This window comes from Amphiura filiformis, chromosome 14 (genome assembly GCF_039555335.1).
Source record: "Amphiura filiformis chromosome 14, Afil_fr2py, whole genome shotgun sequence".
NCBI classification, from domain to species: Eukaryota; Metazoa; Echinodermata; class Ophiuroidea; order Amphilepidida; family Amphiuridae; genus Amphiura; species Amphiura filiformis.
In genome coordinates this window covers 60,882,737-61,156,153 of record NC_092641.1, presented here as the reverse complement: position 1 = coordinate 61,156,153, position 273,417 = coordinate 60,882,737, and the positions used below count along the sequence as shown (strand labels likewise).

General features: G+C 37.3%; 4 protein-coding genes and 2 non-coding genes across 6 annotated transcripts; 3 read left to right on the top strand and 3 right to left on the bottom strand.

Annotated features, from left to right (window-relative positions):
• The first annotated feature begins 7,691 nt into the window (after window positions 1-7,691).
• Trnaf-gaa (transfer RNA phenylalanine (anticodon GAA)) lies at window positions 7,692-7,764 on the top strand. The gene has a single exon. It is a non-coding gene; the product is annotated as a tRNA-Phe (tRNA).
• Window positions 7,765-8,131: 367 nt separating this feature from the next.
• On the top strand, window positions 8,132-8,204 carry Trnaf-gaa (transfer RNA phenylalanine (anticodon GAA)). The gene has a single exon. It is a non-coding gene; the product is annotated as a tRNA-Phe (tRNA).
• A 62,566-nt stretch (window positions 8,205-70,770) lies between these two features.
• Window positions 70,771-91,240, bottom strand: LOC140170407 (conserved oligomeric Golgi complex subunit 8-like). Its single transcript, XM_072193779.1, is given in 13 exon segments — window positions 70,771-70,956; window positions 72,844-73,012; window positions 74,106-74,293; window positions 74,663-74,747; window positions 76,750-76,949; window positions 80,822-80,985; window positions 82,435-82,648; window positions 83,572-83,743; window positions 86,120-86,223; window positions 86,897-87,021; window positions 87,961-88,020; window positions 88,023-88,031; window positions 91,150-91,240. Coding segments are annotated over 13 exon segments (1,737 nt in total). The 5' UTR covers window positions 91,226-91,240; the 3' UTR covers window positions 70,771-70,785.
• A 15,672-nt stretch (window positions 91,241-106,912) lies between these two features.
• LOC140170406 (uncharacterized) lies at window positions 106,913-169,448 on the bottom strand. The gene is given in 5 exon segments (XM_072193778.1): window positions 106,913-109,213; window positions 111,286-111,391; window positions 111,394-111,525; window positions 116,326-116,590; window positions 168,050-169,448. Coding segments are annotated over 5 exon segments (2,484 nt in total). The 5' UTR covers window positions 168,221-169,448; the 3' UTR covers window positions 106,913-107,403.
• Window positions 169,449-179,000: 9,552 nt separating this feature from the next.
• On the top strand, window positions 179,001-190,669 carry LOC140170405 (centrosomal AT-AC splicing factor-like). Its single transcript, XM_072193777.1, has 9 exons — window positions 179,001-179,307; window positions 181,901-182,064; window positions 183,309-183,474; window positions 184,185-184,241; window positions 185,720-185,814; window positions 186,768-186,921; window positions 187,462-187,582; window positions 188,836-188,968; window positions 189,756-190,669. Exons 1-9 carry the CDS (start codon window positions 179,152-179,154, stop codon window positions 189,859-189,861), a joined length of 1,152 nt encoding a protein of 383 aa, XP_072049878.1. The 5' UTR covers window positions 179,001-179,151; the 3' UTR covers window positions 189,862-190,669.
• A 4,686-nt stretch (window positions 190,670-195,355) lies between these two features.
• On the bottom strand, window positions 195,356-253,154 carry LOC140169548 (uncharacterized). The gene is given in 31 exon segments (XM_072192810.1): window positions 195,356-195,775; window positions 197,321-197,509; window positions 198,403-198,478; window positions 199,453-199,989; window positions 200,830-200,974; window positions 203,369-203,476; window positions 204,558-204,768; window positions 205,323-205,456; window positions 206,797-206,942; window positions 208,778-208,847; window positions 209,319-209,484; window positions 217,453-217,790; window positions 218,911-219,207; window positions 219,778-219,900; window positions 220,471-220,590; window positions 221,590-221,712; window positions 222,920-223,091; window positions 223,669-223,800; window positions 224,918-225,145; window positions 226,598-226,875; window positions 227,658-227,747; window positions 228,591-228,671; window positions 229,249-229,308; window positions 230,225-230,344; window positions 231,054-231,167; window positions 231,198-231,323; window positions 237,553-237,674; window positions 238,336-238,469; window positions 239,132-239,243; window positions 241,350-241,530; window positions 253,051-253,154. Coding segments are annotated over 30 exon segments (4,734 nt in total). The 5' UTR covers window positions 241,417-241,530; window positions 253,051-253,154; the 3' UTR covers window positions 195,356-195,660.
• Window positions 253,155-273,417: the final 20,263 nt, after the last annotated feature.

Here is a 273,417-nt window from a genome sequence, read left to right as displayed (position 1 = left end):
AGTATCATCTAAATCATCAATGGAGTTCATTCCAAGTTTGATCAACAGGCGCTTTTTTCATACTCGCTCACCGCTTCCTAAAGTTTGTGTATCTCATTAAATTCAGTCCACATTTTCTATTTTATAATCCGACGGCGTAATGTTATTCACGCTTTCGCTGAAGATAAATAACAGTTTTTCCTCAAAACTTCTGCAATTGGAAGCTTTCTAACTTTAATTCTTTAGGTTGTGCAAATATATATGTTATATTTTAACTTTCCAAAGACCGTTTGAGCCAAGAATGGCAATGAACAGCTTACAGCTTTACGTGTGATTTTGATACCATGCAACATTAATGTTGAAGTTTTAAATGATTTAAAAAAAACCTAATTAAATGTTTTGCAAGAAACAGATTATGAACGAAAATGATTTCACGGTACAAATTAAGAAGCCCATTGACAGTTAACCACTAGTGGTGCACATTGTGCGCATTTCAAACTTGGAATGAAGTGAATTGACGAAAGCGTTATGTAATCGCTAATTTCTTCGCAATTAGTCAACTGATTCCAGTAAAATTAGCGTATAAGATGCAGAAAAAGATGGGCTACACGGTGATTTTTAGATTTTTGGATTTTGGTGTCAATTTCTCGACTTACGTCCAAATTCATTCGCCCGGTATTTTTTTCTGGGAAACCCTGTATAGCCAGTTTTATGTTATGAATTAGTTTGAAAAGTCATTTAGAGGGGTAATATCTGGTATGTGACCGAACACCTTCAAGATGCTGATACTGCTTTCACAGATTACACAACACATTCACATAACTTGCTGCGTCATGTATACCAGTGTACTATAGGGTGCACACAGAACTGGGGTCAAATGAAATTTAGGGTAATTTCCCCAAAACCATGACAAATTAAGTCATGCTTGCGATTAAATTTTGTCAGGTTCATATGTCTCCTCCTGAACACTCACGTTTTTGTTTTTATTTCCTTATGGGTTTTTTGTTTTATTTTGTTTTGTTTATATCCTAATCAAGGTTTTTATCGAATAAGTACATATTTTAACAGGATAAGAACAAGGAATATTTCTTTTTCTTTCAGTTGTCATGGAGCAATCCTCACCCATCCCTACACCGTCGGAAAAAAAAAGACCTAAAAATACTTGTTTGGGGCCTTATTTCCAAAAATTGACCAAAGATTAAATTTTTACTTTCATTGCCAGTAAGGACTAACTAGGATTAGGATTGAGCAAAACAGGATAATATTTTTTTTTAATCCAAAAAAATTAGTGCTGTATTTTTCTGGAATGGGGAGTAGTGGCGGAGGTCCCTGGAAGCAGATATATTTGAGCCTTTTGATATAAAGGCATACCCGCATGAATATAGAGGGCCATTTCTATGGAACATATTCGGGGCAGGCGGTGATGGAAGCGATATCGCCAATTTTGAGGTTGCCATTGGATTAACACATAATCATGAAATCTTGACAAACAATTCTAAATTTGTTATATGGTGTAAAAACAAAATTATCTTACTCTAAAACCGTTGAGGTACGACAATGTACCACACTGTAAGTATGTTAATTTTCCATTTGTAATTGCTAACCGTGTATTTTGAATGGGGCTGTCAGCCCTGTATCTTCGCCATCCTCGTACGTCACGTGTTGCGCTGCCTATGCCGCCTGATTCGGGGGTCAAGTACCCCTGTCAATGTATTATACTCGTTTATATATACCAACGAGTGCAGTGCTCTGAAGTCGCTTTATTCATTAAGAAGCGGCTGGCCTTTTGTTATAATAATATTGGGGTACTGTGGCCCATAAAATTGGACATATGAGGCTCGTGTATTCATGTAAAGGTAGTTCTACGGGTGTATGAACTTAGAACCATGTAGCTGCTATATTTACTATAAATTACTTTGCATATCAATTTCTAAGCGCTCTTTAAAGCAAAGTCATTGATCATTAAATTAACAAATGTTAAAACAGGCGAATTTTGTTTGCACAAGTTTTGTAATTTAAAGAGAATTGGCCATTGCTCATTGAAACTAATCTAGTACAAAATAAAAAATATCTTGTATATAAGTGTCCTTTTTCATTTAATGACCTAAAAATTGAAAAATATTGTTAGGATCATTCGGGGTTTTGACTTTTAAAACCAACATCTTGGTCAAATATTGTGCGTGAATAGGCCGTTCTCAGCAGATTTACAACATTCGCCTTGCTATAAACATTGAATTGCGTCATCTGTTGACGTAATGAAAAAAGGTGTTTTTAGCGGGAATCGTTGGATGAAGGGAACATTCGGGGTTTCGACAAAAACCAATCACAGATGTCGTATTTTCCACTTGTCGTCAGCTAGAAGCTCCCACAGCTCTCACATGCTATGCACTCAACCGTGTAGTATAAAACAAACTGTGTAGAGACTGGGCTAACTTTGCTTGGTGAAATGTGTGTGCTCAGGTGTATCGAATTGGAAACTGTGCAGGGGTGCGTTTATAAGAGAATCGTTTTGTAGCCAAACATTTCCATGTGTTTTAACATTTGGGGCTCTAAGGCGCAGGGTCTCAAATGTAAAAAAAAACATATGAAAAGGTTTCACTAAAAACGATTCTCTTATAAATGCATACGCACAGTTTCCACCTCGATACACCCGAGTACACACATATCTTTCCAAGCACAGCGAGTCTAGTCTTTACGCAGTCTGTGGTTATACTACACGGTTGAGTGCATAGCATGCACCACAAGAGCTATGTGAGATCTAGTGGGAAATAGGCCAAAAGTGTAATTGGTTTTTGTCATAACCTCAAGTTTTCCCTTCTTCCAATCAGAATTTTTTTTTTATATCGAACGAAAGTTAACACTAGGTCAACAGATAACGCAATTCAAAGTTTATAGCAAGGCGAATGTGGTCAATCTGTTGAAAACGACCTATCCCAGCATAATGTTTGACCAAAATGTAGGTTTTAAAAGTTAAAACCTCAAGTGTTCCTAACAATATTTTCTGTCATTAAATAAAAGGGTACACTCATATTGTCCATTATACTAGCTTCATTTTAATGAGCAATGTCCAATTCTCTTTAAATTGCAAATCTTGTGCAAGCAGATACTATTTTTGCCTGTTTTATCATACTGTTGTAAATTCAATGAACTATGACAATTGGTATGGGGCCATGGAGGCTCATAATATTTGACCTGCGAAGCTCATGTACTCATGTAAAGATAAAATGCTCAGTGATATCAGTGGACCTAATTAGATCGAGCCCTGAAGCTGCTTTAGTTGTTTTGACATTTGGGCCCCTGGGAGCCCTTTATCTTGGATATCTGGACCAAAAGTGTCAAAAGTCACTAGGGGTATGGCAAATCCGTCCACATATGGGCCATAGGTCTTCGCCGTTTTAGAACCAGCCTGGTCAATGTGATGTCCCTTAGTTATAACAATTGTGGCCCTGGGACCTAGATGACCTACGTGTATGGGCCTATTTTGTGACTGTATAATGCTCTAGGGTTATCAGTGTACCACCTCAGCTGCAGCCTCGGAGACCTGGTGTTATTTTTTTTGGTAAGAAACGGTATTATCGGTATATATAACATTATGCATATTTATATTTCGGCCCTGGGGGCCTTGACCTTTGACCTCGGGTCAACAATTGTCAAATTGCATATATTCGGGGTAGGGCCCTAGATTTGCCACATAGGCCTACCTAGGGCTGCTAGTTCTTTACACTTATGTGTTTAATGAGAAAGAAGGAGAGGAGGGGCAACCTAAGAATCAGAAATATACCCGGGTCCCTGTAGGGCCAAATACAAAAGGGGCCTTGTCAGCAACTGCTGTCTCCCTGACAGCATAAATCCGCCACTGAAGACTAGGAATATAACCATGGCATGAACTCATAATAGCTACTGCTAGATGCTGCCAGCTGTATTCGTGCAAATTCATGTTAATGAAGCCCGTCAACCTTGGTTTTGCAGAAATCACTCATGTTAATTTGATGTATTAGCTGTTACATGTGTATGACTGATAGAAGTGGTTTCTTTTCGTCTAAGAAAGTACCTAGGTACGAATGCCTTTACTAGCTGTGATCTATAGCGGCTGTTGGTTAAGCCGTATATTAGTGGGTTAACTGCTGAATTTACATAAATGCACACCTTAGCATACCAATCGAATGTAAAAAAATCCGCGTGTTTCATGGCCGTTATGTTGAATATTGATTCCAAAAGCCTCGTTGTCCCGACGATCTTATCCTGCGTAAAAAAGATAATAACAGTGTAAATAATACTAATAATAGTAATGCATTTCTACAATACACTACTATAGTTTATTCGTTTTTTGTCACGGCTCGTATCAATATTAAAAAGTCCCAACTTACGCTGGCGTAAATCAACATCAACGTATGCCAGTTAAGCATTACGCAACACAAATACATGTAGCGTAAGGGTCGAAACCGATAAATCTGCAGTACTTGGAACACATCGTGTCGCACACATTGAATTATAATTTTCACGAATGCTTTAATTGTTCATTTCTTTTGTATAATCAAACAACCAGACTACACTACAAAAATGGTTAGGTTTTTTAATCTTGAATTCATTGCTTTTATAAACCACGTAAGGTTGTGTGAGATATTGATGGTCAAAACACTGTGTTGCTACATTGAGTTTTTAAAAATGCCATCGAAATATGTCGCAAGGTTTCGTGAAACCTACGTTATCCCGATATGTTAACACATTCCTTAGTCGTTGCAAACACTGTAATTGAACCAGCGTGTCCTATACGGTTTATCATGCAAGTTATTTGATAGTAATGTTTGCAGGTCCACATGATTTATGTATGAGAAAGAAATCCTAGGACATTCGAAAATTCAGACCGTATGGTTAAGAAATGTAACATACGTTACCATAAAGTGCAGAATTCAAACAAAAAAGTAACTATAAACTGTTGAGCAAATTATAGCCGCAGGTGTACCTGATAAACTTTATTAATACCATTTCATTAACGTATTTCCAGCATACTTTTCGGGCATCTTGAAGTTCAAATGTAACCTACGTGACAGAAACATACGTTACCATTAATTTGAACAACTTATTAAAATTTACTACTAAAGCCGCACCCGATTACCCGTATATTGTTTTCTTATACCGCCACCCTGCATTGTAAGTACTTAGGAAAGGGGCATTACAGAAAAAATGCTCAATGAAAAGTATCCTAATTGTAACTTTCATCTAAATTTTCAATTCTTTTTCAACTCTTTTTTGAGGCAATCAATTTCCCTTTAACAAAAATTTCTTTTTGAACTAAAGGCGACATTGCATTGTTTTATGCCAAAACAATTAGTTTTTGCATTGTCAACAAACGAGCTTGCAGTACTCATTTCAATCTAATGGTAACGTATGTTTCTCTTAGTAACGTAAGTTACCCATAGAAAACATATGGGCATTATTTAAAATGATGTAAAAAATATAATTCATAAGATTTGTAGTAATATAGTAATGATCTTCATACCTAGAAAAATTTAGTTTTCCCGGTATAAATCATTCTGGGACACCCTGTATTACGTTTAACCAACGGAGGAACACTTCATTGACAACCCATCTAATACATATTGATGCATGTTGCTACATCAACTTGTACTTTCAAACAATATCCAAAACAGGGATATGAAGTTAAATAGTCATATGAAGCCGTGGTAAACGATCTTTAGGTTAGCAAGTATTTCAAGCTGTTGCGATTTGTTGGTTCAGAGTATCTTGCGAATGGCAGTTAGCTTAGGCAAAACAAATTGCATTGATCATTTTATAGTGAGTGTGTAGAAGAATTCAAATATCACAGATATGCTTTTGTAGGTCCTGTGGTTCTTGGGCTATGTTGTAAAGACGGTTGAAACAACAGCACTTTTGTAAAACGTACACAACTCATTAACAACAATAAATCAAGCAAGTTTTCAAATTATATAATTTGTAGAACGAACTTTTGCAAAACATCAAAGTGTTATTTCTCAATAATACAGCCTGTCTCAAAAAAAAATTGTGCCAGTGAAAAGCGCCCTCTTTGGCAATTAGAAAATACCGTTGTGACAAAATGCTTACATCAACGTCACGGGCGCAGTCTTAGCTCTCAAATACCGTTTGTTCTGTTCAATTTGCTTGTTCCAATTTCGAGATATATTTATTTAACAACGAAAGGGTAAAATCACACTTGTGCCACTTTTACTAGGGAAGAGAGCTGTACACGTAAATCAATGAAAGCTGATGTTGATGCGTCTAAAGCACTCCCCCCTTTCGGAGCGCATGCATTAGAAGCATCAACATCAGCACGCGTGCATTATTTTGTCTAATATCTCTCCCAACAAGTAATACGCGTTCATTAACCTATAGCATGTATAAGTGAGCAATATTTGTTTGTCTTTTAACATGTCTTAAGTGACTAAGAGAACAGTATTTACCATGATAAAATCATTGACATGCACATGTATTTAACTTTTACAGCAGAATGTGAAATATGTTTTTATCTTTTAATCTCTTTTAAGTGGAAAAAGAGAATCATCATTTTTTGTATTGTGTAATTGATGCATTCTTTTGATTTCACGAAGGAACTCTTGATAAACTTGATCCTATCACTGTTACATGTAAAGCCCTCTTCCCTAGTAAAAGTGGCACAATTGTGATTTGACCCTTTCGTCTTTAACTAAACATATCTCGAGATCAAAACAAGCAAATTGAACAGAACAAACAGCATTTGAGAGCTAAGATTACGCCCGTGACGTTGATGTAAGCAATATGTCACAACGATATTTTCTAATTGCCAGAGAGGGCGCTTTTCACTTGCACAATTTCTTTTTAGACAGGCTGTATATTGATTTAGACAATGAAATCGCAATATTGTACCCTTTTGTCAATGATTTGTATACCTTTTGTTCTAAACCGACCAAGATCTCAGCTGTTAAACTCCATGTTCATACAATACATCAACACGTGAATGGTATTTTTAGGCCTATGCACAGAAAGACACACAGGTTGAATACGGCTTCACAAAGATTTGACAGATGAAATGGTAGAATAAATAATAACCTATAATAGCCTATGCGTTACAGTTACCTCTTGCATAATAGGCTGAAAAACAAATGCACTTCAAGTCCCATTAGGTAAAAAATACAACGGTTTTGGGTATATCCTGTCTCAAAACTATCGCCATGATCGACAACAAAAAACGTTCATATTCTGTAAAATATATCTTTTCATTGTCCACCAATCGATTTTTTATACATGTGGAACCAAAATAGCCTGAATTCAACGTGATTCTTTACACAGCCGTGACTCACGGCTGTGTCTTGTATCGTACGAAAGACTTTTCTTCTGTCAACCTGACCTTTTGACCCCAAATTTTTTTGTGCCCTAGTGTCCATTTGTAAATTCATGTTTAATTGTGCTCGTGTGCGATGCGTAATTCTTCTTTCCTCTGTATATTGATATATTAAGAATACGATTAAGCATCATTAATTTGATCTCGTGCGCTAGTTTGCAATGTTTGAATGTTTCCATGTTCCAGTGTATAATGCGTAGGCCTCTTCCATTGTTTGCATGATTATATTAGGCCGGCGGGTAAGCATCATTAATTGATCTCGTACACGGGCATGTAATGTGTTGTTTGTACTGTTTACCCCGCATGACTGCTCATATCCATAAGTACCAGACTTGAGTCCTGTTGATCAGGGACAGTTTGTGTAGCTCAGTGGTAAGAGCGCTCGCCCGAAAAGCGAGAGGTCTGGGGTTCGAGTCCCCTCACAGGCAGGTATGTCCGGAGTTTTTACTCTGGTATATCTGCCTATGCATGTAATGTTTCCATTTGTAAATTCATGTTTAATTGTGCTAGTGTGCGATGCGTAATTCTTCTTTGCTCTGTATATTGATATATTAAGAATACGATTAAGCATCATTAATTTGATCTCGTGCGCTAGTTTGTAATGTTTGAATGTTTCCATGTTCCAGTGTATGATGCGTAGGCCTCTTCCCTTGTTTGCATGATTATATTAGGCCGGCGGGTAAGCATCATTAATTGATCTCGTACACGGGCATGTAATGTGTTGTTTGTACTGTTTACCCCGCATGACTGCTCATATCCATAAGTACCAGACTTGAGTCCTGTTTATCAGGGACAGTTTGTGTAGCTCAGTGGTAAGAGCGCTCGCCCGAAAAGCGAGAGGTCCGGGGTTCGAGTCCCTTCACAGGCAGGTATGTCCGGAGTTTTTACTCTGGTATATCTGCCTATGCATGTAATGTTTCCATTTGTAATTGTGCGATGCGTAATTCTTCTTTCCCCTGTATATTTAAACATAGTATTTGACTGATTAAACTTACTGGAAGATGCAGAATAAAAAAGACACACCCATTTATGACCAACATGAATGCGACCTGTCGGGTTGTGTTGTCTGCTTTGGATGAATTGCTGTCAACGTGTTTCCGTCTCGTCAGTGTAATTATTATACTCCCGTACATAATTATTGCACCTGAGAAAAGAAACCAAAAATATACATGAAAAACAACGATTGATTGATTTAAATTCGGAAAATAATCATTAATTATAAAGGCTAACCATCAAAATATCGTACAACAAAAGTTGAACACGCGCACAACTTTGTTTTTAGATTTTTTCTTTATTACTTTTTATGTTTCACTTATTTTTCATTGTTGAACTTATTGCACAAAAGAAACATATTGCAAATTAAATATTGTACACTAAAAATAAATCAGCTTTAGAGCTTCTTGACTCTTTTTGGTAACTAATAAAGGAAGATGGCCATAGCGAAGAATACGTTTTTGCATTTCTGACTGAACTCTTGAAATAAAACTGAACCAGTTTTATTCTTTGTTTATCAGAAAAAAATACTGCACCTGCCATGCTATGGCTGAGCCTACTCAAGTGCCCTGCCAAATACACGGTGGCTGTGACGGTGGTATAATGAACCTCGTGTTGCATTACGTCACGTAAATAGCTTACTCAGGGATGCGTGAAATGCGGGCTAAGTACGTAGGTTGTGAACTTAAAACTTGACATTCACAGGGGTACTAGTAGTGGGTCCCTCTACTAATACCCCTGTCACGAGGGTACATAGATTATGTCATTAAATGGATATTTATATTTGTTAACAGTAACATGTTTTGCACCAAAGTACTCAATTGCCAAACCCAGGATTTGGTAGCCCAATTGGGCGACTTTCCCGAATCTTTCAACCATTTCCTGTCCCATGGAAAGCATGAGCTCCAATGGTTAAGAAACAAATTGGGCGACTATTCCAGAACTGACGTATCAGCATGTTAACTCATTCCTTTTTAACTGCGCTACATAAACCATTTCGAAATACAAACGGTCTCTACCAGGTTATGCATTATATCGAAATTTTCGAAATAGAAATGGTAGTGTGTCCCACACTCTCTCTAATACCCTACCAAGCTTCAACTCTCTCTTATACCCATCAGATCACCACTCTCTCTAAAACACCACCAGACTATACCACGCTCTCTCTAATACCCCACCGGTCCCCCACTCTCTCTTATATTCCACCATACACTCATTTGCTCTAAAACTCCACCAGGCTGGCCCCATATTTTCTAATACCCCACCAAGCCATCACTCTCTCTTATACGCTACCAAACCCTCACTCTCTCTAAAACACCACCAGATCGGCACACACTCTCTCTCTAATACCCTACCAAGCCTTCACTCTCTCTAAAACACCACCAGACTAGAGAGTACCCCTTTAAGCCAAAAACGGAATGTACCTTTAAGTACCGGCTTAACCCACGTATATTTAAAACCTTTATCAATGCAAATACAGGTAGCTACCAAATTGCTACCTAAGAAGAAGAAGAAATTTTTTTCTTAGCTGTTAAAATTTTTTGAAGGTATTTGGCTTTATACTGGAAGTAACCCCTTAATGATCTTTGACCTCAAATCTGTGTATGATTCATAGACACTGGGTATAGCAATGCATGTGTGCAAATTGCGTCACCGTCCTACGTAATTTGCGGGAGAAGTATTTCGTTTCATACCGGAAGTGACTCTTCAATGGCCTTTGACCACAAATAAAACATACCTCATATACATTAGGTAAACATAATTCATGTGTGCACATTCCGTCACTCTCGTATGTATTTTTCAGCTAATAAAACTTTTTGAAGGATTTTGGTTTTATACCGCAAGTGGCCCCTTTATGACCTTTGACCCCAAATAAAAATACCACATATACATTAGGTAAACATAAATCATGTGTGCATATACCGTCACTCTCCTATGTTTTTCTTAGCTAATATTTTTGATAGGATTTGGTTTTATACCGGATGTGACCCCTTAATGACCTTTGACCTCAAATCTGTGTATGATTTATAGACACTGGGTAATAACAATGCATATGTGCAAGTGGCGTTACTGTCCTGTAAGAAAAAAATAGTCACGGCTGTGTAAAGAAGAAGATTTTGGTATCTGTTTATCTTTCGCCATTTGATTCAGATTATAAACGATAGGAATTTTTATTTTGACTATCCTCTATCGTGTGATAGACGACAGGCAGGTCCAATATTTGGAGTAGTGGATGCCGGCGCAGCCGGCATCCACTACGATAAATACTATTTTAATAAATTAAGTTACCGTCATAAAAACTCCCCTTTTTCTAAAATGAACGAAACTTGTTTACAACTTCACATCTTTTGTTGCGCGTACTGCTTGCGAGTGCGAGTATTCGCACTGCGTCTACGCATACAACGCAATACATACGCGCACCTCTATGAGCGTGTTACGCTCATGATGACGTGGGTCGTCTACAGCCTGATAGACGACACCCAAAGCATGCGATTCCAATCAGATTATGTGTCTACGTAATAGACCACTCCCACTGACTAAGAATTGTGCGTAACTCGTGTAGGGGAGGGGTAAAAAGTTATGCACGCTTTGTGCGTAAGTGAAAATGGCAAAAATTATGGACAGGCCCTTACGTGACCTCACATTTCTTCCATTTTAACTTTGTAGCTTTATAGATCCCACATACTGGATAAATCAAATATGTGACCCGTTCTGACAAAACCAGGAGAAAGTCGCATTTTTGACATTTCATGATTAGAATAAAAATGTAACTTGTAAGCACTAAACAATAAGCTTTAAAATGATACCAAAATTATATAAATAGCATCAATACTTTTCATGATGTTGATAACTTAATGATACCTTGATTTTTGCCAAATTGCTTTCCTGAGTAATAGGCCAATTAGTTTCCTGCTTTACACAGGATTGAATAGGGATATCATAGTTCACCTGTTATTTATTGATCAAATAAACCTCTTTTTAATAAGTACTTTCAAGGATTTAAAAGTCCACTTTGTCCCACAATTAAATACCATGAAATTAAAGAATTTCTAAATTTGATTTAATTTTTGATTGGAATGTCATCATTATAGGCATATAACTCAAATGTCAGGCGACTTGTTCCGGGTTTTGTTGGAGTTGGACACATAATGTCGCTGCTATTTATGTATCACTGCAATGAGATAGCAGTGACATAACTTTTCACTTCTAAAAAATATTGAAATAAAAACATTGATATTCCATGAAGTCTCCAAAAAAAAAGGATTTTCCAGTTGGGCCATATTAAGATATGATACTTACAAATACAATCAAGATTGACTTATTTGTTACGTCATAGTGACGTCATATGGATAACGTTAGTACTCATTGGTATCAGTGGAGAGAAAGAAAGAAAGAAAGAAAGAAAGAAAGAAAGAAAGAAAGAAAGAAAGAAAGAAAGAAAGAAAGAAAAAAAGAAAGAAAGAAAGAGAGAGGGGAGAGAGAGAGAGAGAGAGGAAGGGGGAAAGATTGACTTATTTGAACGTCATAGTGACGTCATATGGATAACGTTAGTACTCATTGGTATCATGAGAAAGAAAGAAAGAAAGAAAGAAAGAAAGAAAGAAAGAAAGAAAGACAGAAAGAAAGAAAGAAAGAAAGAAAGAAAGAAAGAAAGAAAGAAAGAAAGAAAGAAAGAAAAAGAAAGAAAGAAAGAAAGAAAGAAAGAAAGAAAGAAAGAAAGAAAGAAAGAAAGAAAGGAACTTACCGAACACAGCTACAAGAAATGTTCCAACTTCAACCAAGAATGCTACGAGTTTAACTTCGTCTAAGTATTTATGGTTGGTTCTGCACGCACTGTAAATATTCGGATAATGTTTGTACTTCTCAGGGAGCAAGAAGCAAATTGACGCATACATAGTCTTCTGCATTATGAAGATTGCCCCAGAAATTACTGCTAAACACCAACAGCCAATAACCAGTTTATATGTACGACTTTTGCTATTCATCATTCTGTGTTTCAGTGGGAAACAGATAGCCAAATAACGTTCAACGGAGACAAGAAATACAAGGTAAAGAGACGCAAAATATAACATATATATTATGCACTCGTTGAGAATACACCCTGTCGGCCCCAAAAATGAATTATCACGTTGGTAAGGCGTAACAATGGACACAGTGAAGTTTATAGCTCCTGCATATATCGACAGTAAGCAATCCGCCGATGCGAGGTTGACCAAATAAATATTTGTTATTGTCTTGAACGTTTTAGTCCGTAAAAAAATGACCATGAAGGCTCCATTTAATAAAAATCCCAGTATGGCAATGATCGGGTGAATGATACCTAACAAAATGTCTTCTCTGGTTGTTCTTGATAAAAGTTCTATATAAAATTCCCCAGCATGGAATGAGTTGTTCGGTGTGCACTCATGAGATGTTCCAAAGCCCCACATCTTCGTGAAGTCTGATTTTACCTTCTTTGCTGATATCTCGGATCTGAAAGAGGTTTTCAAAGAAAGTAAATTAGCGAAATATGGTATTAAATCAAATCGTTTTGCTTAATCGGCATCATTATATTAGTCATTTCACTTAGCTTACTATACATATACTAATCCATGTCTTACTGTCGTATATATTTTGTTTACAATTTGATGAAACAGAACATTTACAGTATCAAAATGATTGTTTTCGACTGTTTTCAATTTATAAGCATAACAGGTATAATAAGAATATTAGCTTATCAGTCTAAACGCAGGACAACCGATTCTTTTGTTCTGCTTAGTCGCGCTAAAAGTCGATCGATACATGTTAAAATCAGCACAATTCCGAGATACACCTTTTGCTATGAAATTTATTTTCTCGGTCAAATATAAAGCAAAATTTTTTTTTCTTCAGTAATGTCAAATAAAAACATAGTGCTTGGATTGACATTTTTTCAAAATCCTGGTGTTAAAATTAAGCATCAAATTGTGTCTTTTAGTGTGATATTTTTGATTTTTATAGGCCTTTAATTCGCCCGTGAGCTTTTTACAGAATTCATTATTTACCGTCTCACACTAACATAGCTTGCTAATCATAGATATTTCCCACCTCTGTAAAGCACATCGTGTGGGTCTATATATTATAGTTTTGTCAGAATTTCCTTTTGATTCCATAATTTTTGACTACCAGCTGAAATATTTTCAAATCCACGCGTGAAATCTTAGGCTAATACTAGCATTGTGGATCGATATCTCTGGGTGCCCGGCCTGGATAGAGTGTTGCCAGAACTTCAATATAGCAAAGAAATTACCTGGTGTTTCAATTGTCATGAAGGTGACTGGGTATAGTGCCTTTAGTTTGTGTTTGTTTGAAATTGCTTAAACCCACCGAAAGTCATAATGAAGCAGCCAAAACAATACAAGGTTAAACATGGAAGTTTATAACAACCTATTATAATGACCTAAAGGAAAAATCATTTATGGCAACAATGAGCCTTGCATTGTAAGTCATGGTTAAAATGTGTTGAGTACCCACCCCACCCCCATAGGCCTACATAATATTACATACCGGTACCTTATAATATTTATATAGCACGGCTATAGCTATACATTTATAAAGTAGGTCCTATAGCGCTAAATTATGACAAATAGGCCTACACAAACCCGAACGCAAGTCTGAAGGGTGTAATGAAAATGCCAACCCGCGATGGGGGGGGGGGGGTCATTCAAAATTCACCTGGAGATAGGAGGGACAGAAAATTAAAATCCCCTCTAATAACACGCGAATTGTTCTAGGTTTGGACAGTGGATTTTCCCATGGACCTCATCCTAGGTAAATAAACAAACAAACAAACAAACAAACAGACAAAATGGTTTTCATAATCATGGAATCCATAGCCTATAAATTGAAATTGCAGGCTATCACGGGAGCAAATTTCCAAAATTCACCTCATTTACCAGAATTGGGGATTTGGGCTACCAAATCGCTGGTCAGGCAATCCTGGTTTTCAATGGAAAAGGGACCTGGTTGACAACAATTGAAATATCGATTAATTCAGCTGGTTGCTCTCGAGATAAAGTACTGATTTTGACATTTTCGGAGGATGAAGGGAAAAGGGTAAAATAAAACGGAAATTCTGACAAAACTATAATATATAGACCCACACGATGTGCTTTACAGAGGTGGGAAATATCTTTCTTTAGCAAACTATATTAGTTTGAGACGCTAAAAATGAATTCTGTAAAAAGCTCACGGGCGAACTAAAAGACACAATTTGATGCTTAATTTTAACACCAGGATTTTTAAAAAAAATGTTCATCCAAGCACTATGTTTTTATTTGACATTACTGAAGAAAAAAAAAAAATTTGCTTTATATTTGACCGAGAAAATAAATTTCATTGCAAAAAGGTGCATCTCGGAATTGTGCTGATTTTAACATGTATCGATCGACTTTTAGCGCGACTAAGCAGAACAAAAGAATCGGTTGTCCTGCGTTTAGACTGTTATGAGAATAGCACATTCTGGGACGAAATTGAAGACTTTGTAAAGAAGGCCTACTTTTCACGATTTTATTACAAAACAAGTGTATGATTCTACAGGAAATGTGTGAAAGCAGTATTATATATTTTTGTTTTGTTGTTGTTTTGGGGATTTTGGGGGAATCAAATGATCAAGAATAAATAAGTATTTGTTACAAACATGTTTGTAACAAGTATATATTTTAAACAAAACAAAATATGACCGGAAAAGGGCTGTTTAGTTTGTCTTTGGTTCTTTTGAAGTGAGTTTACTGTGCTGCTCTGCCCTCTACCTGGTTGCCTCCTTGACGCATACAGGTTTCAGGCCTAGTCTTCATTGCATCAATTGCGTTGCATACCAACCTTTTGCGCCGGATACTTGCGAATATAGCAGTAATACGTTTGCAAAGATCTTGGATTTTGTCACAAATGAAGAAATCAAGTGGTGTGAGGTCTGGTGATCTTACTCTACAGCATGACCCAGCCCAACCAATCTGTTACCTATCCCTTGACAGAGTGAAAACGGGTACTTGTCTTTAAAAGGGCATATCTTCAAAAGTTGTGAGCCGTTTGAAATATTTGTTTTGGTTTATTAAAGCTAACAAATAAAAGGGCATTTCGTGATCCACAGCCTCATCCCCCCACTTTTCACAAAAAAAGTTGAGATTTTTATATCACTGGAAACCTCTGGCTACAAAATGTTTATGTACAAAATATTTCTTGCAGATTAATTCGTTTAGCAAAGATATCGTGAAATTTGACAATTACAACGCATTGTCTATGGAGCAGTGTAATACACATAATCATGCATAACTCGCGAACGCAAAATCGGAATCAACTGAAATTTTGGGAATAGGTTTTTTCGTGGATATCTAATGAAAAATGACATAAATAGAGGATGTTAGGATCACGAAATGCTCCTTTAAAGGTTACATTAAAGGTACATACCAAAATATATTTGATCAATTTTTCAAAAATAGGCGCAATGAGGGGCCTTTTTTTGGGACACCCTGTACGTAATTAATCTTGCAAGCAGTGAAAAAATTATAATGGCTGTAAGTGAAATTCGCATTATCACATTTTTTCACTCAAATGACAATATTCTCCACGTGCAAGGAAAAATGAAAACAAAATCTACAGATGAAGTAGTACATAATACTATTTTAATGGTTGTAATTTACATTCCAAAGTGAAATCGATTATATATTTTTAATAGTTTCTTGAAAATGACTCATGTGTCGAGAAAAATTAGTCTGATATAGTCTGTATTAGACGCGTTAGGTCCGGGGACTACTGTTAGTTCAATTAACTTACAGACACTATTTGTAAGAAAGGTGTAGTCTGTTTGGGATAATATTTTCCTCCTTGTATTTTGGTGTTGAGAGGATGATAGGTGCTAGGGAATAATGAGACTCGAATTCTAGACCTGATGATCACAATGCAGTAACGAAACCACTACACTGCAGTAGAGCCGTTATCAGTCGTGCAAATTTATTATAATAAGTATAACAGGTTGATGGCCTAACGGTGGACATAAACAGAAAAAATAAAAGAAATTGATGTAATTTTCTTTATCCACATTTTGTCCACCGCTGGGAGAGTACATGAATCAAAATTCCAAGTTTAATTTCATAACCCTGAATACATTGCCAACATACACCTTTCGTAGTAAACCGATATGGAGATCTTCCAAAAATAAGCCACAAGATCAACAAAAAAGAAACCGATTTGCTGGCCACTGTTCCAGAAGTGAGGAGCCCGCATCAAAAATGGTTCATTGGATACCCAAGCATGGGAGGCGGAAACCTGGAAGACCTGCTCTGACCTACATTGACATTCTGGAAGACGACACTGGACTGGAGGCAGCAGATTTCAAGACAGCAATGGAGGACAGGAAGTTGTGGAAAGCCATCACAGTTCGAGGACACCACTCGAATTCAGCAAGTAAGCAGCAAACCGATGAAATTATGTCTATTTGAGACGTTTCAGGTCAGTTTTCTACCACGTCACAGGCAATATGTGCATTGAATAACTTAATATACGGTTATATGTTCATATAGTTCCTCGTAGTGTAGCGATAGAGGCTCTGACTTGTGAACTAGAGGCTATTGAGAGTCATGAGTTCGAATCTTCTGTTGTTCTATACTTTTCATCATTATTACTTTTTCTCTCCTCTTGTACGGTATGTTGTTGGAAATACATGGATGACCTGACATTTGTAAATGGATCGCTAGCATCCAGCTTTTTTTACAATCTGATCTTGATCAGATGACTGAGTGGTCTAAGGGCAATTTGCTCAAATGAAATCCCTCTTAATGTCAAGCACTCCAAGTTTGCCTCAGTAAAAACACACCCCCAGGCTGGCGACTTGAGAATCGGTGCAGAACCACTGACATGGGTACGTCTTCAGGACAACCTCAAGTGGGACATCCAGGATGATAAAATGCTTTAAAAAGCCAATACGAGGTTGCTATGCTTATGTCCCGCAAGAGGTTTGGCTTGGGATAGTGAAGAGCTGAGTGTTGTTTACAGTGGTTATGTAAGACCGATTATTGAGTATGCCAATGTTGTGTGGCATTCTAGCATTTCAGTTAAGCAATTCAAAAAATTTGAGTCTATCCAAAGGAGAGCCTGTAGAACAATCCTCGGAGGAGATTATAGTTCATATCACGATGCTCTGCTTAGCTGTCTTCCTGTCTGATAGGAGGCTGGAGCACTGTCGTAGGTTTGCTGAAAAGCTACCTAACGAACACAGTCATTAATCCCTCTTACCAGACTTCAGAGGCATGATGCGTAACTCAAATCTGCGCCAGGACCGGGCGCTTTCGACTGAGTCCTATTCCATATTTTGTACAGTTTTTCACCGTTTTCGTGGTCCTGAATCATGGTTTAATTTTTACTTCGCTTACAACACTCGGGAAAGGGTATTAAAACAAAATACTTGCAGAAACTGAGATATGAGGGTGGAGGTAGAACTTTTTGAATGACCCTCGTACATGTAAACACGATAAAAAGAGCCAACATCATAAAGATACATAGTAAAATATAACCTGAATTCAGAACGATATAAGCATACCGAGCATGTCATCAACTTAAAATACCAAACAGAAAAATGATGTATCAACAGAACTAAAATGGGTTTCTTTTTGCAACATTAGAACAATAAAAGCATACAAGAAAAAATATATACAGAGCATGTCATCAACTCTGTAATAACTAACATAATAAAATTAACATAATAATAAAGTATAATAGCACACAAACAAGAGAAGGGGCTTACGCATCATACATACTTGAACATAGAAGCATTCAAACAATACAAACTAGTGTACGAGATCAAATTAATGACACTTGATCGTTATTCTTAATATATCATTATACAGGGGAAAGAAGAATTACGTATCGCACACTAGCACAATTAAACATGAAATTACAGATGGAAACATAACACTCATAGGCAGATATACCAGAGTAAAAATTCCGGACATACCTGCCTGTGCGGGAACTTGAACCCCAGACCCCCAAAACATGTTTATAAATCACATGTATGAGTTTGGCTTTAAATCAACACGCATAATGAAATCTGATGAAATAATGAAAAATGAAAAAAGAACAAAAGTCACTTCACCAACCTGGAAAAAAAGTGACGATTAACTCGGAATTAACTTTCATGGGCCTAATACTGTCATGTTGGTGCAAAGTAGAGCATTTGAGATTGTTCATCAGGTGGTAAAAGTTGTTCCTGAGAGCATCTTAAGTTCCGCTGCCTTCAAATTTCAAGCCGTAACAGTATCAGAAATGTTGAGTGATACCAGGGATCTGTTAATTGCCTAACCCACCCTCCCCCATAAACCCCGGGCCATAAACACAACACATGTCCCTCACATCCACACGAATCGCTCTGCTTGCAATGGAGCTTATAACTCCCCATTAAGAACTCAGGAAATCATTTTGTATTCTTACATGTCAAAACTAAGCATAAGCCTGTCATTATCTTGCTATTCGGAGGCACTTCAATTATATGAGAAGACGATAGATCCAATGGGAAAAAAGTGTGTGTGGGGAGGGGTGGTGTATGACAAACCATGTGTTCTGGGTGATAGCGAAAGGGGGTCTTAATTTAAGGGTTATTCAGTGATCCCAGAGAAAGTATAAAATGGTAAAACACATTTAAATTGTATATAAAATGCCTAAAAGTGTGAAGGATAAATCATTAAAATTGTCATTAGATATTTTAAAACATTTTGGCAAGAACCGAGGAAAGCAGCAGTATTGATAAAGTTGAAGCCCCGTTCAAATGCATGTAGATAATTTCTCTACTAAGTAGAGAAATTACAGATTCATGTAAAATAACTTATTTTGTCTTTAATACAGGGCTTAACGTTTGCCCATCGAAACTAACAAAGGTGCTGAGCAAGGTGCTAAAATCTAAATTTTGCTGATTCATGGATTTCTACATTCTCCGGTTGAAATCAATGAACAGGCTTTTTACAGCCCTACATAGACCTGCTACGCATCAGTCACCTTCACCATAGACCCTAGAAAATAACGCCACTGAGCTATCATGGAAGTCCCCCCGGACAAGACAAATTTCAATACCATTTAAAGTTAGAGGTACTTGCCCACTGAAGCATGATTAATAGCTGCTAGTTTTGCATAATATTGTAAAGCGTTTTCTATAGTGTGCACAGAAAAAAAAAAGAAACAAGGTAACCTCCTTCGACGAATAAATATTACTATAGTCCACTTTTTAGGTAAGTTACACAGCTGAAGTTGTGATAGTATTGAGATACAGCAATATCATGGTATAAACAAGAATATGTTCCTTTGGTAAAAATTTCTATTGTCTCTACCCTTAAACAAAAGCATAATTGCAATTTATCGCGACAGTTCGTCTCACACACATAACAAATGCACTACGATCAAATGGGTTGATGACAACATTTGATTAAATGGACTGCACTGCGCCATGATTACGGTGAAGAACACCGGTTCAAATCCTTTGTTTGGAGCCAATCGATAAAAGCATGCAGGACCTCTAGCACATCAAATCTAATTTAATGCCACGGGTAACAAAGGAGAAAGGGAACTTTGTTTTCAACCAATTTTAACCACTGGTAGCAATTATGGTTTACTAAGCCCTTCTCCTATGCTGTTATAATTTGGTTCCCCGCTGGAAATATTCATTCGTCAAAAACATGGTCTACTTTGACAATTTTTCAAACCAATGAGAGTAGTAACTAGAATATTATCTCTTGATTAATAATATGTTACTTTTACTATTTGGATATGTAAGCGTAATTAGCTTTGGTGGTTCGAAAATTTTGGTGGGTTTTTAGACCTTGAGCAATAATGGTGAATTTGCTTTTCCTTTCCAAAAACATGTCTATTGTTTTCCAAATTTAAATAACAGAATGCAGAATTACACAGAGAGGTTGGCAAAATGTCCAAAGGAAAAAAGTTTGAACTATTATAATCAAAGGCAATATTATTTCAGATCTGAATTGTCGTGTTGCGTTCTCGTTTACAATTCCGATGCCTCGCAGAACAAATTGAATTGGGTTTCTTGGCAAAAATTGGCATATACAATGAACGGCGAATGAAATTTTATTTTTTAACACACCAACGAATGCAGCATTCTGTATAAAGTGTTAACATGTCAAACATTCCCTAAAAATAACAACATTTCAAGCTTTCTAAATATATAGAAATATATGCAATATGTGATTAAAAGGAGCTCTGCATTTTAAAAAAATGGGGGCTTTCTGTGACAACCTGTTAAGGAATAGGCATGGCTAATCTCAGGCAATATTTATGAAATACGCAATGTAAAATAATACCTTTGCTTACCTGAAACAGTACCTTTAAACCAGTAGCTATTGTCAAACTTCAATTGTCCGGTAATGCCAGTGGTGTGGTCTCAATTGCCAAAATCGTAGCAAATATTCCTCTTTCAAACTAACAAACCACGTCAAGATAGGGAAATCAGTTTGGATAATACTATGAATGACAAGTGGATGGAGCTTGCAGTCAGGTTACTGCAGTATTTAAAGCAAATTGCAAATAATTATATAAATTGTATTTATACCAACTCATTGATTTTCTTTGAATAACAAAGCACGTGACATTAAGACATTTGTGCTGATGTAGTTTGTTGCTACGCTTTGCATGTTGTTTACCAGAGAATTAAATTATATTAAAATATCCTTTTGAAAGCATTTTGCAGCATTGCTACAATTAATCTTCATATCCGGAAAGCTCAAAAAGGCATTCACAACTCACCAATGAATAAGATTGGCTTTGTTTGTATGAGCTTGCGGCAACAATCCGACGTCTCTTGTCAAAGTTAAATCACGCGTAGCAAGGTATTTCGAAATGTTTTATTAAACATATTTTCAGAGTAATGAACAGTAAAATATTAATGATAAGGATAAAAAAGTTTTCCTGTAGGTGGCTTGAAAATATAAATGCAAAATGTGGTTTTTTTATAGCTTTTAATTTTGAGAGTCAGAATTTATAATAACATATCGAGACCTTAGAGCCATAAATATCTACGTCCAAAAATGTCATGCTGAGAAAAACGAGTTTGAAAGTTTGGATTTGTATGTGTAATATAAAACACTATTGATACAATTGGATGCTTTACCCCAATATTTATTGGTCTCGCTATGAGTTTTAAAATATTAAAACACATAGCTCGACCAATAAATATGGGCCCAATCGATCCAATTTTATATCACAATTGGACTTAGTCACTCCCGCCAAAAAGAGTATTCATAAACGGACGCAATAAATGAAAACAAATTTACTGCTGGTATCTTCTTAGATTTATCGAAATCGTTCGATAACATTGATCACTCAATATTTCTTAGTAAATTATACCATTATGGCTTCAGAGGTGTATGTTATGACTGGTTCAGTTTGTAATTTATAATGGTGTTTCAACAGAGAGCAAAAATACCACTTGTGGTGTGCCTCAGGGGTCAATATTGGAACAACTGCTCTTTATCTTTTATGTTAATCCATCTTGTTAGGAATGTTCTCGATGTTATATCCTTTACAGATGATACTAATTTGTTTTTCTCACACAGCCAACTTGAGGAGGTAAAAACACTAATCTTGAAAGAGTCACCAGCACAAAGTTTCTAGGCCTTCAAATTGATCAAAATATTACTCGGAAGGAGCATATTGTCAGTGTCATTAAAATTTGATCTCGAAATGTCGGCTTTATTAACAGAGTCAAACATTTTCTACCCAGTGAAGCATTGTATACATTATATCAGGCCCGTCGGAACCGCTACGGCCAGTACAGCCATGGCCGTACCACTTTTCAGCCTAAAAAAAATTAAAAAAGAAAGGGAGAGAGAGAGAGAGAGAAAAAAGAAAGAAAGAGAGAAAGAAAGAAAGAAGTATGCACCAAATCGCGCGAATTGAGTTCAGAAATGCAAAATTTCCCTAGGCAAGGGGACCTGCCCATTCCAACACACTGGACCCCCGTATTGGTCGACTAACTTTACAGCAGGCGCGGTTTAGGGGGGGCAGGCCCTCCTCCAACAAAAAAGAGGAAATGAAGAGAACTTAAGAAAAAAGCTTTAAAAAAGGAGAAAAAGAGAGAGAAAAGAGAGAAAAAGTTAAATTGCACACGTAATTGAGTAGGTCCTTTGCCCAAAAACCGGAAAATCGGGTCGATCGGCAGTAGGCCCTATCATGATAATATAGGCATGCAATTATTTTAGGCATTGCTTGAAGGCGGGTCGGGGTCATCGTACAAAAAGCATGTGGAAATTGCTGCGGGCCCGCCGATATGCAGGGCCACATTTTGTCACCAAAGTCACTAGACGACAAAACTTGTCCGCGAAAGGCTATATGGACCATGGACGGGCCGCGCCGTCAATCACAAATTTTCGGCTTTTTCAAACTAAAATTTTATATAGGTTCTACTAATAGGCCTATAGTGCCAAAATGGTCCACCAAATCTCTTCCATTAGGTCTTCATTTTGCAAAATTTCCAACTTCTGAGGGGGGAGCACCCATGTATAAAACAATAATTTATAGGCCTACAACAAGCTACAACAATAGGGAAACCAAAAGCTTCATGGACAGTCATTTCACAAATTTTCGGCTTTTTCAAACTAAAATTGTACATACTAATAGTTACAAAATGGTCCACCAAATCGCTTCAAGTAGGTCTTCATTTTGCAAAATTTCCAAACAAAAATCTGAGGAGGGAGCATCCCCCCTCAGACACCCCTTGTGTAGTGCATAAACAAGTGGCCATTTTCGCTCCTGCCTAAAACAATAGGGAAACGAAAGGCTTTGTGGCCCCTCATTTCACACATTTTCAGCTTTTTCAAACTAAAATTTTACACACTAATAGTGACAGAATGGTCCACCAAATCGCTTCAATTAGGTCTTCATTTTGCACAAGTTTCTTACTTCTTACATCCCCCTCAGACACCCCCCTGCGTCGCGCAAGCGCGGCGCGATTCCCGCTTCGCGCTGATTTTGTACATTTACGATATTTTTAAGCACCCGGGGTGGGGGGGAGAAGCAGTCCTGGGTCCGCCGTTGAACAAATCTGATCAATTGTATAAATATGATAACTTTATAACTTCGGTGATTTTTGAATGGCTGATTTTACATTTTATTTTATTTTTTTGAGGTGCGACTTACGAATTTAGTATCATGTGTACTGCAAATTGGTAACATGTTTTATGGTTGTTCATTTTATTTTGAATGTCCTAGTTTTGAAGTTTAGTCCAATTAACTTACCGTTGAAATTGTACTTTTCATTTTCACAAGTGCTTGAACCCCCATGAGGGGCTCTGCCCTTCAAACCCCGCTGGGGGTTTCACCCCCAGACCCCCAAAGTGGCCCGTACCACTTTTAATTTGCTTCCGACGGGCCTGCATTATATTGTTCGTTAGTCGTTCGCAGAGTTGCCGTACATAAATTATAGTATTTAGCCTGGGGGTGTGCCTGCTCATCGTACATTCCTAAGCTTTTTAAAATGCAAAAAAGAGCATTACGTATTATTAGTAACAGTATAATTATAGATCTAAAACAAATCGTCTGCTACTTAGCATAATAATACTTTAAGGTTAAATGCAATTGATTTTCAAGGCTTGATTCCAGAGGGGCGGAAGTTAATAATGGAAACAGCCATGCAGAAAAGAATGAACTCACGCGTACAATAGTGTATCAATCTGAACTAGAACACGGACAAACCGCGGCTCGTGAGTCATCCTATATGTTGCAGGGATAGGGAAGGAGCGACCGTGATAGGACCATATGGGCTGATAGGGGGGGGGTGATTGTGGGCAGCCGTTTTCGGCAATTTTCCTTTGGATTTTCTAAATTTTCAATTTTTAAAATTATCCTGGATGATATCTGTCGTGAAATAAATCAATGCTTCTATAGACTATAATAGCCCTAGTATGCCTATTTATACCCTGATTATGCAATATATAGGCCTACAACAATAACTACAACAACAGTAACAAAACCAACAACCAATATTTTGTTAATCTAATTTGTAAAAATATATTCATAGGCCGCGCCTAGACTAGTATAGCCTAAAAATTCCTGAATTATATAATGAAAAAAATAAAATAAAATAGATGGAATGGACCACATAGGGACTCGAACACGTACCAAAGTTTTCCAGCTCAAAACTATAGTATTATATAGTCGAACGTGAGCCCAGCGCCCCGGGCCCAGCGCGCTAACCGATTGAGCTACTGAGTGATCTGTGAAATCGATTGATCTCAAACTGACTATTATGGAATAGTGCATACCAGGCTCTTATGATAAACAATCTCATCACCGCTGTAAATGTCGGAGGTATCGATGGCGAAAAACCTCGATTTTGGCAAAAGTAGCTTAAATTTGGAGTGAAATTCAAATGGGAAAGGAATCGACATACTTTTGAGAAATAATGTAGGCAGTTAGAAATCAAAATTAATGTTCCACAATCCAGATATCGATAATGTAACATAACAGTGTTTTGTGGTACAAGATTCTCGAAAATTGTTCCCAAAAACGGGCTAATAAAATTTAATCGGTACTGTTTTTGGTTCTTCCCCATGGCAACATTATTTCTTTGGTCGATTTGTAGTTCAATACAAAAAGGAGAAAACAATCACTCGGCGTAGTTTTATACGGAGCGAATATTTGAAAAAAACTGCATGGAACGTGTTTTTGATCTTGTGAACACGGTGCGTAAAAATGATTTAAACGAAGGATTTTCAAACGGATTCTAAAAATTTGTATAAAGACACAAACATAATGTTAAGATACGTCCATGCACCAACATTTGACTCACTGCGATATTTGATTGCTGAGAAAACGCTGTTTTAGAGAACAACTTTATACGTCTTTTATACGTTTTTTATACGTTTCTTCGTGTAACCTTAAGCATCAAAGATATGTTCACTCCAGAGCTTGGAACATTCATGTATAGGGTAAATACGCCTATTCTCGGTCACTTAAGAAACAACCCGCTCTATTTCTTGCGTAAATGATTATAAAAGTTAGCTATATGGGAACGTGCATTCCACACAACACCCCGTTTAACATACCCTGCATGACATCTTCCATTGAACTTGTATTGGAAGTATAAGGTCAAAAGGTCAAAGTTGGCGACAACTCCTATTCTCGGTCATTAAACTCCTATTCTCGGTCACCGTATAGTTTTTCTATACCTATTCTCGGTCACTCTCTTTTGGAAGCCTGGTTGATCGGTATGATGCGGTTTTGATAACTTAAACCCATAATAAAATACGTGTGCAGTATTCTCAGATATATTGACAAGGAGCGATCCTTTCAAAACGGTTTATTGGCAAAAATTTTCGTATCATCCGATCGGGGTCCGAGGCGGTCCTATTTTATGGGAGCGCACAGCGGAATGCGGTGGCACGCCCGACTAGTCCAGGAGCAAGAACACACAAGGCCCTAAATAAGGAGTTCGTTTACCCCCACTACATACAAGGTTTGACACCATAGGTAGTTAGTATGGACCCTCTAGATCACTGCTAAGGAGGTAGTGGTCTCAAATTGTGGTAACACTTTTTTACAGGTCATTTCATATATGGACGTATAATCACATAAAATCACAAAAAAAGGGCAAAATTAAGGGGTAGGGGAGATATAAATTCCCATAACTCAACTTTTACTTATAATAATGAATTTAATTTGGTATGACTATGTAGCTAATTGATTGTTCTAACTTTCTAGTATTATTTGAAAGCAAACCTAGGTTTCATTAGATCATGATTGGAAGTGGCCAGTCCATACACTAGTGGAAAATGAGATTTTTCACAACAATGCGTAGGGTGGGTGTTTTTATGGCACCGGCTTCAAATTTTACTATTATGCCAATTTCTATTTTCAAAATTAATTAAGCTCCATTTTTTAATTTTGTTTTTAATATCAAGCATATCTAGACAAACATTGATGTTCTGGTTCAAATATTTATATAAGTGCATGTTTGCGTGCATGTTGGTTTGTGTTGTGTAGGTTTGGGGGGTAGGTGGGGTGTGTATGTGGGGTGTTTTACGTGTCTTCATATGTCACTCAGCTGAACTATATAAGTTCCATTAACAAAATTTGTTTGGTAAGTTACCATTCATGTAATATTTTGAATATTAATATGTGCGGGGTGAGATCAACCACTGCTTGTCAGGAAAATAGACTGAAAATGTAAAAAATAGTTACTTTTCCACATGTAGCAGCGCGTGTAACAATATTAAGGGGTAGGGGAAATATAAACCATCATAACTCAACTTCAACTCATGATAATGAATTCATTTTGGAATTAATATGTAGCTAATTGATTGTTCAAATGTTTTAGTATTATTTTAAAGCAAAACAAACATTATTTGTCAGGTAGGCCTACACTGTAAATTGGCCAGAACACATGGAACGCGTTCATTAATGTAACGTTTTTTTAACACATGACACGTGTTCAACTTATTTAGACACTAGTGTTAATGTAGAGAACACAGGTGTTATTACCTCAGAACACTAGTGTAACGTGTTCTAATCCTTTAAACACTGGTGTTCAAAATTACTATCTATGAACACCTCGGACACATGAAAGAAATAACGGTTTTTTAACACATGACACGTGTTCAAACATTGATTTTCAGAATGCTGGTGTTCAACTTTATACATTTTCAAAATCTCATTACGCGACAATAAACAAATGCATGGTAGTATAAACAAGATAATGGCGGTGTTCAGAAGAATTCCGATGAAATCCAAGAGTTTTCACCTAAGGCAAGCCCAAGGCTCGAACCCTCGCCGATCGTATCTCCGGCCGGTGGCAGCGCAACGCCTATAACCGCTCGGCCATCTCGCCTTCTTGTGTCTCTCCGATGCTTGTTCATCGCTGTCAACAGATATACGCACTCCCAAAGTTGCCCTGAATTTCATTCTTCCCTAAATCCTTCGAATTTACTCTCACTATCATCCCATTTGTCTTGAAAAAGACAGTTTGGAATTGCGTTTCCACGTTGCATCGCCATTGTTGTTGTAGTCACTTATATCCCTCCTTCAAAGGAGCACCGTGTATTTCTCGCTGACACGTCGCAGCTCTCCAACGCCTCTATCTGCTCATCCACATCGGTATCATTACCTCATGCGTTCCATTTTTGAACACCAGTATTCAATATAATCATTCAGAACACTTTCTTATACTAAAAGAACACTAATGTGCTAGGCTTATCATATTTTCAAAAACACCAGTGTTCTAAAGAGGAAATTATGAACACCCCGGACGCGTCTGAGAAGCGTCATGTGTTCGGAAAAATTTGCAGTGTAGATAGACATAATATGTGAGAAAAGGTTAATTTTTCATCTATAACCATGTCAAATATGGTATTATTAAGGGTTAGGGAAATAAAAACCACCATAACTCAACCTTTACTCATAATAATGAATTCATTTTGGTATCAACATGTAGCTACTTGATTGTTTTAACTTTCCAGTATTATTTTTAACAGAAAAACCATCAGGTCTACATAAAGTGTGAAAAAATGTTAATTTTCCAATGTGTAACAGTGTAAAATATGACAATATTAAGGGGTAGGGACGTACAATCCAACATAACTCGATGTTTATTCATTATAATTTATTCATTTTGGCATCAAAACATAGCTATTTGGTTCTTGTAATCTTTTAAAGCAAAATGACCATTAGTTGTTAGCTGTTAGTTGTAAAAAAATATCAATTTTTCAAGTGTAGAAGCGTAAAATATGACAATATTAAGGGGTAAGGGGACATACAAATCACCAAAACACAGGTCTTACTGATGAAAATGAATTCATTTTGGTAATAATATGTAGCTAATTGATAGTTCCAACTTTCTAGTATTATTTTAAAAGCAATTAAACCATTAGTTGTCAGCTAGATAGACATAAAATATACGAAAATGTTAATATTCCATGTCTAACAGCGTAAAATATGACAATATTAAGGGATAGGGGACATTCAAATCACCAAAACTCAAGTTTTGCGGATGAAAATGAATTCATTTTGGTATCAATATGTAGCTATTTGATTGTTCTCATTTTCTAGCATTATTTTAAAAGCATTTAAACCATTAGTTGTCAGGTAGTTAAACATAATATATGAGAAATATGTTAATATTCCATATCTAACAACGTAAAATATGACAATATTAAGGGGTAGGGGACATACAAATCACGAAAAACTCAAGTTTTGCTGATGAAAATGAATTCATTTTGGTATCAATATGTAGCTAATTGGTTGTTCTAACTTTTTAGTAATTATTTTAAAAGCAATTTTAAAAGCAATTTTAAAAACCATTAGTTGTCAGGTAGATAGACATAAAATGTGAAAAAAGGGTTAATTTCCATGTGTAGCAACATACAATAATAACAATATTAAGGGGTAGGGGACATACAAATCACCAAAACTCACGTTTTACTGATGAAAATGAATTCATTTTGGTATCAATACCACTGCAGATCGATCAGTGGCGTAACTACGGGGTGGGGGCGGGTGTGGGGGTGGGGGGCGGTTTGGGGGGACAACATACCTTAGGGGGCGCCAAATTGACCAATTTAGCATCCAAGCGATGAAAGTCAATTTTTTGCGCTACGGGCACCTAAACAGCGCCCTCACGAATTTCAGCCGACAATTTCGCCTCCTTACCAGTTCCGGCCTTGATATTATTCCGACAGCCTGTCACTCACAATCGATTTGAAACATTTTTGGAATAGATTTTTAATGTTGAGGTCCTACTCTGTTGTTCCCATAAAAACAAGCACGATTCACTTGAATTTAGTACCCACGAGAGGCTGATACATTTTGCTCAGGCGCTAGTTTTAACCGGAACTATACAAGGTTACACTAAATACGGAAGGATTTAGTGTTGTGCCCTTGAAGAATAGCACAATAGCGCTAATAGCACGCTATAAGGTCTAGGTCATTTTAAGAATAGCACAATAGCGCTAATAGCACCCCTCCAAGTGTACAAGAATTCAAAATAACATTATTGCGATAATAACGCGCTATATGCCCTAAGGCCAAAACAATTTCCAGAGCACAATAGCACTAATAGCACGCTATAAGGCCTAACCATTTTAAGAATAGCACCATAGCGCTAATAGCACGCTATAAGGTCTAACCATAAGAATAGCACAACAGCGCTAATAACACCCCTCCAAATAATAGGAGAACTCAAAAATAGCATAACCATGATAACTGCGCTAATAATATATTAACATTTAAAGCTATTTTTAATGTCCCTAATGGTTTTTTTCTAAGTCCTCAAAAAATAACACTGTCAATTGCACAAATAGCACACCCATGAAAATAGCGGTGCTATTTGTGCTAACATGTATATAAAGTAATGACAAAATTGCGCTAATAGCACGTGTAGGCCCGAGGAGATAGTGTATGTTATCTGCGCAAGTCAGTTATAGCGCCTTTCTCGGACCAGGGCAGGAACCATTTTTGCCGACAGAAATGTGACATTGTTGACCCAATTTTTCCGACCGAAAAAGCTCGAAAATACGACAGGGTAGGGGATGGGTAAGGGGTAGAGGAGGGGAGGGGCGGGCGTTCACAAATAATTTCTCCTCGCTCATTTGTATTCGACAAATGGCTATAGACCTGCAGAGCAAAATGCAACACTTCTCATGTGCTCATGCATGATCATTTCGTCGGTCGCATCACATACTGGTCTATCTTGAAAAACCCCGGTGAAAAACACGCATTTCGAGAAAATCGCAATTGAAAATCTTCGTATGAAGTTAACCTTTCTATAATTTAATTAGACTATGGATTTTCATGAATGTGGTTTTAAATTAAAGCATATACTTAACAGATTTATATTTTAAGTGGAATCTTTAATTATATTTACGTACGCAATATTGCTTAAAACTACACTAAAGTTGTAGTTCAGTATGTGAAATAGTTAATTTCCCGATATCGTATTTAAAGTGCGTTTCATACTGGTCTTGGGGCTATCTTGATTTCGCGAACAATCATGACAAAGACGTGACTTTAGACGCATCACATACTGGTCTATCTCGAGATAGACCAGTATGTAATGCACTTTCAATACGATATCGGGAAATTAACGATTTCACATACAGAACTACAACTTAAGTGTAGTTTAAGCAATATTACATACGTAAATATAATTAAATTTGTTAAGTATATGCTTTAATTTAATTCATAAAAATCCATAGTCTAATTAAATTATAGAAAGGTAAACTTAATACGAAGATTTTCAATTGCGATTTTCTAGAAATGCGTGTTTTTTCGAGATAGATCAGTATGTGAAAATACGTATTTTGAAAAAATCATTGATAGTTTAAATTTAACATTTTATAACTAATTATCTAGGAAAAATTGAGGTCTGTAATTTGTTGTATTGGAAGAGCTCCGTAAAAAAGAACTATATACCAATTTTCTCAAAAAAGTCAAAAATTCAAGATAGACCAGTATGTGATGCACCCGACGATTTGTAGGACACATGGCAACAACAATGTCAACATAGCTCATACTAGGGAACACTGACCGAGAATAGGAATGCCAACGGAATTCGTATGCCTATTCTCGGACACCCCTGTTTCTATGGGAATTTACATAAACACAACACCAATCATTTGCTATGGTGTTATTTACGATGCAGATGGATCAACTTGTTAAAATTACAGCTTTAAAATGCATGTGCAATTTCGCATCACTGATTATATTACAATATCACCTCTTAAATGACGTCATTATTTTTTTTAAATGCCGATATTTCAGGTCACCATACCATCTCAAAATCTATCATTTGAGGTGAACTGTGCTGCCGTGATATTAAAAAGTCACCAAAACATGCAGCACCGGTACGGCTAAATGATTCGTTCGGAAGACACGGCTGAAATTAAAGCAACGATCGCCAGCGGTTGTTCAATACGCTAACTGACCGAGAATAGGCGTGTGACCGAGAATAGGCGTATTGACCCTAAACATATAAATTGCTTATTACCAAATGTTTTGACGACCTTTTACAAAGCACTCTGAAATTCACGCTATGAACACTAGATATAGAAACAATCTACTTTTACCTCGAGTCAAGAAAGTCTTTTGTGAGAAGTCTTTTAAATATGCAGGTATAAATCTTTAGAATGCTATTAATTCTGGTATCAGTGAAGCAATTCCGGAAAACGTATAAACAACATCTTATGCAAAGCTATTCAAAAAATTTCAAAGTCTTTTTATCAAGTGTACTTGTATCAAATATGTTGGTCACTAATTTCATTAATTTACTTTTCAATAATTAGTATTTGACATTTGCATTTTGTTTTTGTTTTTCTTTACATGTTCAACATAGGATATGTCGTTGATGGAAATGACAGTTGCTATGTCAAATAAATGCCATATACATGTATCAAGGGGTTATAGAGCTGCAGGCCTCTGGGTCTCAACTGTAATTCCTTCACTCATCGTTGTATTATACATTGTTGTAGTTTATTATATATTATTCTTTATATCTTTATAATGTGTTATTATATTCTTGTATCATGTAATGAGTGCAAAGATAATAACAAATCTATCTATCTAATATATCTTACAGTGGACTTAACTCATTTGGGCCAAAATTTAACATAGACAGTGCCTCAAATTAACTATACACTGCAAAAACAAACGTCAATATAATAGGTATGCCAGGCAAACCTTAGTTAACACATTTGCTAGTCAGCGAAATTCGCCTAGACCGGGGACCAAACACAATACATAATTACATAGAAATTTACACTCAAATATATGATTTTTTATGGTGATGAGACACTCACACATGGAATTTTAGAGGATTTTGATAGCAGTTCCATTAAAAAAAGCTGTTATCATCATGAGACTAAGATCTGGAAACACCCCCGTAATGCTGTTTTGGGGAATTTTGCTAGCAGAATCTTTTTGATGAAAGTTGATCTTTGAAAAGATGTAACTTTGCCACGGAAAGTGCTATGACAAAAAGGTTTTCAGTTTTGGCTTTCTTTACTCAAGGGCTTTAATTTGTTATATAAATTGATGCAGTTTGATGGCAAATTTAAATTCACCTGCCATACCTATAACGCACCATTTTGAACGCATTTATTAAGAGATACCCCATATATAGTTGGCAAGTGTAAAAAAAGGGCTTTGTAGATTGTTAAAATCCTCTTTGCTTGCCCATATGTTACCCGTTGCCATGACAACGACCTGTAATGTGTTTTAGGCAATAAAAATATTGTCCATGTGATGTTCGATTTATCCATTGAAAAGTGACAATTTTTGACTTGTGTTTTAGGTGCAACAAACATATTGACCATGAGCCCCAGAATATTGTTATGTGGTTATTTTAATACAGCAGACGAAGTCCCATTCATATCTGACAAAAATAGCTTGGCGGATTATATCGATAAAACGGAGTGTTGGCAGATAATAACGCATTTCTTGAAAAAGTTAAATTGACACAGAGTGTTTGTTTTTCCCCTGTATTTTAGTAATATTAAACATATTTTTTTAACATGTATCATCTTACCTCAAAATTCAATGTTTAAAAAAATCAAATTCTCCTTTAATATTTAAGGCTTTGCCAGTATATAAAACCGGCTTTTTATTTAAAGTAGTTTAGCCAAATAATTAATTAATTCATTAATTCATTCATTCATTGTATTTTATTAAGTACGTTGGCCTCCAGCCCATAGTACAAAGCAAACAATAATTACACGGTGACAGACATTATTTACATGCATATGAAAGAAAAATCAACAATTTAGATAAATAGAGAAACATTATGTGTCAGAATGCATATTATACCTGAGTTTGAGAGCAATATAAATAAACTCTGAAAGTGTATGAATAACATTAATATCTTCATTTTTCATCAAAGAGATAAACTTATTTAATGATGGATTGACTCTATAAAAAACAGGAATATACTTATCTCTGAAGGGGTATTACGCCCATGTTAAATTTTGTGTTTATGTTTGCATTTTCTCAAAATTATAGTGCATTGGTGACAAGTAAGATATGTATATTATAGGGGCAAGGACTACAACTACTGCACTGGAAATTTTATTTCAGCACAGACAACAGTTGTGGAGTTACAGTCAAAAAATGAGGGAAAACCAGTATTTGATCAATAAATCAGTAACTACTTGCCTTGAGTTGCTGAATTTTCAGTGTAGTAGTTGTAGTCCTTGCCCCTATAATATATATATATCTTACTTGTCACCAATGCGTTATAATTGTTGAGAAAAATGCAAAAATATGCACAACATTTGCCAGGGGGTATATAGTACCCCCTTAAAATGCGAAAAAAAGGAACATACCAAAACAAAGTGATATTCATCTTCAACACTACCATCATTGCACAATTCGCAAAACCTCTCCTCGGCGTTTATTTTATTCCACCTGCCAGTTTCAATTCTGAGAGGGTGATCGGAACATCTTAATTTTGCCATGGCCCTTCTTTTACCAAAATTTATAATCAATAATAAGTACCTTTCAGAAGCAAGAGGTGATTTGAACTGAATGTAGGTTCTTAATTTATTCCTTGAACTCATATCAGAAAACCAATTTTGAAAGGAAATATCTCTAATTCTGGTGGCAAAAATATTCAAAAATAATTTTAAATCATCAACATCTTGAGTTTGCCACAGCACACCGAAACCAGACGTCTGCAGTAAGTGTTTTATATTTGTAGTCCAATTTGTCATACCACGTTGATCTAAATTAAAAAGCATCAGATAACATTTCTTTTCAAAATTTCAACCAGTATTTTATACAACGCACAACCTGAAAAATATACATAGGTGGTCTTCACTCACCGAAAGAAGCACTATTTGATGTATTGTATGACACCCCTTAAAACCTTTTTACAGGCCTTAATATGTACATTCTCAATAGCATCATATCTTTTTACACCCCAGGTCTCAGAACCATAAAGCAAAAATAGGTGCAATGACTGAATCAAAAATTTTGAAATATGCTGAGAAGGGCAAACCACCAACCTTTTTCATTGCACTTTCTAAAGCATACATTGCTTTTGTTGCTTGCATAGCAAGCGTTTTGGTTGCTTCAGTAAAAGTATTACCAGTTGAAACCATTACACCAAGATATTTATAGGAGCTAACAATTTCAAGCTCTTTACCTTGAAAAAAACACTTTTCATACCTTCCTGATTTGCCTCCTTTTCGGTTTATGATAACCTTGGTCTTATCTACATTTACTGACACTGTGCCCCAAGTATCAGTGGCGTAGCTGCCGGGGGGCAGGGGGCAATTGCCCCCTGGCAAAAATTGCCTATTTGGGCCCCCGCCCCCTAGTGCAAGGAAAAAAGAGGAAAAAGGAGGGAGAGAGGAAAAGGAAAAAAGAGGAGGAGAGGGAGAGGAGGGGCAGAGAGATGAGGAATCCATACGATATATGCAATACCATACGATTATTATCAATAAGCCTGGCAAAAACTGTCTATTTGGGCCCCTGCCCCCCCAAATGGGAAATGTGGTGGATTTGGGCCCCCGCCCCATACAGTCTTGCCCCTCCTGGAAAAAAATCCCAGCTACGCCGCTGCCAAGTATTACAAAACAATTCAAGAACATCGATGTGTTTTTTAAAACTACCAACACTATCTGCATCTAAAACAATGTCATCTGCATAAGACAATGATTTGACTTCAGTGTTATTATCAAGTTGAATTCCACGACCACCATTAACATCAAGAAGTCTTGAAAGCTCACTAATGAAAATTGAGAAGGAAAGAGGGCTAATGTGGCAGCCCTGACGAAGACCAAAGGGGCAATCAAAGAGATCTGAAAGATGTGAGCCACTTTTAATACAAGATTTTAAAACATTGTTTATATTACAAAGAATATTATACAATTTACCATTTACACCAATATCCTTAATTTTTTTAAGGAACTTATCCCGAGGTATGCTGTCAAAGGCACTCGAGAAGTCAACATAAAGGCAATAACATTTTTCACGTTTTCTGAACAAAAATTTTTGAATAATACCATGGAGTGTAAAAATGTTATCAACAGTCATATAGCCCTTACTAAAACCGGCTTGATTTTCAGGCAAAATATTATTATTTTCACACCAAGAATACAAACGACTGTTTATGATTATACATTTAAAAAATTCTTATGACATCGAGAAGAGAAATAGGCCTGTAATTTGAGGGACTATTCACATCACCCTTCTTAAAAATTGGAACATTACTGTCCACGACAGCAGTATCAAAAATTAAATTAAAATATTTTTCCAACAAAGGCAAAATGTAATCAAGAGAAAATTTAAACACCTCAGCTGGGAGTCCATCAGGACCAACAGCTTTTTTACATTTCATTTTAGAAACAGCAACTTCAATTTCATGCCTACTTATTGGAGCATACGTCACGATTTGGATCAAACAAATTCTCTTCTTCAACCTCATTTTGATCAAAATTCACAAAATCATTTTTTTGAAAAAACATTTTGAAAGTGATTAAACCAATCATCAATACCCAAATTATTTGCAACTCTAGGCTCATTTTTAGAATAAATGTTCCTAAGAGTTTCCCAAGACTCGTTTGGGTCATTGACCTTATCTTCCAACTCCGTTTGTAACATTTTGTTATAAACGTCTTTTTTTTGTTTTACGTACAAACTCTGACCGATAAGCAAAATAATTTCTTAAATCAGTTTCAGTTCTTTTTGAAAATCCAAAATTCAATGTTTAAAAAATTCAATTTCTCCTTTAATATTTAAAGCTTTGCCAGTATATAAAACCGGCTTTTTATTTAAAGATGTTTAGCCAAATGATTAATAATAAACCGAATGGTATTATTACCTGGACTATACTTTTGAATAGTGGTGTATATATATAGCTTGCCTTACCTCATTCAACAATACAACCTGTCTCAAAAAAATTGTGCAAGTAAAAAGCGCCCTCTCTAGCAATCAGCAAATATCGTTGTGACATGATGCTTACATCAACGTCACGGGCGCAGTCTTAGCTCTCAAATGCCGTTTGTTCTGTTCAATTTGCTTGTTCCAATCTCGATATATGTTTATTTAACAACGAAAGGGTAAAATAACAATTGTGCCACTTTTACTAGGGAAGAGAGCTGTACATGTAAATCAATGATAGCTGAAATTGACGCATTTAATGCACTCCCCCTTTCGGGGCGCATGCATTAGACGCATCAACATCAGCGCGCGTGCATTATTTTGTCTAATATATCTCCCAACAAGTAATACGCATTCATTAACCTATAACATGTACCGTATAAGTGCGCAGTATGTGTTTGTCTTTTAACATGTCTTAAGTGACTAAGAGAACAGTATTTACCATGACAAAATCATTGACATGCACATTGATTAGCTAGAGGGGCTTAGTATAACTAATAGCAAGTAAGAAAAAAGTGAGATCATGTGGGCGCACTAACTCAATAGAGGTCAAAGTTCATACTTTGTGCCGAATTCATATTTTGCCCATATGCAGCACAAAGTATGAACTTTGACCTCTATTGGATTAGTGCGCCCACATGATCCCACTTTTTTTTACTTACAAGCAGTTGTACATCAGCTCCTTTAGCCAATCATCCAAAAAATAAGATGGGATCATGTTGGCGCACATATTTATTATGGGTCAAAGTTCCACTTTTGTGCTGCACATAGGCAAATAATGTCTTACTTTGGCACAAAGCTTGACCTTTGACCTCTTTTATATTAGTGCGCCCACTTGATCCCAAGTAGCTGTTACTTTTTTTTTTTGTCTACCAGTTGAAGCTAGAAGCTAGACAATGAAAAATGTTGGCGCATCTTTTTGTGATGCAGTAAAAATCCCACATTGTGCTACGCGTCATTATGAGGGGAAAATAGGGCAATTATTGACCTCCACAATGAGGCTAAGTCCATTTTCAAAAAATCAGAAAAATATGAAGATCAAGAGATCCCAAGCTAATTTTTTCAGTACTTGCAGAGAATAACCTCTTCTTTGATGAAATGCTATTCGGAGAGTCGGGTGACGTTGGCGCGCAATAATACAGGCATGTAAAAATGTGCGAAAATAGGAATTTTTGACCTTTGACCTCTGTTAACTATGTGCGCCATCGAAATCCCAAAAACTTTTTGCTGAAAAATGAAACTTACCATTGAGGTCTTTAATTTCAAACTTGTTCAGACTTGGGATCTTGATGGCGCAGCACGTTATGATGCTTTGAAGTTTGCACGAGGGCGCTTTTCATCAAATCATTGGATTTGCTGACTTTGTGCGCCATCAAGATTCCAATTTTTTTCTTGGTTTTTGTAATGTAACCATTTGTTACTTCAAAAAAATGCAAAATGCCGGTTGGGATAATGATGGCGCATGATGTTACACACCTCCAAAGTTTACCATTTGCAAGTAAGGCTCAGAGAGGCTGAAATTTCAAGAATTTTTTAAAGCTGAACGAGGGCGCTGTGCACGCTCATATTTTACATGAGTGTTGTTGGTGTTTATATATACCAAGATTATTTTTTAGAGAAAATTCTTTTTTTTTTTTGTATCACAACCCCCCTGATTTGGGTACATAATAAGGGAGACTGCAGGCCTCGCATTATAACAACAAAAAAATCTAAGGGTCCTCCGGACCCTTGCCTTTGAAATTTTAATTGTCCTCACCAATTTTCAAGGGTCCGACCAGGCCCCTGCCTTTGAAATTTCAAGGGTCCTCACTAATTTTTAAGGGTTCGACTATAAAGAAGTATTATATGTTGGTGTAGACTATAGGAACTATAACTATATATAGCACTAACATTATAGCAGTAGAAAATTGAAAACCCGGGTTGAAAACTTGATGGGAAACTGAATTGAAAGTGTACTCCGTGAGCTGGACGTATTATGTGAACCAGATTTTCCAGTGGAACAACAAAAGTACAGAATTTTACGGGTCACACGGACCCGTACCGTAGGGCATTTACGGGTCCGCGCCTACTTTCACGGGTATTTGACACAAGGACGCGCCTTATTTCGAGCGCTGGAGACTGGCTCTTAAATTAAAGCTTGTGACTTGGTCTTTCACTTTATACACATTTTCCGCCCAATTGGGCAACTTTTTACAATTTCTTTATTTTAAGTCCTCGGCAAAGTAAGTTTTGGTACACTGACAACATGCGGGTATAGCCGTATTTGTGTACAAATATAAGGCCCTTTAGTTACTTGTGTAGTAGCGTTTTAATGTTTGATTGATCCATGGTGTGTAATTTCTTTTCCGCATAATTTTTGATGGCACATGTTTATCCACTGCCTGCAACAATCTAGTTTTGAAAATGATCCAGAGAGCATTAGCATCTGTTTCAGAAACATTATCACTCTTGAAATCACTGCTGATTTCATTTACGTCAGCTTTCAGCTCATCAATGTGAATATTGGCCTTGTTGTAGAGGAAAATTTTGCTTGACAGTGGATGGTTTGGAATGTATACTTACAACCGGGATCCCGTCGTGGTCGCTAATACCGGGCAAGATATATAATGGGTGCCCAAAACTGGCCACGTTTTCTCTTCTCTTTTCTCCTTTTTCGTGTCGCTTTTCTCCTTTTTTTTTATTTTACTTTCGTTTCTCTTTTTTTTTGGGGGGGGGGGTGACTGTGTGCACCCTCGTCGCCTTAAGCGTTTTGACGCCCTTTTTTGACACTGTCGTTTTAACATACGATTTGAGCTACTCCGCAACTTTTTGATACACCAAGAAACGAGCTATAATCACGATCGGGTATTCCCTAAAAATGTATTGTAGCCGCATGTGTTTCTAGAGTTGAATCACATATGCCTTGCTTATATAAAAACAGCATGGTTTCAAGGATAATGTAAATATTTACTAGTAAATGATAGTTTTAACTTAAAACTTTTCTACTTTTATTGTTTGTCATATTGTTTTGTAACTTTGACTACACTGTATGTTCAGTAATTGTCATTAACATCCGATTTATAGTTAGTATAGTCTCCTCAGTCCTCAGCAGCTAGTTTGGTTCCGCATCCTTCACACAAACATTGTTTGTGTGGAATTAGCGGAACCAAACTAGATGCTGAGGAGACTTCAATAAATTCGGCCCCAAAATGGTATTATATAACCTCTACCATTTCCCATGTAATCACAAGCGAATCGCACACAATTGGTTGACGTATATGATAGTAAGCGGTAGGTACCAGGTTCAAATCCCGGTAGTGGTAGATTTGTTGTATTCTGTCCATTTTTAACCTAAACATTTTTACTTTCATTTGAAAATGTACATCTTGCACTGGGAAATATATTTTGTTTCCTTTTTTTCTAAATCGGTACTGCATGGGTGCGAAAAAGAACCAAAAACGTTCAGGAAGTGAAATTCTTAAAATTGTATTTATTCATTAAATAAGTAATTAAATAAATAATTAAACAAACAAACAAATAAATGATTAAACTAAAAACAAACAAATATATATTAATAAGTAGATAAATATATTAATAAACAAACAAACAACCAAATAAATCAATCAATATACAAACAAACAAATAAATAAATAATAAATCAATCAATCAATCAATCAATCAAAATACCTCCTCGATCAGAGCGACCGAAAAAGCGAAACCAATAATATTGGCCTCCATATTACGGAGGGCAAAAACCCATAGTCTGTGGTGACAATCGGCAACTATCCTATTCGCTGTAGAAGTGACGTAAGACTACCATAGCAATAGATGAATATAATTTTAGGCTATATCGCCCTGCACTACAACGTTCACGCGGTACCTATGCATTGAACCATATCATCGTGACCATGCTGATCACTTGCACTTGTAAGATTAGTATCTTTGAAAAGAGCGGTATTGTATTCAATGTATTATTGCAGACATACACAGGTGATGAGTGCAACCTGCTTGTAGTGCAGGGCGATATAGTAAAAAATTGTATTCATCTATTAATATGATAGTTAATCCGATTATGACGTCTCTTCTACAGCGAATTATGTGCGAGCCCGCTATCCATGTGTAGAGGTCAGTGGTAGGACCAGCTTGTTTAATTTTGACGTAGGGAGGAGTGGGATAATGCTGGGCAATTCGATATGATTTATCTTGATTTTTCAAAACCTTGCAATAGCGCACATCGTCCACATGAGGTAAATAATTATGTTGTATAGCCAGTAAACGAACCGGTCTATAAATGCCCCGCCAGCTGCTGAGAGTAGCTACGCGCGCGGTGAGCAATTGGTATTGGTATCTCATTGGCTAAAAACTAATCGCGATAGCTCAGCGATGTAATTAAATTCAGCTATGAGTATGAGTCTTTCAAAATACCAGGTCCTATCATATTGTTGAATGTCGGACAATTGAGCTTGTACTTACACTGTCTCTATAGAATTATTGAAAACTCAAGATGAATTGTGTGACCGCCACTTGACATGCTTGAAATCAAGTCTGGTTTATTCCTAGCTACATGTAGGCCTATGCTAGTGTATTTACTATTGTATGATCATGATTTCAGTTAATTTCATTTAGCACTCAAAATACAATAGATTGCACATTATGGATAAAATGCTTAAATATCTACTGTACATGTACGTAATTCACGGTACCAGAATAAACTAATGCACGAGGTGATAATGGAAGATATACCAATGAGTACCAACCCAGTGGGCACAATTGGGAAAAACTACGTTGTACAGACGTTGTAATAAGGTCGGACGTCAGGCAACCAAATTCCAACGTTAACGCAAGTACTAATCTAGGACGTCAGTGACCTATTAGTGATGACTGTGACTCGCACAAACGTTGAGGTAGTGTCGGCCGCAAGACGGTCGTCGTACGACTTCAATACAACGTTGAGACAACACTTCATTGCCGATATCAGTACAACTGACAATAAATATGTTGCATTAACGTCACCTGTTGACTACCCTACGACAGTTATCATATGACCAGAATACAACGTTGTGGCAACACTACGTTGACGACATCGGTACAACCGACGATAAAGACGTTACATTAACGTCACCTATTGACTGCCGTGAGACAGATGTCGTACGACTTCAATATAACGTTGAGGCAACACTTTATTGACGACATCGGCACACCGATGATTGAAGACATCGCAACAACGTCTGCCGTACGATGGTTGTCGTATGACCTCAATACTAACGTTGAAGCAATACATTATTGACGACATCGGTTGTTACGCCGAGGTTGGGGCAACGTCGTCACACAAACCTTAATATGACGGTTAGAATTTATCAGACCAACGTTGGTAAACAGCAAGCCTACTGTTGTCCAAGTTATTGGAATGGTCAAGTTGGTCCAAAATTGTCTATTTACTAGGCTTATTAAAGTGTGACATTAAATAAAGACTATAAAAGCCCCACTAGATAAACTAATAATAATAATAATAATAATAATAATAATAATAATAATAATAATAATAATAATCATAATAATAATAACACTAATAATGATGATGATGATGATGATGATGATGATGATGATGATGATGATGATGATGATGATGATGATGATGATGATGATGATGATGATGAGGATGAGGATGATGATGCTTAGTAATAATGTAATATATAAACCCTAATAATTCCATAATTATAATACTATAACATTAATACTTTGGAATTCAATCGTCAGTAATATTAGGGTTGGGTTGGGTCAATGTTGGATCGACGTTGGCCCACGTCGGCACAACGCTGAATGTGGACGTCACACCAACGATCTATTTTGGCGTTAAAAAAACTTTCATATCCATCCTTCAGGCAACCGTCATCCGACGTTAGATATTGACGTTGACACAACATAGTAGCAACCATTTGTGCCCACTGGGAAGGATAACCCAAAAAACCTTCCGAAGAAAGTTTAATTCAATCGGGGTCCTTGTAAATGAGGTTGTTATGTCAGTTGTGATGTGCCCTCAGTAATTTAATTTGATGATTTATCTTTGTTTACAAAGTTACATGAGTGATGACATTTTGGGGGAATTCCCCTTTCAAATTGAGCAAAACAAATTGAAACATATCTAATTTGGAATATTTGGAAACCCCCTGAGTTTGAAAAGTAAAGATGATGTCACGGGATTCCCCTCAGGAAGTGATGTCAGGGGATTCCCCTCAGGAAATGATGTCATGTAAAAGGTGAATGTGTATAATTAATCTTGGGAAATCCCAAGATTGCAGCAATGTTATGAAAGTGTGAAGGAAGTAATTGCCTATTAATAGAATGGGGTTTTTCCCTATGCTTGGTATATAATAAGAAAATGTAAACACAATTGTCACAGTTTATTGTGTTGATCTGGGCTAGCTAGCTAATATGCTTATAGTCCAATTCCTTCAAAGAAAGAAAATTGCAAACCAGAAATATTTTATGTAGTCAAAGTACTACTATTTGCCAGTGTTGTCGGAGAAGATCTAGAATACGTCAAAGAACGTACTTCTTCCAAGAAAGGAAATATATTCTTCTGTCGACTTGCTGAAGTCTGGTATTTTGATTCAACGCAACTGTCAAAATAAGTGGGGACAACTGCATCGCAGTCCTGCTTCCTGAAGATATTGTGTGAAAGGTGGAAATAGCACCAAGTTTGGAGAAAGCAGCGCAAGGAGTTGAGTTTGGAGCAAGCAGCGCAAGGAGTTAAGTTTGGAGGAGAAAGCAACGCAAGGAGAAAGCAACACCATTTTTGTGTGAGGATTTCATACGCAAGGATATTCATAAACTCAAGTGTTCACTGGACTTCGCCGATTTTCGCAGGACAAGTGAATAAGGATATATTACATCAGTCGTCCAGAACATTGCAAGAACTTTATGATCGCCAAGAAGAAGAATGCTGGCTAAGTACAAAATAGATAAAGAGTGATTATATTTGATTAATGTGTATGTGCATTTGTTGTCATATATTGTACCAATGATAACGTGCTTTCAATTAATGATTTTGTTAGCTTAACCAAACAGTGTATTTGTGTTGTGCATTCGTGTGAGTTCGGGTAAAAGGTGATTTTGGCCTTGAGTCAAGTACGACTCGTAACAAAATTGGGGGCTCGTCTGGGAAATACACTGTAAAAAAGTTGACATTAATATACTGAGTCTTGAAAGTGAAAGTACAGTATGGCAGAGTTCAAAGCAAAAGAGTTTCTTGAAACTATAAATTGGGAGAAGTTTGATGAGTTGAAGAAGCCTGATTTATTGGCATTTGCCAAACATTATGACTTGAAAGTAAAGCAAGCTACAAGAAAGCAAATAATCAAAAATGCCTTGATTGATGTTTTGGTTGGGGAAGATATTTTTGATGAATCCTATTTGGAAGATAAACTTGAAGTAGAAATTGGTGGAGACTCAGCATTTAACTTGAAAGAGTTGGAAATTCAATTAGAATTGAGGAAAATGGAAATGGACCAAAAGAAAATGGAAATGGACCAAAAGAAAATAGAAATGGACCAAAAAGAAAAACTGGAAATGTTCTAGTTAGAGAATGAAAATAAAGAAAAACAAGAACGGCTAGACATTGAAAAACAAAAACTAGCAATGGAAGACAAAGCACGCCAAGAAAAGATGGCGCTTGAGCACCAAAAATTAGAAATGGAAGAAAAGGAAAAACTAGCAAAACTGGAAATAGAAGAAAAGGACAGGCAAGCAAAGCTCAATTTGGAAGCACATTTGAAAGAAAAAGAAATTGACGAAAAATACAAGTTTGAACAAGAGAAGTTAGCAAAGCTAGGTGACAAATACTCATCAAGTTTCTCCTCAAAGTCGGGGTTTGATGTTACAAAGTATGTAAAGATTGTGCCTAAATTCAAAGAGAAAGATGTTGACGAGTATTTCCAACATTTTGAAAAGGAGCATTGGACCCTACTGTTACAAAGTAGCTTTGTGGGGAAGGCCAGGGAAACTTACTCAGCTCTACCAATAGAGAAGTGTAACAATTATGAAGAAGTCAAACAGGCAGTCCTTAAGCCCTATGAACTGGTGCCTGAAGCATACAGACAAAAGTTCAGAGATTCAAGAAAGCAAGCAGATCAAACGCATGTAGAATTTGATAGAGTAAAAGAACAAATGTTTGACAGGTGGCTTGGTTCAAAAGAAGTCAAAGATGATTTCGGCCAACTTAAGCAATTGGTTCTTATAGAAGAGTTCAAGAAATGTGTCCACGTTGACATTAAAACCCACTTGGATGAAAGCGCTAGCAAAATTAAAACGCTAAGTGACGCGGCGACGATGGCGGACGAATATGGCTTAACTCACAAATTGAATGCGAGTAGATTTAGTCATAACAGAAGTTATTCAAACAGGTTCAGCCAAAACCAACCTAGAGCAAATCAGGGTGGTACACAAGAAGGAAGATCTCAGTCTAATCACAGATCCTGGTCTAATTCACAGCATAGTGCTGGTGGTAGAGGGACCCCATGGAGTTCAGGTACCAGACCAACAGGTGGGACTGAATTTAAATCCCAATTATTTTGCAATTTCTGTAAGAAACCAGGACATACAGTGACCACGTGTCGGACCTTAAAAGCCAAACAAGATGCACAAAAACAGCAGCAAACTGCTAGTATTACTGTAGGATGTGCAGTTTCACTTGAGTCAATGAAACAAGTCAGTCAAATCAAGAAACAAGAATTCCCACAAAAGGGAGGTGAGACAGACAAGGTGTGTGAAGAATTTGAACCATTTGTGTTAGAGGGAGTAGTATCACTTGGTGATAATGGTAGTCCAAAGCCCATTAAGATTGTGCGAGATACGTGTTATGCACGGTCTATGATTCTGGAAGGAACTTTGCCCTTTAATGAGGATAGTTCAGCTGGTAATGCTTTGATCCAGGGTATTGGGATGGAAATACTTAATGTACCTCTCCACAAAATTAACTTGACATCTGACTTGGTTTCTGGTCCGGTAACAATAGGAGTTAGACACGAATTGCCAGTCAAGGGAGTATCCATGTTGCTAGGAAATGATTTGGCAGGGGGGAAGGTTTTTCCTAACCCAATAGTCACAGATAAACCCTGTTTACAGGATGATAGTAGTGAGCAAAAGGAGATATTTCCTGCATGTGCAGTTACACGGGCAATGAGTAAGAAGGCCTCATTGGAAACTATTGAGGACAACCAAATTGATGACTTAGGCTACAATTTGGAAGACACATTTGTGTCAAAGTTGAATGAGAAAGAAGATAAACCTACTTCTCCTGGGGATAAAAATACCCCTAAAAATGACACAGCCTCTGAGCAAGAACAAATTGGGGAAACATTGAGAGACCCATTAAGGGTAGAGACAATAGAAATGTTTACCAAAGTAACATATTCTTGTTTATACCATGATATTGTTGTATCTCAATACTATCACAACTTCAGCTGTGTAACTTACCTAAAAAGTGGTTCTTTTAATTAAAAATACAATAAATAAAATCACTCTGCGCTTTTAGTACTGACCAGACTATAGTAATATTTTTTTCTTCTGTGCACACGATACAATATTATGCAATACTAGCAGCTAATATTAATCATGCTTCAGTGGCAAGTACCTCTAACTGGTATTGAAATTTGTCTTGTCCGGGGGGCGCTCAGTGGCGTTATTTTCTAGGGTCTATGGTGAAGGTGACTGATGCGTAGTAGGCCTATGTATAGGAATGGCCAAGTGGACCAAAAAACGTGTAAGATTATACGTGTAACCTTACACGTGTAAGATGGCATCTTACACGTGTAAGATTGCATCTTACACGTGTAAGATTGCATCTTATGCGTGTAAGATCGCATCTTATACGTCTTAGAATCTAGCGGGATGCTTAAATTGACGAATCATATATGAAGAACCCATATTTAAACCCCAAACAACCTATCATCTTACGCGTATTCATCGTCGACCAATGAAATCTCGCCATAGCATTTCTTATACGCGTAAGAATTGCCTATTAGGGATGGACGGTATTCTGATTTGACTAGTACGACGAGTGTCGAATAATCTCAACCTCGATATCGATCTGCACCGCGGTAGTTTTCGCAAACGTGATTATTTTACCATCACCTCTTGAAATTTAATTGATATGAGTATAACTGAAAAACGTAGCCAAAAGTGAAATAAATCGTGATGTGGCCATGACGGACCAACAGTCGGAATAATTCCTGACATAGATTCGTCATAAAATACAGGACATTGTAGCACTCATAAAAATTAAGAAAATGCTTCGTTTACGATTTTGGTGACGAGCTCTCCTTATCTTCGTTACGTCGCCAATAATATCACGTATCGCCCATCACTGAAATCCAAATCTTACACGTATAAGAAGTCGTGGATGTTACAAATTACAAAACGTCTTTACATATTATTGGTCGAAGTTTGCTACGCATGAGATGATTGGTTGTTTGTGATTTCTTACTCTGTGATTCGTCAATTTAAAAATCCCGCTTCATTCTTACACGTATAAGATGCAATCTTACGCGTATAAGATGCAATCTTACACGTGTAAGATGTAATCTTACACGTGTAAGATGCAATCTTACACGTGTTACCTTACACGTTTATCTTACGCGTTTTTTGGACCACTTGGCCATTCATATGTAGGGCTGTAAAAAACCTGTTCAGTGATTTCATCCAGAGAATGTAGAAATCCATGAATCAGCAAAATTTAGATTTTAGCACCTTGCCCAGCACCTTTGTTAGTTTCGATGTGCAAACATTAAGCCCTGTATTAAAGACAAAATAAGTTATTTTACATGAATCTGTAATTTCTCTACTCAGTAGAGAAATTAGCTACATGCATTTGAACGGGGCTTCAACTTTATCAATTCGCTACTTGCACGGTTCCGCCATTATGCACTATGTGCGGGGAGAGCCTCGAACTGGCAGCATACATGAATGGGAATTGAACTAGTCATAACGTTCTGTGTAAGGTTACATAATTCTTCCTTTCATGTATGCTGACAGTGCGGGGATCTACCAGCACATAGTGCATAATGACGGAACCGTGCAAGTAGCGAATAGGGCCTACTGCTGCTTTCCTCGGTTCTTGCCAAAACGTTTTAAAATATCTAATGACAATTTTAATGATTTATCCTTCACTTTTCGGCATTTTATATACAATTTAAATTTGTTTTACCATTTTATACTTTCGATGATATCACTGAATAACCCATAAATTAAGACCCCCCATTCGCTATCACCCAGAACACATGGTTTGCCATCCACCACCGTACCCCTCTCCCCCACCCTCACACACACTTTTTCCATTGGATCTATCGTCATCCTAATTCAGACGCTTTTATTGTTTCATTTACAACTTTTATTAATAATATTTATCACTGATGATGTTGCCGAATAGTCTTTTGAGATTAGTAGGCCTCATTCTCATATAATTGAAGTGCTCCCCCGAATAGCAAGATAATGGCATGCTTATGCTTAGTTTTGACATGTAAGAATACAAAATGATTTCGTGAGTTCTTAATGGGGAGTTATAAGCTCCATTGCAAAGTGAAAGCAGAGCGAGGTGTGTGGATGTGAGGGGCGTGTGTTGTGTTTATGGCCCGGGGTTTATGGGGGAGGGGTGGGTGATAATAGCTGCCTGGTATCATTCAACATTTCTGATACTGTTACGGCTTGAAATTTGAAGGCAGCGGAACATAGGATGCTCTCAGGAACAACTTTTACCACCTGATGAACAATCTCAAATGCTCTACTTTGCACCAACATGACAGTATAGATTAGGCCCATTAAAGTCAATTCCGAGTTTATCGTCACTTTTTTTTCCAGGTTGGTGAGGTGACTTTTTCATTTTTCATTATTTCATCAGATTTTATTATTGACCTAAAATGCGTGTTGATTTAAAGCCAAACTCATGCATTTGATTTATAAACATGTTTTTTATATGGGTAAGGACTAGAAAAGTTAGAAAAGAGCCTGGTTTTGCATCCAAGTTATGAATATATGTTTTACAGACGAAAATATATGTTTCCAATTGCTAAAACTGGTGAAAACACTGATACTTTGGAAATAATGAATTATTTATTAGGCATTTTTGAAAATTTGACGCGGGTATTTTTGGTTTCCAAAAAGTGCCGCGGGCGGGGGACGATAAACTCGGAATCGACTTTCACGCGCCTTATAGGAAATATATTCCATCAGTTAATGGTTTTATAGTTTATTATTTCGGTTTACCAAAAATGAAGAAATAATATAAGTAATAACTGTAAAAAATGGTTTATGTCCAGTTGCAGCCAAAATAATGGGATAAATTAAAAAATAAAACGCACTATACTATTATCTTGGAGCTGTACATAGCGACATTCCTAAACCAACAAACCTACGGTATAACTCACGATAATAAACTCTCTTTTTTTCCTATTCATTTATCTAATGTAAATAACAAAGAGACGCTTATTATAGGGCCTATGCCAGACTGAGCACAGCTGTTGCAAAATTGATCAAGATCCAGGTGGTGGTCGCCGTGCATTCTCTAAATTCAGTAAATTTCCATCGTCAACCGTGTAATTGAATGGGATTATTTTGAAATTTTAAAACGCTTGAAATATCACAAACAAATAGGCCTATGTTAATAAATAATATAAATACATGCTAAAACCGTTGGGGTTCGATAATGAACCCCACAAAACTAACCGAGTATATGGAAAATACCATACAGCCGGGCGGTTTCACAAGTTGCCGGCTCTATCATGCCACTCGCCGCCTGTCAAGATCCAAAAACTTCTGAACACATTACCACAGACATTACAGTAGGATCAAGGACGTTGGTTCGAATCAATTGTTTAAAATCAATCAATATATGGGAAAGAATCAGAATTCCAATACGCTCAGTGCATTCTGTCAGAATCGGAAAGGACAACATATTGACACGTTGTAACTGGGTGTTAACGTATGACTGGTGGAGTGCTCAATTTTGGAATATTTTCGCCATTTTACAAAATACAAATATGCTCATAAGTTTGTCAATAGCAAAGATCAAGGATCTGGAATAAGTCATAGTTGAACCGGAATATATTTGCCAACTATGTTCTACGTTGGAGATAAGTTCATAATGTTCTTCATAGCAAGAACAGTAAAAGCACTGGCAAAAATGCAACTTTTTACTAAAACGCCATATTCCGCGATAGTCCATATTTACATGACTTTGGCGAACACTTTTGGTTCTCGTTTAAATTCTACCGATAGCACAGTCGATCTAATGTTATCTGCGGTTAGAGGACAGTTTAGAGAACTCTTTTGGCTGGTTGTTTGGTTAAAAAACAACATAATGTTTAAAATATCGGGATTCAAGCAGGCGACCCGCATGCTGTGCAAAAGACGTTACAAATTTTCAATGAAAGAGCTTATAAATTAAAATCACGGACATTAAGCTCCACAATAGCCATCTACATTCCAAGCGGAAACGCTTTTCAGAAACATACCCATCTTTTTTCAGCAATCGCTGAAACCTAAATATGCAATTCCAGGCGATTTGTAAAAAATAGCGTCAGCATATTTGACTATGAACTTGGGACACCTAAACAAATGCTTGCATTGGTGCCAGACCTATTATAATGATACGATAATTAGGCCCCCAATATTGGCTTTCATTTTAACCATTATTTATTGAACTGAGATTTTTACTTTTTGAGAAATTAATGAATTTTTCGAAAAACTTTTCGGAGATCGTCACCTTACCAGCTTCACCCCTTAAGTCATGACAAGCTGATTCTGGAGCAACAAAATGACCCAGAACTCAAAGAGATCAATCAAAGGGCATTGACCCTAGAAGAAGCAGAACAAAATTGTGTCTGTTTTTACAAACAAGATGGAGTGCTAATGAGAAAATGGCGCCCACCTGATGTGCCTGCCGATGAAGAGTGGAAGGTAGTGCACCAAATTGTGGTACCAAAAGTCTACCACACTGAAGATATTAACATAGCACATGATAGTCCCATGGCAGGGCATTTGGGTGTTAAGAAAACTCATGAAAGAATTCTGAGACATTTCTGGGGGCCCACTCTCAGAAAAGATGTTTCTGAATATTGCAAAACATGTCACATATGCCAAGTAGTAGGGAAGCCTAATCAGAAAATACCTCCTGCTCCATTAAAGCCAATTCCAGCCTTTGATGAACCATTTAGTAGGGTTATTATTGATTGTGTAGGCCCCCTACCAAAGACTAAGTCAGGGAATCAATACCTTCTGACAATTATGTGCGCGTCAACACTTACACTGAAAGCTTTAACTAAGTTCTTCACATTTGTGGGGCTCCCCAAGTCCATACAGTCAGATCAAGGATCAAACTTTACTTCTGGAGTATTTCAACAGGTCATGTATCAATTAGGTATAGAACAGTATACCTCAAGTGCTTACCATCCAGAATCACAAGGTGCACTAGAAAGGTTCCACCAAACATTGAAAAACATGATCAGGACATACTGTTTGGAATTTCAGAGGGACTGGGATGAGGGAGTACACTTGTTGTTGTTTGCTGCTAGGGAAGCTGTTCAGGAAACTTTAGGATTTAGGATTTTGAGTTAGTGTTTGGACACACAGTGCGCGGGCCCTTAAAGTTGTTGAAAGAAAAGTGGCTCAATGAGAAATCAGATATCAATTTATTGGATTATGTCTCCAATTTTAAGCATAGGCTTAACAGAGCAACTGATATCGCCAAAGAAAACTTGAAACAGGGTCAGGCCAAAATGAAACAATGGTATGATCAACATGCCAGATAAAGAGTGTTCAAACCAGGTGACAAAGTTCTAGTACTGTTTCCAATTCCAGAACACCCATTACAAGCCAGATATCATGGCCCATGTGAGGTAGAGTCAAAAGTGGGTGAAGTAGATTATATTATCAAGACTCCTGGTAGACGCAAGAGCAGGCAGTTATGCCACATAAATATGCTTAAAGAGTATGTTGAAAGAAATGACAGTGGCGTTTCAAAACCTGTGTGTACAGTAAAACATGCTAATGTAGACAAACATGCCGATGTAGACAAAATCGCCAACGTAGACAAGAGTAAAGATGACAATTCTGATGTCACATTTGACCCGGATAAAGAGCTGGAGCACAAAGAGTATAATGTAAAATTGAACGATTCTGATGTGCTCACTATAAATTTGGACTCAAAGTTAGGTCATCTTTCTCAAGATCAACAAAGTCAAATTGCAAATTTGATTCACAAATTTGACAATATATTTCCTGATACGCCAAGTAGAACAAATGCTGCATTTCATGATGTAGATGTTGGTGATACAAAACCGATCAAGCAGCATCCTTACAGAGTCAATCCATTGAAAATGGAACATCTCAAAAATGAGATTAATTATATGCTAGACAATGATATCATAGAACCAAGTAGTAGTGAGTGGAGTTCACCATGCATTCTTGTTCCCAAGCCTGATGGTTCATACCGATTAGTGGCAGATATGAGAGCTGCAAATGTTCATTCAAAGACAGACTCGTACCCTATTCCAAGAATTGATGATTGCATAGGCAAAATTGGGAATGCAAAATTTGTTAGCAAATTTGATCTATTGAAAGGGTACTGGCAGGTTCCACTCACAGACCGTGCCAAAGAGATTTCTGCTTTTTGTACACCATTTGGTCTTTACCAATACAAAGTCGTGCCATTCGGTTTGAAAAACGCACCAGCAACATTTCAGAGAATGGTAAATCAAATTGTGGCAGACATAGAGGGATGTGAAGCGTATGTAGATGATTTGATTGTTTACAGTCAAACTTGGGAACAACACATGGAACAACTCCATCAATTGTTTAAGAAGCTGTCAGAAGTACAATTGACAGTCAATCTGGTAAAAAGTGAGTTTTGCCATGCCACAGTCACATACTTGGGATATGTTGTAGGTCAAGGTCAGGTGAAACCTATCAAAACCAAAGTTGAAGCAATTGAGCAATACCCCACACCTGTAAACAAGAAGGCACTCATGATATTTCTAGGAATGGTTGGCTATTATAGAAAGTTCTGTCCAAACTTTTCAGAGATAGCAAGTCCTTTGACTGATTTGTTGAAGAAAGATGCAAAATTCATTTGGTCAGCACAGTGTGTAATTGCTTTTCACAAAGTAAAATCAATACTCATGAGTTCACCAGTACTTACTGCACCTGATTTTCAGAAGCAGTTCAAGTTGACTGTTGATGCCAGTGACATAGGCTGTGGAGGTGTTGTGATGCAAGAGGGTGAAGATCAAATAGATCACCCCATTTGTTACTTTTCAAGGAAATTCAACAAGCACCAGAGAAATTACTCCACAATTGAGAAGGAGTGTCTAGCATTGCTATTTACACTGCTACATTTTGATGTGTATTTGGGTACCACAGTATACCCTGTGCTTGTTTTCACAGATCACAATCCCCTCACCTTCATCAACAGGATGAAGAACAAAAACCAAAGACTGGTGAGGTGGAGTTTGACCTTGCAAGAGTACAATCTGGACATCAAACATATGAAGGGAAAAGACAATGTAATGGCTGATGCCTTGTCCAGAATTGCAAAAAAAATAACAAACAAAAATTCCTTTAAAAAGGAACTTGTGTGACAAGTAGTCACTGCGTATGTTGAGTTAAGTACTCAAAGTTAATATTACGTTGAAGTTCATGTAAACGAAGAAAACAATTAAGAAAGTTTTCATTACATTCAAACTTTCTTCTTTTAAGGGGGAGGGTGTGATGTGCCCTCAGTAATTTAATTTGATGATTTATCTTTGTTTACAAAGTTACATGAGTGATGACATTTTGGGGGAATTCCCCTCTCAAATTGAGCAAAACAAATTGAAACATATCTAATTTGGAATATTTGGAAACCCCCTGAGTTTGAAAAGTAAAGATGATGTCACAGGATTCCCCTCAGGAAGTGATGTCAGGAGATTCCCCTCAGGAAATGATGTCATGTAAAAGGTGAATGTGTATAATTAATCTTGGGAAATCCCAAGATTGCAGCAATGTTGTGAAAGTGTGAAGGAAGTAATTGCCTATTAATAGAATGGGGTTTTTCCCACTGCTTGGTATATAATAAGAAAATGTAAACACAATTGTCACAGTTTATTGTGTTGATCTGGGCTAGCTAGCTAATATGCATTAAAAAAAAAAAATTCCTTCAAAGAAAGGAAATTGCAAACCAGAAATATTTTATGTAGTCAAAGTACTACTATTTGCCAGTGTTGTCGGAGAAGATCTAGAATACGTCAAAGAACGTACTTCTTCCAAGAAAGGAAATATATTCTTCTGTCGACTTGCTGAAGTCTGGTATTTTGATTCAACGCAACTGTCAAAATAAGTGGGGACAACTGCATCGCAGTCCTGCTTCCTGAAGATATTGTGTGAAAGGTGGAAATAGCACCAAGTTTGGAGAAAGCAGCGCAAGGAGTTGAGTTTGGAGCAAGCATCGCAAGGAGTTAAGTTTGGAGGAGAAAGCAACGCAAGGAGAAAGCAACGCCATTTTTGTGTGAGGATTTCATACGCAAGGATATTCATAAACTCAAGTGTTCACTGGACTTCGGTGATTTTCGCAGGACAAGTGAATAAGGATATATTACATCAGTCGTCCAGGACATTGCAAGAACTTTATGATCGCCAAGAAGAAGAAGAATGCTGGCTAAGTACAAAATAGATAAAGAGTGATTATATTTGATTAATGTGTATGTGCATTTGTTGTCATATATTGTACCAGTGATAACGTGCTTTCAATTAAAGACTTAAGATTTTGTTAGCTTAACCAAACAGTGTATTTGTGTTGTGCATTCGTGTGAGTTCGGGTAAAAGGTGATTTTGGCCTTGAGTCAAATACGACTCGTAACACAGTGCTTAAATGTGACTTTCAAAAACTCAAGGAGATATTCTATTATGTAATCATTTCTACCTTACCAAAACTACCTAACTAACTGGTCCATGGTTCAACTCTATTAAGTTACTTACACTTAGACAAAAGTGGCCCAAGCGATTTTAAGACTAAGTTACATAATTGACCATATCTTCACTAGTATACCATCGATTTTATTGGAACAAAGCTTATCTGATGGCTAAAGAAGTTATCTTGATAGGCATATAAATATCAAACCAAAACATAAGCGGCATACTTGTGTCATTCTACGAGGGGCAGTCAGTATGTTTTAAGAGTGGACTCGTGACGTCATATGTGGATTGTTTTCATGGCATTTCTCAGTGATTACATAAACACTGTACCTTTGTCTTTCAAACAACACATGCAAAAATTATATTACACACATGATTACGTAACAGCATTGGCATAAAATCAATGGTCTAGAGGTACCTGGTGAAATTGAGTCGTTTTTGTTAAGGGAAATAAGAGGCTGAAATGAGGTATTGTTGTATTTTTTATATTTTCTCGGGAATTAAAGAATGGATAATGCTGCCTTTTGGAACAGTAATAGAACACAAACTACCAGTTCATTAAACCATGTTTGTTGGGCTGTAAAGGTTTTAGTTTGTTTAAAATGCATGGTCAAATATGTCTTATTTTTGACAAAAACAATGCTTTCCTTTCTATACAAATCTTGATATTGCCAAAAATAGCAAACGTGGAAATTTAATTTTTTTGGCCAGTTCCGCCATGACAGAGTCTCCCTAGAAAATATTTGAATCCGTGATTAAAATATAACTGTTATTCTACCATTGTTACATTTATACAAAAAGTAGTGGTACAGAGAGAGAGGCCATCGTTTTAATAAGAAATTTTATTTTAAAAATTTTCTGTTCATTTCATGTTGAGATCATCCATAAAAATTCATATAAATATTTAGATTAAAATTTTCATAGCATTTTGTAATATTTTAGGCCCTATTTAAATGGAATTTTGCCATTTTCGTGCATTTCCACCATGTTGTATCGGTCATCCTACCTACGCATGCGCAGATTATTGTTTGATTTGCACCTGTTATCATCGCACTGAGTACTAGTTCTCACACGTGACCTGTCATTATATTTTAGTCTGTTTCATTTAGGAGATAATTAATGTCATTTGTAATAACTGCTTTTTCATTAACGCCATATTTGCAGAATAATTTTGCTTCTATTCAAGCCCTAAAGTTGTTGAAATTTCCAGACGTCCCATTTCCACCACAGTTTAATGACAAGTCTCATATTTAACCAAATGCAAACTGAGGACCTAGTGTTTATTCCTGCCAAAAACTAGCCTTATGCCCCTTGTACTTTTTCTGTTCTCTGACATTTTAAACACGTGTCTTTGCTGTAATTTAAAAGCCCACCTTTTTGCGTAATTGTCCCTAGTATATTGATTTTATGCTAATGCTGTTACGTAATCATGTGTATGATATAATTTTTACATGTGTTGTATGAAAGACAAAGGTACAGTGTTTATGTAATCATTGAGAAATGCCATGAAAACAATCCATATATGACGTCACGAGTCCACTCTTAAAACATACTGACTGCCCCTCGTATTTTCAAAATTGTACAAATTTGATTGCTACACCCTGTTTATCCGAGAACCGCTAAAACCCACTAACCGCTCCACCCAGAAAAAAGAATAGCAGTCACAGGGTTTCGCAGTTTTCTGGATATAGCCAGGTTTTATGATATAGCATGGTTTTGGATCACAGTCAAAACGCCCTATACTAGTAGGGCTAACATTAACTGACAAAAGCTATGACTAAGTAATGAAATCTGTTTTCAAGTGATGAAAGGCCTAGTTTTTCCAGTCTGAATTGGTAAGAAAGCTCTCCCTATAGGTGCTGCATGAACGTGCCAATTACCTCTTCTGCACATTTTCAAGACGGTTTATGTGACTTGGTTGATAGGGCAGCCATGCGGGAGCACCATACTCAAGAATGGAGCGGCACATGGTTTTAAAAAGCCTATATAGTTAAAATAGAAGGTCATTGCAACGGACAATGCGTTTAATAAAACCTACAAGCCGAGATGTTCTAGAGGCAACATGATTAACATGGTCATTCCACTTGAGATTAGAGGAAATAATAACACCCAAATACTTACAATTTAGAACAACACTTAAACTTAAACAGAGAAACATGAAAATTCAACCTCAGGTCACCCAAGGTCAAAGGTCAAATGAGGCAGAATGTTAAACTGGACTTAAACTTAATATGAGGTGATCAAGAAAAAGTCAACCTGAGGTCATCGGTGTGTCAAAGGTCAAATAAGGTCAAATGTTTAAATTGACCTTAATGGGCTTAAACTTAGCGCAAATCATCCTTGATATGAGGGGAGCATGAAAAAGTTAACCTGAGGCTACACAAGGTCAAAGGTCAAATGGAAATAATAACACCCAAATACTTATAATTTAGAACAACACTTAAACTTGAGTTGGAAATTTTGTATGAAGGAGTAGTGCCATCACACGCAACCTTTAGCTTCATGACTTTACATTTAGCCGCATTTAAACACATCTTATTTGTGATACACCAAGATTATTATTATCAAGATCATTCTGCAAGATGGTGACGTCATCTTCCGAGTTAAGTAGAGTGTCGTCAGCATAGTGGTAGAGGTTAGAATGAATGAAATTGGGTAAATCGAGAACAAACAAGGGGGGACCTAAAACAGAACCCTGAGGGACTCCTGATAAAACAGGCAACCAATTGGAAGGAGACCCTCTAAACTGAACACACTGATAACGCTGATTGATAAATAAAGAAATCCAATGCCACATCGGGCCAAGAAGAATTGAGTGACTGACTTTATCAAATGTCTCACTCCAATCAAGGAAGATGACGTCAACAACTGGAGGGGATCTCACATCAAGCAGTTGAGCCCAGTGGTGGCAAACTAAGCTGAGGAGGGTTACAATATCGACCATGTTGCTGCTTAGAAATTAAACCTACATCGCGTATGTAACCAATCATTTAATTTCTAACCCAGGGGGTCACTTCCATTGTGACCCGTACACCATCCGGGATAATCAACTTTTGAAAAACACCCTAAATAAGGATTTAACCCTGGGCTAAAACGATACCCTGAACAGGTTACACGAGCTTGCTCACACCCTAAACAGGGATTTTATTCCTTACATCAAATTTCATACCCTAAATTGCAATTTTGCTACTCTTTTTTCCTTTTTCATGTTTTTGACACCCTAAACACGTTACGCGTGTATTGTGCCAAACTACGAAAAACGACCCTTTTTACGCGTTTTTATTATCGCGGATGGTGTACACAATGGGAGTGACCCCCGGGGTTTCTAACCACCCACTCCAGCAGCTTCCCAACCACAGAGCATAACAATAACATTTTTGCACAAGGTTTGAGACAAAGCTTCTGTTTTGTTGTTGTTTGCTTGTTTGTTTGTTTTTTGCCTTACCCCAGTATGGATAGTTTGAAATGAGTCTGCATGGAAACTGTTGTTTGCATCGTGTATACATACGTTGGTCAAACAATGGAAGCGCACGTTGGTATTGTAAGCAAAAACGATTTAATATTAACAATTAAAACAAAATAACGTAGTTGCAACGGTAATAATGGCTCAATGCCAATGTGATGTTTTCTTTCCGTGCTATAATTAATGTTCATCACAAAAGAACTGCTTGTACAACAATATTTTACAAAGTGTTCAACCCAGAACCGGAAAAGCAGTGGAAGCATTTATATTAATAAATTAGTTATGGTATTGCATCGTAAGTGGACGCAATTGTAATTATTATATGTTTACAAGATGAGGGTGTTATTAGTGTGTTGTTATCCCCACGCGTCATGAAGGAGCGTCATGGAAAAGTTTATTTATTCTGTTGCAATTAACAGAATGGAATGGAATAATGGAATTTTTATTCGTTTGAATTCACTTATGCCTATGATGGAATGGTTGTAGGCCTAAACTTAACTAAAACGATCCTTATCATCCATAACACACTTAACTGGAAATATGAACAGTCCGACAGACAAGGTCGGTTATGGGGTTCTTAAACTGTTTTTTGAAAAAACCGTCATAGCTGTCAGCCTGTCGCTAAGAACTGAGCCGTTCCTGTGAAGAACAAATTACGTTTTCTTAAAGCAAAAGTACAAGTCTCTGGGATATTTTTTATGGTGCGAGATCATTATAAACCTGCATATTGCTGTAATATTTTGTTAATAAACAAGATCGCATATTATGGCAGATTAGATGTACGTGAGTGCTAAATTGGCAATACGCAACAGTTGCTTGAAATGATCACATTCGTCTTTTTAATGATGCTATTTACGTCAAAAATAAACTCTGATAATGATTATTTTAGGTCTTACTGTTAACGACACCTCCTGACTTTGAAATAAATTCAATTTATGTGCGTGCTAATAGATAATAACATGTAACATGTGTTCAAATGATCACAAACTATTTTTAAACAAAACCAAGTTTGATGTAACGTACTTCGATCTAAACATCTCATAAAAGAAACTAACCCCCTTAAATAATGGCCATTATTCAAAACAAGGGGCTATTGTATTACAAATCTATCACATGCGTTGGAAGCAGAATTTATTTCTGCGCATTTTGACACCTCATTTGATGCAATAGCCCAGAAAACAATAAAACACCGGTCAATTTAATGCAGCGAGGTCCAGATTTGAAAGTTGCACTTTCATACAATACAAAAACACTCAGATATCATCTGATATCGAATCTTCTGATTCCGATTCTTCGTCTTATTCTTTCGTCAAACATCTTTTACAATGCTATTAGTGCCAGAAGGGTTTTTAAGAGGTTTTTGTGGTTTCGAAAAAAATACACATTTGTAAAATTACCTCAAGTGACCCCTAAATGACATTCGACCTCATACCTGTTGACATCACACATATCAATTTACCCAAGGGTCATTGTGTCCAAGTCCTATCAAAGAATGAGGGAGAAATCAACAAAAGAAGCCAATGATTAACATTTATTTACATACATACATCGGAGCTCATTATTTTAAAATTCCTCTTTCCACACTTTATTTGGTGGGGACAATAATCAGAACAGTTTTGCCGACCTTGCTCAATTCACAGAAAGTTATTGCAAACAAGTTTGCGCACAAGCTGTAATTTAACAATTGAAACCAACTAATTATGGTGCAATTACTAAAATGCCAGTCATTTTCAATAAAGTAGATTTCACATCGTCTTGTTCCAATCCCGGGGTTCCAATCATGACGATCACTAAAAATAATTCACGCATGTGCTGTGATATTATATGCAACCATTTCATCAATTTCTATTTGCAAATCTCATCAATTTTAGTGTGTTCACAGCGGGTGCAATATTGACATGATAACTGCTGATCACTCACTAAGTTGAAATGCGCATATAATTATGCAAACAAATAACTAAATATTAAAGTGAAAAACAAAATAATCCATATTATTGCAAAAGTAGAGATTTATTAATTACATTGTTACACCAGGGAAGTTCAGATGATTACATGACATTATGGCAATATTTTGAATAGGATTTACACAATGAATTTCTGTGATTCACCAGGTTTATTAAAAATGATCAAAATATTTATTAAATGTCTGAACAAAACATGTATTGAAAAATATTTTAATTCATTTAACACATTGAACACTCTCACGTCAGCTAACTTAATTGAATTATGTGTGCAACATATGTCTTAAATAGTATGCTATCAAGTGTATTATTAATATCCGTTGCTGACATTTATGACAATATACGGTGTTGTGAACTGCAATAATGGGAGTTTAGAGATTGCATTGATATACACAATACAACACACCCCATGTGTGTATTAGTTGTTCTTTTTGGGTCACAGCAGCAAGATGTGTATTTTATCAAAACATCGAGAATCAAGACAGAATGAATTAATCAATTAATAGGAATTAATTGATTCATCAATTTAATTAATGACTTATTAGTTCTTAAATTGTAAATTAATAAATACATACATTCTGTATTACTTTAAGCCATATTGTAACATGCCTCCCCCTCAATAGTTTTCATAATTCTATTTTTACATGATTGTAACATACTTTAGTAAACTAACATATCGTGCAAAAATCAAGACTTTAGGTGCTGTAGTTTTGTCAAAATCCTAGATTTTAAATAAACCATCTGAAAAAGATGCTTAATTATTACAATGGTAATATTAGTTGAGCGCTTAACATGACAAGTGGGAGAGTCATAACATATCAAACGAACCAACCCGATTCATTTTCAAAAGAGTGGCTCACATTGGCGACATATGCGCTGGTATTAACTAGCAATTTTCTTTGTTTTGCCTCACCCGTTTGGTCTAAAATTAAAAGAGGACATATCTGACAGTATAAACTAACATTTTATGAATGAAAAATATAATTCTACTTCTTATGCATATTTACAATATGGCTTTAATTTATTATTTAATTAAATAATTCATTATTAAAATTTATTTTTTACATAAAAAGAAACAAATAAATTAATAAATGAATGTAAAAAATAAAAGGAATTTGTACATGCATTATTCAAGTAAACTGGGCTCAAAAATCTATGAGAATGTGTACAAGATCCTTACACAGGTGATAATTTCCATAAAGTAACTGGAATAGTGTGGAACGGTCTGCTTCTGCTTTTCACACACTTTCTTCAAAAACATGTCTTGTTCCACACTATTCCACTTACTCACAGATTTCTTGTGTTGGGTGCCAATTATTGGGCTGTGAATGTGATCCAGGAAGCTGTTCCATCGGAGTGCATTTTGCTGTTGTGTAAGTTGGACAATTGTTTGGTACATGTATACTGGCCAGTGTTTAGAGTAGAGTACTCTAAAAATCATTTGATGCTATGTTTAAGAGTCTTAAGGGTATTCACAGTTATAATACTAGAAATAAGCATAATTACCAACTGCACAAAACAAGTACTGTTGTCTCAAATGGTCCCAAAATTTGGAATCAAATACCTTATGAGATTAGACAGGCTACCAACATTTCTCTCTTTAAGAGAGGAGTACATGCCTTATACTGAATGACAAGTAGATCTAAGCATGTTTTGCTTCATTATTATAGTGAAATATTTCTGTTAATCATTCTTTTAAAACATTGCCTCCACTTAATATGCCATCTCAAAGTTGTTTATCATTGCTTTTATGCTTTATATCAGTGTTTGTAATTTACTATGTTAATGTTAAATACTTATGATTATAGTACAATATTATATTTAAATTGATTGATTCATTATATTTGTGTTTAAAAAATTTTGGCTACAGATCTTCGTTTTGTTTTTGTTCTGTTTTAATTTGTGTAATTTAATTATACAGGGGTGCAGCATTTACAGGCTTAAGCTTATCGTTGTACCTCCTCCATCGTGTTGTCCTTTTTATAATTATTGTATTTTGTTGTAATTTTTGATGGAAATAAAATAAATCTGATTAAATCTGATTGAAGTATTGAAGTAATCCTGTGTGCAATTTTGGTTCATTTTTATGGACATGATTTTAAGATATGACCTTGTGAAAAATTATAAGTTTCTTTTTGAGCCCAGTTTAGTATTCCTTGGAGTAATGGGTAGTGGTTTTTCAAAAATAACACACCTAAAAGAACCACAATATACAAGGCATCCTGAACTGAAAATATTAAATTTTTTTAAATTCTCAAACTACAATGTGCTCCTTCATCTTCGTCCAATGGACCATAGTGATGCATAAGTAACCAAATTCTTTATTCTCCACTGCTAATGCTATTCGGTCATCTACTCATAATGAAACATTGCAATATGTGATGTTGCTAATATTGTTTGAGAGATATTGGCAAAAACAGTGTTCAAATTCTTTTTATTTCATATTGTTTTTAGCCAATGATAAATTGCTCATAACTCGGTAACCAGATGTCTGATGAAAATGTAGCATACACTCCCAGAAAATGATGTAAAAACTTTCAATTGAAAATTGCTGTGTGTGACTCATTCTCCTTGATCATATCACACATGATATTGAGTGTTGCATACTTGGCAATAGAGGGTGTACTTCGAACAGAAGGTATAGGTTCTGCCAGGATCTGGTTTTGCTGTGTATGCATATTCCCTCATAGGCATTATATGCCATGCTTGTATTTGCACATGTAATAATGCAAACATAATGACAATGTAGCTCAATATTTTGAAAATATTTAATATAACCAGAATTATCGGTTATTATTCTGTATCGCCAACAATAAAGTTAACACTTGAATGTTTTTGAGAATCCCCCGCAAGTTCAGAGTCCTTTGTTTCAGTGGTACTGTCCTCTTCTTCTAAATCTTCTCCAATGGTAGCCAGACCACCTACAACTCCAGGTGGTATGCTTGTGTCATGTGGTTCTGATTGTGTTGGACTTTCTGGTTCTGAAAGTTCAGTAATTGAAGAGAGTTTATCGCTTCCAGATATGGTCAGTTTTTCTGCTTCTGTTTGGAGTTCATCTTGTTCTATAAAGATAATAATAATAATAATAATAATAATAAGGTAAGGTAAGGTAAGGTAAGGGAAGGAAGGGAAGGGAAGGAAGGGAAGGGAAGGGAAGGGAAGGGAAGAGAAGAGAAGAAGAAAAAGAGAGACAGGATGGGAGGAGAGGAGAGGAGAGGAGATGGGAGGGGATGGGAAGAGAGGAGAGGAGATGGGAGGGGATGGGAGGAGAGGGGAGGGGGTGGAGGGGAGGGGAGAGAAGAGGAGATTAGACGAATGGAGAGGAATTGGAGAAGAGAAATAAGAAAATAAATAAATAAATATAAATAACAAACCAAATGAAACATCATTGGGAAATATATTTCTAAAATGAATTTCATCAAACCTTTATGTTATATTGAAATTACTTACACAAAACTTTGTTTGCATCATGCGTTGTTAGCAAAGATATTAACAAACCAAATTCAATTAATATTGGTTTGCAATTTCCTGAACAGCTGAGTATGCACTAATGTCTTCCTATTTATCATTTATTATTCAGTTATTTTTATTACCGAAAATGACAAACATTATGATGGCATTATTAAATTGCCTGTCATGGTGAAAATGACAAACAATCTTTTTAAAGTAACAAAATAATGCTGTTATTAATAAACTTATGTTTAATCAATATTGGTTTATGCCTTGAAAAGAACAGGACAGCATCACCTATTGTATGAATATTTGGATCCGAAATAATTTATTAAAATCTCCTTGTTATGAATAGGAAACTTGTAAAAACGAATTGAATACATTTAGTTTCCTTCTTTTATTTAATTAGCCAATCTTTGAACATCACGGTACTCTACCAAATAAGGGCAGTATGATAGATAAACTGTCCCGCATCTTTGATATATTTTGGCTATAAATCAAAGCAAATGATTATATTACTCTTGAAAAATACTTGTAATGCTTGTCATACATGTATACACTGACAGCGCCTGGGGGAGGGGTCGGGCCATGGAGAATACCCCAATCTTGGCACTTAACCCCAAGTCAAAATACGGTATTTGAAAATGTCCACTTCGTAGGCCAAAAATGCCCAATTTTAAGATAAAAAAAACATCCATAGACAACCCAGCAACCTAAACAAGGACAAAGGACGACACAACCTGGAACCAGTCTAACAACAACCCATCATATAACACTCATCAAGATCCAATAAACAAGGGTCATAAAATTAATCAATACGAAAATTACATTACTTTCTTACAATTTATCTTAAATGAGTATTTTGTGATCCTAGTATTCTCTTTTATGACATTTTCCAGTAGATATCCACACAAAAAAGCTTATTCCTAAAATTTCAGTTGATTCAGATAATTTTGCGTTTGTGAGTTATGCATGATTACATGTATTACACTACTCCATAGACAATGTGTTGTAATTTCATTCTGATGTACCAGAACATAATTCAAATTTCATGATTGTTTCGCTAAACGAATAAATCTGCAAGAAATTTTTTGTACATAAACATTATTTAGCCAGAGGTTTCCAGTGGTATAAAAATTTCAACTTTTTTTTGTGAAAAAAGTGGAAGGATGAGGCTGTGGATCACGAAATGTCCTTTTAATTATCAGTTGAATAAATAACATAAAAAAATGATGAAATACAGACAATGGTTCCAGCAGATTCACATTTACTCATAGAGATTTTTGCCCCACCATCACTAAGTTGGAAACACTATTTTGATATTTACAATGACAGATATTACACCAAACTACAGTGGAACCTCTGTAACACAAAAATCTATGGGTCCACATCGTTTCAGTTTGTGTTATCAAGATTTTGTATTATCAGGCAGGCCTTGAAATAGGAAAAAAAATCCAAGGGTTCTCCGGACCCTTGCCATTGAAATTTCAAGGGTCCTCATCAATTGTCAAGGGTCCGACACCGGACCTTTGCCTTTGAAATTTCAAGAGAGAGAATTACCTACGGCGATCACAATATGTAGATTGTAGAAAATTGAAAACCCGGGTTGAAAACTTGATGGGACTCTAAAATGAAAGTGTACTCAAGGAGCTGGACATATTATGTGAACCAGATTTTCCAGTGGAACAACAAAACTAGGATTTCTGCTATTTACTTGGTTCAATTTTTACGGGTCACGCCGACCCGTACCGTACGAACTTTGCGGGTCCGCGGCTACTTTCACAGGTATTTAACGCAAGGACGCGCCTTATTTTGAGCGCTGTTATCAGGGTTTTTTAACGTACAAAAGCAATGCGAGGGAATTCAAAATCACTTTGTGTCATCAGATTTTATGTGCTAACAGGTGTTGTGTTCACAAGGTTCCACTGTATAGGCCTATATGCCATTGCCAGGCAAGTAAAGACATGAAAGTTTGAAACCATGCACAACTGTGCGCTCCAGCATACAAAATTAAATGAGGCGTGGTTACAATGTGTATTTTCATTAATCAATTCTTGATGCATTTATTACGTAAACATGTTTCAGGAAGTCCCTTTAACATAATTTCCTGATTAATCTTTCTTTATGCTTTAGGTTTCTTGCATGCAAACAAACAATTACATTTCCCCCATCAACGAACAAACAATCCTAATGCAGGAAAGTTTCCTGCCTATAATGCAACTCTTTAATATACCACATTCAATGCACGTAGCCTCCAGCTATAGACGAATCCAATGAGCCAAGTCATGGTCAGGATTTGGTCGGCCATCTTTGGTTTCCGCTAGCACCAACCTGGGGTTTTGAGCGCCGATTGTGCAAATAAAGCCGCCTAACACCTGGAGAAGATGAAGAGGCGAGGAGGGTTAATAGAATAATATATACAATAGAGGTAATCCTGTCGCATCTATTCGTACATAGTCCTTTTGTTCATCCATTTGTACATCTATGAATAGATGCGACGGGATTACCTGCGGAATTATCTCTATTGTATTATTCTATTAACCCTCCTCGACCTTCTCTAGGTGTAAGGCGGCTTTTATTTGCACAACTGTTGGAACTGTATTGTGTTGTAACTGACTTAAATCATTCTTTTGTCTACCTGTGTTTTCGCGGAAGGTGTAAAACGGGTGATGGAATGCAGTTTAAAATGTCCGCCAAGGCCGAATCATTTCACATTTTGGATGCATTGTAGCCGACGGGGACCCAACTAAAGGCTGCTAGTCAGGTGTAGGAATGGGTGTATTTGGATTCGTCTATAGGAAGCTACACCATCTCCGCTCCCTAGCTCATGTATGCAAAAAACTAACACATCACTGTATACAATATTTGTAGTCCAATAAAGGCTGTGTGATAGAAATTGTGATGATGATGTGATTTTGTAAAGTAATATTGAGAAAAATAAATGAAGCAGTTTGTTGACGCCCTTCTAAATCAAAATGTACCGTATTCGTCCGAGTCTAGTCCCACGTTCGAGTATAGTCCCACCCCCCATTTTTAGAAAAATTCCAGAAATTGTAAAAAAAAAAATTGAATTTGAATGCATTTTGAAATCATTTAGAGTATGACATGAATACAAATTATCAATTTTCATATTAAAAACACAAACAATCTTTTTTTAAATTTTTTTTTAGGTCAACCATGAATGATCCTAGCATTTAGGTCTAGGTCCAGGGACACTCCAAAACCGAATAAATAAATAACTTAAAACTTGAAATTCGAGTATAATCCCACCCACCCAATTTTGAAAATATTTCACATAAAAAACGGGTGGGACTTTACTCGGATGAATACGGTAATTTGTACATTATGTGATGTTTCTAAATTAGCGCCATCAGTTGTCTGTTTTATCACTTTCTGTGTTTTTCCATTTTCTTGTAGTTTTCCATGTTTTGTTGGTTTTACCATGTTTTGTCCCTTTTACAAGAAGTTTAATAAAATATATTAATTTTAGCAACTCCAGTAATGAATTTGGTGTGTGGGGTGTGTGAGTGTATGTAACTTATGTAAGGGTTGTGTGTTGGGTGCGTACGTGTTTGCCGACAAACGAGGACACACACAAGATTTTTCACCCTAAACTGTGGACCTACTTCCAACCGAGGACTGTGCTCGGTCTCAAACTGCTGCAAAAGACCTCAAATGCATGCTAGATGCTTTAAACGCTATTTGCCTGAAACCGAGGACCACACGTGTAAAAACTACCGTCCGCAGGGTGATGGCTAAAATTCCGTTTCGTATTATACACAAAATAAATCCGCCATTTTAGTCCACGGTTAGGCAATGAAAACATCATACACACATCCTCGGTTAGATAGCAAAACACAATGTCCACGTTTGGAGGCAAACACAGACAGGTGTGTGTGTGCAGGTGGGTGTTGTAAAAGTGTTAGGATTCTGAGTCGTAGTAGTGGGGTGAATTTACTGTCCGAAGCGTGAGTACATGAGTGCTGATAAAATGTTGACCTTTATGTCTATTTAATGAATGTGTTAATATGTGTATTATATTTTGTAAATACACAGCAATTCAGTTTTTACCATTTATCTATCCATTGTAGAAATTGTGATGATGAAAGTAATTTTGACCCAAAAATCAATACAAATAAATCCTTTTGTTATAAGGGCATTTCATGATCCACTGCCTCATCCCCCCCATTTTTCTCCAAAAAATTGAGATTTTTATAGTACCACTGGAAACCTCTGGCTACATAATGTTCATGTACAGAAATTTTCTTGCAGATTAATTTGTTTTTCAATAATATTGTCAAATTTAGCAGCATGGATACTCATATTGGACTCTGTCATTCTTGACATTTGCTTAAAAAGTTACCTTTTTCAGAGTCTTGGTTAGCAGCAACGTAGCTTGCGACACCATAACGGCGTCTTCATTCTTGACCACCCATCGGGTGGTCATGTGACCGGAGGATTGTAAACACTACGCTGAATGAAGACGCTGTGATGGTGTCGCAAGCTCCGTCGCTGCTAACCACAACTCTGAAAAAGGTAACTTTTTAAGCAAATTGTCAAATTTGTATTTACGTTCTGTAAACAGAACAAAATTATAACACAGCTGGCCTATGGAGCAGTATAATACACACAATCATGCATAACTCGCAAGTGCATAATCAAAAACAACTTACATTTTGGGAACAAATATATTTTGTAGAAATCTACTGAAAATGTCATAAAAAGAGGAAAATACTCCTTTAATATTCTCCTAATATTGTTTTTCTGTGATGCTTTTAGCCCACAAGAGGGCAGCATTTAAGGTACATGTAGTGCATCAATGTTCTGTACTAATTCCATCATTTCTCTCTGTATCATCTGCACTGCTATGAGGGCAGCATTTAACATAGATCACCATCATTCTATGATGGTGACGAATAGAATTTCACTTGTTTTATAAATATAATGCATAGATCAGATGCAGAAAAGTAATGGGAATATGAATGCAGCACAGAGTTGAGAAATGTGTACAGAATACACAGTGCCTCAGTGTGATCAGCATATTGTATGCAAGTGTATATTGAATCAGGCCTGAGGCGACACTCCAGCCAGTTGCATAGAAGGGGGGCAAAGGTGGGGGGGCAGCTTCCCCTGTGAGAAATCTTGCCCCTCTCTTTCCCCCTGCCCTGTGGGATGCTGGCCACCCTGATATGTAAGGTTTTAGCCCTTTTTTGGTACTTTTTTCCCCCTTAAAAGTTGGCTTGCCCTATCTTTGCCCATCATCTGAAAAAGTGCTGGCTACGCCACTGACTCCAGCACTAATGTAGAGTCCGAAGTTTACCATTTTCTAAAATCCATTTTCCGTGTTGTAATCTGTGTTGTAATATTTGTAAATCTGTGTCATGAAAAAAGCTTAAAATGTATAAACAATGATATTAATGTCACAATAAAGTGTTCAATATCGCGATCAATATGCTCTGATTGGAATATTCTCACGATAATAGGCCAACTTTTACGATGTTTGGAGGGATATATGGGGTTCATGCCTTGGTAATATATCTTTATTTCGGTATTATTAAACAGTATTTTTATCATAAAAATTGACATACACAACTCATGATTGTTTTTAACATTTATTTCTCTTATCTTTTAACAATTTTGTCACATCATACAAAATGTCATTTTCCGTGTTGTACCTCCGATTCCGTGATTTTCTTCCTTTTTCCGTAAAACAGACTCTACACTAATGTGAGGACAGTACAGTACAGTGTGACTCTTAACAAATTTTCATGCAAGTTAAAGTAAATGAAATATCAATTTGAGTAAATTAAAATGCTGCACACATCTAAATGTTTTGATATTACATGATATCATTTTTTAAATTATTTTTTTAAAAACATTTTGTGGATTTACAATTTAAACTTGTGTGAATGTGCAGCTGCTATGCCACAGTTGTTTGATGTGATCATTTAATCATCACAGGCATCCTGAACAGTTGTTTGCCATGTGTAATTTAAGTATGTTGTAGTGTAAGACCTTTTGTATCGTTTTAAACATGCATTCATTTTGTATATATTTGTTGTAGTTTACTTTTAAGTAAAGTAAAATATCTTAAAAGATATTTTACTGTTCAGCGCATTGGGATATGTTCTTGTATGTAATGCGCTTTATAAAAGTGTTTTATTATTATTATTATTATTCATTTTTCTAAAAAAACTATTATTAAAATATATGAGTGGATATTATTAAAATGTTCAATTATACACCTGAATAAATACCAACAGCTATCACACTAATAAACTGAATATACACATACATTTTGTAGCAATTTTAACATATATTTTTGTGTCTATAACAAATTATTCATCTTTTTCTGCTTTTTTGTGGTAATTTTAATTCTATAAACTGTTCATTTGTATGCAAATTGAGGGCGCTATTTAAAATTTAAATTAGCCAAATAATATGAGTTATACCTTACATTTCATGATAAAAAGTTTTTTGAAAATTCCCCTGACATTTGTTAGTCTTTTTGCTTATTTTCTAATACCATTTTACAAGTGTCTATCCCTTGTAAAAATACAAACAAGATTTTAGATAAATAGCGCCATCATTGCTCAACTTTTCTTAAAATGACTCATCAAACCGTGAGGCTGAGATCTGTTATGTGATTGGTACAAAAATTTGACTCTTAACAAATTATCCGTATGATCTGCGAGTGTTATTTTTTATCAGTATTGTTATCGATAATTTTATATTTTAGTGTACACATTTCTTTTTGACATCAACTTTTAATATCATATTCACTGTGTTTAGTGCTTCTCCATAATTAGGTATCTCTTTACATACAGTAACTATTCATGCCAAAAAAATACATTGCAGCTTTTTTTTTTTTTTTTTTTCTGTTTTGTATATTATTTGCTGACAGAATTTTACTCAGTTGCTATGTAATTTGCTGCTGACTTTTTATCATGTTCTTTTTACATGCTTTTTAATGATGTACTTTGTTATAATCAAATGCAGCAAACCTTTGACGAGCGCGACTACCGTGATGTTGCATATTCGGAGCTAACAAGTACGGCGCACTGAGTTCATTCATAAATTTTCACTCAGCAGCCAATCAGAGACAAGTGCGTCCAACGCAGTAAATACGTGATGTATACTTAAAATACGCGCTCGTCAAAGGTTTACTGAATTTGATTATAGTGTAAGTTTCGTAGATTCTGAAGCATACTTTTTACGTCAATTTTTAATCTAGTTCCGTAAAGCAACTTGATGCCTTTGCTTAGGCCCTATATACGTCTGATTATTATTATTATTATTGATATTGTTATTATTATTAGTAGTAGTATTGTTATTATTGTTATTATATTATTATTATTGTCATTGTCATTGTCAGTATCATTATTATTATTATCTGAACTCTTCAAAGTCTATAATTTGGATGATTACAATTATTAGAAGGGTGGAAAAATCCCAGTGTTTGAGCATTGCAATCCAGTATTGCATGGGTCATATCTTACTTTAAAATTTCCCTTGCTTTCTTCTCCTGCCATGAATGCAACACTCTTCCAAGGTTACCATCCAGGTTTACACACTGAAATTTTACACTCATTCAAATACTAGAGAGCTCGCGATTTCCAAACGTACATTTCAAACACCCGTGTAGGCGTGCATCTATTAAAAATCCAGTCACATGAGTGATTTTGAATAGATACACGGGCGTATGATACATATGTTTGGAAATCACAAGCTCTTGACTAATTAAGAGTTGGCAAACGTAATACTCCCACATTTGTTTATGGAACTTAATTGATCCGATTCTTTTTAATTTGAACCCTTCTGTTTCCAGCATTCTCACCTTGTGTTGATTCTGATTGCACTGGTTCTACTTCTGGTTCTGGTTCTACTTCTTTCACTGGTAACAATGGTTCAAGTGGTTCTATTATATGGCTGATGTCAAGAGTTCCTAATGGTCCCTGTTACAAGAAAACACGAATTATCAAAATGATGTTAACAGGGTATAATATAGCCGGAATGACACTGCATTTTGCTACAAAATGTAGCTAAATTGCTATGCAACTACAGAGAAGTATGGCATATTGCAATACATATTGCTATACAAATGAAAACTTTGTTGCAATTTTGCTATGAAAAATTTGGACACTAAATTATGCCCTGGATGTTAACAAACTTGGTACACTTCCCATTCAATATAGTTGTAACAGAATGATTTGATGTTCACAATCATCTTGTGGATAGCACAACATAACTATAGACTGTCCCACAGTCTCGGTTCCATCTCTGGGTAAATAATTAGAGCTAAAACCACCTTCTCCTTCACTTTAAGATTAAACCCAACACACCACTAAGCCCTAACTGCCAGCAACAAAAGTTATAGTGCTCCTGGAGCACTGTGTATCGATGAAAACTCAATTAATCTAAATGACCAACTTGTTTATTTTTTATAATAGCTCTCCGAATCCGAGACTGTTACAGTTTGAATAGAGAAGTCCCTTCCAAATAATTATCAAGCTATGTAACGTGACTGTTGCGTCAATTATGATAGCCCTGCCCCATTGTCAATTCAAATATGGTAGGCACATAACATGCATGACCCAGTTCTATTGTCATTTTGCGCGCGCGTTGGTTATGATCAATAGACTATCAATGAAAACCACTTCAGATATTGCCTTGCTTGTTGAGATCTACATTGATTGGCCAGGCTAAGTAGCCACTTACACAAACGGCAAGACAGTGAGACCACGTATGTGATATATAGAAAACTCGTCTGACCCAGGATTGGTAAAAGTGAATTCCCACAAAATGCTGGGAACTGGAAGGCAACTTGCCTACAGATTGGGAGGGTCCATATATCGGGTTTATTTAATGTTATATAATCTACATTACCAGTCGTTCTCCATGGACCCGAGGGAGGGTCTAAACATAACAGTCATTCTATTCATCTTAGATGGTCACTTTACTCTAGACTTGAAAATATTACAACATTCATTCCAATGCTCAAGTTTCTGTTTATGGGCACTGTAACTGTTGCAGTGGCTAAAACATGTGGTCATGGCATTACAATAAGGCCAAAAAAAATAGTTTGCTTGTCCAAAGGTCACTTTTATATATGGGACGGTTGGTCAGTTTGTTTGTTTTTTGGGGGGTTTTTTTCTTTCTTTTTTTCCCCTCCAAAAGTGACCAGCATACCAACATTCATGCAATCTCACTTGGGTCTACAACTCACCGGTCAAATATATCAGGTCTATTGCAAATTCAAGAGATGTGAGCTGCAGCCACATTATCTTGGTATATCCAATGGTGGCAAACATGAACTTCAAGAATTTGAGACTGAGAAAATTAAGTTTTTTTTTCTGTCGCAACGTTTGGTTGTCGGACTGCCCCTTGTTTTCTGTTGACAAGGAGCAGTCTTCAGTGAACGGCTCTTTTCAGAGCCACCAAACCTTTAAATTTAGCAGATAGGCGATGTCTGCTTGTTTTCTGTAGACAAGGGGCAGTCTTCATTGAACGGCTCTTTTCAGATCCACCAAACCTTCAAAAATTAGCAGATAGGCGAGTTCTGCTTGTTCTCTGTTGACAAGGAGCAGTCTTCAATCAACTGCTCTTATCAGAGCCATCAGTAGGCAAGGGGTGGCCTACATGTCTCATTCTTAGGTACTTTGTCCTGAAGAGATCAGAGCTACTCCTGACGAAAACTTGACAGTTCTAAACTTGTCCTACGGTGAACCCGCTAAAAACCCACAAATTGTTATGAATCGTCGTAAAAGCCTATCCCACAATTTGACAAACAATTGGGGTCTTTTGGTCATAGCACATGATCTGCCCCCAGTAGTTTATCATACCTGTTTCTGTAGTTCAGCTACTGTAATCCCAAGTGTCTGAGCTATACTAGCAGGTGGAAATAAAGCCTGTATACACCTGTCCATGTATGGCACTAATTCATGTGCTGCAGCCACACACATGCTGATGAATAGGTCCGATTCCTTCTGGTTGAATGTACTTTCTTCAGCCCTGTCAAGAAGAGAATGAAAGAGATACAGTTCGTAGGCAGAGTGCAACACTATCGTAAGTGCAGTAGAATGTAATAGCTGCCTTTTGTAAAACACCTATTGTTTGCAGCACAATCCCCTCATCATGCTCATAGTAAAGTGTTGATGTACTGTATACTTTCCTGATGGCTACTAAGCTAACCCCAAGATATCACCTTTATATAGTTGGGTGTTTTTTCTAGTGTTATTGGTTAAAAGTAAGAACATTTATTGAAATGTTGCAAATGGCAGCTATTGCATTCTACTGCACTTATGATAGTGTTGCACTCTGTTGCAACTTGACTTCCCTTAATATCAAATTGTAGTAAGTCCTCAGATATTATAATGCACTTACAACCTGCTATGAATTATTATTCTAAAATTATGAAGTTTTTTATGTCTATTTTCTTATGTATTTTATTGTTATTTTTTACTCCATATTTTTACCTTTATCTCAGTTTCAAATTTGCCGCCTTTGGTCTCCATGGACCAGATCGTGCCACATATATAGTAAATTATGTGGTCATTGTTATATAGTAAGCAATAAAAACTTTTCAAACAGTAAATGGAAATGAGTTAGGAGTCTCGTCCTGCAATGCAAATTTTTAGTGTGTAAAACTAACTCCATAACATTGGTGTGACGATGTTGTTTGAGACAAATGTAATTCTGCAACCATTGAGCACAGGACCCATGTGATGTGCATTATAATTATTAGCATCTTAGAAATGGGTAAGAAATACAAGTTCTTACATCGAACTTATTATTACCTATGATATGCTACACCAAGATGAAACCATTAACTTTGTAGTACTTTCCATACCAGCCTTGTGTTTTAGTGGTTAAATCATATGCCAAAGCTACAAGAGCACACAGTCTGAACCCATTGTAAGCAGTAAATTGATTTATATTTGCTGCTCTGTGTGACTACCTATGATATACATGAGTTCAAATGTGTGCATTTACCATGAGTGAGTAAACTCCTGTATATAAGAGGCAATCATACACACAACAGCTAGCTAAGACATACGTCTTTCTGCCTCTGAGCAATTGAAATGCCATATGGAAAGAAACCTACCTATGGTATGCTACAATAGATTGAATAACCTTCTCCAATGATTCCTGCATTTTACTGGCCACATCACATGCCAAAGCTACAGGTGCACATAGTCTGAGCTCATTGAAGGCAGAGAGGACATTATTACAGTAGGTTGCCAGAGGTGGGTGGTCCATCAGCACTAATGGTGGAGCTAGGTATTTGTCTCCCTGGAAAAAAGACAATATTTTGGTTTTAATCAAAGATGTCCTCAAAACCAAACACTACAGTCAGTCTACTCTGAAGTACAGACGCGGACGCACACATTGTACCGACTTTGAAGGCACGCATACCTCAGCAGAGACGCAGCTGTAATCATCCAAAATCATAGGCATGAAACAGTTGGTGGGGCAATGGTCACACACAATCGGCGGTTGGCTGCTCCACACCTGAGGTTGGTGGTCCAAACGATGTTAGGCCCCTTAGTGTTAAGGATGCGCAATAAATATGGGTTGCAGTTTTGGTCATTTGAGATAGCGATGACCTCTTTATCACCACATCAAAAATATCTTTTCTAACCTGTAATACGATTTATTTACCTGTAATGAAGCAGCTGATAGAGTTGCAGCAGATAATAATGACGGTGTAGCTATTAATGTGTAGGACTGCATGGCTTGCTCCAATCTGAACAACAACAAAAACATGTTGAAAAATGTTATTGCTTCAAATTTGTTCAAAGAAAAGTTGATTAAATATGACCTGCTATAGAGTGAATGCAATAAACCAACCGGAATGGTATAACAATTGAAATGGCAGCCATGTTGGAGGATCGATTCCACAACTATTCATACCAATCACCTGTTTATCATGCGAATTGCCCTGTGGTACCTTATGAAGGACAGAATATTATTTAAAAGGGCATTTCGTGATCCACATCCTCATCCCCCCATTTTTCTCAAAAAAAGTTGAAATTTTTATACCAATGGAAACCTCTGGCTATATAATGTTTATGTACCAAAAAATTCTTGCAGATTAATTTGTTTAGAAAAAATATTGTTAAATTTGAATTCCGTTCTGGTATACCAGAACAAAATTACAACAGTGGCCTATGGAGCAGTGTAATACACATAATCATGCATAACTCACAAACGCACAATCAGAATCAACTGAAATTTTGGAAATAAACTTTTTTCGTGGATTTCTACTGAAAAATGTCATAAAATGAGGATGCTAGGATCACAAAATCCTCCTTTAAATGAGGATAACTCTGTCATGAGTGACGTCATATTGCATATCCTCTATATGAGGATAGGGCGGATAAAGGAGATGTTAAAACTAAAAAAGGGCCCTGCACTGCTCCTTGTCCAAGGGCTCCCAATGCTCTTACTAGGCCCCTGGCCACAATGGGCCATACACAAAGCATATACTACTGGCTTGTACAGGCGAGCGGCAAACAAAGAACAACTCAGCAGTCAAAATGTCTTGAAACTACCAAATTGCGACTTTACCCTCATTTTATGGAAGCAGGTCAAAAATGATTGCCACAATCAAAAACAAATTACACATTAGTAGGCATGTTCAGACGATCGCTTGTAAAGTCGCTTGTAACTACATTCGAATGTAAACTTGCACGTAGTGCCCGTCTAAACCCACTGGCATGTAGCTACATATGCAAGTTACTAATGACGATTTAACATGTAAGATATCTTATATGTAGCGAGCTACATTCGCATGTAAGGCCAGTGTGAACAAGACTTGCATGTAAACTCGCTTGTAAGCATGACCTTGATGACCCAATCCTATTCTGATTGTGCATTATCATGGCATAATTTACTAGTGAAGGTCAATCTTACTTTTGAGTTGACTTACAAGTAAGTCCCGTGTGGACACACACTCGCTTGTAGCATAGTTCAATTGCTGGCTCGCTTGTAAGTTACATTCAAAAGTAGGCTACCGTCTAAACACACCTAGTAACTGCACAACATAACTACACTACAGAGCAGTAGAGATTATCTTTTCATCATATAATATTAGTGACAGTGTTGGGAAAATATTCACTGGTCAACCTAGTTTATTAGGAAATTTAAATCTGGTTATACTATTATCACTATATTTCTTACTTTTCCAAGATAAACACACACTGTGTTTAAAAAAATATAGTGAAAACCTCAGAAATCAATGCCAGCTTTACTCAAACTCAAAATTACTGTATAGCAGGAAATATTCATGGGGATTTAATTTTTGCGCTTTTTGCGGCCGAAGAGGCAGCCGCAAATATTTAATGCCGCCAAAATGTTTATTACACATACTGTAGTACTTAATGCGAATATAATTAGAAATGCAAATTAAACACCCACAAAACTGTCCAGAATTGATAAAATCACACAAAATTAACCCAGTACAAATATCCCAGTACAAATAATCGGCGGGAATTGTCAGGCTTTTACAAATACGCCAAAAGTATTCCCACGTTAAGAGTGATATAGTTCACCTATCTGGTCTATATTGTGCGTGTTAATGAAAGTAAACAAAGTATCGGATTTGAATTGATAATTGGTGATGCATCTGCCGAGATGTTACAAGAAAATTATTGAAATAAAATACATTGATATTAGTCCGTGAGGTGGTAAGGCCCGCCGATTACAAGCTGATCAAACTATATACAGTAACCAAACACAATTCTTACCTTTTTGTTGCCTCATTGACTGCTGTTGTAAACCCATTCAATGCCGCCCTCTGGAAGTGGGGTGCTAATAACCCTCTAAAGTCTGCACCTACCCTGCTGAATGACAACCCAAAATACATACACTGTCCTAATAGGGAATCTAATCGACCGCCAACACCTTTTACTAAGTCTGCCTCTAACATGTGCAAAAACTGGGAAACCTGAAAGGAAAAAGTAAGGGAGGATATTTATTATTTTACAATCAGCTCCATGCATGGTATATCAAATGTTCCACATCTACCTCCTCTTTTTATACCCGTATGCGAAGCATGAACGGGTATATTGCCATTCTATGGTTTCTTCTCCTCCTTCTCCTTTTCCTCCATCAAACACAACATTCTGTCAAGGCTAGCGCTAACACTACCAGGGCCACAGGGCCCATATGTGGTACACTTATGGGCCCTACCCATAGATTTATCCTTTGCCCATCTTGGCCCCAGAGGTCAAAGGTCACAGGCCCCAGGGGCCCAAATGTAAAAATACAAAGCATGCCGTTTCTCATCAAATGAAGCAGCCTCAGGGGCCTGAGTTGGTACACTGATAGCCCCAGGGTACTCTATATATACAAGTATACATGAACCCCATATGTCATATATTATGGGCCCCAGGGCCCCAAATGTTAAAACAAGGGGTAACAGATTGACAAAGCTAGCGCTAAAACTACAAGGGCCCCAGGGCCCATATGTAGTACACTTATGGGCCCTACCCCGTAGATTTATCCTTTGCCCATCTTGGCCCCAGAGGTCAAAGGTCACGGGCCCCAGGGGCCCAAATGTAAAAATACAAAGCATGCGGTTTCTCATTAAATGAAGCAGCCTCGGGCCCTGAGTTGGTACACTGATAGAGCCAGGGGTACTCTATATATACAAGTATACATGAGTCCCATATGTCATATATTATGGGCCCCAGGGCCCCAAATGTTAAAATAAGGGGCAACAGGTTAACAAGGCTAGCTATAAAACTACAAGGGCACTAGGGCTCATATGTGGCACATGTATGGGCCCTAAGTTGTAATGTGTCTTCTGCCCATTTTGGCCCCAGATGTTTAAGGCTAGGGGCCCCAGAGGCCCAAATGTTAAAACAAAGTGCGGTCGTTTCTCAACAAATAAAAGTAGCGACAGGGTTTAGATTTGGTACACTAATAGGTCTTCAGCATTATATTGTTTTATGTATATATGAACCCTATGTGTCACATAATATGGGCCCCAGGGCCCCAAACGCTAAAACATAGGGCCGGTCGTTACTCAGTAAATAAAGCAGCTACAATGTCCAGCTTGTGTCTGCTGATAGCACTTGAGAAGTATATTTCAACATATGCACAGAGCCCCATAAGTCAAATATTATGGGCCCCAGGCCCCAAATGTTAAATCAAAGGGCCGGCCATTTTTCACCAAAGCTCAAAGTTTGTACACAGACTGCACCTGAGAATTATATTGTTATATGTACATATGAGCCCCATATGTCACATAATATGGGCCCAGGGCCCCAAACGCTAAAACATAGGGCCAGCCGTTACTCAGTAAATAAAGCAGCTACAGTGCCCAGCTTAAGTCTACTGATAGCACTTGAGAATTATACTTCAACATGTGTACATGAGCCTCATAAGTCAAATATTATGGGCCAGGGCCCCAAATGTTAAAAAGGGCTGTCTGTTTATCATCAAATAAAGCAACTTCAGGGCTCGGAGTTTGTACACAGATTGCACCTGCGAATTATATTGTTAATAACACCCACCCCATCCCATTCACAGACAATTGCGTAATTATAATAATATAGATGACAGCAACGTTAAGGCTGTTCCAGTTAAATTACATACCCATTGGCTGTTCTATTTAATTTACATACTCCCTCTGAAATGGCTGTTCCATTTAATTTACATACTCCCTCTGGAATAGCTTTCCCTAATCAAATTGCACATTGTGAATTTCAATCTATCAAATTGCATAGCTTCACTGTGAATTAGAGAGACTGACAACAGCAACCTAAGTCCTCAGCAAATAAGGACTGTAAGTTTGTGTAAACCGATAACATGCGGGTATAGCCGTATTTGTGTACAAATATATAGCCTTCTAGTTTGTCTTCTTCTCCTCTCTTTCTTTTCTTCTTCATTTTAGTTAATTTCTTAAGGGATCTGGAATGAGCGTTTTAAGCGTTTCGACAGTATTTTTGTGGGACATGAGAGCACATCAGACATATCGAATTGCATTCTGAATCTGAAGAATGTCTTTCTGATATCAAATAATTTTCATTTTTTGAAATTCACGATATAATACAAATTTTATGACAAATTATTAAAATTTGATATTTTTCACATTTTGATATATAACAGTCCTCAAAGTAAATTTTATAAATCTAATGATATATTCATTCATAAGTGTATGCAGCTGGGAGGAAAAGCCGACGATCAATTGAAAATTTTGACCTTTCATATTGAAGATATGGATTTTTTTCCCAAAAAGACCTAATATTTTTTGGCATTTTGGGGAAAAAAATCCATATCTTCAATACAAAAGGTCAAAATGTTCAATTGATCGTCGGCTTTTCATCCCACCTACATACACTTTAAGTATAAATAATCAGATTTATAAAGTTTACTTCAAGTACTATTAAATATCAAAAATATCAATTTTTAATGATTTGCCATAAAATGTGTATTACATTGCGAATTTCAAAAAATCAAAATTATTTGATATCAGAAGGATATTCTTCGTATTCAGAATGTCCCACAATAAATACTGTCCAAACGTTCATACCCCATCCCTTAAAGTAGGCTACTAAAAGAAAGAGACATTGAAATTGCAGCAAGAAAATGAATACTAAGTGGAAGGATGGCCCAACTCCACCAATTTACAAACATGAGTTACACCCAGCATATAATTGCTAGCAGACAGTTCTTCCATGTGTGTGAAAGAAGGGATCAAATCCACTCTCTAAGTAGTCTTCCAAGTACACTGAATCATGGCTTCCATGGAAGAAAGGCCCAACTCCATGGAGTTGGGCCTTTTTTCAACAACAATTGGGAACATTATGGAGACGGAGTTGGGCCCTTCTGCCTCTTGTGTATTCAATTGTAAAAAACCAAAGATTGACCAGGAAAGTACCAAGCTCGCTTCTGATCAGATTAGCGCCGTTGTCGACACACTTTTTATGTATCAACAAGTCCGAAGATAATACTTCCGACATATCAACAATTCAACATGTATTGACAGTCAACAACCATTGCGAGACGTACTGAGATGCACAAAGAGTACCAATAGCAAGTCATTTTAATGAAATGGATTTTACGAAGAGTAGTAAGTTAAGATTAATTTTGTTACTTACAAAGCTTCGTAAATAGTGAAATGGACCCAGGTACATTGTCAATAATTTAGAGTATGTAGAAACAATACATTTGGGACCAATAATAACAAGACACTGACTGTGTCTTTATACATATTGCCCACACTTAAAAAATAACCGACTCTTTCTCAACCGAGTGCACCCCTACCCGTATTGTGTGTGTGGTTGTTATCAGTGAAACCGTGGTCCCAGACACACAGATATATCATAATCCAAACATGGACTTCTGTGATATTTCACTGCTAACTGTGGACCTGGTATTATACCTAAGATAGAAGACCTTACCCCATATGCAAAGTTATGCTGTATAGCACCCATACAGCTGCCTTACGACTGTGGACGTCCACATTTCGGAGTGTGTGTTTTTTTCACTCCATAAGTGTGGACTCAAAGTCCATGTTTGTAGGTGAAAAAAAACCGCTTGGGTACAAACATACACTGGAAAAGCTATCACCCACAGTAACAAGATGATCACTCTGTAGTACATTATAATTGAAGATCAAATTAAAATGTTTGCATCTGACGTCAGGGCAAAGGTTGCTGACCTGCGCAATAAGGCATTTTTGGTCTGGTTGACAGAACGTCATACACAAACTAGTCTTTTTAATTCAGTCTTCAATTATATCCAAGCTGTGACCATCACCAGGTGACCACCATTACAATACTACATAATATTGAAGAACAGGATCCTTACCTTTTGCACAACCCATCCATGGAATAATGCTGATTCATTAGTGCCTGTATCTTGACTTGATGCTAGTATAGGATCATCATCTGAGAAGATAGCTCTATACTGAGTGATGATATCAAATAGATGCACACGGCTGGCTTCTATTACTTTGTTGATGTGGTAGTATGCTGGAAGATGAAGAGGTAAAACATATATGCATGTAAATCAGACAACCTTCAGTCTCACACATTGGGCTATTCCAGTTGAAATCCACACTACCCCTGTGGAAGATTTAGGAAATATGGTCCACACAGGGAGTATGTTTTTCAAATTTAATTGGTCAGAGTTAATCATTCTGAAACCCATACTCCCCCTGTATTATGGCTTTACATATATCTTCCATAACTGGTTTGAGTATTTCAACGGGAAGTTACCCAATTGTCTATTGTATTTAAAACTCATAGTCCATCTGTGTCAGACTTTAGCTAAATCTTCCACAGAGGTAGTGTGGATTTCAACTGGAATAGCCCATTTCATTCTACACAATCTTTCAGGTATATTTAACAAAATTATTTCCTGCAGTTACTTTAGCTGTACTATATTTCTTCTAACTTTACTTAAAATCAAATTCGTACTTAATACTACGGCCAGCTGATCTCCCCAGCTGGCAGTAGTACTCCATTAGCCTATTCATTCTACCAGAAAAGATGATCATAAGAAACGTCTCTGATTCTACCAACCACTCAAATTGTGGTGCATTCAACTAGGTATACAAACCAGCAAACCACTGTCAGTTTACAAACCTACATCCGGCCTTATGAGTACCGCCTCGTTCAATGTTAAAGTCTGCTGCTGTTGTTGCATTAGAAATTGAATGAATTGAATGAAACATCAAATTTAAAGTTTGCCTATTGCAGGCAAGGCTTATATTAAGCAGGCCCCCGGGCTATTTTTACCCTGTGGTTGCCCAGTTTTGGCTCCTGGTGTGTTCAATATTTACACTACAAACTAAAAAACCAGGAGCCATCTTTGGGACTAGGAACTCATTTTAGCTCCTGGCACTGGTCCAGGCATACTTAATATATAAGGCCTGATTGCAGGTAGAACCGAGTTTTGAAATGACTGTGCAAAAGGTAGGGTGCTAGCTAGCCACCCATCCACCCATCATTAATGGATGGTCAGTTTGCTCCTAGGACTGGCAAAATTAATGGGTGGGACATGTGCTAAATTCTAAAAATAATGCTTGAATATAAAGTTCTGTGAACTCAAAACAGCCAATAAATGAAGGCTATAGCATAGCTATTTGAACTGATTGAACTCACAGAAGGGTCTGGTTTATATTTTCAGGATCAAATTTTGGACTGACAGTTTCGGTGAAAAATGACAGACAAATTCTAGCTAAGACACTGTGCAAAGGTCAACAGGGTCAGAATTTTGGCGTGAATCAGAGAATCGATTCTCGCAAAGATTCTCCTAAACAGATCAGCGTGAATCCAAGTTGATTCCCACAAACGTTTGTAGTTTACATAGAAGTTGATTTGCGAGAATCAAATGATTCCTGTAAATTTATTCTGCAAGAATCAAGATTGATTCTCGCATTGTGAAACAAAATTCTGACCCTGGGTCAACCCACTCACCATCATCACCAGGTATGCCAGCAAGTATCCCTTGAAACCAAGCATCCCTAGCTTGCAAGAATTTAATTCTCAACTCAGACTCAGAGAACAGATCCATTCTTCTTAGATAGCCTATCAGACGTAGACATGCTGGAAGCTGGATTGTCGTTCTTAGCTGCTGGAGGATCTGATTTAACATCAGTTGGGTTGATGACTTCACCTCTTTCACAATGTCCTGTTTGAATACAAAACAAATAGAATATTTTGTCGGTGACTTTATGTTAGGTCAATGGGAAGATAAATCCATATTATGATTGGGCTAAAAAATAAGTTGACTTGCCCTTATCGACTAACCCAAAAATCTGAAAAAACATGGTCAATCTTTTCTTTTTTTAAGGTCATATTTTGGTTTTATATTCAAAATATGTGTTTTATTTATGTTTAATTGGTATACACATAAAATTGTCAATTACTCATAAATTTTCACTCGATTTCTGCATTTTGTTTGTTAATTTCGGCAGTGTAAACATATAGACCCTGGCAGCTGTATACACGTATATTCTGTGCCAAGCGCCGTTGGAAACCAGCGAGTGTTGGCAACAATCTGTGTCTATTGTGTTCAGTCATGTTTCCTGCATAGATTTGAATCACATTTTCCATAGTATTTTCAATAAATACACTCCTGAAGATCTTGAGTTCCAGCAAGTATCGGCAAGTCTAAATCGACCATGGCATGCAGCAGAATACATTTGTAAAGCACATAAACGTAAAACATTCTCTATGCAAAGTACATGTATTACGTGTCGAGTTGAATTTTGCAGAAATCAAACAAAATTGATCGACCGATCCAGGTATTGGCACCAAAGTCAACTATTTTTATGGCTAAAACAAAATTGTTAGTTTGCCCTTCACAGACTAGACCCAGATATTTTAATAAGTTATCTGTCACATTATTGTTAATTTTTAATATTATGGTTAATATTCATGGTTGATTTTTATCTTATGGCAAATCTGTATTTTATTCTAATCTTTATCTTTATGGTTAATCTTTATTTCAAACCACTTCTTCTTTCATGGAAAACATGCCCTGATCCAGAGTAGAATGAAGTCCTAGCATGCTCTTATATTCTTATGTCTCAAGTGATTCCTAAAACATACCTGTATGACTGGAATAGATGCATGTTTCTTCTCTAATCTCTTGGCATACGATGCTAGTTCTAAGGCTTCTTCATAGTATCCATTTCTCACACATGTGTCCATCAGCTGAGGCACCTCAAGAATCTCTAGCAGCTGAGTATGCTTGGCTAGGGTTAGGGAATTCATGCGCCGACTGAAACAGAAGTATGTGTACACCAATCAAATTAATTCATTATAATCAATACTGGGTCAAATATATGATGTGATCTGATCCACCATGCCAAAGACCATTTCATATCAAGATTGGAAAATTTCGGAAAACCGTGCTATTTATTCAGCAAGCTAGGGGGCCAAATTGTACCCAAACTGATGGACAATACATATCATGAATTACGGTACCCTTTTACGGGAAAATACAGCTTATTAAGCCAATGTGAACATGGGGTCATCTGCTTAAATATTTTCCTACCATATTGAGCTAACACACAGGGTCATCATCCCTATATCTTGGTGTCAGAAATTGCCATGATAGTAGGGCGAATCAACAGCACGGTATAGCGATTTTGTTCCGCCGTGATTTTATGGTTTTCGAGATAAAGGCCGAGCAGCAAGCACTTCAGGCAAAGTATAACACTCCACCTGTACCTTTACGAACACCACCTGTGTACGATATATACATAACGTTTCTATTCCACGCATGCTCCGGGCATGCTTATAACCCTGTTTAACATTTTTAACTCATGGAAATTCGATTTTATTTTGGTCCGTTTTTGTTTTCAAGACTTGAACAAGTGGTTCAATACTCAGAGTTAAGGTTGTACACTCTTTCAACACATATATTCATGTGCAAGCCTAAAAATATGGTTTATTCAAATAAAAATTATAACGTTATATTTTCAAGGAATAGAGATTTTATTATATACACCGCCATACATGTAGGCCTATATCTAGCGTGGAAGTATATTAGTTGGTCACATTCATTTCAATTCAAAGGAATGCGATTCTATAGAAACTGTGTCAATAGAAGTTTTATTGTCCGACATTCGGCAATACTAGAATAATCAATAACGGTCTTGATATTTAGAAAGACAACTCATACATAATCGTTGAGCTACAGCGATTAGTTTTTAGCTGGGTTTTTAGCCAATGAGATACCAATACCAATCGCTTCGTGCGTGTAGAGTAATTTCTGTGACTTTGGCTGCTGGTGGAGCATTTATAGACCGATCGTTTCACTGTAATTTATTACCTGTGGTAGTCAGTGTGTAACACCTCAGATTCTTGGTTTTTCACAATAAGATACTATTACTAATCATGCTAATGGAAAGAAATGATCAAAAGTTTGTAATTTTTTGTCAGTTTGTTTTGTTGCATCATCTCTTCCACAAGTCAGTCTCTTCACAAGACATACCACCACACACTTGATTGCACATTGAGTACTATCCTTGACGAAAGTTACTTACTTGACGAAAGTAACTTTCTGTATACTACTATAATGATGGTCATCACATTGGCAAGGAGCTTTAAGTTCAACGGAATCAACACCATTTTGGCATGTTTGGCTCGAATGCACACCCATTTATGCACACATTAATGCATACATGCCCTATGAAATGGTAATGTCATCCAAAGTGTTGTGTGCAATTCTGTTTATGTAGAGATTAGCAAATGTTTGGGCAAAATAGACATGGGTCCACAAAGATATTTTAATTTTATTTCTTTATAACTTGTACTTTAAACAAACCAGGTATGTTTATTAAAATTAACAAACAATGATAAACAATGATAATAGGGCAAAACATAACATGACCGGTTGATCCCTTTAATATAATTGGTGAAAAGCCTAGGGCTTGAATTTGATACATAAGGACTCGGGACTCGGACTTGGACTCGGACTCGGACATCAGAAATTGGCAGGGACTTGGACTCGGACTTGAACACCAAGGACTCGGACATTGAGGACTCGACTACAACACTGGATATAATGCCAGTAATAGCATGCTCGGTTACTGTCCAAATTGATAATAATAACTTCATTTTCAAAATTGTCTTCTTTGGCCACCTTGTATCAGATTACATCACCTAGGCCTATATTCATAGTTGGCAGTGGTGATACAAACCCACCCTTTTTATATCAAACCCACCCTTTTTATTTTATACCCTTTATACCAAAACACCGAAACCCATCCTTTCTAAGCGTGGTTACTGATCATAAATTAGTGGTTATGGTGTTCCAGGAGGTGCAGATTTGCATCCTAAGAGAATTACATAAGTTTTAGATGACCAAACAGAATGGGATTTCAATATTTTTTTTGTGTTTCATTTAGTACTATTCAATTGGAAATTACAGTAAGCTTTGAGATTTTAATTGTTGATTTCTAAATCCACCCTTTTTATCAGTGACCACGCTTTAAATTTGGACACACATTTTAACCAGAAATTTTTCAAACCCACCCTTTTATACATTTTGTGGACCCATCAAACCCACCCTTTCTAAAGCGTGGGTTACCAACAGTGATATTATGGTGTTGCCTGTTCATTAATTCATTATTCAAACTGAGTAAGTTACCTGGAACTGATCTGCTGGGCTTCCTTCATAAAGTTGTTGCATTTTTCTGAGAAGACCGGCAGCTTGCCTAATACATTATTCACATGTTGCTCTACTAAATTAAACTGAAAATAAAAATAAAAAAATGTTACTTATTGTTAGTAATGCTGTTATGTTTCATTATTTCCATCTTTCTCTGACCTAGTTTTGTGGCAATTTCCTATGAGATTTTCAATTGGGGGGCATGCACCCCCTGTGCCACTATGATGCTATGTCACTGTTAAGGGTACACAATGTATTGTTGGTCGAAGCAGCCAAAAATATTGATTTCATTATCTTAATCAATATATTATTGAAAAATAGCACTTTGACGTTTTGTATTATTAGTTCATTTTAGAAATCATATACTTTGAAAACTTATGTTTTACAAAAGTGTTGTTGTTTCAGCCCTCTTTATAACATAACACAAGAACCACAGGACCTACAAAACTATTATCTGTGGTATTTGAATTCTTCTACACACTCGCTATGAAATGATTAATGCAATTTTTGCCAAAGCTCACTACCATATACGCAAGATGCTGTGAACTACCAAATCGCAACAGTTTAACATTTGCTAGCCTTAAGTGGGGTGCACTCTCACACCACAATGCATTTAGATTACGAAATATTGCTTGATAACATACTACACTTTTTGAACTATTTGTCAAATTTTTGTGTTACATACCAAAGATGGCATCAAAATTCAGTAGTCCATCTTGCTCCCCCTCCCCCAATGATTAACAATTACAAACTTACATCTTCTACGATCTCCCTAGAGCAATCAGCAGTCTCAATAAATGTCTTGTAATTGTGGAATGCTAGCTCCTGAGTCTGCTGTAGTATCTGAGATCGATCTTCTGCTAATCTCTCTGGTTCTCGACCTGCATAGAGTATATAACAACACAGCAGAGGCAAGTGAATAACATGTTAATTAAAGCAAAGTAATGTATATCTAAACCACTCAGCCCTCGAATTAACCCACGGCACCCATGGCATTTTGCCGTGGGTGCCCATCCTCACTGCCGTAATGCCCTCAAAATATGTCCTTCACCCAAGGCAGTCACTTACCGTGCCCTCTAATGAAGTTGCCATCGGTGCCCCAGCCCTGCCCCTTCATTATAAAATCATCTATCAGACCGTTTGTGTGTGTTTTGTTCACTTTGCCTTGATGCCCTTCTCAAATTTTCAACAGTTGCCATGATGCCCTCTTGAAATATTACAAACTGCCGTGCTGCCTTGCCTTTTCAGTGAAAATCCAAGGCAATTATCAACTTGCCCTAAAAAAGTTGCCATGTCCCTTCAGATCCTTAATTCGAGGGCTGAAACCACTTTTATTGTGTTGAATCCTGGAACATAGAATGAGGTACCACATTTCACAATTTGCTTTTGTTGCACTATGCTGTTGCCTTGGTACCCTAAAATTCCAACTGTTTTCAGGTCACAAAAAGCCTGCATATAATTGTGTAATTGAAATTTGGAGCTTCAGAAACTCAAAGCCCACAAAATCTGTACTATTCTTCTTTTAAATATTTATTTTCTCATATTCTTCCGGGCCAATTTCTCCTTAATTTTTGCATTACAATGCAACCTTTTACAGACATGTCTGTAATAAATGGTGTTTTTAACCTTTAAAAGTTTTTAGTGAAAAATATTGTTTAAAGTTTACTTACACGATAGGGCATGGAAAATTTTGCATTTCGGTCACTTATCACTGAAAAACTGCAGGGAACGTTAAATAGAGGGCCCGGACATTTATAACAGACAATATGGTTGATTGCATTTGCAATGCATGTTTGTCCTTGTTGTGTTCCATTTCTTACCTAGTTTGTCTACACCATAGGAGCTGAGTTCTGCCAAATAAAGTGCAAAGTCAGGGTTATCCTCCAGGAATCTGAAAATAAATCAATTCAATTTTTTTTAAACAGGAAAGAAAAACGGGCAATTCCTAGTAAAACAGGACATGGATTAACCTACAAATTTAAATTTGTATCACTTTAACAAATTTGGTTTTCATATGAAAGCTAAAAATTGCCTTCTTTTTTTGTTTTGAGATTGCTCAAAAGTATGTCAAATGAGGATTTAAAACATAATCTTGTTGTTTCCCAGGCAGAGGACATATACATGTAAATACCGGGAGAATTTTGTGACAATCCACAAGCCTTTCAATTTGTGCAATGTCCTTGTACCGAACAACCCCAACCGAGAGAATGTCACAGTAGCATAACTTTTAAGTATTTTGATTACCCCCTAAACAATGAACACTGCTTTTTGCTATCTAAAGTTAAAGAAGAAACAAAAAAAAAGGAGTGAACATGAACAAAGAAGTCACTTGCTACCCCGAGATTTGAACCTTATAGACCCCTCACTCACATGCCAAGCACACAATCACCAACCAGGAGCGACAGGGCAGTGGTTCGGCCGCGCTGATCCGGCCAGCGATTCTGTGAGCATAGCACTTAGAGTGATTGCGTCATGGCATCATGTTGGATTCATGCATACGCAGTGGTTATCTTCATGCTATTTTGTGGTGTCATGGAGTTTTAGCCGTGTTAGGAACTTAGGGTTACGTTATCCTACTATCATGATTAAATTTGCTGCAAGATTCCTTTTATCATTTTATGCGTTAACCACCGTGGATTCAAGCACTGTGTCGCTACGTCAAGCGTGTGCATAGGAAGTTGTGGAAAATAATACGCGCTGGACGGTTAGCAATGCGCTTAATTTGTAAAAGGAATTCTGCAAAAAATTATAACATGCATTACAATACAAGAGATTCATGCATACATTGCATTAGCCTTGATTTCAAGGCGTAAGTGCTTCTAAGATAGTGGTTTCTACACAGATACTACTCTCTGAGATCTTTTGTCATTACCAGTGTTTTCATGGTTTTTATAATATTAAAAATAATATAGCCACAAGCCATCTATGGTCAACCACTATGTCTATGACCATATGTCCAGATATGTCAACTGTCACTCTTTCCTTCAGTTTTCGGACAACAGCAAGAACTCCTTGAAGGCCTGTCACTATATAAAACAGCTGGAGGGGAGGGAGATTACATATCACACCTATTAATCTTCAGCACTTAAAAAGAGATTACATGTAGGGCAATTAGCAAAGATAACTAAAGATTATTGGCACACGACAAATATTATACACATGTCACTTGTATGACCCACCCTAGGACCCCCGGGGGATGTGCGTCATGGTTGGGTCATTTACCAACCAATTAGTGACGCAGGGTACGGTCATTTACTCAATATAAAGGCGTCACAACATACCCGAGGGGTGCGTCAGTGTCAGTCACTTTACCTAGGTGCGTCAATGGTTAGGCGCATCAGTGTCAGTCAAAATACCTAAATGCCTAAAATGGTGAGTCAAATTTGCGTCATGAGGACAGTCATAATCCTTAACGTGTGCGTTACAATTTTGACCAGGGGCTCAGTCATTGTCGGCAAATGTCAGTCATTGTTTAGACGCACATGTGGGTCATGGTATAGTTAAATCCGACACACCTATGTAAAGTGACTCACCACTCCCGGGGGTCATAGGGTGGGTCATACAAGTGACATGTGTATTATAGTATAACCAGCATCATTGATCAGGGACTTTGGACACTGGCTGGGTATACATGTACCAATGGATAGAATACTAAGTAATTTGGTATGTATATAGGCCTATTCTAGTAGGCCTATTTTAAACATGTTTAAGAACTATGGCTTGGCGATGGAGTGACCAGGGCCATATAAACAAAACAAAAGAACAAGATATCATATCACAGACCTCAGGTCCAAAAGGACTTGAGCAAGTCTAACATTGCATGGAAATAACATGATATTCATGTAATACACTCGGTTTCGGAGAAGAACGGCAGACCCTTCAAATTGATGTGAGCGCGCAGCCCAGCCCTAAATGGGCGACATACGCGGAAGTTTGTTTTCGCCGACAAACGTTTTGACATAATTTAGGGGTTCATTCATATATTTTCATGACTAAACGGTTGTTTATGCCCGAGGACCGAGGGCATAAACAACCGCTTAGTCATGAAAATATATGAATGAACCCCGCTCATACATACCAGAACATTTTGTGATTCTTATTTCATCAAAATAATAACAAAAATTACGAGTAACATTATTAAAAACATGATTTTCCTTGCATTTTCCCTACCGGCGATATCACATCCGGGACACTGGCATAACGCTGTTTATGCCCGGCTCTCGACTCAATCACTAGGTATCCCAGGCAAACCTTAGTTAACACATTTGCTAGTCAGCTTAAATTCGCCGAGACCGGCCCAAACACAATGCATATTTACATAGAAATTTGAATTTTTTTCGAAAATAGGTCGGTGAAGGAAACCTACATAAATATGTTTTCTATACTTCACTTGACCCAAATATATGATTTTTATGGTGATAATCAAGTCGCACATGGAATTTTGGAGGATTTTGATAGCAGTTCCATTAAAAAAGCTGCTATCGCCATGAGACTAAGATCTAGAAACACCCCTATATACCATTTTGGGGAATTTTGTTAGCAGAATCTTTTTGATGAAAGTCAATCTTTGCACATGTTTGACAAGATGTAACTTTGTTACGGAAAGTGCTATGACAAAAATGTTTTCAGTTTTGGCTTTCTTTACTCAAGGGCTTTAATTTGATATGTAAAATGATGCAGTTTGATGGCAAATTTGAATTCACCTAGCATACCTACAATCACACGCGCTGTTATATAGCGTGTATGTATGAACGGCCAATCAGATATATTCAGTGTTTACGCTGTGCATGCTCTCAAAATGTAAACAAGTGCCGTTCTTCTTTGACAGAAACTGTAAATCAATTCATGAATGTTTGGATTAATTTAACATTTTTTTATAGAAAGCTTAAATTTACAAGTGCTCATTTCTTAGATTTTGAACGTGTTCTGATCTAGTGCCAAATATCAAATTACCAACAAAACAGAAACCTACATTTCTGTTGTGATGACAGCGATAAAATAAAACAAACCTGGAAAGGAATCCTTGAAAACAGCCGTGAGAATAGTTTCATCTTCCACGTCAAGAGCATTCATGGAAGTCGCCATTTTGTCCTGATTTTGTTTACCAATTTTTCTTGAGCACGCCACCAACGATTAAAATGACGTGCTTTTTTAAAATATTGGAGTTTCAGCAAATTTTCGTTTCTTTCTTTTCTTTCTTTCTTTCTTTCTTTCTTTCTTTCTTTCTTTCTTTCTTTCTTTCTTTCTTTCTTTCTTTCTTTCTTTCTTTCTTTCTTTCTTTCTTTCTTTCTTTCTTTCTTTCTTTCTTTCTTTCTTTCTTTCTTTCTTTCTTTCTTTCTTTCTTTCTTTCTTTCTTTCTTTCTTTCTTTCTTTCTTTCTTTCTTTCTTTCTTTCTTTCTTTCTTTCTTTCTTTCTTTCTTTCTTTCTTTCTTTCTTTCTTTCTTTCTTTCTTTCTTTCTTTCTTTCTTTCTTTCTTTCTTTCTTTCTTTCTTTCTTTCTTTCTTTCTTTCTTTCTTTCTTTCTTTCTTTCTTTCTTTCTTTCTTTCTTTCTTTCTTTCTTGAATTCTTGAATTCTTGAATTCTTGAATTCTTGAATTCTTGAATTCTTGAATTCTTTCTTGAATTCTTTCTTGAATTCTTTCTTGAATTCTTTCTTGAATTCTTTCCTTCTTTCTTTCTTTCTTTCTTGAATTCTTGAACGGCCCTAAGGCTTAAAAACAAGTTTGTTTCCTGTAGGTGGGCTGTAACCTAAGGGGGCTATCATTTTCTTCGGAGGGGGGGGGGGTCCCAAATATACTGGGGTCATAAATTTTTGGAAAGATAAATGGGGGGGTCGTAAAATTTTTGATGACCAAAATGTAGCGAGTCACAAGATACCCACTGAGAGTGTGTTTATTTTATTCAAAAAGACTGATTTCAATACAATTTTAGCTAAGCTTGTTTTGGTGGGATGAGGTGTATCGGTGGTGGGGGAGACATAATGATATTATAGGCCTATTGACGCCAATTTTATTGACGCCGACATTTTTTAAATTTGGGACCCCCTTCTTCCGAAGAAAATGATAGCCTCCTGAGAGTCAGAATGTATTATTAGTACTCGAGAATCCATGATTATACCTCAATTATTTGTTTTTATTGTCAAATCAGTGCAGAGTAAGTTAGATATAAAAAATTATAATGCTTAAAGAAAATTAGATTTTTTTTTTTTTCATAGGATATTTAGTGATTTCATTTTGTTTCTTAACAAAATGTAGGCCTACACGAGTAGAATAAGTCTTTGAAATCTCATTTTTTCAGGATATCTCAAATAAATGTTTAAAAATAAACATTTAGGCTAAATGTTGGTTATAAAGGGTATAAAATAGTTTAATAATATTCAGAAAACATTTTTAACCTGATGCAAAACATTTTAACATGTTATTAAACTTGTGTTAAGATATATTTTGCAGAAATGTTTGCCAACGTTTGAAATCATTTTTAAAATGCTGTTTTAGTACAGTGTTTTTCATAATAGAACGTTTCAAAATTGTTTTCATGACCTTTATATAATCAGACAGTTAAAAGTTATTCACACATTTTGACCACGACGCAACCTATTACAACATGCTTATAACGTTTTAAAAACATTTTTTGTTTGCTGGGAAAAGACACATTTCCAGGGTGGTAACCATATAACTCCCATTTTTGTTTATACCGCCTAAAATTTCACTGGGGTTTTAAGATATGAACTTTCACCTGCCACCAAAAATTAATGTACATTTTGATGATGGGGTAACGGTGGAGGGCTGAGGTTGGCACTCTAGTCAAGTTTGTTCCTGAATACTATATTTATTAGGTTTAACTTGACAAGATTCATCTTGAAAACAAAAAGTCTTTTTATTGTTTACTAACCTTACAGTTTAGTTCATCTTACTTCTAGTCTTTTTTTACTAACCTGACAAGCTCTGACAGTTTGGGCCATAATTAGTAGAAGGCTATCAAGCCTACAGGTCCGTAGCCAGGGGGAGGGAGAGGTCTGCTTTGTTAGTAAAAATAGCCAAATTGGCCCCAAAATGTTATGGTCTTCAGGAGAGGGTCATACACGTGACTTAAATGGTAGGCCAGCTCGCGGGATGGAGCTGTGTTACCACCAGCAAAGAGGATGGGTTACCTATAATATCACTCAGGCTGAAGAAGTATATGTCGTCCAAGACGTACGAAACTCGGGACGAAACTCAGGTCACTATCAATATTTTGGTTTTGAAAGATGAAAACCCCAAAATCTGTACAAACCTGATGAATCTCTTCATAAATATACCCAAAATCATGAACTTTCTGTGCAATTTGTTAAAAAATAGGATCCAAAAATCAATTGCAACGGGGATAAAGGTCTACTTTTGGCCAGAATAAAGATTTCTCTTGAAACTAAGGCTGATGTCGATTACAAACAATTAGAGAAAAGCTTAAGATATGCTTAACATGATAACATCGCCATTATTTGCCATGAAATAAGTTCAAATAACTGCATCGGTTTTCTATTTCATTTCTAAGTGGTGTAGATGATCTGTCCATTATAAATTCTAATATTCTGATGATATGGTAATATTTTGACGCATAACGTCATAATACGTTTGTGAAGATTATCATTCATCCAGGTAGTAAACAGTATAATCTAGTCAACTGGACTTACTATTTTTGAGAGGATGGGTTACCTATAATATCACTCAGGCTGAAGAAGTATATGTCGTCCAAGACGTACGAAACTCGGGACGAAACTCAGGTCACTATCAATATTTTGGTTTTGAAAGATGAAAACCCCAAAATCTGTACAAACCTGATGAATCTCTTCATAAATATACCCAAAATCATGAACTTTCTGTGCAATTTGTTAAAAAATAGGATCCAAAAATCAATTGCAACGGGGATAAAGGTCTACTTTTGGCCAGAATAAAGATTTCTCTTGAAACTAAGGCTGATGTCGATTACAAACAATTAGAGAAAAGCTTAAGATATGCTTAACATGATAACATCGCCATTATTTGCCATGAAATAAGTTCAAATAACTGCATCGGTTTTCTATTTCATTTCTAAGTGGTGTAAGTGTTTTGTTTGACCATTATTAGGCTTTTCATGACCGTATAATTGATATATTATTATTTGTGGTCAGGGCCGGATTTAACTTTTTGGGGGCCCTGGGCCAGGCCAAAATTTGGAGGCCCCAAACGCACCGTGAGGAAAGCATGTGCACTCAAGTGACCAAGTTTTTAGATTTTACTTGACAGTTGCGCGCGAAGCGCTTGAAAAAAAATTCAACTTTAGCCTGAATTGAAGCTGATTTGCTATATAACAGGCATGTGCGCGAAGCGCGCAAAATTTTGCAATTTTTATAGGCTATTTTGGCCCAAAACATGGTGTTTTTCGCTAAAATGGAAGACGACACTGCACAGGGCAATTTTGGGGCCCCCCAAATTTGGGGGCCCTGGGCCCGGGCCCATCTGGCCCTATGGTAAATCCGGCCCTGTTTGTGGTGCAAGACCACAAAATTGACACACACACAAATGAATAACACCCACTCAAATTTTGAGAAAACAGAAATATTTATTTCCCAAAAATATCGAAGCATGAAAATATGATATCATTATTTTATAGCTACATTCAGTGTACATTATAGAACATAGATCAACATTAGTTGGTTAATTCAGCTTAACCTCCATCTGTACAGAGCATGATTCAAATTTTTAAACATTATTTTACACAATATTTTTATATAAAAATCTCAATTTTCATATACACCAAATCGTCTTTAAGTATACAGTGATTTGAGTAAGTACATACAAAAATAATATAGCATCAACAAGCTATTTAAAATGTTATTTTTATCACAACATTTTCTTTATCTTATACTATTTCCCTCTTAATTTCAAAAGTTTGTAGTTTTCTATTTTACATTCACTAAAACATGGTTAACTGTCTTAAAATAGAGATAACTCTTTTAAACATTTTTATAATTAACCGCTAACCAGGTTTGAAAATTAAAAAACATGGACCACTACTTCGAATGGTCCATATTGAAATGTTCGTAACGGAAAAGAAAATCATGAACCAAACTGAATAATAAATCTATATACTAGTAAAGAAGTAATGAAACGATTTCCCTTAAAAACACATGAAGATATCTGTCAATTAAATTGTTATAGAACCTTTGAGTTTGATTCAACTCAATTTTATCCATTCCAACATGGGTAATTGATAAGTATACAATTATATTTTGTGCATGTTAACAGCGAAATCAGACACCAAATAATACCTGATGTAGTAGTTTGTATCAACACCATTTTAATCAAAGATTGATCAGTTTCTAAAATAAATCATGGTGTTGTTTAAGTATTCCATGCAAAACCCATCATTTTTATCACAAAATTAACTAGTAGTAACCCTATTGGTTTTGGATATGGATTGTCTTTAAAATTACATAATAATATCAAATATCGCCCCCTTTATGCTGCTTTGTGAAAAAACGAGAGCATTTTCGGCGTAAATGTGAATAAATAGCCAAATTTGCAAACCAATACCTTGGTATACGTGAATTGCATTCTGGGTAGGCAAGCAACAACAACCATTTCCGTTCGTATGACGAATGTAATGCTGACATGCTGTACAATCAATGCCCGGCCCGTATTGAACGAAAAATATTTGTTTTTTTTCGTACCGTTTCAGAAAAAAAGGAAACAAAATATATTTCCCCTTGCAATATGTACATTTCAAATGAATATAAAAAAGTTTGGGTTAAAAATGGAGAGGAAAAAATAACATTCCGACACCGGATTTTGAACCGGTTACCTCTCGGGTACATTGTAGAAACTTGAAGCGCGCGCTAACCGACTGAGCTAATCGGCCCGCTGCCTTCATCGTGGAAATTTTATAATTAAATACGGCACACCGTCTAGACGCGCCTCCTCAGCAGTTAGTGTGGTTCGCTTTTTCACAGAATGTGTATGACGCGAAACCAAAGTAGCTGTTGAGGCGACTGATATTACGAGCTATTTCGTTCATAATTCCCGCCCAGAAATCCAAAGTATTTACCATTGTTTACAAACTGGTATACCTGTAAAAGCCGCTGTGTTTCATGATTTCTCCGAAATACATCGACTTGGAGCGTCAAATTTCAGGATAGTAATGAGAAAAATAGTATCTATTATGTGATACCAAAACCTCATCAACAATGAAAAAAATCGGGGATGATGCTGTCGATCGGGTTACGGACCTTTAAACTGAACAATATTATTTATAACAAACTAGTTGATTATTTTGTTTTCTATATGTTTGCAAATTTGACTCCAGTCTCTCACACAATGTTTGACAACACACCTAAATTATCACATACTCGTAATGCAGTCAATAATAACCTCATAAGGAATGCATCTGTGTCAGAGCCTGACTGGGATGATGTAAGAAAAAAACACCTGTGAAAGTAAGTTTGCTTTGAAACTAGTGTAATTGAAAATGTTTGCAATTTTCAGAGCATGTGACATACCGTAGAATTCCATCTACAAGCATATGCCTCTAAAGTCTAAACCCTCACAAAAAATACAATAGATTGTTCTTATAATATTACATGTTTGTACAGCAGCCTGCATCAGTAATATAGTTGCTCAAACTCCAAATGTTTTTCTGGAGGGTGTCTGCCTTTCGTCTCTTTTCTAAAAAAAAAAAGCATATGCTTGTACATGGAATTCTATATTGCAGAATGCTATGAAATGTCGTTTTCTTCACCAAATTACATGAAACATGAATAAAAGTGTTTCTGAGCAGAAACTGGTTTCAACACAATATATCATGAATTTATTCGGTGCACCTTTTTTAGTAGGAATCCAGAACTATTAAGATGCATTTTACTTTCTAAGATTGAGTAATGTCTGCATGGTAATAAGCCGTTATGAAGGCTACTGGCTAATTACCTAATTAAAAAGTCCTCTGTGTACTTAAAATGCATTGCATGCATAGACCTTGTTGCTAATCAGCATTCATTAAGTGCACAACCCATCAAATACAAATCAGTAGGCCTACATGTATGTTGGTTTTTTTCCAAAAATTTTCAGAAAGTTGTTCAAACGTTTCATGTAGGGTAATTAAACGTTTCAAAGCATCCTGTATCAAAAATGTTTTTATAATGTAGTCAATGTAACACTGTAAAAATTTGATAGTTAGCATACATGTATGTGCTTACTATCGAGCGATTTTAAAACATGCAAACATAAAAAGCCCCATCAACAAAAGTGTAAAGGATTTTGAGCAAATCATTGATACAGATAGTACTTATATACGACAAGTAAACCTGCACAAATGTGTCTCAACCCATTAGCTCAGTTGGTAAAGCACCAGACTTTGGTACAATTTCATGTTTTCAAAAGCGCTTGATAGTAAGCACATATGCTAACTATCGATATTTTACAGTATATATTTGCAAAAATTTAATAATTTGTCAACACTTACATAACATATTGTTAAAAGTTTTGAAATTGTTTTGAAAATGTTTAATAACTTTTATGTAACAGAACATTAAAAGCATTTTACTGACAACAGTTATGTGCCCATTTCAAAAACGTTACAAAACTTGAAACACTTTTACATAATGTATTTAGCAAATCATTCAACATCCTTTGCTTGGTTTTTTTTTCAACTGAACACTGTACTACATGCATATTACAGAAAGCCACGACTTTTTTGTTGGTTAGTTTTTCTGTGTACCGTTGACAACTTAAGAAAGCATGACTATACAAAACAATGGGAAATTTATAGGACTATATAATCAAAAACAGGTTTTTGCACCAAGCAAACCAAACTGGTATAACATTAACAAACTTATCAAATACAGAAGTATACTTATGTACTTTAAAACTGTAAAGAGCAAAGACAATTATACCCTTTTTTAATAATGGTGTGCATGATACTTTCTTTCGAGTGCATAATGGAAGGTTATCTGCATTTTGTATCTTACTTTACCTTCCCCCCCCCCCACAACACATGACTTGAGGAAACCCATGAAAAACAGAAATTGAAACAACCAAATGAATCTGAAGAAAGGAAACAAATTATCTCATATACGACTTTGATATAAAATTGGATCGGTTGAGCCCATATTTATTGGTCGAGCTATGAGTTTTAAAATATTGGACGAGACGTAGTCGAGTCCAATATTTTAAAACTCATAGCGAGACCAATAAATAATGGCGTAAAGCATCCAATTTTATCATTATTATGTTTTGGATCCAATATTATCACAACTTGGATCCATCAAAACATAATAATGTCAAAATATGGTGGCAGAATGCTATTCTGGTTTCCATATATATATAGCAAATAAATTACATCCCACCTCATGGTAGACATGCCCTTCATTTAAATAATCTCCCACACAGGGGGGTGTAGATTTCAAATGGAGCCACCCATTCAGGTAACCCCATTTGAAATTCATGCTTCTTGTGTGGAAGATAAAGGTCATGTCTTCCATAGAGGGTATGGATTTTACATGGAATAGCCCAAGACAGTAGGGTTGGTTGATATGCCATTACATTGTGCACTTGCCTATATTATGAGTTTGACATGCTCAGTCTCCTTAAATTTCTTCAACATTTTCACACAATTTTTCCTTTAAACATATCATTCCTGACATAAGTTTCAATTTCCTGCAATCACCATAGCAACTGGTGTGTATTATTGACATTCTCACTTAGTTTAACAAGTTTCCACTATGTCATACCATACAAAGGTTAACAAAATATCACCTAAGCCAGAGCAACTCTTTGAACATGAAAACGTTCAGAAAGTGTTACGCCCGAAGTTTAACAGGGTGCATATTGACATACATCAGCAAGTCACATCACACTTATTACATTAGTATTTGATCACAAGTGTCAAACAGAATATGGACCTGAAAGAAGCAACTTGACTTTGTAAAACTTTTCAAAATAACACTATTTTATACATACATTACATGAGATATGGACCCAAACAAGATATTAAGGAAGCCTTTGAAATTATGGTAGTGTTCCAGGCAATGAATCATTGCATGTCCCTTTTCAAAGCAAAACCATACTCTACCCAGCAAAATGCATGTTTTGAACAAAACGTTAAATTATCAAGTTATAAAAGGGTACAAAGGTGTGAAACGTTTTGTAACATTTCAAAACATTTTGGAAAACTTGCTGGAAAACATTCTAATATAATGTTACTTATGAGTTGACAAAATATTTTGTTGCAAAAATATTTGCCAACAAATATGTTTTCTCATATAAAATGTATTCACGACCTTTATACAACTCGCCATTCAAATATTAAAATGTTTTTACTAAAACCAAAGCCTTTTCATAACATATTTATAACATTTTAAAACTATTTTTGTGTGAACAAATTATGTTATACTGTTAAATACATCATATCCACCTCAATTGATTGCACCTGTATCTCTACAGCTTTCATAACATTGCTAGACTTCATCAATACCTTGTCTGGTACCCTTTTGTTTAAACTGTCACAATTATAAAAGGCACATAGATGGAAGTGTTGTACTGATTCATAGCTACAAGATTCACACATATATTCATGACACATAAACATAATAAACACTTGTTGCTTCCTAACAGAGTACACTTATCATATCAAAAATACATGGCTGCCATCAAATGTTTATTTTGATACTATTTCCTTTAAACGTTGTTGCTAGCTATTATGTGATCCTCCACCACAAATGGGATGTGATGGCGGCATTTTCACTTTTGAGATATTTGGACAGGCATCTTTTCCTCAAAATAAGCTTTACATTAATATGTGTTTGTTTGCAACAATCTACAATCAATGTAATCATGCAGTAAACAACATAGCAGATAACGAGTAGATTTTAACTTTAATTTTCCTATAGAAGTCCTTTTCAGAGGGCTGAGATATTGGTACTCTAGCGAGTACCACGTCTAAAAATTGCACTCGCTAGAGTACCAAAAGCTCAGCCCTCTGAAAAGGACTTCTATCGGAAAAGATAAAACCCTACTCTTGTTTACCAACCCAGAGTACCGAGTAATTTCAAAACATAGCACATAATGTATGTTTATTTGGTAGGCAAATATTTTGAATCTTTTAATCAGTCTATTTCAAAGTAAAAGGCAGTAAATGCAACTAATTAACAAAACAGATATAGTGTTTTTACTTTGCATGCTAGACCTGGGGAACATATCTAGGGTTACAATAACTCAAAATGTTCAAATTGGACATCTACAAGATGTGATTACACACCTAATGGCAGCTATTCTAGACATCGTTATTGGACCTTGTCGTCACATTAATGTCACATACGCCTACATTCACAAGTCTGATGTGTTACAATTGTCTAATAAGGCGTAATGGGGCGTGATATTGTTACATACAACTCAACAAGATGAGAGACGAAAATAGCCATTGGCCTCGATATAATGCATGACTTATTTTTTCATTTTTAATTTGACATTAAAAATTGTCTCACCCACCTGATTCTAGATAATCGAACAGACAGTGACAGGTGCATGGCTAGGTGGGTGCTAAAAACAGTGTATCTGCTGTGCTTAGTGCAGCAACTGCTGCCTTTTACTTTAGAATAGACAGATTCAACATATTAAATTGCATACCATGTCAAAGGGTTGTATCTGCTATCCTATTTGTATGTAGTTACTGCATTTTTACTATGTGGACAGACTGATTCAAAACACCCGTCTCCTAAGTAAGAAGACAGTAACTTATATGTCATTTACTTGTAGTTACTGCATTTTTACTTTGTGGACAGACTGATTCTAACCTGTTTCCTAAGTAAGAAGATAGTATCTTATATGTTATTTACTTGTAGTTATTGCATTTTTACTTTATAAGTAGACTGATTCAAAACACATGTTTCCCGAGTAAGAAGACAGTATCTTGTTTGTAGATACTGTAGTTTTGCTTTGGAGGGCATATGGGCTATTCCAGTTGTAATCCTCACACCCCCTATGGAAGACATATCCTTCAATCTCCCACATAGGGGGTGTAGATTTCAAATGGAGTCACCCATTCAGGTAACTCCATTTGAACTTCACACTCCCTGTATGAAGATTAATGGTATGCCTTCCACAGGGGGTGTGTGGATTTCAACCGGAATAGCCCAAATGTGTGGTGTAGCTTGGCTGTGCATATGGAGATTATAATGACAACAACTGGTACTTAATTAGGATACTTTTAATTGATAAAATTATTTATAATTAATAAGATTTAATTAGAATTGCATTGTATCTTTGCTTTATACTGGCACCTGATGAGTGTCAAAGGATATGGAATATCAACAGGTGGATGAAAATTAAGACTATTTGATACTAAATTGGTGCAACTGATATTAAAGATTAAAAATAATAAAAAAATCTTTCTCATTTCACCCACATTAACATAGTCAACAACAATCGGCAGATGTTTCATAACTACGGACATAAGTGTTATGTGGGCGTGTTATGAAAGAGAGGTGATTTTGAATAAGAGAAAAACATGACCATTCTAATTTGTACTAGACTGGTGAAAATAAAACTGACAACCAAATAGATAGTCCACCCCAAAGAAGTTATCTTACACTTCCCATAATGCATTTCTACCATTTTTCTGTTCTGATTTGCTTTCTAGTGCAACATGGGTCGATAGTGACGAAATGTACTGCAATGAACAGAGCACATCCAGATCTTGCAAAATATGATTAATTCTTGACTATCAACCCATGTTCAGTCAGTCTATTCTCAAAATTAAAACAAAGGGAAGCTGTACAAAGTAATAAAGGTTATCCTTGTTCTATAAGCTGCATATCCTATCAACGACTGCTATACCTTGTTTAGGACTTTCAAAAGAAGTCCTTGCATGTGCAACCATCACTGTTTCAAAATATCCCGCCAAAGTCATGCAGGTAACTCCGAGGTTGTGCATTGAATTGGTTTGAATGAGGAATACTACGGGAACCAGCGCCTTTTGTTAGAAGTCACACATGAGTTAAGTGGATAACCTCTATTGCAGTGTGATTTGATGAATGAGGAGATGTATCATGTTGCAAAGGATTCTGGGAAGGGTAAGATATTTTCTCTGGTCCATCCCTTATTGTGCTATTGTTGTTAAAATCTTAATCTTCAACACAGGGGGTGTAGATTTCAAATGAGGTTACCTGAATGGGTGACTCCATTTGCAATCTACACCCCCTGTGTGATAGATCATGGTCATGTCTTACACAGAGTGTGTATGGATTTCAACTGAAATAGCCCAAAAGTAGCAGGTGTTATAAGGTTAAAACAATATCTCACAAAGCCAGTCCACACAACCGTATTATTTGCTATCAAACATATTGTATAATAATTTTCTGATTGTGCTCAATCAAAATGTCAATAGTTCCATTTAAAATCCACACTACACACTACCCCTGTGGAAGATTTAGCTAAAATCTTCCACAGAGGGAGTATACATTTCAAATAGAATAGATGAATGGGTAACTTCCATTTGAAATACTTACTCCAGTTACGGAGGATACGGGTAAAGCCATTATACAGGGGGAGTATGGGTTTCAAAATAACTGTTATTACATTTGAAAAACATACTCCCCCTATGGAATATATTTCCAAATTCTTCCACAGGGGTAGTGTGGATTTCAACTGGAAAAGCCCATTAATGACAACTCCTTTATTATTCTCAACAATAAATCATCTATACTTGTTGATGCAATGAGTTAAATAGAATTTTATAAACTTGATTTATCTTTCCCATTAAAAAGTCATCCTTTCTAGATAACAGTGTCATTTTGTGGATTAATTGAATGAAGATAAATGATAATAAAATTGGAATTCAAGTCCGTGTGATCTAAATCTGCGCTTAGTTACCCGAGATGCTCTCTCTCTAATATTGGACACACAAACGTCAGTGCAGGCATTGACGTATATAGGTCTAAGCAAACCATGGTTTGAAGTGTGTATTGGAAGAGCAAATAGGTCAACACACTTAAGCGGGCTTCAGACTCCGAGTATTGTACGTACAATATTGTATGTACAATATGTACGTTATTTAATCTAATGCGTTATTTATTTCAGTAATGTTTAAGTTCTAACGAATGTTTGATGACGAAAAATCGATAATATGTTACATGTAATATCTAGTAGAAATATATTATCGATTTTACGTCATCAAACATTTGTTAGAACTTAAACATTACTGGAAATAGAATGGCAATAGATTAAACAACGTAGATATGTTGCATACAATATTGTACGTACAATAAAAAGTCTGAATGCTGCTTTACTTGCAATAAGAGAGTGAAGCCGAGTAGCTACTATAATTATTGATTAAAAGAATATTGAACAAACAAACAGTATGGTTGAAATATGGAATCAGTGATGCTGGCACTAGGATCCACAACATGTTCATCTATCAGGGTACAGTTCTTTAACCCCAATATATTTGTACATTCATTGAATGACCTTTGACAATTTGGGTACAAAAACTCATACTCTGCAACTTGAGGTCAAATTTTGCACTATGATTGTTCATTTGAGGTTATTGAAATATGCCATTGGGATGAGGCCATTGTGGTCCATAGTGTTGGTGGCATTTGTCAATGGTTACTCAATAGGAAAGTTACACAAATCAAAATTTGGATTGAAATATAAAATAATTACTTAAAGAATAATCTACATGTAGTGAGAATCAGTGGATAGGTACTTACTTCCCCAGCAAACACAAAACGTTTTCAAGAAAATGTTTAATGTCAGGTTATATAAAGGGTATAAAACATATTAATAATATTCACAAAGCATTTTTGAAAACTTGATACAAAATATATAAAATGTTATTAAGTGTTTAGAAATAATTTTGTCCCAATGTTTGCGAAAAAACATTTCGCAATAACATCTTGACACTTTTTCATAATTGTTGTACCATTTTTTTTCATATCAAGCATATTAAAAATGTTTTCATAACTTTTAAATAACCTGCCATTTGAATGTTCATAGAACGTTTTGAACAAAACCAAAACATGTTTATAACACGTTTATAATTTTTAAAAACACTTTTGTCTTTTCAATACATCCTGTTTACAGTCAATGAAATGTCAATTTTCAATGGAAATGTATTTTCATTTCACCAATTAATATTTATGATACATTTCTTATAACGTTTTTTTTAAAACATTTTCGTGTTTGCTGGGTCATTTTTCAATACATCCTGTTTAGTCAATGAAATTGACATTTTCTAAGGAAATGCATATTCATTTGATCAATGAATATTTATGATACATTTCTAGTTAAAGAGGAAGCATAAAACCAATATCTGTATTACAAATTCCTAATGCATTGTGGGATATGTTGGAAATTAAGCTATTCTAGAAAATATATGCACACCCCCTGTAGAGGAGTTCAGAGATTTCCGAACTATTTGTCCAGTTGTGATTGTTGGAAATCCAGACTTTTAAAGTGTCCAAAGCCAAAAATAGTCATCAGAAAAATAGTTCAAAATCTGAATATCCTCAATTTGAGAACTCATTTCGGATAATTCTGTGATTTGTTATACAGGGAAGAAGCAAACAATACCAAAAAACACGAGCGTAATTAATATTTATTGTTTTGAGATTCAACATCCAAATCTCAGAACGATAGATAGATGGACAACGTGTTTGTACTCGCAACATTATACTAAATTTACTTCATTTCAAAACCGAGCTACAATGTTGATATTTTCAATACCCCAGGTTTTTTTATGAAGGTTCACAGGACCTTTTCACGCAGACTTATTAAAATAAGTCTGCGTAAAAAGGTCCTGTGAACCTCCATGCACTACTAATAATCTGTAGGGTGTGTACACAGAAGCTTTATAACTACGCACGTAATTTTACATCCAAATGCATTTCCCCAGATCATCCTTGCCACCACATCATAAGCGACTCACATTAAAAATTCATACTGATACTTTAACTTCCTTCCATTAAAAAAAATACCCTAGGCATTCATCTTCAATTTTGGAAATCGGCAAAAAAGCAAAAGGGATGAAATTGGTTATGTTATAGATATTAATAGAATAACAAACATCAACAAAACCAATATTTGGTGGATCATGTCGTGAAATCTAATAATGATACGATTGACGTCATCCAGGTTTGGCGGTATCTCTATTATTACCACATCAGTGACCATCCGGGACTTTATCGTTATGAACCAAATATAGATATTTAGCCTCGTATACAGTTCGTAAGCGCTTGAAGTAATCCAATGATATTTTGTACCAATTTGCACTTTTAAAAGATTTGCTTTCTTTCAAAATGTTACCTTATCACATGTTTGTGTTATAAAATAAATTCATCAAGACCTGTGGGCCTAAACAGAGTAAAACTAATATTCAAAATTGTCTCCGGTCTACTGCGCCATGTTGATCAAACGCACTTGAACTGTGACTGGGGGTGTGTGCGTATAGAGGACTGACGATGCCACCGGTTACGCAAAGGCCATGCACAATGCGCGCCGACTTGATATTTGCAGGTCGCAGCAGACGAGAAAAATTTATTCAATTTTATCATTTCGTATTGTTTGCTTTCAAAAATCAATTTGATCCACCATAAAGTGAGTACAAACATGCCCAATCATGCTCAAGTACGTCGAGCATTCGCGTGCTATAATACAGTGCTCAAAAGATTTAAGGTACCAGTTATGCCTGGGCAGTTATGTTCACCCCCTAGTATATCCATAGACAGATATGTCATAATTGGAAACAGCAGCCAATAGCTGCATCTTTTAGCTCGAATTTAAGACCTGATTTATTGAAATCGTGTCAAGAAATAAAAAAAAAACAAAACATAACGATCCATCCTAGGAAGATGCAAATTCAACAGTTGCAGGTTGCTCCATTGCATGCCCTATTGATTTGCGCACAAAGCGTTCTCGAACAAGGGAACTAATATAGGGGCATGCTTTCCATTGATTTAGCACGATAAAACTAGCTTCGTGCTTTCATTGATTAGAACACAAAAGTGCAACTTTTGATTTCGTTCTTTCCTTTAGGTATTAGATCGCCGTTTCAATAATTCTCAACCAATTTCAACATATGAGGTCTTAAAACAGAGCTAAAGAGTACATTGTTTTGGTTGTAGTCTTCGTTTAGGATATACAGTGGTAAACATAACTGGTACCTTAATTCATTTGCGCACTATATATATCCCTAGGAGCGCAGAAGTAGGCCTACTACGTCTATTCACATTCTGCATAAACATAGTTGTGTAAACATGTTTACTGTGAGGTAAAAATACGGGGAAAACCCTACAATTGTGCGGCTTGCATAATTTTATAGTCGCTCCTACATATCAAAGAAGGACATTACTTAAAATACACTATTCATACCAGGGTATAGTTCTTAAGACATATCGGCGAACCAGGTACTTGATCGATGACGTACGCCATAAAAATTCTGATACTGATACACTAACATATAGGTTCTTTAATTGTCTACGGACGCAACTGCATATACTTGTAAGACGTCCGACTATTAACTAGCCCATATGCAAAATGATCTGCCACTTGACCTGAATTTATACTCCATCGCTGAGCGACGAGCAATTGGTGTTTGACCAATGAGGTAGCATGCTTTTCCCAACGCAACAAAAAGCGTGATACCTCATTTCAGTGGGTAGAAACCGACCACTCGTCGCTCAGCGATGGAGTATAAATTCAGCTTTATACTTCTGGTTTTAACTTTTACCTATTGCAGCAAACCCCCTCTTTATTCGCCATGTTCTGACAATTAACATGACCCTAATTTCTACCTGGTAACATTGGTCAAGCCACACTCATGATACAGCCTTTTGATATTAAGATAGGATCATGACCCAGACAAAACACAATATTACTATAAAGCGACAAGATAAACCATATATCTTAATGTTAAAATCCCTGACTACCCGATAATAATGCGGATGGATTAAACTTTGAGTAAAAACTCAAATGCATTGATTTAAAACAGTATAAATACATCTTATTTAACGACAAAAGCGTAAAATCACTGAATATAATTACTGCGTTACCATGGTTACAGCATTATACAGCATTACCCTATCAACACCATCAGCCAAGAATAAACAGCTAGCACTCACGGTTTGACTTGTTGATAACAACTTTTACACCAACATCGCAAAATCAATCAGGTACGTACAGCACCAATGCACCACCATGCGCACCTGTAAGAAAAATACCAGTGACCTTACACCATTACACAATGTCAGAGGTTAAAGGTCAGGTTGCTGGAAGATCCCCAGGTTCTTTCTTGATCGAAATATCTTCAGGTGGTCGCGATATTGTATGAGGAGCCGGCGGAGGACGCATTAGAAGCCGGTCAGCCTCGGCCGATGGGCTCTCGTATTTGAACGTCTGTTCAGACCAATGGGATCGTTGAAGTTGCAGTTGTCGTTGTCGGTCGGTATCAAAGAAATAATCACGGAATTTACGCATGCTGTTATCGCGCTGTATCAGCGGATCCATTGGTGGTGGGAACTGGAAGACTGACGGCACCAGTCCAGGTTTCTGCGTAGGAGTACAAGGCAATGATTGAGAACTGGATAAACCCGGCGATAGGGACAGTTTAGGCGATTTCGTATCACTTTCGGTGTACGAAGGTGGCCGTATGTTATCACGATTCCACTTCCGTTTAAAACGTAGTTTAATTGGAATAAGCTTATCACTTTCAGAATGGTCAGTCAGAATGCTCTCCCCACTGCTTCCGACACTACTGCCTAAATCAGAGCTAGGATTGGCGTCTTTATCAAGGGCATTATCTGATTGACTTCTCTGTCTTGAGAGTTCTTTGTGACTCCCGCTTTCATTATCTTCAGCCACTTGTTGAAGTAAAACTGGCGTGGAAGGCTCTGAGAGTTTGACAATGATATCTGGAGTCCTCACTTCGGGTTGTTTGTTAACCCAATTATCAGGCGTATATTTGTCAGTTTGCCTGGTTAAAGTGATCATATCAGGCTGATGCGAACCACCCGATGGAGGACGATATGGGTCCTCACATATACTTGGAGAGTGGATTTTGGGAGGCTTTAATTCATTCATTGGTTGAGGCGGTGAGCTTACAGGAGACGGCATTTGCTGCTGTTGTTGTTGCTGCTGCTGTTGATGCTGCTGCTGTTGATGCTGCTGCTGTTGCTCAAGTTGCTGTTGTTCAGCCTGACGGCGTTCATTCATACGCCTCAAGTAGAGTTCAGATTGCAGAGGTCTTTCCGGTATAAGTAAAGGCTTTTCTGGTGATTTTTCCTGCGGACGTAACTCAAGGCTACGTATTCTAGATTCATTTTCGTTCAACGTTCTCCATATTGTACCCGGAGAATGAGGCAAAGAAGGCATTGCAAATCGGTTGATTACCTCACCGCGTAACTGTGTAACCCTACTATGTTCTAGTCGAGCTTGCGCTTCTTGATGAGCGCGGATTTCCGCTGGGTTGTACGTAAACCGCGGCCCTGGCGCATTGTACAACGCGGGCGATGGTGTAGTTAGAGGCGAGAGGTAACACGGACTAGCCGGTAGTGAGTGAGAGAAAAATGACTGTCTAAATGCAGCCGGAAATCCCGGAGAATATGGATGTCTTGGGCCCGCTAGAGTCGCCGAATGAGGTGGTGGTGGAATTCCCAGCGGTTTCTCTCCTGATATAATAGAGCTTGGTGCATTTGGCTGCTTTCCTGATTCATGTTTATCTACCTCGGCATCAGTTAAACTATGAGATCTCATTCGGCTAATCTTGGCAGTCCGTTCACCTGATTCATGAGACTCTTCTAAGGAGTCACTACTGCTTGATTCAGATAATCTACGCATGCCCATTCGCTCCTTTATCGTATTAGGAGTCCTAGATTCATCCTCAAGAGTTATGACGTCATCGGGTGAGCCTACTCGACCCAGTGTTGGAGGAGCAGAGGGCGGTGGTAGATAAGGTGGAACATACTTCAAATCTGTTCCTGGGTAGTTCACTAGAATGAGTTTACTAAAATTAAACTTGTAAGTGAAGCGTTTGCCTTTTGTCTTGTGAAGGATTCGCTTGTTGTAGTAGTATCTGAAAAAAGGAAATGAAAAGAGAATGCGTTAATTTCGCTTTGGGGTATCGGATCAATTTTTACTGTGAACATCACCAGGATCACGACTATCGTCATGGCCAAGGCAGTTAATTCCAATTGTTGGACAATGTTCAAGATCTTTGTCCCTCAATCTTCATGAAAGTCTTCATAAATGGATGGTCAACATGGTACCGGTCCACAGACCCTAGCAAGAACGTGATGGCTAACCGTCATAGACTGCTTTGTCGTCCTTTTTGATCAACAAGTCAGTCACCCATATGCCTTCATCAATAGAAAAAATAATCCTGCTTCGGGACATCGTGGTTTTTGGATGGAAGCGGTTCTCGTTCGTTCTGAGATGAGTTGATGATAGCGGTGAAGGGACTATGAAGTAAACTACTCCCTTACTATGAATGGCCAAGTGGTCCAAAAAACGTGTAAGACAAACGTGTAAGGTTACACGTGTAAGATTGCATCTTATACGCGTAAGAATGCATCTTATACGTGTAAGGTTGCATCTTACACGTGTAAGAATGAAGCGGGATTCTTAAGTTGACGAATCACAGAGTAAGAAATCACAAACAACCAATCATCTTACGCGTTGCAAACGTCAACCAATAATATGTAAAGACGTTTTTAGATTTGTAACACCCACGACGACTTATACGTGTAAGATTTTGAATTTAGTGATGGACGATACACGATATTATTGGAGGCGTACCGAGGATAAGTATAGAGCTCGTCACCAACATCGTAAACAAGAAACAAGGCATTTTCTAAATTTGTATGAGTGCTACAATGTCCTGTATTGTATGCCGAACTCTGTCAGGAATTGTTCCGATTGTTGGACCGTCATGGTCACAGCCCGATTTATCTCACTTTTTGGTTACTTATTGTCAGTTATCTGGAGTCAATTTGTACTCAATATCAATTAATTTCAAGAGGTCAAAGTAAAATGATCACGTTTGCGAAATATACCGTGGTACATATCTATATCGTGGCTGAGATTATTCGACGCTCGTCGTATGTATTAGTCAAACTGGAATACCGTCCATCCCTAATAGGCAATTCTTACGCGTGTAAGAAATGATATGGCGAGATTTCATTGGTCAAAGATGAATACGCGAAGGTGATTGGTTGTTTGGGGTTTAAATATGGGTTCTTTACATATGATTCGTCAATTTAAGCAACCCGCTAGATTCTAAGACGTATAAGATGCGATCTTACACGTATAAGATGCAATCTTACACGTGTAAGATGCCATCTTACACGTGTAAGGTTACACGTATAATCTTACACGTTTTTGGTCCACTTGGCCATTCATACTTGGCCATTCATACCGTACAAGCTCACTCACGTGATTTAGATATGGGTTAGGGAGAGTTGCGTTTTAGACCCGATAGAGCTGCCCAGGACGACCCTGGACGAAACAAGCTCAGCTATCCGATAAAATCCAAAGACCTGGACGGAGAAACATGACCCCGAGATCGATCGTGCAAACAGCAATTTGCTCAAGTGTTCAATTAGTTTGGTCACCGATTACATTGAGCGTAACTGGACTAGAAGTTATCACCAATTATAACAATTGATTATTACCAATTATAACAATACACTCGAGTCACGGCAATTTACAAGATCGATTCTCACGGCGGGCGGTGGTGATGCTCATCTCAATAATCTGGTTTATGAATGTGACCTTTTCATTCTTCAGTGATTCCAGGGTACGATGATTTAAAGAACACGACCCGATTATTTATATATACATCTGGCTTGATAGTCCGACCTGCAAAAACCTGCGGGTCTAATTCGCAATTGTCCCTGGGATTGGAGTAGGATTAAGTTTTAGGATTAAGATTCGGGCAAGAGTTCGGATTAGGACTGAGGGTTTATAGGGAAGTGTTATCTTAGGTAGTAGAAGGTTGCTTGAAGGCGGCAAAGTCAGTGATGCAAGGTCATGTTACATCATTGACGATATCAAGATTCCACACTTGTAAAACAAAACAATATAATAATAATAATCGTCTTTCCTTTATGAGAGTACTCATTGGTACTAGTAATTTATTCCTTTTACCTTAGTGCCCTGCTGAGTTTATCATAGTTCATGTGCGGCTTGCACTTCCGCATTCCCCATAGTCTTGCCAGTTCATCCGGGTCCTTAATCAAAAAAACTCGCCATAGTCTCCTTGCCAAGCGATCACTTCTCTGTATTCCTCTTTCTGCAGGAGCTCCAGGATGAAGTGCCACAGCTGAATCTGTCTGCTCCCAGGACTGCTCTCCGGTTTGTAAGCCCAGTCTGGAAAAGCCATACCACCTAGAGTGATTAAGACAGACATTTGGGATACGCAAACTATGTAGTTACACGTCACACAAAAGAGAGGTAACTGGGGTGTGTGTGGAGGGGTTAAGGGTGGCGGGAACGAGAACGGTTCTTGGCAAGGTAAGGAGTCTTTGTTAAAGACTACATGCGATTTAGGGGGTCACAAGGCGCGAGTCGCAAACTGCGATGCTTCACGAATAGCGAGCGTTACGAGCAAAATACTACTCGCGATTTAGGGGGATATAAGCCGCGAGTCGCAAACCGCGACTATGGTTTCCGAGAGTGTGTGGTTCCCAGTAGTTTATCTCCCTATTGGTAATATATATAGGTACATGGTCTGTAGTACAGACCTAAGTTGAGGTACCCGGTACCTTTAAGCTTGCGCAGTTATCTGCCATATGTTAGCTCATGTATATAATCGCGGTTGTATCCCGTATATGTAAGCTTAAAATCTAAGAAACCAAATCAATCGTGTGTCTCATTTTAGGTTTTATTTCTACTTAAGTTCCTAGGAGGCACAATGCATCATGTCTTTTAATATTGGAATACGGAAAAAATGCGTAGGAGGTTTTTATCAGAAAGACTTGACACTTATATTCTGTAGAATTGATATATATATATAATTTCGTCTCTCCCGTTTCCATTTTAATTACATGCTATTCTCAGAAGCTTTAAAAGCGTATACAATGGACACATAATCGACACTGTTTTTGCCATCAAAAACACTCAGTTACACGATCGACAGATCGAGTGATATTACTTGGGTTATCTTTGCGAGGGTGTGTATGGTTTCAAACTTTTTTCTGTGTTTTTCCCTCCAAATGTTGCTATTATTATCTTAACAAAACAATACCCAACACTTACGTCACCAATTGCTATAGAAATGAAAGCTGCCCAACAATGATATTACGTTGTTTTGGACGTCACTTATTTCATAGAGGAAATCTACCAATCAAGTATGTTTATAATAACGCGCCATTCCTTTTTAAAGGAATTTTTAAGGTTTCATCTTGCCAATTGCCGATCTCGGTGAAGTCCCAAGTTAAAAACGTGACTTAGTGATGTGCAAGATGTTAAATTACTACTGTGACACACATAATAATTAGTGCATGGAAAGATTTACAAACAACTAAAACATATACAAACAAAACAATAATTGTCAACAATAAGTATCGTCATGGGAATTCAACATAAAACTGTAGTGCAAGTCATGCAAAATATCATAATTCTGAAAATGCAAATAGTATATAGAAATTACAGGAAAAATAATAAATACATTCTGTGTATATTCTAAATACACGACCCTTGGTAATGTGGGGGTGTGTTTACAGGAATACAGGTATATATCAAATTGATCCGGGTTTTTTTTTAAATTTGTTTGTTAGTACATTTAGGTGTTTTTGAAAAGCCTGCCTCTTATCCGAATGCACCATTGAATCCACTTGAAATGACAACACCTTATATTGACACTGTATATTTCAAATTCAGACGTGAATCTGTTGATGGGTTTGGAAGATGGAGGCATGATTTCAAGATCACCAAAAGCGAATGTAGAACAATCGTTTTGATATAACCTGTATCTGGGTCCCGGGAGCTTCTGGGCTAACCATACTGACGTTCGTCAGGGCTATAGATAACAGCCGAGGGAAGTTAGAAATGTCAAGTTTTAATTTGAAAAACCACAAAGAAAGTGGTCGTGATAAACAAAAAACTCATGAATAAGTGGTAAACATCTCGTTGACGCAATAAATCAGTTGACCACATGAGAACTACCTGCCGATTGGTCAAAAAGAAGTTTTCATTATCAATTGGACCAATCAGCAACATTGTTAGAATAATTTCACCACGCAAAAAAATTGGGGTGAATTATTTGCAAAGCTCCATTCTGATTGGTGATTAACGCGAAGATATCATGTAATTGACCAATCAGCGGCAATGTTACATCGGCAGGTAGTGCTCTGGGGTTAAAATCTTTCGCAGAAATAAAAGGTGACATTTTTAAATAAATTGGTGAGTTGAAAGAATTAATTGGTGAGTAGTAAGAACAGTAGAAAGAATAAGTAAAATCAAACAGACTTCTAGTAAACGCGTGACAACCTGGACTCGCCAATTAGAGACACAGGTGTTGTTTACATATTTCTAATTTAGTTCGGGACTCTTTGTGATTTATTGTGAACTATAAATTAGGTGGAAGAAAAATAATTTATACAAGAGTTACAGTATATAAAACATATATCGATGAAATTTGATCTGTTCCGAGTTGTGAATGGAAAGTCATTATTTCACCTCGTGAAAATATTCTTAGAAAGTGCACTCATAAAAATAAAATATTTGTATCTCTTCTGAGAATGGATAGACATTTATGAATATAGTTATCGATCTCATAAAAACGTATCTTTCTTTTCACTGCAATGAATATAATACGAATATTAAAGAAATACACGAACACAGGGTAATTGTGTCTGATTGTGTCTATTATTGTTACCACGGTAATTCAATCGGCGAGGGTTTAGGTCAATTCAGAGGTCAATTAGCCTTTTCGAGATATGGCGGACATAATAGGATGGCGCTGCACGAAATGGGTAAAGTCTTTTGAATTTCCCGGGTTTTACCCATATTGAGAAGACTGCCCTCCTATTGTGTACGCCATGTCTCGATAAGGCTAATGAAGATGATCATGATGATCATAGTAAAGATCATGGAATTAATACGGTACTAAATACCAATTTATTAAAAGCAATAATCATAACGCAGATACCGACATAAGACTAAACTTCTGAAGTGAATATAGGTAGAAACAGTCAATCTTTTGTGAAAATGGGTCATTTAATATAAACGCAAACAACACGCCCGCAGCCGCAATTAGGTAGAATTCACCGGGCACATCAAGACACCAATTTGACCAAATACAAACTATGAGCATATTAAATAAATATAAATGGCGGGACGGTCGTTTATTTTTCCTTGTACAATGACCATCAATAAACGCCTCAGACGGATATTGAAGTGCCTCACGCACTGGGAACCATTCCCATTCGCCTCAGTAGCGTCAGTACATATTGCTCCAAGTTATTTTGTTAAAATATTTCTTAATATTCCAAGGGCCTTACAAACACTTCCATTTGTTGACAAAAATGAATTCCAGCTAATGTATATTGCTCACATAAAAACATAAACGTCCCAGAACTAACGTAGATTTGAGAAAAAAGGTAAAAACACAAATAAACAATGCACAAACACCCACAATTCGCTGTAATTGCTATACGTTATAATAACAAGTTTAAATTTTGCGAATTAAATCTGAATTTACTATTTATTGACATATTTAACATCTCTTACTTTCACCTAATTGTAAGTGCCACAGCACAGGTGAGCACATCTATAAGACGGAATTACCTTGAATATCGTTGCATGGGAGTTCTTCGAAAAACATAAACCACTAGGTACTCGAAACACGTGTTAATTACCCAAAACGCGCGTGTGATACTTGAAGAGAAACGTGTGCTAATTCAAGAGAATACTATGCAATACGTGTGATGGGATGTGAGTCTTTGTTAGTAATTGGTTTCTAACAATTAAAGATCTTTAATTTGAGTATTATTGTTAAATGTGTGATTGCGAACGGACACACCTAGAGGAAAATCTGTGATGAAGAGTAGAAAACAATAAGTGCATAATTGACATTGACGAATCGACATTTGATTAATAGGTGATTAACAGGTGGACACTGGTAACTTGTGACAGACAAACAAGATTGATAATTAGAAACAAGCACTGATAAGTAGAAACAAGCACTGATAAGTAGAAACAAGCACTGATAAGTAGAAACAAGCACTGATAATTAGAAACAAGTACGTATAATGTAACAAACAATTGGGGTACATGATCACACTGAACAACATGAACATTAATAAACGATTCCTTTTAAAGTAATAAAACATTGCATAATAATGGAAAACTGTATGTTTTAACAAAATATGAATATAATCACTCTCCAAGATCTATGGTTTTGCAAACAATTTCAGGTGCCGTTTCTATAGTCAAATGTATTTGGTATTGAACAAACTTATTTCATATTTATAAGGTGCCGTTTCTAGTCAAATGCATCATACTTCATAAATAGTGAAGGATTATTATAGACGAACTTAATGCACTGATGGTACCGTTTCTAGTCAAATATATCATGTATATTGAACCAGGCAAGATTCTCATCTTCTCTGATTGAACAAACAATTCATTTACAGGGAGTGGCGCTTCAATTCAGGTGGCATTAGGGGCAGAATGAATATCCCAGTGAGGACTAAAATCTGAAAGTCCACTATTTTTCAATTGATAATCATGATAATCTTGGCAGTTAAGTGGAATTGATGTCCACGATATTTTTTTGATTTGACATAGAGAGATATGGAAGAGTAGCAATAGCCTTAGGTCCATGCAAGGAGCAGTGCGGGGCCCTTTTAATATCTCCTTCATCCCTCTTATTTCATACAAGATACAAGATACAAGATATTTTTATTTTCCCATAATTCACATGAAATCACACAGTATATATTTTTATAAAACAATATTTGCGCTTTTGCTCGGGGGCCCCTGAACCTTCGGCCCATGGACTTCGTCCACCCTGTCCACCCGCTTGCTACGCCCCTGGGTGGTGGCAAGATTGGGGACCCGTGACGCCAACACTATTGATAGAAATGAATATTTACTGAACGTTTTACAGGCACATGTACTACTATTATCTTGTGTGGAATAACTGCTGGCTAAGATATACTTCACCTGATGACTACTACTCACTTGTATTCCAAACTGGTATATTAGGACTAGGCGGGACACCTGTACCAGGGGACGCCATTGGTTCTACAGGTTGATGGTGATGGGGTGGTGTCCCCGATGGGATGCTGATCGTAGCCTGCATGGTAGGCGTGGTAGCCACACTAGCTGGGTCCATACATCTGTAGTGTGGCATCATTTTAGAATTAGGGCTGCTTGTCCGATTAGAAGCGTGTTGGAGGTGTGGCTGATGGGACGGCATCCAGCTTGACCGGTGAGTTGCTACAACCTGTACAAAGATAAAAGTAGAATGTGATTAGTTGATTGATTGATTGATTGATTGATTGATTGATTGATTGATTGTGAATGACGATAACGATGTATCAATGCAATTGGATGTGTTGATCGACCAGTTGTTTCTGATCGGCAATCATTGGCAAGGGTCGCACTTCTTTATGTGTCGCAGTATTCAATTTGCGAAAGTCGTATCAAACCCGATTCACGCTAAATCCAATATTCAATTTGCGAAAGTCGTATCAATCCTGATTCACGCAAAATCACGCTAAAAACGTGCATGTTATATTGGCTACCCGGGCTTCTACCTGGAATCCATACGCAAACATTGATTACGTCAAATAAGCAGGAATGCTGTAGAACGCTTAATTCTGACCAACTATGTCCACAATTTTGCTGTACCAACAACCGTAGCTTGAACGAAAACGTCTAGGTTATAACCGAGGCACAGCCAAATGTTAGGGAGCTTGTCGAAAGTAGAATTACAATCCTGGACATGTGTTATGATCATGATACGGTGTTATTTTCATCAGACCATTACACAATTTCAGTATATACTTAAAAAGATGATATAATGCATCAAAATAAACCATATATCCCTCAGCCGGAAAACCAATGCCAGGGTATAAATAATCATGTACAACCCCTGGATGGAAAGGATGCTATAGGAAAACAATAGTCCAAGGGAAGCCACGATTACACACTATTGTTTACTAATAAAATCCCGGTGATAGCCGTCTAAGTGCTGGATCAATACGTTGTGTAGCAGGTTGTGAGGTTTGATGACATCCGCTCTTTGGGTTATTCCAGTTGAAATCCATACACCCCCATAGAAGACATGACCTTAATCCCTCATACAGGGAGTGTAGATTTTAAATGGAGTTACTCATTTAGGTAGCCCCATTTGAAATTCACACTCCTTGCGTGGAAGATTAAGGTCATCTCTTCCATAGGGTGTGTATGGTTTTCAACTGAAATAGCCCATTTCCAATCCAGGTGAGTACAGCTGTAAAACAAATTTGCAGCTCTGGCAACACGCCCAAAACAGTGACCCAATAAAAGGTCTTTGCCCAACCAAAACTACGAGTATAAAGGTCTATTTCAGTGGCACTGCAACCTTGGTCAACGATGTTAGACAGTTTGAGTCAAAAGAGAAGACATACCGGTACGAAAACGAAGAATGTGTTATGCGTATAGCAAATTTATTTATCTTTCGTAATGAATCTTGCACGGTACTAGCATTTTCTTGCCGAAAACCTAAAGATTGTCAGCAACAATTGCGCACAATTGATAATTAAGTGGGAAAAGGGTAATCATGATTCCAGTTGGTTTAACAGATTATGCATCAGTAAGCTAGCTATGGAAAAATGTTTCAGCTGACGGAACGCAAGTTATGTTATCATAAAATATAGCGGCCCACTAAAATGTCCTTTTCGCAATCGCGATTCATTGCCTTGCCAATCTGTTTGGGTAAATCAGGATAATTATAGCAACAGTATCATCAACATAACGACACACTGCATTGCATTATCTGATTATCAGAATGTAATGGAAGTACATTTGATTGGGGTGTAGTACTAGTAACTAAACCACGAAAGTATGTTACGTTGAGAGAAAAGCGACATTCAGAAATGAAGGAGCTACATGTAAAAGTGGTATTATAGTAGAGATGTATTTTTATTGAGTTTTCATTCGGTTATTCACACGATTTTCTAAGCTCCGTCCTCTTCTAAGTACGTTTTCAACTTCCCATTGTTTGTCAGTCTATTCACAGAAAATTATGGATTTTTCTTGAATGGTCGTTCCGTGCGAAGACACGTTTTGGTCCTGATGTGACCAGGCTCATACAAAAAGGGCCAAGCCATGCTATAATCCTATACGCTGCTTGGCATATATGCAAAGAATACAAGCAAACAGAATGGGAGATACAGAACAAGGAACTAAGAAGGCCATTCCCATAAACCATGTGCAAAAATCTAATCAAGAGTTAGGAAAGTCTCCAACCTTAAATGCTACAGAAGCTGTTTAGCCCATAATCAAAACTAAAGAGTGAATATCTAAAATTGCATCACAAGCTGGCGTTGTTATCATCGATGATGTTATCATCACCTTCATTGACTAAATGAGAGAAGGAGGTGATGTTACCAATCTTACATTGCCACACATGTGACTGTCTGGTGGTGATTGATGTCTATGGTATCCAGACCAGACGGAATAGGATATACCCTTTGTCACGCTTGCATGAGTGAAGAATTTGCTAGAGCGTTAATGGTTTATTCATCGGTACTTGATGGCAGTTTGGTAAGAGCAGGTAGAGCACAGAATAACGAATCGTATCTCCGTAAGTTTGACGAGCTAAAGGACAACTGTGGTGTAACAAACTTGATATTTAGAAACTTTCTCATCGTACTTGAGGAGGAAGGAACACCTGGACGAACAGCTAAAGGACAACTGTGGTGTCAAACTTGATATATGGACACTTTCTCATCGTACTTGAGGAGGAAGGAATGCCTGGATGAACACCAAGAGGAACATAGACCTCTGTGGGTTCAATACAGGGACAGAGGCATACAGGGTTGAGAAACATGGAAACACGTGACATGTCTACGAAGCCTGGGGTAGAACCCATTTGGCACGCTACGTCCGGCAAAAACAGATCGACGGATAGAGGGATTCGTCAAATCACGACATGACTACCGCCTCATTGCCTCTTCCAGAATACCTTGATCTTGATCAGTACTAATTGCTGATAAGACCATGAGAACTACCTGCCCATTGGCCAAAATGAATATTGTGGCGAATTTTGAACCAATCAAGGAGGGTATTAATGAGATCATCTGCAAATGCAAGTTTGACCATAAATAGTTTAAGCCTATAGTCATAATTGGCAATTGAATGAGCATTATTTTCAAGTTATCAACCAATCAGAAATGCTGTTAGATGACCAGTAGTGTCCAGGGGCTTAAAGCTTAAGACCTAAATTAACGATTGATATTTCTCAGGCGGACGTGTTAAATGTAACGTTTATGTCTCGTACAGTATACATGGTATAGGCCGCAACGTTTCGGGCCCTTGAAGAATTTCCTCCGCACCTTCATCTCCTGGTCCGTCCATGGATGCGAAAACACAATTATTATAAATACGCTATGGCTACGCACGCAACTAGGCTGCATGCCAAGTTATGATGACAAACGTCCATACCATAATTCAGTGCAGCATTGTTCTATAAAATTATGCCACAACCTGTTGTGGTATTGTTTTAATTTCAAAATAGTATTCAATTTTCTATAATCACATCACAAGCGATACTATTGACGTTACGAATGTGTGTACTACCAAATTAAATGTATTACATTTACTTACGTTTCCATCACGAACATGCCACAACGGCTATTCACACGTAGGTCATTCAATTTTGTTACATGATTTAACTTTCTATAATCGCATCAAACCCGTTTCAGTTAGCATTACATTGATATATCCTTGATCATCACGAACGTAACACACAATACCACTGATATATACCAACTTCACGTAATAATGAAATGCTATCGATGACATGGACACTGACGCACTTTTAATCACAAAACCAGTCAAAAAAGAGCCCTCTTAATAGCCGACGGTTACATGGATAAAAATACAAGTATTACCTAAAAATAGAATGTCTTTAACTACGTAATAAGTTTGGTCATGAATTGTTTTGTCTTGTAAACACTATAACATCTTACTCAAAGGCAAAATTAGTAAAGTCGCATGACCGCACAGGACACGCCATGGTTCAACAACACCTTGATCGGTAACTGTATAATTGAACTATTTAATAAGACCTTTCTAACAAAATAAGCACGGTACCTGCGTCACTAACATAAATGAAATGCATATCTCTTGCTGTCGCTTACCAATTGTGAAAATTAAGATTCACACCGTGGCTTAGTGCAGTGTGCATTAGGGAATTACAGCTGTATCATAGTGATTCTAGTGTACTAGAACAACAAAATTATAAAGTTTTCTTTTAAAAGATTTAAGTATATACATTCACCTGTTCCATGCTACAAGGCTCACCAATCACCAAAAGCTATAGAACGTACAGTTCTCTCTGCACTGCCTATAGTTATATACTCAATGGATAGTACGAAAAGTCACATAGCAGGCAATGAGGCAACTTGTTTTTATGGCCGGCCTGACACTTTCTAGCGTACAAAGCGATAAGTGTTTTAAAGAGTAAGTATATACAATGATCGCTACAAATACACCAACACGTTAAATGTTCCTTTCAAAAGGTATCCGTATATATAAAGCAGCAGAAAGCGACAATGCATTAGATGCACGAATGTTATTTGCAAACCTGAGAAACTGTTACTCATTGACGTATCTCACCTATCAGCTTAATTGTGATTTCTTGCTATCTTCAGTAGATAGCCATATTAACCAAAATGCATTAGTGAATGCGAACTGAACACAACGAGTAAATTGCTATCTTCAGTAGATAGCAACTAAGACGATATATTTGTTCAAAGGGAAAACACTTTATATCTACCGAGAAGAATAGCTATTAAATCAATCAATACAAGTATGTAGATATAGCACATGAGTTCGATATACATATAATTAGGTGTAGACAGTTAATAATAATACAATGGATATATTGCTATCTTCAGTAGCTAGCAAAATATGTCCTTCAGTCTTCCCTCGCACAATGAGCAACTCACTGAGTATTTACACTGCAAATTGGCCTTGCCAGCAATACCAAGGGTGTATTGCTATCTTCAGTAGACAGCAACATATCACTGGATATAAATCAGACTATGCATGAACTACAAATACAAGACTTCGACTACGCGTGACCCTATACAGATATTTGTTAAACACATCAAAATGGTACTACCAGGTTAAATGTAAGTCATGTAATATAAACACTGCCTAAAGCCAGAAATATCATAGCGGATATGAAAACATTAATCATAATACACTGTATATACCATTCATCAGACAAGCTACGGCGGGTCGCTACCTGCCCATGCACGCGGAAGCTCAAGGGCTTCCTCGTGTTTGTTATGGAGCAAAAAAGGTGTTTACAAACCGGAAAAGTGTAAATATTTAAGACAAGATACAACATGTGATTTACAATAGGAAATAAAAACAATAAGTAGTATAAACGTACAGCCATAGTTCAGCTCAGCGGATCACGCTCTTAAGGCAGTGGAGTGTACATTCCGGGAGATGCAGGATTAAGCCAGTAGCAGCGATGTGGTAATGGTGGATTCAACACCGATGGTAGAAGTGGTACACTAGTAGTAGTAACAAGTGGGAGTAGTTCCTGACTGTTGCACTCGTAATACCGTAACCCCCACGTTTCCTTGATGCTAGATTCTTCGGAGAAATCTTCCACCGGGTAAAATTGTATCACTGAATGGGTAGTACAGTTCTCCCGTGGTTGCTATACCGTGCATCAGGTATAACACCCCTAAGCATGAATGGCACACATCTGACGATAGACAACGCAGTTACAACTCCACTAACGTGAGTGATGAGACGAGCCAAACTCATTCAGTTGTGTTGAAACTAGAAATGGGGATACAGTGATTGGTTGTCATGGTAACGCATCACGTAAACAGCCGTGAGTCGTCTGTCTTTTTTGTTGTTGCGGCGTGGATGTCACTGGCATGACGTAATTACACTAACTCTTTACACTCGTATTTTGCCCTGACTCTTGTGTGTCTGTTTATAAACACAACAGTGGAGTGTGGTTGGTATGAGTGGACATTTTCGTTAATTTATGCTTTTCAAATATTATATATATATATATATATATATATATAGATAGATAGATATATAGATAATTTACAATTACAAGATGAAATGAATAAATGAATAAATATTTGAAATATGAGCGGTCGCGCGACGAACAATGACGAAAATGCGTAACATTATCTGCGAGATTCATTTGTGTATAAAAGGTTATCAGAGACAATAAGTTGCGTAAATATAAATTAACACTGTATACGTATATTTGTGCATTACTTCATGATCATTCAAATTAACGCATGTATCGACTTATCTGGTAAATTACTGTGGAATCTTTGGCCTTTAAAATCAGACGCTAAATATTGCATGACTGAATAAAGGCGTCGGAAACTTAAGCTATTATAATTATCATCTACATCATTTATTCATTTAAATTGTAAACGAACACTAATCACGACGCGTATATTCGACATAAAAATTACCCGAACATATTATATTCATAGTTGTAACAATTTTGTCCAATGATCCTTTTTAAACTACAAATATTTGTAGCAGAATAGAACCGTCAATCTATTTACGCCAAAAACGTCAGTGAAAAACGCTATGAACATTTATATTAGGTCAAATATTTTAACAACCTAAACTCGGTAACTTGGTTAGAAATTTGTTCTTAAATTAACCCAAATTACTAATGGGTGGATTGAAGTATAAAATCGGGTCGGTGACATTATCACAACGCTTAATGACGCATAAGTTTAAATGCAACATAGTATTATAACAGCTGTACATTATGTTATGATATCATAACATATTTTGGGCTATGTTTAATCAAATAATATTTTGTATTATTTATACAAATGAAGTGATTAAAAATATTTACTCAGTCTGTGACCTCCATTTTTGATGCGATTCTCTGACAGACAGGACTTGATTATGAAGTGGTACAATGATAAGAGAACTCTAACAAGTAAATTAATCCATTCATATTATCAACAGTAGATAATAAATGGGTGTGCTGTCAGCAGTAGATAGCTGACGAATTAGACTAAGTTTGCTATCAGCAGTAGATAGCTGACGAATTAGACCAAGTTTGCTATCAGCAGTAGATAGCTGACGAATTAGACTAAGTTTGCTATCAGCAGTAGATAGCTGATGAAGCTGTGTTATCGGCAGTAGATAGCTGATTAACTTATGTGCTATCAGCAGTAGATAGCTCGGATAAGGTCATGTGCTATGTGCAGAAGATACCCCGGTAGCTGATGAAGTAACGTGCTGTCAGAAGTAGATAGCTGATGAAGTCGTGTGCTATCAGCAGTAGATAGTTGAAATTCAGTGCTATCACCAGTAGGTAGCTGATGATGTCATGTAATCAGCAGTCACAGAGAGCTGATTAAGTCAGCAGTAGATATATATAATAAAGTTTATGGAATCAGCAGCAGATATAGCTGATCAAGTTATGTGCTATCAGCAGTAGATATGACGAATGAAGTCATGTGCTATCAGCAGTAGATAGATGATAAAGCTATTGTTCTATCCGCAGTAGGTAGCTGATGAAGTCGTGTGCTATCAGCAGCATATAGTTGATGAAGTTGGGTGCTATCAGCAGTAGATAGCTGACAAAGTTGTGTACTATCAACTATAGCAAATGAAAGTTATGTGCTATCAGTTGTAGATATAGCTGATAACGTTATTTGCTATCAGCAGTTTAGAAAATTGATTAAGTTATGTGCTATCAGCAGTAGATAGCTAATAAAGTTATGCGCTATCAGCAGTATAGATAGCTGATAAAGTTATGTGCTATCAGCAGTAGATATCTAATTAAGTTATGTCCAATCAGCTGCAGTAGATATAGGGCAATTCCACGGTAACGGAAGGACATTTGCACTCTAAAACAACATTTCAAACTTGTGAATCAAAAACACCTTTATTAGAAATATCAAACAAATGTTACCATTTCATTACTAATACTGAGTACCTTCAAATTCCACATCTTTTTTTCACAGAAATACCTTTCGTGTATGAAATATGAATATTAATGAGCTCGGTAACGGAAGGACGGTAAAACGGACATGGATTTTTTACCTAAATTTCTTTCGCATAAATTATGTAAATTTTGTAAGGCAACATTGTTTTCAAGGTGGGAAATGTAATCCTTTGAGTGGTAGCTACTTAATATCACTTTTCATTTGAAATTATGTGTTTCGGTAATATAATTACAATGCCTTAAGTGGATTAGCCATGGTAACGGAAGGACAGTAACGGAAGGACAAAAGGTTTACTAAATTTTAGGGGATAATAAAATACATAAGAAATACAAAAATCATGAAAAACACCACAGTATGTAAAACTTTCAACTCTCACTGAGCTATTTTGTACCAAAAACATGTAACAACATCTTAATGAGGATGTGTAAATTGGATCCAAAGTAAGGCAGTTTTTCTTTAAAAATCATTAAAATTTGGCCAAAAACAGGTTTTTGAAGAAATTTCATTGTAAACATATTTTTAATTATCTGTAAGATAGCTCAAATGACAGAGCACATTGAACTCTTTCATCTGATACCAAATGTGTCATTGTAGCATTTGTAATTTCAAAGTTCTAAGCATTTTTCAATTTTTTTCTCATGTCCACTTTGGTGTGGAATTGCCCTATACCTGATGGAGTTACTTGTATCAGCAGTAGATAGCTGATAAAATTATGTTCTATCAGCTGCAGTAGATATACCTGATAGAGTTACCTGTTGTCAGCAGTAGATGACTGATTAAGTTATGTCCTGCAGTAGATATACCTGATAGAGTTACAGGCTATATAGCTGATGAAGTTACATGTTTTCAGCAGTAGAAAGCTGATAAAGTTATGTCCTATCAGCTGCAGTAGATATACCTGATGCTATCAGCAGTAGATAGCTGATAAAGTGGTGTCCTATATACCAGCTGCAGTAAATAAACCCGGATAGAGCTACGTGCTATCAGCAGTATAAATAGCTGATAGAGTAACGTGGTATCAGCAGTATAGATAGCTGATAAAGTTACATCATATCAGCAGAAGATAGCTGATGAAGTGAAAGTGCTGTCAGCAGTAGATAGCTGATAAAGTGCCCTATCAGTAGTGGATCTTCATTAATATGTACTTATAGATGGCTGATGACATTTTTGCGGAAGGCGTAATGCACATGTTGTGTGAAAAAAACATGATTAAAAATTAATGATTGGTATAGTGTTGTGGGCATTGTCCTTTTTAGAGTCATTTTAGAGTCGTGATTACAGGTTAATTTAAACTTATTCACACAAGCAAAGTTTCTACTCACACAAAAATTCGAGTCACATCCGTGAAACTCGTCTTCAATTGTTATCGGGGACATTGGTTGACTGGTCATTTTAGAATCACTTTGTTTTTCTTAAAACCACGATTAATATTTCTTCATTTCTTGGCAATCAAGGTGAGGCACACACTAAGTCATATCCTGCATGCCTTGCTATGAAATTAACAGGATGTTTATAACACCTAGCTCCGGAGACATACGTTTTCATTGACATACGTTTTCATTTTCTACCACGCCTACCCAATATCGTTAATGGATTCTTTCAGAAGAAATAAGAAAAAGAAAATTACAACACAGTGGGGATATTATGAAAATAAAGAGAACTTTGTTTACAGGTTGCCAAACTTGTATTTATTTATTTATTTATTATTTATTTATTTTCACATTATACCGTGCATACACGTTATGACATTGCTATCTTCAGTAGATAACACGATGTGCTATCTTCTGTAGTAGCACGATGTGCTATCTTCAGTAGATAGCACGATGTGCTATCTTCAGTAGATAGCAAGATGTGCTATCTTCAGTAGATAGCAAGATGTGGTATCTTCAGTAAATAGCAAGATGTGCTATCTTCAGTAGATAGCAAGATGTGCTATCTTCAGTAGATAGCACGATGTGCTATCTTCAGTAGATAGCAAGATGTGCTATCTTCAGTAAATAGCACGATGTGCTATCTTCAGTAGATAGCAAGATGTGCTATCTTCAGTAGATAGCACGATGTGCTATCTTCAGTAGATAGCACGATGTGCTATCTTCAGTAGATAGCAAGATGTGCTATATTCAGTAGATAGCATGATGTGCTATCTTCAGTAGATAGAACGATGTGCTATCTTCAGTAGATAGCAAGATGTGCTATCTTCAGTAGATAGCAAGATGTGCTATCTTCAGTAGATAGCATGATGTGCTATCTTCAGTAGATAGCAAGATGTGCTATCTTCAGTAGATAGCAGGATGTGCTATCTTCAGTAGATAGCAAGATGTGCTATCTTCAGTAGATATCAAGATGTGCTATCTTCAGTAGATAGCAAGATGTGCTATCTTCCGTAGATAGAAAGATATGCTATCTTCAGTAGATAGCACGACGTGTTATCTTCAGTAGATAGCACGATGTGCTAGCTTCAATAGTATCTTCAGTAGATAGCACGATATGCTATCTTCAGTAATATCGTCAGTAGATAGCACGATATGCTATCTTCAGTAATATCTTCAGTAGATAGCACGATGTGCTATCTTCAGTAATATCTTCAGTAGATAGCACGATGTGCTATCTTCAGTAATATCTTCAGTAGATAGCACGATATGCTATCTTCAGTAATATCTTCAGTAGATAGCACGATATGCTATCTTCTGTAATATCTTCAGTAGATAGCACGATGTGCTATCTTCAGTAATATCTTCAGTAGATAGCACGATATGCTATCTTCTGTAATATCTTCAGTAGATAGCACGATGTGCTATCTTCAGTAGATAGCACGATCGTATCAAATTGCTATAATCATTTTTATATACCATCTTAACATGCTACCATAAGTATGCTGTTATTGGTCCTCTTCCTTTCCATCATCTCTTCATCCTCCTTATTATCATCATCGTCGTCATTGTCTTCATCCTCATCACTATCATCATCATCAGTCGTGTTATCATCAGATCAGCTTATAACCAAGCTACATGCTAGGAATCATTTAAGATGAAATGTTATCTTTGGCACGTAGTCTATTCGTTCTGATGCGCCATGGTTTTTTACTTCCCACAAAAATCATCATCATCATCATCATCGTCGTCATCATCATCATCCCATCACAAAGATACATCACATAACACGTACTAAAATCAAATATCACTGATGTTTTCCAACTTCTGATTTCAAATACTTTACACTGCAAGTTATTTCTCCTTTGCAATGTTTGACAGTGAAGAGCTCTTCGACTTGATGACGTAATCGTGCCGGTCCTGATTCTAAAAATACCCGTCACAGTATTGATACATCTCGAGCGCGTTGTCAGAAAAGGTTGATTTACTTGATTTTCACACTAAAAATAGACTCAATTCTTAATTGTGCTCACGCAAGGAGTCTAATCACGCACGGAGGTAGCTATTTTTGGGACAAAACAAAAACATTTCTTGTTTATAAATGTGGTATTACTTTCTAAATTTATCAGCTTCTTGACTTTGAACATTCTTGAATTGGGACGTCGACACGTGCACATGGCAGTTGGGATAAACAAAATCACATCCATGATTTAACCTGTTGAAATCTCGCATGATGCTCTATCTGCCATACACAGCGAGTGGGTTGAATAATGCAACCTTCATTGGAAGTTCATCCTTTTAAAACCTCATCGTGGAATTTGTTCAAGTAAAATGATGTTTGCACATTCCGCTGTAGAGAATCTATATACATGTACATGTTGATATAGGACAACAGTATGGTTTAAATATTATGGACAAATGATCTTTATATTACGGTAAATATAACATCATATCGGGGTATATATTTCATCTCTGTGCCACCACCATTTTACAAACTGTATTTAAGATTATACGCTATCTACTGAAGATAGGTTTTTATTCTTCTTCGTCAACAGTTTGCAAAACCTATTTTTCTGATTAACGTAAAGTGCTGACTTAACGGATAAACACGATATACCGTAAAACCTCATCTACAAGCATATAGTATTTTTATGATAGCTAATTTAATACGAAACCAGCGTAAATATGCAAATACAATAGATTTGTCTTACAATAATACTATTATTTGTAATTTATTTGCTCAAACTCCATAATGGTGTCTGGATTAATTTAGCGTTCATCAGAAGCAGTAAGCACTCTATATGCTTGTACACGAGGTTTTACGGTTCTTGTTTGTTTGTTAAGCTTTATTTGTTTGTTTCCATCCTGACATTTTCGCTGCTAAAAAGCCAGAAGATCGTGATTCATTAACTTGGTGATAGCTGATTTTTTTCTTTTTTTCTTCTTTTTTCTTGTGAAAAATATTTATGTGTTAACGAATGAACACGAAATGCATGCTCTAATCCAGTATAAACCCATTTTTTTTTAGCTTTATTTGTTTCTGGGTTTTTTTCCTTCATAACAACATCCCTGGTATTGGTGTTATCAGAAATATACAGTTATCAATATATTACACGTGTTGTACAACGTGTCTACAGTAAAACAACTTTACAAATTGGTCAAAATGTGCAAGCTAATTTTTATTTATTTTATTTTATTTATTTTATTTTATTTTTTTAATTTTTTTTTTCATTTAGGCCTATTTTTATTTATTTATTTTTATTTATTTATTTTTTTTTTATTATTATTTTTTTTTTTTGGTATTATTATTATTTTGCATCTGCACGTATCATTTCAACGTTTTTTCTTTCATTTTACATACAATCTATGGGGGCGGGGATAGTCAGAAGTCGAAACAGCGTTCTAATGTTCTCCTACCTTTGAATCACGAATGCATTCAACTGTCAGTATCTTAAGGTGCCACGTGCACTGTAAATTGGCCAGAACACATGGAACGCGTTCATTAATGTAACAGTTTTTTAACACATGACACGTGTTCAACTTATTTAGAGAACACTAGTGTTAATGTAGAGAACACAGGTGTTATTACCTCAGAACACTAGTGTAACATGTTCTAATCCTTTAAACTCTGGTGTTCAAAATTACTATCTATGAACACCTCGGACACATGAAAGAAATGTAACAGTTTTTTAACACATGACACGTGTTCAAACATTGATTTTCAGAATGCTGGTGTTCAACCTTTATTTATACATTTTCAAAATCTCATTACTCGACAATAAACAAATACATGGTAGTATAAACAAGATAATGGCGGTGTTCCGAAGAATTCCGAGAGATGAAATCAGAGAGTTTTCACCTAAGGCAAGCCCAAGGCTCGAACCCTCGCCGATCGTATCTCCCGGCTGACAGCGCAACGCATTTCAATGCGATTTTCCTGCGATTAAAATCGCTCGGCCATAGTCACCCTCTTGTGTCTCTCCTATGCTTGTTCATCGCTGTCCACAGATATACGGGCTCCGAGTCGCTCCCAAAGTTGCCCTGAATTTCATTCTTCTCTAAATCCTTCGAATTTACTCTCACTATCATCCCATTTGTCTTGGAAAAGACAGTTTGTTATAGCGTTTCCCGGAAGCGTTTCCACGTTTCATCGCCATTGTTGTTGTTACTTATATCCCTCCTTCAAAGGAGCACCGTGTATTTCTCGCTGACACGTCGCAGCTCTCCAACGCCTCTATCTGCTCATCCGTTCCATTTTTGAATACCAGTATTCAATATAATCATTCAGAACACTTGTGACATGTCTGATCAATACGATGTGTTCTACATTATACTAAAAGAACACTAATGTGCAAGGCTTATCATATTTTCAAATACACTAGTGTTCTAAAGAGACAATTATGAACACCTCGGACGCGTCTGAGAGGCGTCACGTGTTCGGGAACATTTGCAGTGTGATTGATAACCATACTAAATTTAAGTACTTTCTTCTCAAGAAGGAGAAAAATCCATTTATCATAAATAAAACGTTTAATTTATTGTTGGCTTTCCAGTCAGTATAATCACTATCTTCTTTCATTTTACAATATAAACCTGGCTGGAGACGTCTTTAAGACGTCCCCAATATTATCCCACCTTGGAGTTTTCCATGAATCACGGATGCTTTCAGCATCTTAATTCTCTTCACGCGGGTGTCGACTGCAGACGACATGTTTCAAAAAAATTTCAAAAATTCCAGAAATGTAAATTCTCATGACCATATTTGGAATAAGCATGAAAAATGCATTAAAATGAGTACAAACAAGCCTAGCAATGGTTCAGTAGTTCTTCAGATAGCTCTTGATATTTCGAGAAAATATTTCAAAACTTAAAACTTTTCCCGTTGAAGCGCATGGCTATATAGCACGCAGAGCCATGATTAAGTGCGATATAATTGATGACCATGCTAAGAAGTTCACGCACTTTCTTCAATTCACAGAAAAGAGTCCATTTAACCAAAGATACTCAACAGGAGTATCTTTGATTTAACATACAATGGATAAACAAGATGTTGCCTTTTTTGTCTTTCATTTCTTTCTAAATAGGCCTATTGTCTCTTTCATTCTGGCTTTCTGCATACAATAAAAACATGGCGGGAGGGTTGAGACATCTCTGTCTTCTACACCTTCGGAGATCTTACCCGAATCGGAGATGTTTGATGGCATAAGTCGTGGCTATGCTAAGTTAACGCACTTTATTCACAGAAGCCATTTATTATACCATGGGATATATACGACGTAGACTATCTGCCTCTAACACTGATTAATCTTCGTCACAACGACGTATTTAAGACAGTGGCTGGGCGCCAAAATCGGTTTTTAAATTTGTTGACAAACTCACAGTCACGTGCTAGGTTTATTGCGCATAAAAGAGTGAAAAGGTTTTTTTTAAATACACTTAAATATGTTTCAATTCTCGGGCGTATATCTCACTGTTATGCACACTAAATGGGAGATGCTCAACAAATGGGAAGATTCTATATATAGCCCATGCACTGTCACAGAACTATCCTGCCATAAGCCTATCTCAACAGGTAATATACCGGATACCGTACCAGTGGGATGAAAATCATGAAATAATGAAACCTATAAAACTGCAGCAGGAGGAAAAGAACAGTGGGCGGCATCACAGAGGCACGTGGACACCCACCCCACCCAATCGGAGTTTGACATGTTCCAAAGGTGCCTCCTCGTCACACCCTGCATTGCCCCTCACTCAAGCAATCCCATCACTACCCCAACAGAGGTTATCCACTTCACTCACGTGTGACTTCTAACAAAAGGCGCTGGTTCCCGTAGTATTCCTCACTCAAACCAATTCAATGCACGACCTCGGAGTTACCTGCATGACTTTGGCGGGTTATTTTGAAGCAGTCAGGTTGCACATGCATGTACTTCTTTTGAAACTCCGAAACAAGGTATAGCAGTCGCTGATAGGATATGCAGCTTATAGAACACGGATAAGGAGAGCGTGGCGCAATGGTTAGGGTACTTGCCTTTAGTGCATGAGGTCCCGGGTTTAATTCCCAGCGGTGGCGCTGATTTGCTGGGATATTGACTTGGAAAAAAAAAGTCTGAAATTAATTGGCAACATCTGTAGATTAAATTCAAACTTCCGCTCTCCCCATGGTTCATTTAGAATTGGGTAAATGAATCTTGAAAGTACTCGACTCCGTCCTTCGGAGGGGACGTTAAGCCGTCGGTCCCGTGTGCAGAGAGCCATACCTGTGCATGTATCTCACAGCCAGTTTCGAAAAGAGTAGGGTGTTAACCCCTGACTGTTCCCAACCCGTCCCGGTATTCAAATGGACCCCAATGGAAATAAGCTTCAATAGAGGCTTTCTTGGGTTATCCAGGGTTGTCAAAATCCCGAACAAACAAATAAATAAATAAAATAAATAAATAAGCCATACATGGCTGTGCCATTTGAAGAGGAAGAAGAAGCAAGATGAGGAGAAGAAAAGAATGAGAAGGAAAGGGAAAGAAAGACGATGATAATCAAGTTTCTTGGGATAAACGTAAAGCACGACAATGTCAAATGTTTGATTAACATGATCAGATGATGAAAGAGAGAGAGAATAAAACGACATCTTTCACAACGCATATATTCCCCTTTCAATATATTATTACCCGTATACCTACGCGATGGTGATGCATTTTCACTATAAAGTGTCATTCTTAAATTGAAGCCACTTTGATGATGGATTGCGTTGTTTACTATTAACTTGCTTTACGCTACGCACGTGTGTAACCTATTTCTACGTATGAAGGCAAGGGCTACTGCGATACAAACCCAAACCTGTCTTATGCGTAGGCCTATGCTCCCCCGGAAAGACCTCTGTTTTTGCACTGCACAGTTCCCATAGAACCCTGAATTTTACCAAACAGAGCTCTGAAAGACCCTTGATTTTGATTATTTCAGGTCTGTAAGACCCCTAAATTTCTCATTGCGATTTTCAACCATAAAGCCAAGAAAGATCATTGATATTGACCGTTCGTAGCTCCGAAAGACCCCCCTTTTCCCGGTACACCGTCAGCTTCCAAAGACCCCCACCTCGAAATTCCGAGGGAGCATACCCACCAACAAATTGGTGATGAGCCCCCGGGACCTGTCCTCTTTGGCGTTTCTTTTCCACGGCAGGCTTTCTCCGCACGTACCATCAGTGATCATCATACAAGAGGTCATTATTAAGAAAGTGACCCGTCACAATGTTTTCGGCCCCCAATTTTCGGGTCAAAAATATTTCTATGTAGTATATAGTGGGAAAAATTCAAACTAAGAAAATGAGCATGGTGAGAGTGCGCTTAATTTTCCTGCGTTAACCGCCTACCCCCCCCCCCCCCCCTCCCCCGGGCTTACCCCATGCATTGTAATACCCAGTAGCGTATTTAGCCCTTTTTGAACGGGCGCGCGCCTCCCGGGTACTCAAAAAAAAAAAAAAAAAAAAAAGGAGAGAGAGAGGGAAGGAGGAGGAGAGAGAGAGAGAAGAGGAGAGATCGAACTAGGAGAACGGGGCATTATTTTGCAGGCTTCAAAATAGAAGTCAATTTGGGCCTTATGCGACTATAGATAGCCCTATACTAGCCTATATTTTGTGATAGGGGGCCTTACTTTCTGAGCACGCTGGCCACCCTGACGCTTTGAGAGCACACTTAATTGTAGGCCTATGCCTATGGCATAAATTGTCAGGGGGGCGGGCAAGTATAATATTTTGAGCATTTTTGAGCAGTTACTAGTTGTAACTAATGATACCGTTCAGGCGCGGATTCAGGGAAAGAGGAAAGGAGAAAAATTGCACGTAGGCCTATAGTAGGCCCATGCCTAAACCGCAATAGGGTCAATCTATATAATGTAATATAGGCTTATACATAAAGTTGTGTTTCTTCTTTCATTAATAAAAATTCCTTTAAAAAAGGAATGGGCGCCCAAAGTGAGCTGGACGGGATATGGTGATCAAATACGAGAGAAATGCTCGATCCTGTGAAGGAGAGCGTGTATGATAACATTAAAAGAAACAAATTTATTCCATGTTCACTACGGTCCGTTTCGCCCGAAGGCTATATAGGCTTATATAGGTCTGTGATTATTTTAGGCATTGCTTGAAGGCGGGTCCTCTGCCCAAAAGCATGTGAAAACTTACGGCGGGCCCGCCGATAGGGCCCGTCACATTTTGTCACCAAAGTCAGTAGGCATAAGGCGGACTCCACGCTGACTTCAATTCAACATCGATCAATGCATGCTTTAATTGCGCAAGTCTTAGGCCTAAAATGTAACATTTAAAATTTTACAATTTGAGTTCGGGCCCTTTTTGTTTTTGATAAAAGTGTAAAAGTGATGGACCAAATGGTTTCAATTGGACCTTCATTTTCCAAATTTCAAAACTTCTCAGGGGGAACATCCCCTCAAGACACCCCCTGCGTATATAAACAACTGCCCGTTTTCGCTTCTGTATTTAATACCCAGCACTTGATGATGTTTAAACCAAATACAATAACAGTAAAAAAAAAGTGGCTTCAAAATTGGCCTGTCATTTCGCAAATTTGATATTTTCGGCTTTTTCAAACTAAAAATTTTACACAATAATATTGCCAAAATGGTCCACCAAATGGCATCAATTAGGTCTTCATTTTGCAAAAGTTTCTCTCTTCTGACACCCCCCCCTGCGTACGCAACTTTATGTTTACATGTATACAGCAATACCGGGTAATTTATACAATAAAGGTCAAAACTTGTCCACGAATGGCTTCAATTGGGCCGTCATTTGGCAAATTTTCGGCCTTTTCAAATTTAAATTAAAAAATTTAAAAATGCGCAACTTCATGGGTACATAATTATAAAGCAATAATTCATACAATAAAAGTCCAAACTTGTCCACAAATGGCTTCAATTGGGCCGTCTTTTCACAAATTTTAGGCTTTTTCAAACTCAAATTTTACACAATAATGACAGAAATGGTCCACCAAATGGCTTCAATTAGGTCTTCATTTTGTAAAAGTTTCTCACTTCTGAGGGGGGCACATCCCCCTCAGACACCCCCTGCACGCGAAACGTTATGGGTACATAATTATAAACCAACAATTCATACAATTTGTAAAAGTCAAAACTTGTCCACAAATGGCTTCAATTGGGCCGTCTTTTCGCAAATTTTAGGCTTTTTCAAACTAACATTTACACAATAATAGTGACAAAATGGTCCACCAAATGGCTTCAATTGGGTATTTATTTTCCAAAAGTTTCTTTCTCAAACTTTTTTACCCCGGAATTTTACATAATAGGCCTAATAGTGCAAAAATAGTCCACCGAATGGCTTCAATTAGGTCTTCATTTTGCAAAATTTGCTCACTTCTGAGGGGGCACATCCCCCTCAGACACCCCCTGCATGCGCAACTTCATGGGTACATAATTATAAACCAATATTCATACAATAAAAGTCCAAACTTGTCCACAAATGGCTTCAATTGGGCCGTCTTTTCGCGAATTTTAGGCTTTTTCAAACTCAAATTTTACACAATAATGACAGAAATGGTCCACCAAATGGCTTCAATTAGGTCTTCATTTTGTACAAGTTTCTCACTTCTGAGGGGGCACATCCCCCTCCCTCAGACACCCCCCTGCCTCGCGCAAGCGCTCCGGGATGGCCGCTTCGCCATATGATATTTTACAAAGATCTATTTTGCGCCCCCCGGTCTACGAATTCCTGGATACGCGCCTGGTAATACCTGTGTTGGTTTTCGGAATTGTCATCACGGTTTTGATACTTTGATTTATATTCACACTTTCCACTGAGGAGTTATTTTCCCAGAAGTCCCAATTGGTCTCGCTTTCTTGGTAGCATAATTTTCGAGAACAACTCCCTGATAATCAACTCCCTAGCAAGACCACACTTCGAAGTAAATCAATATCTCTTTCACAGATTCGTTCGTCTCATCTGGATAACTATTTTTTCATCTTAACCCGTTGCCCTATTCCTCACTACATCTCCTTTATTCCAACAAGAGCTTATAACGCTAAGAGAGTCAAGATCTTGAGTCAATACGGCATTGTTTGCACGAATATATCGCCAACTCATCTAGAAAATACTAAGAACAAATTTGCACCTTTTCTACAGTCAATGTTGTTACGCCGTTTTTATCGCTAGGTTGAATACTCGTGCATCGGATTCAAATCTCCTATTTTAAAAGCTACTTGACTTCAAGTTTGCTACATCATGTAATAAAAAAGACGAGATTATATATAGCTCATTTTCCCATATCTCTTTTTTCTTTTTCATCTACGCTACTCCAATATTTACCCCCTTGTAAATTTTCGTTCTGATCACCCTACGGAGCACTGATGACGTCATTAGACGAGAAGTCCGTGAAACAGCTTGTTTGGACCAATCCGTACTGGTATCATCTGCGTAGAAATGACGTCAGATAATTTTCAAGTCTACGTATGGCGGTGTCTAGTATCTCGCTGGGACCGAAAAAAATTATTATGCTTCTGTTTTGACCCGACAAAAACACACATTTTTTTTTCAATATCAAGGGGCTTTTGGTTGTAATCTAGTGGATCTCTAGCTTGCACATGAATATCGTTCAAGATTCAATTCAACTCGAAGATCTTAATTCCAATCCAATATACATTAAATAAACATATACCCATCATCGCAACTATGAGCATACCGACAACGTATTCTCGTATACTACAAATCGGAACTAGCGTTTCCGATCGCTCCTAGGGTTTTTATGAGAGAAGAGCTTTTGCATATGCTTCTTAACCCATTGAAAACTGTACATGCAGAAATTGAGATAACTGGGCCACGCGACTAAATTACAATATAGGGATGCGGAAAAAGGCAAACAATCGACGAACCAGATGGGTACGAGGATATATTACCACATTGGTGCAAGAAAATATCCCATCCGGATACTTCCAACGTATAATAAAAATACGGCGGTTTATTACTGGTTATTACTATATAGCCAAAGCAATATTGAGGAAAAGCTGATGCTGAAAATTGTATTTCAAGGGAGGGGTGTGCACGACAATACGATTTTGTGAATAACGTTATGCGTGTTAACTAAAGTATCTTTGAAATAATTGTTTAATGATGCATTTTACATTTTTTATTATACTTTTTTTCAAATATATTTCATGCATGAGTAATCAATTGAACAGGCATTGTCTGTTCCTTTGGACACACAAACACAAAAAATCTCTATTTTCGTACAATCATCTTTCAATTTTTACGACTCAATATTTCAGCATTAACCCACTCGCCTTATGCATATATAGCCCCGTCGTGTCGAGAGCATCAACGTAGTCGAGCATTGCACTTACGAGATGTTCTAGATCATAATAAACTCTCTGCTTTCCAGAAATCCCCGGGATCAGAATTTATTTTCATACAACATTCAACGGTTACGCACAGTAGCACGCCAAGTCAGTCAGCAATGGCCAGGGTAGCTAGTATTGTAGGTATAGTGCATCCCCCAGGGGTGGTCTGTGTTTTTGACGATGAGTACTTAACATCAACGACAGATAATTTTGGTTGCTTAAAAGCAAATTGTCAAGACATGTACCACCTGTGATCTTGATTTTTTTTCACGTAAACAGGTAAACAGGTAAATGAAAAAAAAATACGTAAGTTCACAACAAATCTATGGCTTCAAAATAATATCAAAGAATGCTTAAATGATATAAATGTCATGGTCATAGACGCTTTGCAGATGCTTAAGAAAATACAATTTCAAGTAAATATTTACCGCAGAACATCTCTATTATGCAGCGTTTGCCATTTTAAATCGGTAAACAGCGTGCCCTTGGGTACTCTTGATACAGCAAATTTAAACACTATTTTACGTCTTCAGTAGATAGCACGGCGTCGTTGACTTACTGTGTGATACGAGCCTCTAGATGGCGCTAAAATGGTGGCACCGTTATATTTCCGAGTTGGGACTCGAGCAGCGACCTTGGACACTTTATCCAGGGCCTTCTAAACTGAACATGCTGAACGAGATTGAACCTGGTTTACGGTATGTAACGGTGTTACACTTGAACTGCCAACAATGTACTTCAACGGAATGTCACTATGTGTTGGCACGGGAAACAGTGTCCGGGGAAAGCTTCCTAGTAAAATAAGTTACTCATTTTATTTATCTAGGCTATTAAATAATTCAATTGCAACTTGTGGCCCATAGGCCTACTTCCCGCTTACAACAACACAAAACTGGACCGCGACCAAAAGATAAACAGAGTTGGCCAAAATCAAATGTCAATGCAATGGAAATGTCCTAAAACGTTAAATTGTGGTTCCAATGTTCCATTTCGAAGAGGCATGCTTTCAATCAATATCAAAACCGATGGGTACCAAACATTTCGATATACATATAGCTTGTAGAAAGGAAGCGCTATACTTGACAAAACTTCTGTTCTTCTTTATGAAGCAAAGGCACGTCACACGGTATGAATAAAAGGTTTCGAAAAAAAATAGCTACTATTGACTATACCATCACTCGCGGCAACAAAACACGTCAATAACTGCGCTAGGCCTATTCCCGCGCTATTCCCGTTGAAATCCATACACCCTCTATAGAAATTACCTTCATCTTCCACATGCACAGAGGTGTAGATTTTTAATGGCGTCACCCATTCAGGTAACTCCATTTGAAATTCACACTCCTTATGTGAAAGCTTACGGTCATGTCTTCTACTGGGGGTCAATAGATTTCAATCGGAATAGCGCATTGCATTAGCATAGAATGGCAAGTTATAGTGAAAGTAGGCGAAAGTTTACTACAACTAAGTTTCTTTACCTCTGCATGATCCCCTTGTCCTCAAATTCACCGAAAAATCTATCTGCCTGGCGTTATAAATAGCGATCACTAATACCGACAAGTCCTCATGCTTAGGCCGATCTCACGTTTCGCATTTCTATGCAAAGAATGACGTTTTGAAATCAAATCTTTAGCAAGCAAGTGGGAATAGTCGTTTATTACTTTTTTCCCAGGTTCAAAATCACACAATATACAAATGGTGATCTACTCGTGACCAAGTTCAATAGCTGTTATGTTAGTAAACGCGAGAAGAAACCAGGGTGTTCTGTATCGAAACGATTAACTAAAGACACGTTACTGTAAGACAAAATCTGATACGGATTTTTGAATTTTCCTTTATTGAATTTCGCAACAAGGCATTCATAAGCAATATAAAATTTTCGGATTTTAAAGTAATTTCTTATGTATGATCCAAAACTTTCAAATAATTATTGTTCTTTGCGGAAAAAAACCCAAAACAACATCTTTTAGGGTAACATTTGAACTCAACTTGCAGAGTATGAGTTTTTGTACCCACATTTTCAAAGGTCATTCAATGAATGTACAAATGTATTGGGTTTAAAGAACCGTGGCCTGATAGATGAGCATGTTGTGGATAGCGATTACATCCCTGTTTTTTGCGTCAACAGCCATATCAATATCATCAAGATTATGCCCCAAACACATCTCGGTGCCGCTGAGTCCAGGTTTGAACTGATCTTTGATGCAGCAGCTATTGGACATACGTCTTTGTACTGCTGAGTCAGTGTATCATAAACACACACACGCTTACTATAAACTGGATTAGAAGAGATGTGGGTACATATTCAGTATCTCTGTGAAAAATATTCAAAGGCACCTAGATCTCCAGGTATATTATGTCCCATGCAGAATTGACCCTGGACCCGCATGATAACCCAATATTGCTGACAATATATAAAATTCAAATCTCTATTTTGTTGAAGCGACACGGCGTGCGAGAAAAAGAGAACCAGGTATCATTGATTCATTTTGTGAAAAAAGTTATTGTTACACACCCTGGGAAATCCCCCTTACCTCGTTCGCACCATTTAGTGCGTAACGTCGACATGCATCACGTAACAGTACAGAATGTTTGGTAACTGGCAATACGGTCCATATAAATGCAGGAAGGAAAGAAGGAAGGAAGGAAGGAAGGAAGGAAGGAAGGCAGGAAGGCAGGAAGGGAGGAAGGAAGGGAGGGAGGGAGAGGAGGAAGGAAGGAAGGAAGGAAGGAAGGAAGGAAGGGAGGAAGGAAGGAAGGGAGGGAAGGAAGGAGGGAGGGAGGAAGGAAGGAAGGAAGGAAGGAAGGAAGGAAGGAGGGAAGGAGGAAGGAAGGGAGGAGGAGGAAAGAACGATGGAAGAAAGGAGGGAACGAACAAAAAGATCAAACCATGTTATGCATTTGTGAATATAAACTTAGTGACGATATGTTCATGAGGAAGTATGGTCTTTTAATAAAATGTCTGCAATGCAACTTTGGTAAAATAAAAAGGACAAAAAGGGCTGGCAACCTGTATTGCCGTGCCTGCCTCGATCTGTCGCCATTTCGTATATAGCGTATCGAGAAAAATTCCGCGAAGGAGACCATATGTGACACAGACTTGTACGCATTATAATTTGAGAGTTTCACCTCTCTTCATGCAATTATTTCATTCCAAAAAAATGCAAATTTTGCAAGACTTGAATCCTGCATGACTTGACTCTCAACAAGCTCGTCCCTGATTTAAAAGGTTAATTCTTATCCTTTTCCCAAAAGCAACGCCCAATGCACCAAATCATGCAGTCATTATAAATAAATGCCGGACAGTCCAGTTAATAAATAAATTCGACCAATTTTAACTATAGCAAATTTATAGGTCTATTACCATGATTACAAATCCTGTATTCATTATTTGCAACCATCTTTTTCCATAGAACTAAGTATATATGTCGAAGCAGCAGATCGCTAAAAATTAATTTCCTATATCAAATCATAAAATGGAAATGATTATTATTACAAATATAATGATCTGAAACCTTTGTACCGTAACTGTTTATCTACCAGTGACCTCGGAATGACCTTTATTTCCGCGGAAACGAGACAATGATTTCCATCCCAGGTCCCTAATAAATGGTTGCTATTGTCACAAATACACGACGTCATTACTGATACTTCAAATTTGTGGATGTAATTATTGAAAATATGTTTTGACGTTTTAGTACATACATTTATATTTTTTAATTTTTCTGAAAATGTTTTATACAACAAACAATTATGGATTATGGCACAGTCAGTTTAGCCATTGATATGATGATGATGATGATGATGATGATGATGATGATGATGATGGAAGATAAAGATAGTGGTGGTGGTGACGATGACAAGGATGATGATGACGATGACGATGACGATGACAATGACGACGATGATGATGATGATGGAAGATAAAGATAGTGGTGGTGGTGGTGGTGGTGGTGACGATAACGAGGATGATGATGATGATGATGATGGTGGTGGTGGTGGGGATGGTGGTGGTGGTGACGATGATGAGATAATTATGATCATGATGACGAGGAGGAGAGGAGGATAATATTGCGGTATTATGGTCAAGTCAATTTGTTTAATATGATCGGTAGAACGAAGCACCGTGTCGTGGAAAAACTACATTACACAAACCATAACCAAAACTTTAATGAGTAAAATAAGTGAAACGATGATTCGAACTAATTATGAGAATCTTCTAATTTGTCCTATCGGCAATATAAATCCCAGTGGCCGATAAAATCAAAGCATTATCATATAAAGCAGTCTAAATAAAAATCACAATGATAAAGATCATTAGTTCTGTTTCTATCATCAATGGCACAAAGGGTTCGTGTTCATACTTCGTTGAGACTCCCGATATTTGTAATATACCAGCACTGTACCAAACCAATTTCATGTTTATTAATTTGAAGCATAATTGTTGTGTTACCCCTATCGGTATAATCATGATAATTACCCTCTTCTGATTTGAATGCATGGAATATAAATGGACTTGCTTGCAGTACCGACCTATGTTTTACCGGAACCATCAAGGGTGACACCTAAATACGGAATGTTTTGGTGTTGTGCTCCCTTTATATTATACAGGGCTCTCAACTGCCCGGTCAACTGTCACGCATTGAGCGTGAGACTCACGCATTCGGTCACTTTCTCACGCCAAGGTAGTAATATCTCATGCCAATAGTAAAATCTCACGCAACGTCAATATATCACGTGATAATTATCATTATGGTGCACCAAATGTCTTCATTTGGACATTCATTTTGGATTTTTCCCAAAAAGTTCAGGGGGCATATCCCCCTCAGACACCCCCTGTGTAGCGCAAATACGACGGGCGGCGCTGACGCGCCAAATACACGTTTTTAATTAACTCTTATAATTTTAGACAAAAATTATCTCACGCCAAGCAAGTCCGAAAAGTTGATAGCCCCGAGTTTAATATTAAAAGGACATTATTGTCATCACACGACCATGCACATTAAACTGCAAGTCATCAGTACGTCATTGAACCATGATATTAGTATATAGAAACGTTAAAATAACATTAATTGCCTTTTTATCAATTCAGAGACAAAATTATAAATTATGTACTGTTTATCTCTTTGTTCCAATTTTATATCCATGATATGGAAGAAATAATACAATATACTGTCATGTGCATTGACTTTTATAAACCATAATGGCAGTAAATGGTATACATTGGCTTAATACTTCGTCAAATTGTCACAAAGTGGGACAAAATGTATTTTTTAAACAGACAGTGCAATATCGTGACTATAAAGAAGAATTTGATTTAGTCCAGTCAATCTAAACAAATTAGTGGTGTCACCCACCACTAATTGCAACATAATTTTTTCACTTTTATACATTTTAGAGATGTCCCTGAACATCATACCAAAAATATACTAAAATATACTTGGTGGAAAGGTAGTTTTTTGGCGGGAAAAGGTCATAAAGGGGTCAATTTCAAAACTGCTTAAAAAAAATAAAAAAACTATACCAAAGCATTCCTCTTGTCTTAAGGATTCAGAAAAAGTGTAGTTTGTCATATCTGTGATGTACCATTCTCAAGTTATAAGCAAAAAGGTCAAAGGTCAAATTTTGGGCTCCACGTGGGTCAACTTCGAAAAAATGCTCTGATCTCCTTAAAAATGGTCTCAATGTGTTCGTCCGTTAAAAACACTCCAAAATAAGAATAGTTTGCCATATCTTGGATGTTTCGTTAGCTAGGTAGCAGGGTAAAAGAGGTCATTGACCATTGAACTCTATTGACCCCGACCTAGTTTTCGATGCTACGCATGTAATTAAACAACCTAAACAGTGCAAATATTCTTTAAATGAATTATGTTTGCAAGCCGAATAATTTGAGACCATTTTGGTTCAAATCAGACAATTTTAGTTTTTTGACCTCTGGGGAACCCAACATTTGACCTTTGACCTTTTCGGTTATAACTCAAGAACCGTACATCACAGATATGGCAAACTATATTTTTTCTGAATCCTTATGACTAGAGGAATAATTTGGTATAGTTTTTAAAATGATTGGAGCAATTTTGAAATTTGACCCCTGTATGACCTTTTCCCGCCAAAAACTACCTTTCCACCAAGTATATTTTAGTATACTTTTGTATGCTGTTCAGGGACATCTCTGAAATTCATAGCAGTGAAAAAAATTCTGTTGCAATTAGTGGTGAGTCAAAACCCACTTTGACTGGACTAATTGTACAGCCATGTAACCTGATGTGCACCAAAATTTGCATCATTAAGTACTGTTGCGCCAGGTGTTTCAGCAGCGTTATTATTTCCTAAAATGAATTTAACTGTCACAAAAAGCACAAATTTTCCCTTTTACGCGCATTCAAACTATATGATAAAACATTTCAAGTTGAGACTAAACATATGCTAAAGTAAAATAATACGAAATCAGTCATCGTAAATACAGAGTGATCCGAAAAAAATCCTAGTTTTCATTTAATTATGTTGTGACTTTTATTTCATTTTCTTAGTATAAAAGCTAAATGTTTGCGAGTTTTCCTATGCACCTTTGAATATTATGAATGTACAGAGTGTCTGGCATCATTTTGGGACACCCTGTATTTATTTTTCCCTTAACGTTCTGATATCATGTAGGCCTAGGCCTATTATACGCTAAATGGATATGTAAGAAACAACTGCATGCAAACAAGAACCTATACGTATAGGCGTATGTATTTACCACATAATACTTTCAAAAATAAGACAACTATATAAAGATGTACACATCCAGTAATTAATATTAAAAGATCAAGGAACCAATTTATGCATCGCTGGCATAAAACAATGCACTCACCATGAAATCCAGCAAACTCATCTCTCAGGACGCAGTTCTATTTACCCTAATATAGTTGTACATTTACAGAAAGACTTTCTAATGTGTTGGGTACAGAAACTCGTACCCACCAACTTGAGGTCAAATTTCGAGCTGCGATTGTTATGGGGGTTATTGAACTTTGTTGCTGAGACTATTTTGGATCGTGACTCGGAATTACGATGAATCATAATTATACGCTAGTTTTGGAAGAGCAATTGACAATTTAACATCGTAACCACAGTCCAGACAAGTCACCACTGGTCCTTTCACTGAGTGACAGATGCTGCATAAATAATAACTTACAAATTAATAATAAAATATTAATAATAAAATAACAACAAAACCCCATCAACAATTGCTCACATAAATGGTGCCGCCAATCAATTAGAACCGGGTCAACCGAACGCACTTAGGTCAACCTATAATAAGATGTTTGTATTGTTAAATCAACCAATCGCAATTTTTCGCCGATCTAATCATAATCGTAATTACATATTAAAAGCTACCCCCATCCAAGATAAATATTCTTCCAATTTTAATTTGCGCATTCAGACTTACAGATAGTCGAACGATTTGGTTTCTAGCTCAGCTGGCCGTCAATTGTGATCTTTGTGTGGTCGAAAACGCGATCTTATTTAGCCCAGTAGTTGGTCACTGCGATACTTGTATCGCCAACAAAGTACTTCCTAATTGTAAAAAGTCGTGTATTTAAAGTTCAAGTTTATTTTCCAGGCATGTGATAAACAACATGAACACTTGTATTACGATCCATGACCTGCAACAACTTGTGTTGACCTTCTCAGCAGATAGTTCATTTACATGCCGAGTAATCTTCAACACAAAATATTTCCATAAATATACGCACTCAATAATTAAATAATGATGATTCCGTACTCTATTATAAGTTCATGTTTATGTAAATTCATGTTGATGTTGTTATTTAAAATGGATCAAGAAATGTGCAGTCACTATCTCCGTACCAGTTGGTGATATCGAATATAATTGCATTGTTTGCATCCACTGCTACCTCCTATTAAGCTCGTCCATCCAAAAAACATAATCAAAATAGTTCCATAATAGATGACGATCTTTGGTATTTAAACATTGACGTGGTCGACTGTGTTGCAAAAGGCAAGTTCAAACGTAAAATGGGCCAGGAAAAAACTGATCTGAATTTCAATATATACCCTCACTTCCCATGGATGCGCGTCAATGCTTTGATTCTCTTACCATTTCCCTGCTGAAATACATGACGAAACTTACTGGGTATCAGCCAACATATTAGTATTCCCTATACCTTTCCAATATAATGCACTTAAATTCATGACGTATATTTTAATTAAATGCCAGATGGTGCTTCCGATTTCATTTTTTTTCTCTTCTGATAACAATGATTATTTTGAAGCACTTTACATAAAATCACAGCCTTCGTTCCGAACTGGCCTTGGCATTTTCCAGATACAAAATTTCAATTTAATTTGAGAATTGTAACATAACCTGATCAAAATAAAAGCATAGTAAAAATATGTGAGTCGTTTCGAGAGCACTTCCTATCTTTTGTTTATCTCATAATAATTAGTGTTTCTATCAGCAGAGAAAGGGTTTACGGAAACTATCGACGCGTTGCACAAATTTCCCTGGCAGTAGACTGAACGAGCTCCAATTTTGTCTACACTTTAATTTCATGGATTTGTCAAATTTTGAGTTCAGTTTTGTGTACCCATATGTTTATACATACATAAACATATATCCACATACACATTCGTGTAAATATTTTGATAATAATTTTATAACAAATATACTTTTGTTAATTATTTTTATAAATATGAATAATATATGGGCGTATAAATTAACCGCAGTCATCCATGTACCGTCGAGACCATTCCTACGTCATAGCATCGGTTAACCCTTTCTATGTGAATTGGCAACGGCAATTCTATATCAAAACATCTTACTGCAGAAATGTACAAATTCCGTTTTTATGACAATTATTGCATGCATTCAATAAAGGACAAACATACCCTAGCTTTGACAGAGTGGTTCTTAAAATTAATTTAGAATTGCCATAGTTATGGTTGATATTTCGTGTTGTTGAAACCAAATCTACAGCAGAAGCTCGACCGTCACAGGACCCTGGATTGATTAGTTTTGCTGATCTGTACAATCGGAAACGTCCTCTGAAACCACTCCTCATGATGGGTTCTCTCATGTACAGGGTGTATCATATAAAATGTCCTCTGAACCCACTCCTCGTGATGGGTTCTCTATTGTACAGGGTGTATCATATAAAATGTCCTCTGAAACTACTCCTCATGATGGGTTCTCTAATATACAGGGTGTATCATATAAAATGTCCTCCGAAACTACTCCTCATGATGGGTTCTCTGATATACAGGGTGTATCATATAAAACATCCTCCGAAACTATTCCTCGTGATGGGTTCTCTTATGTACAGGGTGTATCATATAAAATGTCCTCCGAAACTATTCCTCATGATGGGTTCTCTAATGTACAGGGTGTATCATATAAAATGTCCTCTGAAACTACTCCTCATGATGGGTTCTCTGATATGCAGGGTGTATCATATAAAACATCCTCCGAAACTACTCATTGTTATGGGATCTCTATTGTACAGGGTGTGTCAGAAGTTGCCAGATTAAGTTCAGAAAACAAATTATTCTAAATGATTAAGTAGGTTACATACCATAGACGGAGTGAGATATCAAATTTACATTTGCAGACATTGGCAATGTACCATGCATTTCCAACTCAGTCTCGCATCCGCTGGAAGTCTTTCTTCCTTCCTTCCACTTATTGCTTCATTTCATGTTCCTCATTTTCAGACATTATGAAAAGATTTTCGAGCCATTTCTAATTTATTTTATTTTATTTTTATCCACAAAAGAAAGCCAGCTTTGTATTATTATAGACCGAAATTCCCAGGTCCTGGTATATAAATATTAATTTATTATTTTACATAACTCGGCTCTATAAGATCAAAACATATCAAGTCAAATAAAGCACCATTCCAAAATATTTCAGAAACCAAATAAAAAGGTTGTAAAATGTACTTCATGTTCAAGAATATTTTCCGGAGTAAATTGTTTGTCATTTTTTCTTTAACAATGAAACCTAAGTATGGATGCTTAAATATTTTTTTTTTTATTATATTTATTTTTTTAATCCTAAAGCAAAATATGTATTTTGTATATCAAATGTCATCTATGCATTCACAGATACACTCGTGTATCAGGACATAGTTCTTTATAACCCTAATATTTCAAATATTCATACAATGACCTTTCCATGCTCCATGCGTTGGGTACACAAACTCACACCCCATAACGCAAGTTTGCAATTTTAGCTGTGCTTGTTTATAGCCCATCATGAACTGTGCCATTAGGAATGATGTCATTTTGGCTGGTTATTGCCAACACCACTGCACGCTACAAGTTGCAGCAAGCCCTGGGAAGCCAGCTCTAATCATCATTGTTAAATATTTCCTATTTGATCACACACCATATCTAATTCATTTAACAGCAATGAATCAGCACAAAAACATACATTGCAATTTGTACTGGAAGTGTCTCATCTAGCTGATAAACAATAAAACGCGACCAGTCAACCGCAGGGCAGGCCAGCGAACTATTTGCACGCTATCTCGCCTGATACAGATGATACAAAAAGATACAAGACCCAACAAGTCCGTCTTAACCAAATACTATATCATGGTATGAATATTTCTTAGCAAATGTTATTTTGCGATATATTTGAAAACATAACATTAATAAAATAACTCATGATGCATATATAGGCCTATAGCCAATACATACATACATGTGAGCCCTATATTAACCATATGGTTAACTCTTGTATGTTCTACTTAATAATTATTTGCAAAATCCTTATGTCAAAAGTTGTAAATATTATGCTGAGAGCACGTTGTTGTATTAAATACAAGACAATCATCAGCAATCTTTCATGATCATCAATTAATTAATTAAAAAATACTGTAATATTATGAGAATAACCACTACGTAATCTGCCATTCTTAACATATGCTAAAATTATATTACACATAATTCTGCAACATTTTAATACGATCATTTAAATTTACCGAATTACAATGCTGTGTATGCTTCTCCCAACATTCCTTTCTTTTCCTTTTAAAAAAAGAGATCATTAATTCCTGACATAATACAATCCAATAAAAGTCAAATTTGAACCCTGTATGATGAACTTTACTTGCACCAAAATGACCATAGTTCACCATACGGTCAAAGAATGCCATTAAATATTAAATTGAAATCAAACAATTTAAATGAAGAAATTAAACGAATGAAAGAAAAGATCCAACCGCAAAGAAATGCATAATACATTTAATTGTCACCCATTGAGAAGCATTGAACTTCTACCATAAACGGATTAAATGCTATTAATGAGATTAAAGTCATTAAACAGTTTATTTTACAATCCCTCATTAACGTGATTAACGGCCGACAATTAACAATTTTTATAATAATTTACCTCGAAAATAGTAATAGTGAACAACAATCATGCATGTTAAAACGCTATCACCCTATAATTACACTCGATATCCTTCCGTTTTTCACAATTGTCCATCTGTCATGGTCATTATATACCAGGGCAGTGTTAACCCTGTGCGTACGGTCAAGATCGGTTTTGCAGGATTAATCCCTTCCTTGTTATTTCCGCTTTTCTTTACGTAAAACCAAAAGACATTTAATATCAAAACTGCTGTATGACATTTGATATGTCTATTTCTCAAAATCTGCAAATGAGAAATCCCGGTGTTGTTTTTTTATTTATTTATTATTATTATTATCATTATTATTATTATTATTATTATTATTATTATTATTATTATTATTATTATTATTATTATTATTATTATTATTATTATTATTATATTATTATTATTATCGTTTTTTGTTGTTGTTTTTATTTTATTTTTATTATTAATATCATTATTTGTATTATTATTAATCATCATTTAAACATTTATTATTATTATTATTTATTATTATTACAATAATTAATATAAGATCATTTTGCACTTTTCTATTTGAGCGGACAACGGGCTACAAGTGCCGTCACATGGTAAGCGAACAGAGCGTACACTTATCACACGCGACCAACTCAAACCAATAGTGTTTAAATCAAGGACGACCGTATGGACAATCCAACAATACATAAATACATTTCTTTTATTTAATTTTTAAAATTAATTTTCAGTATTGTATTTGATCTGCACCAACAGCATATTACAAAGTATTGTTCTGTTTTTGTTAGAAATAAACGGGTGCATGGGATATTAACATTAATGCATTAATATATAAGATGCTACAAAATGAAAAACAACAACGCATGAAAAATATCATTGCTATTCTTTGCAAAATAATTTAGTGGCGTAAAACCAGTTTCGTTTCCTGTTCGAGTTTAAGTTACAAGCATCATGATCATAAGCAAACTCGTACTGTACTTTTAATATTGTTAATGCTGAAATACAATAAATATGTTTAAAAAAGTAGTAAAATTACAAGAGGGGCGCCCGGAGGGGCGCAAGAGTAGGCCTATAGTACGCTACACGATGACCTGTTAGCACCAGAAACTATTTTCTGCTATCTTCAGTAGACGTACATGTACTGAGGTACACAGGGTGATGACAGCACAGCAGGTTATAAGGTCGTGTCCACGCTGTAACGTAATTTTGTAGAAGCAGTGATGATAATACCAATTTCCATGTTACCTTTTATAAACCAATTTAACTAATCACGTTAATGGAATACATGCGTATGGTAGTAACGTGTATTTTGATCAACATATATAAATGATGCACATAAATGTATGAACAATGCACGGTGCATGGTTGATCTTGATAATTCTAAGACAACAAAATACCAAGACACAAAAACACAGAAAATAATAACTTTGCATTTAATTCAATCTACGCCTCCAACGTGATAATTGATAAAATATTGAGCGCGAGGATTACTCTGTTTTCAACATTATCATGATGATGTGAAGGCCGTGTACTAACATACATTTGCCTAGTAGCTGGGATCGAGGAAACAACGCACTCTATCACTATTATATTCAAATTTTGCAAAATGAAAACAACAAAACCAGTGTCACAGCTGATGGCATGTAAAGGACAAACGACCTATCAAATTTAGCCTATCATATGCAGGTTTGTCCTATCAAATTTAGCCTATCATATACAGGGCCTACAGACCTGGTATAATGCAAAGTACAATGACCATAACAAGTCCCTGGTATACAAATGCATATTCTAATATTATTCATCTTTAGAGATGGCTACCAACATCAATTAAATTGATGTTGGTAGCCATCTCTAAAGACCTCAGATATAATCATAATATCGGCTTAGTTCTGTAACCCCAATACGCAATGTGTAGGCCTACAATCCGAATGACCCTTCACTTGGCTATGCGAATACTCCATAACTTAAGGTCAAATTTTGAGCTATATGATTGTTAACAGGTTAAGGAGCTTTGCATCTGGAAACGAGATCACTTTATATTGTTTTGTTTGTTGTTGTCATAATGTTGCCATGGTTTATTCGTAGTAATATTTTCAATTGCATGGCGTTGCCATAACATGCATTATAAACATAGATCGTCTCTATATAGACTGTTTGAACTGTGACATTTGTGGCAATTAAATTGCTTTCAAACGCAATTAGCGTTAGTACTTTGTGCATTTATTTCTTCTACGAAATGAGCAAACAAATTAAAACGTGCTGTTTTAATTACCTTATTAAGATTCCATCTCTAAATTTTTGAGACGAGCGCTGTATTGTTGCGTGGGCAGGTACGTAACAAACCCTGTCCATCCACCCAGGGACTGGGTCAGAGGGGGAAGGACGTCACAAACGACAAAAAATCCGTTGAAGCTAAAGGTGTCTCACACAGACCTACGGACAACAAAAGACACGTTCTGCATGCCGTCCCAATGATAACTATTTTCAATAGAGGTGGGCCTATACACTTACTTCTGGATATATAACTGGTAGATGTCGCATGATATCCTGCGTATTTGTTTCCTCCTCAGCACTGATGACCACGGTAATTAAAATCAAATTAAATTTCCAATTCACTAATGGCTATATTCACTCTTTGCCTATTAAGTTTGCATACGGTGGTGTGAAAATACCACTATCACGAAGCCCAATTGGCAAACGCAGCTTTTCTAGGGACTGTGGTGCCAACTGGTGATTTTTACCGCTTTTCAAGATCCAGATATATACGTTGCAGCTCGGCGTCCGTTGTCCTTGACATAGAATCTCACTGACGCAACGGAATGTCTGCACCCTGACACTGCATGACAGTTTAACAGTTTAATAGACAATACTCGCACCATACAACATGGCAAACCTTGAACTTAATAAGGACACTGAGCTCGGGCACTGAGCCTGCCGAGTTAGCCCCATATTACAATGCATGTAGGGCAGATTCAACATTTATCATCCTCATATGATAATAGTCTACGAGATTGTCTGTATAGTCCACGTAACGATGCATGTAAATGACAATCCAAGACAATGGTGTATTGTCCCTTCGAATACCAAGAAGCTTCTGAAACTTCCGCTTGTAAAATATGTCAGCGATTGATTGAAGATGCTCTGTGGCACGTGTCATCAACGAAGTCAATTTTGAGTAAAATAGTAAAATTGAGTTGAATAATAAATCTTCCGATCAAAGCAAAACACTTAGCTATAACACTTCCAGGTACTGTATTTATCTGAGAATTGTAAAAGTCAGTTAACATCCATCACGTATACGTTTTATGACCACCAACGTAGAAAATGCGCATATAATTCAATATCATTTTCTTTTCCGATACCAGTATTCAAGCTTCACTGTTATCATTTTAATAATTAAAAACAACGACAAAAATGCTGGTATTAATACATCCTCTTTCGCCGACAAAGGCAAAGAATAGTCCATTAAAAACAATAACTCCACTTTCTGCGGCTATCATCGGTAGTTCATTGGTTGGCCACGGATATCAGCATTTCCTCATCGTGTGACAATATCATCCACGTGTGTCATTGCGTGTTGAGTGTTCCAATGATGCACTGAGTCCAGTAAAACATTACGACGAACCTGCAGAAGCAGTTGATGGCATCAGCTCTGTCATATGACTTTCCTTACGAACGCATGGCTGCTAACTAGCTCCCGTTGTTAAGCTACCATCAATGGGTAATAGCCCTTGAACTTGCAAACCGTTCTCACCGCACTACAAAAGCATGATTATAAGTGTATGTCTACATTGTATTAATTCCGAAAAATATAAAATCGTAAAATGTGTAGACACGTGCAGCCAATATCCGAAAGGAGGAAAGGAGCATGAAAACATTTTTGTGAGAATTCTGTGACTCATAGTACCAATAATGCACTTTTTGTTCTGTGTATACGGCTAGGAGGCCACAAAACGTTACCCTAATGAAAAGTTTGAACTATTGAACGTTAATTCGTCGCCTTTTTCTTCCTTAAATATTTTCGTGAATGCCCTGACCGGGTCATGGCTGGCCATCAAAAGAAGCACCGAAAATAAAAGTGGATTATTCGGCCTGTAAAGGCATAGCAAAGGATACAATGGTGAAACTGTCAAAACCGTATTTGCAAAGAACATTATTTCAAAATATTCCCATACAAAAGTTGTCGTAGAGGTAAGCGGCCTACTTTTTAATGAGAGGGTAAGTGCGGTTGCAAAGTCAACAGGCCAATCCTGGGTCACTTTGCTTTTTAATAAGATAATGAATGCCAATAATGAATGGAAAACTTTGTGTAACGTAATTTTGACATTTACAGGTTGTGTAACAAAACAGAGATGCAGTGTTTGAACTAGGATCCAAAACATTCTCATCTAATAGTGCATAGTTCTTTAACCCCACTACATTTGTACATTCATTGAATGACCTTTGAACATTTGGGTACAAAAACTCATGCTCTGCAACTTGAGGTCAAATTTTGCACTATGACTGCTTAATTGAGGTTATTGGACTATGCCACTGGGATGAGGTCATTGTGGTCCATAGTGACTAGCTTGACCATTAGTCCCGCATATTCTGGCAGGCAGCCTGATTAGAAGGTAACGGACGGGACATGACATGCGAGACAAATAATATTACAAAATATTCCTTTGATCGTGTTCCAGAAGGTCAACAGTCATTGTATAGACTACAGGCATATGAACTCATCTCCCATCAATGATCAAAGAGACAAAGACCTATGAACCTAGTATGCATCTGGGTGGACATAGCATGGATTGTGCTTCTTACGAGAGGAGTGACATACACGGAACTGGGAAACTTGAGAGCGACGTCGCAGCGTTTGGTGTCAGGAGTGGGACGCGGACAGCCCAAGCGATGGTTCCATCCCCCATCCCGATAACTTTGCCATTGCATGGTTGGACCCTCATCAGTGCATTGCTACGTGCCCATCAACGTATAGATATCCGACTGGCCTGATGGCTAGCTGTAGGGTTTTTAATACGCTAAATCTATGGGGATTTAAATTCGTCTCGAACCTATGACCTAGCTATAATACGTTAAATCTACGGGATTTAACTTCGTCTCGAACCTATGACCTCTAAGTTACCTGTAATCAACGCAAAACAGGGCGAGTGCGAATGAGTGAAGGAATGACCTTGTCCTCTGAGCCCGATTGATTCAACAATATATTCTATTTAATATGTTCTAAACTTGTCCAGATTATAGTCTTGTATTTAAAAATAGGCTGAATAGAATTGATCGTCCTTAACTTTGACCTTGTTAGGTGTCCTATCGATACAAAACCCGTTGGTACATGGTACACCATGACCATGATGACACCGTGTCCGTGCTAAACCCAGCTGTTGGTCATGGTACGCCATGACACTGCTATAAACCCAATATTGTGTCTACAGGTTAGGGCAGGAGTTCCAACACATTTTACAAAATCGATAGACCCAGACAACCTTTTACTGACCAGCAATCAGCAATGCTCAAAGCAAATGATATCAGAATCCCAACCAATTTCTTATTCAAGAGGAAGAATTTTTGGCCAGCCCAACTCTGGCCACACTGCAAAAACAAGTGTTTATATTTAAACACCATATTGTGTTTATCAGAGCAACACTTAATAAACACATAATTCATGTTAATGGTCTAACACTAATGTTAATTTTTCTAACACTAATGTTCATAAATTAACACTTGGTGTTATATTACAAACATTAGTGTTTGTAATATAACACCAAGTGTTAATTTATGAACATTAGTGTTAGACCATTAACATGAATTATGTGTTTATTAAGTGTTGCTCTGATAAACACAATATGGTATTTAAATATAAACACTTGTTTTTGCAGTGCAGTGCCACTGAGTTGTCCAACATCTGTTTTGTGTAGTACTACATTTATACTAATGTTTATACTAGGATTTGGGCAGGTGACCTTGTCCTTACATAGCACAATGTTCCTGGTTGGACCTTGAGTTGATTATCATGGATTATATTTTGCCATAAAACGACGTGTTGTTTCCTCGTTTTTATTTTATCACCCATTCAGACCAGGGCATCTGAGGACACTCAAAGAAATTAGCCAAAAGACTATGCCGTACTTTGACCGTACCATATCTACTAGCAATGAAGGAGTTTCTTCAGCCAAAGAGAGGTAGAAAATTGGAGCCAGTTATCATAAAGTGCTATCCAATCCGATCGCCCAAACTCTTCTGCTTTCAGCAGGAACTCACTGCAGCAAATGGGTTTTTAATGGGCAAAAAGAGCCCCACCCAAAAAAAAAAAAAACCTGCCACACTATCATCATCTCAGAAGAAGGTGAAGGTGTGGCTGGCACCTTAAGGCATGTCATCAGACTAGTCCGATGGTCTAGGCTCGAAATGATCTGTAGAAATTCGTTTTTTCACTGGGTCAGTGCCATCACTTGGTTTCAGTTGAAAACCATGGATGTTTGCATCCCTGATTTTAGATTCTGCGAAAAACAATTATTATTTGCAACTATTATAAATTACGTGAATAAATAAATCCACATGTGGCGTCTAATTGCTGCAGTCGTTTTATAATAAAAACTTAATATATCGCAGAATCAAACAATATGAGTATGCAAATAAGCGGAAAACAGATGGCCTTAAGCTTTTCACGTGATTTTTACTTCTCTTTTAATGCATGTATATCTGTCAAATGCAAATGGAGCATATCCGGTTTAAGTTCATTATCAATTGTCAAAGTATATTTTATAATGTATAAATATTACGACTCTATACTACTACCCCGATAGAGAAAAAAAATAAGCATCAACTATAAACATTACCAAAACGACTTTCCCGCGTTCAAAAAGATCGTCAGAAAGCCGCTATAATCATGATAATGTTAGGCCTGTAAGCACAGTGCACCCACGTGACATACTTTCATGTTTGCAGGCTATTGAAGCGATGATACATTTTCCTCTTCCGATCAGGTGATGCATCGGGTACTTATTAAATCATACATTGTGCGAGCTTTGAATACACATTGCATTCTGAGATTTCATTTTAAAACAAGCATGCAATGACTCAAAAATCAGCACACCAACAAATTATTTCAAATGCAATAAAAGCTCAAATTAAAGAAAATAGGCCTCGGCTTCAACTTGGTGTGTCGCTATGTAGATGATAAATTCGCGTATACTCCAAATATAGTCGCCGTAATTTTTCCTCACTACACATGCAGGTGTCAATGCCCGGTTCCCGTTGACAATAATACCAGAGAATTCTTTAGAAAAATTCGATCTATAAAAAGTAAAATTGTGTCATAACAAAATAATGTCATTGTTGTATATGTTGACTTCGTCCTGGTGACCTGTCGGCCAAACCGACAGGGTCACAACACAGGAGTTATGAAAAACTTAATAATATTTGGTATTTAATTTATCAATAGCATTATGCATTGAATGTTCATTGATTCGTGAAAAGGGTCACATAGAGTCAACCACACGATCAAATATCCATTTGCAAAGTGTTGGCTGTGTGAAATTGAATTTTATAAGGTGGTTTGCTCTGGGGGTCTAAACTATTTCACCCTCGCAGTAACCACACCTAACCCATGCACCCGCATCACACCCCACGCCCATCAAATTCGTATCTAATTAAGAAGCTTTAGACGGCCAATACAAAATGACTTTGTATCATAGAATTAAATATGTGTTAGACAAAGGTTTGAACTCGCTGACAAATGTCGTACGCTGATTAAATAGTAGGGTTCAAGTCTGGTGCACGTAGTAGGAGCGAGTCGAGGTAGATGGCCGGGAAATCCGACTGTCGTGGCCCGGGAACTTCGACTTGATGATATTCGCCTGGCTAGCTGGCTATAATCATAGCAACACATGGGTTGCTCAGATGCTATCCCGAGCTGCATTTCGAGAAACCGCCCTTTGACTGGGAATCGAATAGACCGCGGCTCGGATCTATATTTTCGCATCATTCAGAAACTTATTCTTATAACAACACGAGCGCTATATATAATTGCTTGTCATTGGAGGGATGCACCATTCCAGTAGGGGGCCTACCTCCCCTATACTGACTGCCCATCCTATATGTTGGGGAAATGAGGGGCATATAATTTTCGGACTACATTTAAGTACCGTTCTCAAAATTCTCCAACCCCTAGGGTCCCATAGGCAGTATGCCTCCATCATCCCGTTGTTTCTAAACTCACTTGGCTGTAGCATAGACGCTGAAAACAGGGGTGGTTGTAGGAAATGGGTGGGGAAATTCCGCATGGTGCACAACGATGGCCCCTACTCCTGGCTACCAGTAATCCCGGGCCAGTTATATACACCCCTGTCTTCCAAAGTAACCTCACCTGTTCCCCCCCCACACTTCCGGGAAGTGCTTGATCAGTGGCGCTCCAAAAACAGGCAACCAGACGACCTGGCCAGACGCGATGCTATTTTGCTCGATTTGTTTTGTCATTGAAAGAGTGCATGCCGGGAAGATGCTAATTTCAGCGTTGGCTAGCAACCATTGCGAATAGAACACTACCTTCCTCTTCTTCCTCGGTCTATTTCGGATGCAAGAGATCTTGCACCTGCAAATACTAAGCTGAGCGTATACTTCAGTTGCTCGCGATGCGATGAGCAGCTAACATTCAAGCTTGATCGTTTCTTGTCACGTATGGCAATACAATCCATTTCACTGGTCAAGAATTTTCATCGCTCTCCGTCAGCGACTCGAGTATGCATCATGTATTAGATTGCTTATTGCTGATAGCCGATCCAGTCATACGCTTAAAAGGGGAGGGGGAAGTGTTTTAGTAGAGCAATAGGGGGAACTATGAAGCTCCTTGACGCGGGAAATCATCTAAGCAAAGTCAAATGAAAGGTCAATAGCTTCGTAAATGTTAGATATGATATCAATGTAAGAATGTTACCAACATGGTTACCAACTCCCAAATATTCCACGCGTTATCATGGTTACGCATGCGTCTAATATGCGTTGTATTGGCAATGATTCTTGAGACTAGTCAGCTATGGTCGGAAATAAACGGTCAAAGACCCTCATAGGCACGTGGGACGAATTAGAAGGGCGGTTTGGTTACTAAAACAAGGATATTAACTATGATACAAACTTTGTAGTGGGATAGCAAGTAGTAGTATGTTCTCACGTGCGTGGATGTGGGAACACACAGTATTACAATAGGCCTATACCAACCAAGGTTTGCGTATATTTGGATCTCAGCTGCAGGGAGGAAGACAAACACAAGGCATAAATTCCATCACATCTTCAACTAGGTTGACATGTCTTTGGCAGTGGTTTCTTGATGTAAATGCCAAATCTTGCATTTATAACGTGATAAACGGTATAGTCAGACGTTATGTCAAAAGGCACTTTGCAACGACACTAACTTGGCACTTGATTTTTGGATGTTATTACTATAATAGGCCTAATAGTTCTCTCTTCAGCGAAATGCACTATACTCTGCCCACGCACCTTTTGAATAGAATCGAAGAGAGTTACACAATGGGCCACAATGGCCTCATCCCAATGACATAGTTCAATATAAACTTCAATTAAACAATAGTGCAAAATTTTACCTCAAGTTTCAAGAGTTTTTGTACCCAAATTTCCAAAGGTCATTCAATAAATGTACAAATGTATTGGGGTTAAAGAACGGTGCCCCTGGTAGATGAAGATGTGGATCATAATGTTACTTCCTATCCATAGCCCATGTTGATAAATTAAGTTCACACCAACACTCTTTTGAAACTACACAGCACCAGCACACATGATACTTGTTGAAGATGCTCTCAATTTTACACAAGACCACATACACAACAAGGACGCACAAGTTGCAGCAGCTTGTAATTGGTGGCATAGGTGGGACAGTTCTAATCATCGCCTGCCCCTTTTAAAAGCATTTCTTGTTTGAAGGCAATGTTATACGATGGAGCATGAAGCTTCTTGGACGGGAGCATTGCCCCGAGCATTGCAGGTCCAGTTCGATTGCAGGCTCAGGTCACATTTGGATCTGGCTGGGAGGGGCCGTTTGTCTTCCGTTATAGCCCAAATGGCCTCTGGTTCGTATAAGTAGGGCCCTACCCATGCATGATCAGGGGCTACCTATTTTGTTCAAACTGGTCCCAATGATGCAAATGCATCTGGTGATAGGCTATACATTGCATGTGCATGTAGTTTATGCTATGGCCCCTTGTTCAGAGCAAAGCCAGTTAGCCTACACAGGAAAGTGGCCCCTGGTCTTGGTTTTACCTTATTTCCTAGCCTGCCACGAATTCAACAACCCTAAAATCCTAAAATTCCTGACATACCAATCTCTTTTATTGGTTGAAAACCACACAAATTGTAATCTGAAGATCACTTTGTCTTATGGGTCCATTGGTTTTTAGGATTTATTGAAAGACTCTATTCTCGTGATCAATGGAATCTACTGCCATGATGGAATGCATGAGCTGAGGGTATACTCAGACCTCCCAGTGTCATGATCAGTAGCCTGTGAAAAAGAGGGGGAAATATAAAAGGAATGAATCACCAAAATCGGCTTCCTAAATACATAAACCTCTAAACCACACATGCATGAGACTGTAATATTAGCATAGGCCTATTATATGCCTATTCACAACTGAATGACAATGTGCTGTAAGAATAATTCGACAATGGTATTAACGGCTATAAATATACGTATGCCGGCCGATATTAAACCAATAACATATGGAAATGGTTTTCACCATTCACGTCCACTACGAGGTGCAGATATTCTAAAAAGCGACATATTTTACCACAGATAAGCCAACTTCTACATGTAGTCCAACATTGTTGTGGAAAAATACACTATCATTTTATGTTTTTGTAGAAAACTTTTAAACTATAAAGCAATAATAATTATTATAGTAAATGCGTCTATTCTTAAAGTTCTACGAGACATATAGATCTTTATGACATATTTGACAACACACCTGACCTCAAACAAAGAACAATTGACCACCAGGTGTTTAACGTAAGACGTCACTAGACACGCCCTGGAGTCCTTAACACACTTTCTGCACTATTTTGACCTGAAATTTAATTTAGGAAGATCTACTCTAATTCCCCTGCTATCCTTATAATACACATTTCATCCAACTTGAATGTGGAAATGAGCATTTGTTGAGGACATCGAACTTCCTTTAATACCCCACAAGTTACTCAACAAAGTTTCGGGGAGGACAATACAATGGCGACCCTGGATGACTGGATGGGTGAAATTCCTACCCTGGATACATGCATGCACTTTGACCTCCTAAACTAGTGCTGCCCTAGGAGCGATTGTCAAGGGTTTCTGGTCTAATGAATCGGCGTCGCAAGGATGGATAGTAGTTGCATGAGCATATGGTTTTGGTGTCATTTTTTATGTCTAAACGCGACGCGTCGTTGATTCGTCGGGATTGCGTTGCCAATTTACATCGTCGGCATCAACTCAAATCTCATCACTGTAACTCAAAACCATTTTCATTTTTAATTAAACAAAATAAGTTAACTTTCCATCTTGGCTGCGCAGATGATGTTCAATTATTCAACATCAAGTTTTACTCTGCTCTATGCACACCCAGAGCTGGAGCCAACAAAGTGTCTAGTTTGTACCTGTATATACCAATACCACCACCTCAGATGAAAGCCCTCAAAACAGTTTCATTTTGTCAATAATTCGCAAATTAATAATATTTACCACTTCCTTCCACACTTTTGCATTTGCAAGACTGTAAATGATCAAAGTCATAATATGAGAAATGACATTTTGGTAAATCTAAATAATTGATTACTCTTTTATTGGCTCACGTGTATCAATCATTATATATAAGCTTGTATTTACCGACTAATTAAAAAGCTTACCTTGTAAAGCTTCATGTCGAATTATGGCAAATCCATATAAAATATGTAGCTAATAATTATGAAATGACACTTCCTCTTGATAGGGGGCACCATTTGATTTCCAGGAAGGATCGGCACGTGGGAAATATCCGGGCTTCCAATGTTCCCCATTCTAGTTTAAAAACTAATGATGATTGATGATCATGATTTTAGGGGTTCCCTTCGGTCGGGACTTCACAATTGTGGGGTTTCTTCCCACAGGGGCGTAGCAAGTGGGGGGTGCAGGGTGGACGAAGTCCATGGGCGGATGGTATGATGGGCCCCGAGGGTTCAGGGACCCGAGCTCAAAAGCAAAAATTAAATAAGGGCTGATAATGGAGAGCAGGGCCGGATTTACCATTGGTCCAGATAGCCCCCCATAATTTGGGGACCCAAAATTGCCCAATGCATCTTTTAACCAGCATGTTTTTGGGCAAAATTGTAAAATTTTCCGCGCTTCGCGCGCATTCAGATAGCAGAATTCATTCACTGACTCAGCACGTGAGTTCAGGGCCTGCACATTTTGGCCTGGCCCAGGGCCCTCATAAAGTAAATCCCGCCTTGGTTAAAAGGGCCCGTATTGATCCTTGTCCATGGGCCCCTGATGCTCTTGCTACACTTGCTTGTTCCAATAAATCCTCGCTATGTATGTGACGAGATATGAAACTCACCAGTCTATTCTAGATTAATAATATCCCCTTCTATAACACGATGGCAAAATATTGTTCATGGACCACTGCTTTGAAACATTACATGCATTAACCAAAGTGCAAATGGGCACTCATGTAAAGAAAATGACTGTTTTCACATGCACATCCGTATGATAAGAAACCATTCAAACCATGGTTAATGCTGTACCTAGCCAATTCTCGGAAAGAAACAATTTAGGGGACTTCCCTTTTCCTTTTGGTGCTAATGTGTCTGATGGTTTAGTAGTACACGGTATATAGTTGCCAAGGTGTCACGGAAATTGAAAGCTCCCGAAGTCAAAGTCATTTCCTAAGTGAAAGGCCTGTACAGGAACTAAATACGGTCTGAAGCGAATAATGTTGTTTGGTAGACTTCGTGGCAATTTAATAAGAGTTGCTTTCAAGTTACAGGAAGAGAGAAAGATCTGTCCATTTCTATATGAAAATAATCGTCTGTGATTAATTGTAAAAGCACACAATTTATAATAAACTAAACAATTCATTGCTATCTTCCAATCACCATCATATATCACATGTTTCCTCAACGTCATAAACCAATATTTATTTCCTATTGAATTCGAAACCACAAAGGATTAATAAATTGTTCTATAAATTTGTATACAATATTGCATTGTTATATCGTTCACAGAATCAAGGTGACACGAACTTCCATAACAATAATAATGTTAAAATGCAATAGTGCACACGAACTTTGTCTTTTCCATGGATCTGGAATGAACTTTTTAAAGCCAAAAAGTCACAAGCCTCAGCACACTTCACACAAAAAATCGCTGACCACTGTAGCCCAAGACACACAATAATCGGAGCTCTATAGATTCCGTGTTGGTGTTGGAGCACAGGTCCTGGAGGTTGGATCTGATAAGAAGCACAGCCTCTATGCTGCATCGACGCCATTGACAGTTCCCTATACCTTCATCATGTTCTCACCGAGACAACATAACAATCAGAAAACGTGCCTGTATGTTCATGAGCGCAGATCCTGATCATGTCATCATAGTGACTTCTGATCTACATTCCTCCCAAAAAGGCACCAGGTCTGGATTCAAAGCATGCACGACCACCAATTCCCTCACCAAGTACCAACATTCCCCAAATTTAAGGTTCACTATACTAAAGTTTACCTACATGTATGTCAGGTTGGGTCCCGAGTGTCATCATTAGTTTGATCATCGCCATTCTTTGAACATTGTTTTATACACTGGATCTGGAGCACGTCGACACACAAAAAAGTAAACCGAATTTCTCCAGGTAGAATTATTTATCTTCCCAAATAATATGGAAAATTGTCTAATAATTATTGACGATATAAATACACAAAGTATATGTGGTACACACACACTCATACGAGTCTCCACCGAGGCTGCACTGTAGGTTCTACGACGCTCACCTTTGATCTCAGGGATTCCCAAATTGTCTATTGTCTTACATTGCGACATCATTTAGGAATTTATGTTTGGATATCGAATTAAATTAATATATCACCATGAAACATGGTAAGAAGCACGTATGTACGTGTTAGTTTGAGCTGAAAAAAAACCCTGAATGCGTCAAGATTGCACGCAGACGCACGGAAATCAGACATTTAGCTATGATAAATGGATGATCGAATATGCTACTACATGTAAACCATTGATTACAACTTCACCTCGATCTGGCAGGTTATCATTTTGCCCCCAAACTTGCCCTATCGTCCCCGGAATCGTCCCGAGAGTGTCACTTTTCGGTCATGCGTCCTTTAGCGACCCTCCTACGTGCTCGTGACCTCAGTAATGAGGTCACTACACGCCGCCTATAAACTTCACCCAGCCAGGATCGGCTTCTACGAAAGACAGCTTTGTATTCGTCCTATGAAAACCGGAGTAGGGAAAAATCTCAGCCAGGTTTGCTCCCAGGTACAAATACCAGGTTTCATTGAGCCCGGTATTGACGGTGGGGTGCATTGGGCCAAGGGCAATAAACGAATAGCGAGTGCAATGCCCCGCGAACACCGTTCCTTTGTTCCCGCCTGATTTGACACATTGCTGCGGAATTTGAGAGCGAGCCAAAATTAAAAGCCGCACATAAAGTACGCAAATATTAGCTCTTTATATCATCATTCCTTCCTTTCGATATTTCCATACAGCAGCATTTTGTGCTTGCAGTAAACATGTTAATGCACCATAAAAAAATTAACACGCTTCAATCACCGTGTAGGATCTTCACTTTATATCGGCAGATCATCGGAAGTTCTTCATTCCCTGACACACGGTTCCCTAAGGGACAATACTATATAGTGAAGTGGGAAATTAACAACTATGGTTGTCGACAAATGGAGAGGACTATTATTAGTGACAAAACTGACATGCCAATATCACTACCTGATGAGCACTATCAGTCAAAATTATTGGGCGGTTTACTGGTAGCCAGTAGGCCTAGTATCAGTAAGCTTAAAACTGCAAATGTTCCATGCCGAATTACTGATTTTGATTCACAAATATTTGGTTAAATCGTAAAGTAGGACCCCAAATTGAGCTACGATTTGCAAGATCTGGTATCGGAAAGCAGCTCAAATAAGCTGTTATACAAAATCCACTTCTGACACCAAAAAAAAAAGCATTGCAAAACTCGGGTAAACCATTTATAATTGTTCTATGGGTAAACCCGCTGCGGTATAGCATTTAATGCATGGGAAAAGAAGTGGTTGTTGTAGTAAATGCAACACCAGGTTTCATTTTTTGCAGACCTGGATCAGTCCGAATCATTCCTATTTTTATCTCCCTCCTCTAGCACCTATAACCAGCAAAGTTGAATCAGAGGTCAATCCGGGGATAAGAGATACATGCATGAACATACAATACACTCCTACAATGAACCAAATGGCCACAAGGAAATACAATCACCATTCCATTGTATTCCTATGTGAGCAACTTGAACAGCTCATTAATACAAACACCCTGGAGAAAATTTACTGGAGAAAAGGGTTTTTCTCGATGGTGAAAACCTCATCTTTTATTTTGGTCTTGCCCAGCTCAAATATGTAAGCATATCACATGAGGTTGTTTGGGTAAAAACACGGTCTGGATTGTGCATATTCACTATATTCAATAGGTCCTATATGATTGAGTCCCAAATCGTTTTAGGTTCAACCAAACTTAACACAATACAATTGCATTAAACCATTTTCCACCATGCAATGTCTGCGGTTCAGACAAATGAACATTGAACAGTTAGGCCTAGGTCTTCTTGAACATTATTACCCGAGGCTCAAATTATAGACCATTTAAAATGCCGATGTAAAATACGAGTTTCACTTTCTATATTCAGGTCATTGCTCATTCGTTGTATAGATTACAAGGTAGCCACAGCCTTCCAAGATTCCACGAAATATTGCGATATAAACGTCTTGTATATAAACTGTCATGGGACGTGAGATAATTTCCTTGAAAACGAAAGTGCTGCCAAATTTATCCCAAGTTACATTCGAATCGTCGGTACGTGTATACTACGTGGCTTTTACGAAACCTATAAATCATACGTTGAACATAGCAAAGGACAAACATTTACATTTTGTTATGATTTCCTAAATAACGATAAGTGACAAGTCTCAACAAAAAGGAAGAGGAATGCTGATGATTCTTCCGTGTCATCCCGGGTGTCATCCACGTACCGTACACATGATCAGAGGTACTGAGCCTAGTCGAATAATATTAAATATGTGGTAGGACTGTAAATGCCCAATTACTTCCTTCTACCAAAACTATACCTTCCGATCAAACAATGTTCCCTTTGTAACCTAATAATATTTAAACACCAAAACCAAGACCATCGAAAACCCTAGAAAGATCTGCTAATGCTATCGCGCTGCCACATTTCCCCGCAACTTTATACGGTACATCTTTGTCAATTAATTTAGCTGACCTGATACCATCCATGAAACCCAAGTTCGCTGATCTCTTCACTTTAAACAAATGGAAAGAACATTATCCTCAAGCTTAATAACCATTAATTGTTCCATATATTTTTAAACTGCAGATAATGAGCCCTGTGTTAAGCCCTGTCCTCAAATCTACCAGCTTAACACAGGCTTTATACTTATAAGCGCCACAAATCCATGCAATTATGTTTGAATATAAAGGATACACCATGTCATTAGAATATCATCTAACACTCGATCAAATTAATTTGTCGGCATATCATGCAGGAAACAGGCCCCAGAGATATGTCAGTGGTATTAACCGTCATAGCACCACTAGGATCCACAACAACATACTCATCTATCAAGGCACAGTTCTTTAACCCCAATATATACATTTGCACATGCATTGAATGACCTCTGAAAATCTGGGTACAAAAACTCATACTCTGCAACTTGAGGTCAAATTTTGCATTATGATTGTTTAATTGAGGTTATTGGACTATGCCATTGGGTTGAGGCCATTGTGGTCCATAGTGCACTTACTCATCCAGACATTATTTGTCAACAAGTACATATAAACGCGCACATACAATGACGTTACTGATTATAAATATTTAGGTCATTTATGTCTAACTTCAAAGTTTTAGTAAAGTTAAGTTTTTCCTTTCTCTCAAAAGTTTTGAGTGCTCACGCTTATTATGACCTAATTTTCAAGGCTTTTCTTGTCAACAGGTTGAAAATATATCAACAAAATAATATTGATCCAAATGACAACGTAATTAGGTTATTGACAATAATTAGTTTATGTGCCTGTATAATTTGCAAACGAGGCTTATTTTCAGCAACAAATTATACTTGTTTCGAAAGTCGCGTGTCAACAAGTTACGCACTTTTCCAGGGTTTATCGTTTCAGCAAGTGCACACGTACACAAACACACAATTATCAATTGAGCTGTAGTATTTTTTTACAAATGGGTCAAAATTATGTACATTTGTAGGCCTATAGTATAGCTACATTGTATGTGATTCCTACAGGCTATGGCCTACATAATAAATCCTAAAGGTTCAGTTTTCTGCAATCCCACAGCGAGCGCATAAAACGCCCGAGATCAACAGGCTGTGGTGGTTTATTATGAATCAATAAGCTTGATAGGGTTATGCAGCTAATTGGTTATACATGTATGTGCCACATCGAACTGCGTGCATTTACCTCCCCCACGGTGAAAAATGAAGGCCTACGTCTATCAAAGCATAGACCATTTAGGTCTATGATCAAAGGTAGAGGTTGGTAGGATCTATTAATTATATATTGCAAACAGGAACTTCTCCGTTGTGCAGCGGATCTGAGCAAACCGTACTACAGGATTTCCGAATTCCAGGACTACATTATGTCATTACAGACATTAGTGGTATCGCGACTGGCTTCAAGTTGCATACGGACGTCTGCGTTTATTTTAGGACACTGGTCCCTGGTTTTTCGACAAGGCAGGGATGACATCATCAATGGTGACATCATCAATCACCCTATATACCATGTATACCGCCCTTTGTCACCACTCTTCCCTCCCTGCCTGCCATGCAGACCTATTGGGTTGTCACGATGTGTACTCAATATGCTCAAGGGTGATATAAATAGGTCAGCATTTCTATTATTAATCATTTTATAATAGGCCTATTAAATCAAACCACGTGATTAACTAGGAACGTCCCATTGGTCCGAACCCGAAAAGGGTAACAGTCACCATGGTTACGGTTTAGGACATTTTAGGTAGATCTATAGGGTTAGAGATAATGATATAATTATGCTTTTAATTAGCATTATCAGAGTTAGGATTCGAGTCATGGTTAATATAATCAGGGTATATAGTGTTAGGGTATAGTGTTATAGGGTTAGGGTTAGGGCATGTAATGTTAAGGGTTATATAGGGTAAGGATTAGGGTTTAGGCCCCGAGTTATTGGGTTTTCGGACTACTATCCACCTGCATTCACATAAAATCACGTGGTTATCTGACGTCACATACATGTAGCACAACTATTATACAATGTGTTATTTACATACACACACATGATTAGAATGATATAACCCAATGTATGATAAATCACAATCCCGATTTAGAATTGACAATGAATATTGATCGGTTAACATATGCACTAATCTTCTATAATGGGCCATAAACTGCAGTTTTATTGCGGCAGTAATTTGTAATACCACAGAGTCTACACACCTACACGTGCCCTGGGTAATCTAATTAGAGGAAAATATGGGGGCTGGACAATATTATAATCAAACTTTTCCGCTCCGAAATATCAGCTATATGTTCCAGAAGGCGTGAAAAGCAAAGTGATATTTCACTATGGACCACAATATACTCATCCCAATGTCATAGTTCAGTAACCTCAATTAAACAATCATAGTGCAAAATTTGACCTCAAGTTGCAGAGTATGAGTTTTTTGTACCCAAATTGTCAAAGGTCATTCAATATGAGTGTGCAAATGTATTGGGGTTAAATAACTGTGCCTGATGAGCATGGTGTGGATCTAGTGTTTGTAGGTCTATTTCACATCCTATCCGCCAGCTCACCTGCTTGGCTGGGATTGTTTAATTCTACTTGCAGTTCAACTTCAATTAAGTGGTCTTCTGAAGTCTTTTGGACTTTTATGAGGTTATACATGTAACTTATATTGCGTAAAATAGCAGGTCCCCGGCCTACATAGGCCTTAATTACACAGCACTTAAATTAAATAAACAGCAATTAAATAAACAATAGATTTGAAACGTGACTTTGCACAGTTAACACGTTATGACTAAGACACAGCGTGATAATATATCTCCATATTTCCTCTTCCGACAATTTCTGGAATTGAAACGCTTTAAAATGTTTCCGTTCCAGAGAGTTTGGGCATGCATGTAAAGTCCTATAAACTCGAAGAGAATGTAGAATATCCCAAATATCCACGAGTAAGCACTGAACCTTTAATATGATAAACCATTATTACATCCCTATCATATATTCCCAAACGAAATGGATCCATGGATTTTTTTCTGTACGCTCTATCTAGGCTTATATTATTCCTACGAATTCACTTACTGGACGAGGACTGGTGGCATGATACGGTCGCCTATTCTTCAGAAACAATCCACTCTGGTGCCTGCTTTTCATCTTATACTGGCTGGAGCCCGAGCTCGGACCCTGTGGAACACCATTTGGTCTCGCCGTAGCTGCAGACCCTGGACGAAGAGTACACATAACTGACGACATCGGGAATTAGTAGTAAATATTATTGACTCCAATTACTCAGCAAATTTCCATGGCGACGATTACTTCCGGTTATATACAAATATTAGAATTAGATCAAACAATCACTTGAATGGAGTTGTATGTAAACTTTTCTTCGGGCATATCCACTTTGTCATGTTCATTGACCTTATCCAGCACAGTATGTACGTCTGATTAATGTCTTGTAAAAATACACCCGCCTAATTAGCAAATAAGCCAAACAGGTGTGAGGCAATAGGCATAATCCTGTTAGTGATTCCACTCGTACACGCAGTCGCTATAGCGTTCCCGTCTCTTCTGCTACAAAGGTACGGTAGTCTTTCACTAGTATTCCAAATCTGGCAAAATTTAGTCACACTGCCAAACCCTGAAAAACCTCAAGATATGTCGATGTATCCACTCATTCCTTGTATGCAGATCACTCTTTTACTGATCATCGCTAATCCATTGGAAAGGTCATCGTGGTCACTACCACATTCCAACGATATGTTTCATATCGTATTGGTGTGCACTGGTTGACTTCAAACAAAAAAAATCACAAAATTTGTCTCTTTTATGAGGTTTTCATTCAATCACAGCCCACAGGAAAAACAATAATTAGAGTAAGTGCTTGATTATAGTGGTCACACAAGGCGTAGACTTTCAATACATCCGTATATGTCTGTTCTTGACCTATACCGATACTATAATATAATCCACACACAAAATGATAATTAACAGGCAAGTTTTCACAGTAACGTAGACAACAAGGGAAGAGAAAGAACTTGACCTTTTATAAACAGCTTCCCAAAACAATGGAGAAATTCCTTTACATAGATCAAATTCCACGCTAACAATGCTGACACTCTCTCACTCTTCTATGCACAATCAAAGACATTGTATCCTCCAAGTCGCACAACTGATGAAGATCAAGATGTGATACGCCACAAAGACATCAATCAAAGACGTCGTAATAGAATACATTCCATTTTTTCCCTTTCTTACGCAGACGACGACTTCCTAGACATGAGCATGTAAAATGAGCCAGAAGCTACTACTCATTTGTTGGCTACAGGCGGGTTAATCGACCTAGCCATGGTTATCATTACTACTATAGGGCTATTTTACCCCTGGTTTATGATATCCAAGTTAATATTTCCACCCATTTAGGAGGAAACTATGAGTCAACCTTTCCTCTCCTCGTCATGGCGTTATGACGCGGCAAGTTTTTCCTATAATAGTTATGATTAAATACACCCGCCTTGTTATATAGCTGGCCTGGATCTTAAAGTGGTCAATGTTACTACGACGTGCTATGGAGACAAGCCATGTTATCATATGAGATCCCCCTTGTCTATTATAGCACCATTTTTAGATTGATAAATTTAGATCAGATTCCGCCAAAGGGCTTTTGTCTGGTTGCAGGCCAAAGGAACTGCGCGGCTGTATTAACTTTGTCAGCACTTTGAGTTTGAAAAGTTTCAACATTTTACTTTTTAGAGGGAAAACGAGCTTATTTTTTCTGGGTGCAGGAAGAGCAATCACAACACAAATCCTGTCTCCGCTCCGTGGACTCATTTCCAATGATGCAGGGCAGGTCTCCAAGCAGAAAAAAGAGACACGGCACAGGTCTACTATTAGCACATTACTTGATGTCTATCTCCCATAGTGTTTCCAACCAAGGAGTATCTGCATTTCCTTTTAACATGTTTAAATGTTGTGTATACTAAATTCTCTGTCCCTGTTCAGGTCAAGGCCCTCTGCAAGTCATAACATTTTAGAAGTAACATCAATTTAAATAGGACATAAACAAAAGAACTGTCACTTACACCTATTTGCCTTGACCTTTATACAATGGTATAAACCATGCTACCACTAACAGTGAGCCCACTCGTAAAGCCACTCGTGGAATAACTATTAGTACTTGTAGCAACCACAAACAGGTCTTATGATCATGTCACAACAAATTAGTCTCCAATCTAATTATGTTTTGCCCTTTCCTATTTCCGCTAGCTATTGTAATGTACATGTAGAGATTCTAGGATGCCGCATCCTCATTCTTGTACGATGCTCTGATGATAATGGGATTCGAACTTTGTAACTTACAGTCTTGAGCAAGGCTAAGCAGGCACCCAGGCTTATGATTCTACATCCTCATATACTCAAGTATTAACCTAGTCTTGAGTTGGCAACTTATGATTCTGCAAACTTCATCATGTCCAATGCCCTGATGAGGACAGGATTCGAACCTCAACTCTGGCAACTTATGATTCTACACACTCCATCATGTCCAATGCCCTGATGAGGACAGGATTCGAATCACAACCCTGGTTAATTATGATTCTACACGCTCCCGTCATGTCCAGTACCCTGGTGAGGACAGGATTCGAACCTTAATTCTAGCAACTTATTATTCTACACACTCTGCCATATCCAGTGCCCTGACGAGGACTTCATGGCATCCGTTGATTATACACCCTCCTTCTGGTTAAATGATTTGAACCTCAAACGTTTTAGTGTTTTGCTGGCCTGGCACAAGATTCTCCACCCTCATAAACCTTCGGCCATATGGCCTTATAACCCTCTCGTCGATCCTTCCAGTCCCAAGGCCCAATCATGAAAGAAGGATTCGAACCTCGACTCTTATAGTTTGTCTTTTTGCTGACATTGGATTCTGCACCACCCTCCTTCCAACCCAATGGCCTGATGAAAGGATTCGAACCTTATACGGGACCTTATAGTATCAAGCTACATTTGGTAGAAGCCTGTAATTTTGTCTCCTTCCAGTCCAATGTCAGATGGCAAGGATTTGAACATCCACTCTTGAGCTGGAGTCATAATGCTCTTCAGCACCATCCTTCACGTTGTATTACCTAATGAGGACAGGATTCGAACCTTAGTTTCTTCCTGAGATGGCATTCTATGATTCCGCACCGGCGCACCCTCCTTTTGATCAAGGGCTCACACATAAATGAGAAAAGCAGTTGAACCTTGAATGTTATATTGCTGCCACATGATTCTACACCCTTTTAACCCTCCAGTCCTATGGCCTGATGAGGAAAGGATTTGTACCCCGAACCTCCTAGCATTGGATTCTACACATTTCTTCCAGCAAGGAAGGATTCCAACCACGTGGCTCGACCCTTATAGTCTCAAGTAAGAAGACAATTCTGCCCCTCCTTCCAGTCCAACGCCTGCAAGGATTCGAACCTCTAATCGTATAGTCTTGAGTTGGCAGCCTGGCAACATAATTTCTGCACCCTCCTTCGTGTTTAGCACCCTGACGAGGATAGGATTGGAACCGTAAAATGGCATCATCTGATTTATATATCAAAGGCCGGCTTTCGCTATCACAGGATTTTGCACCATCCGTTTTATGGCCTCGTGAGGAAAGGATTCATATCTCAAACTCGTCTCTCGTCTTTCACTATCGGATTCTAAACCCTTCCAGTCCTGTTGGCCGATGAAAGAAGGAATCGAACCTCGAACCTTATAGTCTCAAGCTAGACGTCCTAAATGCCTAATTCTACGTCAGTCCAGTCCAGTGGATTAAAACCTCAAAACTTGAGTCTTGAGCTGGTAGCCACGTCACACGTCATCATCTGCAGATTCTGCACCCTTTTTCCATTCCAATGAACTGGTGAGGAAAGGCATCTCTAGCTCAGAATTGTCTTAATTAGATCCATAAACATACAACGCGTAACGAGTTAGCCCTACCACAGGGCCTTTTTTATTTTACACAATATACTATACACCATGCTATATACTGAGAACTGCTAAAACCCAGTGACAGCTCACAACCCACTAACCGCTGTCCCCGAGAATTTCTGGGGAATTAGCAGTCACTGGCAGCAACTGTCTGGACATAGCCAGGTTTTATGGTATAGCATGGTTTTGGATCACCACAGTCAAAAGGCCCTATTCTAGTAGGGCTATAACGAGTCGCCGGAGTCGGGCATTCTTTGGATCCATGTGTAGTATGGAGTAAATTGGTCATTTTAATCAAAATAATGATTTTTTTATACAATCAGTAGCGTTGTTTCCAATTTACATCGTAGTATATAGGGTGCCCTACAGGAATCTTCTTTCAAGCTTGTCATCTACATTTATTATGATGCATAGGGCCCTACAGGACTACATAACACTCCATAACTTGGTTTTCAGGAACTTGGAGAATTGGGTCAGATGATGTTCAGGCCCTATTACTGTTGGTGTCTATGCAGTCTCTGGCACCTGTAGTCCTTTTGTTTGTAACGACACCTGCTCCCAGGTTCCTAGAATTCTCTAGTGTTCATTCTATCATTCATCATTATTTTGGCAGTCTTTTCAAAGTGAATGAATCCTATCTATTATATTCGTTCCAAGAACTGTGCCATGTCAGATCAGTTTTCAATTTCATTTTATTTGGCTACAATTTACAGTTTGGTGGTGTCACACAAGTAAACGCCTGCAGCTATAATAGCCCCTCTTCTTCCATCAGTTAGGACAGTGTTGTTCTCTTCAACTTCAATATGATCAATGATCATGAATGCTTTGCTTACATTCTACTGTATGTATGTTGAACTTTCACTGTACATTCAAGACTACATACTCCTCATCAGCATCACTGAAACGTCAGATATCCACTTGTTATTTTTAATCACTTGAAATAGCCCACCATCATCAATTTACCGTATGGGTACCATACATTGGATCCCAATCATCCCATAGATAGACCCATAACATGCAAATCTAGGTGTATGATACAATTGGCAACATTCCCAGGTTCCCAGGGTTGGAATACATACTTACTGCACAGGTCATAACACTCTTCATAACCTGCATCACTTGGTACTATATTAGCTATCATCTGCTCTCTATACACACCCCTCCATCCTCAATGCTAGAAATTTGGCTAAAAGTTCAAAACAACCATGTTGGTTTGCAACTCCATCACAATCATAAGGTCAAGGGTGGAGTTGGTAGAGTGGGGGTGGTCTTTCTCCCATTAGGCTTATCTCTGCTCAGGTTTACCAGGTATTGTTTATTGGCATAATATCGCAACTCCCACCCAAGCCACCAAGTTCGACTCTATTTCACATGCACTGATCTTATCCCGATTCTTAATTTAGCTCTTCTGCACTTAAAAAAGTGTACGAAATGCACAATGCATTTCTGTAAACCTACATGTACATCCGGCACAAGAGCTATACTATATAAACCTGAGTGCATACAATTATTGATACCCATCGATCTGAGCTAAATACACACACTCATTCGATTTTCCCATCCAGATCCATGGTCCTGCACCTTTGTGGAGTCCTTTTATTATAAATGCAGAGCACCACCAGTACATGAGCATCCTCTTCAACTGAAGTACTGTACATGGTCTTCAATTCCTGAATGTGATGAGTGCTTCTTGATGTGTCTCATCATTTGACCTGCAGGCTGCATAACAGTTGAGCAACGAGATGTTTCCAAAGCTAGTCTCCCACAGCATATCTTCCAGGGTCTATGCCCACAGTATTGTCACTCACGACACGGGGGGTCAAATATGACCCTATACCGGGTCATATGCCTCCAACCTACAGTACATAAGATAATTATGTGCAAGTAAGCCTCAGACACGTGTGCACATACATATATATATATGACTACGTGCATTATGATAAGTTTCATGTATGTTCAAATGCTTCTCCCACTCCTGACACCATAGGCCTACTCTGGTACTCCCCTACATCACGATGCAGTACATCTCAAGCAAGGTGACTATGTTGATGCTATATGATTGTGAAACAAACTTTATATTACCGGTCAATGGCACATGGTAAAATAGTAAACTACATAGGCCTATACAATAACAGGTCTACTAACTAAAACTAGTACTACACATGTACACTTGAATGCGGTAGGCCCTTATAATATAGGCCTATAGTTTCAGGTCGCTAAATATAGCCTACATTGTATCTGTGGTATTTGGGTGTGGTATTTGCATAATTTATTTGCTCAACTGGTTGTTTTTATTTGTAATTTGCTTTTTGTTTTTCCATACATTTGTAAACAATAAAAACAACACACGTGCCCGAATTTATCTTTAAATCATTGTTTCTATCATCTCTTATCATCTAACATACTGAAATTAGATATATGTTAACAAAATGCTTACGATGCAGCAATTGTTTATTGTTGAAGTCCAATCACGCATGAGGTATGTCATGATTTACATTGGAAGCTAAGACCAATAACCGTGATGAATTATAGGTCCCAAAATCTTCCTCGCATACCGATTCAAATATGCAGAAGTTTTGTTTAGTCTCATTGTCTTGTGATTTTACCACACTATTCTTGTTTCCTGGCCACATGCCACCAAGTATGCAAGTCCAGGTACCTGGGTACAGTGCTGGGGCCTCGGTGCTTCCAAATTAAAATGCCCGGGAGAGTGATGATGAGAGGCTTGAAAAATGTTTGGTGGTCTTTTTGGTTGGGTCTGCTTGTGAACACAGACCCTACATTTATATAGAACCTCATTACCTCATGATCCATAACTAAGATCAAGTATACTCCATCTCCGGGCTCCATCTTGCCCTGGGCTCTATAGAGTCTATGCCTGAGTAGTGTGACCTCTTGTCTTTTATATTCCATGTAATTAGAACTGTATACAGCCCTAATAAACATACCACGTGTGCTATTAATTAAGATTTAATTAATTAACAAGACAAATGAACAGCATATTAACTGTTCAATTAAAGTACAGTTTACAAAGTGACACAAAATCTTTCTAGCTACAATGACCATACAATGACCATGCAGGTATAAGCTTACCTACCTCTTTAGCAATGGAGATAAACAATAAGACCTCTGTTACATTCCAAGGCCGATACGGCTGAGTTACCCTCGATGACCTCCAATCACAAAACGTTAATTCAAGAAGTAGCGGTCAAAAACTTATAACTGTACCAATTATGCTAATTCCGTAGCTCAAAATAGAATTACCAGCATCTGTATAGAGGGTCAGTACATGGTCAATTTTGTTGTTGTGCTAGAAATAGATCATGCAGATAGTCGACAAAGCGGATCGGATATGGTATTTCCACAAGCGCCATGTGATATGATTCTCCTGGATGATTCTGTATCGGAAACCAATGGGTGTTTTCGCATACACATGTGTACACGGCCAGTATATAGAATAGGTTGTTATTGTATTTTGCGTAACCGGTCAAGCCGCAATGATGCAATGTCAATATCGAAAGCGATTCTCACAATCATCTGTATGCAAGTATATACCTTTTCCGGTATAATACCTAGTGTATTTCCGATTTTACTAGGCTACATTGGCTAGGCTAACAACATTAATAGTACTCTCGCACGTCATGTACGTAGTCTCACATGCTATAGTAACATAACAACCATGACAACATGGCCAAGAATGCATGATCCAAAACGACATGAGACAATTTCAGCCAGTCAAGTTCATAAAGAATAATAACTTACTATGAGTGTGTGGTCGCGGTATGCATAGTTCGTAGGTCACACTGTCAGTTCAAATGCTTTTACTACATGTAATTCCACGGCGAATATCCGCTAAATAGTAATTATACAATGCAAAAGATTGGTAATGTTGTTACATCCCAAATGCAACGTAATCGAATGCACAAATAATCGTAATCTGTAATGCACTAACAGAAATAGCTGGTTATTATCATGATGCTTATCTTTACATTGCGTTGGTGTTGGTAGTGGTAGTTTGTGTCCAGACATGTAATACCATAGCGATGACTCAATACCACGTTGAATTCGCCCATTGCGATGCAAACTATCTACACGACGCGACGTAGTTCACCGCGATACCGGCTGCTTGGGCTACTAGAGGCCACGGGCGAACATTCCGAGGTCACATGCACGGGGAATCATACACCTACAACATTCCAAGATGCATCATTCATGTGCAGCTTACTAACGGAACAAATCAATCGATTAGAAGCTATAACATCTGCGATTCATCTTGGTAATTTACGTAATAATGGTCAAAACCATTAACCATTCTATCACTTCCGTGTATCAATGCACGCTGTCGATAAACCAAGCTCGTGTGTAAACTCTATTGTGTAATGTGTGTGGGACTGTGGTGTCAAAGGTCGCACCGCAGGGACCGATTGTGACCCGGGAATTTGTAGAGCTAAAATCAATGACGTATAGATGGGTACCAAAAATTCCAGGGTCTCAAAAAGTCTGGAACTCAAACACCACACCCAGTGATAAGTCGGATTGAACCGCCCAAACAACAAATTCCAGAAGTCGTCTATAGATGGCCTGATTATAAATATGTATGGAATTCGGATTTCCGTTTAATCAGAGTTTAATAAATTAGTCATAATATAAATCGATGTATAATTATAGGCCTACTACTATAATCTCAGAAGCCGGCTCAGAAGAAAGTTTTTCAAGGTGAAATGCCGGGTTGAACGGTTTCCATGGTAGGAAAGGAAAAAAATGAACAAAGAAGTGGACATTTTTATAAAATAGTACAATAAGTATTGTAAGCCTATTAATATACAAATTTATAGCATATCGTTGTCAACATAATTATTTGTATTAAACAAGGCCTATTATATCATCTTATAAGCCCTATTTATTTATTTATTTATTTATTTATTTATTTATTTATTTATTTATTTATTTAATACTTTTATCTATTCATTTAATTTATTTATTTAATATTTTATATGATTGGTGGTGGTGGTAGTGGTGGTGGGGATGGTGATGATGATGATGATGATGATGATGATGATGATGATGATGATGATGATGATGATGATGATGATGATGATGATGATGATGATGATGATGATGATGATGATGGCGAATCCTGGGATATGTGCGATTGATACTTATACTGTGGTGCTGCGCATTGAATCATACATAGTTAGACTTGAGTCCAGTCCTCGTTTACGGAGTTTAGGGGTAGGGTTAGGGTTGGGGTAGGGCAGTCTTGTAATAAGACTAGTGGAGTTGCACCCTATTCGGCAATCGCTCCGTTGTTTGTTTGGTTTTGTTTGGTTTTTTTTGGGGGGGGGGGGTGTTGCTGAATCATGAACTGGTATTAGCCTATGTAAGTGTATGTATACCCGTGGTACCACAGAGAATGAAGTAAAGATTCTAATAAAATAAAAAAATTCCCGCGGGGCGGGGTGACACTCCTAGTAAGACTCAGGTCAATATTCCTATTTTGGGTCATTTTCATATCTTGAAATTCCAAGAATGTATATCCCCACATCTCACATCTACCAAAATCTACTACCAGAGGTCCATGGTTCATATCAATTTGTAGGCCTAAGTGCTTTTTAGCAAAGTCATAGATTACCGGTATTGAATTTACAACCGTAAAACGGTATAGGCCTATGACAAAACAGGCGAAAATAATAGCTTTTTGCACAAGATTTACAATTTAAAGAGATTTGTCAATTGCTCATTGAAATGAAGCTAGCATATAGACAATAATTATTATAAGTGTGCTTTTTCATTTTAAAGTCAGACATAAAATCTGACAAATATTGTAAGGATCACTTGAGGTTTTGACTTTTAAAACCTACATTTTGGTCAAAAATCGTGCTTGGATAGGTCGTTTTCAACATTTAACAGACTTACCACATTCGCCTTGCTATTTATTGGATGAAGGGAACATTTGATGTTTTGACAAAAACAAAATCACAACCCCATAGCTCACACAGCTCTTATGATGCTATGCACTCAACCAAAATCAAAGACTGTGAAAAGACAATTCATTGCTTGCTTGATGGAAGCTCTTAAACGAAGTTGTGTGAACAGTTGTATCGAGGTGGAAATTGTACACTCCTCTCTGTAGTGAACCCGTCTTTAAAGGTAAGACATGCTTATTTTGCTCTGAGCTTATCTTGTTTGCTGCTGAGTTCTATTTAACTTGCCTTCAGTTTTTGACTTGAATTTGTTTTCAAACTACTACAGTTTTTCTTGTTTGCTTTTATATTTTGTTGTCTGTCCCTGAAGAATAGCAGTTTTTTTTGTAGCTAAATATTTCCATGGATGGATGTAATAATAATTGTGTCTATCGCCTCAAACTGTTACTTGTATTATTTTTTTTTCAAAATGAAAACCTTACCAAAATTATACCAATTTGGCGGGTATAATTGGGTTGTTGCCATTTCTGAGTCCCAGGCACTCACTGTCTGATTTTTCTGACAATTCATTGCTTGCTTGATGGAAGCTCTTAAACGAAGTTGTGTGAACAGTTGTATCGAGGTGGAAATTGTACACTCCTCTCTGTAGTGAACCCGTCTTTAAAGGTAAGACATGCTTATTTTGCTCTGAGCTTATCTTGTTTGCTGCTGAGTTCTATTTAACTTGCCTTCAGTTTTTGACTTGAATTTGTTTTCAAACTACTACAGTTTTTCTTGTTTGCTTTTATATTTTGTTGTCTGTCCCTGAAGAATAGCAGTTTTTGTAGCTAAATATTTCCATGGATGGATGTAATAATAATTGTGTCTATCGCCTCAAACTGTTACTTGTATTATTTTTTTTCTAAATGAAAACCTTACCAAAATTATACCAATTTGGCGGGTATAATTGGGTTGTTGCCATTTCTGAGTCCCAGGCACTCACTGTCTGATTTTTTTGGTGAGTGTCCCAACAGTCATACATAGAGTATGGCTACCTCGAAAGAGGGCGGTCTTTCCTGCATGCTGCTGCAGACGGTGGCGGACAAGATAATCGGTCGGACGAATGGAAAACAAAGAAAAGGCTTATTTCTAATTCTACAACCTATAAACCTGAACTGTCGGAATTCCAGAATTTTGACAATTCCCAAGTTTTTGACAGGCTGTGTCAGAATCTTGAAACTGTCAAAATTCCCGAATTCCAAGATTTTGATTCAGCAGGTGCTCCTACATAAAGGAGGAAATTTCAAGAAAGAGAAAAAAAGAATGGCAGCTTCCAGTGGTGAAAACAGTGAGAAGAGCCCAGAAAACTTTGAATACTGTGATGTTTGTCGTATTAGTCATACAAAAGGGAAGAAACATTTGTATTCAAAAACCCACAGAGAAAAGATTAAGTTTGTTTTGCACCGATTTGGTGAAAAGGTTAGTAGGTCCAGTTTAAGCTTACATGTATCTATTTTTTCTAGGTCATGCATGTCATGTAGGTACGTCTCTAGAGGACATGCCAGGTGAATTTAAATTTGCCATCAAACTGCATCATTTTATATATCAAATTAAAGCCCTTGAGTAAAGAAAGCCCAAACTTAAAACCTTTTTGTCATAGCACTTTCCGTGGCAAAGTTGCATCTTTTCAAAGATCGACTTTCATCAAAAAGATTCTGGATCTGAATCTGGACATTATCCTCTGAATAAACGGGTACCCGCATCGCATCAGAGTTGGTACAAACCAATGACCTAAGACTGGATTTGGCGAAATTTAATTGAGGTAGTCCCTAAGGGCGGTCTTGAAGTTTTTGTAGTCTGGTATGTCTAATATGTCGGCGCGTGGGGCAGTTCGTTCCAGTGTGGAATTGTCCATGGAAAAAAGCTGTTTGCGTAGGTCGCTGAGTTGACTCTAATTTGCATGTATGAAGATGGGTGGTGTCGTCTGGTCATTCGTGTTGGTCGGGTGAGGTGGTCCTGCCAGTCTATGTCGACGAGATTGTGTGTAATTCTGTACATTAAGCTAAGTCTGGTGATTGTAGTATAGTGTTATGCGCCCTTAATGTAATCGATGTATTCAGTAGGATGTCAACCATATAGTTAATCAACCTTCCCATCATGCTCTTGGTAGTTGACACGATAACGTAAATAAACAAGTGAACTGATTTAACTACCGATGTTAAAATACTCTTTCTGTGCAGTAATAAGCCTCCGGTTCTACATTTTGGCGACAGTAATAAGGCGACAGGTATCCAAACTTGGCCATTCAAGTTGGTTGAGCATTTGCGTAACACTTGCTTCTCTGGAGTAGTTGTTGTAGCACAACCTAGCAGCTGACCTCTGTATCATGTCTAGCTGGTGTCTCTCTTCATTTGTGGAAGGGATCCAAGCTGCCGACCCATAAGTCAGTTTGGGTTGAATGAGCGACAAATAGAGGCGAGACTTGATGTATGTAGGACAAGCTTTGAAGTTCCTTCTGATGACACCCAGGATCTTCTTACAGCTGTTTGTGACTTCAGAGATATGCTCTTTCCAACGAGATTGTCACAAAACTTCAGACCAAGGTACGGATGAGAATGTGTTGCCTCAAGAGTTTTTTGGCACAATGTGTATGGGGAGATTTTGATGGTTTTCTTGGTTGTGAAGTTCATTTTGAAACATTTATCGGTATTAAAAGTTATCTGCCAGTCTTGACTCCAACAAGATATTGCGTCAAGATCTGTTTGAAGATCTGTTTGTCTGCTAGCAAAATTCCCCAAAACAGCATTACGGGGGTGTTTCTAGATCTTAGGGTTAGTCTCATGATGATTGCAGCTTTTTTAATGGAACTGCTATCAAAATCCCTCTAAAATTCCATGTGTGAGTGTCTCATCACCATAAAAAATCATATATTTGGATCAAGTGAAGCATAGAAAACATATTTATGTAGGTTTCCTTGACCGACCTGTTCTTGAAAAAAATTGAAATTTCTACATGTATACATGTAAATACCGTATTTTGTCAAATAGTCGCCCCCCCCCCCTCAAATAAATGCCCCCCACCACTTTTTTCAACCAATATGTTTCAAAAATGCCAATATCTTCATGCTATCTTGTGTAGTAAGCTTACCAAGTTGCACACATGGTCGATAATACTTTTTTAATAGTGTCACTTTTGGCGAAAATCTGGATTGAAACCGAAGTGAACCAGAAGTCAGTGTTTCTAGTTCATAGTTCGTCATTTTAGCGTGAGTTTTAAGTTTACCTAATGATTTTAATGGGAATTATCATTCTAAAATTGACCTTGAATAAACGCCCCCCCATTTGGAAAATGTAACGCCCGGGGAGCGTTTATTTGACTAAATACGGTATGTATTGTGTTTGGTCCCGGTCTAGGCTTAATTTAGCTGACTAGCAAATGTGTTAACTAAGGTTTGCCTGGCATACCTAATGTATCTCATGTAGGTATGACAGGTGAATTCAAATTTGCTATCAAACAACATTCTTTTATATACCGGTATCAAATTACAGCCCTTGAGTAAAGAAAGCCAAAACTGAAAACAGTTTTGACAAAACTTTTGTCATAGCACTTTCCGTAGCAAAGTTACACCTTGTCAAAGATTTACTTTCATCAAAAAGATTCATTTCAGCTATTAAGCCCAATCGCCATTCTAACTTCCGGTTTTTGAGAGAAGTTTTGGGACACTTTGACCTCTGACATATCGGGAAAATTAGCGTAATTATTATTAATTTTCTTATTATTGTCTAGCCTTTCTGAAAGGCCTGTTGGTTATTTTCCACATAAATATTGTATCAGTAAAAATACCCAGTAGTAAAATTCGCGGCGACCGGCTCGTTTCTCGTCGCTTCGCGACTCGCTGCTTGCGGGCCGACTTTACTACCACTTCGTGGTGGATGGTCACATTTGTTATTCACACTCCTTGTGTGGAAGACTAAGGTCTTCTATAGGTCTTCTATGTCTTCTATAGGGGGTGTATGGATTTCAACTGGAATAGCCCAATGAAAAGTTTGCATCACTTGTTTATTAATTACAGGTGAAATTGGCCAAGGAGGATATAGCTGCCCCATGTATTTTGGCAGGATCACAGGATACAGAGAGCAGCTATTGGTGTTACATGTGTAAGACAGAGGTGATAAAACATGTGAGTGATGGGCAGGTTACTATCAGGAATGCTGCATTCATTGAGCATCTCAAGAGGTAAGGACCACACCATTAGGGTCAGAAATTTGTGACCAAGTGCGAGAATCCATTCGAATTCTCCCAGTGGAATTCTGCAAGAATCCATGGATTCTCGCCATATAACTTTGCACGATAAACTGAAATATTTACGAGAACCCATTTAGATTCTTGCAATTTTGTTGACGAGAATCTTTGCGAGAATGGATTCTAGGATTCTTGCCAAATTTCTGACCCTGCACCATTATCCAGGCCTTGCTGTTTGAGGTGAGCGATCGCTCTCGCTCGCCACCGCTCACCCAAAATCAATTTCTAGCGAGCGATTTTCAACTCGCCAAAGACAATTTTCATGCAAGTTTCAGCACTTCGATCAGTGTAGCCTGTAGTATCCGATCTACAAGTTAGCCTTAAACCTGGATACCAAAGAAAGGTTGTGAAGTTTTGTGAACAGTGTGTAATCATATTGTTTCATATTAGTATATATGAATGATTTTTCAGACCTAGCGAGTGCTTTGATTAAAATGTAGAGAGTGATTCGACCACTCGCGTGACTCGCCTATAGCATCATGCTTGCAGTGATTGACCACTCGCCTTTAAAATCTAGACGGCAAGGCCTGATTATCCCCCAAAAAGAAAGCAGTATCCTCTCCCTCTGAAAAAACAACAACAATAGGCCAAACTCCCTCCCCCTCCAATTACAGCATTCCCTGAAATGTGACATTTGACCAATCCAGTAAATACACCTGAACAATGTAACTAACATTCCATGATTTTTATCCGTCAAATACAGTTCTTTTTAAATTTTTGACATACAAGATACGAGTACATTTGTACACAGTACAGGTGACACAGTGAAACATATTTTGTGACATCATTCAATGAGGCAATCAGAATTCCACTTCAATTTTGGGTTTTTACTGGTGGAAAGAGTTCTGAGTAGGGGAAATTCCCACTGAGCGTAGTATATTGACAAGACAGTGCAGTATCAACAAGAAAGTGCAAAAAGAAAAACAAATCCTGAATTTTTTTTTTTTTTTTTTTTTTTTTTGTGTGTGCATAATTTGTTGATTTATTTGTACCTGAAACTTTATTTCTATAAGACTGAGAATGAGGAGGAGGATAAAAAACCCTGACTGACTGACTGACTGACAGAACTTATTTTTAGAGTGTACAGCAATGAAACAAGTTTGTATGCATTGCCAACCCTGGCAGCCACTAATTGGCTGTTTAAAGACACTACCTGATACAGTTCTATTTCTTTTCAGTGCTGATCACCTGGTGAATACTGACAAGTTTTGGAAGGACTATTGTCTTGACCGGGTACTCAAGCTGCAGTATGTGCTGACCCAGGAGGAGTTTTGTGCTTTTAAGCCTGCCTTAGAGAAAGCATTGGATGCGTTTGAAGAAGAAGACCACAGAGAACTTGCACAGGTCAGAACTGCTTTATGATCAGGATGGTTGTTAACTTTGTACCTCGAGTTTACAATATATGTGTTTCTAGTTGTAAATCTTCTAAAAGGTCAGGTCATCTAAGGTCATTCTTAGTAAGGATAACAAGTAAATCTACATAAACTGTTGATTTGTCCATGATTTGTCCATGGACCATTGGCATCCATAATAAGGGCACGGTGGCTCAGTGGTTACGACCTTGGACTCATAATCTGAGAGCTTGCTCGACGTGCGTGGGTTCGATTCCCGTCCCACCACCGTGTTGTGGCCTTGGGCAAGGCGCTTTGCCTCGCTTGCCTCACCCCACCCAGGTGCAATGGGAAGCTGTTAAGGGTAGTCACAGTCATTGTACTGATGAACCCTGCGCCACTTGAAGGCTGCAAACATGGTTCCGACATATTCTAATGATGGCGGAATAAATGTAAAGCGCTTTGAGGCTGTTTACGGCATAAAGCGCTATATAAATATCTACATTTATTTATTTATTATTTTTATAATAAGTTAGAACTTAGAATATGTTTATCTGTAAGTGACAGCCTCACTTGCAAAAGAATAAATTGTACAATTATAATGTTATCCTACTTTTATAAAAAAAAAAACTTTGGCAATTTTAAATGATTTCTTGGAAATGGTATCCTCATATCGGATATCCCAAAGAATTACAACCATTTTTGCTTTACCTTTTGTTTCAGAGAGCTGCTGAGATCAGAAAGTCGGAAGCTGAGAGGCGGAAGGTTGCCGATGTACATGTCGTGTAACTCTACATGTAATCACCAGTGAGGTGTATTCATGGCCAAATATAGACGTAACTTGGATCCCAATCTTGATGGCTTTGTTCAATATATTAGGCTGTTCCAGTTGATATCCATACACCCCCTATGGAAGACATGACCTTAATCTTCCACAGAGGGAGGGTGAATTTCAAATTGGGTTACCATTTCAGATTTGATATTTATTGTAGGATGTATATAGTTAGTAGGAGTTTTAGAAATCTTAGGTGTTTTCATGCACACTTAACTATTTAATTAATACCAACCCTATGGTGCCAATCTGTTTCTCTGCATAACTGAAGTTGGTCAGTCCTTTGGATATGTTAGGACCATCCTGTACATCATGTACATACAGTGTTATGAACATTGCGTATGCAACTATGCGTTCAATTAATATTTGGGTAGTGGCGCCTACTGTCTTGAAAATCTGTTGAAATAATCAGGAGGAAATGTCTAACATTTTGAGAGCTTAAATGTGTATTATTCAATCAAAATAACATGATAAAAATTAAATCCAACCAGACACTTTTGTGGCAGGTAATAGATGGGTGTATGGAAAGAAATTATTGTCACAAAGTAAAAAAAACAAAACATGAGAAATGAAATCTGTAATTAAAGTAATTATTGCTTTTTTTTTTTAGACACAAGTTGGAGGCCATCTGAATATGTTGCCCCAAAAATACGATGTTTACAATGATGTTGCGATGAATGATTACTTATTTTACATAGTATCTTTACTCCCAGTGAGTCAGTGACATCAACGACGTATTGAGGCGTTTCACACATGTATCCATGCATCATCTTTGAACGTGTGTGTATGTACACAAGCAATTTGATTGAGCGAGCGCTCACGAAATATACGCGACGTCAGTTACTTACTGAGGGTAAAAATATTTGAGTTGGTCATGATAAGGTAAGTTTGGATATCAATCAGACACTTGTGTATTATTGTTGGCATAATTCTAAAATACCCTTTGCATTCTGTTGTAGTTAGATGCAAACCAGTCTTTTATGTTTCAGATTGTAAGCAAGTTCTTATATGTGACATGATCAAGGGAAATGAGTCGGATGTTGCTAATATTGATTTTGATATATTGGCAAAGAAAGTCTTGAAATTCGTTTGTTTTTTATTGTTTTCAGCGACTGATCAGTTGATGTAACTTCGCAAAGAAAAGTCGTATCAAGACAGGGTTTTCAGTTTCTGAAAGCTCTGAATGTCCTCTTTATAAAAAATATATGTAAAACTCATTTTAGAGATATGACTCATTCCCTTGATCATGTCACATACTGCTACGGTTAGATTAGGGTATGTTGTTTATCATCACCAACTGGATGAAATGAAAGAGGGTATAGTAGTTATAGTCATGTATAGAAGAATGCAAAGGGTATTTTAGAATTAGATTTTTTAATAAATGAAAGCATTATTACGACCCATGTTTTTCCTGAATCAACATTAGTCTGGTGGATCTACTAGTGTACTGTCTGCTACAGAGACTCCATGTAACCATGACAACAGAGGTGGGCATGAACAAGGACCAGGATGTTCCCAGTGGTAAGTGTTAAGCAAGCTTCGGTTCAAATCGTAGACAGATGGTGTACCAACTGGCAAAGTCCAGCATCATCTTAGGTTTAAATCATAGACAGATGGTGTACCAACTGGCAAAGACCAGCATCATCTCAGGTTCAAATCATAGACATATGGTGTACCAACTGGCAAAGTCCAGCATCATCTTGGGTTCAAATCATAGACAGATGGTGTACCAACTGGCAAAGTCCAGCATCATCTGTAAATGTGGACCAATCATTCCATGAAGTGCGACACCCACTCCCAGCCTGGTACAGAGTGTTTTGGGAAGTGGAGTTTTGACATCTTTCCCTAACCCATAAAGGTGCACAATGCTGCGCATGAATAGTTAGACACATGCGACAGAACGATTGGCTCACAGTGTCGTGAAAAATGCAAGAATTCTCATTGCATACAAAGCACAGAGACTTTGCTTGTTCAGGTGCCATCTGTTCCCTTCATGGATTTGTAATATTTGAGACAAACCCGTCATCATAATCCCAGGCATTTGGATATATTCGGAGATTTGGTCATGTGTCTACTCAGCTGCACCAGCAGTATTGAAGATACGCATTTTTTTCTCAAAAAGACCTTGATTTTTTAGGTCTTTTGACGCAAAAAATGTATATCTTTAATACAAGTAGTCAAAATGATCGTCTGCTTTTCCTCCCAGCTACATACACTTTAAGTAGATATCATTAGATTTATAAATTTTACTAAGAGGACTGTTAAATATCAAAAAAATTAATTTTTGATAATTTGCCATAAAACTTGTATTATATCGATGATTTCAAACAATCAAAATTATTTGATATCAGAAGGATATTCTTTGTATTCAGAATGCAATTCGATATATCTGATGTGCTCTCAGGCCCCACAAAAAATACTGTGCAAAGGTGGGTGACCGACCCCTTAATCTTTATGTTAATTATCATGTACAGGAACAGTGGGCCTCATCAAGCACCAAAGACAAATGCAAGCGATGTGTCACCTTGGCAACGAAATAACCATAACAACCCAAGTGTGGTACCAATATCAAGGAAAGCAACTTCAAGTGTGTTAGATTCTGGGGGATTGACATCCATCGGAGTACAGGTATGTAGTCCTGACAGGAAGAAACTTGAATTTTTAGAATTTAAGGCCCATTCAGCAAGTTTTTTGTACCTTTGTTAGGCCTAAAGCTGTGTACAGTATTAAAAATTTTACATAAAACTGTTAATATATAGATGAGTTGACTTATGACATCATTGCCTGGCAGTATGCGCGGGCATCATTACAATTTCCATCGTTGTTTGCCTGCCAGTATGTGTGCGCACCATATTTTGTTCAGGGCCCGTGGTTTTAAAACTCCTGCCACTCACAATAAGGCTATTGTAGTTGTTGTACGCAGTTTGCTGAAGCATATCGATATACCAGTACCTCGTCTTTGTTGATAAACATTGAGGTCAACTTATCTATATGATCTCAATAATTAAGTAGAGAAATTAGCGGAGATTTAGAAACAGATCTAAATATTTTCATCTTCAAGCCATGCCTACTGTCGGAAACTTGTGAGGCTTTAGTGTCCAATGGTTACCTACTTTGCAATGTGTCAAATGAAATATGAAGATCTGTATCTCTATATTTTCTATGTAGGTTTTGAAAGCAGGTGAAGGTAACATCCACACAGGTGCCACTCCTCCATGGATGATGAGGGATGAGGATGATAATACCAATCACATGCTAGGTCCATCACTTGATGATTACAACAAACATTGTAAGTACCTTGCTGTATACTGTGATCAGTAGCAAATAGGTGGGCTCTTTGCATTGCCGATTGAGGATCACAAATTATTCTTTCCTTGTGTTGGTCATGAAAAGAAACATCCTCCTTTGTACTTTTTCATACCATTGAAGTGTAATGTACTGTATTTTAGAAACTCACTTACTTCAATCCCACAATTAAAGCCAAACTGGACAGAAGTTATCAGTCTCAAATCCCCTTAGTTGGGGGTAATTCCCCAATGGCAATGCAAGTGGATACCAACCCATCTCTTCTTTGTACATGTCACTGCTGTTTTTTCTTGTTCCTAAAGAAGCAGAAATGGGATTTGGAATTGAGCGCTTGTAGAGTACACTTTTGTGCTTTAACACAATGGAATTGTTCAACTTTAAAAGTGGCAAATCAATTGAGCTATTCCAGTTGAAATCCATACACCCCCTATGGAAGACATCGCCATAATCTTCGACACAGGGAGTGTGAATTTCAAATGGGGTTACCAGAATTGGAGACTCTATTTGAAATCTACACCACTTTGTAGGAGATTAAAGAGGGCGCCCCACCAGAGCAGTTCTTCTGGGCAGGCGGTATAGGTCACACAGCATGTGACGTACAAGGCTGACGAAGATACAAGGCTGACTGCCCCATTCAAAATAGACGGTTAGCAGTTACAAATTGAAAAAGAACATACTTAGAGTGGGGTACTTTGTCAAACCCCAACGGTTTTAGAATAACATAATTTTTCTTTGACACGTAACACATTTAGAATTGTTTGTGAAGATTTCGTGTTTACATGTATGTGTTAATCGAATGGCGACGCCAAAAACGGCGATATCGCATCCGCCACCACCTGCTTCTGGGTGAACCAAACCTGCCTGGTTATCAAATTAATCAGTAACAAGGTTATCTCTGAATTTGGCAGGTGCTAATTGATGTTTTAATGTTATTACATTGGTTCATCCCAGAAGAACTGCTCAGGGGGTATGTCTCCCACATAGGGGTTGTATGGATTTAAACAGGAATAGCCCATTGAATTTAAGCTGTGCCTATCTGTCAAAAAGTCTTTGTAGAATTGGTGTCAAATAGACTAGAAACCTTTGTGACAAATGTCCCTTTTTTATATATATTCATAATGATCCAGAACCATCATTTCAAGTGTTTTTGCTTCAATGTTTTGAAGTACTTTACTGCAAGAATCAGATCTATATTGAAATTTTAAACTCAAGATTTCCCCCTTCTTCTTTTCTCAGTGGAAAGGGAGAGAAAGCGCAAGCTGAATCCCAACCGAGTAGGTGCCAACTTTGACCATGTGACAGCAACAAGAGATGAATGGTTGCCATCATTTGGTAGGGTGTGGAATCAAGGTAGACGTTGGCAATCAAGGTGAGATGACAATGATCCCTTTATTGGCATTTAATCTTCTATTAAAGCCCATTCAGTGATTTGCTCATCCGGACAATCGTAAAAATTCACATTTCGGTACCTTTGTCATTGTCTTACATGTGCTAACATAGCCTGCTAGTGGTTCAGCCGAAAGCTGTGTATTTAAGATAAAATATGGCATTTACAGGAATCTGTAATTTATATCATGAGAGTTTATAAATTAGCTATATGTATTTGAATGGAGCTTCAACTTCTGTTCAATACTGCTGTTTTTCAGTTTTTTGGTTTTTTTGCTACTTCCTTTTTTTGCCACATTTTTCATTTCAAAAATACCAATTGACAATTTGAATGACTTATTCTTCACTTTTAAGCAATTTATAAATAATATTATTTTTTTTTTACACTTGCGCTGGGATCACTGACTGGGTCTTTAAGCTTCAGTCTCACTTCATGTCAGGAGACAGATCTTGACAGAAAGGACATCGTTGATTTGAAATGGTTAATTAACTTCAAAACCTACCACATACAGTACATATGTATGTATTGATTTAATTAAGCAAAAGCAAAACCTTTTTTACTATTGCAACACATCAATATGTATTTTAGCCCTAACGCCCAGGCCTATTTTGGAGAAGGAAAGAAGGAACAAATAAACAAAAGAGAAAACTTCCTTTCTCGGGTGCAGTTTTGAACCTGTGACCCCTCGGGTGCCAGACACACACACAGCCATACCTTGCCACGTGGTCTACCTTGTTTTTCATCCAGTTTTTTTTCCTTTTCTTTTCAGACATCAATTCAAGAAGGAGACTGGTCTGACAACATCAAAAAGAAGGCGACCTAATACAATGAATAAGGAGGGGAAGCCTCCAGCTACTCAAAGCAAACCACCTTGAACACTGCATGAATTTTCTAAGTCATCCAGTAAATTTTGTAAATAAGAGTTTTGGAAATAAATCTAACTGGAACTTACTTTTTGTAACTTTGCATCTGGGACCACCAGACTTCATCCGGCTTTAACTTTTCTTATACATGCGACCGGGCCATCAAGACGATACCGAGCCGTCTATCACTTGACAATCTAGCGGGTTAGTTGCCTGAATGAAGTCTGGTGGTTTCAGATGCAAAGTTGCAAAATGCAAGTTCCAATTATTAGTAGGCATGTCCACTAAAAACTGAAGTACTTTTAAATTGATTCAGAACTAACCTATTGGCTGGGAATTGATGAAAGAAACATTTTGCCGTTTAAATAATCTTAATCGGGCGTTTCGTTCCAGAGATCTGGCCTTTCGAGTGTCATGGTTTTATATAGGGCTGCTAGAACGTGTTAAAAGTCCAAAAAGGAATACTAACAGAAAATGCAATTTTAATATTTGCTTATAACAACATGAAATAAGATCATCCTGAAAATTTAAATGATTTTGTTGACATACAACAAAAAATATAAGACCATAGAGGAGCTGAACAATTAAGTGCCTTATTTCAAATGAATATGTCTGGGGACAGACGGTTGACTTCATGAATGCGATGGTTGTACATGTATAACAAAGCAAATAAAACTCAAGAAATAAGTTCAAATAACACATCCTCTTGCTTTTCTTGTTTATTTTCAGAGTATAAAAAGATTTTCATTGTACAAATAATTTATTGGAATATATACATCTACTGTACATGAAAACAATACACTGTCTGCCTTTGTGTAAGTTAGCATTCAGGCAGCAAAAGATTTAAGGTACCGGTTATTTTCACTGCTGTGTATCCTAAACAAACACAGATGTCATAATTAGTAATAGAACCAGCAGCCAATATAGCTGTATCTTTTAGTTCAATTTAATACCTCATTCATTGAAATTAGTCAAGCAATACAGTGATCCAAAATCCCAAAAAATAAACAAGTTCAATAGTTGGAGATGCTCCACTGGATGTCCCATTAATTTTTACACAAAGCATTCTCAATACTGTGCCAAAATAGTATCCTTACAAATGATTGTAACTTTATTTCTTGAGGTCACATTGGATTCAATGGGGTGCCATTGATAAGAACATGAACAAAATGCAACTGATTTTGTTTCTTCCTTGGGTTTTTGATCACATTTCTTTACTTTTAAACGGATCAACAAATCAGTGCTAATGCAAGCGTTAATTTGAAGCTTGAACCTACCCACCTCAAGCCCTACGGAATTGATACTGATGATTGACCAAACAAAAGTATCACATCAATCATCGTTGATAATATCTTGAGGCTTGAGGTGGGTAGGTTCAAGCTTCAAACTGACACTTGCATAAAGGTACATGTATTGGCTGCTGGTTTTATTTTTGACACATTGTGTTTGTTTAGGGATGAAATCAAAACTCGACCCGTAAATCCAAAGGGATGAAATCAAAACTCGACCGGCGGTTCCGTCCGGTTGCCATTGTTTAGAACAATAGCAACCGGGCGGAACCGCCAGTCGAGTTTTGATTTCATCCCTTAGGATTTACAGGGTTGAACATAACCTGTACCTTTATTCTTTTGCTGTCTATATTGACATAAGCATCACAATTTAATATATATTATTATCATTACAATTATGCTACATATCTACAAAATATCAAGCACACGGTCCATATGTCTTGGATTTCAAATTTTGTCGGAATAAATGTCTGACATTGGAAAATATTTATTAAAAATATAATTTCCTAAATTTATACAGAATTTTTACACAGTCAATTTTAAGCCAAGGTGGGATAGGATTTTATTCAAATTTACATAGGTTTATTGTTGAGGACTACAAAAATAATGGTCATGAACCTTTTGTATACAGCTCATGGCAACTGATAAAATCCATACACCCCCTATCATGGAAGACACCTTTATCTTCCACAGGGGGTGTGAATTTCAAATGATTTTACCTGAATTTAAGGTTGCATCTTCCATAGGGGATGTATGGATTTCAATTTGAATAGCCCAATTACAATCAGTGAATTCCTTGGAAATGTTAAATTTTCTCAAACACTGGCAAGATTGTAAGGTCCATCATAAAGAGACATATCTTTTTAGGGTAAGGGTTAGATTATACTTGAGGACAATTTACACTAGGATAATACAGTACAATGTTAGGGTTAGGCTATATCAAATTTCACAATGATGTGGCAGTGACGTTAACACAGCTATTTTGCTTGTGCATCTATGGTGATGGTGGACCATTTCCCCATTTTGTTACTGTAAACACCAAACTTAAAAGTATTTTGAGACCTTTTCCGAGGTACAGAGTAGCAGATTATGGATTTAAATGTGGAATCATTATGCACTTAAATCTCAACACCTCTTGTGTTTCACGTAAAACCAGTATGTGTCAAAATATGGACAAATTATCACATTTTTGTCTTTTTTAGCATAACTTGAGACCAAGAGATGATCCACCTTTCACCGTAGATGGGGTAAACATTGATGTCATGTGACAAAAAAATGTCGAAAGCGAGGACAAATCTCGCCGTAGATGGGGTAATCGTGACAAAAAAATATCGGCAATTACGGAAAAGGTCTATACGAATTGTTAACTGAAATAAAGTAACGAAAATTCTTATCACAAAATACTTGAAAAATAAACTTGTATACAAAATACATGTATTTAATTACAAGGCTTATGAATGTTAATTCTGTAGAAAAAAAGTACAGCTGCTGCTTGTTCACAAGCTTTATTTAAAGGGATTGGAATCAGAACTGGCTGCACCCACTTACAGATGAAAAAGATATCTACAACTTTAGCCTGTATTTGGATTTAGTTTCTATTCCTATATCCTTTGTTTCAAATGTAACCTTCTCCAAACAGGTGTCGACCGCAGGCAACAAGTTCCGAATTTTCATTAAAAATTCAAATAATTCAGAATTGTACATTTGCATGACCGTATTTGGAATCAGTATGAAAAATGCATTAAAATGAGTACAAACAAGCCCACTGTTGGTTTAGCGGTTCTTGAGAAAGCTCTTGATATTTTGAGAAAATATCTTGAAACTTACATACTTTTTATGTTGCAGGCTATGGCCACGACGTAAAGCGTCAACTCAAAAATTGGAAGGTCAACAGTTTTGCTTGAATTTCTGATTTCCCACAAAAATTTATATTTTTTTAAACTAAAATTTCTTAATTTAAATTTTTGGATATAGCCAGTTCTGGTTGTAAGCCCTCCGTATATGACTGTTCCAGTTGAAATCCATACACCCCCATGGAAGACATGACCTTAATCTCCCACATATGGGAGTGTGAATTTCAAATGGAGTTACCTGAATGGATGACTGCATTTGAAATCTATATACACCCCCTGTATGGAAGATTAAGGTAATTTCTTCTATTAAAGGGTGTATGGATTTCAACTGGAATAACCCTTTATGTTGTCAGTAGTCACTCCTTTACAGGAATCACATAGATAATATATGTGACCATCTCCAACAAAACCCGGAACAAGTCGCCAGACATGTTTTTCAGTTATAGACCTTAAAGAGGACATTTCCATAAAAAATAATCAAATTTTGGAATTCTTAATTTCATGGTATTTGACTTTGGGCCAAGTGGACTTTCGAATCCTTGAAAGTACTTATCAAAAAGAGGATTATTTAATCAATAAATAACAGTTGAACTATGATAATCCCAATTCAATCCTGTGTAAGGCAGGAAACTACTTGGCCCATTTCTCAGAATAGCAAGTTGGCAAAAATATCGAGGTATCATTTACAAAATTATCCATATCTTGAAAAGTATTGATGCTATTTATATAATTTTGGTATCATTTTAAAGCTTGTTGTATAGTGCTTACATTTCTTTTCAAATCATGAAATGTCAAAAATGCGACTTGTTCCTGGTTTTGTTTGAGCGGGTCACATATGGACTCATAATATAATGTGCTAGGACCCTGTGTGAATGTGTGGAATGTAAATTATAAATAACAATAATATAAGAACACCACAGTAAACATACAAATATTCAATATATGCCATATATATAGGCAACCACAGTATTATCATACAAGACAAATATGCATATTTGAAAATGTATTAAAAGGACATATAGGTACATTCAGTACAAAATATTGGTTTGTCATGAAAATAGTGAGATTTATACAATAAATCGTGCTATTCTTGAAACAGCTCAAAATATCCATTTGTGAGGTTCCTTGGCAATGGCTCCATTTGATTGCTTAGATTTGGTCAATTAACAATACGATGCACCTCCAGCGGTTGGAGGCCAAAATATGCATATGCAGGGCACCATGGGAAAATGTTTACATCCCAAGTTCGTGTAATACAAACAACACAGGAACATTATGTCATTGGGTGTTTAAATGTCAATATAATGATACACAAATGCACACTAAAACAGCAATTGACAATTTAAGTAGATCCATTTTCTACCTATTGATCACACAGCATCCCTTGTGGAACTATTTTCAACATCATCATTATCACACCCACATAAAAATCCAATGGTGGCTAAAATGGTGATGTTGACCCTGGTGGTCAAAAATTGGACTGGTAAAAGCAACCACTGGTGGTGCATCATATTGTGAAATGTGGGAATTCCTTGATTTTAATACATTTGACTTCAAAGAGGATATGCCCTAATTAGAGTAGAAAATAAATTATGATCATTTTTCATCAGAGTAGAAAATAAATTGGGAAGAAATATTAGCCTAACAGGCTAGGTCATGTGACCCCTCCAACATCCCAGTAACATCAGTTGACACCGAAGGTCGATGGATGTCGGCCGCAGGCCACCACAGCTAAAATATTAAGTTGCGTGAATTTGGTTAAACTTTTTTTCACTCATGCCTTGTGTTCCAGGCAAGAAATGCCTTTTAATGGCCCACGTATTTAGGAAAATGTGTGCAAATTGAATAACTGGAATGCAAACAATTGTCAAAGCCAATCACACTGATATATCATAAAAGGCTATTCAAATGTCATAAATAAAGCACCATCATGTATTTGGTCATATTTCAAAAATACTTAATTACACATTTTGAAAAAGATTAAAATTTCTCAATTTTGATATTACAATAGAAAATACTAAGATGTATTTTCTTTAGAAGAGGGGTCTCAAATATGAAGGGGTATACTAAAATAGGGGGGTTATTAAATTGTTAACACTAAAATGTGTGGGTCATGAAGCTTCCTTTGAAATACAGCTTCTCATACCTTCAACGAATGTCAATAATTTGCGAGTTTCCAGGGGCTCTGCCCATATAACTTGCATCATTTTGTGTTATTTTGTACTAAAATTTATTGGTCACTGACATACTTGTTACAACACCCCCTTTTTCCAAAGAAAATGACAGCCCCCAACTCTAAATCCCCCAGTGCTTTTTGGTGAACGGAGAGGAAAGGAAGGAAGGAATTAAGAGAGAAGATGAACAAAGAAGTTGTTTATTTTGTGTCCAGATTCAAACCCGAGACCCATCGTGTGCCAAGTATTCAATAAGCGACCAGTAGCCACAGGTGTTTCGCTGGTGCGGCCAACAAAACTGACCGTATATGACTTGAGGTTATTGCATCACCCAGGATGCATGCATGCCCAGTGGCTTTATGCTGTTTGATTTTGTTGGATCAGGGAAGATTGTGGAAGCTGCTTGTTGATGAAAGGGAATTTCTTCAAAGAATACTGATCTAAAACCAGGTATCAAGTTTGGTCTATAGTCCTGAGAGACAGATGATGATATTATCACATGGGGAGTTCTCTGACCCTGATCTGGTTGTTGTCATCCAACTCCAGTCTCACTGGGTTGCTTCCTCTGGCACTATTACCTGGTATGTATGGACCTACTCCACTACTGGTGCTGATAAGAGAAGGGAAAGTTGAGTCAAGGAAAATTCTCATTTCTAGCAACATGTTGATATCTCTGCAACAAGCACAAGGCAAAGATTATAATACATACATGTAGCAAGGTAACATACATATGTGATGCGTCATGTCAAAAGCAGACACCTTTGGGCAGGTTATCAATTGTGAGGTTTATACATATCTTAAATATAGAGATATTTTGCTCCACAACGCCATTTTCTCCAATGAAATCAGACATTCCTTAGCGAAAGCAAAGATATTGAGTTCATAGGTTATGGTATTATAAAGTTGGAAATTGAGATATCGGCCTTTAAAAATACTATTGACAATGTTGAGGGTAGGAATTCCCTTGAAAAAATGTTTCAAAAAATACAAGATGCCAGTTATATTCCGGTCTGAAACTATCAGACAATATTTTTAACATTAATAATATCACAAATTCGCAACAAACCCAAATTGTGAAAAAATCGCCCCCTGGCAGATTTTTGGCTATTTCTCCATTCACGATCCTGCCCAAAAGTGTCTGCTTTTGACATGACACGTCACATATATGCCAAGTACAGTGTAGTAAATCATATTTAAAATTATGCTGTTTTTGAATTTTTTTTTTAGAATCCTGCATCCTAATACACACAACGTTCCTCTAATTTTGAAGGATTTAATGTCCTCTGTTATAAATGCACAATTTGCCAGATCTGTTTACACTATGTTTTAATGTATTGCCCTGCACTACACCAGGCACAAAAAGAAACTTGTCAGTTATATTCATCCTTGCTGTTCAATAACTTGATAATTTTGGATTATTCTGAAATATACATTTTGTTAATTGGACTTTGCTTTCTCATTTGACACCTAATTGACCAAGATATGCGCCTCCAAAGCCTCAAACCCCAAAATCAAAAGTTGCATTTTCAACGATTTTCAATGGGAACGCATCGTTGTATTGCACACAAGCACCACGGGCCAATCAATAAAGCACACAGTGTAACAGGCACAATTGAATCGTTAAAATTGCAACTTTTCATTTTGCCGTTTGAGAGTTTGGAGACACATATCTTGGTCAATTCTTGCTCAATGTTCACGAACAGGGTGTCAAATGAGAAAGAAAAGTCCAATTAACAAAATGTATATTTCAGAATAATCCGAAATTATCAAGTTATTGAACAGCAAGGATGAATATAGCTGACAAGTTTCTTTTTGTGCCTGGTGTATATAAGCAGCTTGCACTCATCACCTGTGTATATGTGCAATGATAGATTGACTACGATACCGTTGTTTTCAAAGACACTCATCTTACAGGTGCGGGTGATCAACATTCTACAGAATAACAATGTAGGTCTTTATCTCTGTACAGCATCATCTAGCGTACAGATAATCAACCTTGTTTTTTATCTGTCTGCTGTTTAGCAGGGCAATACATTCACAAATAGTGTAAACCCATTGCTATGGTAATTAATCATGTTACATAACTACTTCTATATGGCAAATTCCTTGAGAAATACTTTTTTTAAAGTCCAAATAACTGTATTACAAAGGATACTGTGTTGACGAAGCCCTACTGCTTTCCATCTCCGGAGGCTTTCTGAAATCTTTAAGCCAATCGCTTAATTCTTGAAGTTTTGAGGAAGTATCGCTGTAGTTACTTATTGAGTGGTAGGACGGTGCTGGTGGCTGAATACTGCTAGGACCATTGTGATGTGAAGACTCACGGAATGTTCTCAATTGGTCTCTGAAATACACAAAAAAGAAAGCACAGTGACCTACAGGGTATATAGTACGCAGCGGCGTAGCTGGGATTTTTCCGGGGCAAGCCTTATGGGCGGCGGCCCAAATCCACTAAATTTCCCTGCACTGGGCGGGGGGGGGGACGGGTGCCCAAACAGGTTTATTGATAATAATCATATGGTATGGCATATCGTATGGATTCCCCCATCTCTCGGCCCCTCCTCTCCCTCTATATATCTCTCCTCTCTTTTTTCCTCTTTCTCCCTCCTTTTTCTTCTTTTTTCCTTGCACTAGGGTGCGGGGGCCCAAATAGGCAATTTTTGCCAGGTGGCAATTGCCCCCCCCTTGCCCGCATGCAGCTATGCCACTGGTACCAGGCAATCAAACAGAGCATAGCATTTTTTTTGTGATGTTACTTCAGTTGCATATCAGAAAAGCGATTGCCGATATCTGATCGATAAGTCAGCAGCATGAGTTACCATCAAATGGCAAGCTGTTGACCTGATAGGTTGCTAACCACAACAGGATGCTGGTAAGTAATTGTGAAAATCATTGCGTTACTATGCCATTTTTAAATCACACACTACAACTACAAGTATGATATGCCCTTAACAGATCGGGTGTTCTACTTATGGGGCTGTTCCAGTTGAAATCCACACACCCCTATGGAAGACATGACTTTAATCTCTCACACAGGGGGCGTAGATTTCAAATGGGAGTCACCCGTTCATGCAACCCCATTTGAAATTCACACTCCCTGTGTGGGAGGTTAAGGTCATGTCTTCTGTAGGGGGTGGATGGATTTTAACTGGAAAAGCCCATGATCACCAGGATGTGGGTTCAAACCTTGATCTTGACCTTTGACCTCTAAATTAAACCTTAAGTGAGAATACTCACCTAGCTGGTACATAACCACCAAATGTTGATATTCTTGGTATAGGAGTCGTACCTGGAAGGCTTTGTGAACGTGAACCTGGATAACAAACATACCATTTCAATATATTATACTTCCAGAAGACAAGTTGTATAGACAAGAAGACAAGTTGTAAGAGACAATAATTAAGGTAAGGTGATTAAAAAAATATCCTGTTATATACACACTGCACAGCGTCAACTGGTATCAATCTTTGTCAATTTAGAGGTTTTGGTAGCAAATGTGGTATCTAATTGGAGCTAACAAGATGCTGCACACAACCATGTCAATCAAATTGTCATTAAAAATTGTCATGACATGAGCAGGTTTAGATTTATGACGGGTTATGTAAGTGAGGAGTTTCTTTTGGTGTTGTGTTTAGTTTGGCCTATAGAGTACCGAAGTGTGACGTCATAAAATTTCTTTTTTGCATTTCAGCATTTTCATGACCATATTTCAGTAGAACATGATGAAAAACATCCACAGTCCAAATTTGGTGGGAATCGGATCATGAGGGCCCGAGATATGGCTGCATGAATACCTAATTAGCCCCATTGAAATCAGTGTAAATTGGCCTGGTTCATAACTGTTTGGAACCAGACCATGGGCTAATTAGGTATTCATGCGGCCATATCCCGGGCCCTCATGATCCGATTCCCACCAAATTTGGACTGTGGATGTTTTTCATCATGCTCCACCGATGCATGGTATTCAAAACGCTGAAATGCAAAAAAAGCTTTTTGTGACGTCATCACTTCGGTACTCTATAGCACTATTGGTGCCCTGATGGCTCTTTCCATCATACCCTGAACATTTGCGTAGTGCTATAAAGTTTATCCCTAAAAACTATAGCTCTATGCAAATGTTTAATACTATGCTTGATACAATTTATTCCATATCCAGAGTCCTATAGAAAGAGCCATCAGTACCTCGTGGGACCAATAGCCCTATAAGACCAAACTACATGTGCAGCCTACGTGGGGAATGTGAAAAAGTCATACACTAAAGATGAGCAAGAAACAAGTCTCATTTACCGCCAAAATAACTTCTCCATTTTTTCTCAAGCGACTGATCGGCCGTCTCAGGTGCTCTGACTCTCATTGTGGACACATCAAATGTGACTGTGGGAGGAGGAATGTGCTTGGACGTGCTGTGCGGGTGCCACGCAGGTGCATAACCCTCAACTAACGAGGGCGCTCCATTACCAAATCTATCGTAAGACGACGAGTAACCTGACGTAGGCACTCTTTGCAATGGTCCATTACGGGAATGTTCAAATACTGATGGTTGGGAATGCGACACCATGCCACGTGGTGTAATCTGCAGAGCATCCTGGGAATGTTGGCTATCGGTGGCAGGCGCCCTCGATGAGGTCGGTGGAGATTTATCCGATTGTCTTTTCTGCAGAAGAGACATGACTTGACCAAGTTGTTGGTTGACTTTGTCCAGGGAAGTAGCGATGGTGTTGGATTCTGTTGCTGATGGTGGCTGGAGGGCACGTCCACGCAACACTTCCTCCAGCTGACTGAGTACAGCTGCGGCATGATCCTTTGATCTGCTTGTGTCACTTCCTAAAACAAGACAGAGAAATAGTTATGCATAAATGACACCTTACTCACAAAAATAAATACAGGTTCATAACTGTGTACCTTACGAAAAAGTTATGGTCAAAGTTGTGAGCAAATGACTTACTTGGAGTCAGCTGTACTAATTTCATATAACTTCATACAAGGATCAAACTTAATTTATGTATGATTGGTTGCAACTTAGAATGACAGGTTATATGGTACAATTGTAATTCATTATTTCCCTCAAGTTGGCCAAGGCATTAAAAAAAAGTCCCAAGACAAAAAAATCTTGCTCCCTTATCTTGGCCGATGAACAAAACACATTTGATAGGCAAGTTTATTACTTTGTAGCAGTCCAGTTAGCTTTTAAAATCAGTATAACCTTAATTCCTTGCTCTGATTGCTTAGTATGACACATCTATGTTGCATAAAGCACTCGAATGTTATCTTACGTCATGTTGAAACAATCTTTTGTTGTCCCAATTTCAGTACTTGGGGACAGTCAATGCAGAATTACATGTAATTTGCTTATCTGGATTTTTACACTTATCCGGAAAATGCTTGGTCCCATCATGGCCGGATAAAAGAGGTTGGACTGTACATAAGTCTGTGCCTCTTTTCTTTCTTTTTTTACATCTCTGTAAGGTAAAGGGCCATATTACTCCTCTAAAGCTGAATTTATACTTGATCGCAGAGCGATTGCGATGCAACGCTATTGGAAAGCGATGGGCAATCGGCAAAGTTTGCGATGCATCTCTCGTCGCTTTTGCAATTATACTTATCACGGCAATAGCGATTGCAGACAACAATTAAAGGACCATATTTGAATAGTACTTCTCTTACCTGAATTTCTGACCAGTGGTGGCACAGTATCCTCGGGACTGGCTTTACTACTGGCTGATGAATCACTAGACGACAGACTCAGTCTTTGGTTTCCACGACGACTGTAGCTATGGAATCTCAGATCACTAGCATCGCTGTCTGGAACCTAAGGAGAAAAAATAACAAATTGCAAATTTTTCACAGAAGTCAAAAAAAAATACAATGCTCCAATTCTTGGATAAAGAGCAATTGTTTTATGTAACAAAGAAATACTCTGTTCCACACTATGGTAGTACACTACAAGTTGCTGATATCCAGGGACAGGCGATTTGCGCGGAAAAAAATAGCAAATTGCGCGGAACTGTTTTTTCAGTGCAAATCATGTATCCCTGCCCATAGGAAAAAAAATAGCCAATTGCGCGGAAAAAAAGTTCTGCGCAAATCACCTGTCCCTGCTGATATCTGCCCATCAGGAGTGCCAAGGTCACAATATGATGATGTGTCGATGCAGGCAAAAAGTTCCTATGAAAGTGGCTATTGGCCTGCGGTGATATCATCACAGTGCATGTAGTCACTTTTTATAGGAAACTTTTTTTCACTTTTTTTGACACTTTGTCATGTGCTATATTATCTACCAATTATTTGACATGAATAATGTTATGCATTATATACCTCATATATAGATTCCTGTCATCTGATTGGTTGAAAGTGCAGTCATTGAATTAACTATAGATGAATCCAACAAGCCAAGTCATGGTCAGGATTTGGTCGGCCATTATTGGGTCCCCGCATGCACCAAACTGGTGTTGTGAGGGCCCAATTGGCTGGATTAAACCCGCTAAAAATTCGATGTTAGATTCTTTTGTGTTGTAAACTGTCAGCATTCTTTTGTCTACGGGTAATAGAATGCAGTTTAAAATACCCTCCAAGGCCGCATCATTTCACATTTTAGGTGAGATAGAGCCGACGGGGACCCAGCTAATGCCTGCCATTGAGGTGCAGGAATGATATAAAATTGGATGGATTGAGCATGATACCCAAAGATATTGGTCGAGCTGTGAGTTTTAAAAGATATCGTGCGAGGCGATAGCCGAGCACGATATCTTTTTTTTTGGTGAAAAATGTGATTTTTGGTGAAAAATGTGATTTTTGGTGGTGATTTTTGGTAAAAAATGTGATTTTTGGTGAAAAATATGATTTTTGGTCAAAAATGTGATTTTTGGTCAAAAATGTGATTTTTGGTCAAAAATGTGATTTTTGGTGAAAAATTTTTGGTGAAAAATGTGATTTTTGGTGAAAAATGTGATTTTTGGTGAAAAATGTGATTTTTGGTAAAAAATGTGATTTTTGGTAAAAAATTTGATTTTTGGTGAAAAATGAGTTTTTTGTGAAAAATGTTTTTTGGTGAAAAATGTGATTTTTGGTCAAAAATGTGATTTTTGGTGAAAATTTTAATTTTCTCGATTACATTCTGTAACCGCCTAAAAGTGGGGTCGCTAAACGGTGTTACGATATATCTATACGCTACATGTATGGTGATCGTGGACTGCAAGCTGATGCAGAGACGTCCGTGTTCAGGTGAAATTGGTCGCCAATATCCAGAATAATTGGTTTTTAAAAATGTGTATAAAGTATAGGATGGAAGATTCTCAAAGCATAATAATGTGTGAAATTGGATTCGTCTATACCCTCAAAATGAACTATGGACCGGTCATGGAAATGAACTATGACTATGAACCGCCATGTGCGTCCCGATCAAACTGCGCAATCGCAAAATCCACGTATCCATTTGGTATATAAAACAAATATTGACTGCTTTATATTCGGGACATGGTTAATATTATAGGCCCGCTGTGATCTCAAAACCATGCTATGACTCTCAGCGCAATGGTTTTGAGATCACCTTGGGTCTATAATCTTAACCATGCCCCTCATAGCAGTCAATATTTGTATATTTAAGAAATAAAGGGTAATGCATGATCCTTTACACGAAAATAATGTGTCGAGGCAGTAAAACGTAAATAATGGGTGAGGCGAGCCGAACCCATTATTTAAACGCTTTTACTGCCGAGGACACATTATTTTGCGTGTACAGGATAATGCTGCACCCTTTATTTCTATTCTATTACCACAAAATAGTGTGATTTAAAGAGAAAATATCAAATTTTTTGCCCAAATATTTCAAGTTGTTTACCTCAAGGTGGAGCGCATACGGCGTAGTCAAAGCGTATGCACATTCCAATAACACAACCTAACATTCCATTCTCCCTATAAGCAGGTATGCACATACAATAACACACCCCTGACATTCCATTCTCCCCTACATACGCAGGTGTGCTCTGGGTGTGCTGTCGCTCTGCTGTGCGCTGTGATGATAGAAGAACATAAAGTTCGTTGCCCTTGTCACTTTATCGCTAATTAATGGTCTGTCACGTGACGCGTTTCAACAAATCACAGTGCGCGATTTTGAATAATGGGTCGTGGGGGTAATAGAATATATTATAATATACACTAGCATAGCAATATCCAAGGTACTAGTTTTACAATGACGCAAAGTTACCTCTTCATGCATAGAACCTTCCAGTCTCTTTAGTGTATGTTCCTTTTCTCTCACCAGCCTTCTTCCAGCTGATACATTCACCATGGCTTTGTCTATTTCAAGAGCTTCCTATAAAAAGAGAGAGAGAAAAAATACAGAGTCATCATGGATCATCCCAAAGGCAATTTGCCAAACCCACAATGCCTCTGCACACAGATTGGACTATTCCATTTAAAATTCACATTACCTCTGTGGAAGATTTTGGAAATATCTTCCACAGGGGGAGTATGAATTTCAAATGGAATGAATACATTAGGCAATTCCATTTGAATGTCATACACCCTCTGAGAAATATTCAACATGAATCTTCCACCCAGGGAGGGCGATTTCCAAATGGAGCTGTTAATGTGTTCATTCCATTTGAAATTCATACTCCCCCTGTGAAAGATATTTCCAAAATCTTCCACAGGGGGAGTATGGATTTTAAATGGAATAGCCCATTGTCATTGACCACTATGACCCCCAATCATGACATGAACAGTGGCGGCACCAGAATTTCTTTTTTTTTCGGAGGGGTAACCAAATAAAAAGAGGATATTTTCGTAATTTTTGGTTTTTACTGGGGAGGGGAAGCCGTCTGATGGCGGCATTTGCACCGCATCATGCCGTCACTGGCCATAAACCATTTAAACTCAGGGAGTAATAGGCAGATGGCTTTTAGTATATTGGCATGTCAATTCAGCTAAAAAGCACACACCCTACACATACCACAATAAGCATTCACAGCCAAGATCAGGCTCCAAGTTTTAATCTACACGTTAAAAGGGACAATTTGCAATAAGTTCATTGTACAGGAGAATTTCACATTAACTCATTTTGTTTCACGAGAGCAGACTAACGGCACCGATGGGCCTCAAACTCATATAAACTGTGATGCTGGATTTTTCATTAATTTTCTCAAGTCCATACCAATATGGCAAAATGAAACACTACTATTAGACTCAAAGGAAAAAAATAATGTTCAGTTGGAGTTACATATTTCAAGATACCGTAAAAACTCGATAGTTAGCATATGTGCTTACTATCAAAACCCTTTACACTTTTGTGGATGGCGCTCTTCATGTTTGCATGTTTTAAAGCACTCGATAGTAAGCACATAATTTATGCTAACTAAAGAGTTTTTACAGTAGATTATTTTCTTCCCACTCACCCTCTCTAAACCCAGCCTGACATCTTCCAATAGCGTAGCACTGTGTGGAGTCAGTCCTGTTACCTGCTGGTCACGCATGTCTTGCCTCCATTCCTGCCTGGCATCCTCCAGCACCTGCTGGCGCTTTTTAAGGGAATGTTTCTGTCGATGTAAGAACTCCTTTGCTCTCCTGATGCCACTGTTTTCTTCCAATAACCTGATTTTCATATCACTAGAAAACAGTATAAAATAGAAAATTTAAAAAAAACGTATTCGTTCCATTAACCACCCATGCCACTATAAGCGCCCAGTGACTTTACAACAAGCCAACTGATATTAGTTTATTAAAGGTGGGTAACCTGATTCACAGCCTCATCCCCCAACTTTACCCCATTAAAATGCAGATTTTGGTTTCAGGTGAAAGCTCATATTTTTCTCATTAACATATTGAAATTAGGCATTCCAAATTGGTATATTTCCCCAGAAATCATCAAAATTACTGTCAAATTAGTCTCAACTGTGGTATACCACATTTAAGACTAATTCAAAAGTGTTTGTGGTCAACTAATTGACTGGTATAAAGAACATTTGTGGTGGGTATGTGTCATTTAAACTGCATAAACCAGACACACATTCCATTAGGGGTGCACAACAAAAAGGCTCTTCAGCTTTGATCACACATCAAAAGGTATATGCCACAGTAACCCCACATACCATGCAAATTTCACACAAGTGTTGATATTCGAGCTTCCCCACTTCAAGCCAAAGAATAAAATGTAAACTTACTTGTGATACATCTGTTTCTTTATGTTGAGTTCTGCAAATCCATCTGATTGGTCGGAATCACTGAGGTAGTCAGGCCAGGCTTGGCGTCGTCTGCTGCTATGCCCGCCATCTCGATATGCAGGTCTCATGTCATTCTGATGGCAACGATAAGATATATATAAAATGTTCAATTTATACTCGTATGACTTTTGCATAACTTTTACTTTTCAATGACATAATCACAACATCCAGACTTGCCTTTAGTGCATAGGGAGAGCGTGGCGCAATGGTTAGAGAACTTGCATTTAGTGCATGAGGTCCCGGGTTCAATTCCCGGCGGTGGCGATTTGCTGGGATATTGACTTGGGGAAAAAAAAAGGTCTGAAATTAAATTCAGAAATTAACTTCTGTAGATTAAATTCAGACTTCCGCTCTCCCCATGGTTCATTTAGAATTGGGTAAATGAATCATGAAAGTACTCCGTCCTTCGGAGGGGACGTTAAGCCGTCGGTCCCATGTGCAAAGAGCCATACCTGTACATGTATTTCGCAGCCAGTTTCGAAAAGAGTAGCGTGTTAACCCCTGACTGTTCCCAACCCGTCCCGGTGTTTAAATGGACCCCAATGGAAATAAGCTTCAATAGAGGCTTTCTTGGGTTATCCAGGGTTGTCAAACCCCGAACAAATCAAATAAAAATAAATAAAAAAGACATGACAAAAAAAAAAAGCTGCTCTTTTTAACCCCTCTTGGACCCGACCATGGCTACATGATTCAAAGAGTTTGATGGGGAGGAATCATGATTACCTGTACATTGTATGTCTGCAGGGGACTCTGTATCTAGTGCAGTATAACCTTGCAAGCAAAATACCTGGGATCATGTCTAAACTTTTGACAAAATCTACTGAAACTTTCAACTATATATATATGAAGAGCTTATTTCCAAACTGTGTTAAGTCCACAAACACATGTTTCTGATTTACCTGTGCGATACTGCAGTGGGTTGTGATGCTATAGGTATTATAATTTCAGTTGGATGCACCATTACAAAGCAAAAAGTGCATGGATGCACAGTAACAAAACTGTATGAGGCTTATGGTTCCTAAATGAGTACAATAGTCTGCATATTGTTAACCAGCATTGTTGTGGTAAATAATGATGGTACAACTCATTGTTGTGAATGTCAAACTTATCAAAGTAATTGTGATTGTATCACACAAGTAAAAGAGAAACATGTGGTTGTGGACTTAACACGGTTTGGAAATAAGCTCTTCATATGTCACATTATTGTTTAAATTGTGCCATTTCAGGTGAAATCCACACACCCACTATGGCAGGTATGACCTTAATCTTCCACACAGGGACTGTGAATTTCAAATGAGACTACCTGAATGGGCAACTCGATTTGAAATCTACCCACTCCCCTGTGTCGGAGATTAAGGGTATGTCTTCCACAGGGGGCATATGCAATTTAACTGGAAAAGCCCATCACACTCACCTTGCCATTTCTCTCAACATCACTGTCCACATAACTGTATTTAGACCTTGAACTCCTATCGCTATCCTGTCCCATTCGTCTTCTCTCTGAGGGCGCTGTTCTAGCACGATGTCTGTTATTAGCTACTGGGTGTTCTTCATCGGACGCTGGTTATGTACAGAGCGACAAAGAATAAGAGAAACTTTGATGAGGAAAATGTCATGATTACTTATTTCACATACACAGTAAAAGAGTAATACTAAAAAAAATTGTATACAGTCCAAGAATAGAGGCCGTCAGCGTGACGTCATATGCCGCCATCTTGTGGGTACACGCTGTGATGGTCGTTCGATCTCCATGCGTGAACAGCAAAATCACCGCGTTGATGCGTGATAACAGCTGCGTGGCAAGCTGCACCCTGCGAGTAGTGTCCGACGCATGAACACACAGATCATTTGTACCCACAAGATGGCGAAAGGCTGACGGCCTCTATACTTTGACACCTTCATTTCATGCTCTGAAGCATTCCGAACGACATCTATTTTGCATAAAAAGTCACTCAAATACCCTCTTTCAGCTAGTGTTAACCCATGTTGAGGAATCTTTTGTTGCTCCAAATTTGGCATATTGATCATACACATACTACACATAATTCACTTATCCTGATTTTTCACTTATCTCGCCAATGCTTGGTCCATTTATGGCCGGATAAAACAGGTTGGGCTATAACTACGTAATGAATGCTCAACAAAAGTGTTGGGAAGTGAAAAGGAAAATAAATGTTTAATGTTGAATCCTGTAATTTTGCTCACACATATGGAATATAAACTGCTCCAAAAAAGAAACTTACCAGGTAAGAAATTTGTCTGTCAAATTCAAACGACAAATTGTGTTACACTAAATGGGATATGAGTGGAAGCAGTGGTAATTGACGCGAATTTTTACACCTCATTTGTTGCAAACGGATGAGTATTTTTGAAGTTATGCTTATTTAACCGAACCTATCCACTGGAATGAAAGTTGCACTCATACCACTTGAGATGGTTGGCAGTATACAGGTGTAATCAGTGCTCTCCTCTTCTTCTTTGCATGACTAACTTTCCTATTGCTTCTTGTGAGGATGAAGAATGATCAAAGTTCAATGACAATTGTCCTTATTCAATCATCTGAAGAAATTAAGTCGAATGAAAGAATCAATATGATGACCAGGGATTTAGGGGACCTTGGGTGTGTCCAGAGTATTGCGTTCATGTGGTCGTTGGTTCAAGACTGTTAAGATGGTTCATGTGAGGAAGGTTTGAGCAGGAAAGTGTGAGTTGACAAAGAATAAAAGTTCTGAACATCCTTTCATGTGTCTGTTTATTGTGTGAATTCATTGGGGCGGACCTGCAACTTTCAAATTTGATAGTAGGCTTGTTCAAATGAGCATAACTTCAAAAGTTTTGTTCTGTTGCGACAAATGAGGTGTCAAACTCACAGTAAATGTACACCGCTTCCACTCATATGCTATTCAGTATAATACGATTTGTCGCTTGAACTTGACAGACTTAATTTCTTACCTGGTAAGTTACTTTTTGGGAGCAGTTTAGTACTGGAAAAGTGGCAGTTTTCTGGTACATTATTTTTTGCGCTTTGCACATTCAATTCAGGTAATGTAAAAATAATAACATGAAAAAAGATGGCCGTCTTCATAGCGAGCATGTAGCAATAAAGTGTACAATTTACACCGGAAAACAAGGCAAAATACTGCCAAAAGTATGACCCCTGTAGGCAAATAACATTAAAAATTGGCGAAATAGTAGGTAAAAGATAAGATTTGGCATTGCATTTTGTTGAAAATACATTGGAAATGGCCAATATTTTGAGTGAAAATGAGCTTGCCTGACAAAGTTTTACTGGGCCATTGCCTTTGCACTATGTCGCCATGGAAGGAGTTCTGTCGATATGTTGACATAATTCACTTTGTCGATTCCGACATAGGACCTGTTGACACCGGCCTTACCTAGGGGTGAATCATGTTCTCTCTCAGCAGGTGGACTTAAAATGTCTCTTGGATGTACCATCTCACGTCTCTGAAAAAGAAATCACATTGATCAAGAAGAACATTAAACAGTGCATACACGCATGTATATGAATAACTGTTTTATATCATTAATGGGAAATTACAGTGGTACTTGAAGGGCCACAGCATCAAGCACATTTTCGTATTTCTTTAAAAAGTTGAGATTTTTAGTCACAGCTGTCACGACATGACAACATCACCTTCAGCAATTTGACAATATATAGTACTTTTAGCCAGTATCTTGGTGTATTTTCCCTGCTATTTCCTTTTGCTTCTTTTGTCTGTTTTGCATGTTTTGGTACCTTTTTGTGTTTTTATTTATTCTCTCTGTTTGCTTTTGATGTTATTTATGTATAGGCATCCCTTCAATTTATTGTTTGTCAATATTGGGTTTTGCCTGGCGTTTCGCCGAATGTTATATAAAAAAAAATACTTTTCCAGTTTACTTTTTCAGCAGCTTCCTGAACCTGTATGTACTTACATGTTTTTCAGGTGATGGTGTTGGCATTCCCAACTCATCCAATTCCATGGCATCTGTAGGAGGAGTTGTGGCACTATTGCTGATGACCTTTGACCTTGGTGTTTTGGTTGTTGTGGTGTCACCATGGTAACCATTGACATCGGTTCTGTCACTCTCGGGTCTTGTCCTGAAGAACAAAGATCACAATGGGTTAACAATTCGAAGAATAAAAATGATACTAAAGGCTCATTGTTGTGAATACTCAAAGGCAGGCAGAGTGGACTTGTATATGATATTCAGTGCACGGAGAGTTTCAACTGTACTGACACTTATATTGGAGAAACATCTCAACCACTTAAGAAACGGCTACAGCAACATCAGCGCTCTAATTTGGGCCCTGCAGAATCAGCGGTTTACACACACCTAAAAACCAGCAAACACAAGGTGGACCTAGAGGACGTCAAAGTCCTCGACCGCGAAGCACAGTGGTACGAACGGGGAGTTAAAGAAGCCATCTGGGTGCGAGCAGAACAACCATTCCTCAACCGAGGTAGAGGACTCGGAAACAACCTCTCACACGCCTGAGACAGACCATCAGAACTCTACCTTGCCAAATGACGTCAGGGTGACGTCATCGGGACTCAAGGTGTATAACATCACAACCCAGCTGAAGGTCAGTGGTACTGACTGCAACATTGGTTGCTCCAAGGTACGTTTTGGATTAATCTGGTTGAATAGATTGAAATTATTTTCTCATTAAAGGCTCATTGCATTGAACCCTGTACAAATTTATCACAATCTTGTGATCATTTGTGTTTTAATCCATAACTTTCCTTTTAGTATTTGGCAAGGTCCTTCAGCCCGACTGCTCTTCCTGATTTCCGCGTAAAAAGAACTAGGTCACGTTTGACTTACGCGAGGTACGGCAGACACAGAGGTACGGCAGACACAATAGGATGGCGCTGCACGAAGTGGGTAAAGTCTTTTGAATTTGGCAGGTTTTACCCATATTGAATACTGCCCTCCTATTGTGTACGCCATGTCTCGAAAAGGTTAATAGGATCATGACATGATAGAGTACCCCACTTCTGAGTATATATATGATCAGCAATGCTCATAAGATCAGCAATTTCCCGCAAAATTAGGAAATTTTCTTTCCTTTTAATTGTGTTATTTAGTTACAAGTAGTTGAAAGCATTTGAACTTATGTACAACTTGGTTCAGCAAAGCCTGATATCCCCATATGCACTGGCAGAGAACCTGGTTGCGTATTCCCTGTCCAATAGTCAGATAGTAACAGAAATGAATGGCCATGTAGGCCCTGCTGGAAGCTACAATTCCCTAAGAACATGGATAGAACAAGAGGCTAAAGCAGCGCTACCAATACCAGATGGAGACCTTGTTGTTGCGTTTGAAAACGATCAGGTGATTGGCAAGAGCTACCATGGTAAACCCAACAACAAGGTCTCCATGTCAGTTGTGACAAGTGTTTTATGTGCAACATTGGATGACAGCAACCTTCAAATCAAAGAGGAGTTGATGCCAGGTATACGGGCAAGAGATATCACCGTTCAGGATGTTGAATTCCAAATAGAGGCATCTAAAGAAGAACAGGATATTATCACCTCAGAACTATTGAGGACATTAAATAAGAGAATTAAGACATTGAAATGTGAACAGATGCCGGCTGCTGATGGCAGCTTTTCTGATGTAATTGATCATGAAGTCTCCATACTTAGACAAACCAGAGAGAACAGATGCCGGCTGCTGATGGCAGCTTTTCTGATGTAATTGATCATGAAGTCTCCATACTTAGACATACCAGAGAGTATATAGAAATGTGAACAAGTGCCGGCTGCTGATGGCAGCTTTTCTGATGTAATTGATCATGAAGTCTCCATACTTAGACAAACCAGAGAGAACAAGTGCCGGCTGCTGATGGCAGCTTTTCTGATGTAATTGATCATGAAGTCTCCATACTTAGACAAACCAGAGAGAACAGATGCCGGCTGCTGATGGCAGCTTTTCTGATGTAATTGATCATGAAGTCTCCATACTTAGACAAACCAGAGAGAACAGGTGCCGGCTGCTGATGGCAGCTTTTCTGATGTAATTGATCATGAAGTCTCCATACTTAGACAAACCAGAGAGAACAGATGCCGGCTGCTGATGGCAGCTTTTCTGATGTAATTGATCATGAAGTCTCCATACTTAGACAAACCAGAGAGAACAGATGCCGGCTGCTGATGGCAGCTTTTCTGATGTAATTGATCATGAAGTCTCCATACTTAGACAAACCAGAGAGAACAAGTGCCGGCTGCTGATGGCAGCTTTTCTGATGTAATTGATCATGAAGTCTCCATACTTAGACAAACCAGAGAGAACAAGTGTCGGCTGCTGATGGCAGCTTTTCTGATGTAATTGATCATGAAGTCTCCATACTTAGACAAACCAGAGAGAACAGATGCCGGCTGCTGATGGCAGCTTTTCTGATGTAATTGATCATGAAGTCTCCATACTTAGACATACCAGAGAGTATATAGAAATGTGAACAAGTGCCGGCTGCTGATGGCAGCTTTTCTGATGTAATTGATCATGAAGTCTCCATACTTAGAAAAACCAGAGAATAAGTGCCGGCTGCTGATGGCAGCTTTTCTGATGTAATTGATCATGAAGTCTCCATACTTAGACAAACCAGAGAGAACAGATGCCGGCTGCTGATGGCAGCTTTTCTGATGTAATTGATCATGAAGTCTCCATACTTAGACAAACCAGAGAGAACAGGTGCCGGCTGCTGATGGCAGCTTTTCTGATGTAATTGATCATGAAGTCTCCATACTTAGACAAACCAGAGAGAACAGATGCCGGCTGCTGATGGCAGCTTTTCTGATGTAATTGATCATGAAGTCTCCATACTTAGACAAACCAGAGAGAACATGTGCCGGCTGCTGATGGCAGCTTTTCTGATGTAATTGATCATGAAGTCTCCATACTTAGACAAACCAGAGAGAACAGATGCCGGCTGCTGATGGCAGCTTTTCTGATGTAATTGATCATGAAGTCTCCATACTTAGACAAACCAGAGAGAACAAGTGCCGGCTGCTGATGGCAGCTTTTCTGATGTAATTGATCATGAAGTCTCCATACTTAGACAAACCAGAGAGAACAAGTGTCGGCTGCTGATGGCAGCTTTTCTGATGTAATTGATCATGAAGTCTCCATACTTAGACAAACCAGAGAGAACAAGTGCCGGCTGCTGATGGCAGCTTTTCTGATGTAATTGATCATGAAGTCTCCATACTTAGACAAACCAGAGAGAACAAGTGCCGGCTGCTGATGGCAGCTTTTGTGATGTAATTGATAATGAAGTCTCCATACTTAGACAAACCAGAGAGAACAAGTGCCGGCTGCTGATGGCAGCTTTTATGATGTAATTGATCATGAAGTCTCCATACTTAGACATACCAGAGAGTATGACACGGTTTCAGATTTGAAGCAGGTTTGACTGCCAAAAATGGCAAAATATAAAGTTTCAAAAAATATTGTTTTAAATATGTTTTCTAGACTGAAATTTTGTGCAGAATTCATTTCTGAAGTCAGAAATGCACAATCTGTCATTGTTTTCCTGATATGAGCATTACAGTAGAGGCATATGCTTTTGACTGAAATAAAAATATGAGATCCATAAGTGACAACATCATCACACCATATTTGAACTCTATTGGCACACTTATAAAGGCTCTGCAAGGCTCACATCATGTTGTAGTGCAAGTCTAACATCTGATTGGTGCACACACATTGAATATAGGTCACATGACTGCGCAATATTACAGGTACTAATTGTTCCAGATTTTGCTAAAAAATGGGATGGCGAGTAAATTTGATAAAAAAATTAGAACTAAAAAAATATGCATTTTAGCACAAGTTTGGTACTATATCCCTGTAGTACTGCATCATGGGAATAACTGATTAGTTTTTCTGAAGTCAGAAATGCAAAATCTGTCATTGTTTTCCTGATATGAGCATTACAGTAGAGGCATATGCTTTTGACTGAAATAAAAATATGAGATCCATAAGTGACAACATCATCACAACATATTTGAACTCTATTGGCACACTTATAAAGGCTCTGCAAGGCTCACATCATGTTGTAGTGCAAGTCTAACATCTGATTGGTGCACACACAATGAAAATAACTCACATGATTGCACAATATTACAGGTACTAAATATACAAGATTTTGCTCAAAAATGGGGTGGCGAATCAATTTGATAAAAAATTAGAACTAAAAAATATGCATTTTAGCACAAGTTTGGTACTATATCCCTGTAGTACTGCATCATGGGAATAACTGATTAGTTTTTTAAACATGTCGCCCTCATATTTTTTTTTTTTTTTTTTTTCTAAATGCCAAATTTTACGTAATTTACAGATGTCACAAATTGATAAAAAAATTAGAAAAGAAAATTGAGAAGGAATGGAAAGATATTAATGTTATACCCAAGTAGGAACTTATACTGTGCATAACTGATTAGTTTTTCAAGCCTCTAGCTCTTGTAGTTTTCTTGTAATCCCGATTTTTATAAATGGCGGGAATTTTTACACACATCAAAATTTTAAGGGGTAGGGGAAACATTTTTACATTTTGCAAGTCTTTCTCTTAGTTAAAATGAACAAAGTTAGGTATCACATGAAAGCCCTTTCCATACTGCATAGACTGGTAGGTCAACCATCACTGTAGCACCTTCCTATCAAGAGTTACGATTTTTCAAATAAATTTCTTTGCCGAAAACGGCTTATTTTGGCATGTCAATTGTCACGAGGCATGTCATATTTGAATGATTCTGGTGCGCAAATGATTAAGTCAATCACAAAACAAATACCTGAATCCATCAAATAGTACCCTCAGCTGATATGTTAACATTTTAAAGGGCCATATCTATGTATATTGTAGACTCCATGAGTATACAAAGTTGGAAGGTGAAAATTTTTGTCACCCAAAAAGTGCGTTTTTCGGGCAAAATCGGCCACAAATCAACATTTTGTAGCAAAACGATAATACGATGCGCGCTTTTGACAAAAAAATCATGTTCTACAAACAATTTTACCCTAGAAAAGACACCTTAGAAATTAAACATAGCTATTTTCACTCTGGGGTGAATTTTTACACACTTTGGCAGTGAAACCTGCTTCAAATCTGAGACCATGTCGTATATAGAAATGTGAACAAGTGCCGGCTGCTGATGGCAGCTTTTGTGATGTAATTGATCATGAAGTCTCCATACTTAGACAAACCAGAGAGAACAAGTGCCGCCTGCTGATGGCAGCTTTTCTGATGTAATTGATCATGAAGTCTCCATACTTAGACAAACCAGAGAGTATATAGTTTGTGTCAACTGATCCCATCAGTGTAGGAACTGCAAGGCAATACTAAGAGACCAAGGTGCACCATCCATCATAGCGGACGGTACTGAGGCAGAGGAACCACAGCCAAAGAAACGGCGTCAACCACCAAAACTTACAGAAATATCTGTAGCCGAGGATGGCAGTCTCGAGGTTGAAGTGCATGACTTACGACAAGAGGGGAAGCAGAGGAGTCTTTTGAATTTGGCAGATTTTACCCATATTAAATACTGCCCTCCTATTGTGTACGCCATGCTTCGAAAAGGCTAATAGGATCATGACATGATAGAGTACCCCACTTCTGAGTATATATAGGATCAGCAATACTCATAAGTAGTACAGTTGAAAGCATTTGAACTTATGTACAACTTGGTTCAGCCAAGCCTGATATCCCCACATGCCCTGCAGAGAACCTGGTTGCGTATTCCCTGTCTAATAGTCAGATAGTAACAGACATGAAAGGCCATGTAGGACCTGGTGGAAGCTATAATGCCCTAAGAACATGGATAGAACAAGAGGCTAAAGCAGCGCTACCAATACCAGATGGAGACCTTGTTGTTGCGTTTGAAAACGATCAGGTGATTGGCAAGAGCTACCATGGTAAACCCAACAACAAGGTCTCCATGTCAGTTGTGACAAGTGTTTTATGTGCAACATTGGATGACAGCAACCTTCAAATCAAAGAGGAGTTGATGCCTGGTACACAGGCAAGAGATATCACCGTTCAGGATGTTGAATCCCAAATGGAGGCATCTAAAGAGGAACAGGATATTATCACCTCAGAACTATTGAGGACATTAAATAAGAGAATTAAGACATTGAAATGTGAACAGGTGGCAGCTGCTGATGGCAGCTTTTCTGATGTAATTGATCATGAAGTCTCCATACTTAGACAAACCAGAGAGAACAAGTGCCGGCTGCTGATGGCAGCTTTTCTGATGTAATTGATCATGATGTCAGGCGGCGGATGACATGATCGAGCCGGCAACTTGTGAAACCACCCGGCCGTATGGCATTTTCCAATATAGTCAGTTAGTTTTGTGGGGTTTATTATCGAACCCCAACGGTTTTAGCATGTATTTATATTATTTATCAACATAGGCCTATTTGTTTGTGATATTTCAAGCGTTTTAAAATTTCAAAATAATCCCATTCAATTACACGATTGACGATGAAAATTTACTGAATTTAGAGAATGCAATGCGGCCACCACCTGCATGAAGTCTCCATACTTAGACAAACCAGAGAGTATATAGTTTGTGTCAACTGATCCCATCAGAATGCCATCAGGGCACATAAGTGTAGGAACTGCAAGGCAATACTAAGAGACTAAGCTGCACCAATCATAGCAGACGGTGCTTAAGCAGAGGAACCACAGCCAAAGAAACGGCGTCAAGCACCAAAACTAAAACCAAAAAATATCTGTAGCCCAGGATGGCAGTCTCGAGGTTGAAGTGCATGACCCGCGGCAAGAGGGGAAGTAGAGGAGTCTTTATGATCATATCTCAACCAGCCATGTGCCTGTGCAAATGCAGGCATGTGATCAAGCCTTTGTGAATCCAAATTCTTACCAAAGGGTTAGGATGGTACTTCCCGGGGGTACTTCGCCTGCTGTAAACGGAGCCAAATCGGCAGACTGTCGAAGGACCCGATGTTGAAGTCGTTTCACTGAATCCTCTAATTCACTCTTCTCCCTTTCCAGCTGCATCAATAGCCTTCTCTCCTCCTTGATAACACCAATCAATTCCTCTCTCTCTCTCCTCATAAGATGGTCATAACAAAGCTGGAACTTACCTTATGATGTTACTCTGATGACGTTTCTGATGATGTTTCACTGGTCTCTAGTTAGACCATCTCTGGAGTATAGCTCAGCAGTATGGGACCCTTATACTGCTCAAAAAATCTATCAACTTGAAGCAGTACAGAGAAGGGCCATACGCTTTGTCAAGAATAACTATGACAAGAGAGCTAGTGTAACCGAAATGTTAAAGAACTCAAACTGGTCGTCACTACAGCAAAGACGTAAGATAGCAAGACTGTCCAGAAAGCATACCAGGGTTACCTGTCCATCCCTATCCGAACACTGCTACGCCCGGTCACACGTACAGCACGTCGCTCACACAGCAAAGCATTTATTGAAGTACATTCATCTAAAGACTGTTATAAGCACTCTTTTCTACCTAGGACTCTTTTAAAGGAGTGGAACAGTTTGACCCCAAACAATTCAAGACACAAGTCATTAACTACCAGTAACTTAGCATCTATGTGCACACCACAACCCGGTTCGTCTTCCCCAACAGGGGTGTTGAACTGTATACAAAGAAGAAGAAGAAGAATTCTCCCTCTCCAGTTGTCTCAATAGCCTTCTCTCCTCTTTGATGGCAACAATCGGCTCATCTCTCTCTCCTCATAAAGTAAAGGTAAAGGACACGATCCTGTATAAACAGTGATCGGAGTGCCCATCTCTGTTTCATTGGCGATTGGACCAGACTCCTCCATGTAATGTTGCTACAGGGGGATCGCTACACCTCCTCTACAGCGAGTCTGTTACCTTCCCAGCATTTAAGAATGCCAGTACCCATTTAAACACCTGGGTGGAGAGGAGTAATCAAGATAAAGTGCCTTACTCAAGGGCACAACACGATGGCGTCGCCGCGCTCGAACCCGCAACCTTCCGATTATGAGTCAGTGCCCGTTCCGCTAGGCTACCGTGCTCTCCTCATAACATCATCATAACAAAGCTGGGACTCACCTCAAGATTTTACTCTGATGCTTAAGACGTTTCACTGAATCCTCTAACTCATTCTTCTCCCTCTCTAGTTGTCTCAATAGCCTTCTCTCATCCTTGATGGCGCCAATCAGCTCCTCTCTCTCCTCATAACATCATCATAACAAAGCTAGGACTCACCTCAAGATTTTACTCTGATGCTTAAGACGTTTCACTGAATCCTCTAATTCATTCTTCTCCCTCTCTAGTTGTCTCAATAGCCTTCTCTCATCTTTGATGGCACCAATCAGCTCCTCTCTCTCCTCATGCATCTGCTGCAGTTCTTGGGGATCACCTCCACTACCATTTTCAGCATACAGTTCCTGAATGAATTAGGTGATGGGAAAAACAAATGTTCAGTATGTGAATTGTAATGGGCTATTCCATGCATAGCATACACCCCTATGGAAGACATGATCTTAATCTCCCATGACCTACACGGGTGATGTAGATTTCAAACTGTGCTATTCCAGTTGAAATCCATACACCCCCTATGGAAGACATGACCTTAATCTTCCACATAGGAAGTGTAGATATCAAGTAAAGTCACCCACTCACGAAACTCCATTTGAAATTCAAACCCCTGTGACAGAATATACGGTCATGTCTTTTGTAGGGAGAGTATGGATTGCAACTGGAATGGCCTGATAGGAATTGTGTTTCAGAGAGGTTGGGAAGAATGGACAGCCTTCCATCCAATTATTTGTGAAATCAGAAAATCTGAAAAATCCAAGATCACATTTGTGATGCAATCAAGCAAAATGAGTCGGATGTCGGGAATATTGATTTTGAGATATAGCCAATAATAGTATTCAAATTCCTTTGTATATTGTTCTGAGCAACAGTAAAATGACCATATCTCTGGCACCGTAACTCTATGGGGTTTTCAGCAAAATAAAGCTCAGCAAATAGCTTACATAATAAAATTGAAAGCTGAATTTTGATTTTGATCGACATCAGACCAATTTTGCTTGATCGCATCACATTTTTGAATTTTTGTACAAAAGTATACCCTGTACTATCATAAGCAAAAAAGATATCTGTAATTTTTATGGCCCCAAATCCAAATTTTCAGCAATATCCAGAAACATTATCTGATAAGGCATAAAAACTTTTTGATCCCATTTAAAATAAAATCAGTCCTCAACCACCAAAGCAGCACATGGATGGCATATACCGTAAAACCTCGTCTACAAGCATATACAGTGCTTTGATGAAAGCCAAATTAATCCAGACGCCATCCATTGACAAAATTATATTATTATGGAATTTGAGCACATACATTATCGATACAAGCGTATACAAGTCTATTGTAAGACCAATCTATTGTATTGGCATATTTACAGCTGTTTCGTATTAATTTGGCTTTCATCAAAAACAGTCTATGCTTGTAAACAAGGTTTTACGGTATAATACTTTCTCCTGTCTGACCTGTTCACTTACATCTTTCTGTTTCTTCAGATGTTCCTTATCACTCTCCAGCTGCTTCTTCCTTTTCTTCAAGTTCTTCTCCTCCTTCTCCATCTGTTTGGCAGCCTTCTCTAGCTCCTCTCTCCTCTGCTCCAAATCTTCACTCATCTCCTTCAGGGTTGATTCCTGGTCTTCGTGTGAGTTGTGCAGCGTTTCACGTTTACCCTCAAACTCCTTGCGTAGATCTTTAAGCGCCGTCTGGTGCTGCTTGGCTAGCTTGTCTTTCTCCTCCTCATATTTCAGTTGGAGGGAGGACTTTTCTTCTTTGATCTGCATAATAATGAAAATGATGCACAAATATAATGAAAGACAGAGATAAAGCGGACAATGATGCACAGATATAATGAAAGACAGAGATAAAGCGGACTAACTAGCATGAAAGTGACACAAGATGACACAATAACAGTAGCAAGCAATGAACAAGTCTCCAACACAGAGTTTTTCGGAACTAGAGATAGATGCCGTTGGTGGCATCTGGCCAGATGAAGGGGGCTATACCCGGTACCTGTACATGTATAGACCCGTGATTCTATTACATCTGTCGATAAAATGCACTTTTTTGGCCCAGATCTATGCTGTTTCGTATATTTATCAGCGTTTCCAACCCTTTTGAAACCATTCTAAGGCATTCCATGTGCTACAATGTCAAAATTGTGGCTACATCATAGATATCTCGGGCATCTCAGAGCATTACCTGGTTTTTCCATATGAAAGTAATTAAGGTGTTCCATCAAAGCTTTCGTCATGTGCTGCCACCTAGCGGTGGTTCCGTGAACGTTGCGTCCAGTTCCTTTTAGTACGCCTAACCTTATATGGTAGAAACTTGTAGAACTTACTAACCTTATCCTCAAACTCTCTTTCCAATTGTTTCACATTTTTCTCATGATCCTTCTTTATTCTGTCCAGTTCTTTAGTCTGCTCTACTTTCAGTTCTTGCTTTCTCTCTTTCAGAATGTTTTCCATCTGAAAAATTGTACATTAATGTTATATATATATATATATATATGGTTACTACATAATTACAATATACTAGGTGTTATAGGAGGATGTTGGGAATATCTTGGAAAGACAAGAAGACACACATCTGGTTCCTGAATAAGATTGGCACAGACTTAAGCATCAGAAAGTCCATCATTGAGAGGAAATTGCGCTACTTTGGCCACATTGTAAGAAAGGATGGTGGAGTTGAGAAGCAGATTCTTCAGGAGCCGTGGAAGGCCACGGTGAAAGGGGACATCCATCAACATCTTGGACAAATGATGTAAAGAAAGTTTCATCACACAAAATGTATGGTGCAACATGTTTGGCATTTGATAGAAGTAGATGGCGTACTCTTGTGAAGTCCACAGCAGCTCAATTCTGCGCCATCTGACCCAGAGAGAGAGAGAGAGAGAGAGAGGATTCTATTCCAAATTTGCACCACAGTTTTCTTTACATAAACCTATACTGGTGAAACAAACTGATTTTTTTTTAAATTTTGCCTGATCAGGAAAGATCTTTGGTTCCACTCCCTCCTCCTCAGTCGTTACTTACCCCATGTTCCATCTCCTGCACAGCGGAGTGTCTGTCCCTTGCTAGTCTCAACTTCTCTTGTTCACGTTTCTTCTCCTCTTCGTGAGCTTCTTGCACTTTGGCTAAAAGGTCATCCATATCCTACAGAAAAATGATGACAAGTTACCATGGTTACTTGGGAGAAATTAATCCAAAATAAAATATTAGTTGATCATATTTGTATATTTGTCTTAAATCTAATGGGAAAATGTATATGATACACAAACCTGAAGAAGCTTGTTGCTAACATCAACTATAGTCCGCATGCCTTACTCGAGGCAGTAATTTAGATGATAAGTATATAACAGTATACATTTTCAGAAATGATTTGACGCAAGGAATCCAACTACCATAACAGATTCCAGCAAAATTGAGCAGTTTTTGAGAAAGTCACAAAATTTGATTTTACTTTACTGCCTTTTTTCTGTCTCTTTCATCAAAAAACTCTCGTTTAGAGGCATATGGTTATAGATGGAATTCTACTGTATTTAAATACCGTAACCACTCGGGTATAAGCCCACCCCCCTAGATGGCAGATTTCACTTCAAAAATGGGGGTGGGCTTATAACCGGGGAAGGGCTAGTGCTTGAATTTAGAAATAAGAAAAATCACCCCCATTTGTATACCGTAAAACCCCGTCTACAAGCATATGTAGATGAAAGCTACATTAATCCAGTCGCCATTATGGAGTTAGAGCAAATAAATTACGGATCCAAGCATATACAAACAAGTATTATTTTAAGACCGATCTATTGTAAAGGTATATTAACGCTTGCTTCGAATTAATTAAGCTTTTATAAAAAACACTATATATGCTTGTAGACGGGGTTTTACGGTATGCCCAATGTACCAGTAATTTCTATCTTTTATGTCAATTTCTTAAAATTATAAGTGTGGAATGTTAATTATCAACTGATATTTTTTATATTTGTTCTTAATATGAGAGCAAAGCATTGATTTGATTTAAGAACTTAAAATTTAGTACTGGGCTTATATCTGAGTGCACCCTTGTTCCCAGAATGTTTTGAAAAATAGGGGGTGGGCTTATAGCCGAAGGTGGGCTTATACCCAGGTGGTTACGGTACATATTTTTGTACCTACCCTTGCATGCTTCTTTTCAAGTTCAGACTTCTTTGCATCTATTTCAGTGCCATGTTTCTTCTCCATTTCATCCAGTTCTGACTTCAGTCTGGTCTCAAGCTTCTCTTTCAGTTCATCAAGAGCCTTTTGATTAGAGAATATAGTTGAAGTGTTAATCTAAAGAAAGTACACATTGAGATTAAGCTAAATATATCGGAAGCACAGTCTGCTTCCAATGTATGTGTTTATCATCCACTTCAGTGCATCTGACAGTAAGCTAAGACTCAGTCAAGAATGTCAATGAAGTAAGGGTGGGCATCGCCAGGGTTTTCCATGTTGCGATATCATGGCTAAATTTAACGCGATGTCTATCATTTCATGATAAATTTTGAGACTTAAAATCAATTTGCAAGTATTCAAAAGTGTAGCGCACTTTGCGATGCAATGCCAGGAAACTAGAATGCTGTCCACATTCAGGAATTAGGTACATCGCAAGTGCTTCATTAAATTTAGAAATGTAAAATCTGACTACAAAATATTATTGCCAAATTGGCGACTTTAATCAGCTTTCATTTGGGAGCTTTTGAGTCTATAGTTTATCATGGGGTCATCAATCAAGCAGTGATAATTATTGCATTGCGATAATTAAAATGATCTCACAATATTGTCACCTTGCGCGATATAGCACAAACTTACAATGAAGTTGAATCATAGTATGATTCAAGTATATACCACAGTAAATACCACAGTTAATGCGTACATGTGTATTCTACTCATTATCTTTAATGCATGACATAAGATTACGTACAAGCTAGTGAAGCTACTTACTAAAATAATGTAAGACATCATGGCTATTTTAAACATTTTTAGTTAATTTTACTACTACTTCATAAATACCATGTGTCATAAACAATGTTGATTAATGTTGTAATCCAAATTTTATGTTGACATCGGCAACTTATTTTGATGTCAACAACATAACGACACAATTGCATGTCGATGACAGCACTATTAGATACCATTTGCCCTATGGACGAATCCAACGAGCCAAGTCATGGTCAGGATTTGGTCGGCCATTTTCGGGTCCCCGCATGCACCAAACAGGTGTTGTGAGTGCCCAATTGGGTGGATTAAACCCGCTTAAAATTTGATGTTAGATTCTTTTGTGTTGTGATCTGTCATCATTCTTTTGTCTACGTGTAACACGGGGGATAGAATGCAGTTTAAAATACCCTTTAAGGCCGCATCATTTCACATTTTAGGTGAGATAGTTGGGTCCCCGTCGTGGCTATGGGTGCCATTGAGGTGCAGGAATGTGTGGAATTGGATTCGTCTATATCATATACACTACCTTTTGATTATCAGCCTCCAGTTCTTTTCTTCTCTTGTCCTGTATTTCTTCTACCTCCTTGTTTATTTTCTCTAGTGCTGCTTCCTTCTCTTCCTGTAATTTGTCCTTCTCATTGTCCCTCAGTTCCTCTACTTCTTCCCTCAGTTCCTTCAAGGCCTCATCCATTGAATCCCTGGGTGATAGAAAATGCTAATAATTGAGTTTCAAAAAACTGCATACATGTACTAAAATTGGAAAGCAAAGGTGTCCAATCTAGGTGGACATTTATTATTCACATTTTCATTACAGTTGCACTCCATTTCTATAAATGACTCTGACATAACAAAGCAAAATTTTTCTTTGAGCCTCATACAATTGTCCCTTCTACCGTATCTTGAATCTAACACTTACCTAGACCTATTAACCCTAACACCCAACACTGCTTTTTGCTATCGAAAGTTAAAGAAGAAACAAAAAAGGAGAGAAGATGAAGAAAGAAGTCACTTGGCACTCCTGGGATTTGAACCTTAGAACCCCCGCATGCCAAGCACACGATCACCAACCAGAAGCCACACAGGTAACGCTGCCCCGGCATCGATTCCGTGAGCATATAGCACTTGGGGTGATTGCGTCATCGCAGACCCTGGGGTTCACGCATGCGCAGTGGTTTTTATGGTGGTATTTTGTGGTATGTTAAGTTTGCCTGAGCTTCATAAAGTCAAGTTCCTAGCTTGATACAAAAATATTTTTACCATTATTATTATACTCACCTTAGCTTCGTTTCTTCCTCTTGTTGTTCTAATTTGATCTTTTCTTTCAATTTTCTGATGGCGTCTGTTTTGCCTTCCATCAGCATTGCTTCTTCATCCTCAGTATCCTCTTTCACATTCTTCCGCAGGTCACTAAAACACATTTTAATAGAACCATTCCAAAAAGTTTATTTATAGTTTGATCAGCTCGTAAACGGCGGGAATTGTTAGACATTTACGCTATGCCAAAAAGTAGACCTAAGTTAAGAGTGCTATAGTTGACCTGTATGGTCTATATTTTGTGTGTTAAAGAAAGTAGAGAAAGTATAGGACTTCAATTAATAATTTGTGATGCTTCTGGCGAGATATTACAATACAATTCTTAAAAGTAAAATACATAGATATTAATCCGCGATGTTATTAGGCCCGCCGATTACGATCAAACTATAATTGTTAAAGAAAGTACACAAATTATAGGACTTCAATTAATAATTTGGGATGCTTCCGGCGAGATATAATAATACAATTCTCAAAATGAAATACATAGATATCAATCCGTGATGTTATAAGGCCCGCTGATTACGATCAGACTATAGCTACATTGGTTTTTGAATAATCATTTCATTCTTATATCTGCCGAATCAAGTGTCACAAAACCCTTGATCAATTGCAATTTGCTTTCGCTGCTACCAGGAGGGAAAATCTTTTGAAAATAAGCCTGGTGTCAAAATATATTGCATATTATTATTCTTATATATCTTGCTGGACCTTCCATTTGTTTAATTTACTGACATTGGTGAGCCTGGCATTATAAATTTGGCATAAATGAGGTAGGGGTGATGCACCCTGTACCCCAATTATGCTTAAGGAAAGGCACCTGGACCCTGTTGTCCAAGGGTTTCATGCAAAAGACCACCCCACACGCACTTCACACAGCTTTTATTTGAAATTCACACTACCCCTGTGGATGATTTTGATATATGTTCCACAGAGGGAGTATGAATTTGAAATGGAATTGGCACATTATGCAGCTCCATTTGAATTTCATACAACCTCGACTCTGAGAAAGATTTAGTCCGAATCTTCTACTGAGGGAGAATAAGTTTCAAATGGAGCTGCTAATGTGGTCATTCCATTTAAAATCCATACTACCCCTGTGGAAGATGTTTCCAAAATCTTCCACAGGTGGAGTATGGATTTTAAATGGAATAGCCCATTTCTTTACTGGCATATTGCAATCAAAAAATCCTTCACAAATTTCTGGTCTCACCTTATTGCCTTCTCTTTTTCCTTCATAATTTTTTCTTCCTCCTCTTCTTGTTCTTTCTCCATTTTTGCCTTCATTTGCTTCATAGAGTCATCTTTGTCTTCCAGTAATTCCAGTTTGGCATCCTCTACCTCCTTCTCCAGCCTTTCTCGCATCCCTCGAAGAGCGGCATCATGATCTTTGCGTATCTCGGCTTCCTCCTCTGCGAGCTGTTTCTTATTTTCTTCTCTTCTGCAAATAGGTTTGTAATGAATTATGGCTTTAGTGACAAACCCTTGAAAGTTTTCTAATTAATTTTCTATGATACTGTTAATTTTTGTTTTAAATGATTGTTTACATAAAGTTTTACTTCAGAGGATGAATTGCATACTTCGTATCTTAGTGTAGATTATTCATCCAATAGTCAAAATCATTATTTTGAAATTAAATCTAATGCTGGAACTGAAATGTTGCTGCACACTTTGCTATGTTGCATCAAAAACCATCTGACTTCATCAGGCATGATGGGCATCTGATTGATGATGATGTGACGTTGCGAGAGGAGTCCGGGAATCCATATGGGAGAGAGTAGAGGAGCCTGTCATTAACAAGAAACTTTCTCTAAAGTGGGATTCCGCTTCTAATTGTAACATACATGGGACCCAGCATTACAAGACATTCCTCACCGTATGACGTCACACCATCATCAATCAGATGCCTGATGAAGTCCAATGGTTTGGACAGTGGCGTAACTAGGGTTGGTATCGCCCGGGGCAAGAAACAAAATTGGCGCCCCTACCCCCACCCACCCGAGAATATCTTAGACGCGGGCAGTAGAGTTGGGCGACTAAGTCGCCAATAGTCGTTAGTCGCGACTATTACTGATAGTCGCGACTACGACTATTGAAAACCAAAAGTCGACTAATGCAAGTATATTTTTGTGTTAAAAATTACTTTAAAAGTGCCAGTTATTCGCACCAAAACCAACCAACCAAATACTAACATATAAAAAAAAAAAAATGTGAAAAAATGTTAGTCATTGTCTTACCAATAGTAACACTAACCAACAAGTAATCATAATGTCCATAAATCATCATTAAATTGGTGTTATTGACTTGTTGTCGAACTACTTTCCCACAAGATAAAAGCCGTTAAAAAACTCTAATTACTTAGAACTGTCGAACATCTCATTATGATTATAATTTATGCAGCGATAACAGGTGTAGCAGCGTCATAGCGTGCATGTACAGACCCAGGTTGGGTGTTTGTACCAACTACTGAAGGTATGAGATTATTTCAACTTTGGAAAGAAACAGCGAGAACTTCCGAGAAGTGTTTTCCAAAAGGGAAAATTTAGGAAAATATTATTAGATTAGAAGTACTTACTTTTCACGTAATTTCAAAAAGCTATATTTAACCATATTAACCAGAGAAGATATCTTACCCTTCCCAGAATCCTTTGCAACATGATGCATCACCTCATTACATCAAATGACACTCCTATACTCAGTACAGATTCCCTTTGTTTTCATGTTGAGAATAGACTGGCTAAACATGGGTCAATAGTCAAGAAATAAACACATTTTGCAAAATCTGGATGTGCTCTGTTCATTTAAAAGGTATTTTTTGCTACTATCAACCCATGTTAGCAAATTAGTACAGAAAATTGAAATTGAAGAAATGCATGATATTGATAATACTTACAATCTGTCCAGCCTAGCTTCAATTTCCGCTTTGCTCTCCTTCTCCTCCTCCTCCATTTTCCTCCTATCCTCTTCATCTCTTCTCTTTTTTTCCTCATCTTTTCTCTTCCTTTCCTCCTCTTCTTTCTCTCTTCTCTGTCTTTCTTCTTCCTCAGATTTTCTTTTCACTTCCTCGGCTGCCGAGAGAGCGTCAAGTTTGGATGATTCTTTGTGGATGGCTATTGGTTCCTTTTTGGTATCTGCTGGCTTGCTGGTGTCTTTCTTGGAGCTCTTCAGAAACTGGAATTGGGGGACATAATACATGTCAATTAGGCCAAAAAAGTTGAATTGCCCTTAAAGCTCTAAAATTCGGGTTGGTTGGTCAATTTTCTTATTTTAAAAATACAGTCCAACCTCTCTCATCCGGCCATTGAATGTCTGGAGTGCTAACATTAAGACAGCAAAAGGTAACTCAAAATGTGATAATAACACTAAAATATGGTATTTGAGTTATGTATGCCACATAGTTATGTCCTTCTAAATGCTTCTGTGCACAAAATCAAGTTCTCAAAACATGATGAAAAACATGTTTTTCTATTAAGATCACGTATCCGGATAACAGAGAGATCCATATAAAAGAGGTCCGGATAAGAGAGGTTGGACTGTATATAATTTGCCACAAAAGATATTAAAACTGCAAATTATGATGGTAAATGATCATTTTATACAGAATAAGGGCGTAAAAATTGCAAACAGGAAAAATATTTTTACCAGCTTTATACAGAAAACATAAAAATTCTGCATAACTCGGAAATATCCTTCACACCTTAAAATGTACAAGATGAAGAGTATTCTGAACTTATCCTGAAAATTCAAATATGAAAAAATAATCTCTAGTTTTCACATTTTTGGCTCGGTCAGGAAAGGGTAATACAATTTTTTTTGCCTTACCAAATTATTGGACTAGTTTGGTAAGTAAAAAAAAAAAAGAATACAGTACAACTCATTTTTGCCGTACCAAACTATTGGACTAGTTTGGTAAGTAAAAAAAAAAAAAAAGATAAGAAAACAGTATAACTTACCCTAGACTTAGGCGGGTCTTCTGCAGGCATCAGACTGTCAGCATCCATAAGGCCCAGCCTATGGGATAGACCAGCATCTATTCCAAAATCCTATGCAGAAAAAAAAATACAAAGGATTCCAAGACATTTTCTTGTAAAAATAATTGTTTAAACTATGGTATCATTTTTTTTTTTTTTCAGCTGTAAAATGGGCCAGTCGACAAGGGACACTTCTCTGTTAGCAACCAAATTACAATTGTACATGCTCACATAATCCTGATGTCCCATAGTAGGAGTGGGTGTAAATTACTTGTTTGCATGAGTGATACACTTATGTGGAAGTCATTGTGCACAGTCCCTTCTTTAACTCTTGCCTTAAAGGCCCATTCAACCCTTGAGCATGCACAACATCCACAAAAGTGCAGTTGTACTGAGTTGCAGAATTGTATTGATAAAAAAATCTGCCAAGGATCGCTATATGTGGACGCTTCTGCAATGACCCCTGAGGTATGTGCATCTAACCATGGTGGGGTGACCAGCATGTAAATACCTCACTCCCTTGCACATCCCGTTCAGTGATTACATCAAAGGTGTAAAAAATTTAATTGTGTATAAATTGCTTATATGTGAAGGATAAGTCATTAAAATTTTTGGAAATGAAACATTTGGCAAAATATGAGGAAAACAGCAGTATTGACAAAGATGAAGTCCCATACAAATACATGTAGCTAATTTCTCTACTTAAGTATTACAGTCTCATATAAATGTCCTAAATTTTGTCGTAAAATAAATGGCTTTCGGCTTAATCAATAGCAGGCTATATTACCATATCTATGCTACTAACAAAGGTGCCAAAAAATTAATTTTGATGATTTTTACTATTTTCCGAATGAGCAAATCGCTGAACAGGTCTTTAATTCAAGATTTGGGTTTTTTTTATGTGTGTGTACTCACCATATCCACGTTGTAGTCATCTTCTTCACTGTCAGATGGTTCCTCACCTTTATACTTTGGTTTGTTATCACTTTCAGATTCCTGAAATGCAGTTATAAACATTTAAAATTTGGAAAGACAACTATAAAATTTGAGATATGCAAACAAATATGCATGCCAATAAAATGAGATATGCACACAGCTTCAGCTCTAGAGATTAGTGGCATGAGCCACAGCATGAAGGAAGATTATTTATGTTTACCTGATCACTGTAGACCAGGGTTGTAGCTAGCAGAATTTGAGTGCCGGGTGGCAATTTAAAGAATTTGCTTGATTTAGCAAGATTTCAACAAAAGTGGACATTTTGATAAATTTGGTAAAATACACTTGCTTTTCTTAGTTTGAGTAGTGGGCTCTAGCATCAAAATGAACCAACCTTCAGTGGTGGCTCCAGAAGTGGTAGGCTCCACTGCCCACCATAGCCGAGAACCCTGCTGTAGACTAATGCCCTGTGGGGTAATATATTTTACAATCCAATCCTGGTAGTCCATGTATAATAACAACCCCAATATCCAGGCAATGGTTGAGGTCCAATACCCTTTCCCCCAACTCTTAAGATGAGTAAAATCATTTTGTACATGTACATGTAGTACATGACAGTTAGCAAGATCAGACATACCTCATATCCCAAAGTTCCAATGTCTTGCAAATCAAGATCAAGATTTAACCTTGGTGTTTCCTGAAAAGAAACAATGAAACAAGCAAACACTTGAGTCTAGGGATACGACATATACGAATGAGTGATTCAATGTATGGGTTTTCATAGTTACCTTTAACAACTTTATCACCAAATATGGTATATTGAAAGCGAGCGATCATTATAAAAAAAGAAAGAAATGAATTTTTGTTATTTATTTTTAATTATATTTATAACCTTCACCGCAAAACCCAATATTGACAAAAAATAAATTGAAGGATGCCTCAAACAAAATTGATTTAAATATATATGATATACAACTAACCCTTTTTGAAATAACAGGAAAAATAATTTTTACATTTATTTCGAAAAGCATTGTGGGAACTTAAAGTTATGGATCCTATAACACCAGGCATTAATGGAATATGTGACGTGTCATGTCAAAAGGAGACACTTTTGGGCAGGTTATCAATTTTGAGGTTTTTACAAATCTTAAATAAAGAGATAATTTGCTCCACAACGCCGTTTTCCGCAATGAAATAGGACATTCCTAAGCAAAGATATTGAGTTCGTAAGTTATTGTATTATAAAATTGGAAATTAAGATATCGGCCTTTAAAAATATTATTGACAATGTTGAGAGTAGGAATTACCTTGCAAAATGTCTCAAAAAATACAAGATGCCAGTTATATTCCGGTCTGAAACTATCAGACAATATTTCTAACATTAATTACATCACAAATTCGCAACAAACCCAAATTGTGAAAAAATCACCGCGGTCAGATTTTTGGCTATTTCTCCATTTACGATCCTGCCCAAAAGTGTCCGCTTTTAACATGACACTTCACATATATCTCATTTGCTTCACTTGAAATGTTCTATTGGCTAATCACAATTCTAATTTTACTCCACCAATATTTACAAATAGTTTTATTTGCAGCAATATGGAAACATTTACCTCTTCCTCAGAGAACTCTGGAAGCATTTGGATGTTTTCTTCTCTTAGTCCACCACCGGATGTCAGTGAGATTCCCTTGGATGCATTGTTGCTCTTAAGGAAACGAGATGGTTCATTCTTCTTTATGAAAAACAAAAAAAACATGAACAAAATTGTTTTATTTCAAACAATTCAAAGATTAACTTTACGCATTTCAAACAATAAAGAAACATTTATCAGTCTTTGATATATTAGTAGGACTAGGAAATTATTTTGCAGTATTCTGCACCACAATACTTTTGACAATGGGCTATTCTGTGGAAGATAATGACCTTAATCTTCCACACAGGGATTGTGAATTTCAGACGGGTTTACCTGAATGGTGGACTCTTATTTGAAATCTACAGCCACTGTGTAGGAGATAAGGTCATGTTTTCCATAGGGGGTATGGATTTCAAATGGAATAGCCCAAAATAAGGTCCATTGACAGAGAAGTTTCGGTGAAAGTACAACAAGTAAATAGAAACAAGATATTCAGAAGTGTACAATGTAGAAGCACACCTGCATACATAGTTTGTACACTGCAAGCATGAACACATGACTGCTTTCATCCAAATACCTTGGATTTTTGTCATTATATTGTAAATCCCCCTCATCATATCACATGTACTTAATGAATCTGAAGTGATGGCCTACAAGTGTACTCTCCCCCGCTTTCCATCCCCTGCAAAGGAACACAAGTTAAACTCTTGAGTGCCATCCCTAATCTATAGTCCAAAAGTACTAAACACAGCCTGCTAGCATTGCCGTGTGCATTCTACCTTTAATAGACCTTATAGTGTTAACTTACCCCAACAGTAGATCCTAGCGTAGATGATGCATCTTTGAGTGAGCCCAACGTACCAAGCCTTCCACCTCCTGTACTACCAAGAGAACCTATGGTAGACCCTAGTGTGCCTTCTCCCTAGACCTTATAGTGTTAACTTACCCCAACAGTAGATCCTAGCGTAGATGATGCATCTTTGAGTGAGCCCAACGTACCAAGCCTTCCACCTCCTGTACTACCAAGAGAACCTATGGTAGACCCTAGTGTGCCTTCTCCCTTTAATGGACCTAAACCCTGCAATAATACATATTTTTAACAGTGCATGGTTAGATATCTTTTATTATCCTAACACTCCCAGGTACTATAAACAATATAAAACAAGGGAATTTGGGCGCTGTTTTTGCCGGTGTCTCGGAAGCAATATTAGCGACGTCTGACTCATTCCTCTTGATCATGTCACATATTTTAAAATAATTGAAATGCTGATGAAATTTCTTACAATATCAAGTTTTAGTATGTTCAAAATCTTTAATTGTTTTATAATTTGTGAAATGTGTTTATTTATTTCAAATACTAAATGATGAATTTTCTTGTTATATAAATATAAATATAAATACTATGCTGTCTCAAATCTTTTAACTGTTTGATTATTTTGTTTCAAAAACATGCCTTTTATGCAGTATTTTGGAAATCTGAAATCTTTTCTTTTGTTGAAAAATTCCCCAAGTTTTGTTTGGGTTTTTGCTTGCAACTTCTGAATTTTGAATTTTATAATTTTGATAAAAGTGCTTTGTATTTAAATTTGATGAGCTGTGTTGGTTATTTATTTTAAAATTGTAAATATGGGTTAGTTTGCCATTTTAAGTTCATGATTGTGTATGCCTATATATATTTATGGATCCTATGTATTTAAATATTTTGTTAAATTATTTTGATGTATTTTGATGTATATTTTAATGTGTATTTTGATGTATATTTTAATGTGACCCCTGGGCCTCATGGAAGAACAGAGGATACCTTAAAACATCCACTGAATGAGTAACCCAGGCAAAAGAAGAAATAAAACAAACAAACATACTACAAATACTATGTGATATCCACTGCGCATACATGCATGCATCCCACATGATGTGATGATGCAAAGTTTCATTGTACGGGCCAGCAAAACACCTGTTGCTACCGGTCGGCAACCTAATGCTTGGCACACAAGGGGTCTCAGGTTTGAATCCCAACCAAAACAAACAACTTCTTTGTTTATCTTCTCTCTTTATTCCTTCCTTCTTTTCATTTGTCAGAGAATTAAGTTAACAGCCTCAACAGGCTTACGACCTCATGTATCCTTGTATTAAACCCTAAGCTAAATACAATTTTTTTTAAATGACAAAATATTTAAAAAAAACCAGCAGTTCACTATAAAGAAAAATGCAAAAATAATAAACAGCCTGATCAGATATGCATGTGTAATATGTTAGTGTACACTAAGATCTTTCTTTCCCTTTTTAAAACCATGTCTTGGTTTTTCTTTAACATACTTCCAATTTATTCAAACAAATTACCCACTGTGTAACGCAAATACCATTTCAATTTAAATCAGTTCATTGGGGTTTTGAAAGAAAATATTTCAGTCTTCCACATTTTTTCAAACCAAAAGTTCAAATTGATTATTGCAAAGGCTTTGTTGCTGTCCATTTCCTATCTTTCAGATATCTAGATGTCAAAGCTGTCCATTTACGCCCTCCCGGAACAGATCCGCAAATCACCCACTCTTGCTCAATTCAAATCGCAGCTAAAAACCCACCTGTACAGAATTGCTTTCCTTGTTTAACTTATGTCATGTTTTCCCCACATTATTTATTTTGCATTGTAGTGAGTACTCTTTTGATTGTTGCTTTTGTCATTTTGCTTGTTAGCGCATTGAGATGTTTTTTTTACGTTTATGCGCTTTATAAATGTGTTATAATAATAATAATAATAATAATTTACTGTCAAAGTAAAGTATATACACACTAAGAGAAGAAATGCTTTGAACTATTGGACACTGCATGTTATGTGATATTACAACTGTTTACATTCATTACTTATAGTCCAATGTATTTATCAACAGTAAGCCAATAAATTAAGGTACCAGTTATGTTCACCCCCTGTATATCCTAAACAAAGACAGATATGTCATAATAGGAATCAGCAGCCAATGGCTGCATCTTTTAGCTCGCATTTAAGACCGCATTTGTTGAAATTGTTCAAGAAAAAAAGACACAGCGATCCCAAAACCGCAAGGAAGGTACCAATTTAAAAGTTGCAGTTTGCTGCATTATATGCCCTATTGATTTGTACACAAAACGTTTGTGAACAAGAGAACTAGTGCTGCACTTCCATTGATTAGCACGTTTAAACTAGCGTCGTGCTTTCATTGATTAGAACACAAAAGTGCAACTTTTGATTTTATTTCTCCATTAGATTTTAGATCACCGTTTCTTTAATTCTCAACCAATTTCAACAAATAAGGTCTTAAATCAGAGCTATAAAGAGTACAGGTATTAATTCAATTTTGACATATCTGGCTTTATTTAGGATATACAGGGGTGAACATAACTGGTACCTTAATTCTTTGGCTTACTGTATATCTTGTCCAATGTAGTTATGGACATACTATAGAGCAAAGTAGGTCATCAACCAAGGGTGATCAGCGAATCCTTACTAGTCAGGGTGAGTAATGACTGCCCTAATGGAATGTGACCAGGGCTTTGTGATGACTACAACAAACAACTAATGAGGCAAGTGACACCTCAGTAATGAGCACCGTTTTATATGTACAATACAAGCAACATACAAGTCACATACATGCTTTCCCATCATTCACATGTTTTTGATATTCATCATTCTGATATTCTTAAAGCCACACTTTTGGTATCTATACAGCGCCTTTCACATGTGTACATGTACAAAAGCAGCGCTCAATGGACGATATTCATAACAGCTCCCCATTTCACCCCTGGGTAGAGAGAGGCAAGTAAGGTAAAGTGCCTTGCCCAAGAGCACAACACGATGGCACCGCCGGGGCTCGAACTCGTAATCCACCGACTACAAGGCAGAGCCCATACCGGTGCATCAAGAGACTTGGGGATGATTTGACGTGACCTGCAGGTCCTGCACTTGAAATGAGTCTGGTATTTATTCCTAGCTATTATGTGAAATGAGACACATGTAGCAGCTGACAAGTGCATCCTTTTGATATGGATGTACACATATGAGAACATTCATCTAGCCAATTATTTTCACAGATTGTTATCCATTAGAAATATGGTAACGTATAGATCTGTGAACAATATTGGCGACATAGTCTGAAAGACCTGTTGGAAAAATTTAATAATCTGTGTTGTGATGATTTATACTTTATAATTAGGGCATGATACCAGCTAAGAAAAGTACCTATAATCCATTATATGCACGCATGTTTAGAGAGCAGGGACACATTATACAGAACACACCTTGGCTGGCGACATGGAGGAAAACAATGGACATGCATAATCAGCTTTATTGTTTTACTAGGTGGTTACCCGTATTTCGCGGTTCTCGGCTGGCATGGTTATTGGCTTTTGCCGATCTCAAAATTGGGGTCCTTTGACAAACGTGCGACCCCTAGTCTCTGAGAAAAGAGGCAGACAGACAGACAGATTCCGGTGAATTATAGTAACCTTTTTTGACCTATGACCTCTAAACCGTAGGTCTGACGAAAAGGTCACCGTGGAAACTTTTATTTGTTAGTGCAAGGTCCACCCACCCACCAAGTTTGAGCTTCATAGGGGCAATTTGAAATTGTTACCTTTTTGACCTATGACCTCTTCACCGTAGGTCTGACGAAAAGGTCACCGTGGAAACTTTTGTTTGTTAGTCCAAGGTCCACCCACCCACCAAGTTTGAGCTTCATAGGGGCAATTTGAAGTTTTTACCTTTTGACCTATGACCTCTTAACCGTGGGTCTGACGAAAAGGTCACCGTGGAAACTTTTATTTGTTATTCCAAGGTCCACCCACCCACCAAGTTTGAGCTCCATAGGGGCAATTTGAAATTTTTACCTTTCTTGACCTATGACCTCTTCACCGTGGGTCTGACTTAAAAGGTCACTGTGGAAACTTTTATTTATTTGTCCAAGGTCCACCCACCCACCAAGTTTGAGCTCCATAGGGGCAATTTGAAGTTTTTACCTTTCTTGACCTATGACCTCTTAACCGTAAGTCTGATGAAAAGGTCACCGTGGAAACTTTTATTTGTTTGTCCAAGGTCCACCCACCCACCAAGTTTGACCTCTATAGGGGCAATTTGAAATTGTTACCTTTCTTGACCTTTGACCTCTTAACCGTAAGTCTGATGAAAAGGTCACCGTGGAAACTTTTATTTGTTTGTCCAAGGTCCACCCACCCACCAAGTTTGACCTCTATAGGGGCAATTTGAAATTGTTACCTTTCTTGACCTTTGACCTCTTAACCGTAAGTCTGATGAAAAGGTCACCGTGGAAACTTTTATTTGTTTGTCCAAGGTCCAACCACCCACCAAGTTTGACCTCTATAGGGGCAATTTGAAATTTTTACCTTTCTTGACCTTTGACCTCTTAACCGTAGTTCTGATGAAAAGGTCACCGTAGAAACTTTTGTTTGAGAGTCCAAGGTCAACACATTGGCATGTCTAGATTTGCCATTTAAAGTGTTTGAAATTAGACTTCAATTGAACTTGACCCCGGCCTTGACCTTTGACCTTAAAAAATATAAACTCGTTCTTCCTCATACCAAGCTGCACCCACCCACCAAGTTTGAGGAACGTGCGATCCCTAGCCTCTGAGAAAATAGGCGGTCAGACAGACAGAGTCACAGACAGAGTCACAGACAGACTACCAGTATTATTATATAGATACTTTCTAGGCATGTTACAACCTCTAGTCTCACACATTTTAAAAAGCAACTCCTAAGTATAAGTTATATTTTATGAAAGTTATTTCTTTCTGACGAAACAAGTCTGAATACGACTTGAAACTATGGGCGACACATATTTGGCATTTTGAACACTTTATCGGAGAATGTGCCTGCTATCTTTTTTATACTATTCATCAGTGGGGCAAAACCAAGTGGGTTGCCCTAACCTAGACGATAAAATTTCAGCATCTGTTAATCATGATCTGGGTGTGAAAAGGAAAAACTTTGCATTTTAAGGATGAACTTTGAAAAAAAAAAATTTATATATGCTCATTTGTGTACAAACAATGAACATGGATTCATATAATCTTGAGCCACCTATACAACAATTCATCACAGAGTTAGCTTATAATAAAAATTTTAGGTCTCTCAACTAACGGGTAATTTTTTTTTTTGAAAATTGAAAAAAAAAAAGAAGTTATAGGCCTTAAATTACTTGTTAAATTCAAGGTTGGAAACTGGAGAAATACTACTACAAAAAAAAGTTGGATTACTTTTGCTTCTATTGAAAAGGCAGGGACACATTGAATTAGTATGCATTGCTAGCTGTTCAATAGAAGCAAAAGTAATTAAAAAGTAGCATTAGCATTTTTTTAAATATTTTTTAAATAGCAGTATTTCTCTGCTTTCCAACCTCGAATAACAAGTAATTTAAGGCCTATAACTTTTTTCTTCTTCAAATTTGTAACAAAAAAATGTGTTTTTCGGGTTCTTTGACCCATGAATTTTCACCCGGGTAGGCCAAAAACGGACGGGAACCTGGGAATTGGTGAGAGCCTTGAAAATTTTGTTGGAATGCTGCAATGCATGCTGGGAGTAGTTTTTATCTATGATCAGGGTGTGTGTCTTTAATGAAGCACAGAGCAGTTATGGACCCTTTGTGATGCCAAACACCATATCCTGTGAGTTCAATGTCTGTCATTTCAATTTGTTATGATGCAGGTGTTACCGCGATAATTAGCTGTGATTTGTGCGTAAAATATATAGCCACTTTCAAGGAAAATTAAATATCGGAGGCTATACATCGGCTATCTGGGGACATGCTGAACATAAAATATAACACCCACAGAGGCTGCATCGGCTATCTGGGGACTTGCTGAACATGTATGCATCAGATATATCAAAAATGTAACACCCACTTCTCAACAACCACCAATAAAATGAGTGCTATGTGCTTGTACATTAAAATGTTGTATTTGATATTGCACAGAAAGGATTCGAGTAACTCATGTAGTATGGTTTAGACTGGGACAAATATGTTGTATTCAGGTTTAGACCTGTTTGGCTGCAGAGCTGGAGAAAATATGAATTTGCTAGGAATATAAATTGTTAACTCAAAATTTTCCTACAAGAAGAAGACAAGATTTTTTTTCAAATCAATTTGTTATGTATTTCTTGATTTTTAAACCTTAAATTTCCCTTCAAACAATAATTTCACAGGAATGAGGTTCCCAAATTCCCCACTTTTACCAACCATGTTCCTTTCCCAAATCATTATTAGACATTAACACATCATCATCTATTATTTTCCCACCAAACTTTGATTGCTATCTTACCCCAAGTCCAAGTCCTGGTCCAGGAGTTTTCTTTCCAGTTTCTTTCTTATCAGCTCCTCCTTTCTTTTCCTTCTTGTCTTTCTTTTTCTTGCCTTCTTTCTTCCCTGTGTTTCCTCCTCCACCTAAAACGTAGAAGAGTAAATAACATTGTTTATCAAACTGACCTTGGTATATGTATCATTTGCGATTAGGTACCGGTATCTGTAGTATGAATCAAAGCACACAAAGCTGCACTCCTACCAGAGATGCTTCACATCATGGGGAATACCAAATGTGTACCAAAGTAGCTTTTAGCAGGAAAAGACCATCAAACATATTATTTGACTATTCCAGATGAACTTTGAGAACTCCAGTTGGAATTGAGAGCAAGCCTATAAATGTGTTTTAGCATAGATTCCAGCTGGAAGGTATGGACTATCATGGAAGACAAACATTTTGTGAAATTCTCAGTCCTGCTTAAATTTATGAAAAAACACCAAAGAAAAGTTACTAGAAATACTGAAATTCAGGCAGGTAAATCTTTCAATGTTATCAATTCTGGCTGTGTCTTCCATACAGGTGGCTGACATGTGAATTCCGGATGTCCATTTCACCCCTAATTCCGGCTGACAATATGTCTTCTATAGCAGGGGTGCAGAATTTATCAGCGGGGTGTGGAATTTACCTGGAATAGCCTAATACATGATTCAAATTTGCGCTCAACCCACCCTCCCTCCCCATGTGGTAATTGGCAGCCTATCAGCCTCATTCACTATCATATTAACATGTCATTGAATGACAAACCTTTGCCAGCCATCTTGAGTTTGTCCCTCTCTTCATCCACCATGTTACGGTAGTACTCATCACATGGATGGTCCCAGGTACTGTCACCAGACGTGAAATTGAAATAATAGATGTCTCCTCCTGCTGTGTCTTGACTGCAAACAATTAAAATATTAGAAAGGTTTTTAACACAAGTCTCCACATACATAAATGACAGCCAGTGAAAAAATTTCACTGACCATCCAGGATTTGAACCGGGGACCTTCGGATCACCGGACCGATGCTCTACCAACTGAGCTAATGAGTGAGATGGAGAAGAGCTGTGATGTTATTATCTATAGGCCTTCAGTTCAATATCCGCCCTCTATCATCTTCTCATCCAAGAATCGATTTTGGAAAGCTGACTTTTGTGATACATCGCTTGCTGCTTTTGCATTTATATTTTATCACAGCGATAGCGATTGGAGACGACAATTAAAATATTCTAAATGCCACAAAACACATTTTTAGAACATCCATTGTTGTCAATAATTATTGCCTTGAATTAATTCATCACCGAAAGTTGATATCGAGAAAAGTAAATTAATTAGCAAAATACTAGATCCAGTTGGTTGGAAATGATTGGTTGATGCATTCACGTGTCAAGCATCATCGCTCAGAAGTTGAGATTTCGTCAACTTGCAAAAGCGACGTCGTTTTTGCCTCAGCGATTTGTATTGATTAATTGGCTTGATGCTCTGAAAATGGAAGTAAACACTGAGCATGTGTGAAAATCGTCTTTGCAGTATTAATTCAGCTTAAATTCTACCGTAGTTACCATGGTTTCCAGTCAGCTGGTAGTGGTGCACTGATACCCTCTCTTGCAATCCACATAAGCTCAGGCTCTGTGTCTGGGTTGATGCCAATAACTTGGGCATACTCACGGATCTCTGATAACAAAACACAATAAACATCACCACATTATTCATTATATTTACCAAAACATACATATTTATACTATACTATACTTTTGTTTCATACAGATTTAAAGTAACCTGTATAATCTTTCAATCATTAACTTTGCCCAATTTGGGGCAATAGTCAATGTCATACCTTTTCCAAACACTTCAAGCTATCTTCAACAACATTAGTATTAGTAAGAGCCCTCATCAGGGAAAATTTTTTCAACCTATTATGTCGCCAACCAGTAGGCCTATGTGATATCTCCCAAGAAAGTATTTTCTTTTTTTCCCTTTCTTAATTTTTTTTTTCTTTACAATCATTTCTTTTTCTTGTATTTTCTTTGAACATTTCCTCAATGACACTCTTCATACATGTACCCTTACCCTACAACATAGTTCAGGCTGTTGCCATATCACCACAGGTCAACCGTTCCAACGACTGACCCTTTCTAGTGTAGTTTAAGCATTCTCATTCACAGGCTTAAGTACAAGCTCCGATTTTTGTAAGTAAGTGAAAAGTATCAGGTCCTCTATTCTAGCCTTTTTTTTTAATCATGACAAAATTGTTTGTTTTTGAATGTTGCATAAAGTGGTTGGTTCAGAAAGTTCATTTGCAAGTATTTTTCTATTCCAATTTGAAACATCATCAGCCAGCTTATCCCTTTCATACAATTTGACACATTTATTGTTATTGTCATTTTATTATTTTTCTATCTTTTCTTGGCAAGCTACTTTATACCTGTACTAGATGGTTCTCGGGAGTAATAATCAGGTCTGCCTTTCTTTTTATTTTCACTCTGACAACTGACCACAAATGATCATTGCCTCTTTGAATGACACTGACATTTCAGTATCAATCTGCTTTTCAAATATGACCTGCTAACGTGACCACGAAATGATGTAATGTCACAAGTTGGCAGTTTTGAGATGTCCTGGCTACTGTGTTGTTGTTCTTTGTTTCACTCACACCAGTTCAAGCCAATGTTATGTCTATATGTGCCCATCCACCACAAACTGGTCGTAAAAGTCGGCATTATCCATTTTGAGATACAATCAAAAACAGTATTGGATTTCTATGTAAAATATATTAGGAATTTGACCTTTGATACACCATAACTTCACTTCCAGATGTCCGATGAAGCTGGTTGAGGTGTCATTTTAAAACTGAAAGAGCATTCTTTCCCAATCTGCAATAAACAGATAATGACCAAGAGCCGACTTTACTACCACTTTGTGGTGGATGGTCACATATATGTCCTTTGTGAATGGGGACACAATGGGCTATTCACAAAGGACATACTACTGGCTTGTAAAAGTGCACAGCAAACAAAGCACATCAACTCAGCAGTCAGGATGTCTCGAAACTACCAACTTGCGACTTTACACTCATTTCATGGTAGTAGGTCACAAGTGTACCTTTTAAGAAAGATAAATAAAAGAAAAAAAAAAAGCAAGTAAACAGACAAACCAAATTAAAAATAAAATGCATCAATTCGCCATAGAAGTGATGATGTATCAGGATAACTACCATAGCAATAGATGAATACAATTTTTGAATAGATCGCCCTGCACTACACGTTCAAGCGGTACCTATGCATTGAACCATAGATGTCAAAGAAATGCTAATCACTCTGTAAGATTAGTATCTTTGAAAAGAGCGGTATTGGACTATTCCATTTAAAATCTACCCCTGTGGAAAATTTTGGAAATATCTTCCACTGGGGAGAATGAATTTCAAATGGAATGAACACATTAGGCAGCTCCATTTTAATACAATACACCCTCTGAGATTCAATCCAAATCTTCCACAGAGAGGAGGGCGAGTTTCAAATGGAGGCGCTGCCGAATATATTCATTCCATTTGAAATTCATACGCCTCTGTGGAAGATATTTCCAAAATCTTCCACAGGGGGAGTTTGCATTTTAAATGAAATAGCCCATTATATTCAATCTCTGATTGCAGGCATACACAGGTGATGAGAATAACCTGCTTGTAGCGCAGCGCGATCTATTCAAAAATTGTATTGCTATGGTAGTCGATCTGATTATTACATCACTTCGACAGCGAATAGAACTCATCAATCTGAACTGTACCTTCTTCTGTTGCAGCATAATTCTCATCATAATCCTCCTCTAGGATCAGTTGGTCTCCCATCAACATTTTGGCTGTTTCTCAGCTTTTCTCTGTATGTTGGTGAGTTATTATCAAATCAAATATCTAGAATTATTTGGGATTACCATTCTGACAGCCTACAGGTCCTATCCTATCTGGTACCTGAAAAAGAGAACAAAAAAGGAGGGAATGTATCACTCAATCTGGTCATTAATTCGGTCAATTCACAATATAATGCCCCTCCAGCGTTAGCTGGGGGAGAAGGTCGTATGTCATGAACTGGGTACAAAAAATATTACCGTACACACTGAAAAATGACATAAACGTCACCAATATGTACTGAAGTAAGCATTACTTTTGAATCATGCTTAACTTGTTTGTATATACACCCTTTCCTGTTTAATTTCACATACCCAGTACTGAATTCCCTACATTTTTCGGCTCAAATGCAACAGATTTGATCTTACAAATGTAGGTGACAAACAACTTCTACTGGTCATTAAATTTGATAATAAATGCTTACTTCTTTATCTTAAATATTTGAAATACCAAACTGTAATTAAAAGGAGATATTTATGAAATTCCTTTTAAATTAAAATCAAGTTAATCCAAGCTTCTACCTTGTTTTGTGGGATATGTGCGAGCGCAGAATGGCCGGACATTGCCAAAAAGTGGTCAAAATTTGTATCTAATTAACATGCAATTAACTAATTAATTAATTGCATTAATGCACATTATGTTTGCATCACAATTTAGATCTTATCATTCAGTGAAGTGCATGTGAAATCAGAGCCTACAGGTGTTTCACTTCTCTACTTAAATGTAAATTTATAGGCGACTCATTTTAGCCCTGTTTGTGTGTAATGTCTATGGAATCCCCCACCGCCGACTCCTCCGTTATCTAATTGAAGACGTTTTACTATAACTCTCACAATACTAGTCCAAATGGGCTGGAAATGTTTTTATTTTGTAGAGTGCTCAGACTTCTAGCAATAAATTGATACCAAATACTTTGAACACAGTCAAGCATGGTACTTTAAGAATAAACTAGAATGGAACTTGAAAAAAAGTTGAATTGTAATGGCTCCCCCATCTGAGACGAATATAGACAGTCCCCCATGGCGTACCCAGTTCATGGCATACGACCAGAAGTCAAAATACTCAGTGCACTGCATAATGGGAAAATGTCGAAATAGTTTGAGTTTTTTTGTTTTTGTGCCTTAAAAATGAGCGCTCTTAACTGAGTGGATATGTGCCTTGTCACTATATTTTGTAGGCCTGCAAATTATACGCTATTCAAATTCTAAAATCACATAATTTGTATCTTACATCATAAAATTAATATAGAATATCCTTGAGCCCAGAGTCTATTCTTGAGTGAATCCACCTGTCCTCCAACTACTATGCATGGTCGATTGGTCATCGTCGTCAGGTTATCTTGCAGGAATAAGCAATGTTGCGACAGAGGGACAGAGGGACTCAATGTTAATTTGTTAACCAGGGACCCTCTAACATTGTACATTACCGGTACACTATTCGTAAACTCAAGTAACTGTTCATATACATGCCCAATACTATCAGCATAACCTTATGAAGGGTCCCTAAATTCCTACATGTACTTACATTTTAAGGTACCGGTACCGTTCGTAAGTAAGTTAAATGAAGTGGAACTTACCACTTGTCGTAAGTTACTACGAAGCTTTGCAAAGTTTAGTAAAATGGGCCCCAGATCCCTTATAATTAAATCCACATAAAGTCTCGTATGGTGTATTGCAGTCTAATAATCTGTCAATACCAACTAAAAACCAAAAAGAAGGGATAGACTGATTGGACCTCAATGTTGTCGGATGCCTGGCTATGGATTTATGAGACTAAACACATGTACGGTAACAAATTGATTCTTTTAAGAATTCAGAATTTATTCACAGTAGGCTTACGTACCCCGGTACGTACTTATTTGTTGTTTTTTTTAGGATCAGTGATGCAGATCATACAATTTTATAGTCAATGATAGTCAACAATCATTTTAATACGACAAATTTGAGTTATGGCTAATTAATAGGCCCCTATATTAAAAAAAAAAAAAAGCTTACTGAACTTAAGGTGGTAGGCCTACTACACGGTACACCCCTTGATAAATTTGTGACTATTTTTGCATTTTTCTCAAAAACTAATAAGACACCAGCAGCGTGTATACTGATATTGGACTCTGTCATGTTTGACATTTGCTTAAAAAGTTACCTTTTTCAGAGTCTTCATTGAGCAGCGGCGTAGCTTGCGACACCATCACGGCGCTCACGCTGAATGAAGACGCCGTGATGGTGTCGCAAGCTACGTCGCTGCTCAATGAAGACTCTGAAAAAGGTAACTTTTTAAGCAAATAATAAGACACTGGTAACAAAAGTTCTGTATATTATAGGGGCAAGGAATCAAGTTGTTACATTGGAATTTCAGTGACTCAAGACAAGTACGGTAGTTATTGATTTATTGATCAAATATTGGGATTCCCTCATTTTTGACTCTAACTCCACAACTGTTGTCTGTGCTGAAATAAAATTTACAGTGCAGTAGTTGTAGTCCTTGCCCCTATAATATACATATCTTACTTGTCACCAATGCGCTATCATTTTTGAGAAAAATGCAAAAATAGGCACAAAATTGGCCAGGGGTGTAGTAGGGCCTACCCCCTTAAAGGATGATTTGATTTAAATAAAGTACATTAGGGGAGATTGGGGTTAGTTGGAACGCGGGGTAAGTTGAAACATTGTATTTTTTTCTGACACAAAAAATTAATTTGGTAAAATACTGGCACCTAGTAATAGGTATTAGTAAGGGTCATCCACCAAATTAGCAACAGCACTGATGCCCCACCAGTGTTGGCTTGGGAAAGGAATATCTGTTTTTTGACTTACTGACTAATTTGTATACCCCTCAGAAAAGATGCGTTATCTCCATGTTGTTTGAAGATTCAGGGGATTATTTTTTGAGTATCATAAGCACTAGTAGTAAGTCCCAGAATAATGTTAAATAAAAGTTTTATTGTATTTCTTATTTTGTGTAATGAACTTTGAAATGTAAAAATAGGCATCGGGGTTAGTTGAAACTTTTGAGGTGGGGTTAGTTGACACGTGAAATCACATAGAAAAATATGGTTAAAAATTTGACTTTTTAAAAATTTGTAACATGTTTACCATTTCTTCAATATTGCATTAATATGGTTAAAAAGCAATAATACAAGCAAAAAGTGCACACAGAAAGTACATTTTATAATGTTTTAGGCTTCTCATATTTTGGTCCATGGTGACACTCGTCACCTTGTGTCCAAAGTATTGACCCGCACTCCCACATATTTATTTATTCATTTTTTCACACTGATTGTATGTTAAAGAGTGCCTTCAAGGGAAGTATAACCCTAACAACACAATAATAATTATTTTGAAATTTTTACAAGCCATGTTTCAACTAACCCCACCCTATGTTTCAACAAGTTCTACCCCAGGGGTGGGGTTAGTTGAAACACTTTTTTTCAAATTTTCAAACTGGATTATATGAATAATCACAAGCAGGTCCAATAAAGTTCAAGGCTGTATTTGTAGCATGTATGTATATGTTTATGGGCTATTTCATTATAAATGACACGTTCACAAAAATGGCTTTTATCATATCTGGTTGATATAATTAGGGTGATAATGCAGTGTTATTAACTTAATTCTAAGTATGCCACAAACTACAAGCTACATGAGCATTTTTACAGAATTCTGTCTATTTTTTGTATTAAAAAATTGCCAAAAGGTACATTTTTAACCCAATTTTGGAGTCCCATTTCATTTTGCCCATGTATTCTGAATTAATTCTTTGAAAAATTAGGTACATTCTATGGCAATGTGCTTGTTGCAATGAAAATATGATATGTGTGGAACATCATGCAAGTTGAATGGTGAAAATTGGTGCAAAATGTTAAAATTCAGAGATTCTTGCAAAATTGGCATTTTGCGTTAAATAAAAAATGAGTGTCCTCTCCAATTCATGCCTCCATTTTTGTTAACATTAAAGAGGAAATATAAACCCTTACCCTACCTGTATAATCTGTGTTATATTACCAATTGATGGGACAGGGCACTGATTGAGGAATTCATTTATTTTACATACAGTAGACCACTTGTTCTTGATACCACAGTTCCGCGTTAAAAATTTGTCCTCTCCAGAACTGAAGTTAATTACTAATTGTTGAAATAAGAAGGATTATATCATAGAATGTGAAATTTGTAGAGGAAGAGTGGTCTTCCTTCTACCAAGGTGGCACATGATTTGGTATTTGTTGCATTTTGCAAGCCTGTATCCACGATTCTGTTTGCAATTTAACAAATGTCCTCTCCAGCACAATTATGTCATTTCCATGAATTGGTAAACAAACTAAAAATAAAAATTTCAAAGAGCCAAACCCACAAGAAATTTTTGCATTTTATTGCAAATTATGCTTACAAACCACTTTAGTGTTCAAATTATTGTCCAGTTGTTGAGAACACATATGATATTATTCTGCATTGAACTTCGGTTAGCTAAAAATTGCAATATTCCTAATTTAACCAGAATATTAACCCTGTTTGTAGTGGATTTTAAATGCTGGGGATCTTTTATGCAATAATATTGATGCAATAATATTGATGCAGCTATTTCTAAAGTTAAAGTATGCTTTATTATGTGTTAAAAAATGTGTCCTATCCAGAACAAATGACACAGGAGGGGACTTTTATTTTAGGTTTTCCATGACTAGTACAACAGATTGACGCAGAATACTCACTTATGCATCAGTGTAGCTATTGGGCAGGACAAAATGACTATTTCATGAATTTTCATGTGAAGATAAAGTTTATCCTTAAAATATGTAGTAATTTTGCACCATTTATCTGGATTAGTATCAATTTACTAATTGTTTTATATTGAAACTGGCATATTTAAGACACTGAAGTGTAAAGGAACATACAACAATTATTACAGACTAAATATGAATAAGTATGAACCCAATGTTGGTTACATATACTCTTTCAAAGTTGTGTATTAAATTGTTTAAAAAATGTCCCCTCCAGACGGCAGCTATGTTTTACACAGCAAAAATTCAATTTAATTTTTTAATGGTTCCTGAGGGTTTGACGCTCTAATATTTTGAGAATTATTGACACACCATCTGAACTTTGAAATGATAATGAATTTGCATGAAATAAATGAGTTTGAATTTTGACCCCTTTTGGGACTCAATGTTGTCATTTATAATGAAATAGCCCTTAAATACTGATATGGTTAGTGTTTCTTGAAAGTAATCTGTTTGCGTTAAAAAGACGATTTTGTGAAAAATGTTTCAACTAACCCCAATCTCCCCTACAACTTGCGCATGATTTAGTCAATAATCAGGCCCGATTCAGGGCAGATTCAACAACAACAAAATGAATCATGTGAAATATGGTACCGGTAATGATAATGTATCTGTATACTGTATCTGGGTCTCCAGCAAAATGGTAGATCCGCATCCCGCTAGATAGAAAAAATATTAAATTTGTGTACATCATGGAACATTCAACTACGCTTGTTACTCCGCGACTAATCATGCTAACTACACACGCGTACAACGCTCCCGGCCCCCCGACTCAACACAAAAGTTGACAACCATGAGAGTTACCAAATTGCGCGGAAAAGGGGTTACTTTTTACCAGTAGCAAGGACCGCGAAATTGGTAAAATAGGTGGTATTTATTTTGAACTGTCTGTGAAATTTGACAGTGAAATCAGCAAAATAGGGGTATTTAATTAATTTGCACTGTCCGCAAAATTTGGATAAAAGGGTACTTGAGAAAATCCAGAAATTTAATGTCAATATTTACAATCAAATTAAGTAATTTTTGGCCAAACTGGAACATGCGCGTTGCGTCCATGTAGTGTACTAAGCGTGTACGCAGTGTAAGGCGCGTGTATACTTTCTTTTGTACCGCGCTATATTCGCGAGTGTTTATCGCGGAGCCACTAGCATTCACAGTGTTCCAGTTTGGCCAAGAATTACTTAATTTGATTATAGTGTCATTGATAAGGGGTGTTTGAATTTTTAATCATTGAACAGGGTAGTCCGAGGTGCTCTGACGATAACACTCCGATCGCCAGGCAATCTACGTTATTAACGTCAGAGAAGGACTACGTCCAGATTGGGAGGGATAATTGACTGCAAACAAATTGCCCCATTTTCTTTTACTTACTTGCTATGGCTTATTCCACGGTCTCATGTAGTCTCCTCCATCATATGAATATTTAGAGCTACGTTTTAAAATCTCATTATGTCTAAATCCGTAGTATTTTAACGATAATCACAGGCACTAAATTGTTTGAATTGGTCGGTAAAATTTTTGCATTAGTACCATCACGCATGCGCAAGAGAAGAATGGACTTTCCCAAGGACATCCCTGGGCGATATCATATATACTTCGTTTCATTCACACTCAGGCATGCACAGTCACGTCACGTATAGCCACTCAAGTTTATCCTTTTAATCTTAATTTAAAATTGCTTTAGGATTTTAATATTAAGATAGGCCTATTCCCTTTTGTAATTATTATAATTATATTCTTTATAGGCCTATTATAATTATATTCTTTGTTGTTGTTTTTTTATGTGGGTTAAGTATTTTTGACTGTGATATTTTTGGTTTTTGGTTTTTTTTTTCCTGATTGGGCCTACTTAAAATAAAATTCGGTTTCGGTAACCCCCCGTCCCTCTTTTTGGTGCCATAAAAAAAAAAAATATGCCACTTTTGGAAAAAATAAATATTTTCAAGAGTCGTCCGTGTCGAAATTCTGACATGAATAGGCCTAAGCCTCTTTTCCCCCGGCCGACTTTCTGCCATTAAGGGATCTAAAATGAGCGTTTATTGCGTTTCGACAGTATTTTTTGTGGGACATGAGAGCACCTCAGACCTATCGAATTGCATTCTGAATACGAAGCATGTCTTTCTGATATCAAATATTTTTCATTTTTGAAAATCACAATATAATACAAATTTTATGACAAATTATAAAAATTTGATATTTTTCAAATTTTTGATATATAACAGTCCTCAAGTAAATTTTATAAATCTAATGACATATTCTTAAAGTGTATGTAGGGAGGAAAAGCCGACGGTCAATTGAAAATTTTGACCTTTCATATTGAAGATATGGATTTTTTTCCCAAAAAGACCTAATTTTTTTTGGTGTTTTGGGAAAAAAATCCATATCTTCAATACTGAAAAGGTCAAAATTTTCAATTGATCGTCGGCTTTTCATCCCACCTACATACACTTTAAGTATAAATCATCAGATTTGTAAAGTTTACTTCAAGTACTGCTAAATAAAAATAACAATTTTTAATGATTTGCCATAAAATGTATTAAATTGCGAATTTCAAAAAATCAAAATTATTTGATATCAGAATGACATTCTTCGTATTTAGAATGCAATTCGATATGTCTGATGTGCTCTAATGTCCCACAATAAATACTGTCCAAACGTTCATACCCCAGCCCTTAACTGATTAATAAAATATTTATCGCGATATAGGCCTTTGCACAAGTAGGCCCTATTTATGAAAACAGCGTGCAGCAGGACTCTTAATATTGAGTATGCCTACAACAAGTGAAAACCACTGAACTATTTTGTGTAAAAATTAAAGCGCCCCCCCAAAAAAAAACCATTAGCACAAATAGTCGCATATAAACCCGCCAAAAGCGGTATATAATGCTCATTAAATCGTTGTTGTTGTCGAACTAATCCTCCTAAAGCTCGTATTAAAAAGACAAGTAATAAAAAGTTAACTAAATGCTAAAAATGATGTAGGCCTGGCCGGAAAATTGTGTAGGCCTATCATTTTCTTGTCCTAGACACTCAACGATAAACCACTATCAAGTATGAATAATAGACTGTTAATTGTCCAAATAAATCAATTTATAAACGTTGAGGAAGTTGTTCATTTTGTCATTTTGTATAACAAAAATTAAAATAACTAACCTGGCAGATTTCAGGATCATATTCCAAGATTTATTTTCTCATGCCGCCGCCCAGGCCTGCATGTTATGCCGTCAAGAAAATCAACCCTAGGCCTACATTTTTCAACATGCAATATAATTCCAATGTGATAAATAGTGAACGTTGCATTGAAGATGAGGATGCTTGGACGATACAGATATTAAGCACATGTATGTTAAATGGGGGTGGGGTATGGGGATGTCCCAGTTTGTTTAACAAGGGCAATTATTATTTGGCCAAACAATTTTGGTCATCTGAGGTCAAATTAGTAAAAACTATCATATGGGCATGAAACTTGATAGGTGTAGAGTCAACATTTAGAGCCAAAATTTTGGAAGGTCATTTTGGGGTCACAAGAGGTCATCTGAGGTCAAATGAGTAAAAACTGTCATATGGGCATGAGACTTGGTTTGTACAGTCAACATTTAGAGCCAATTTTTTTGAAGGTCATTCCGGGGTCACCAGAGGTCATTGGAGGTCAAATTATTAAAAACTGTCATATGGGCATGAAACATGTTGGGTACAGTCAACATTTAGAGCCAATTTTTTGAAGGTCATTTCGGGGTCACCAGAGGTCATTGGAGGTCAAATTATTAAAAACTGTCATGTGGGCATGAAACTTGGTTAGTACAGTCAACATTTAGAGCCAAATTTTTTGAAGGTAATTTCGGGGTCAACAGAGGTCATCTGAGGTCAAATTAGTAAAAACTGTCATATGGGCATGAAACTTGGGTGTATACAGTCACCATTTAGAACCATATTTTAGTATGGTCATTTGGGGGTCACCAGGGCCATATGAGGTCAAATTAATAAAATGTTGTATTGGCATGAATTCTCTGTCGAGATTTGATCCGTAACTAAACAAATTTGTTTGATTTGCACTTATGGATTTCAGGTTCAAGTCATTAACTGTTTTGACTGCGTGATATCATCAAAATATGGGGTATAATTTGCACTGTCCGCGAAATTTTGATAAAAGGGGTACTTGGGAAAATGCGATATAAGTTTATGTCAATATTAAGTGTCATTGAAAAGGGGTGTTTGACATTCTTGTCATTGAAAACCACAAAAAAGTGGTTGTTTTTGGCAAAATTTTGTCCTCGATAATGCATGAACAGTTGGGGTAAATTTGATGAAAAATAAATTTTTGCCAGGCTTATTGATAATAATCGTATTCGTATGGTAGGCCTACTGCATATCATATGGGTTCCCTACATCTCTTCTCTTTCCCTCCTCTCCCTCTCTCTCTCTCTCTCTCTTCTCTCTTTTTTTCTTCACGCTCCCTCCTTGTTTTCTCTTTTTTTTTTTTTTTTAGGGGGCGGGGTACCAAATAGGCAATTTTGCCAAGGGCAATTCCCCCTGCCCGGGCACCGCACGCCACTGGTTCCCCCTCTCAACTTGGAGATAGCACTTTACCCATAATTTGTTTAATGTCATCTATGGTACATGTAGTGTACAAAATTGCCCCCACCCCGCCTTGGACAAAAATCCACTCTTTCAAAATCAGCACCCCCCCAAATGAAATCCTGCGTACGGGCCTGATGAGGAGATCTAACAAAATAACAAAATAAGGGCTGTGCAACAATTATGAGCCCTGGGGAGGTCTGAAAATCGTGGGGAAGGGGGAAAACAGTACGGAAGCGCTTTACTATGCTCCTGCTCGCTGCACTCGCAACATATATCTAAACCAAATGAGGTTTGCAAATTGGGATCCCAAAAATTTGGCATGTTCAAAGGGGGGAGCATAGATTTTTGGCTGCCCGAGGGGGGAAGCAATTTTGCAGGCCGAGATGGGGGGTATGGCGGCCGTTTGGAAATTTTACCGGGGGCTCATAATTATTGCACAGCCCCTAAAAGAGGCCTCCTCCTTCTTCCAAGCATAATTGTTTACACTAAAACGTATTATGGGCATTTATTTTGCGATAATAAATGATAAATAGAAAGCCACTCTTCAGGGGTTTTTTTATCGAAAACCCGGATGAGAAACTTGTTTTTTATTTTACTTGGTCTAATTTATTTAATCCAAAATAAATAAAGACATAAACATTAATAAATAACAGTTAATAAACCATAGTAATAAAAACACTGCTTCCTCATAAATAAATAGATTTATAAAATGGGAAAACAAAATTAAATAAGAAGAAAAGAAAATGCACAAATATTCACATAATTAAAAGTAAATACTTAGTATAGGCCTAAATAAAGATATGATGATGATAATATGATAATAATAATAATAGTAATAATAACAATAACAATAACAATAATAATAATAAAAATAATAATAATATAAAGAAAACAGTAAATATTTATACATGAATATATAAAATATGTGAATACCTATCCCAAGAAATAATTCATTTACATTACTACATTTGTATAACACTGCTATTTCAATTTAATCAGCTAAAAAAACCAAAAAAAACCAACATGTTCGATCTTTTTGTGATATCGCCCAACCCTAAACTCAAAACCAGGAAGTGACTTGACAAAATTGTTCGTACGTGACAGTGCAAGATATAACCGAGCTAATATTACTTTAATTTCTGCTTCTAAGAGGAATTACTTTCTTTAAAGGCCATGGATGACTTATAAAAAGTATATGAAATAACTACTGGAGCAAGGCAGGAGGTGAGCATGAGCTTTGAATAAATCGGTTCTTGACGTAAAGACCCGTGGCGCTGCCCCGGTTTGGGCCTATACCATAATACGTAGCGTTGTAGTAGGCCAGTGGGACAACGAAAACGCTACGTGAACGAGCTATGAACAGGGGTGTTTGAAATTCTGGTCATTGAAAACCACAAAAAATGGGTTGTTTTTGGCCAAATTTTGTCCTCGATTTTGCATGAAAAAGGGGGGTAAATATGATGAAAAATCATTGCAAAGGTGGCCTTTGAAAGATTTGGTAACTCTCATGGTTGTCAACTTTTGTGTTGAGTTGGGGGCCGGGACAACGCTACTCTACGCGTCCATATTAGTGAGGCTATCTGCGTACAACTGCTTACTACGCACAGCCACACAAAGAGTATGTTCCACAATCCACGGACCACGATGTACACAAATTTGATAATTTTTCTATAGAGTACAATAAATGAAGTGACCTCCTAGTACTAGTCCTAGATTTTTTTTAAATCCCGGACAGGAACCTTAACTTCCATCAACCTTATATCGTCTTTATTATGGCTATGAGGGTGTGTGCATAACATGATATTAAAGCTTACATACTTCATTCATTTGGTCAATTGCATGCTTGGTGTGGGAGGAGCGTGTGAGTCATACATAGAGCCTCCATCAAACATGTCATACCTGCCCTGTCACTGTCAGTCAGTCATGGATCATGACACTTTTGGCTAAGCATTCACTTCATCAGTCCATATGTTATTGTTGTTATCAATATACAATGTGAATTTTTATATCCAAACATAGCCCTGATTCCATGATTATTATCGTTTTGATTTAGGTATTTTTAAATTTCTCATCCGGTAAGCTTAAAATTCTGAGTGCCGGGTTTGCCTTGGCGTTGGATGAGCGATCCGATCGCGATCAACAGTCAGGCAAACGAACGAATAAATAAGTTATTGTCATCCACAACACGAACAAATTCCATAAAGAAACCACATATATTTCACAGTTACATTTACCTATCCATCAAGCTATAATACCGCAACATTTGGTAGCAGATTTCGAGCTCCGTTTGTTGACATTATTTTCATCATGTTTTGAACAGCGTCGTATAAATTCCTGCTGTTTTATCCTAACAGGTTAAACTATAGTAGAGTGGCGCCAATGTTTTGAAGCCAGCGAAACGGCAATCAGTTGGCTGGTTTCAAGTTATTATCAATGTCTTCATTGTCTTGTATAAATTGAAAGTAAAAAGATCGCAACGGACGCATAGCACTCCTTGTACAGGGCTCCAAATAAACCTGCACGCTTCTTCGAAAAAAGGCCCTATGAGCTCCTATGTCAGCTGATTGATAAACGCAAAATAACAAAACATCCTAAAAAAAACCCCTAAGAAAACACAAGAACATTGTAAAAAAACACAAAAATTCACAACATTCTCTAAAATAACGGAACATATCAGTAGGCCTAGATATAGGCCTAGGTAGGCCTATATTCGTCTCAGGATATACCGGTAGGCCTACTAGGATAACACTGAATTTCAGGAGATATTCTAAAATAACTTGGTTTTTTAAAGGATACTTTGCGTTATGGTGACATAAAAAAATGGTGCAACTTTTAGAACTTTTTTTGTCCCGTATAATAGGGCTATAGCACCCCGGAATCCCGGCCCGGAATAGCACCCTAAGGTTCTATGAAAAACCGTTAAAAGTCTATAAAGAACTTAGACATGGGAACTTTAGGCTATATTTCAAGTTACATGGATCCCTTTTTGGTTCTAAAAAAAATTAGACCAAGTAAAAAAAAATAACATGAACTATGTACACAGGCCTATCATTTTCAAATATCGGTGAGGGAGGCCTTATTATTTGTTATTATGTTGTTGTTTTTTTGCTTGAATAACACATCATAAAAGCTCATGAACGGGGAGGCTCCTTAATATTTCCCCAAAGCCCTACCCCTAACTTGAAGATATTGTTTGCAATGTGTTTATAAATGCTAATAACCAAGAACTTCTAAACATATGTCTTTTCATAATTATTGTAAAAACAATGTAAAAGAGCAAAAGAGAAAAAATCATAACAAAAATATTTGAAAATCTCCACTGAAAATCGGTGAGGGTTGGGACGATATATAACTTGGCCTTAAAGAACGCGGTTTTGCACACCCGAGCACCCTTTTTTAAATCCTAATAGGGAAAATGATCCATTTTCAAACTTTTTCAAACCAAATTGTGTACACAAATAGTGTAAAAAAGATCCACCAAATGGCTTCAATCGGACCTTCATTTTCAAATATTTTCCAATCCTGAGGGGCGCACATTCCCCCTCACACACCCCTACGCCGCGCAAGCGCTCCGGGATGGCCGCCTAGCAATGTAAGAGCTGTGGAGCTTCTAGCTGAAAAATGGGCCTCATTGATTGTTTTTTTTTGTCGAAACCTCAAGTGTTCCCTTCATTCAATCAGAATTTTTTTTATATCAAACGAAAGCTAACACTTCCTTCTATTCTAAAAACACTTTTCGTCACTAGGTCAACAGATAACGCAAATCAATGTTATAGCAAGGCGAATGTGGAAATTCTGTTGAAAACTACCTATACAAGCACATTTTTGACCAAAATGTAGGTTTTAAAAGTCAAAACCTCAAGTGTTTCTTCAAATTTTATGCTATTAAATGAAAAGGCACACTTATATTGTCCATACACAAGCGTCACTCCCGGGCGTCACTAGAATGAGCAATGGCCAAGTCTCTTTAAATTGCAAATCTTGTGCAAAAAGTTACTATTTTCGCCTGTTACCATGTCATACGGTTGTAAATTCAATGAACTATGACTTTGCTAAAGAGCGCTAACAAATTGATGGATGCGCAGAAGGTGTGACTATCGTGACATTAGTTAACCAAATGTGTACTTTCATGAAGCTATAAAAATCAATTAAAGGATTTACATTTAAAATGAAAACCTACCCTTCTAAATAACATTTTTCTTTTCTGATTAAAATTTTACAGAGGATTGTAATTTTATGAAATTGTAGACACCTGTGTGCATGTTATGCAATTTTGCATGATGCAGACTATATGCGTTGTTGCATTCTGGATTAACATTTTTTAAACAAAAAAAAATGTTAATTTGATATTAGTGAGCCAGGTGTGTACTTTCATCTTTTGTATCTAAAATAAAAAATAATGACAAGTCAATTAAACGGATTTACATTTTAAATCAAAACCTTCCCGTCTAATTAACTCTAAGCATTTTCTTTTCTGATTAAGATTTTACAGACATTGTAATTTAAAGCCACAATGTACAATTTGGTTCATTTTTTTTATTGCATATTTGTAATGTTTACACATGTCCCAACTTGCACATAAACAGGGGCGTAGCCAGCTTTCTTGGTTGAGGGGGGGAGGGGGCAAAATAAAATTTCGGGGGCACAACGAAAACAATTCCATGAAGGTCGTATTCATATTTTAGGTACCTCAAGTTGGCGCGACATGTATCTCATTTTGAAAGCGTTAGTCAAACATTGTTGAAGAGGATAATAAGTTGGCTAAATCCTGTTCAAGTGGTGGGTTACAACGCATTGTATTTTGTCTAGGTATATGTATAACCAAGGAGGATAGATAGAAAGGAGAAGAAATAGATTACGTAATGCTTTGTTCCTTTGATGCCGATTAGAGATTGCGACAGGCTATTCATAAAAGTGGTACCATTGTTTTGAACAAAGGGGTTCCGCCATTAAATTGGTCACTGATCCGGCATCATATTAACGCTTTATTAGGAGAAGGCGCCGTATTTAACGTTAGCTTTGGATATTTAATTATTTTCGTTATTTTGGTGAAAAATAAAGAAAATAATTAAATATCTAAATCTAACGCTAAATACGGCGCCTCCGCCTAATGACCCAACAGGCGAGTATAATAAGTGACCCCAATACAGTCATGTGTAAGGGCAGTCATGTGTAGAGTGGTACCATTGTTCTCACGTATCCCAAATGTGCGCTTGTGCGGGTCTGAAGTCTATAAAGGAGGCTTTAGTTGTCGAGATAATCTTTTTTATCACCCACCTGACTTTAGGCGCTTCATTTAAATAAATTGAATGCCCCTGCTGATCGACTGCACATCAGAATGTATTAGCTGCCAGGTCCACATTTCTATAGTATTCTATAATGGTAATCGCTACGTATACATGTAAGTATAAGTATAGGCCTATAAAGGGTTTTTTTTTCACAAATGTCCATTTATTTTTATTTTAAGAAGGAGATTGGCATAGAAATAGCGGCGGTGGAAGGGGATGGGGGCAGATTCTCCCCTGTGAGAAGTCTTGAGAGGGGATATGAGGGAGGAAAAGGGGAGAAGGGATATGGAGAATGAGGGGGGCTACAGGAAGGGAGAAAGAGGACAGATGAAGAGAAAGAAATAATGAGAAGTAAATAAAATAATAGAAAGATAAGGACATATTTATATTGGAATGACAGGGAGAGTGAGAGAGGACAAAAAGAAAAGAAAGAGGGGGAAGAAGGCAAGAGAGAGAAGGATAGCGAGGGAGTGATAAAGTTATTGTAGGCATAGGAAAGAATAAGTACAGAGAAAGAAAAGAAAGGAAAATAAATGTAATACTAATTATTATAAAACTTAACACATAACAGCACTAAGCAGCCATTCGATGACATCAATGCCGTTGTGGGTTACGTAATTAAAGAGCCCAGTCAGATGTATTTCGCAACTGCCAAGCAGTAGTCACCCAATTTCGAAAACTGGACGTTGAATGTACACTCTCATGAATATTGATTGGCAACATTTTCCAATATGTCAGCGCTCTAATAAGACACAATAGAACAATGAACGCTGCAGCCCGCTGTGTATAACCAACAATTAACAATGAGAGGACATTCCTGAACCTCGTTGACTTGGGGATAATTTGAAATGACCGCCAATTATGACTGTTTGATATTTATTACCAGCAATGTGGAAAAAGAGACACATGTAAAAATGAAAAAAGATACAATTTCGTTGAAGGAGCAAAGTTCAACAAACCATAACGGCATAACCCCGCTTCTGGATATCGTTTGAAGTCAAATGATATGCCATTTTAAAACTTATATGTTCTAAACACGAAATAAAACAAAATTGACCAGGGAAGGAATTTACGGCTCATTCGTGATGTACGGTCACATATAAGTTTTGCAAAATATTGTAAGGATCAATCGGGGTTTTGACTTTTAAAACCTACATCTTGATCAAAAATTGTGCGTAAATAGGCCGCTTTCAACAGATTTACCACCTTCGCCTTGCTATCTGTTGACGTAATGAAAAAAAACGTGCTTTTAGCGGGAAGTGTTGGCTTTCGTTCGATATAAAAACTTTTCTGATTGGATGCAGGAAACTATCGGGGTTTAGACAAAACCAATCATATATTTTTTGTCCACTATGCACTCATATTAACCGTGTAGTGTAAACTGTGTAGAGACAAGGTTCACTGTGCTTGGACAAATTTGTGTATACAGGTGTATCGAGGTGGAAACTGTGCATATGCATTTATAATAGAATCGTCTTGTAGCCAAACCGTTTGATATGTTTCGGGCGGTTAGTACACTTTCCCAGTTAATCTAAGAAAAGTTAACTTTACTAAAAAACAGGTCCTACACGTCGGACTACTCCAACTCCGGTCTGGAGCCCGCATTTTTGAAATCGGGATGGCACTTGCCTACCAAAAAAAAAAGTTGAATACCCCCCCCCCTTTCCGAATAAAAAAAAATGTGGCGGGGTATCTAAACATGATTAAGAACTTTCTTTTGAGAACATAATTAATACATTTTTGTTCTTTTTAACTTTAGAACCACTCAAAAAAGAGTGAAAACCACTCTTTCAATGAGTTAAATGAAGGACAACTCTCAAATGTGTTGTCCTTCATTTAACTCCTTGAACGAGTTGAAATTCACTCTTTTAGAGTGGGTTTCACTCTTTTTTGAGTGGTTGTGAAGTTTAAAAAACACATTTCTCTCATTTTTGAGTGGTTTTATAAGTGAATCACTCTTTTGGGGAGTGATTTTTTCACTCTTTTACATTTAGAGAGATACCCCATTCCACGTGGAAGGGGGAGCAAGGATCTAAAATAGGAAACAAGATGTATATTAATTATTATATTCGGGCCGGGGCTCGAACCCATCACGCATTCAACACTCTCATATGTATGATATGGGTTGTTGCCCAGTCCCGTGCCCAAGGCACCACTACGACTATGGTTTTGAAGTAATAGTTATCCATATTTACGCGAGTTTTGAAGTCGCGGGCAACTAAGGCAAACAGCTTTATCCAATGGACTTTATTCTATGGCAAGCCAGAGCGGACATAAATGCGAAATTTAACGACACATCTATCAAATTTAGTTACATACCCCTCAAACCTTAACGATATGCATGTCAAACTTCACTATATATACGTCAAACTCTAACGATATGCATGTCAAACTTCACTACATACTTGTCCAACTCTAACGATATGCATGTCAAACTTCACTACATATGCGTCAAATTCAACGACATGCATGTCAAACTCCACTACATACATGTCAAACTTTAACGACTACATGTCAAACTTAATTACATGCATGTCAAACGTTAACGACATGTACATGTCAAACTTAACTACATACACGTCAAAACATGATGACAACATGCATGTCAAACTTTAAAAAAATGACGACGAAAAAAAATGACGGCGAAAAAATATGACGACGAAAAAAAGTGACGACGAAAAAAAGTGACGACGAAAAAAAATGACGACGAAAAAAAATAAAGAAAAGTAGCCTATGTCTTTGATAGGTATGCCGTTAAAGTTTGACAGGTACATTAAGTAGGTAGATACGGTTGGACATATTGTTAATAGTTTGATATGTATGCCGTTAAAGTTCGACAGGTAGGTAGTTAAGTTCGACATGCATATCGTTTAGTTTGATAGGTATGCCGTTAAAGTTCGACAGGTAGATAGTTAAGTTAGACATGCATATCGTTTAGTTTGACAGGTATGCCGTTAAAGTTCGACAGGTAGGTAGTTAAGTTCGACATGCATATCGTTTAGTTTGATAGGTATGCCGTTAAAGTTCGACAGGTAGATAGTTAAGTTTGACATGCATATCGTTTAGTTTGACAGTCATCTTGTCAAATTTCATATTTATGTCCGCTCAGGCATTCCATACTATTCAGTCCCTTTTTAAATAACATCACCATTATTCAGGGTCAGAAAATGTCCCACTTATTATGATATGAGTGATATTATATCTTGGTGAACCGAAGGTAAGCGTCTGTTACTTGCTTACTTACTGATTAACCTTAGTCTTAAATGGATTATATGGGGGAAGTTAGGTCTATTATGGCCATGTATGCTTTGTATCTGAACTCAACTCGTGTCAACTCTTGAGAAGTTGAAAACTGCACTGTGACTGGTCTGAACTTGTCCCTTTCAGTCTTGGAATCTGTCAGCCACGACTTTTGTGATATTTCACACCCAAATGTCATCGGTGAATTCTCTGGCTGGCAACTTGGGAATTGTGCTGTATTATAGACGAATCCAATTTCACGCATTCCTACTCCTCAATGGCAGCCATAGCCGCGACGGGGACCCAGCTATCTCACCTAAAATGTGAGATGATGTGGCCTTGAATGGTATTATAAAATGCATTCTATCACCCGTGTTACACGTAGACAAAAGAATGATGACAGTTTACAACACAAAAGAATCAACATCGAATTTTAAGCGGGTTTAATCCACCCAATTGGACACTCACAACAGTGGTGCATGCGGGGAACCAAATATGGCCGACCAAATCCTGACCATGACTTGGCTCGTTGGATTCGTCTATAGGACTAAGTCTTGTTCTTTACTACAATATAGGTCAGCACTAGGAGTTTTTAGTTTGAAGATTATGATATTAGGAAAAGGGTGAACATTTAATTTATACTAATCAAGTTAATACATTTTAACTAGTTTAATTTGAAATGAATAAATAAACCCTTAACACAATTAAACACAAACCAAGTGGTCTATAATACTCCGAAAAGGCTCAAAGAGTCACTTGAAGTGCATTATCTTTGCGGTGCAATAACCGCTCTAGTTATATTTGTCAATAGTTTTAATATATTTATACAAGAATGATGATAAATGAAATTTTCATTATTTTATTATAGGACAAATAGCACACAGCTATTTTACTATTTATAAGCCTCATTTATAAATGCATGGTAAATAACAAAATGACTCCTGGCAGCGTGGATACTGATATGATATTGGATTCTCTCATTTTTGACATTTGCTTAAAAAGTTACCTTTTTCAGAGTCTTGGTTAGCAGCGACGTAGCATAGTGTAGTTACATGTATGTCCACGGCAAATTTACCGTGACCTTTCCAGCCATAAACCCGCTTAGTGAAGATTAAACCGAGATATGCAGTACTAAACCATTATAGTAATCGATTGTCCAACGCAAATTTATTATCACGTGATAATATTTAATCCAATGAGCGATCGAATTGTCCGGTACGGTCGACTAATCCAATCGATAATGACGCTATTGACATGTACGGAAGGAGCTCCACTGACTGAGTTTTGGGGTATTTTTCACTGGTTTGCTGTCATTTACTCATCAAGGCGGTCCTCCGTTATTATAAGGACTATGCTAATGATTTAAAGATTGACATGTAGAGAATAAACCATACTTGATTGACAGAAAGTACTAAATTTGTACCTATTACGGTTTCGTGACACCCCTCTTGCAAATGCGACCAAGCCAGGGCGGCCCGGTGAAGCAAAATGTGCATTGGAATAACACGGGATATGTCTTTCTCATACAAATGTATGGTCCCCCGTTATTAAAGCTTTTTGATATATGACGCTACTAGTTCATCTCCTATATCTACAACACAGCGCTATCAGTAGGGTTCAATTGCCTATTGTGAGTGCCCCTGTGTTGTGTGCATACATGTAGTTAACAATAACTGCATGATGGCTTGTGACACCATCACGGCGTCTTCATTCAGCGTAGTGATGTATACAATCCTCTGGTCACCTGACCACCCGATGGTCTGGATTTGTAGCAATCAGAACTGCTGAAAAAGTCCGGAAATCCAAGCTGCTCTACAGAGTGTGCATCTATTTTCTGGAATAGCCCGATACAATAAACTTTCTTGCAACATTTTGAGGGAAAACATGGCACACTGTTAGGTCAATACCAGGTCTTTTTGGGTAGATGTGGTGGCATTTAAGACACCACCATATGAAGACCTGGGCGCAAGAAGACCGTAAGTCCACTTGGCCCCTCAACATGTATACACTAAAGTTACGTATAGTTTCTTAGGGTTTTATAATGTTTAATACATGTTCCAGGGTGAAAACATCATGAAAGGTTGTGACAGATTTGTTTTGGCCCTGAACATGTATAAAACATTACCAAACTATATACGAAACTATACGCAACTTTAGTGTATACATGTTGAGGGGCCAAGTGGACTTACGGTCTTCTTGCGCTCAGGTCTTCATATGCAAATTAGGGTTAGCTTAAGATTACTTAAGAACACAATGTTTAAGTAATCTTTTAATCAAAAGAAAAGTATGGTTTAACAATACTTGTGAGTCAACATAAACACATACAATCAATTATATGTATAAATACATTATACACTATTTAGCAAAGTTACTTATCCAGAGGCCTTCTTCTTGTTGTTGATTGTAAAGTTCTACTTCTCAATGTTCTTGATTCACTTGTCCTGCGAAGTCCACTGTTCAGCGATGTCCACTGAAGACTTTTCTATCCTTTGTATAAAATCCTGGCACAGTTGACTATCTCCAAAATGGTCCTCTTTTCACCTTCCACACAATTTCTAATGGAAAACAGGCCTGCGTTGCATTGCAATTGAATATATGAATACAAAACCCACCCAAGTCCATACTTTGGCCAAATTGAGTTAAGCATGGGAAATTGCTGTTATACATAGGCCTGTCATATGTATGAAAGAACAACTCAAATTCATCCTCTGTGTCTATTGAGCATGTGATAAAATAGCCTGTATGAAAGAAACGCCCAAGTCCAGGATCTGAGTCTTGTAACACATTGATTGAAATCCAGTATGTATATAAAAGTCCACTTGTAACACATTCATCGCTGGAGAGTGACTTTTGAAAATAAAATGGGTTTGATCAAGGAAAGTGTGTGGTTTATATTACATGGCAGTATGCTTATCAACATTACACATACCTGTGTGCTTTATTTAAATTTGTATTATCTTACTAGTGGTAATCTCGTTCCAATATTGTTGTCTTTGTATATGATTAAAAAAACACCCAAGTCCAGCATTTAAAATGAACCCCCACGAAGTCCCTGAAATGCTAATCGTCATACCTAATACAGTTTAACCCACTCATTTGCACGTAAAACTTACCATATGGGCCAGGTAAATCTAACTGAAAGAATTAAAATGATACACAGGTTTTTTTCTCAAAATCACTTCCCATGGACTTGGGTGGGTTTTGAATTCATGTATTCAATTGTTCCCCCTGCCCTGTTTCCACTTACTTTGACAGATGTGTTGTTTCATAAACCAGACTTCAGCAAGTCGAGACAAGAATATATATACTCCTTTCTTGGAAGCGGTACGCACTTTGACGTATTCTAGATCTTCTCCGATATCACTGGATAGTAGTACATATACATTAGATATGTCTGGTTCGCAATTTCCTTTCGTTGAACGCATAATGGACTGTTAGCACATTAGATATTAACCCACAACAACACTGTGAAGAATAATGTGTTTACATTTGTTTATATACCACACATCAGAAAAATCCAATTATATACTACCCAATTATACTGTGTTCACAAATGTGCAAACTGGGAATTCCCAATCTTCGCAGGACAAGTTTGAATCCGGATATACAGGGTGTCCCAGAAAAAATACCGCCATTGAATGAATTTGGACATAAGTCTAGGAATAGGTATCAAAATCCAATTTTTTTTAAATCACCGTGTAGCTTTAACTTATTTTGAATCTTATACGCGATTTTTCTTGAATCTGTTGACTAATTGCGAAGACATGAGCGATTACATATTAAACGCATGCGTCATTTCACTTCATTCCAAGTTTGAAAGGAAATTCACTCAACACAATGCGCACTATTGGTTAATGCGGACTTTATATTTTGTTAGGTGAAATCTTTTCCGTTGTTCGTAAACAATTTGTTTCTTGCAAAACATTTAATTAGGTGTTCTTCAAATTTGACAATACTGCACGACATTATAATGAAGGAATGCATGTAAGATGATGTTCTGTACTTGTTAATGTCAAATAAAAAAAATAAACATGTTTCACGTCCCCTCCCTCTTCCTTTTTTGAGGTTTCTTCAATTATATTTTTATTTTTTGAAATTCAGTTATAACTTTTCAAAAAATATGTCTAGGAAGTAGAGATGCTTTCTATGGCCTTGCTAATGTACAAGAAACACTTTTGTAAGGTTTTGTGATAATTAGAGGGGGGCTACCTCTCAGAACAACAAATAAAAAGAGGCCTCCTCCTTTTTCCAGGCATTATTGTATACCGCTAAAACAGCTCTAATTATGGGTATTTACACCAATTTTGCGATAAAAAATAGAAAATAAAAAGCCCCTCTTCCTCCTTTTTTTTAAAAAACCCGGACGTGAAACACGTTTTTTTTATTTTACTTGGCCTAATATCTTTTCTTCGTAAATGTCAATATAATTATTACATGAATAATGAATGCAACAGTTTTAACTTTAAACAAAAACTACAAACATTAAACATAATATTCTACAAAATCAACAAAATTGAAGGTACAAGCTCATCACTTAATCATGTCTTTCTTGGATTTTTGAAAAGTTTAACATATTGCATTGAGAATTAAAGCTGTTAATGTTATAGCTATCCAATTTCAGGAATCCATAAAGTTTCTTTAACTTGTTAAGAGCTGGGGTATGAACGTTTGGACAGTATTTATTTTAGGACATTAGAGCACATCAGACATATCGAATTGCATTCTGAATACGAAGAATGTCATTCTGATATCAAATAATTTTGATTTTTTGAAATTAAAGTTTAACACAGTGCAACAAGTTAAACTCAATTTACCCTAGCTAAGAAATGGGCGAATCCATGTTATTGTTTACTGGGTCAGAGGTCAATCATTGTCATGCAGATAAATTTGTATTGTTTGGCTCGACCCGGGAACCAATGGTTTTTTCGCGGGTTTCGGGCGTGATTAGGTGATTTATTCACTGTTGGTTTTGTATTGGACACGACAACAACAAAAATCTTCCCACCCACCGCTCCCTGTGTGGACATGTGAGAAGGAAGTAAAATATAATTATGTGTGACAGTAATGAGATAATGACCTGTATAAATACAGATATATTTTATCTACTACATGGTAGTGTGTTAAATAGCTAATTAAAGCATTTAAGTGTCTGTAAGTTTAAAAAGAAAAATCAAGAATTATGGTCCCTGTAGATAAGGAGGGAGGAATAAAGAGTTGACGCCAATCATTAAAATTACATGTGACTTGCAATTAATTTCCCTTTCTCAGTTCTTCAAAGATACAATGTACACTGTTTAATTAGATCATGTGTTCAATATGTTGCTACATAAAATTTTATATAATTGTTCTGTATCAACCTTTTTAGGATGATAGTTCAAGAGGGAAAGTAAGTCGTCAAAACTATATAATTCTTAATATGTACAGGAATTGACAATCGTATTGTTACATGCAGGCACAGGTGTCATCAAAAACAGTAAAGTAGTCTTTTATAAGGTCAAAGACTTCACACAGTAAGCAAAAAGAAAATAATGCTGGGTTTTGAATTATCTTTTCTGTATTTATTTATTATGATATATGTACATGTCATAGAATGCTAACATTAATACTTTATCCTTTGTAACTTCAGGTCGATCACCTGTTGAGAGTCTCGAGAATTGTTCCACTCGGGAGCGTCTGACCTGTATGCACCAGTACCGTAATTTATTGTTGAGTTTCCAGCCATTATATTTGATTTAATGATCCAAGGGTTCGGGGTCAAACGCTCAGAATTTGAGCTTCGGGTGGCGGCTACCCGAATGCAAGTTTGGATCACGTGTTGGTTTATCCAAAACGAGATTTCTCTGCGCCTTTGGTCGTTGTATCGCTAGAGTCTTGGGTTGGGTATTGTTCGCTCGATTAGAGAATCTCCTATTATATATTGAGAGTCTCCAAAACGAGATTTCTCGGCGCCTTTGGTCGTTGTATCGCTAGAGTCTTGGGTTGGGTATTGTTCGCTCGATTAGAGAATCTCCTATTATATATTTTGCTATAGTACGGCTGAGAGTGTAGGTACTTGGTGCGGGTCCTAAACAAAAGTCAATAAATGGTTGTCGTGTCTGATTGCCAACATGCATGCAATTTGTGCGTCCGAGTGTTTTTCAATTTCTCTGTCTTAGGGTAATCGCAATTTAATACACATTTTATGGCAAATCATTAAAATTGATATTTTTGATATTTAACAGTACTTGAAGTAAACTTTATAAATCTGATGATTTATACTTAAAGTGTATGTAGGTGGGATGAAAAGCCGACGATCAATTGAAAATTTTGACCTTTCGTATTGAAGATATGGATTTTTTTCCCAAAACACCAAAAAAAAATTAGGTCTTTTGGGAAAAAATCCATATCTTCAATATGAAAGGCCAAAATTTTCAATTGACCGTCGGCTTTTCCTCCCTGCTACATACACTTTAAGAATATATCATTAGATATATAATTTACTTCGAGGACTGTTATATATCAAAAATATCAAATTTTTATAATTTGTCATAAAATTTGTATTATATTGTGATTTTTAAAAATGAAAATTATTTGATATCAGAAAGACATGCTTCGTATTCAGAATGCAATTCGATAGGTCTGAGGTGCTCTCTTGTCCCACAAAAAATACTGTCGAAACGCAATAAACGCTCATTTTGGATCCCTTTAAGGGGTACTACACCCCTGCCCAATTTTGTGCCTATTTTTTTTTTTTTTTTTTTCTCAAAAGTAAGATATGTATATTATAGGGGCAAGGACTACAGCTACCGCACTGGAAAATATATTTCAGCACAGACAACTGTTGTGGAGTTACAGTCAAAAATGAGGAAAACCAATATTTGATCAATAAATCAATAACTACTTGCTTTGAGTTGCTGAATTTTCAGTACAGTAGTTGTAGTCCTTGCCCCTATAATATACATATCTTACTTGTCACCAATGTGCTATAATTTTGAGAAAAATGCAAAAATAGGCACAAAATTGGCCAGGGTGTAGTACCTCCTTAAGGCAAATCAATACGTATATTCAGGTTGTCCACCTTCAGCGAAAGCATGAATAACAACACGGATTATAAAATAATTTAGATAGCGAATATAAATGTATAAATTATGGAGAAATAAACGCCTCTTGATCAAATTTGGAATGAATTGCATTAGTGCACGTATTATGTACATGAATCGCTCATTTCTTCGTAACCATTCAATCGATTCAAATAAAATTTACTTATAATGCACAATAAAATGAGCTTCTCGTCACTTTTTGAATTTTTTTTTTCTATTTTTATAGCCCTGTACTTGGGACTGGTGGGTGGAGAAAAGATACAGAAAACCACCAGCCCCCTTCTTCATGTCAGCCATACAATATTATAAACAAATATGCAATTATTCCTTTAAGCCCAAATTAAAGTTTGATATGTAGCTACACTTGTAATTATTGACACACACCACTCACAAGAGCTGTGATGTATACACCACACAAGCTGAAGCCAGGACATAAGAAAAAAAATGGTAAAAAAGCAGAAGCTGGACCAGGCCTGACAAAAGCACAAAACGAAGACCATCCCAGCACTGTCATAAGCGGTGAGTGACAATTGAGATATAAATGAGACATCACATTCAAGAGAGTATCAAATTCAAGGCATCATCATAATCATATGGTTGAACAAACACTCAATCAAATCTACATACCCAGGGTTTTTGAATTTTTGGAGTCCAATGTCTATTTTCACGACTTGCTCAAATTCAATCCCTCGGCTATTATTTCTGGGACACCCTGTACACATCAGTCGTCCGGAACATTGAGTGCAACAGAACTTTGAAGAAGAAGAAGAAGACTGCCGGGTATAAGTAGTAATTTTAAGTGTGATTTATAAAGTGTATACATTTATGTGCATAACCATTGTCAATCATAAATTATACTTTTCATTAAAGATTCAGAGTTTGTAAACTTTTATCAAACACAAACAGTGTGTTATTGCATGTGAGAACTACGTGGGAAAATGTTTATTTTGGCCTTTGAGTATTTACGGCTCGACACTCGAAACAAATGCCTATTTGAATTATTGTCGACTTCAAACTTCTCTAAAACGCTTAAGGGGGTACTACACCCCTGGCCAATTTTGTGCCTATTTTTGCATTGTTCACAAAAATTATAGCGCATTGGTGACAAGTAAGATATGTATATTATAGGGGCAAGGAGTACAACTACTGCACTGAAAATTCAGCAACTCAAGGCAAGTAGTTATTGATTTATTGATCAAATATTGGTTTTCCTCGTTTTTGACTGTAACTCCACAACTGTTGTCTGTGTTGAAATAAAATTTCCAGTGCAGTAGTTGTAGTCCTTGCCCCTATAATATACATATCTTACTTGTCACCAATGCGCTATAATTTTGAGAAAAATGCAAAAATAGGCACAAAATTGGGTAGGGGTGTAGTACCCCCTTAACGGTAGCTCATTCTTATAATTAGGCCTATTTTTATATGTTCATATAAAAATTTTAATAATGTGTTTGATTAATCTTCTGAACAATGTATGACCACTCAAACAAGTGTGGGTGTCATTTTTATGCGTATTTACTGATGACGCAAATTGGGCTAGGCCCTATTCTATTCAAAATCCATACACCCCCATGGGGCTACCTGAATGGGTGATTCCATTTCAAACACTGCCTATGTGGGAGATGGGGCATGTGGATTTCAACTTGAATAGCCCATTAGTGCAGGGAGTGATAGGCGCATGCGCTAAAAAAATTTAACTTGAGAATCTCAAGAGATCAATGCCCAAGTGGTAGGGGGGACCGGGGAATGTTCGCCCTATTTTTCCCCTGACTAGCCTAACGATGTAAATGTTTAAGTACGCACCACTATATAAATTGCAACAGAATTATTTCCACTGCTATACATTTCAGAGATGTCCCTGAACAGCATGTAAAAAGTATCCTAAAATATACTTAGTGGAAAGGTAGTTTTGCTCGAATCATTTTAAAAACTATACCAAATTCTTCTGCCAGACTCATAAGGATTCAGAAAAAAGTATAGTTTGCCCTATCTGTGATGCACGGTTCTTGAGTTATAAGCAAAAAGGTCAAATGTCAAATGTTGGCTTCCACAGGGGTCAAAAACTAAAAATTGTCTGATTTAACCAAACCATGCACAAAAAAATTGGGTCAACAAAATACAACTGCAGTCGGCAAAAAATATATCCGTCCGACGGTACATTTACAAGTTGTGCCCCCTCGGTTCCAAAATCCTGGCTACGCCACTGGACACGCATGTGTATACTATGAAACTTGAGTTACCCCATGACCCCGTTGTTGCTTGAGAAATGTTTGAACAACATTTTAAAGATATACCGTAAAATGGGGTAACTTCGGTCAGCAGGGGTAACTTTGGTGGGTCAAATAAATATTTTTTAAATGGTCATATTTTCGTACAGCAATATTGTTTTTAGTCATATTTGGTGTCAATTTGTTAAGAAATATGTTTGGCAGAAATAATAGTCGCTCATGTGTAATTTCCTTGAAATTTACGAAAAAAGCGGGATTTTGACCAAAATCAGCATTTTTTACATTTTTTCAGAAAAATAAAATCGATATTTGTGAGCAAGGATGTGTGTTTGATTAATTTTGCAAGGTGTCAAATGTCACAAAAACAACAACTTGCCCATATTCAGCGAAGATCAATTTTTTGATTTTTTTCCTTCATGGAATGTAATACTATGACCAAAGTTGCCCCAAAGGCGGGGTAACTTTGGTCAGGTCATTTTTAACCCCTAGGGCACCCTTTCAAAATTATTAAAAATCTTTTTCAACTTCAAGGTGTAGAAGGGAACCCTAATGTCACAAAAAGAGTTAATTAGAAATATAATTGGTTTTGTTTGGAAGCAGTGGTTTAAAAACTCTGAAAAGTGCCCAAAGTTACCCCATTTTACGGTACTTCACATACACATATTGTTAACCCAAAGAGAAAGGTGTGAAAAACATTCTTTGATAGATTATTGATTGGTTGATTTTTGCTAGAGTTTGCTTCATTTCATTTGTTCATTCTAAATTACAATGCAGAGCATTAGTCTTTAATGTCAATGTGTATTTTGCCCCATTGGAACCGTGCAAAAATGGGTATTTTTTTTATTTTTGAATATTTAATTTTTTTTTAAATTTTACTGCCAACATTTAAGTTAACTGCCACAATCCACAGGGCTTTTTTTTTTTTTTTATTGAGACACCCTGTATACAAAAACCCTTATTTTTTGATCGGATTGGCATTCCATACAAGAGAACTAGCGCTGTGGTTTCCATTGATTAGCACATGAAAGTGCAACTTTCACTTCTTTAATTCTCAACCACATTCAACAGGTAGTCTTAAGGGTACTACACACCCCTGTGGTAAATTTGACTATTTTTCCATTTTTCTCAAAAATAAAACACACTGGTAACAAAAGTTATGTATATTATTGGGGCAAGGAATCCAATTGCTACACTAAAATTGCAGTGATTCAAGACAAGCGGTTCAGTATATATGATAGGAAATGAGGTACATCTTTGCGGTACCTTATTTCTTATCATAAATAACGAACTGCTTGTCTTGGGTCACTGAAATTCCAGTGTAGTAATTGGATTCCTTGCCCTATAATATACATAACTTTTGTTACCACTGTGTTATTAGTTTTTGAGAAAATGCAAAAATAGACACAAATTTATCGAGGGGTGTAGTACCCCTTAAATCAGACCTAAAGGGTATGTAATGTAATTGTGACATATTTATCTTTGTTTTGGATATACAGGGGTGAACATAACGGATATCTTAATCTTTGGCTTACTGTAGTTTAGGAGTGCCGAATCTCTGAATGTAGCCTCAAAGTCGTTTTTGTAAAAAATATATTTCTCGAGAATTTATATTCAGAATATGAGCCATTAAGCCGTGGACGTTAAACATTACTGGTGGACACACGATAGATCGCCCAATAAAGACTTAGTCCTGAGTCACCGGCCAGTTCTAAAAAAATACAGGCCTTATGGAGACAACCAATCCTTTTGTGACATGTCCATTCACCCAATAATATCAATCAATGAACTAAATCTACAGAATATATCCATGGCTAACCATGGCAAAATGTTAAAGGACATCAAGAATATTTTCTAAGTTATTTATTGGGCAATCTATCGTGTGTCCACCAGTAATGTTCCGTTGCAATTCTGTCCCCATTGATGACACGTTATGTGTTACTAAAGACAAAATCGGCGCTCGCGATGGCAACATCCCCCCATCTGCAGGTGCAACTTTTTTCATATACGTCCCATCATACGAAATCAACAATCCACGAACGGTCTCACCAATCTGTTATTATTATATCCAGCAAATGTTCGTGCTTTACCAGCTAGCAAAAATAACAGAACACACATGGTGATTTCTTCCAGTCTCATGAGCGATTGGAAAGTCTACCATGTGACCATGGCCAGGGCTCGACATATAGTTGATGTTAAAGTAGATAAAAAAGACACCAGCGGCACGCATTGCCTTTTTCGCACCGACCAAAAAATCGGTTGCGGAGTTATGTGCCAAAAAAGGTCAGTCACAAAAAAAGTGCATGGGGAAAAAGGAGGGGAGGGAATGAAAGGAATCGGATAATTAAACAGCGACATTTGAGACCCACGTACAGATATTGGTATATCTGGGAATGGAACATAATGTACGGTGTCCCATCGACGCCAAAAAAAATCCAACAACAACAACAACAAAATCCAACAAAAAAATTATAATTTCAGAAAATTTTATATATAAAAAAAGAAATTTTAGAAATTTAGAGCCGATAAATATATATATTTCGGAAATTTCTTCTTTTTTTTTTGGAATATTTGTTTGTTTTTTAATTTAAATTTTTTGCGTCGATGGGACACCGTAAAAATGTGGTTTGAAATGAAAATAGGAAAACAGTTTTTGACTTTTACAAAATGAACTTTATAAAAAGGGCTCTAAATTCCAGATTGCATGCACGACAACATTTACATAATGTCACCAAGGATTGAATTTGGAATACACAAATACACGATATCTATCTCAACATGCTTTGCTAGATGCGTAATCTTCACGCATCAAAAAAAGTAACCCATTATATTATTTTTGTTTACATAAACATGCCATTGATGGTGAAATGATAACCTCTGTGCAAATAATTTGTACATTTTTTAATTCCCTAATGTGTCCGACTAAATCGTTTTATTGCGAGGTATGGGAAATCGGCAATGCTGAATTGAATGTGAAATCGTATATCTAAATGTAGTTGATTCATGGTCAATCGAATTATACGATGCGTCATGGCGCGTCATTACATTTTTAAATATTATTTCATTATAGCTTTATATGTCAAGGTTTGCGTCTCTTGTCACGTACGCGAGTAGATTTTTCTTTCGACGCCCTTGCCCGGCGCCCTTGCCTCTTAATAATTCATCGAAACTTGCGCCGTACGTGCATGGTTTAATACAGTTCCAAAGATTATGATCAATTCCATGCATTTGCTAAACAGAGTGCTCTCTGTCTTACCAAAACGTCAAAATGGGGACTGTCCCCACTTTTTGGACTCCAGAACGAGATAACCAGAGCTAAGGGACCGTTCACAAACACTTGTTAGGGGGGCTGATGCAAAAAGAGGGGCACTGAAATTTTTGACCCTCTTAAGGGGGGGGGATGAAAAAAATGACCATAAATTTTCCTGGAAAAATTAAGTTTATATGCTTTTCTATGGGGTTGACCCATAATTTTCATGTCAAAAAGGGGGGGGGCCTGAAATTTTTGAGGTCTGAAAGGGGGGGGGGGGCAAAAAATAGCCACTAGTCTATAGAGGGCCCCTACTTCCATTTAAAGTTCAAAATATCTTACTTGTTCCCTTAAAAAGTAAGATAAAAATAAAGGGGACGTATTGGGGGTCATAGTGGGGTCAAATTATTCTCGCATTTTAGTTCAACCGTCATATCTCCTATATCTTGCATCTGTACTCTCTCACTCGCTGACAGGAAAACGACCGTGTTAGGGGGGACCCCTACTATAGTGTTGCAACAGCTCCTATGCTTTTATGAGCTCACCGTTGAAGTGGGATCATCATTGCACAAATAATGGGACTGCGATTTGGTAGTGTGGAAACTTATGTAGACGACACCTTGACAGTGCATGGGCTGCAGGGAATGGGGTGGTCTTTCGATTCATGCTCGAAATAAGCCATGGGCCCTTGTCAATGTTTACGTTCCCGAACTCAAAACTGTTCAGCTTGTTAAAAATTGGCACTAAATACGCTGTAGGCTACTGCGCTGGTCAGCAACCAATAACGTCGCGCCTTTACCCTGACGTCAGACGCAAACTAGTCTTTTAATTCAGTCTTCAATTATAACACTAGTAGCAGCTCAACTCACTGGTCGACATTTTATTTGAACACTTGTGACAATTTAGGGTTTTTAGCGGGTTCGCCGTCGGACAAGTTTAGAATTATCAAGCATTCGTCAGTAGTAGCTTTGACTTGTTCAGGACAAAGTACCTAAGAATGAGACATATAGGCCGCCCTTGCCTACTGATGACTTTCAGAGCCTTTCACAGAAGACTGTCCCTTGTCAACAGAGAATAAGCAGATCTCGCCTATCTGTTTATTTTTAAGGTTTTGGTGGCTCTGAAAAGAGCCATTCACTGAAGACTGCCCCTTGTCTACAGAAAACAAGCAGATCTCGCCTATCTGCTTATTTTAAGATTTTGCTGGCTCTGAAAAGTGCACCGTTCACTGTTGACAAAGGGCAGAGGCTCTTTTCATAATCATCAGTAGGCAAGGGGCGGCCTACGTCTCATTCTTAGGTACTTTGTCCCCTAGAAGTCAGAGTTACTCCTGACGAAAGCTTGACAGTTCTAAACTTGTTCGACGGCGAAGCCGCTAAAAATCCACTAATTGTTGTGAATTCCCGTCGTAAAAGCCTATCCCACAACTTGATATGACTTCATGTAGCCTAATTCAGACTTGAAAAACAACGAAATGTGCTGAGAGTCTTCCTGACCGTGTTTAGTGAAAACATTCCAC

Coding starts and splice junctions, on each gene's coding strand:
- LOC140170405 (XM_072193777.1), top strand. CDS start 179,152: ATGGCAGCTTCCAGTGGTGAAAACAGTGAGAAGAGCCCAGAAAACTTT. Junction 179,308..181,900: donor TGCACCGATTTGGTGAAAAG/GTTAGTAGGTCC, acceptor TATTAATTACAG/GTGAAATTGGCCAAGGAGGA. Junction 188,969..189,755: donor GGTAGACGTTGGCAATCAAG/GTGAGATGACAA, acceptor TTTTCTTTTCAG/ACATCAATTCAAGAAGGAGA.